We start from the raw sequence: 272,658 nt of genomic DNA, 5'->3' as shown, positions 1-272,658 counted from the left end.
ATAATAATTGAAAAATCTTATTAATCATGCGCCGGTGACTTTCTTGTTTTGTTTTTTCATACCTAATTTTAATCTTTATCTATCTCAAATGGCACGTCCTGATGGTACTGCAATGCAATGCGGTAGGATACAACACGGTACCGGTACGTACGTACATACGTACGCGTTGCCGCGTTGAACGCTCAAACCTACTGGAATAGAAGAAGCCAATTCTGAAATTTTTCAAACGAATTCTGTACAAAAACATGACGTTTATTACCGGAGTAGCAGTACATTGCATGTACAACACGAGCTCAATTTCATACTACTACAAAAGCACCGGGAAAACGGAAAGAAACCCGTATTTCAAATCGAAGCAAAAGCAAGCAAAACAAAACACACACATTATTTGGGTGGTGGGTCCCGCGGCGCGGGGGCAGGGGGATCCTGTCTTTGGCTTTGATTAAACCATCCGCGATTAGATTAATCACGCCGTGTTAACGCTGCTGGCCACAGTGACACTGATCAAATCAAATCAAAATCAAAGCACTGGACCATCCTCCGATGCCGCTTTCCTCTTCTTTTTTTCGTCGAAACTTTTAGATATTCTCCATTCTTTTCTCGAAAGGAAGAGGAAAAGAAAAAAAAGAAGTTCAAACTTTGGTCGCAGCTACTGCTGTTTGACGAGCGTTTGATTTGAAAAGGGTGCCGGGCGCGCGCCCCGAGTAGCCGTTCCGGGGGGGTGCGGTTTCCGAGGCACGTTTGGTCGTCTCGGACGTCCAATCTTCCACGCACCCTGAGTGGAGAGTGGTGGTGACATTCCAATTCTGCCCCTCCCGTTCACTGACAGTGCAAGGTCTTGTCGTGCGGGACCCACCGGGAGCTAGTTGGGAGAAGGAAGGAATAAATTTGGTAACGGCCGGCCAGCCAGCCCAGCAGCCATTGGGAGCAAAATTTGGATTTTGATTGAAATTGAAAATGATGTGACTGAAAAGTTATGTGTGTATAATAGGTTGATATGATAGAAAAAGACTGAAGTTTGGATCCAAACTTTAGATCTAAACACAGCCTTTATTTCGGGAAAAGAAAATTTTTGAATGTCATATTGAACGTTTGTTTGGATATCGTAAAGGGTTTTTCGGACACGAATGAAAAAACTACTACATCCTTTCTAAAATAAGTGTAACCGTGGATAACCGTGCTCAACGTTTGATCGTCTGTCTTATTTGAAAAATCTGTGAAAAAATTAAAAATATTTAGTCACACATAAAGTACTATTCATGTTTTATCATCTAATAGCAATAAAAATACTAATCATAATTTTTTTCAAATAAGACGAACGGTTAAATGTTGAATGTGAATAGTGTAAAACTGCACTTATTTTGGGACAGAGGGAGTAATTTCATAACGTGCCTGGAAATCGCGAGATAAATTTATTAAGCCTAATTAATTTGTCATTAATATATGTGGGTTACCGTATCACTTATGGCTAATCATGGACTAATTAGACTCTAAAGATTCGTCTCGCAATTTTCATGCAATCTGTACAATTAGTTTTTTTTATCTATATTTAATACTCTATGCATGTGTCCAAAAGATGTGATGTTCTTGGGAAAAAAAATTGGGAACTAAACAAGGCCTAAGGGCCTTTGAATCGTAGGGTCGAAAAAAAATTAGAGAAATAGGAAAAACATATAATTCTGATATGAATCGAAGTTTAAAACAGATGATTGCAAAATACAGGAAAAACACAGGAATTGTCGTTTGATTGAAGCACAGGAAAACGCAGGAATCGAATGAGAGAGATATACTCAAAGGAAATTTTCCAAGAGGTTAAAGCTCTTGCCAAATTTCCTTCAAAATCCACATGCTATGTGTCATTGCATAGGAATTTCATAGGATTTAAAAAGCTTCAACCTTTTTAATTAAAGGGCCAAATAGAAAAATTTTCTATAGGATTGAAATCCTATGAAATTCCTATATAAATTCTTTGATTCAAAAGGTCACTAAGAGTTGAAATTCTGTGTACTGGTAGCACGCATTTTCGAACTTTTAAATTGTTTCTTTTGTGTGAAAACTTTTGCTACGGAAGTTGCTCTATGTTAGCTTTCGAGCGGCAGTGGCAGCGTGGAGGGAGAGTTAAAATTTCATATTAATCTAGTTTTTAAGTTTATAATAATTAAAACTTAATTAATTATACGTCAGTATCTTCGTTCTGCGTAACACTTAATTTTCATCTCCATTTACAGGAGAAAGGAACACTTTCGATTTATAAATTTTATCAAATTTTAAAATTGATATGAGTGTTGGTATTGATGGCTAATTATTTTCAGTAATGAATTATGTATCTATAGATAGATATATATATAGATAGCGAGTAACCCGTGGTGATTTCATTAATTAATCTTAGAATATGATGACCCAATCTTTTTGAGAGGTGCTTGGAGTAGGGTACGCATGTACTCCACTCCTATGTCTTTACAGGCGGGTGCGCGCGCTCTAAGGATGTGTTGTACTTTTTACCGTGTCTCTAAGTATACACTGTTGTACTCTAAAAAAGGTTTTTTTCCAAATCTCCTGCTAAATTTTGATTGCTATTTTTAAAAATATTTAAAATTCTACATTCTGGCATGATTTTTTTATGGCTTAAAGCAATATTCTAAACATCATTTTTTTTAAAAAAATATATTATACGGTTTAATTCTCCTACAAATGCAGGCATTTGTACTGCCCAAGACGCCAAATTGTGCAAAACAGGCCTGGGCCTCCTGGCACAGATTTTTGCTGGGTTAAGTTGGCCTTCTAGGCTTTCGGCGCAGTTGCATGAACAATTTCCTCCACGAGAAACGTGATGATTTATTAATGTATAATTAATTAAGTATTAGTTAAAGATAATTAAAAAGATGGATTAATATAATTAAGTACTACCTCCGTTTCAGGTTGCAATGCTAGAAAGTCTTATAACTTGAAACGGAGGAAGTATTAGTTTGTAGCTTTCATATTTTTTTCGCAAAAATATACCATTAGTAATTCGAAAAGAGTGCACGCGAAAAATGAGAAAATTGAGTTGTCAAAGTGAAGAAAAAAACTCAGCCTAATACTATCACCGATCAAGATCATGATTCGTCGCCCAAAATGCACAAGCCTACTCTATATATTCCAAAATAAACAAAGCACAGTGTGATATAAAGATGTTCAGATTTATAATAATATAATATATTGTATTTTAGACTAGATTTATCTATTTATTTTGATAGTGGGGAAGTACCTTCCTGCACGACACTGCAGCAGAGGGTCCCGATAACGATGACCCCACCTGCCAGTCAAAGTAGGTTGCTTGCATTCCACCACGTCAACCTCCATGGGAGCTTTTGAGGCAAACCTTTGCCTTCCGTTCGACGCGACACGCGAGTCATTGCTGCCGCCATCTCCCCTCCCAATGACAGGTCGGCCCCACCACGCAGCCCCCACCACCGTCGTCTCGCCACGCCGCGCCGCGCCGCGTCCCGCGGTGCGCGCCTAAAATGCTTGTCGCTTCGCGCCACGGCGCTCACCCACGCCGCCGCCGCGCCGGAGGGAACGGCGTCGCCGACGAGCTCGCGTTGCCACTCGCGGGCGGCCTCGCGCTACTCCTCGCCTTCGTCACCGCCGCAGCCGTGCTCTCCGGTGGCGACCGCCGCGAGGAAGGCGATCGCCGCCGGCCGGACCTGCCAGGCGGCGCGGCGGGCCCGCGAGTCGCCATCTTCTCGGCGCCGCTGCCTCCGCCCGACGGCTCGCCGGCGCGGCAGGAGCTGGCGGTGCGGTCCTGGCTGGCGCTTCCGGGGAACGTCAGCGTCGTGCTCCTCGCCGCCCACCCGTCGGCTCACGCGCTCGCCGGGAGGCTCGGCGGCCGTGTCACCGTCGACGCCGCCATAGATATCTCGTAAGCATTCACCGATCTCTGAACCGTACAGAGAATCGTTGTCTCGAACTTAGTGTCATTCCGTTTCTTGGTTCAGGTTCACCGGGACACCATTCTTCCACTCCATTGTTGCAAGAGCTCAAGCTGCTGATTCCGACATCTGCGTTCTCGTCGACGCCGAGATCATCCTGCTCCCGGAAACCATCACATTGCTGAAACATTTCAGCAGAAGCGATCTCGATTGGTTCGTTTTTTCAGCGTCACGCAACATTTCTGCTTTCCCCTATCATCTCGTTGACAATGGGACGCAATGGGCGGATGAACATGGCAAACAAGTCAGCTTCAAGAAGGTATCTTTACGTGTAACCATGGCGATCAATCACAGATTCAGATAGATTCATAAATTCTCATTTAATCTAGTTGCTGAGCAGATGTTCTTCCATTTCATCCATTAGTTGCAGGAGAATCAGTCTGACAAGTGGGCAGGACATGGCAGTGACAGGGGGCTCATTGTGGCATGGAACAATCCAAGCACTCGTATGGTTGCAGGAGTAATGCCTTCTTTTCTGAATGGAAGAGGAGTACACAATTGGTGGCTGATTCATGAGGTTCTCTCATCTGAAACTAGACTTGTGTTTGATGCAAGCAATCATGTTCTTGGATTATATCCTGAAAATTTCAGCGAAAAGCGCGGCACGAGCACTAGCAGAAATGTTAGTAACCCTGATGGATCCTGGGAGTATGATGTCAATCGACATCTAGCTGCAGTTTATGGATCGTATTGCTATGAATTGCCAAGAAGAAACTCCCCCATGGTGTATAAAGTGGTGAAGCAGTTTGAAGATTATATGTTTAGTAAAAATGAAGGGCCAAACTTGTCAAATTCTGTCATAAACAAAGAACAAAATGTACATCCAGAGGGAGGTAGCCTGTGTGAAAAGGAGATCAGCTACTCATCAGCAGTTAATTTGCCACATTCTTTAGAAATGCTCCTTGAACTTGTTGCTGACAAGAACAGGTCCGTTGTTCTTGCTGTGGCTGGTGCAAGTTACAGGGACATGCTCATGAGCTGGGTGTGCCGCTTGCGCCGTCTCCGGGTTACGAATTTTGTAGTCTGTGCTCTAGATCAGGAGACATATGAGTTTTCTGTTTTGCAGGTAAAAGACCTATCACATGCTATTCATGTCTGATATGTAAACATCCATATCATACTCAAATGTTTAGTTCCCAAATATAGGGTATGCCGGTTTCCAGAGATACATTATCACCAAATAATGTCAGCTTTGATGACTGCCACTTTGGAACCCAGTGTTTTCAGCAAGTGACCAAAGTCAAATCAAGGATTGTTCTGAAGATTTTAAGACTGGGATACAATGTACTATTGAGTGATGTCGATGTGTATTGGTTCCATAATCCAGTGTCGTTCCTGCACTCTCTTGGCCCCGGCACATTTGCAGCACAATCAGATGAATTCAATCAAACTGGTAAATTATACAAATTTCTCTACTGTTCAATTTAGTCTCCCATTTGTTAGATTTTCCTGATAATGTACTCCTTGCTCGTAACATAATCAGAACTCTTTCTCATTTTTTACAGGACCCATAAACATGCCACGCCGGCTGAATTCAGGTTTCTACTACGCGCGATCAGACGACGCCACCATCACCGCAATGGAGATGATAGTAAAACATGCAACAAATTCAGGGCTATCCGAGCAACCGAGTTTCTACGACATCTTGTGCGGGAAAGATGGCGCGAACCGCATCGGCGACGACAGATGCCTGGAGCCCAGCACGAACCTCACCGTCGTGTTCTTGAGCCGGGACATGTTCCCCAATGGAGCTTACGGTGGCCTCTGGGAGAAGAAGCATGGTGTGAGCTCAGCTTGCAGGGAGCTTGGGTGTGTGATCATACACAACAACTGGGTGAATGGGAGGAGGAAGAAGCTGCATCGCCAGATGGCCTCTGGGCTCTGGGACTATGATCCAGGCTCTAGGCTTTGCCTGCAGAATTGGAGCAATGCAAGTAGATTCAGCGTTCAAACTGATGATCCCGTTTCATATGATTCATGACATGTTCAACATTCCATAATGAAATTTCTGCAATTTCGGGAATTTCGATACCCATTACAATATCCTGTCAACCGAAATTTCGGCAATTTCCGAGATTTCGTTTCTATGGTGCCCAAAAATGATTTTTGATTTCCGAGATGTAGAAGCTTTTTGGTGACTGACGAAAGCTGCACCGATCTTCTGTTTACGATTGTTTTACAATCAAACGTTCCTCTCCTACTGTTTATTAATAACGGCTGCAGATTCTGATCCCACTCAAAAATGCATTCCTCTTCTACATCATACGAAGGTTCATATGCTTCTGTAATACAGTGGCGATTCTGAAACTGAAAACGTTCAGGAATTGCTTCTTTGTTGATTTTTCTACCATTTATTTTGGCACAGTTTATATGCCTGCAAAATTAGACGAACAAGCATAATCTGTATCTGTATCTTTGTTTATTTTTTTTTATTTTTCTCCCATTTATTCGGCATTCGATTTGCCTGTAGAATCCGACGAACAATCAGAATCCGAAACCGTATCGTTCTCGGACATGTCAAGCTTTTCCCGCTCAAACTCAAACTCGGACTCCGACGGGCGTCCGTTAATAGCAACCACGCATGGAAGACGTAGCAACGTAGCATGCTCGGCGGTGGATTCAACCTGCGCCTCGTGCCCTCGTTTCCACCGGAAGTCGAAGCTCCAATGGCGGCAGCGGCGGCGATGGCGGCGGTAGCCATGTCAGGCTCCATGGAGGCTTCTCCGGCGGCCGCGGTGGTGCCCTGCCGGCGAGACATGAAGCGGCGGTTACAGGAGGAGATTGACGCGGTGCGTGGCCTCCTCGGCAAGGCGGAGGCGTTGGTGGCCGTGGCGAGCGAGGACGTCAATGGCGGCACGGCGGCGTCGGCGTCGGCGGTGGCGAAGCGCTCCCCACGACGAGTCCGGTCGCCTCCTCGCCGTGGTAGGAGCGATCGCGAGGAGCTCGATCGAGCGAGGGATCGTCGCCATGGTGGCAGGAGCGATCGCGAGGTGTTCGATCGAGGGAGGGATCGCCGCCATGGCGGCAGGAGCGATCGCGATCGCGAGGTGTTCGATCGGGCGAGGGATCGCCGCCATGGCCGGAGCGACCGCGAGGAGCTCGATCGAGAGAGGGATCGCCGCCGCAGCCGCAGCCGCCGCAGCCATCGCGAGGAGCTCGATCGAGAGAGGGATCGCCGCCGCCGCCGGAGCAGCGATCGCGAGGTGTTCGATCGAGCGAGGAAGATTCCTCGCCGGCGGCCGCACGAGGCGGAGTCCGAACCGCGCAAGATCGAGGCCGCAGCGGGCGCGCCGCCGCAATGCCAGGCCAAAGACGGCGAGATCGCGCCGGCGATGGACGCGTCGCCGTCGCTCTGCGAGCGGGAGGAGGGCGAGATCGCCGACGATCATGGCGCGGCCATGGACATCGAGATGGACATCCCCCGCGGCGGCGCCATCTCTCCTCTAGTGGTGAACAAGGCTCAGTCCTCACCGCTCGCCAAGAACGACGACGACGACGAGCTCGTCGACATCTCCGGCGAAGCCTCCCCCGTCGCAATCGAGAACTTCCCGGAAGCCACTAAATCGAGCATCAGTCCGAGCAGCGATGAACCCTCACTGGGAAACTACTCCGGCGACGACGACGACGACGACGACGACGGCGACGACGGTGAGAGCAGCAAGAAACCGGACACGACATGTCTTCCCACCGAAGCCGCGGCGACGGCGACGACGCCATTGGTGGCGGCGGCAGCATCACCTCCAGCCACACAGACGAGCCAGCTGATCGCCATAGCCAAGGAGAAGCAGAGGCTCCGGCGAGAGGTCGAGAGGAGGGCGGCGCGGGAGGCGCTGGAGGCGATGGCGAGGGCGGCGCGGCCGATCCGCGACGACATCGCCGCCACGGACATGATGCAGCTCGGGCTCTTCGAGACGCAGTACATCGTCAGCACCGAGAAATCCCAGGATAGCCTGCGCCGCGGCAGCGGCGGCCTGCTTCAGCAGCTCGGCTTCTTCCTCAAACCAGAGTATTCATGAGAGCATCGAGCAGAGCAAGTAGTTCTAGGCTTCTAGCCTCTAGCTGGGCAATTACACAGTTTTTCAACCTCCACCCATCTAGAGACATTTAGTTTATCATTCATGGTGAGAAAATTAAAGAGGGTGCTCCGGGGTATCCATGGGTCTTGTGAGTGGGACTCTAGTCCCCCTGCACCCATGTTGGATCCACCCCTGGCTAAGAGGAATGTAGGTATGTGTTCTTGTGAAATTGGGATGGAATGATGGATCATGATCATGATCTAAGTGTGTTCTTCGATTCTTTCACTTGCTCTCAGGATTGCAAGCCTTGATTTGAGCAAGCTGTGTCAATGCGATGTAAATTAAACCATTGATTAGTTTGCACTTGCACCCAGTTTGTGCTGGCAATAGCTCTACTAGATGTTACTGTATTTGTTTCTGATGCTGTGATATGAAGTTATGAATTGTATTAAACAATCATTTCGCCTTATTTCAATTAGGCTTCTGTATATGCACGAGAATTTGGGATTCGGAAAAAACAAATTCACCTCAGAAACCACACAATTAGAACGGAAACAATTTTCTTTTAAAAAAATAAAACATTTGGTTTGCAGGCTTGCAGCTCATTCCAGAAAGATAACTAACATGGTATACAATAGTATTCCAGTGCTAATCAAGATCAAAGTCATACTCATTAGAATTGTCTACATGAAACGCTGGAATCTAAAACAGGGTAATAGTAGCATTCTTAACAGTACAGAGGTTTCTGACACCAGAAATTTGCTAGTTATTCAGCTTCGCGAATTGTGGAGAAGGGATAAATAAGCCTACCATATCTCATTTCATCTTTGCTTCTGTAAACAGAACATGCTTGTTTACACGTGGATCATACTTCCTAAATTCAAGCTTCTCTGTGATCCTCCGAGGGTTCTTGCGCTTGACATAGAAAAATCCAGTTCCAGCTGCTGAAACAAGCCTGATAAAAATCGATGCACGCTTTGCCTTCCCCATCTAGTGGTTATGAAGCCAAAGAAAGAAACTGAAAATTGGATAAACATAAACATCAGTAGGGAATATTTAACCAACCAAAGTAGTCACAACAAAAAGAGCAACAAACATAGAGCAAAAGTCAGACAGCCAACATTTCTCACTTAATTATATGATCTCTTGTGGAACTACAGATTCAAGACTTAGCAGTATGTTTTAACCTGGGGAAAAAGTACATAAAAGGATCAAAGGAAACCAACACAGTTCGGACTACTTTGAAGAAAATAGGCCAGATTCAGCTAATGTGAATAATCTCAGACCCGTGGTGTTTCCAGTAGCTACATCATAATGGCACAAATCATGCTGAATACAGTAAGCTTAGTAAAAAACCGAAAGCCTTCTGATTTTAGGTGTCCGACGGGATCTTACAAGCTATGGTAAGAACCAGAAATGGAACTGAAATATAATCCAAGGCAGGATTGTCTAGCTTGACCCTGCTCACGTGCTCTTAAGGTGAAGTCGAAATAGAACAGGGCACATAGCAATAGCAACAACAGTAGTGCTCGAATAGCGTATTATTCAGCCCAGTGCAGATCATACACAACCAGAAGATTTAAAATTGAACTCCAAAAACTTCTACGCACAATACTTCACGAGACATGACTCATGGTCCAAAACTAATGAACAGCCAATTCAGTTCACATAGTCCACTTGATCTAGAACTACAAGGGTAATAAGATTTCCACAAGGCAGTGAAGATAATGTCCAGCTAATGTAGCAGCATATGCATCACAAGTTTAGTTATACAAAATCCATATCATGAGACATTGAAGCTGAAACTTTTTTTCTCAAACAAATTCTTCTTCATTCGTGTACAGGTATGGCTAAGTAGACGACGCAAGAGGGAAGTACTATCTATGTCACAGCTATTTCGACAAATAACTTCCACGCTACCACTAAATCTTAAAAAAAAAAAAATCTAATCGAAACACCGCTATAGCAAAGGAAAACGAACAACACACATCTTTGAATCTCCAATCTAATGGAAACCAAACGATTAGCTACTGCCGCGATTCCGAGCGCGCGAAATACGGATGGAACCCAAACCTTAAGAGCGGAGGGGATCGATGATTTACCTTTATCCGAGAGAGGAGGAGGACACGGACGGGCGGGTACCAACGGCGCAGGAGCAGGAGGAGGTGTGAGAGGGAGGCGGGTGATCTCCGTGGAGGCGGCGCAGTCGGCGCGGTGGGAGGCCGGGAGGACGCGGCGGCGGCGAGAGAGCGAGGCGGCGGCGCACTCGGCGACAGAGGAGGAGGAGAGCCAAGGAGAACGGAGCTGTGGAAGGGGAAGCCTCCTCTGCAAGTGGACCTGGCCTGGCCCATTTAACTAGCATCTGTAAAGCCTATGGGCCTCACTGAACCGGCCCAAATCTAACGTGACCAACGATACTGTTACTTCTGAATTCACCTATATACTCCCCTCAGCTTCAAATTATTTGTAAACTTTACTCTCTACAACTAAGCAACTGCAAATTCTGAATTCATCTGCCCCCTCAGTTTCAAATTTATTGCAAATTCTGAATTTATCTGCCCCCTCAGTTTCAAATTTATTTGTTGTTCTAGTTTTGTCATAAGTCAAACACTTCTATCTTTGACTGCCAATATATGAATTTTTGTAAATTGATGGTCAAAGATATAAGTATTTGACTTTGGATAAAACTACAAGGACAATAATTTGAAACGGAAGGAGTGCTCTAAGTACATTGCTATCCTCTAAAAAGTTTAACATTATACAACTATTATCATTGAATCAGTTAGTCGTTAGGTATAAGAGTTTTTTTTTTTTTTTAACAGGAGCTATAAGAGTACCTAGTACTGGTAAACTTTTACAGGAGAAGAAAGAACAAATTAGAATCAGGAGCGGCAGTTCACAATAATACTAATAATGTACAGCATTCACAGTTGCAATACAATCTCCATAGCTCACTCTCAAATCTACACAAGGGGCAAGAAAGAAATGCCGTGGACAAAACTGGGGATACGTCACCAGAAGAGATAGAAGAAAAAGAAGAGAAATGAGAAGAATCTGTGCACCCAAACTTCAATTCTATCTGTGGAAGTAACCTGCAGCCTCCCAAAACCACCTCAAAGATTTACAGGCAGGCAGTCACCTTCAATCCTTTGGACCAATTGCTGCAGATGCCTGATTATGTACAGACCAACACACCATAGCAATCACTGATGTCACTAGTTAGCTCAATCGGAGTTGTTCATCCTTTTTTGAGCTTCAGGAGACTGGAGCTAGTACATCTCTTGCCTTCTCAAGGCTTTTTCTTCATCGGGGTTCCTATCATCCTCGACGTGCTTCAGTAAGTCTCCGTTTAATCTTGCTGTCAAGGAGGGAGACAATGGTGCGTATATACCTACATCGTGAGAAAATTTATGTGATTATAGGCATAACTGAAAGGAGACTGAATGTCTGATGCCATGTAGAAAGGGATTGTTAGGGTTACAAACTTCTTGATTGCGGAATCCTTTCATAATCCTTCGTCACATGTAACAAAATGGTACCAGACAACACAACAATCAGACCACAGATTTCAGAAGTAATGCTTCCAAGGCTTTGACCAGACCAATCCTGCACCAATTATTAGAGTAGAGTGGGAAATTGGGTTAGCTCATAATGTCAACCCTTAAATCTCGAAGTTGATGGAAAATTAGTGAACAAGATAGTATGATTTCGTTTTACTCCAGTGAGCTTCAGGTATAAGCTGAGACAAATTTTATACTTGCCAACTAACACAAGAAGATAAAGTATTTTGTTCAATCCATCAAAGATATGTTCCATCAATATTTTCCGATGTACATAGGCCCAGTTGGTTGAAGCGAAAAAAAAACTGGAGTTACGGTGAAAACATTTACTCCTACATGGGTCCAAATCCTTTTTTTCTAACCTTTTCATCTCAAGGGGATTCATGGCGCTCCTAGCAGATACTAAAATGGTGTGGGTATGGTTTTTAATTTGAAGTAACATGAATGCTGTAATAAGGTGTAGTGCCAATAGCTTTAGTACATAGTTGAAGTGTACATAAGAAACAAAGGCAGTGATAGGAAGCTTTTGAAAAGGGTCCCAGCAAGAGATGAAGCTAACTAGAAATCAAGGATATTCAGTTTCTTTCAGAAAATAACTTGGGCATTCAAATCATCTACCAAATGAATGGCTGCAGTACAAGGAAACAAAAGAACTTATATTACCTTGAACATTATGACGCTTGCAAGTATTGTTAGTGTTGTGAACATTACATAATAGATTGGAGATACAATTGCAGTATTAAATGTATCAAGTGCCTGGCGAGAAAAAGTACAGTTATTCTGTTACACTGTAAGTATGTGAATGCTGCTAATACAATAAACCTTTCTACCATAATACTCTGCATGACGAAAGAATGATGTTGAAGATACGAATTTTACAATTTTAGACACTGACACAAGTGTTATCAATGCAACGCCAGGGGAATTTTGCCTCTAACTGGTTATCCAGATAATGCAAAGCAGAAGTCATAGAATTGATAACAACAATAGAACCAGTAGCTAGAATGGAATGGTGAAGTAAGACTAATCTAAATAGGTTTACATGATACCAACAAAACATATCTCCACAAATTTGTGAAAAGCATTCTATTGTTCAGTTGTTGATAAGAGTGACATAATACTGCTTTTGACATAGTATATGATATAGCAATAATTCTTTATATTCAAATTTGGCGCTTTATTAATCAATCCCTGACTAGCTGGAGTACTTTGACAAAGAACATATAAATATCACAAACCTATGGTATCAGTGCCCTAAGGGCATTAACAAACAGACCTTGTTCAAGTAATTCATCTGTGTTAGCACACAAGTGGCCACTATAAGCACAAAGAACCAAGTCTCTGGATATACCAACTGATTTGTCCCCTCAAACGTCAACTTTAAGGATGTACCAAGAGCTTTAACACTCATTACCTGAATATATGGACAAACATTAGCAGACCATTAGGGAGAGTAAAGTCATTCAAAACATAAAACAACCAAGAATACTGCAATTGATGGTATAAGTGACATTACCGAAAGAGAACCCATCAAAGAGCAAATGGCAGTGTAGATCAACACATTTGACTGCCCATATAGAGGGGAGAAATGGAACACTAGCACGAAGACCACCACTATAACTGAAGCAACATATAGCAAGAAAGCTGCAAAGGATGATGGAAACATCTCAATTAACAGATATCACTTCCTTATATCAAGAACAAATCGTTTTTTAAGGGTACCGGGAATTAATACTTTGCTTACAAACAGAATCACACCCATGATAAAACGATAATTCTCACCAGGCTGTATCGCCATGTTCCAGATTTCTCTAACTGAAGTAATCTCTTGCTCCTGAGGAGCATGAATAACAATCACCACTGATCCCGCGATGCACATAACACAACCAAGAACACCAAGCGCGTGTAACCTCTCATTCAGGATAAAATGTGCCAGCACTGCACTGAAAGCGAAGACACCGCCAAATACACACACTACTCTCAGTATCACACTTTCCAATACACAATTGCAAAAACAAATTACAGCTTGCTTTATGTATGTAGTATTTCACCTAACAATTATGCTCAGTGCTCCAAGAGGAGTAACAAGAACCGCGGGAGCGAAGGCGTATGCGACGAAGTTGGCAACTTCTCCCACAATCACTGAAAGGAGAGAACTTAGTTCAGAATCACCCACTACTCAATAAACATTGCTCTTCATCTGCTCTACTGAAATCGAAGAAAGAAAAAGAAAAACCTTACTGGTGATCATGCCAACCCACCATAGAGGCTCCAGGAGGTACGAGTACCCACCAACCCCTGCACAAAACCAACTAAGAAAAGTAAGCTTCAGAAAACGAAAAGGAAAAAAGAACAGGAAATCGGGATTGGGGAGGCGACCTGCGCGGATGCCGGAGGCGACGGCGGCGCGGCGGAGGCCCTTCTTCTTGATGATGAAGCTGGCGCCGATGAAGCCGCTGGAGAGGAGCGCCAGGACGATCCCCTTCACGTTGTCCGTCGACAACTCCTGCCCTCCTCCTCCTCCTCCTTCCATCCGCGGATTGAACGATCCGAACTCCACACCAGATTTCCCTCCAAGATCGTCGCTTCCCGGGGCTACTTTCCCCTACAATTCGGGCTGTTTTTGACGACGGGAATGTAGTTCTTGGATGGTTTTTCCGCGTAGGATTTTGTTGCTTGGAAGGAAGAAGAGGGGGAGAGCCGAGAGCTGATTGGCCAGGAGGGCTCCTGCTCCTCTCTCCTGTGTACAGGATGGAGGAGTAGGAGGAACCGAGGAAGAAGCCAAAGGAGGATTACGAGACGAAACAAAACACGGTGATTAGGCGTCGTTTTCCCCCGTGGAAATTTCTTGAGAATTGAGATCGTAGCCTCCTTGTTTAGACTGGCTCCGTGACGGCTGACGGAAGGGTCGAGGGTGGGAGCCACTTGTCAGAAGAATATTCCCATGGAAAAAACATTAAGGGCAAGTTTTATAGTAGGGGTAGTTGTCACATCTAATTTTATCCATGTAAAATAAAATGTGATATATACAATACACCACATCTACACCACCTCTATCATTTTAACTCAAATAATTTTATTTTATTTGTTTGTCTAATCTCCTCTTTCTTTTATCTCCTTTTTTTTTGGTTTGTGTGGAGGTTGCCCCTTGTATGAGGAGTGGCTCACCTTCTCTTTTCTCAATTATTACTTTCACCTCATCATCCAATCTTACATGGCCGTTTTAGGGGCAATACATTAAGCATCATAGTACTTGTCCTAAACGAAGGGTTTATCCACAAATACTAGGCCTCCTTTGAATTGGAGGAATAATGGAGGAAAAATAAAGGAATTGAAATCCTACACTATTCATGTCTTTGATTCGTAGGAATGAGAAAAGGAAAAACATAGGACACTTTCCTATTCCTACGATTCTAGAGCAAAAACGTAGGAAAATTAGCATCCACTCTAACCTCTTGAAAACTTTCCTTGAGTCTATCTCTCTCATCTGATTCCTGTATTTTTCCTACAGTCTAATCAAACGGCTATTCCTGTGTTTTTTCTGTGTTTTGCAATCCTCTGTTTTACACTTACATTCCTATTAGAATCATGTGTTTTTCATATTCCTCTGTTTTTTCAATCCTACGATTCAAAGGGGCCCTTACTTTAAGAAATACGTTAAAACGTAGATGCTCACAGCACATGTACAATTATCTCTGAAAACGCAGGTCACCTTATCTCTATAAATATCTCTGAAAGGCTACACCGATATATTTTGAAATTTACGAAGTTGCCATAGTGGAAGACTAGGCTACCATATCTTGATATTGATAATATCTTGAAAATATTATCAGTGAATATTTTAGTGTATGGGGCGAATTAGTTTAAAGTATGATGAAGCAATCGTTAATGAATGGATGCGTCTAAGTTTGTGAAGCAATGAGTGTACATATAAAATTCGGAAACAATGCAAAGTGGATAGTGGATACATATAAAAGTGGTGCTTGCGTTGCGTTTTTAGGTAGAAAATAAGTACCATGTGAAGCACATGTTGCAAAAATGCTGGGGTTTTCATGGCAGAAATAAGCGATAAGCCGATAACGTAGCAAAAAAAGAAGTACTAATGACTTGCTACAATTGCAATGAAAATAAAGAGTCAATTACACCACAGATTCACAATAGTTGACAAACGAGATAAAAAAAAGAGAGGTCTATATAATTAACTCACATAAATAGAAATACACAGTAATTCAATCATCAATTGAACATATGGCTTATGAAATTGCGGTAGGATAAGTAGCAAAAGCATGATGTTCCCTTGTCACTTTGTCAGTCATGAATCATAATGCATGTTCAAACATCTACCTTAACTAATGACAGACTGGCATTGTACAACAACATTTCAAGGTAAGCTGCAAACTAGTCGAGATGTCAATCAGCTGAACGGTGGCTGCTCAGAAGGGGTGTCAAAGCATAAGCTGAGCATGGACAACAGATCTGATCCGAAGGGCTCTGTTGGAATGGAATTCTTCTACTCATAAGCAGCTTATGTGTCATTGCCGTAGCATATCACGTAACTGAAGCACTTGCTGTCGTTGTTCTGGAGGCAGCATGTTGATCTGGTCAGGTGACATGCTCAAGACTTGCTGTACAAGCATCTTTTCCATCTCAGGCGTCAACTGATTGAAAGACAAACATATGAATAGTTCATTCTATGGGAAAGGGAGAAAACACAACATAGACAACTCCAATAGTTAACAACAGGCACTTACAGGTGCTTCAGGGCGAGCCGAATGGATACCACCAATTCCTTGGGTCATCTGTCCGGGCAAGCCAGGCAAATGCCCAGGGAAATGGGTGCCAGCTGAAGAGGCTTCTGCGTTACCACGCCCCCATGGAGTTGATCTATCCATTTGCATACTTTGAGAATTGTAGTGTGAGGCAGCATGTGAACTACCCTGTTAAAACACAAAGATTGCACGAGTTATTTTATCCCTAAGCATATGATGATCACATCACATCAAGAGTGCAACAGTAAAGCTGTCCAAGTAGCAGATGTAGATGATAATGTTACCAAACATTTTATATAGGCCTCTTGTATGCAAACAGTACATCTTTATAGGATGAAAGATAAGAAATATCATTCATATAACTAAAGAGTAGTGTAGATCACAGGTCAGTGCTCCATAGATAAAAGATCCCACTGTCAGTCATCAAATAACCACACCATCATAGCAGTAGGTACTAAACATTGGACACAATACTTATATCTGCATGATACTTCAAGAGCTAAAACTCTTGTGATCTGATGATAACAAATAAACAACACATTTTTCTTCATCAATGTAGTTCATACATCCAACCTTGAATAGCAAATGTTGAGCAAACACATCAACTTTAATGCGCAAGGGAAGATAACAAAATATTAACACTGACCATATCTTCTATTAGTAGACAAGAAACTGTACCTGGTATAGCTGGGGTGGTGGCTGGTTAGGCAATGGCGGTGGCTGATTAGGCAGTGGTGGTTGACCTGTAAGGAAGGAAGTTTGTGGGTTCCCACCAGGCTGAGAAATTCCAAATATGTTTTGGTGGTCAGTTTGCAGATCATATCTTCAAGTTATCAGGAAATTAAGATTTGGTCCAGAATCTTACATGAAACATTGATTGTTGCAACATGTGTTGAGGAGCATTTGTATGACTCAAGCCAAATGAACTGGGTACTTGCGGATGCATTTGGTGTACGAAGGGCTGCATGTTGGGAGGCCTAGGCAACTGGGGCAATGGTGGTTGTAACTGTTGGTTAAACATACCAGGATTTTGCAAAGGTTGCTGTGGCTGACTATGAACTATTGGCATATGTGATGGAACATTTGAATACTGTGATGAAACATGAGGAGGTAGGGTAGCACTTTGATGCTGGGATGTCTGAGTTGTTGATGTGGGAGGCATTTGATGGATAGGATAACCTTTCGCTTGTGCTGATTGTTGTGGATTTGCTGACATAGCTGGGAGGTCCAAAGACGATGCTGGATTAGACGGACCAGATGAAAATGGGCCAGAAGGTTGTATGTTCTGCTGACTGGAAGGTAACTGAGGTTGGGGAAAACTAGCATGATCTTGAACTGTAGGTTTAACTGATGAAGATGGTGTTGCCTGCACAGCTGCAGGTTGGGCCTTGTCTGAAGATTGTGCCTGCGATACAGCAAGAACTTGATGATGATGATAAATTTCAGTTTATTATTAGCAATTCAAACGCTAAATGTAAAGAAAACTTGAATAACTCAAGTTACATACAGTTTTAGGAGCTTTCACCATTCCAAGTACTACTTGCGCCTGCAAGAAGAAAGGCATATAAGGAAAATATTTTGCATGAATGCATATTTGTAATTTACTGATTGAGCAAGAGAATGCAGTTGAATGTAGCATACACATAGGTTGTTAACACCACACCAAACAATTTATATTGATCAACTGGAGCACAAACGTGTATATGAGAAAATGGGATGTTATGAAACAAGCTGCTGGGAAACTATAGTTAAATATTATACAAGAAGCCGTCGATTCAAATGCAGATGATTTGCTAAACAAAAGAAAAATACTGAACTATGCAGTAGACATTCTTCTTCATCCGGTTATTTCACATCGAAACAGCAGGGACTTGGTGAACATATTATGATAAAACTAAGAAGAGAAACATAGCATGTTACCAACATTAATACACTAGAATCCCATGTGCTAATTAGAATACTGAACTCATCATGCAAAGAGCAGCCAACACAGTTTTTGCTGCATAAAGTCCATCATTATCTCTCGATGCCAACATCAACATGAATTTGGCCTAACTGGATGAGCAAAAAGTCTCTCCCTTATCGGTTAAGAGATTTCCAACTACTAAACTAGAGCTAGGTTCTCTTGTTATGGAAACGAATCTACTCTTTTCTATACTAACCAAACACGAAATCTTACACTTCATAACCAGAATGAAACTTCACAAAACCCTACAAATCTCGAGATTTCGAGAGCGGTCGCGCCCGAGAAGCACCAACCCATCCACCTTTCTCCTAGATAATAAATAAACGAAAACCAACTGAAAGCGCAGGACGCGAGGAATCTCACCCGGAAGAGAGCGCGGGTGACGTCCGGGTTGTCGACGAGCATCCGGCGCACCCTCTCCTGGTCGTGGTCGATCATGACCTGCACACGAGCATCATCGGCGGCGGCGCCGCACCAGAGACCGCTAAATCGGTGAGAAAAAAAATCCGAGCGAAACCTAGACAGAGGTAGCGAGGCAGAGGGGCTATAGGGTTGGGGGAAGCGGGGGCGCACCTTCATCTGGGACATGAGGTCGTACATCTCCGGGCGGGACATGGCGGAGATGTTGGCCGCGAGGGCCTCGCCCGCCGGCTGGTTCGCCGCCATGGGAGGGGAGGGGAGGGGAGGAGAGGAGCGGCCGGAGTCGATGCGGGAGGAGGACGGAAGGCTACCGTGTCAGGAAGGTTCGAGCTGCGAGCCTCGAGCCCCGAACTACCGTTCCGGCCCAACAAGCCACGGCCCAGAAGTCTAGACCTTCTTGGGAATCCCAGCCCAGCCCAACAAGAAAAAAGCGACCTCGTCGTCCATGGATCAAGGGGTGTTTGGTTAATCGCCACGTTTTGTCGCACCACACTTTTGGCACATGATTTGTTAGTCATATGTTTGGTGCACTGTCACAGTTATGGTTTGTCATACTTTTCAAATAGCACGTCCCACACGCTATAAACTTAATTTTATTGCTAACTTTACCACACTTTGTAGCTAACAATTTATCCACCACACTTATATAACTGTCACAACTTGCCTAACTTTTTTTTTAAAGTGTGGCCAACAAACAAACACACCTTAAAACTATATGTAAGATATTTTTATCATGGATCTACATGTCAATGATCCTAAAGTCACCGATTGAGCCGTCCGCTGCTCCAGTCTATCTCTGATGAGTTCCCAACAAATTTCGAGTATCTCAAGCAAGTTCGAGATGTGCATCTTGAACGGTTTTGTTCAAAATTAACCAAATTACATTAAAAGAAATTTGATGGTCTCAACGTCTCGCTAGGCTTGAAATTCAATGGGCAATCGAGATATAGGGGTTGTTCAGATTGTAACCAAAATAAACCTTACTAAATTTTAGCACTGCTAAAATTTTGACAAGTTAGCAATATTATCAAAATTTTGATAGAATTTCTTATGTGTTTACTAAAAATTTAGCAACAAACTAAATATAGGCACTTTTGACAACTTTACCCAAAAAAAAGTATAATTGAAAATAGGATCAATTTAAACAGCCCGTAGTTCTATTGCCTCTTCCACCAGTTGTTTGAAACAAAGGAGGAATGGTAACGCAGCGGCAGCCTCGTCGTCGTTGGTGGTGCTCGCCGACGACGACGATGACCACCTGCCTCGTGGATCTGCAAGGGCTTGCTTCGTCCGCTCGCAACATGCTGTTGCTGGTGCGTGCAAGCTTCGATTTTAAGCAGTATAAGACAAGCAGAGTACTCACTGTTAATCCTAAAGTTTGTATTGCATACAACTATTGTTGCAATTTGAGAGGTTCACAAAACTAGCCAACGTTTCTCTTTGAGTTGCTTCTTCCCTCCAAATACAAATGCTACATGTTGCAATTGGAATACATATGTATCGCGAAATATAAGATATAACTCTCTTTGAAACAAATACAGCTTAGGAATTCATGCAGATCATGCAATATACTAATTTACAAAAAAAAAAAAAAGATCCAGGCTGAAACAGCTGTTGCCAGCCGAATACGTTTTGTTTTTTCACACCTCAGAAGATGCTATTATCAGCAAATATGCAAGAAAGCAAAATTTCAGCGCATGCTGAGAGCTACTGGCATGCAACTAATTTAGTAGTAGCACGCACAGCACTGAAAATATTCAGCGATGTTCTTGAAGAAAAAGGCGGTCAATCTAAGATGGTCAATCTTGCATCCTTGCACTACAAAATGGTGGTTTGAACGTTGATATTTAGCTAAATGTTTGCAACCTAATCTGACAATACTACATGTTATCATTTCAATTTTTCATCGCAGTCAACAACTTGACTTGAGCTGCTTGGAACAGGCTAAATACGTCCTTCCGAAAAAAAAAATAAAGGCAAAAAACTAGGATAGATGAATCAATTGGAGCTTCATCCTTCCTGCAGATTAGGTCCATTATCGTCTCCATATACGCCCATGTTGTTTTTGCTCTTGCATACGCCTGTAAGATGGCAAGATAATGGTCATTTACAAGAAACAAGTTTTGTATCAAATAACTACTCTAATCTCTTTAAGTAAATTGTTGTAGCTTCAAACAAGTATCCCAATAAGCTGTAGAAGTCCTCAAAGGTTCGCTACTTATGCATTACTGGGGATCCTTTTTTATACATGCATTACTTCGGAAAATACGAAACCACATCCACATGTATGTACATGTAGCTATGTAGGTACATCCGAATCCCAGTAATCCATAACACTTCAAGAAATGTGCAAGTCACGACAATTAATAGACGATAGAATAGCCAACTAAAGAATATTGGTGCACATTTGATAGTGGTCATGCCTAGGCTCAACCAGTACATATGGTCCATGGAACACCATTTTCTCCCTTTTACAACTAAATTTAGGTTTTACAAAATTCCTAACAAATTTTCAATGTCAGTCTGTCCATAGCATGATTCCACTTTCGTTCTTTGAGTGTAACCTTTACTGGTACAACGTGAAAACACTATACATCAGGCTATGTAAAGGCAGGACTAAATCTAAGCCCAGGTTAGTCAACCACAACAAGTAATATATACTATCTCCGTTTCAGATTATAAGTCGTAGTCAAAATCAAACTACTCTAAGTTTGACCGTCAAATATAGGAGTAATATTTACAACGCCAAATTAGTTTCATTGACTATACTTTTATATAGTATATTTGCCTTGTGTTGAATATGTTACGACTTTTTTCTACAAACATGGTCAAACTTAGAGCAGTTTGACTTTGAAACGACTTATAATCCCAAAAGGAGGGAGTACTCTTTAAGCCTTACCATATGGAAGGGAAATTTTCCTTGTGGAAGCTGGGAATCATAAGATTTATTGTACTAGTTATTTCTACCAAGAATGTTTAATGTCGACTAAAAATGTGCCTTGTCACCCCACAACATGTACCACACATGAGGTACATCCGTAAGTTAGTGAACCACAATGAATACTGCATATTACTTTCATAATTACTCGTAAAGAAGTCATGCATATATATTCACAGTTACAGGCATCTTCTGTTACCATGGAGAGAAACATGATCTTACCTCTGGTGTTCCTTTGAACGCTCGATAAACTCTGCAGCAACATCACGACCTTGATAGGAAGCAAGCACAGTCCTAATATCAGAAGGTCTCACCATGGCAACATCTGCAGTACATGTTGGCTTTGTCAACATTTAAGCACTTGATTCCATTGTACAACAAAAGAAGAACCTAAAACAACATGCTAGTATATCACAGGAGAAGGATAGGAACACTTACACTCTAGAAATGGGATCAGATCCAGCAGCTGGGTGTCATCAGTTTCAAGTTTCCAAGGTTTGATTTGAACACAATTTTCTGGCTGTAAGCAAGATTCAAGAGCGTGGCCGCTGATGTAAATAACTTGTGCAGGATTTCTATTCAACTTTGACAAATCCTGGTAAAACATGATAAAAAAATATATTAAAAGGTAAAGCACCAAACAGTACGAAACGGAAGTTGACACTACACCATGCCTTAGTTAGATGTGTTGTAACATTTTTCTTAGAAAAGACTACAGGGTGTACATGTGCTGAAACAGAATAATTATCTTTATACATAGCATATTGAATATAAGCTATAATGTTGGTTAGGTGAGGAACCAGCAGTTCAGGAGCCATGCAGAGGATGAAGGCACATTTGACATGATTAGGCAATGGGGAAGGATGGGGTGCAGAACCAACCATCAGCAACAATATCCCAAAGACTGAAATATTTAAAGCAGCAAACAAGTATGCGCCACACATAGAAAGGTTTTCTATAATCAAGACACTAGTATTCATTTACAATATAAAGATTGCTAAGATGATACTGCTATGCTGATGCTCATTTACATGCTTTGATGGCAGAGTCCCTCACTTTAACTAGGGATTTCGGGAGACTCTACGTGCTTATTTTGGAGTACATAAACTGCAAAAAAGATGATAGAATGGAGATGGGATGATGAATAAAAATATAAAATGTATGATACACTATTCAGGTGGGGCTCTCTAGACAATCATCAAGGAATGCACTTCATTGTTGAGAGCCATAAGTCAATCATCCACCCAGTATCCTTACCCGATAATGTTTACCATCTTGATACTTAGTTGCAGGTCTTGACAACCTGCCTGTGATGAAACCCTTTGTGTCCAGCCTTTCAAGCACAGGATCAACATACTGCACATATAAAATTATATTATGGAAAATCAGTATGGCATAACACCCTAAAACACAAAACATTCAAAGACAGTTAAGATCAACTTACCATAGGCATCTGATCAGAATACACAACAACTTCATAAAATTTCCCCATGTGTTCTATAAAAGCATCAACTCCTGGCCTCTTAAAAGTCCTCCATCCTCTTTCACGCTGTACAAGAAGAAACAATACTATTATGACATTTCTGGATAACACAGTAAAAACATATAAGAAATAGCAAAGCAGTTTAAGCATGGGCCTTCAAAAGGAGACCATGAAAACACATGGACATGATTCTAATTGATGTCAACACTCGTTCCATTGTGTTATTTCAAGGAAGTGGAGAATCTTGTGAGGAAGCTCCACTCCAAAGTACAAACAATGAAACAGCTAAGCAGAGAACCAATTTCTGGTAACACAACATATTTGTTTCATTATGAATAATACAATGCACATCTTCCTAACACGTTGGAAAGATGAAAATAACGTGTTAATGGAAATGAAGAAAATACAAAAAGGTATAATATGTAATTAACATATGGCAAAACTGTCAGTTTTCATATAGTGTGTATAATAACTCATTTGTTAGACAGTGTCAGATGGTGGATAAATATTATGCTGTAATAAAAATTATATAGCAGGGTAAAGCGAACCAAATTCCACTTCAACTTGACCATGTTTGTGGTAAATTATCATGTGCAACATGCAATACTGATTTCCATACCACACTTTGCCTAACACTATCGACCCCACTGAGTTTCATAGCATATTATATCTGATAAGTAGAACAAATTTCGTTCTCCAATTCATCCAACAGTCTTATCTCAATTTCTTATTAGAATATATTTTTTCCTGTGTGCCTATATGGTGGGATTAAGAATCACTGTCTGGACTAAAATAACATAAGTTATTTCTACATCAGGTCCAATGCTTAGATCATATCACTCAAAACGGATTTTTCACAATAAACAAAAGGACTGAATTATCTTCTTCACTATACCAGCCAATCAGAGTAAACGAGTGTTTCATTCAGATCAAGAACTAGAGTGAAGATATGCTGATTTAGAGGATCAAGATCCGGTAGCAGTTTGTCTGACGTGGGTTCAGCAAAGCCCTGAAACAGACATAGCTAGTCAGTTGTAAATATTTACTGGAAACATTTATAAAGAACATTGAGAAGCTTATGATTTGTAACTAACCCGAATATGGTCCTCAATTGTGTGTCTAACATCCATGTAGAATTCTATTGCTGCAACAGGAGCTACAATAACAAAATGTCTAACATCAATATTAAGAAGGTGCCAAACAGAAAAAAAAAATGCAATCAACAAACTAAGATTGAATTCAACAAATAATCTGGAGCATAAATATGTTCAAGCTTAGAATAATAATATGTATAAAGCAATTAGGTAAACGCCTAAAAGCTAAAAGGATCATTTGGTGATTATTTTTATAAGGATTTAAACAAATCTATATATTAAGGAACTTATTATGCACTCCCAGTTTCAGGAGAGCAGGATTACATACTGCCACAAAGGATATGACCTACAATGAACACATTATGTATTGTAACCATTCAACAGCATTTCCATTGTTCTTCCATTGCATCCACTGAGGGCAATTCTGTAATCACTGACTACCTACAGTAGCATACATGCAATGTATTGATACAGCTTAATAGTGAATAATTGTATCACCCTTCAATCAAATGCTCTGAAAGTGTGCCCTGTGCAGTGGTGATTCCTAAGGACACCAGAATAATAAAAAAGGAGTATGTCATGTAATGTACCTTTCATAGCCGTCGAGTAAACCATAGCCTGGAACTTCTGCACACAAGAAAGACCACAATCATTAAGTATTAGACATAGTCCACACTCAAATTGAACCTATTTGCTGCAGAGAACAGTTCTTGCTCTTGATCTAAACCAACGAAGAGGCAATCACTTTTCACTGCATGTTTCTATTTCATAACAAATCCATCTTAACATTATCATTTGTGCAAAGTTTTAGTGAAGGCATAAGAACACTAAAATTAGCAATTGCTTCGGGACCTTACTTTTGATATATTACTTTCATGCATTACAACAAACTGAGCTGACAATAATATATTCAGGGTAAAATACTTAAATTCCCAGCTCAGGTGCCAATAGAACCCTCCTTCCCATACCCCGGTGTTACACTCTTACAAAGTTACAATATCGCATCATAGGATTAATAAGCAACCATCACTCCTTTATACATGGAGTTGGTACCCCGAATATCTTAAGATGACACTACCTCAAATTCAGAGGCGTCCTCCGCAACGGGGCGCGGCGTAGTCATGGCCTTCCTGAACTCCCGCGTCTTCTGATCCACCTCCTCAAGCGTATAAGCTGCACGCAAACGAGACGGAGACACACACAGCACTACAAGTCAAACGCGCCACAAGCTCAAACCAAAAAACGCCCAAAACAGAACACCCTCCCTCCTCGCGCGAGATCGCGACGGGATACCGCGGGATCATACCGTAGCTGGAGTACCCGGCGGCGCCGAGAGCCCCGCACACCGCCGCGAAGGCGCCAAACTTCAGCAGGCCCCACCGCTTCGGCGGCGGCGCCGGCTGCTCCCCCGCGCCAGCCGCGGCAGCGGCCGAGGCGTCGGACGCCCCCGCAGCCGCAGCCTCTACCGGCGCCGCCGCCGCCGCAGCCGCCCCGGAGGAAGCGGTGGTGGAGAAGTGGGGAGCGGCGGCGGAGGCGCGGGGGAGGAGGAGGAGGGCGCGCGATCTCGCCGCGCGGGTCACGGCCGCCATCGCCGCGGCTTGCGAGAGAAGGAAAGGGGGGAGGAGACGAGAGAAAATAAAAAAAAATAGAGTCAAAAGAAATCGCGGGGGTGGGGTTTAGGTTTTGGTTTTTAGTGGAGGGTTTAAGCGAGAGAAAAAAAATAAAATGGCGACTTGGACTCTGCGCCTCAGCGGCGCTGTCGGTTTCCGCGCCGCCCGTGTCATTTGGGCTGGGCTTACATGGGCCCATCCTACTTCCGGCCCAAATTGGCAGCAATGTAGGCCCGACAGAAAGGATTTGGGTCGGAACAGGCCGGGAGAATAAGAAACACATATTGGGCTGGATGTGGCCGTTTCAGGCTTTGGGCCCACTTGTCAGTGTTAGTTAGCAGCATTCACTTTCATTTTTTCCATTCGGACATCGTGACTACCTCGACAAATTTTCCGATAGATATTATAAATATAGTATAATCACTAACTTGCATGTAACTCTAATGTATTATCTTTTTCTCGTAATAATTATATCTCTAGTATTTAATTTATCCTAAAATAGTTGTTAAAATATTAACTATCTCATCAATCATTTCTCATTCAAAAATTTTCTTATTCTACCCTCAAACACCTTCTCACTCTTACCTATACACCATTTAATGAGAGGTGCCATAATCTTTCTTATCAAATCTTAATATAGTACTGAACAACCTATAATTACATAGGAGGGAGGTAGTAACTTGTATATAACTTTAAAAAATATCTCAGTGACATGCTATTTTTATGAAATGGAGGTCGTAAGGACCGAATCTCCTTACATGTGTGGGTTTTTCTTTATCACTTTCATGAATCTTGAAAGATCCCTTGATTCAAAATGAATCAAGATTATATGAAAGTACTTAGAGGTTATATCATAATTATATATAAGTTGTAATGTAATTACACTATGATTCTATTATATTTACATCATCATTTTTTAAAAAAAATGATCGAAAAATTAATAACAAAATCGTCGGACATTTGGGCCATGCCTCAGTCTCCTTACTACTGAATCATGAGTGGATTCAGAAGAACATCTTGCCACTTAGCGATTCCGTTAACTAGTTTACAATACCAACCATATCGTTCGGTGTCAATCTGTGCCATCAAATTACTGTCAGACTAGATGCTGAAGTTATCAAGTAATAATCCTGCCATTCATAACTTAATTATTACTAGCACCCGGTGTTATCGTAATTTACCAGATACTAGAACGCACGAACGCTATGCGTCAAATTAATTAAGGGCATCCACAATATGGTGTAAAAGTAGTCCATAAACAATAGAATATTTCATTCAGCCATCTATAACCATTGTGCAACTCGTCCATATGAAAAAAATAACAAAAGATATCCATATGCATATGGACTACCATATGGAATAAATTATATTATCTATCTCTACTCCCCTCTCTTCTCCTATTGATACCTTGTATCTATATACATTGTGGAGATTGTCATAGGGAAAAACTATTTATGTGGGTCACATCTATATGGATCACTTTGTCATATACATTGGTGATGCTCTAAGAAAACTAGCAGTCCCAACCCATAGTGTCCATAAGCAGTGTCTATGGTGCCATGTCAATAAGACATCACAATAAAAACTACACTCTACAACCCATGATTTCTTAAAGTGGGCCATTAATAAATGCATCATCTCTCTTCTCTACCAACATATTTTTTTTTCATCTATTATGAAGACACTATTCTCTCCCAATGCAAAACTTGATAGTGTCTAGTGCATAGTTTCTCGTGTTGAAGCTGTGTCTTGCATGAGACCCAGTTTCTTTCTCTCTTCACTCTCTCTCTTAATTAATATAATACCATATAAGTTAAAAGTCCTACATAGCAATGTAATTAATGCCATAGACACCATCCTAAATGGAGGGTTAGAACTGCCCTAAGGCGTGCAAGCTGCAGGAGTACTACTGAACTCCATTGTTAGTAGTACTACGTACTCCTAAAAATGAGTACATTCATATTGATATAGTCACAGCTGCTAAATTAATTTTTAGGGACCATGTAAACATGCACGCATTCATGTGCATTGGTCCCGGACACCAGGGTGCGCGAAAGACGCAGGCAGTGTAGTGTGTGTCCTGCTCCTGCATCTGCTCCGCTCGCAGTTGCTGACGACGCATGCATGCGAAAACCCTAGCCCCTCTACAGGCCTATGCAGAAGATGCAGGGTTGATAGTGTCCCACAGGCCACAGCCAGTCAGCCAGTCAGCCACAGCCCGGCCGCCCAGCCCGGGGGGTCAGTTCTTTTGGATTGTCACATCACACGCGCGACTTTTCTTACAAAACTCTTAGCGAAATCAACATTCTAAGTTTCTACGTAAATTTTGCCTTACATGTCATAAACAATTATGGTCTTTGCTGAGACTCCACGAGAACGTGAATTTGATGGTAATTTCACGATTATCTGTTGTTTCGGGGAGAGAACTTCCGTAAAATAGCAGTTTTGCCCCTGGGACCAAAATTCTATCCTAAGCCAGCAAGCCAGCAGGCGGCGGTGCCAATAAAGGTCGTCGGGGCAGAGCAACCAGTTGGATCCAAAGGCAGTGGTGGCAGAAACAAACCATCCAAAGATTGTCGATGGGGAGGTCAGGGGCGGCAGACGACGAGATGAGGCAGGGAGTAGGAGAGACGACGAGCGAGGGAGAGTGCGCCGACAGCGAAGAGGCCAATGAGGTAGTGGGCGACAAGGCGAGGCCAATGTCATGCAAAGGTCACCGCACCCCCTCCCCATGCGGCGGCTTTGCTACAAAAAACTAAGGAAGAAGCTCACAATGGCGGGGATGCCCCTTCCCCGTGCACCGGCGGTTCCTAGCAGCGCATCGGATAGTCGGGGGAGGGGGGAAGGGGTGGGATCCAGCGACGGGGAAGAAGCGGAGTGGAGGTTGTCGTGATGGAGAAGGTGGGGACAGGGTTGTCGGCTGAGGTCGATGCAGATCGAGCCGAAGTCAAGGAAGGTCGATGGCTTGAGGAGGATCTCAATGCCACCGACATCATGAGATCCATATCCAGAAGTCAATGACATGACGTGAAGGAAGAAGCGCGAGAGCTACCGACATTGAGGAAGCATGGGTAGTGTGGTGGCGGCGAATCTTGACTTGGAGGCCAGGATCGCACTATAGGATGACGAGTACCATGGCGGCAGCCAGGTAGGGAAACATGACAACGGTTGCATGACATTAGGTTGAGAAGGAATAATAGAGAGTAAAATGGATATTTTACATGATTTTTCTCTCCTCAACTAAGTGAATAATGTATTTTACTGCTCAAGGTGTCATGTGGCAAGTTACTATGTGTTTTTTAGTGTTCGGGAGCAATTTCACATTCCTATAATGTCCCCTAGCAAAGACCATACTTTTTGAGTATCATGTAGAAAATTTTGCCGTGCTTTAGAATGGGACTACTCAATCATTTCACAACTTACCCCTATAGAACGTCTAGTAAAACTTTGGAAGATAATAGTTGTCCCTATATAAAATCAGGCTAACAATTTATTTAGTTATAGAGTGTAACCTATTGAATCGGCCTTCAGAGTAAGCTAGGTTTTTGGCTCCTCTTCATTATATATTTTTGGCTCCTCTTCATTTTCTATATATAGGGGTATCTGCCCACATAGAAACGGGGGCAGAGATGGAAAAGATGCAACACGAAAATAAGAAACATTTTAAATGCCTTATTTTAAAATCATTTTGGCACAGACGGTGTTCTTTCTTACCTCGACAAAGAAATAATCATCTATAAAACACTTCTTTACCTATTTATAGAGCCGTGTATAGCAAGATCATGTCTGACATAGTTCCATATCTCAAATTCCTACTATGGGTGTGTTTAGTTTACGCTAAAATTGGAAGTTTGGTTGAAATTGGAACGATGTGACAAAAAAGTTGGAAGTTTGTGTGTGTAGGAAAGTTTTGATGTGATGGAAAAGTTGGAAGTTTAAAGAAAAAGTTTGGAACTAAACTCAGCCTATACTTAATTTAGAGTTTATAAAATAAATTATAGTGGTTTAAAACTTCATGTTCCCTACAAAATGCGAACAAAAGATCTTCTAAAGAAATATTAATCCAAACACAAATCCAAATCCATAGTTTTTTTTTGAGCTAAGATTACCCAGCTTTAAAAAGGAAATCTCAGATATGAAACTTTACCAAACAGACAGGACATGACTCATAAGTATAGATCTTAGTGCATGTGTACCTGGTTGCTGTGGATCGATCGGAGTACCAACCAATAGTAGAGGGAAAAATTAATTGGTCATGCCCGCGCACGGGGCATTTGGATCCCTCGGGCATCAGTGGCACAGCCGCAGTCGCACGGGAGAAGCCCGTCGTCTGCTCGACTACGCGAGACAGAAAGCCACGCAAAACTGTCCCGCATGCCGGTGCGTGCGTGCCCAGTGTATTTTTGGTGTGATTTTTCACCCAGGTAGGCCTTGTTCATACAAAAATCGGACCGGAGATCGACCTGCTCTGGTCGTCGGTTCATCAGTCGAACCATCGATTGTTTATTTATTAATATTATATTTGATTTGTGTTATTTTAAATATAGAATCATTCACATATTTATCATTTAGCACGTGATTAATTAATTAAGCAACCATTCACATATTTCCATTAACCATTCACATATACTTTCTTAATATATTTATATTATTTTAAAAATATTTATATTTTAAGGCAGAGGGAGCAGAGTAATAAGTGTTGAGAATGGGTTTAATTTTACTCGCTGCAAGGTCGCAGGTAGCTAGTCATGCGCATGACGTGCATAGTTTCAGTATAGGCCCGGTCCCACTGCATGTGTTTCTCGTTACTCTTTCGCTACGCGTGGATGACGCACCCTAGCTGATTGATTGATTGATTAGCTGCAAGCTTGGGGATCCAGAAATGATTGATTGATCGTACGGTGTCGACGGGTTTGTCCTCGACCTGCTGCTCGCTAGCTAGCGAGCGTACGTGACGTGTCCGTGTCGCCCAATCACCGGAATCCCCAGAAAGAAATTATACTTGCATACAGTATTAAGTACTCCCTCCGTTTTATTTAAGTGCAACCATAATTTTACGTACCCACTTTTAACCGTCCGTTTTATTTAAAAAAGTTTTATAATTAATATTTTTATTGTTATGAGATGATAAAATATAAATAATATTTTATATGTGAACTTCTGTTTTCAATTTTTTTACGCATGCATGCCATGCGTGACAGAAACGAAAAATTATATGTGCGTCATAGTTTCATCTTTGGTCATTACTCCTTCCGTATAATATTATTAAGCCAAGTTAGTTGCTTTAAAATGATGGAAAATTTTCCGCGCATACAAAACGAGAAATCTTAATAACACTTAATTGATTAATTGAGTATTAACTATTGCAAATTTAAAAATAGATTTATTTAATTTTTAAAACAACTTCTATATAATATTCTTTTTAAAAAAACACACCGTCTAACATTTTGAAAAATATGCAACGGAAAATGAGGAAGTTAAATAAAATAAATGAGCCTAAGTTGTTCTAATTCTTTTATAGTCAAACCCTTTAAAGTTAATAGAAATATTTAGCAACGTCTATAGCACCAAATTAGTTTCATTATAGCCAATATTTTGTATTTAAAGAAAATTAAAATGACTTATATATCAAGTAGAGATAATAGTATAGTTTACTAGTACCAGGGTTGTATTGAAGCATGGCAAAAGGTACGGCGTGGCCTATGGTCGTAGCCGCTTCATCTTTGGTTACCATGGTAGAAGTAGTAGTAGACTTTGTGTGTGGGCTTCAGCATGTTGTGTTGGGCTAGCTTTGTGGAGATGGCAAAGATCTAAAGAAGCCAGGGAGGTCATCATAGGAAAAATTCATAGTTGTGTATATGGACTTTAAAAGCTAACTCCATTCCCTCCATGATAATATAGGATAATATTATTCCATAACATATATAGCTATATTTGGAAGCTTGTTCAATAAAAAATTGCGGTGGTTTTTATAGCAATTCTCTCCTAGGAGTGTACTACCTCCGTCCCAAAAAAAATTATTTTTCAGTTTATCTCACTCGTACAAAGCTTAAAAGGCTAAAATGCCGTTCATTTTCTTAAATATGATACATTCGCCCCTCAGTTTTTTAAACTTAATATATTAAGTAGGGTTTTGTGGAACACACAAATAATGGATAAGATAAAAATGAAGTCCTTACGTAACGGGGAAGTAGTACACTTTTAACTATATATGATGCCGACTTTTCGCGTAACATTTGATCTATCATTTATCTTATTCAAAAGAATTACATAAATATTAGTCCTTCCGTCCCGTAATATAAGGGATTTTAGAGAGATGTGATACAACTTAGTACTACGAATCTGGATAAAGATTATGTACAGATTCATAGTACTAGGTTGTGTCACATCTCTCCAAAATCCCTTATATTATGAAACGGAGGGAGTATTTATTTATTGTGACTTGTTTTATCATCAAATAAAATTAAGAAGAATAGTCAAACGTTGTAAAAAAAAATAGATAGTATATCTTTACTTGTGTGGACCCTACCTGCTAAACTCTCAAGAACCCCGAGATACCAAAACATCATGAAAATATCATTGCTTGCCATGCACACCCATGCTCATCATGACTCCGAACACCAGGTCGTGACCTTATTATAACCCCTCACAATGCAACTTGTTCACATGCTGTGGAGAGCAGCATGCAGTCCAGACCAAAGCTAATTAAACTCGATAGAACCTAATTTTGAGCTAGAAGAGTACATATCTCAATGCTTATTAAAATGCTTAAACAATAAAATGTATTGGTGTCAATTCTTAGGAAAAGCATTTTAACAAGAGAGGAAAAAAATATATTTCCCCGATATTAATCCTACGGGCTAGACTTTCATTTCCTTATCCTAGCCAGAAGCCCGACATTGAACAAGGCTGTAATCATGCATGAAGACGAGAGAAGCAAGATCGGGTTAGCCATAGGGTCAAACATGAACTTCGAAGCAAAATTATTTTGGGTTTATTCTAACTTAAATTTCTTTAGGTTTAATTTGATCGAGTACAGAGAAAGGTAGCAAAATTTATAACATCGAATTAATCTCATTAATTACACCATTGAACATATTTTTATATTAATTTTTTTATTGAAAATATTTTTTTTTCATAAACTTGGTTAAGCTTGAAAAGTTAGACCTAACACAAATCCAAGATGACTATATGATGAAACAGAGGGATCGAAGTAACAAAATATGCAATCCAATTATCCAAACGTATAGGACAAAAGAGGGAAATAATTAGGTGGTGATAAATAAATAGATATGCGAGTCCATTTAACAATAATTTTAGAGAATGATGGACCGCCAACAATGAATTAATCTCTATGTTCCTAAACCACCAACTTGCGATGGCAGCTTGTGTTAATTGTTCATACCCTTAGAGCTCATAAAAAATGGCATGTATCACGAATATCCATAAATAAAAACTCTGTAACATTCACCAATCTAAGCTGTCCATTGTGTCATACGACATGCATAGGACTATGTGATTACACAACTTTGATTATATGAAGATAACTTAAGATTTGTTGCATGGAAAATAATATGAATATATTTTCCATTAATTACTTGAAGAGATTTATCATTAAGGTTTCAACATATTATGCTAATATAAGGAGCAGTTAATATTTATAAAATTCTTCATATAGTTGATGGTAGAATAATGTGTGTTGTTGGCGACTGTCACTATACTCCCTCTTAGTCACAAAACAATATTGTCATGGAACCTTTAGAGTCAACAGAAGTTGATTTTGGCTATAACTATTGTTTAAAGTAAACAGTAGATCCTGGAAATATAAAAATAATATATAGCTATCCAAGTTTGTTATGACAAATGTTTTCCTTAATATCACACTTGTATAACATTTTTTACTTATATAAAATAATTAAATAGTCAAAGTACATTGTCTCTCAAAAGTGAAAAATGATATGTTTGCTGATTGGAGGTCTATCACTATAATATATTATATATTTTCATGAAACTTCTTCCTACATTACTATTAAATACATATCCTAAATAACATGATGTCACACCCAACATGAGAACGAGTGGAATGAATTAATGAAAATTATGTTCTAAGAAGTGTCACGCTTTTTATATAATATTAAGATAATAGATAAAAATCCGGTAGTTTTATATCTACACGTGCATAGACACACAACCAAGTGACACATTTATAGAGATATAGAATCCAAGCTAGCTAGCTTGCAAAAGATACACTATTTAAGTCGGATACATGAAGCTCAATTCAGAAGCAAAATTCACAAAAGAAACTCAAGGTTAAAAGCTAGGCTCCAAAATTTCTCAAATCGTTATTACACAAGACAAAATAATACACCAACAATTAATTACCTCCATATATATATATATATAAAAGAAAAGAAAAGAAGAAGCAACGAATTGCATATCGCACACCCTGCAAAACCTTGAATTTTAACTTTTGCATGCTGTAATTAAGTAGTTCTAGAACTCTTAATCATCTGGCCGTACCAAATAATGCGCTTAAATAAAATACCAAATTGATCACAACCTTAAACACACACCTGAAAATGGAACAACAAACGAAGTTATTAGAATTTTTTTTAATTTGTTCTAACGTACCAGCCTTATTGGAGTAGGGATTATTGTCTCTTGTAATTGATCAAATCATCCCTGGCTTCCAGAGTGAAGGAAGCTTCTTGCTGAGCTCAGTGTGAGCTGCCCTTGCGAGTGGTCGAGGCTATCTACAGGAAACTGCTCGGCTGCAGCCTCTTTCACGGCGAATCCGCCGCCTTCCGGCGAGTAGAAGACGAACTGATGATGAGAGCCCGGTGCCAAGGACAGCAGCGACGGGAACGGCGAGTTGTGAGCCGAAGGCGAGACGCCATGGCTGACATCATGGTGGTGGCCACCATTGCCGCCGTTGCCCCAAGATTCGGCGGCGGCGTAGTACGCCGCGGCGTGATGGTGGTGGTGGTGGTGAGCGGCCAACGTCGCCGGCATGGTGGCGGCGTTGAGCAGGCCGAGGGAGTTGCTCAGGCTCATGAACGCCTTCATGCCGCCGCCGCCGGCGGCCTTGTCGCCGTCCTCCAGCATCGACGACGCGGAGGCGCCGTGGTGGCCGTCGCCTCCGTTCGCGAACGGCGGCGGCGCCATGGACGAGGCGGCGGCGGCGACGAGGTCGTGGTCGTGCGGCGGGAACTGGAGCGGCGGAAGCTTGTCGATCTCGGCCTGGGCGGCGTTGATCAGCCAGTCGACCACCTTGCTCGGCTGGCTGAGCCCCAGCCGGTCCTGCAGGTCGTAGAGCTGGATCGCCGTCGGCACCGACAGCCGCACCCGCCGGTCGCGGAGCCCCTTCACCGTCCTCACCTTGCTGTGCCGGTCCTTGCCGCCGAACACCCTCGACACGCGCACGATCCGCGACTCCGTCGACGCCGACCAGTGCCGCGAGCTCGCCACGGCGGCGGCGCCGCCGCTCGGCTGGTCGGCCGCCTTCCTGCCGCCGCCGCCGAGCTCCTCATTCGTGCTGTTATTGCTTATCATCTTGAGCTGCTCATGATTAGACCTGCAAAAATTAATTAGTAACAGATTAAATCAATCGATCGATCGATCGATCGATCGAATCGAGCATAAAATGAGATGATGATGATGCATGCATCGATTACACTGTTGCACTGAGAGAGAGAAAGCAGCTTTATTCTCTACACAGGACAAGAGAGCATCACACTCCACACTGAATTAGTACAGAAAAAAAGAGGACTTGTTTTGTTAGGGAACTGTAGCAACAACGCCAGTAAATATAGCTAGGCTTCTCCTAGACCACTGAAGCACTAGCTGGTCAAGTATATACACAATTAAGTACTTTATTAAAAACTAGCTCTACCCAAATGAGTCAGTTAATTCATGTCCTCCTTTGCATGTGTCCAGCAAAATAGGATAGAAAATATTATCCAAAAATATAGGAACGAAACGCAGATGTAGTGAACACTACCAGTAGCTAGTAGTGAATTGAACTACTAGTGGTGAAGATAAAGGACAAGGTAAATTAAAATCCAAGAAGCACCAGACCAACTGAAATAATTGTCTGTTCTTGTGGATGGGGATCAAGTGAAACTTTAGTTTTCTTTTCAGAAAAAAAAAATCGAAACAAATAGACACACACACAAAAAAAAACTCAAGAGAATCCACAAGATCGATCGATCGAGCTTGTGAAGCAGGAAGAGGAGCTGAAAATCTGCACAGATCTGTCAAGAAACACTCACAAGCATGAGCAAGAGGGCGCTTCTCCCTCCTCTCTCTCCCCGGAGATATAGATCACCTCAATTAGCCTCCTGCAAGCTTGGAATTAATCAAGCCGGCCGATTTTCAGCTAGGTGATGATGAGCCCGACAGCCTCGCCGTCGCCGTCGCCGTCGCCGGCCGGGAGAGAGGGAGCAGCAAGAGGGAATTGAACCCTAGCTCTCAGCTAGCTGATGGTGAGGAATAATAAGGAAGGAAAGGGAGAGGAGAGAGAGCTAGTGGAGCTCAGAGTGTGTGTACTGCAGTGAGAGTACTGTGAGCGAGAGCGCTCATATTTCTGAACCTGTGGTGCTCATTTACACCCAACTAAAATGATCAGCGTCGCTTTCGGGGTCCTGTCCTTTTTACCTTGCGTCGTTCTCCTAGCTCGTGCTGTTAATTAGTATACATATGCTCATCTCATCTCGGTGTATACGTGTAGCAGTACTGGCTCGATCGATCCATCTCCTGAGTCCTGAACCCTGAAAACTTAGGTTACAAGAGGGTTATATATAAGACTAGCTAGATGGATAGCTATTGATGTGGATTTACCTGAAAGAGACTAAAATTAAAATGTGAGTGATTAACATTTACTAAAAGAACAAATCAATGATGAAGTAGTATAATAGAAGGCTATAGGCTAGTACCAACCACATGTGAAGGAGAGAGAAAAAAAATAAGCTATAGATTTGCTGTCTGCAACATGAACTCTAAAATAATTATGCAAGAGATGGACCAAGTATTAATGGTGTTGTATATATTTATATGAAAATATTGTATGGGTAGGCTATTAGATTAGCTGTAGATGATGTGTTAATTATACTATTAAATTTGCTCTAAGAATTAAAGGAGGAACTCATTATCAGATTAATGCAAAGTTAGTGAGCAATTAACAGTTAGGCGAAAAAAAGGTCACCACCTTAATTAATACAGTAAATTAGTTTGCAAGGGCATCCAACTCCAATGATGCATGATGCATGCGCGTTTTTCTTGTGGCTGTGTTTATCTTTTAGATGCAGAATCAGAGATGCATATAGTTCTTTCAATATCTAGAACTTGAAGACATGTCACAATGTCATCGAGTGCCTATTACTAAAATGCAGTGGTGTATAATCCTCTATTTCTGTGTAGTTATATCCTACTACGTACTCCCTCTATTTTAGGTTATAAAACGTTTTGACTTTGATCAAAGTCAAACTGCTTTAAATTTGATTAAGTTTGTGGAAAAAAGTAGTAACATTTTCAACCCAAGACTAATTTATTGTGAAAATATATTCTATTATATCGATTTGATGAAACTAATTTAGTATTATAAATATTACTATATTTGTCTATAAACTTAGTCAAACCTGAAACAGTTTGACTTTGACCAAAGTCAAAATGTCTTATAACTTGAAACGGAGTACCACCTAGTACTAATAATACACTTGCAATGAATGAGCTATCACGTTATTAAACTACTATGTCAACAATATCAGTGTGTCTACATTTCCTAGTATACTGGAGTAGTAGATACAAACTATTGGAATAAGAGGTTTCTCAGTAAAAAAAGAGGTCTAAAATCTAATGCACATGTATCACCCACCAGACCGATTTATTAGAAAATACTACTTGTTTGATTTAGTCACTAGCTACCATTATTCTAAGCAACTTGTTTAATTTAGTCACTACTAGATATAAGTTGAGTAACAGGATTTATTTACTATTTTATGTCCATCTAAAAAAATTCAAAACTGTATCAATATATATCCTGTTAAAATTTTAAGCAAAGGTTAAAATTTCGTTAGCTCACACAATATCTTCCCAATAGCACCAACATCACAAATCCTCCACTCCAGCACCAGAACCTAGGAGGCTACTCTATATAGACCAGGGACCATGCTTCTTTTGGACAGCTCCAATACCTGGACCACTATGTCTTTTTATCCTGAGTTGTAGACATACGCACTCCATTATTTGTTTTTTCTCTTTTGATATAAAGAAAATCAGATGAACGGATTGGATATCCGAATCAATTCCACCTCCATCAGATTATGTGTTTGTGCCCACCATCTGGTCATACACCATGTAGGAATACAGACAAATTTCAGGCCATATATGGCATATATAGAACGAATATGAAACTATATATTTCATGGTACATTATTTTAAAAAAATGGATTAAAGATCCAGCCTCTATTCTTATCAATTTCATAGCACATTATAACAAACATTCATTTTAAAAGACATGAATATTAGAAAGGGGCATAATATTAAATAATTAGAAGGGGGCGAGGCTTCGAATCCAGGTCGTCTAGCCCACCATCCTGTGAAGCTATCCAGAAGACCCGGTCATCGAAACGTATATGGGTACATTAGAAACTGTGGACCTCTAATAGCTTGGGATCTGTAAATTTTCTCAAGATAATATGGAACTTCTTGGTATCTCCAAGGAACTGTACAGTACTAGCTACTAGGATATTCTCCGATATTCTTGACCAATTTCCCCATTGGGGTGGCTGCAGCTGCATCCGCTGCAACATAATGCCCAGACGATGAGATGCTCAGCCTGATCATCTCTGTCAGCGCATATCGACAAAGCATCTGAGAAACATCATCGATCTTATTGCCCATATCTTTCGCATCGATCGACCCATCCATCCGATCGATCGATCGCCTCGGTTTCCATCCATGTTTCAAACGTTCTCCCTTTTCCAGTGGCATGCACATCATTTGCTGCTCTCTGCTGAATCTGCTCCCCCTGCATGCATGCTCGTAGTTAATTAAGCTGCTCATCAGTCATCATCAATCGCTAATGAGCTCGCTAGCAACGTCCATATGCAGATACATGAATTCAATGGTACTGTAGCACAAGCAGCAGCAGCAACAGTAGAGCAGCACTGCAGCACAAGCAGCAGCAGCAGTGTGTTTGCATCATAAAACCAAATGCGGTACAGTTTCGAGTCCTAATTAAGCAGCGATTTACGGTTGCATTTGACTGTACTCTGGTGTCGCCTTGCCGATCAATCAGGGTGACTCTGCCTATGCTAGCTCAGGGTCACCAGCTGCCTGCTAGAGAGGCAGAGGCTACTGCTTTGCAGCTGCGAATTACATCAATGGTACTAATGGCCAGGGTACTGGTACGTACGGTTAAGAGAGCCAATTAATTGGAGATTATGGCGCCATTTCCAGCCTAGAGCTCGAAACTAATTGTGTAAGGGCTTGTTCGGTTTGAAAGAGATTGAAAAGGATTGAAGGAGATTGAGGGAGAATAATTCCACACCACAATAGGTGTGAAATAAATCCCCTCCAATCCCTCCCTCACAGTGATTAATCGAACAAAGCCTAAAGAAAATGCTATATATCGGGTTCCCAATCCCCGTCCATGCCTCGCTCTGCCGCTTGCGATGGCTGCCGGCGACAGCGCTTCCCCTCCCCTGCTGTCCACACCAGCCATGCATGCCATGGTTGCCACGTCCTGCCCCACCTTCACCGTCTTTTTTTTCGCCGGAGCACCAAAACCTATAGGTATATCGGATTTGGTATATGTTGAAATCATACTGCATGTTTACCGCGTCTAGTTGATCTTCTTTGCCTCTCTATATACATATATGCTAATCCTAGATTTAGTGATGAATCAAAAGAATCTAGAGCCTTCACACAAAGTGTTTACTATGAAGATAGTATCTTCAATCCTAAGGGCGTCTGGATTCTAGCCAATTTTTGCTAAATATTGGCAAGTTTTGAATAGTATCATATGAATGTTTGGTGTTGAATAGTCTCACACCGGTTATGTAAGAGCGCCAAGAGACTTAATATATAAATGGGGGAGCCTTCATCTTATTGGCTAACTTTTAGAGTAGAGAAAACCCTTTACAATTCTATAATTGGTATCAGAGTTTGACTAGATAAACATTTTTATAGTCCGGGGGACAAGTGTGTGAAGGCTTGATAGACTATAGATTGGGTGCTTGCGGGGCCTGAATACCTGGCTCGAGGGATAAAGTGTGTAAAGATCTGATGGATCGTGGGTGCCTACGGGGTCTGTATACCTAAGGGATAGTCGGTGTACGGTGAAGGGGCGGTGAGAGGAGCCCCTTATCTCACTGGCTAGTTTTACAGTCGAAAAGACCCTTTACGATTCTGCATTTAGTTTACTACTGATCATTGTCCACACTAGTTTCGATTCTATACTAATAAATTTGATAGTGCTAAAACTCGTCAAGGTTTCCAGACTACTAAAATCTTGATAGCTCAAAAATCGTGCGTTTCGCAGGCTTGTAATCTGTTGCTATCCTTTGTACGTCCGTACAACCGTATAACAAAGTGAAAATGAACTCCTGTGTAGTGATCAATACATGACGAGACGACGCGTATCATGCCGACAAGCGGCCGGCGCGTGGACCATCGAAATCGCCAGTGCAACTTGCATTTGCATGACCCCTCATCGGAGGTACGGAGTAATCCCTCCGTCCCATAAAAAACTAACATAGTACTAAATATGACATATCCTAATACAACAAATCTGGATAGATGTATATCTAAATTTATTATACTAGAATATGTCACATCTAATTTTAGATTTATTTTTTTTTGGATGGAGAGAGTAGCTAGGAGTAATGGGATTTACTGCACCACCGATCTGTTCTAGGCAAAAACCGAGGATCGATTGAGTGAGCTGAGCTCAGCTCTAGCTAGAAGCTAGCGTGCTCTGAGCATCTGGCCATGGATTATTCATGGTGGTGATGACTACGCAAAAAGACATGCATGCCGCAGCAGCAGGGAGAGGGAGGGGCGCCGGTGTCGTTTCCGTGGACAGGGAGAGGTCGACGAGAGTGGCGGATTGGATGGCAATGGCATGGCCTGTGTGTGTGTCCGTCTCTACCCGTCAGACTTTTCCTACTAGTTAAGCTAATTGCTACTCCGTCCCATAATATAGCAACTTAGGATAGGATGTATGTAGATATATTGTTTTAGGATGGATCTCATTCTATCATAGGTTGCTACATTAGAGCAAGTTTAATAGTATAGCCCACTACTAGCTCCAATTCATCTATAGCCAATTTAATAGCTAATTCATACAATAATTGTTTACTATACTATTAGTATATGGTTCCACCTGTCATGCACACATTACGTCTTAGAGTCCGTACTGTAGCTGGCTACAGATCTATAGCCCACTGCTTTTCTCTCTCATCTTTTATCTTATTAAAATATGATTATAGTTGGCTAATGGTCTGCTATTGTATATGCTCTTATGGAACGGAGAGAGAGTAGCTAATTAACTGCTGACGCAGCGCCGGCCTCACACTCACTCTCAGGTCGATCAGTGAGAGAGCGCAGTGTGCAGGTAGCTAGCTGCAAAAGAGGAAGGTGGTGGTCCTGTACATGAGAGAGAGAGAGAGGAAATCAGAGAGCTGACCGATTATTAGCTAGCCGGTAGCTAAGCTAATTGAAGGTGTTCAGGCTTCAGCTAGCTAGCTACCTGCAGTACTGCACTGCCCTGCCCTCCTGTATGTAAGTGCATGTATGGCTGTGTTTAGATCTAAAGTTTGCGTCTAAATTTCGGTCCTTTTCTATCACATCAACCTGTTATACACACATAACTTTTCAGTCACATCATCTTCAATTTCAACCAAAATCTAAACTTTGGGCTGAACTAAACACAAGTGGAGAAAAGCACGGAAAACCTATGAGATAGAGAGAGAGAATAGCACATAGAGAGATCTTTTACAGTCGCGCTTGCGAGGTACGTAGAGATGGAGCAACTAGTATGGAGAGTTGATTAAGATAGGCCAATTGATCAACGTGGAGCGTCGAGGTGAGGCAGAGATAGATATCTTGTATGAGTACCAGTTCTTCTATATTAAATGGATCTACGAAGAAATAATAGTGTGTACTGAACAAACTAGATAAAAATTCAACCCCTCTTTTTCTATACATATAGGATTAAAAATTTTAGCTCAATGAGCAACGGTAATGGGACTGGAGCCCCTCTACCCCATGACAGATCCACCTATATTGATATAGTACCTATATATTCATATTGCAAAGATATTTTTCTGTTCTGTATTTAATTTATTGCTTATGTTACCATGCATGCAAAAGTTTTTACCCTTCCTTCATTTAAGTACCTCTGTCAATTCTTAAGTACCTTTGATTGTGATCGATAGATTTGAACAATAAAGTACTACTATAACTGGCAAACACCCTATAAAATTAAGATCTCAGATATCCGTAATACGGAGTAGTAATAAACATGGTACGTACTATCAGGGAAAGCAGATCGATGGCGTACACTGGAGCCAGGAATTGAAGGCAATGTTGTTACGACGTTGATTAGCCTAGCGACTCTCTGGACTATGGCGCCGGTGGGTCATCGTCCGTGTACGTACAGATCTCGCCGGTTTTGGTCCACCGATCAATGGCGCTCTACCTAGGAAGTCAAGGTAACTACTCCGTAATTAAGTGTTTGTTTCATGGGGCCGTATATACGACGTTGGAGATAAACTTACTAGCTCCTTTCTTTTTTGGAAAAAAACATATACATACTCCTTTCACCCAAAAAAAAAATAAGTACACCCTACTCGTATAATCATCTCCAGAAAACTGAGCCGGCATAATATTTTTAGATTGACGAAGTCAACACGTACAGACACCTCGCTGATGAAGGGTACGTCGTCTACCACTGAAAGAATAAATAGTCGTAAATGTGAATACCTATGTCAAATCTAGGATTTGAATCCGGCTGGGCTGGTTCCACCACAAGGAACCTAACTAGTTGAGTTACGCTCCCTTCACACAAAATAAATAAATTTAGTATGGAACGAAGTGTCATATATCGTACTATGTACTCCCTCTGTCCTTAAATATAAGAGCTAGCTTTTGGTTGGATGAAATATATACTAGCCAGTATTATGAATCTGGACAAACTTCGATTCCTATTTAAATTCGTAGTATTATGATATATCACTTTCAACCGAAATCCTGCATATTTGGAGATGGAGGTAGTATACGTCTATTTATTTTAGAAAGAAAGGAGCACAGCACAGTAGATGCCACCGCTAGAAAAAGGGTTTTTACTCCCGATTTGTAACCCCATATACTACGAGTTCGGGACTAAAGATGCCCATCTTTAGTCCCGGCTAAAATAACCGGATTATCAACCGGGATTAAAGATGGAGCCAAGCCAGGTCCGGTTGGTAGGCTTTTTTTCTTTTTATTGCCATTGTTCTTAACTTTGAATATTGATTTCACTACATCCCCAAATTATCCCTAAATCGTGAAATCCCCGAATCGATCATCACAGAACAATCCCCAAATCGATCATCTCCAAATACATCACAAATTCTAAAAAAATTACACCACAAATTTTAAAACATACATCACATATTCACATCACACATAGATCAAATACATCACAAATTCTCAAAAAAAAATTCATCACAAATCCTTAAAAAAACAAATATTCTCTGCTCACCGTCACGCCACCGCCGCCGACCCCGCCCTCGCCCGGCTGCCTGCCCTCCCGGCTCCGCGCGAGCAGGCCGCCACGGCTCTCCGTTGACCTTGCTCGCTCGCTGGCTGCTCCTCACTCGCTCCTCTATCAATAACTCATCGATCTACCGATAGGAAGAAGGAGGGGATAAGATCGGCGCATATAAGAGAGAGAAGAGAGAAATTAAAGAAAAGGATAAGAGAGGGAGCAGGAATAGAAAGATGAGGAGTTTGGGAGGATAAGTCATATGGATTATATACGGTATATGGATTTTTAGTCCCGATTGTTTTACCAACCGGGACTAAAGATCGATTTTTAGTTCGAACCTAAAAATCACCGGCCCACTGACAGCCTCTGACAATAAATGAACCAAGACTGAAGATCATTCAGGGCCGATAGAGTTTTAAACCGGGAAAAAAACCATCTTTAGTCCTGATTTCTATTCAAACTAGGACTATTGTGGTTGTTTGGTAAACCCAGCAAAAATGTTCTCTCAAGTAGTGTGCACACATCTGGTGGCAATTGTGACTCGTGAGTTAACTTGTACAAGGTCCAACCACGCACGGTTGCACGGAAGGGCTTAATTAAAAATGGAAATAGGAGTAGGTCATAATCACCATATTTGGCCATATCTAGGTGGAGGCTACTACGTACCCTACCTGCACATTGATCCAGCTATGGACGGCTCGTAGTAAATCGTGATCATCCTAGGATGCCCATGTACGGATGTTCGGTGAACTTGCATGTCTTATTATAATAAGTGTGACTGATATCAATACAACTTACTCTATATACCATTTTTCACAAGTCATCTTAATTATGTACTCCTTTGTATTACCTTAGCACCTTAAATTCCATACTCTTCGGTTGTAAATTTTTTTATTTAAATTAGAGTCGTATATAGTACAGTAGTTGTACAGGTGGATGCTTTTAATTGATTTATGACTCACATCCATATACAGCTGGGTGCACCCATCCATAATCACAACTCAGCCAGCCGCTCTCCTGTGGGTTTTCAGGCGGCGCATCTGTTTTTGTTTCTTGCTGACTAGCCAACATGGGTTTTGCTCTTCTTCCCTTTCTTCTTCTTCTTCTTTTCTTCTTCTTCTTCTTCTTCTTCTTCTAAATTTAGTGTGGTGGTACAACCAGTAGGAGCACCATGATGGTGGTAGAATTATGTCTATCTGAATTATTCAAATAATTAGGGCTATAGGACCTTGCCAACACCGATGAGGAGCTAGGGAAGGGCAGCTACCATAAAATTAGATCTAGAGAGAAGATACAAAGGACAGGAAGTGTTAAAGATTGTGTATAGATTTTGAAACAATCCGTACCACTCAAAAGTTACTACTTCATATGTTCCCACAAAAACTTTATTTTTGTGTTTTTTTTCAACATTTGACCGTCCATCTTATTTAAAAATTTTATAATTTTTTAAAAAAAAGTTGTCATGTATAAAGTAATATTCATGTTGTGTCATCTAATAATGAAAATACTAATCATAGAAAATTTTTAAATAAGACAAAGAGTCAAACGTTGTATCCAAAAACTAAAAAATGAAGTCTTTGTGGGACGGAGGGAGTAATATACTCGCGTCCATTCCAAAATATAAGAACCGCTAGCATTTGATCTTTTTATATATAAAGAAAAGGATTTATGGAGTGTTTGTCCTATCAATCATCTCTCATTCAAATTTCTCCATGCGTCACCCTCAACCACCCTTTCACCTTTTTTTTACTAATTGAAATGGTTTATGTCTCCAGCTTCTATCAACAGGTATATGGCCAACGAGTCAAGAGAAGATAAAAAAAAAAGAACACGTAGATTCTATGACAATATACTATAGAAACTACATTATACAAAATGGAATTAAAGACTGCTGGCTACCGATTTCAAGAGTATAGCTTCAGAACACATAATATCCTACTCCTCCCATGAAAGCATCAAGGACCAAGAATATATAGAACTAGCTAGAAGACACGAAGATAACATGTATTGTTTTAGATATTTATTTGTTATTGAAAACTATATAATTGCGATAATGCCAAAATGGCCAACATAAGACACTAGTAGTTACTAATTTTGCCACAGTGTATATTGATGAAAGAGGTAAGGTGGAGCCACATTATAATAGAAAAATGAGATAGCTATTGGAGAAAAGATGAATAGTTGGCGGAGGAAATGGAGAATGGGGGAAGAGGAAAAGGTAAAAACTTTGTCTCACATATATTGATGGAACATGTGTTTATTATGGTAGCAGTGCTATTGCTAGATGATATTACCAGTATTTTATTTTCAACATTCACGATGATGAACCAAGTAATAGGACTTTTTACTACTCTTTTATTCTCACATTGTGGTTGCCCCTATGTTATTGTTAGAGCAAGTGTTATAGTCCTTGAAGAGATACTATGAGGTATGAGGTATCAAATATTATACTAAATTTTTGTTACCTCATGGTACCTAAGAACCATAAAATTGCTTTTATTGTTATTTTACTATGCGGCCGGTGTACGTACTGCAGACTACGGCAGTGTGCAGTGGGATGTGGGCACCTTCTTCTTGAAGTCTGAAACAGTCGTGACAGAAGGTGCATGGGCATTGGCCGGACCGTGATCGACGAAATTAATCAGCGCTGATCGTAGGTGCAGGCGACTGTAGATTGGTAAGTCGCATCGTACGCCTTTGCTAGTGATCTTGCCAACAAACCTGCAGACCGAACGGCTGCACGTACAGGCCACAAACGATCGATCGGTGCCACTTGCAACCTGCATTCCCCTTCTTTTGGCATTGCAGTTCACGTCCCCCCTTTGACACACTCCTGCATTCATCGATCTCCGGCATTCTTCCCTGCTATGTACACCCGTTTAATTCTCTGCCAGTGCACACTTTATATCAGGTTTAATTTTCAAACACGCAGATCGATCCTCCATAAATTTATCATGCGACAATAGCTTAATTGATTAGATCGATCCCGCTTGCTTTATTTCTGCGGCTCACGTAATCATGTCCCCCACGACCGATCGATGTAGTAGTATTCCGATCGATCTATCGCGAGATAGATCACCAGGTTTGGTTTTTTTTTAATGAACGCATAAAAGAATTACACGTCAACGATGATGGATCGCCGGATCGCCACCACAAACGCCGGCCGCTTGCGATATGCCATGCGATGCAGCTAATTAGCGCGATGGCACGCAGCGCAGATCCGCCGCGAAAGCTCGCGCTGCGTGCGGTGTCTTGTTCCGCTTGTCGCGACGCACTTTGCACAGTTATTCTCTATTCCAAAAGCGCGGCACGTTTTCCCGGTAGTGCAGTGCAGGTGTGCAGGGGGTGCAGCAATGGCGGCTTGCGCACGAAGCAAAACACGTACTCCAGTAGGGGAGTACATGGCTTTTGAATTGCTCTCGCGCGCTACTATGCTACGTACTACCATGTTGGAATTAACGGGTGGCGATCGATCGAACGAGAGAGGACACGGCGCCCTGCAGCTCGATCGATCGATCCCATGAACGGATCATATATCATCCGATCGATCCGGCCATCGATCGATCGATCGATCGACAGAGCAACATGCCTGCATGGTCCATGTACCAAAATTAACCACCATAGATATTGCAACGGCATCCGGTCATTATTTCAGCAGCAGCAGCAGCAGCGAGAGCCATTCTGCTTTGCATGCATATGGGTCCGACCGGCCGGCCGGCCGGCAGCGAGGGAGGGAAATGCAGAGAGGAGAGACAGAGAGAGCCACTTTGCAGTGCATTTTGCCACAAGCTACTGTACCATTTATGTAAAACAAGAACATCAAACAGGGACAAAGGCTGGCCGTTGCAAAAGCTGGGTACGGTGGCTTTGCAAGGTCCCCCATTAACTTCACATGCTCAGCACACACCAAGATCCACTAGCTAATTAAGCTAGCCAACACGTACGTACATCTAGGCCTGGTTTAGTTTCCCAAAAATTTTCCAAAAAACATCACATTAAATCTTTGGACACATGCATGGAGTATTAAATATAAGTTAAAAAACTAATTACATAGTTAGGGAGGAAATCGCGAGATGAATCTTTTGAGCCTAATTAATCCATGATTAGCCATAAGTGCTACAATAACCCGCATGTGCTAATAACGGATTAATTAGGTTCAAAAGATTCGTCTCGCAGTTCTCACGGTTTCCAGACGAGTTATGAAATTAGTTTTTTCATTTGTATCCGAAAATCCTCCGAGAACGGATCAAATATCCAATGTGGCACACAGAATTTTCTTTTGGCGTACCAGACAGGTCAGCTCGGGCCGTTTCGGCGAGTACACAGTAGAAGCACTGTAGGAGTAAAAAGGTCACATGCCTGCACACGCCGAGCAAACGTCACACGACTATATATCACAGTATCACAGCGATTGTGCCAACGTACCATTTGGCTTAAGCTCCTATATATACATCATATCAATCAGGGCATCAGGCCCCCTAGATGGCCCTTTTTCATCGTACGTCTATCGGTCTACAGTATGTTCCTGGTACAAGAATCAAATCACACCATGAGTTGAGTGAGTAATTAATGAGTGGTCGAATCAGATAATGAAGCTCTTGACTGTGATGGCCAACTTGACAACTTGAGTTATTAGTACCACCAGAATCAATAATGAGTGGGAGTGAGTTCGTCCCCGTACGCATTGCTGGCTTTCTCCATCATCTTCCGCCGAGCGGCCCACAACCCACCAGTTGACACTTGACCGCATCCAGCCCAGCACGGCCTCATTGTTGATTGGACCTAAACATGATTTCAACGGGGGAATATATTCACAATTGGAGTAAGTTCACCTATCATCCCTCAACTTTACATCGAGTCTATATAAGGTCCCTTAACTGAAATACCAGGAATGTCTACCCCTTAAATGTTCAAACTGTGCAAAATAGGTTACATGATAGTACATATGGGTTGTTTGGATAACGTGGCATCCTAGTCAGAATAAAAAAAATTATGGGGCCCATATGTCATCCTCACTCCTCTTCTCCTCTCTCTCTCTCTCTCTCTCTATCCTCTCTCCGTCAGGAGCAGGGCAAGCGGGGTTGCGGAGCGACGATGGCGGGCAGCACGCCTTCTTCCGTGGTGAGCTCGACCCGGAGGCGACGTAGCTCCATGAAGGAGCGGATCACCTCCGAGGATAGGTGCGCGCTCGCGCGGACACCGTAGGGAAGGATGGCTCGGCCGACGACGAGGACGACAAACGACGCGGCGGGCGGAGTAGGCCGTCGCCGTAGAGAAGGATGGCTTCTCCTCCGGCTACCTCCACCGTTGCGGCTCCCTCCTCCACCCGCCACATGATACCGCGTTCGCCCATCGCCACTACGCTACCACGCTCGCCCACCACTACTCTATCCGCCGCCCGCCGCCAGCCTCTCATGCTTGTTGAAGAAGAGCGCCGCCAGCTGCCGGCCTCCCAGGTCCACTTCCGCGCTCGCCCACCGCTGCTCTACCCGCCGCCGCTCCGCCTGCCGCTCGCCGCCCTCCGCCCGCTGACCGCTGCCGCGCTCGCCTGCTGCTGGCCTTGCAGGCCCGCCAGCGCTCAGCCCGCCACCCACATTTGCGCTCGCTCGTCGCTGCTCCGCCCGTCGCCGGCCTCCTTCACTGAAGAGAAGAGGAGAAGAGAGAAAAAGAAAACAGAGAGAAGAAAAAAGATATGTGGATCCCACTTTTTTCATATCACTTACATGTGAGCCCTATATATTTTTATTATTTATTTTGCTGACTAGGATGCCACGTCAGCGAAACCAGAGATCCATACTGCTATAGGACCTAAATTGCACAGTTTTATATAGTTTAGGGGTGAAGATTTTTGGTATTGGAGATTATGGGCCTCAGACAGACTCGACGTAAAGTGGAGGGACGGCTGGTGAACTTATTCCCTCACAATTTGTCGTTGAGTCTGAAATTCATTCAAGAATTGAAATACCAGGTATAGCTCATTCCCTACTAACACTATCGTGCCAACCTCGTTCTCTCAGCAATATAATGGCTGGTTTTGACTAACGAGGCGAGTGGGCCCCACATGTTAGCGACCAACTCGTTCCCTCTTGCCCCTCTCCCTGGAGCGAGGTGGCCGGCAAGAAGGGGGCTCCAGCGGCGCGCAACAGCGAGGTAGGGGCCACGACAGTCCACAGCTACTAGAGGATGCCCGACAAGAGGGGATATGACGTCAGCTGGGGCCATCGGTGAATGGAGGTGACGACGCGTCGACGATGACCACAAGCCTATTGAGCTTGAGCTTGACGACACTGTGTGCGTGTGGAAAGGAACGACAGGGCAAGAGAGGGAAGAGGGAGAGGCGTTGAACTTTGGTTGTTCCCTCTGTGATTTGGCGATGATGTTGGTGAGCAGGAGCACGACGAGGTTCTGATAGGCGATGAGGTGTGTGGGGATCCTGTCGGTGAGGCTGTTGCGAGGGACGTCGAGGACACGGAGGGTGGCGAGTCTAGCGAGGGAGCAATGGATGGATCCCTCATGGACGTTGTGGGATAGGTTGATGAGGCCGAGGGAGCGGCATTGCACGAGCACTGGAGATTTCGGACGGTGACAACATTGGCGGCAGAGAGGCGGAGGTAGGTGAGTGACTGGCTCCGACATGCAGCGGGGAGAGGCCCTAAGAGGTGGCTGAAGAGGTTGAGGTAGCAAATTGTCGGGGAGGCAAGAAAGACGGCAGGGATGAGCTCGAATAAGTTACTGGATTGGTCGAGACGGTGAAGGTGCAGGGGCAGGAAGGCCTGGAGGGCGCCAAAGAGGGAGTCCATGGGGAGGTAGATGGCGGCGACCGCGACGTAGTTGGGGTGACAGGGAACACCACGCCTAAGGTAGTAGTTGGTGGTGGAGGAGGACTAGGTGGTGAGAATAGAGTCGTGGTCGTGGGAGATGACGCCCTTGAGCACGAGAAGGGCAGCGAGGTCGGTGGAGGTGGAGGATGCCGACGAGGTGATGATGATGAGTAGGGCTACGATGTCCGAGGCACACTTGAGAGTCTGAGAGATGGGAAGAGAGGGAAGAAGGAGAGGGAGAGGAGGGAGCCAAAACCGGTCACTATACTGTCGAGGGACCAAAGCTAACACTTAGACATGGTATAGTGAGTGGGAGGATGAGATACACCTGGTATTTCGGTTTAGGAACGAATGTTAGACTCGACTATCATCAAGCGGAGCGCGTCCCATTGCAGCGACAGGCCGGAACGAGTTTTCCGGTGTCCGAGCCGCACATCGCGAGGCGAGGAGGAGCCCATGCCATCAGCGGGCGACGTCGTGGGCTGCGCGGAGCCATGGGCCGGTCACCGGGTCTACGGATCCAGTCGCCACCGCGCGCATCTGGCCTGGTCCCGCACCGCACCGAGTCCCGAAGAGATCACCACCACCTCGCGAGGCCAATGTGTCAGTCTCGCCGTGTCGGCATGTTTTGCGCGGCACACGCACCGCGATGGAACCCCACGTCTCCCGAAAGCTCGCGAGACAAAATACTCCTCCAGATCGAACCAGACCACTGCACCCAACACATCTCCCAGATCGGATGCTGCTCCTACCACGTCCGTGCAAACCGTCCATGTGCTCGCCTGAGCCCCAGGCGTGCGACGCAGCGTCGTAGCGCGGTGCAGAGCACGTGACGGCGCAGGGGAGCAGCACGAGTTCACAACGAGGAGTCCCAACATATTAGCATGGTACGCACTGAGGAGTAACAAGCTAGAAAAGCGGCCACCACCAACTACTACTAGTACTAGTAGCAGCATAAAAAACACGACACACGGTGAACAGTAACACAGATATGTCCGAAACACACACAAACTGCTACTACCACGAAAGAATATCTCTAGATCTCTCTTCACCTACGCATTTGCACCGGTACAAACAACACACCACATGGTATGTTGGGTAGCCACCGGCACACGAGGGAGAAGAGTTCGTCAGTTGAATAACAGAGAGAGTAGGCTACTACTGAAGGAGTACTCCCAGTACCACTACTGAATACACTGATGATCGATCAAAACCAGCAGGGGTGGCGGCACAGGCCGGAAAGCGCGGGCGAGACAAAGCACCAACGCCGGCAACGCCGCTGCATTGCAATGCCCACCAAACTCCGGCCGGCGCCGTGCGCCCCCACCACCGACGAGACGGAATCCACTGCCCCCTTGTGTGGCTCTAGATGAGATGGAACAGGAATGGTGCGGCGGCGAGGAGGACGGCGGTGGCGGCGGCCAGCTGGGAGCGCACCGGCGCGGCCTCGTTGTAGTCGGGGTTCATGGCGCCGGCCGACGGGCCATATGCGCCGCCAAACGGTGGGCTCAGGGCGCCTCCCTGAGTGCCGGTGGTCGATCCCGGGGTCGTGATCCCGGTGCCGGCACCAGCACCGGTGCCCATGCCTGCGCCGGTGCCGGTTCCTGTGCCAACGCCTGTGCCGGTGCCTGCGCCACCAGTGCCGGTGCCCACGCCGGTGCCGGTGCCGCCGGTGCCAACTCCAGTGCCAGTGCCGGTGCTGGTTCCGGTTCCCATTCCGGTGCCTACGCCGCTGCACACAAAAAATCAGACGTAGTAGTGAGCAAAGAAAGTAAGAAACCTCCTTTATAAATTCTTGAAGACATTGTGCACTGAAAATTCTGGACATGCTTAGACTGAAGAAAGCTAATCTGAGTGGAGTGTATATGCAGATACTGATGAGCTGGTGTGTAGGTGCAATGTACTTTGAGATAGGGTAGCGCGGCGGCCGGCAGACCCCGGCAAGCCGCTTTCATCCACAAAAGACGTTGCTTTAAGCTCCGATTAGAAGATCCGTTAAGAATGCCTTTTAATTTCACATGGACAAGAACCATATGCAAAGCAGCAAACCAGCTATGAACTACAAGTATCGCTAGTAGGAACACTACTTTTGCATGGAAAGATGCAACCTTTTGGTAGTACCGAACATTGTTTCAACTTTCAACTAGTATATTATTCCGGCGCTGCCAACTTGCAAATTTGCAACTCGCAGCATGATACACGGCTCTGAATATACGTATTGGTAGACGCAGAAACAGTATATACTCTTCTAGATCAGTGAGTTCTCGGTAAATTAAACAAATCTAACTGCAGTCAGTACGGCCGTGCGTGCTCACATAAAAGAATCTAGATTGATGCAAAGCATCAGGCCAAAACTGCAGATTGCCTAAGATACTCTCATTTCTTTTCCAGGTCCAAGAACTCACTAACCACAAACATTAACCATAGTCCATTAATCTGAACAAGAACACAAGAAAAAAGGATGTGAAAGAAGGGGAGGTTTTTTGGGGGAATGTACCTAGCGGTGGCCGGGTACTTGCAGGTGCCGGAGCTGGGGTCGGTGTTGGTGAGGGTGGCGACGCCGCCGAAGTCGCAGGTGGCGCCGATGGGGCTGTTCTTCTGGAAGTAGGAGTTGGTGGCGTAGGAGCAGTGCGCGACGATGGTGCTCGGCTGGTAGCACGCGCCGGACTGCATGATCTGGGTGCAGTCGGCGCCGCGCCAGCACGCGTAGTCGATGGCCTTCTGCATCGCCGCCGGGCTCTGGTCGGGCTTGCACACGCAGAACGCCCCATCTGCTCGCCGCCGCCGCCAAACGGGAACACAGGTTAGCTCAAATCGGTAGCTCAAAAGTTCAGAACTGAATGCATGCATGTCTCAAATCTGATTCAAATCTAGCACTAGCTAGCAGAGGCTCGGAGTGAATCTCTCCTCTTCGATGTTTCTACCGTGCACACGAAAAAAAGGGGGAAAGAGGCTATGCGCAAGAAATTGCAAGATAAACATTGAGCCATTGCTCCAGGCAAAGATTCCTACGAGCAACTACGTGCACGGTGGTAATAACAAAAATGGGCAAGAAACTCAAGAACAACTGAACAGACACGAGTTCGATTTGCTTGTCCCTTTCTCGCAGAGGATGCAGGTTTTGGGCTGGGGCCTCACGTACCTGAGCCTGTGGACATGGCCAGCAAGAGCAGCAGCAGCAACGGAATCGCCATGGCAGCAGCAGCAGCAGAGAAGAACTCGAGCTCTCTCTCCCTGCAGCGAGAAGGAGACCGGCCGGTGTGGGGAGTCGGGAAGGAAGGAAGGTGGTGTGAACTGTGAAGTGCAGTGCTGTCAACCTCACCGAGCCTCGGTGTCCTTTTTATCGGCGAGCACAGCCATCAGCCAGCCACACCGACCGACCATGAGACGAGACCCTTTTTTTTCCCTTTCTTTCTTTTATTTTTCTCTCCTCTCTCTGAACACCTCGTCAGCGTGGCAGCGTTTGTGTGTCACAGTGGTGCGTGCGTGACCGTGCAGGAGAGCCCCCCCCTCCCCCCCCCCCCCCCCCCCCCTTGGGCGAGGCGCCGCCGTGTCCGCATGCCAACGGCTTTATTTTTCTTTCTTCTCCCCTTCGCTGCTGTGTTGGGCTACTGGTAGTGCTAGCCAAGCCAAGGCGGTGAGGTGGTGACTCATCGTCCTCTGTCTCAGGGGGAAAGGAGAGAGAGAGACGGTGTGCGCACAATGCGCGCACGGTACAGCGCGCTGTCCAGCTTTGGCGTGGCATGGCATGGGAGACGATGCGGCGCGGCCCAGTGTTGGGGAGGAGATGGCCTTTTGGACAGGAAAAGGAGAGGGGGCTAACGTTCGGATTCTGGGGGACTTTATATTCAGGACTATTTAGCCTGTGTTTATATCCAAATTTTTAATTTTTTTTATCTCATCAACCTGTCATACACACATAACTTTTCAGTACCATCTTACCAATTTCAATCTAAATTTTCAACTTTGAAAGGAACTAAACACAGCCTTAGATCCATTGGTAAAATTTTTCACCATGTCACATCAAATGTTTGACATATGCATGGAATATTAAATATAAAATAAAAAATAACTAATTACATAGATTACGTGTAAATTGCGAGACGAATCTTTTAAGCCTAATTGCTCTATAATTTGATAATATGGTGCTACAGTAAACATTTGCTAGTGATGGATTAATTAGACTTAATAAATTCGTCTCACGGTTTACATGTGAAATCTGTAATTCGTTTTGTTATTAGTCTACCTTTAATACGTCAAATATGTGTCCGTATACTTAAAAAAAATTGGCCAAAGAACTAAACACGGCTTATGTATTCAACATTCGATCGTCTGTTTTATTAGAAAATTTAAAATAATCACATATAAAATATTATTTATATTTTATCATCAAATAATTAAAAATAATAATTACAGGAAGTTAAATGAAAAAGAAAAGTTGTATAAAAACTAAAAATATTTTTTTAATGAGACGAAGAAGTATATTCTAGAAGCTGTGTATATTCGTGTATCATTCCGACAAAACTTACCCAGTGTCGGATTAAATAACGGATAGGTTCGATCCGGGAGGAAAGGCAAAAGGGATGTGTGTTCTAGAGAGGTGATGATGGAGATGGACCATTAGCAGGTCGGCTACTTAGAGAAAGTTAGTATAGTCCACTGCTAGCTTTTATTTATCTATAGCTAACTTAATAATCAATTTATATAATAGTTGCTTACTATACTATTAATATATGGTCTCATCAGTCATACACACACTGTGTTTTGGAGTCCGTATTGCAGCTGGCTGTAGCCTGCTGCTCTTCTCTCTCATAATTTATCTCACTAAAATATATCTATAGCTGGCTAATAGTCTGTTACTGTACATGCTCTTATATCTTTTATATCTTTTTGAAAGTTTTGTTTTACTTAACTCTACTTCAGTGTTCCAGAAGGCAGTATGCTAATGGGTTGAAAATTACCTAAACTTCTTTGAAAGAGTTTAAGATTCTGAATTAGTTGGCTGGTAGTAAAAGCATATAAGAATAGAAAAAACTGAACTTTCATATATTCTGATTTATAGTTCATTTTCTAAATTTTACATCTATATAGATTCCCCCAACAGTCTCTTAGATTAAACGTTCTAGTAGTAACACAGTTTTTAACTATAGCAAACTGTCTCATTTTTTAGAATCGTCTTACGTGCACAATGAAATATTTTACTTCCAAATTTGCATTTTTTTTTACCACACTATATTAGTTAACGTGGCAAGGCAGTACTCCCTCCGTCAAAAAAAAAGACAAACCCTAATTTTCGTGTCCAACGTTTGACCGTCCGTCTTATTTGAAAAAAATATGAAAAAAATTAAAAAGACAAGTTACGTATAAAATATTAATCATGTTTTATCATGTAACAATAATGAAAATACGAATTATAAAAAAATTTCGTATAAAACGGACAGTCAAAGTTGGACACGAAAAATCGGGGTTTGTCTTTTTTTTTTTTTAAGGACAGAGGGACTAGAGATGTTCGGCAAGCTTGGCGGCAGCAGTTGCAGTTGCAGCCCACAACTGTCTTTGTACTTGAGAAACTATTCACGCACAACCCAACCAGTTGAACAACATAATGTTACCATGTTAGAGGGTGTTTAGATACAGGGTTGTAAAGTTTTAATATGTCACATTAGATATTATATAGGGTGTTCAAGCACTAATAAAAAAACTAATTATAGAATCTATCAATAAACCGCTCGACGAATTTATTAAGCCTAATTAATCATTAATTAGGCTTAATAAACCGCTCGGTGTCATTAACAAATGTTTACTGTAGCACCACATTATTAAATCATGGAGCAATTAGGCTTAAAAGATTCGTCTCGTAAATTAGTCGCAATCCGTACAATTAGTTATTTTTAGCCTATATTTAATATTTTAAATAGATGTTTAAACTTTCATTATAACAGGGTGTAAAATTTTGAAGTGCGTTCTAAGCCCTTAGTAAGAAAAAATCATGCGAGGTGGAGTGGTCTCATGGTGTGGGAGTGTTCTCCAGCCATGCCACCTCGGATCACATGGCCAGAATGTCCACTCTGCTTTTAAAATAGTAAGATTTTAGAGTGTGTGGATTTCTTTAAAAACTGTGTGGGTGGTTTTGGAAAGGTGTAAAAGCAGGATTGTAGTTACCTTGAATTTTTAGAATTCCATACACACATAATTCCTAAACTTAGTTATTTTGATACTTGAGGTAAAACAATATACAAATCTAGAGAGAGAATGAACACAAACGAAGATCTGCATGAGATTTGAGCCCACGCTACATTCTTGCAAAATTACTATGAATTAGACCATCCCACATGTAATTTTTAGGATTTGTAGAAACCTTTGGTCAAGCCCATCCCGTAGTAAAATCTCAAAGTCTAATGAGCAGGAGCTGTTTAGATTGATGTCATTTCTAACTATATTTTTTTTTGGCAAAGTTGTTAAATGTGCATATATTTAGTTTGTTGCCAAACTTTGGTACTATATAAGAAATTTTGGTAATGCCAAAATTTGGTAAGGTTTATTTTGGCTATTAATCTTCATCAGAATATTTCTGAGTAATCTTGTGAAAACGTTAGATCTGGGCCTACTCTGCCCAACATGACCCTTTATATTGTGAAGTCCATTCTTAAATGGGCTTCCGTTTGACAACACCCATAAGGCCCCAAAATTCATCCAGGCCGGGAGCAGTGGTGGGCCGGTGGTGGTGGGCCTCCACTCCTCCTGCTCGATTTTTATCGTTGGTGGCCGAATGCTGCTCGTCTCCCATAGCCTGCGTGGTCCAGCTTCCCCTCCCCTCGGGTTTCCGGCGTGCTAGGGCTCGGCCGCGGTGGCGAAGGCGAAAGGGAGCTCGGGGATGGAGGCGGCCGCCGACGAGGAGCAGGAGGGGATCTCCGCCCAGTCGCCGGCCCAGGCGCCGCCCTCCTCCGCCTCGTCCCTTCCCAAGGTCCCGCCCCGCCCTCCCCCCCTTTTGTTTTTTCTTACGAACAAGGGATGCGCATGACTGTTATCTGAGGTTGATGCTTTCTTGTCCTTGTCGTGTGTGCGCTCGTTGGTGTACAGGAGCAATCGCAGGTGGAGCTGGAGCTGCGGGTGCTTCAGGCTCTCGAGTTCTACCCTCCGTCCAAACTGAAAGGTTAAAAATGCTTCGCCGTGTTATTTCCTTTAGCTTCCCATTCTGGTGATATGTTGTTTCGCGTGCTCTGATGTGTATTTAGTTTTTGCTTGATCTTTTGTTTGCTGATATGATGCCTTTTTTTCTTAGAGAAAGAGAGAACAGCTCTATGTGACTATGTGTGAGGTTGGAGGTTGGATCTTCCGTTTTGAAATCGCATTAACACATTTACCGTGGTTAAGAGTGTGCGAGGATACGTGATTAATTAGTTTTGGAATTATAAGCCTGCCACTGTCAGTTTGGATAGTCTTGACAACAGTTGTAATAACACCTAAAAGAGCAAAACAATGAATATGGCATCCTTAGTACTCCATCATTTCTGTTCCTGCACATAACACAATTTGGGTTTACGGCTACAAGTTTTGTACATTTGTACATATGAAGGAATATCTAGTTCGCTCCCGCCCACTGCACCGCACTTACAAATCCCCTTTTTTCTCAATGTTACTGTTCAATGAATTACATAGGTAGGAGTTTATTGTTGATATTCAACTAAGGTAGGTAGAGTGGGTCCCCCCCTCATATAGTGAGAATAATTTGGACCTCTACACCGATTCATGGAAGTATTAATTAAGTGGGTTATGCATAATTTTTGTGGGCCTCGTCCTCTTCTTAGGAAACCATGCCTCGCTTCTATTTTGAAAACCAAAAATTCATGAAGTTGCTTGTTTCGTTGGTTTTGCTGATAAATGCCATAATCAGGTCATCTTTGATCAATTAAGTCGTCTTTGATCAATTAGATTTTGAGTTTACTATAAAATCCTTGTATGGCTAGAAATTGCTAATCAACTATTCCATCCGTCCCAAAATATGGGGACCTTTGTTGCTCGAACTACAAGGGTCCCAATAATTTGGGATAGAGGGAGTATAATCTAATATTAACACATGATTATATTTGAGCTCTACTGCACAGCTAGTTATAGGAGTGCTTATTTAGGTTCTTAAGTAATGATGACCAGTCTGGGAATGAGTAACCTTAAGTGTACCATCAAATACTAAGTTTAATAGAATGCAATGAAGGTTATAAGAGCAAAGCATTACTGAGTTGAATAGGCTAGAATGTAATACTAAGGGCCCCTTTGAATCGTAGGGTAGAAAAAACGGAGGAATAGGAAAAACACATGATTCTGACAGGAAATGAAGTGTAAAACAGAGGATTGCAAAACACAGGAAAAACACAGGAATGATCGTTTGATTGGAGCGCAGGAAAAACACAGGAATCGGATGAGAGAGATAGACTCAAAGGAAATTTTCCAAGAGGTTGGAGCTCTTGCTAAATTTCCTCTAAAATCCACATGCAATGTGCCATTCCATAGGAATTTCATAGGATTTGGAAAGCTTCAATCCTTTGAATCAAAGGGCCAAATAGGAAAATTTTCTATAGGATTTAAATCCTATGAAATTCCTACATAAATCCTTTGATTCAAAGGGGCCCTAAGTCTGCAGCTTGAGTTTTCTGTTTCTTTCATGGGGCTGAGAAATTACGCTCTGCAAGTCAGGTTGCTAATGCACACACTTGATTCAAGCAATTCCATTTATGGCTAATTGTTTTAATGTATCCATGTTGATTATCCGTTTATTGTCACCTCAAATCTCATTAGTATCTGCAAATCTTTGTAGCATTCTATGTAATGAAACTCGATCAGTTGAATGATAAGTAATTTAGGTTACATATTACATAAATTGAATTTCCAGTTTTCCACAATGACTTTTTGTTGTGGCACGTGCATAGCTTCCACACCATTACTGTGGGGTACGGTCCACATTTTAGGAATTTCCTAAATTTAAGAGATCTTATTTCACCAGACGATACTGTAAATTAGGAATAAATCATAAAATGTAAAACAACATGTAGGCTACATAACTTAAAAAAAAACTCAAAATGTTAATTGAATTGGAGGATGAACCATGGTGTTTAGTGGTCTTGCAGCTATACTGGTCGTTATTATAGTGTTTTCTGGCGGTAAGTGCTTGCTTGTCTTTGATAACCAAATGCAAAGTCATCTCTATGTCATGATGCCCTGTGATATCATATGCATCTCATGTCTTGTGTTTTTTGTGAACTTAGTAGTTCTTTGTTGTATATTTTTGGGCTTTAGTTTGAAGTGATGGCTGGCCTTTATTGGTTTTGGCATTTTTTACTAAAATTGTTTTGTCTTTTGTGAACCTTGCTGCATACAGCTTGATATGTCTTGTGAAGGATGCCTTTTGCTGTTATATGCTAATAAATCTGCTGTACTTTATTTTGTAGGCATTCATCGTCACTTTGTTATCTATGGTCTAATGGAATACTTGAGAAAAAGGTGACTATATGTTCAATTTAATTTCTGTTCTATGAAATCTCTGATCTGAACTGACCATCTTTAAATTCCTTCAGTCTTGATAGACAATTCTCTGCTGATGAAGTTTTACAACTACTGGACCGATTCTTCAACCTAGAAATGCTGGTAATTTGAAATACCAATAATCTCTTTCTCATTTCTATGTCTCTACTAACTATGAATTTGTGTTTTCTATTTACACGGAATTAATTAGATTTCGATCTATGGATAAGTTTACGACTTGTTTATGGAGTCTGGACACACTTTTGATGCGGTCTGAAAAAAATGCAGAAGCCAGAGGACGACGAGAAGGATAACTTCACTCAAGGAGAAGAATTTTCCTTACCTGAAAGTTTCTTTAACAAGGACGAATGATAGCCCAGTAACCCTGCAGTGCAACATCCTTCGTAATTTAACAGAGGGTAAGCACTAGGCACCATACATTGTCGCTCACTTGTCCTGCCAAATTTTGTACTCCCAAAAATATAGCAACCTTCGAATCTGGATAGGTATCTTGTCTGGTCCTAGATTCTTATATTTTGAGACAGAGGTAGTAGTAGGCTGGTCCTAGATTGTTATATATTTTGGGACGGAGATAGTAGTAGGCTGGTCCTAGATTGATATATATTTTGGGTCGGAGGTAGTAGTAGGCTGTTGGTTTTGACTTACATACTATATGATTTTCCGCATTGCAGGTACTACGAATCTTATGATGTTTCCAATGATTCTCTTGCGTAGACATCTCTTGACGGCACACTTCGAACTGAAAGAACACATTTTGCTCGGCCGTGTCTTTGTGTTAGTGCTTACGGTGACTTGTACAGCTTCTGTTGACTTAGGATATGCAGTCAATGGTACGGGATCTCAGTACCCGTTAACTATCAGTGCCGTTTCTTCGCTCTACTACCATTTAATCCGTTTTTCCGTTGCGATGAGATTTTGATGCTGCGTTGCAATCGTGCCTTTCCGTTGCTGAAAAATGGAGCAACCATCGTACCATGGCTGGGCTGCTTCGGGTGGGTCTAGTGATGAGATGCGAGTCCAGCACGGCACGTAATTCTGCCGGAAAAAAAAAAGGCCAAACCCATTGGAACCCACGGCAGGGCCAGCCGCCGATGAAGTCCACGGATGCCGACCAACCAGTCGATAAACCCCGAGCGGAAACCCAAGGCGGCCCCACCCGTCAGCGAGCGAAACCGCGGCGCCGCGACGTGCTGAGACAGGCCGGAGCACGTGGGGCGCAGCGTACTCTGCCTTTCCCTTCTCCCCTCTCCCCTCCGCTCCTCGATGTGATTTTCCCCGCCGCCGCTGCCGCTGCCGCCGCGCCGATCTGATCCGCAGAAATGCCTCGTCACCACCACCACGACCCGCCTCCGCCTCCGCCCGCCTGCTGCTCCTGCTGCTGCGGCTGCGACGGCGGCTGCTACCCCGCGCCGACCAGCTACTACTACCCCGTGCCGCCCCCGCCCCCGCCCGCGCCAACCTCCGCCTCCGACCACCTCCTCCACGCCATCGCGGCCCATCTCCTCCTCGGCTCCGCGCCCCCGCCCCCGGCCCCGACTCCCCCGCAGCCGCAGACCCAGCCTCCGCCGCCGCCGCCGACGCTGCCCACCGCCGCGGCGCACCACGCGTACCACTACCAGTACCAGTACCAGTACGAGCAGCCCAAACCCGATCAGTATCCGCAGCCGCAGCAGGCCAACCCGTCGGACCACAGCCACGCCGTGCTCCACTCGCTCCTGCGCCGCGTGGCCGCGCTCGAGTCCACCCTCCCGCGCTGCTTCGCCTCGCCGCCCGTGCCGCCCCCGCTCCACCGGAACCCTCGCCACCGCCCCCGCGCGGCCGCGCACCGGGAGGAGGAGGACGACGAGGAGGAGGAGGAGGAGGAGGACGAGGATGCACCGGCCTCGCTGCCGCCGCCGCCACGCCGTGCGCGGGCTCCGCCTTCACCAGCGAGGGAGCGGGCGGCGCGGACGATCCAGGCGCACTTCCGCCGCTTCCTGGCGCGGCGGTCCCGCACGCTGCGCCACCTCAAGGAGCTCGCCGTCCTCCGGTCCAAGGCCGCCGCGCTCCGGGGCTCCCTCTCCGGGCGAGGCAGGGTGGGCGACCCCGCCGCCATTTCTGAGGCCGCCATGGCCCTCCTCTTCCATCTCGACTCGATCCAGGTGATGAGAACCCGTACCATGGGCATATTCAATTAGGTAGGCATTCCATTGGAACGGTGTTCTGATCTTGGGTTTTCTGATTAGGGCGGTGACCCGATGATCCGTGAGGGAAAGCGCGCGGTGAGCCGGGAGCTTACCCGGATCTTGGAGTTTGTTGATAAGGTGCTAGTCAAAGAGCATGGGGAGATGGCAATGAATGGCGAATTGGATTGTAAAGACTACCATGAAGGTTGCAATGCCGCATTTGCGGCTAATCCGTCAGCGATGAACAAGAAGAAGGTAAGTTTCTGTGGTAATGGTAAAGTCCAAGAGCTGCATGATGAGGCTGAGCAAGAGCATGGCAGTGATGCTGATGAGAGCTCTGAGACCTCGAGCTCTGCTGAAGCTGAGGCGAGGAAGCGCTCAAACAGTAAGAGGGGTGCTCATGCCAAGCCCAGGCTTGCGGCGCCAATGCCTGTGTACATGGAGCCGAGAAGGATTGACGAGGAGAGGAGATAACCTGTGGTTCGCATCCTGCGATGCAATTTGAAGTTTAGAATTATGTGGATTGTCATGGTGTTTTTACATTCCTACCGTTGTTTTTTCACTGATATTTCCTGAGAAGAGGTTAGAACTTTTCAGATGGTAGAGTTTGTGCTGCAGCAATGATCTTTGGAACTAGGAGCCTTAGCCTGCTGTATGCTCAAATTCCCTGTGTGTTCATTGCCTTTGTTGCTGGGTTATACAATTGCACTGTTAGCTTTAGCATCGATAATTCTAGCTTGGATCATTTTGTGCACTAAAGATACCCTGCTTGATGTCATCATGTGGGATCTTGAATTAATCTGTCAATCATGTCCATTTTGATTAATCGAAATTCCCTGTGCTGCAGTTTGAACTTCAGATGTTATTTCTAGCTGAAGAAGACCACTCTTCAGTACTACTTTGACTGAGTTTGTATCTTTGTTTGGCAGCTAACTCATGAAGAAAATCACACATTAATACTACCTTGACTGAGTTTCTATCTTTGTTCGTTGGATAACTCATGTTGATTACCATTCGGCTGTCTTGGTTGTTTTAAGTTTATTACAACGTGGCTTCTTTAATTGTTTCCCCAGAATTTGAGCCATCCACCAATTTATTTCTTCAGTCAATGTTGTTTTCCCTGTCTTTTGGTATCTGTTTGATGAATGAAGCCATACTTCACATTTCAGATCTTCAAGTGAATTTCATCATCATACTTCACATTTCAGATCTTCAAGTGAATTTCATTTGGGGCTTGCTATTGCCTTCTGTTGTTTTGGTTACACCACAAATTTCAGCATACATTACTTGTAAATTAGTGGTTATGGAGGACCTGAAAGAAAATCAATAATGGTTGCTGTGGGCACAAAGTTTACAATGTCCTGGAGCTGTCATATTAATTCAGTACTAACCCAACTGATTGCTCCTCGCTTTTGACTGTCCTGTGGCTGTGATGCCACGGGTGATTGGTGACTGTTCCATCCAGGCCATGCCTTTTGACTGTCCTGGATTGCTTATTTGCTGTACAGGGTTGGATCACTTTGGCTGGACCGGCAAAAGGAACATGCGTGTTGCCGGGCTAAAGTGTCAGACACCACATATTGTATCAGTTCTAGGCCTTTCCAACAGGCAACTCCAATGGCCGTACTCTGTACAGGTTTGATAGAACAGTGAATGAAAAGTGCCTGTTACAGTTAGGACGTGTGAATTTTACCTTGTAGTAAAGGTGGTGAACTTTTTATGCGATCTTTAAATACAGAAAAGAAAAAAATGGTGGGGATTAGGTATGGTTTGATATTGTTTTTTTGCGGTGGCAATTGCGGAGGATAGGTGGCTCTTTGAAGTTTGAACCGCCGGTGAATCAATAAAAATGGTACTATATTCAATAACAACGCTAATTTTGCTTGCTTGGCTGTTTTAGCTCTGATTCGTTAAGATTAATAACATGTTGTCCTGGAGACACTTGAACGAATGTTTTACATGTTTTTGTACATATTTACACTCATCTCTCGTCAGTTAGAGCAAGTATAAAAGTAATCTATAAACCGGCTAAATGCTGAGATGAAGGAGAGAAGAGAGGAGAGAGAGGAGAAGCGGCTATAAAGTTACAGCCGGCTTGGACAATAGAACCAATAAACTCTGTGAGAGAGACAAGTGGACCCTATATTAATTGTAAAGAGTTCACTATTATATGGGTAGGCTAAAAGAATGCTAAAAAAAATCTTATAGTTAACAGGTCGGCTGTATTATTAGCCTTGCTATTACGTAGGGCAAGAACCTAATTTACTCTTTTCTTGATGTTGGTTAGCCTTTCGTAATTAGCTCAGCATAGGGAAGGAGCAAGCAAAATGACCGAAAACCTAACCAAACTGATCCCGGTCTGTGATTCTTACTAAGATAAATAGATACGATCAGTTCGGTCATTACACTCGGTTAACTACTTAATTGAACTGATCGAAATAATAGCTAGAAGCCTATTAAGGATCATGTACGATTGTGATTTATCTGTTTTTTTTTTCTCATAAAACTACCAGATGTTTCAGTCATGACTGAAGACTAAACCGAGCTAACCAAAAATCAAATTCCCCGGTCTTAAACTGAATTATTTGCAATGTATTTCAGTCCTCAGTTTCAGTTCACCAAAAGTTAGAGTTTAAGAGATAATTCAAGAAATGTTATTGACAAGCGTCTAAATATAAGAAATGCCATCAACAAACGTGAGTTCTAAGAAATGTTACCGTACAAACGACTTTGTCTAAAAATGTCATCGTCGCTAGGGTTCTATCCATTCCGCGTCGGTAAATACATTGTTCATCCTGTAGCACTAATGGTGCGGTATGGATGGAATCCTAACAACAATGGTATTTTTAGATAAAATCGCTTATACAATGGTATTTTTTGGAACTCAAACTTGTCGATATTATTTCTTGGATTTGGACGCCTGTCAGTGACATTTTTTAGATTATCTCAAAGTTTAAAGCAAGTGGTGGTGTGTTTTGTTTTCCCTTTTTCTAACAATAACCTTTCCGAGTTGTATTGTTGTAATTTTTTCCCGGCATATCGATATGAAACATACTATCTCGTGCTATTCGTTATTTTTTTAAAAAAAGTTCAAAAGAACAAACCAAATCTGCCAAGCGAATGAGCATTCTAAATGGACCTTCAGCTAGCAGCATCAGTGCGGTGATGAACACTGCCATTCTGATGGACCTTTGGCGAGCAGCATCCGTGCGGTGAAAACTGGCCCTCCGTTTAGTTTTCTCCCTGCAGCCTTCACGTAACCGACTGTAGCGAAATATTCTGTCGGCATTGCGTTTCCGCTTTCGCGGTGAACTGGCCCGGACCCGGCTGTGTGTGTCATCCCGGCCCCGGTCGAGTTCCCCGTCCTCACGGCGTCACGGGTGTTGGGTTCCTCCTCTCCGCGTACGTACTAACCCCCGTACACGCGCGCGCACGGGGAAAACTGCCCGTCTCGCTTCGTTTTTTCCACCCGAAATTTAGTTGGGAAATCGGGGATCCCGCGACTCCGCGAGCGACCGAGCCATCACCCCATCAGCCCGCCCATCACCCAGCAGCCGTTGCTTGTTTTTCCAGCTTCCTCATGCACCTCACACCGCTGCCTTTAAAGCCCACCTCCCCCGCGCCGCGCGTCCCCGTCTCATCTCATCATCATCATCGCCCGCGGCCACCAGTCAAGCCATCGCCTCCACCACCATCGCCGCGCGCCGTCGTCTTCTTGAGCTTGGCTTCTTTCTTCCTCTCTCTCTCTCCCCTGACCAAGAAGGGCCGCCGTGGCCATGGGGGGATTGGCGCCGTCCGCGCCGTGGCGGTGGAGCTGGAGCGTCGCCCGCGCCGTCTTCTTGGCGTCGCTGCTCGTCCTCGCCTCCGCGCAGCAGCAGCCGCGCCCGCCGCGGGCCCCGGAGATGTCCGCCGTCGACGTCGACGCGATCCTCGCCAGGGTGTGCGGCGGCGGCTCGTCCAGGCAGGCGGCGCCCGTGCCGCCGCTGCCCCTGTGCCACGAGCTCATGCGCCACCGCGGCGGGGTCAGGCGCCACCACCGCAGGCCGGCACCGCCGCCGGGACGCGACGAGGAGGTCGACCTGCGCTACGGCGTCGCCAAGCGGCTCGTCCCGACGGGGCCGAACCCGCTGCACAACTGAGGACGCCGGCGACGGCGAGGCGTTGGTCAGTTCTTGCTTTCTTGGACACATCGGCATGCAGCCGGGCTCATCATCCGTCGACGTCGTCCTCTCTTGTTCTTGCTTTCCGGGTGCACTTTCTTGGAGCTCGGAAAGGACTTACAATGGAGGATCGATGCTTACTACATCAGCATGGCAACAATAACATAGATAGAATTGCATGTATAGGCTAGTTCTTCTTCTTCCTCCTCCCAATTCTTGGCAACATCTAGTACCGTGTTTCTTGTAGCTTTCTTGGCCTGCATTTCTCAATGCAGAAAAAAGAAAAAAAATTGGAAGTTCTTTTCTGGCAGCAGTGACGTCTGTATACAATTTGTCATTTCCATAATCCATCTCTTTCTCCCTGTGGCTGATGGGCTGGACATCATCAATGAGAAGCCAAAGGCATATCATCTTCTTTTTTTCATCTCTTTACCCTGTACATGAGAGTAGTTCATGAGGTCATGCGTGTGTATATATCCTGCTCTTTTGCTTCTGATCTGATGATGATCACCCTGTGGTCGGCGTCGCCGTTGGCGTCGCGGCGCCGAGGAGTAAATGGTGCTCTGCCTCATCCTGTGACGGAGAAAAGGTTGGAGAAATTAATGGCGGCTCGTCGTCAGTTTCACCCCTTCGCATTAACTCTCACGGTTTTGACCTGCCTTCGTATTTACTGCTCCAGTTTTTATTTTACAGCCTGCAATCTGAACCCTTCTTCAGTTACAGGGAGTTAACGTACTCCAGTAAAATTTGTCACTGTTGGTCGTTATGTTACCGTTCTTCAGATCTTTTGATGGTAACTGACTTAACTACCTTTGCCTGACAAGGATGTCAGTTCTGACTTCTGAGTTCAGAGTTCAGACAAGTCCAGCGAGCGTGTGCAATGAGCTGTGCTAATTTTGGGGACGTTTTGATGGTTTTGCTCACTAGGAAAGTGGAGTAGGAATCGAGGTTTACACATTCTCAGTCTGAAAAAATACAGTTGTAGTAGTAGTGATTGTGTGCAGCTTTGTACTACTATTTCTTCACAAGTTCGGAATTGATGTGGAGCTAATCATGTTTGTTTAGGGAAAAGAACATGTATAAGTCACAATTAGTAGTGCAAAGGCATGTAAAATACAGTGATAAGTGATTGTGTGCATCTTTGAACTACTATTTCTTCACATTTTCAGAGTTGATGTGGATCTAACTATGTGTCTTTAAGAAAAAATCATGTACAAGTCGCTGTTAGTAGTGCAAAAGCGTGTACTATCTGAGGAAAGTGATGGAGTGGGCACTTAGATCAGAAGTTGTATAACGCGTTGGTTAGTGGTTATAATGGGGTTAATGTCTGACGCGTGAGGATACAGAAGATGATGTACTTTGGCTTGTGACGGCTCATGGATGCGGACCTTCTGCATTAACTGAACTTGGCTCGATCTGAACAAGGAATTATTACTCCACAGACACCGTGCACAGCATTCTAATCTTGTGCTCTCTAAATGCTAAACTGAACCCCACCACCCCCATTAAAATGACAAACATGAATGCCTCTCTGCTAGCCCGGGCAAGAGAAATTCTCATAGGGCCTTCTCAATCTAACTACAAAAGAGCGTAGTCTGTAATAAAATTGTGGAGGTGAAGCAGGGTCAGGAACAACAAATCTCTTTATAATAAACAAATCTATTTTGCAAGCTCACGGGTAGTTCCTATGAAGAATTGAACTAATGACGTATACAATGCTTGAATTATCGACATAAATGCTACATAGTGAGCGATTTAAACCTGCTCCACATCACTAGTTAATTTTTTAATCACTTCAGCAACATCACTCTTTTTTAGATAGAATTGAAACCGTCTTTTTTAGATAGAATTGAAACCGTTAGTTGGACTTTTCTGAAGTTGTAGCCGGAGTCATGCCAAATAGATCAGACCCAGACCCAGTCATAGAGAATCATCAGATGTTCAGCTGAGTTGTAAACATTTTGGCCTCTTCTATAGACTGCAGTAAGGTATATACAATATAATCTTGGATAAAGGCTAACTACATACTTCCTCCATTTCACAATGTAAGTCATTTTAGCATTTTCCACATTCATATTAATGTTAATGAATCTAGATAGATATATATGTCTAGATTCATTAACTTTAGTATGAATGTGGAAAATGTTAGAATGACTTAAATTGTGAACGGAGGGAGTACAGTTTAGTAGTGTTAACCATGTACAGCAGCAACAAGCTCATCTCAACACAAAACTATGAACAATACATCTGCCAGTATCTCTCCGTATCATCGCTTTCTGCCTGAAACTGTCTTCTTGACAGCACCAACTGAAACCAAGAACTCGTCCAGGGATGACAGGGTCTTCATGTCATCAGGGGGGAAGTAGCTCGCCGCCTTGCCCATGAGCGAGGCAAAGAGGAGTGAGAGGCCGGGCGATGCTGGAGATCGCTCGGGGAGGAACTCATCTAGGAAAGCAAAAGCAGCCAAGAAGTCGGACCGGCTCGCGTTAATCGGAGCTGCGAAGTGAGCTGGGATTATCCTCCTGAATGGCCAGTCTGCAGCGATCCTGTCGACCCAGTCTCTCACCTGCAGAGGCAGATGATTTCAAATTTTCAATGGCTTGACATTGGGAGAAATGTATGGGAAGTGTGAAATACCAAAATGCTAGTTCAAAAAATTAAGATTTTTTTTTATTTTTTCAAAATAGAAATATCAGAAATACTACTTGGTGGGATCTCAGGTCATTCCACTTCAGCACTTCAATGGTATATAAAACTTGCAAGTCAGCCAGTGCAATTTTTTTAGATAATGAGTCAGCCAGTGCATAAATTATGGTAGCACATAGGAAGGATGCCTAAAGCTGCTTCATATTCTAGTCTGGGCATGCAACTTTTCATGATTGACTCATTTACATACACATTGCAGGTTTGCAACTGAAAAAGGAAATGCTTCTGACTAGAGGCAGCTTGTAATGACAAGCTGAAGATATTGACACCCAAAGGATAAAATGTGTGGTCGTAGCGTCCCGTGGAAAACATTCAAGTTGTAATTCTAAGTTTTATGAATCCTATAGATCAAAAGCACAGAAGGTAATGTTCAGCCAGGTTCAGCAGATACTAGTGTATTATAGTTTCCATTCACCACATGAACATACCTTCTCTGGAACTTTGCTGAAAACAAGTGTCTTCACAATTGGGGAGACAATCAACTTCTGAGACATTTGAGCAAAACTTGCGTTTGGCTCCAGAAGATTTGAGGGACCAAGAAACAATATTTGCAGTACCATTCGCTCCCATCCTGTTGTTACACCAACAAGGTTACTGCAATGTTCCAGTATTATCAATTCAATGCGGAAGATATATGACCCTATTCTATGAAAAGAAAACATTATGCTGTAATTTTCATCAGATGCTTATGCTTTGAGCAGAAAATTAAATGTCTGAGGACAAGCAATAATCTTTGGCATTACAGCGAAGACGAAAAAAACTGAATATCAGCATTGAGGATAATACAGAGTAAAGACCTCATAACCGATATGGCGATATAGTAGGCATATGGAGTCCATGGGAATACCTCAAGCCCTTACACTGAAGCTTCACAGAGAATGGAATTGCCAAATGAGCTTCGCAAGGATTTTTTTTAGAATGTCATGCAGCAAACCAAAGAAACAGAAACAAAGCAGTGAACATTACGATTTTGTTTAACAAAGATCGTTATGCACTCCAGACCCAAAAAAGATAAACAGAGGCTGGTGCATACCGATCTAGTGTGCTACAACACTATTTCTGCTAAACCATGAGCACTATATTTCACTAGTTTCAGTCATTTTTGTTTCTTAATGAGCACTACTCTCTTCTTCTTAATGAAAAGCAGGAACTCCCCACCCTTTTCAGAGGTTACATTAAAAATAAAGTGATTCTTGTATATGGCATGGCACTCATAGCCGCAATTAGACAGTACAGATCAAACTCACTACAATCACCTTTCTGACGGTTCAGCTTATTGTCCACAACTGGTTCATCTGGGACCTCTTTTCCTTTGCTCAAAATCTTCACTGCCAAGCCGTTCTTGGCAGATGCCAGCAACGACTCTTTGCTGATACACTCAGGTGGCTGCCGAGGAACAAAAATGACGGCATCCGTCACCAACAATGTCCGCGAAGGCTTGTGGTAGAATGCCACCTCCACATAGGGTCCAATCCCTGAAATCACCAAATTCACACCATTGCACACAGCTATAAAAAAAAATTGCATCCATTTGCTGATGAAATAGAAGCTCGAATTGGTTGGTGACAGTGACGCTACCAACTTCAGGCGAGCTGAGCATCTTCTGCTCGATCTCGCCCGCCCATGGGGTGTCGTCGTCCTCGTCTTGGAGGGGCTTGGCCCGGAAGATCCCGAAGAACTCCAGCGGCAGGTTGATCGGCCAGCTCCACTGCCTGGGCGCCACCCATATCTGCGCCCTGGGGAATTTCCTGGTGAATGGCCCGAAGAAGACCTTGTGCTCGTAGGCGAAGGTCGGCAGCACGATGTGCTCCACCGGCGCGTCGAGCTCCTTGAGAAGCTGCACGGCGGCGACATGAGACGAGGCTGAATCGGAGGAGACGGGGGAGATCGGGGATTGCTTGCCTGGATGCACTCCTTGGTCGGCGCGATGGGGGCGTGCACCCAGAGGCCGCCGGACTTGAGCTTGATGACGGTCATGCGGGTGTTGGTGGACACGCTGCTGAACCCCAGCGCCTGCTCCTGCTCGAACAGCCATATCCTCCCCTTCACCGCCTGCTTCGTTCGACGCCATTAGACACGCGCCGCCGCCGCCGCCGGAGAACAGAAGGATTCAGGCGGGGTTAATTACCTCGGTGCGGATGGTGCGGCGGTTGAGGAACGGCCCGAGCGGGAAGGGGAACCCGGTGAAGTTGAAGTAGAACCGCTCGGCGCCGCCGCGTTCGCTCGTCGTCTCGGTGGTGCCGGTGGTGGTGGAGGACGCCGAGACGGCGAGGCGCAGCCGCGTCGCCGCGCGGTGTGAGTATGACGACGGCACGGCTATCCCCCGGCGCGGCCGCAGCGGCTGCGGCGGCGCGGTGGATGCCACGGCGGCGGCGGACGCGGCCATTGTCGCTAGCTGGCTAGGCGCGTAGGCCAACCAACTCGGAGGAGTTCGCGGCTGGGAAAATTCGGGGAGATGTGGTGGTGCTCTGGGATTTGGACGTGGGGTACGACGGATGGCTGGATGGGATGACACGTCGCCGTGGTGAGTGGCTGAGAGGCGCCGGTGACGATGGACGGCGACGCCGCGGTCCACGGATTGTTCTACAGCCTTGGGAGTTGCGCTCTAGGGCCTCGGCGGCGTCTCGGTCGGAAGCCTGGCCTGGCCGTCTCCCGGTCGCATTCCACCGGAAATCCAAACTAACTAACTAACGAATGCGCGTGAGCGCGTCCATCGCGCGCGTGAACGTTTTCAGACCACGTCGCGACCAGCTGTGGGATTAGGTTCAAGGTTTAGGATTCCGGATGTGAATGAGGAGACAAACCCGTTCGTTTTCACTGCAAAAACTGAATAAAATTTTGGATATTCGTATCACGCTTTTCAAAATATTAAACGGTACGTTTCGTGCGAAAACTCTCTATATGAAAGTTGCTCTAAAATATCAAATTAATTTATTTTTTAAGTTTGTAATAATTAAAACTTATTTAATTATACGTTAATACCATCACGTTCTACGTAAAACACTTAATCTTCATTGTTATTCTTTATCTTTATCTTCAGAAGAAAAAAACACCACATGGAGAATTGGGCTTAGAGAAATGGTCTGGAAGGCGGAGGAGGGGTGGTTGGCGAGACTACACCGTGATCACAAGAGACGCGCGGTTGATAGCAAGTGGTGAGCTGGTGCTGGGACTGGGACAAAACTAGACGGGCCACACTGACAGGTTGATGCCTTTTGGCGCCGGCGAGGGCGAACGGCAACATGGAGGAGGGTAGCGGTGAAGAAAAGAGCTGACCTGGTTGCTTGATCGATCTTGTCGGAGGAAACTCGTCGAAGGGAGTCCATCCCTGTCGCATAGGTCAAGTTTAGGATAGTTTTAGTAACTGCGCATGTAGTTTCTACTATAATCTCTAGTTTCTTAGGCTGCGTTCGGATCGGATTGATCTTGACTTGGCTACTTCGTTACTAAACAATGTGTTTTTTAAAAAACTTTATATATAGAATTATTTCTAAAATTGATCTCAACTATGCTACTTCGTTACTAAACAATGTGTTTCTTAAAAAACTTTATATGTAGAATTTTTGTAAAATCAAATAAATATAGTTTTCAAGATTATAATAGTCTATTATTTATGTCCAAATGATCCGTCATGTTTCACGTACCCGAATAAGCTCATCAACGATATCTGTTTTGGACGAATCCTAAGGGTTTGTTCGGGAGGGCTGGTTCCTAGCTCCCTCCGCCTCGTTTTTCACGCGCACGCTTTCCAAACTACTAAACGATGCGTTTTTTTAAAAAAAGTTTCTATACGAAAGTTGCTTAAAAATCATATTGTTCCATTTTTGAAAAAAAAGCTAACACTTAATTAATCACGTGCTAACTGACCGCTCCGTTTTCCGTGTGCAGTGTGCTGGTTGGGATCTAGCTCCAGCGAACACACCCTAAATAATTTTAGCTACAAAATTTAGAAAAATAAACTACTCCAATAACCAAAGCTCTGACGCTCCATTTTTTTTCTTTCAGATGTTCCCCAGTTGTTTTCTCATATTTTTAGCTCCCTATACAAAGCCGTAAGATCCTCTGTAGTATGAAGTTGTGTTTAGTTTCTGAAATTGAGGAGAAGTTTAGGAAAAATTGGTACTTTGAAAAAAAAGTTAGAAGTTTATGTGAATAGGAAAGTTTTTGATGTGATGTGATGTGATTTGAAAAGTTGGAAGTTTAGAGCAAATTTGGTGTGATCTAAACAGGGTCTGAGTATCACTGGGACAGTGAGAGGTACTGGGACGATCCTGAATTCCTGATGTTGCCACAGCGTGTAGCCATGCAAAAGTCGGACGCGCCCAAACTTCGACAGGTGCACACATCGGCTCATCCCAGAAGGTCAAACTTAACGTACGGATCATTGGATAGATAATTGGAGTAGGTTGGTTCTATGATCGATCGACCACTTGGTTGGAGACAGATGCCTTGCAACGATTTATAATTTCCAAATAGTACATACTCCCCCGTTCCAAAAAAACCAATATAAAAGGAAATTTGACCTCATATAGTATAACAAATTTAGATAGAGGTTTAATTCATTATACTATAGGAGGTCATATTTATTTTTAGGTTAAGTTTTCTTTTGATGAAGTATAAACTACTACTAGAAATCAAGAAATACACACCAAACTTGCTGGGATAATACAGCACATGCATATGCTGATATGCATGGAAAGTAACGTGCAGATGTCAAACTGGCTGCTTAGTTCCAAATCGTGACAAATCTAGTAATCACAAGGAAAGGATATGTACATATACTACACATCACACCGAAAGCGACACAATTACACACAAAAAAAGCTGTAAATAATTCGTGTTCACGATTCACGAACCATGAAAAGACAGCAAGCCTAAGCTTAGGTAAAGCTACTACACGACGACGACACGCGACGCGTGCGTGCTACTGTTGCTGCACGCGCCGCCGGAGGCCGTCACTCGCGTCGGTCAGGTCAGCCGCGCACCACGCCGACGCCGACGCCCGGTCCCATCCTCATGGCGCCGGCGCCGCCGCCGAACCCGACGCCGGCGCGCCCGGCGCCGACCGCGACGCTGCGGCTCCGCCGCACGTGCGGCGGCGCCGCCACGGGGCCGAGGCGCGCGTCTTCGGCGCCGAACTCGCACGGCGCGTCCTCGTCGATCCTCCCGACCGCCACGCTGCGGCTCCTCACCGGCACGGACGTCGCCGCCGACGCCGACGACGCCGCCTGCCGCTGGGACAGCGCGCGGACGAGCGCCCCGACGTCGTCGTCGTCGCCGCCGCCGTCAACGCCACCGCGCCGCGACCGCGAGCTGAACGTCGCCGCCTGCATCGCCCCCGGCGCGAACCCGCCCCGCCCCATGGCGCCCGCCGCGTGCGTCGGCATGTGCCCCGCGCACGCCGACATCTTCCGCACGTACGAGTCGCACGCCCTCGACAGCGCCCGCACCGGCGCCCCCAGCCACCTCCCCAGCTTGCTCCCTGCCCCTGCCTCCTTCTTCATCTCCCACTCCTCCTCTTCCTCTTCCTCCTCCTCCTCCTCTCCGACGACGGCTGCGGAGGCGGCGATCGAAGTAGACAAGCAAAACGAGGTGACGATGATTGATCAATCCAATACCGATTGAATTGCCAATCGCTTTACGGGTGCCGGTTTATATTAAACCGGACGCGGCTGGACCGATCGAACGATCGGTTCGCGGAAGGTGTGGCTGCTTGCTTTGAACCAGTAGCGCGCTGCGCCTGCGCGCACACACCAACTCATCATTTTGTAAGGGAAATACCGACACACACAAACCAGTACAAGGTCAATGGAAACCGGGAAGGAAAAATTCAGCGACCGTGAAGCGAATTATATTGTTGCAGCCAATGGGCATACTCGCTGAGGCAGAATTCGTCAAAGTCGCACGCAGTTTTGCTGGTAGAGATGCACGTCTCGGATTGGGGGCAACTTGCTATTCGTGTAGTGGTAGTAGTAGGAGTGTTAGCCTGGCCGACCGGGTTGTAGTACAAGTATAGAGCAGAGACAACTGTATTTTGATTTTTGCATGTGCAGCTGCTCACCAGGAGGGATTATAAAAACGAAACTGGGTTTCACACACACAAAACGTTTAACGTGCACGTTGGTTTTATGGTTTTGTGTACCACTTGGCAGGATTGATTCTTGGAACTTGCAGTGTGGATATCATCACCGTAGTCTACTACTGGATGCTTAGAGCAGGTACAATAGCTCTATTAAACCGGCTCCAAAACCTGCTAACCAGCTTAATCAGTGATTAAGGAAAGAAATTCGTCAATAATGAAACAAGCAGGCGCTTGTTTTACCGCCAGCGCTTGCACAACACCCGAAACCATATAGCCCGCATGCAGCCAAAAGAGGTAATAAAAAATATATTATGTGGTCAACAACTGATGTATCTATATAAGTATTTAATGTATGTATGCTTTAACCAAGGCAGCTTATAGGTAACTTGTAGTTTGCTTATTGTATGAGTTAGCTCTACTTGACATGACAAAATTTTAGAGCTTGCTGCTAGCTGCACTATTGGCCTTGTTCTTATGGTGGTGTTTGGATCCAAGGACTAAATTTTAGTCCATGTCACATCAGATGTTTGACACTAATTAGAAGTATTAAACGTAGACTAATAATAAAACTAATTGCATAAATGAGAGCTAATTCGTGAGACAAAATTTTTAAGCCTAGTTAATCCATAATTAGCACATGTTTACTGTAGCATCACATAGGCCAATCATAGATTAATTAGGCTCAATAGATTCGTCACGCGAATTAGTCTAGGGATATGGAATGGGTTTTATCATTAGTCTACGTTTAATACTTCTAATTAGTGTTCAAACATCCGATGTGACAGGGACTAAACATTAGTCCCTGTATCCAAACAGGGTCTATATATCTTCTCCGACGGTCATGGGCGGATCCAAAAGAAGATTTAAGAGGGGACTTATCTCCTTCTTCCTTCTTCAATCTCCCCTACTCTCATTTTCTCTTTATTATTGCCCTTTCGTCTCCTCTTCTATCAATGGTGATCTAGCGGGGTAGGGGGACTCGAGTCCTCCCAGCACCCACGCTCGATCCGCCCCAATCGACGGTAGGAGCGAGTATTAAAAAGTGGATAGGTCTAAGTGTTTAGATGGAGAAGAAAGAAAGAAAGGAAATGGGTTGTATGCATAAGAGATGAGCCATGTATTCATGATGTAGTACATATGTTACTATTATATGAGTAAACTATTTGATTAGCTAAAATATTAATTTTTAAAGTTAGTAATTGCTGTACTATTAAACTTGTTCTAATGCTAGAGTTGATCTGATGACTCGAAAAATGGAGTTTAAGGCTGCGTTCGAGCGCAGGAGAAAGAGAGAAAGATAGTTTTGTTTTCCACGCGCACGCTTCCCGAACTACTAAACGGTGTGTTTTTTGCGAAAAAAAAAATTTATAGGAAAGTTGATTTAAAAAATCATATTAATCCATTTTTAAAGTTTAAAATAATTAATACTCAATTAATCATGTGCTAATGGCTCACCTCATTTTGCGTGTCCTCCCAATCTCCTCAATCCCCTCCTTCTCAAACACACCCTAAGGCGTCAGGTGTATGATGCAACAGCAAACCGATCAACAGAGCCATGGTTCAATGCAGCTAGCTAGTTTAGTGTAATCGCACAATTTCTTCACCCATCTACTAATATGCAAATTGATTAAGACTCACCACACACGGTGACAGCTATAAGTCTACAACCGATGTACCGACCGGCACCATTTGCATGCGAGTGCGCGATTAATTCACCAAATTATCAACCCATGATCATCAAGTTGCCCCATCTTTCTTGGGACAAGGAAAAAACACGAAAGTGTCCGTCACAGTCTCGTTTTCTCCCCAACTTTTGAACTTCCTTTCGGAGCTAGCCGGATTGTGTACGTGATCTTGGTGTTGTTTCGATTTTTTTACTTGATTAATGGTGTTGTTTCCATGCACGATCCTACCCAACCCTTTATTATTTCATTTCATCGGCAAATGTAATGCCCAGTGACGGAATTTGTTCTGACCATGGGACTCAAGAACTGTTCGGCTAAAAACGTCACTCATTTTTATCCAAATCAAATGGAGGCACAGAGACCGGCAAAAGTTTGTGGAAGTAAATACACCGGGGTGTTACGAGAGTCGTGGGTGTATGCACTTATCAGGGTTTAAATTCCAATACCAATTCTATAGAAATTTAGCGAGGCTATGAATTATCATTGGTCTCCATTTATTTAAACGCATGCTAGAAAATATTTTGTAGGCGTGTAAGATTGCGTTCAGAAGTGGAGGTGAGAAACTTTACCTCCCTGTATGTAAAACGGAGCGATTCACTAACACATAATTAATTAGCTAAAATAAACTTGAAAATGGATTAATATGATTTTTTTAAAGCATATTTTTTTAGAATTTTTTGAAAACGCTGTTTAGCAGTTTGAAAAATATAAATGCAGAAAACAAGGACATTTAGCATTTTGAGAAGAGCGCGCGTGGAAAATAAGATTAGATGGTAAAAGAATACCAAAATATGGTTTATTAACTACTATTAGTACGTGTGTGGGTGGGTGCACAGAGATGGACAAAATAAAACGAGACCGAAAACCGATTTAAAAAACCGGAACACTAATCTTATGTTTCTAGTTCGGTCATCTTTTGATAAAGACCGAACATTTTTTTAGGTGTCTTCAGTCGTCTGTCTCAAAGGACCAAATACCCGAAGTGCCCAAAGATAGGCCTTGTTTAGTTCGCTGGCCAATTTTTTTTAAAGTATACAGACACATTTAAAGTATTAAATGTAGACTAATACCAAAACAAATTACAGATTTCGTCTGTAAACTACGAGATGAATCTATTAAGCCTAATTAATCCGTCATTAGCAAATATTTACTGTAGCATCACATTGTCAAATCATAACACAATTAAGCTCAAAGATTCGTCTCGCAATTTACATGCAAACTGTACAATTAATTTATTTTTCATCCATATTTAATATTCCATGCATGTATCCAAACATTTTATTTGATATTTTTGGGCAAAATTTTTTAGGATCTAGATACACCCATAATCTAAGTATCTGTTTTGTTTTGGGATGAGGTAAGATGGGTTGGACTCATCCTTAGTTTCGGATGAGATTATCTCGTCTGTCTATTTAGCACGAGGGATGTGATGGTCTTACTTTATAGAGGATGACCCATATGTAAAAGAAAAGTGGGTTGGATTGATCCACTAGTTTTTGAGGAACCAGTCCAATCCGAATCTCAGGAGAATATCCATTTCAGGGATCATCCCCTCTCACCTATTCCCAAACCAAACACCTTAAAAAGTGGGTTCGATCCAATCCAACCCACTCCGTCCCTTAAACCAAACACATACTAATCTAACCATCCCAAGTGCACTTTAACTCTCTTAAATATATATTGAGCCGATCCATACCCCACAACCGAAAATAATACTAACTCCTACAACCATTAAAAATGTGTAAAATCTCTGTGGCCCAAGTGGCCTAGTCCAAGCACCTCTCCCACTTTCCCACGTATAGGAGCCAACTCATGAAAAGAAAAACAACCAAAATTTAAATTTTCAAATTTAATTTTGAAGTTGATTTCAAAATATTATTAATATATTTTTAAATTTACTTCTAAGTTGTTAAAGAACACACGTTTAAATGTTTTACCTAAAATTTATTTTTTATTTTCTAATGAAACATTTTAGCTCATTAGAAAACTTGGGCAACAGACTAGGTGGTGTTCTTTTCTCCTAATATGAAGATGAAGTTTTTTTTACGCAAAACGGGGTGGTATTAACGTATGATTGATTGAGTTTTAATTATTATAAACTTGAAAAATAGATTAGTATGATATTTTAGAGCAACTTTCATATAAAAAGTTTTCGTACGAAACGTATCGTTTAGCAGTTTGAAAAACGTGACATAAAAATCTTAATCTTTATCTAACTCTTATTAGAGAAAATAAGATTACGTCATTACCTAAGGGTGTGTTTAGTTCACGCTAAAACTAGAAGTTTGGTTGAAATTGGAATGATGTGATGGAAAAGTTGGAAGTTCGTGCGTGTAGGAAAATTTTGATGTGATGGATAAGTTGGAAGTTTAAAGAAGTTTGGAACTAAACTCCTGCAATGTTCCAAGTTTCAACTCGTTTCACACGAGCCAGTGTCACCGACAAGCAGGACCCACGTGGCAGATTTTGGCCCCGCCGCGTCGCCTCTACTCCCTCCAGCGGTCAGCCTCCTTCCCAAACAAGCTACCGCCCAGATTGAACTTGAACGAAAACTCTGGAGGGAAAACTCCCGCCAAGAAAAAATCTTCCCCCAAATCCCTCCTCCTCCTCCTCGCAATCATTCCTCCCAAATCTGAAATCTCGCAAGGACTCCACGCCCGAGAGGGAGAAATCGAGGGATCGGCAATGGCGGACACGGGGAGCCTGGAGAAGATGGGGCGAGAGCTCAAGTGCCCCATCTGGTGAATGTTTGATTCCCCGCTCGATCGATTCGATTTCCTTTTTTGCGCTTCGTCTTTGGATTCGCGTTCTAGGACGATTTTTGGTTCTTGGGTTCATCTCTCTTTTTTCTCGGCCATCTTGTTTTCTCCTGATGTTTTGTTGGTTGATTCTCTCCGTGGTCCTGAAACTATTTCTCACGGGCGATTTTCTTTTCGTTCGTGTGGCTTGCGATTTGTTGTGCTTTGTATTGATTAGAAATCTTGTTCCTGGCAGCCTGAGCCTTCTCAGTTCGGCGGTATCCATCTCCTGCAACCACGTCTTCTGCAAGTAAGTCTCATCTCTCACTATTCCGCCTCGTCGTAATGCAGTTAAAATTCACAGCGTCCTGGATGGTCTTCTCCATTTCGGGCTTATATGCTGAAATTTTCCCCATTCTGCAGTGATTGCCTCACGGAATCGATGAAATCCACGTCGAGCTGCCCCGTGTGCAAGGTCCCGTTCCGCCGACGAGGTTAGTGTTGTGCTCTTGCTGAATTGTGCCTACTTAATCACGTGATAGGCATGAAAAACACACGAATTAAACTAACTGCCTAGGTTTAGTGTCACTCATGGATCGGACATTGAACTATTAGAGTTTCTTATGTACTCCAGATTCGTAGTAATAGAATATGTCACGTCCGGTCCTAGATTCGTTTTTTATGGGACTGAAGGAGTAGTGCTTATCGGACTGCCGGTGATAAATTTGCTTTTCGCTGAGCATGGGCAGCACACCTCATTCAGCAATATTTCAAAATTTGATATGAAGTACTGTATTTGATGAACTTGACCTTTAGTGGAAACTTGGATATGATACCTTAATGGCTTCAGCTTGATATCTACAAGGTCCAAAACTGACACTCAAGGGCTTGGTTTGCTTGCAGAAATGCGACCAGCACCTCACATGGACAATCTGGTCAGCATTTTCAAAAGCATGGAGGCTGCAGCAGGTACCAATGTTGTCTCAACACAGGAGGCTCCTGTGGTAAAACTTGCAGGTAATTGTGCTGTAGCATGTTCTTATTCTATTTTCTAGCATATGTGCAAAGTAGCAACCTCATTGATTGATTTAGTTAAAGTGATTTTTTTGTAACTCCTTTTTTGTACTACACTGTTCAATTCAGTTACAATGTTTGTTTTGCATCTCTTCTGTGCTACATTGTCAACATAAGTTAACAGTGATTGTTCTGTGCTTCTTTGTCTGTACCCCATTATTGAATTCATTTCAACATAATGCTTGCTGGATAATTGGCTCTCTATGAAAAAAAATCTATGCTTAGAGAAGATGGATAGTTGTCAATCTTTAGCTCACTATCTTGTTCATGTTTGAAGATGGATCAGATTGTGTCAACAGCGGGAAAAATTCCAAAAGGTCACAAAAATCATTGACACGAAAAAGGAAGGTAACATCCGAGATGGAAAAAAATACAGCAAAGGATGCTACAGCTTCTGCATCCCAACCTACTACAAAGCCTTCCTTCTCTACTAACAAAAGAATACAAGTGAAACCATTCCCTGAATCTGAGACACCAATAAGAGCTGAGAAGATTATGAAGCCTGAAGAGCCAAAAAATAATCTGAATAATGATGTTGAAGGAAAGAATAAAGCAGTGGCATCGGGTCAACCTGGAAGTCCTTCATTGTCACCCTTTTTTTGGCTAAGGGAACAAGAAGAACAAGAAGGCTGTACCGCTGAGACGTTAAGTGAAACGCAATCTTTAGACACACCCTTGCGTCATAATGCACCTTCTTTTAGCGATATTAAAGATTCTGATGACGAAATCCCTTCAAATACAACTCCAAATGTAAGTTCTTCTGACCACCTCTACCGTTCTTTTTGAATTTTTCTTTTGGCTTCTCATTTTGCTACATGAGTTTCAGAGCAAAGCTGCGGCTACAGAACTCTTTGACAGTGAAATATTTGAATGGACCCAGAGACCATGCTCTCCTGAATTGTATTCCACTCCATTGAAAAAGCAGGTATTTTGCTAAGTGCCTAAGTGGATCAAGAGGCACTATACTTTTCTCACTTTTTTCCTCTTTTATGACCTGTTGATTTTCATTTATTTTGCATTTAATATTTGATGACTCAGCTATTTTGTCTGTTCAGAGTAAAGCTAAGAGTAAACTAGATCAAATTGAAGAGAAGGGTGATGAAGAAGATGTGCATATTGGTGGTTCATTTGATAAGCTGGGTAATGCAAGTAATGCAGCTCAGCTTGTCAATACAAAAGCAACAAAGCAGAAGAGAAAGAAAACAAGTACCAGTAACAAAAACAGTGCAAAATTGTCCAATCGTGCTGAGCCCTGCATAAAAAAGTCTGATGCCAATCAACAAGGTTCAAATAGACGTAAAAGTGCTGCCCTAAAATCTTGTCAGAAAAGCAGCAGTGCTGTAGGGAGGAATACTTCAGGTAGAAGAAACAAGGCCTCTAGCAACAGCAAGCCAATTCATGGCTCTAGTGATAACTCCCCAGAGTCATATCTTCCTAAGGAGGGTTTGGATGTTGAAGCACCTGACAAACCCCTTTCTGAAAGGATTCAAAACTTGGAGAAAACTAGTCGACGAAAGGGAAGTGCAAGGAAGCTGGAAATGGCAGGGAAAACTATTTCAGATACTACAGAGAAGAATAGTGAGCCAAGAAGTAAGAGAGTCAGAAGAATGTCTGACCACGCTATAGCTAAACCGGTTGAAGTTCCTTCAGGATCTGGAAATGAAACAGAAATACCACAGCTTCACACCCTCACAAAAGGCAGCATTCAACGCAAATCCTCCAACGCTAGAAGACATAGCAAAGTTTGTGGAGAACAGGAAGGTAAGAATAAACTTGAGAACACGACAATGACACCTATTATTTTACATGGGAAATGCCAAAATAAAGAGGCAGTATGTACAGCTCCTTCAGTAAGGACTGCATCTGTTAAGTACAAGCAAGCAAAATTTAGCGAACAACCAGATTGTTTTGGAACGGAGAACTTTGGAAACCTTCAAGCATGCCCTGCACGTAATGTTTTACTGAAGAAGTGTGAGGTATCTACTTTGAAGGTTTCCTGTGCTTTCTGCCAGACCGATGTCATCACAGAGGTATCTTCTGACTTCTGCCGTGTTTATATGCAAATGTCCTTTTCTCCAAATCTAACATATTCCCTGCTAATGAACATACTCCTAGAAGATAACCAAATCTCCCTCCTTTTCTCTTTTAGGAGTCTGGAGAGATGGTTCATTATCAAAATGGGAAACAAGTCCCTGCAGAGTTCAATGGAGGAGCCAATGTGGTGCACTCTCACAAGAACTGCCTTGAGTGGTTTGTTATCCTTTCTAGTGCAAGATAATATCAGAAAAAAAAAGATTTCAGTATGCAATATTAATCTGAATATTTTTTATTATTTTCTTGAAGGGCTCCTGATGTCTACTTCGAAGATGATTCTGCCTTTAATCTTACAACTGAATTGGCGAGAAGCAGACGGATCAAATGTGCTTGCTGTGGAATTAAAGGAGCTGCACTTGGATGCTTTGAGATGAGTTGTCGGAGAAGTTTCCACTTCACCTGTGCTAAACTAATCCCAGAATGCAGATGGGATAATGTAAGTCCATATGGTGTTCTTTATATATATTTTGAGGCAGTGGTTTCAACTATACCAGAATCATTTCTGAACGTTTGACAGCCATAAATCTGTACCTTATTGTTTTGTTTCAATTTTTTCATTGGCAGGAAAATTTTGTGATGTTATGCCCTCTACATCGGTCTACAAAGTTACCCAATGAAAATTCTGAACAGCAAAAGCAACCTAAAAGGAAAACAACACTCAAAGGGTATCTTTTGAACCTGTTGTTTGAAACATGTTTCTTAATGGTTGAACATTGACATGTACGAGCACTTACTGTAGAATAACTGGCTTTTCCAGGTCATCTCAAATAGGATCCAATCAAGATTGTGGTAATAACTGGAAATGGCCATCTGGATCACCACAGAAGTGGGTTCTCTGCTGCTCATCACTTTCTAGTTCTGAGAAGGTGCTTTCGAAAATTAGTCTTATTTTCCTGACCCTGATCGAATTAATGGCATTTCCTTCATATGCATTACAACTGAAACAAAATGAATAAATTACTCAGGAACTTGTATCAGAATTTGCAAAGTTAGCTGGCGTGCCTATTTCGGCAACTTGGAGCCCAAATGTTACCCATGTTATTGCATCAACTGATCTCTCTGGTGCTTGCAAACGGACGCTGAAGTTTCTCATGGCAATCTTGAATGGCAGATGGATTGTCTCCATAGATTGTAAGGCCATGTGCTACTAATATAACTGTGCTGAACAGCCTATATTCATATTGATCTGGTGCCCCTTGTTGCTAACTGACAACTTTGTGTCATAGGGGTTAAAACTTGCATGGAGTGCATGGAACCAATTGATGAGCACAAATTTGAAGTCGCTACTGATGTTCATGGGATCACTGATGGTCCTAGGTTAGGAAGATGCAGGGTTATTGACAGGGTAAACATTTCTTGCCATTGTTATGTACCTCATTTTCTTGCAAGGATCACTAAAAAAATCTTTTGATAGAACAAAATTGGTGTTAACCTGAAAACAGTGCCAAATCTACTTGTCCGTTGGAACAATTTTAGCTTGATATAAAAGAGGACAAGCAGAAAGTACCACCAACATGATATGTTGCTATGAATTAAAAGAAACAGGCCGTAATACTTCATGCAGCCCTGCACTTATGCATGCCATAGAATAAATTCATAGACCTGGTGCTGACAATTCCACACATTTGGAATTTTGGATGTGTTCTAACTTCTAAGCAATCTCACGTGGGTATTTTTTACGCCTAACAATCACATTGTTTTTTGTTCTTTTTTACCCTTGCAGCAACCTAAGCTGTTCGACAGCATGAGGTTCTACCTCCATGGGGACTACACAAAATCCTACAGAGGCTACCTGCAAGATCTCGTGGTTGCAGCAGGTGGAATAGTTCTTCAGAGGAAGCCCGTATCAAGAGACCAGCAAAAGCTTCTTGATGACAGCTCTGACCTCCTCATCGTTTACAGCTTCGAGAATCAAGATAGGGCAAAATCCAAGGCCGAAACCAAGGCTGCTGATCGCAGGCAGGCTGATGCTCAGGCTCTTGCTTGCGCTTCTGGAGGCAGAGTTGTGAGCAGTGCATGGGTGATTGACTCAATTGCAGCCTGCAATCTGCAACCTCTTTGAATCTAGAAGACTGCCTGGTGCCAAAATGCGAGTTCGATAGAGTAAGAAACAAGATAGAAATCTAAGATGCACAGGGCTTTGTAATGAGACTTAAATTATTTGAAAATAAGTTTACTATGCGTTGCAAAAGAAACTAGACTGCATTTCTATGGAAGTTGACTGGATAGTCATGCGCCAGATGGTTTTCCTGGCCTCCTTTTGTAATCCGTTAGTGCACAACACAAACATACAAGAATGATGGCATCAGGCACCAAAAACGTTTAGCAACAATAACAAAGATTAACAAGATAATTCTTAGTAGCTTATTGAAAACAGAACTTGAGTAGGCTTGGCGAGCTGGATCAAGTGACATTGGCCCTATTTGGGAGAGTTTAAGATTCTGAGAATTTGATGGAGAAGCTAGGTTGTTCTTATAATATAGGTGACAATTTGTATTGTTTGGGGAGTTGTAGATTCTACAGGAAGTTGTAGTTACCGGAAGCTCCCCAAACAGACCCATTATCAGTCTTTAGGCTGTGTTCTAATGTCCAAGTTCCCAACTTCAGATTTTCAATAGAAAAAGTTGTTGTAAAAAAAAATCATATTAATCTATTTTAAAGTTTTTTTATAATACTTAATTATATGTTAATAATCAACCCCGTTTTCCATGCACGGGGAAAAGTCGGAACATAGCCTTATAAGTTAAACTCTTTAGACCCAAACACTTGGCCCATCCACCTTTACAATCTTTCACAACTAACTCGGCCCACTCAGGATTCACGTGCCAAAAACATGACGTCGCCAAACAAAAACTATGCCAAAGTTATTTGTACCAAAGCGTGTAAATTTCAACTTGTTGTACTGATAGTAACTACTCTCAACTTGTCAATTACTCCCTCCATCCTAAAATATAATAACTTCTCCACCAACATTCTCTTCTCAACCAATCACAACCCTCCACCATTCAATTTTACCACCTGCCTCCACTTCTCCTCCAAGCACAACATTCCTCTATTTAATCCTACCAACTTTATTAATAACCGTGTCCAACTCTAAAAATACTTATATTTTAGGACGGATGGAGTACTTATACTGTGACTGCAATTTACCTTTTATTTTACTATCAGTTGCCACACTATTCACATTACACAGTTAGTTCAATGGTGATCTAACATACCCATTATCGGTCTTTAGGCCATGTTCTAATGTCCAAGTTCCCCACTTCAGATTTTTAATAGAAAAGTTTTTGTGGGGGCTCCAGCCCCCCAACATCCACATTGTATCCGCCCAATGGACAAATGGGATGGACAAATCAGGAGAACTGCTATATTGCATAGCCCCCATCTTTCAGTAGCTACGGAGCAACATGTATCTGTTATCCCATTGTTTTGCATCTGCATCGTAAGAATTTTTCGCTATCCTTGTCGGCCCCTTGTTCACCATAACCTACTACGAATTAGACAATGGTTTTCTCCGTTAAGCATGGATTGTCGTAAATAGAGCCGACCTTGTATGATATGAACGATGTCGGATCCACCACGACGGGCTGATGTGCCACCGCTACTATCAACGCGAGCTCACTGCTGTTGTCGCTCTGCTTGTAACTTGTGATCGATGTGGTGTGGTGGGCGAGCTTGGAGGCATCACAGTTGCATTCCTTGCCTATGGATAGTCTAACTGCATGGTGATCCCGTCATTCTCGGCAATCCACTCCAATGCCCTCCTAGATGTGTGGTTCAAGGCGATGTCGGCATAGTCCACCAGTTGCTGCTCAGATAGAGGGATGAGGTGCTCTGTCTTGATGTAGTGGGCGCTCTCCACGGTTGCCATGGCCACGAAGGCCCAACACGAATCCATATTGTCCAACTTATACATAGGCCTGGTTTAGTTCCCAACTTTTTCTTCAAACTTCCAATTTTTCCATTACATCAAAACTTTCATACACACGCAAACTTCCAACTTTTCCGTCAAATCGTTCCAATTTCAATCAAACTTCCAATTTTGGCGTGAACTAAACACACCCATAATCCACTCACATAAAATTTATTGTTTATTTCATAATCACCAATAAGACTCATGGTGTAAGCACATGCAAGGTTTGCCATTTCGTTTTACATATTTATATTGGGGCTAAAATTTTGAAATCTTAGAAATTTCAGGACACAAAATTTGAAATTTAGATAGATTTTGATTGAGTTTGAATAAATTTTGACCATATTCAAATTTTTATAGAAAATTTCAAGCGAAATAGTTTCATGCCAGGGGTCCGAAATTTTGGAAATTTTGAACTAAAATTTCAAACGCTAACTACAAAAGCATATAGTTACTAGTGATATGATACTCCACATCACATGTCAGAGTAAAATATTAAGGGTCACAAGTTAAACAAAAGATAGTTCATAAATTCCTATGGTTAATGGTTAATAGTACCTCCTGTCACAAAATAAGTAATGTTTTAGACAACTACACGGTCACCAATGCACTTGTTTTATTATAATATTTTAAAATTTTATTTAATATAAATCTAACCATATTATTTTTGAAAGTTGGATCAGAATATTTAAAGAAAAATTGATCATCAAAGTTGTATTCCAAAAATTTGTGAATGATGGAGTACAACATTGGAGTAGTACACTCCAATATGGTGATCGTGGCAACGTGGTACCTCAACTTGTTTCAATATGGTGACCATGGCAGCGTAACACCTCAACTTGTCTAGTTCCATGGTGATGCTCTCCAATTCTCACTCGAGAGAACGGGGAGGGGACATATGTCCCCCACAACCAAAAAAGCTACCTCATACGACGGGAAAATCAACCAAGCCTCATACGACGGTAAAATCAACGGTCTTGGTCTCTCGTACTCCCTCCTATATATAATATATTTGAATATATTATTAGACAAGGTTTTCAAAGTTGAACTATAAAAGTTAAATATAGTATATTTTTACTAGGGAAAGTGAAACAACAATCCAGGGCATGCTTCAAAATTTTCCATTCCAAAACATCCTGGTTGTTCAATATATTTTATGTGATTGTTCTTAACATCCCGCCATACGACACTATAAGCATGTAAGTGACCAGCAGCGGAGCCAAGGCCCGGCCAGGCTCCGCCTAAGATGCTGTAGTAGATTAGCACTTCATTAATCATGCAACAGTAGAATATTTTTTAATTAATTACCCTAATGAATGTTTGATTAGTTGAGAAAATTAGCAAAGCATATAATTAAGGCTCATGCCATCATATGTTTGCATTCTATATATGCCATCACAGCTCATATACAAGCGTACAGCTTTGATAATACACAATAATCGTCCTATCGATTTTAACTCTTACACCAATTAGCTCGTACTGTTAATTTTACTTGTGTCAATGGTAAAATGGTCCGTAGAGTTGTACAAGTTCATTTTCATTTGTAGTACTAGTCATCTGTCAGTGGCTTGCCCGGGGTCAATAAAATTTTTAGATCCGCTACTGCAAGTGAGCATGTGGTCGCTCAGTCACTCAAAACAATGTGTAGATTCATAGAAGCTATGATTATTTCTTATGCAGGATAATGAGTACCGGAGCCATCGGTCTATTCATCATTTCAAACGGTCTATTCATCATTTCAAACTTGCAGCTCATCCAAGTCTTCATTGGCAAGCTTGATGCAAATGATTCAACAACATCAAGTTCATCCCTAAGGATCATAAACAAAAGATAAATACATCTAGCCTTAGAATTATTTGAATAGAATGCTGTCAAAAAACAAGAATTTGCTGACGTGTTTAAAACATGCGAAAATCATCATCAAAGACATTCTTTTTGATAATTCATCATATACCACAGTTCAATCTAGCATGTATATCTATAAACCTAGAATAACATAAAAAATTACAACGAGCAATCAGCGTAGCCTTACAATACATGGGCACATTATTAGCATTCGCATTTACCTCTCACCCAGATGTCCAATGTAGACAAGGACACTTATGAGACCCCCCGAACTGACAATTCTGCTGGCAGCTTGCAAAGCCAGCTCAGTTGTCTTAGCTACAGTGATCATTGATTTATCTCATCCTATAAGATAGCCCAAGTTGAATGCTACAAGCCTAGAAAATAAAGAGTCCTTAATAATTCAATCAAAACATAAAAGATCTTAATTACTTGATCCAATAATTTCAACAATAAACTGTTATGAACCCTGTTAACAAATGAGTAGGTAGCTTCTAATACCAATGAATCAGAATGGCTAGCTCACCTGACAGGGAAATCTTTAGGGACAACCTCCTCCATTCTACTTTGACAGATTGTAAACAACTTGACAAGTTCTAGCTGCAACCAAGAAAAGTTATTGCAACGACCACAAAACTGCAGACATTTCATGAGGCAATGATGCTTTGTTTCTATATACTAAGGTCTGAGCATAACACCACAAAAAGCATATAGAGTACCCAAAAAAACTCGAACACATATGAGTATAGTTAGACCTTTCTTTACTGTATATCAACAACATTATCTGTTCATTTTCATTTTCATTTCTCATTTCTAAAGAACAATAAAAATATTTGAAAATGAGAGAGAAAAATAAATGTATCCCGTATCTAGGATAGTTAATTTCTAACACAATGTAGCAGCAAAATCATTGTTCCCACTTCCCCTGAAGTTGCTGCAAATGCATACCTCATGGCTATTGACGGCCATTTTCAGAAAAGAGGAAGTGCTGGCTATCGCGGACTCCTGAATGTCCAACCCATATACACGACCTTGTACTCTTTGTCTCTTTCATCAGCTACCATTTTAAGCATAGCGAATGTATCATTGCTGTTCCTGCATGTGGCATCAACCACAGTATCCCCTTTCCGAACAATACTTCTCCACACCCTAATCATACAACCAAAAGACAAAGATATGAATAGCTAAAGCGTACATGTATTCTTTTACACATCTCCGGTTAAATCCTAGAGAGCATTTCCCATTAATGGAATTTCCATCCCATACTCTGTCAAAAAAGAATCCCATTTCATAGTTGCCCAGTACACTGTAAATTGCACTAATGTAGTAGTAGTACTTACTTTTAGGCTGAAAGGTAAATATCTCACGCATAACAGAAACGAAATTGCTGTACATTTGTCGAATGATTTTCGGTGGCTGGATTCGTCGTTTTTTCGGCCGTCCCATTACAAACTGTCCGTCCGTCCATCGTGCAAGCCAGCCAGTTGCTACTCCTTCCGTTTCAAAATGTTTGATACCGTTGACCTTTTAAGTACGTGTTTGACCATTCGTCTTATTCAAAAAAATTTAAGTAATTATTTATTATTTTCATATCATTTGATTCATTGTTAAATATACTTTCATGTACATATTTAGTTTTACATATTTCATAATTTTTTTAATAAGACGAACAGTTAAACATATGCTAAAAAGTCAACGGTGTCAAACATTTTGAAACGGAGGGAGTATATCATACTTAAGCTGACACTTTTTTAACCTAGGAAAAGGATAGCTATCCCTCGCCCCCGCCGCCGCAGCTCAACCAGCTTCCGATCAAGACACAGGCCAAATTTCTCGGTCTCGGAGAATCGGAGCGCAGAGAAGAGCATGGAGCAGGAAGCTGCCGTGAGAGACCAGGTGGAGCTCACCATGCGCCTCCTCCACCACCTCCTCCTCGACGACAAGCACGGCACCACCACCAACCTCGCCTTCTCGCCGCTGTCGCTCCACGCCGCCCTCACCCTCCTCGCCTCCGGCGCGGCTGGCGCCACCCGCGAGCAGATCGTCGCCTTCCTCGGCCCAGCCGGCGCAGACGCCCACACGGCGCTCGCGTCCAAGGAGGCTTCCGTCGGCGTCCTCGCCTGCCGCCGGAGCGCCGGCTGCAGCAATCCCGAGGTCCGCTCCGCCATGGCCGTCTGGGTCGACGCCTCTCTCCGCCTCAACCCCGCCTTCGCCGACACCGCCGCCTCCGTGTTCAAGGCTGCCGTGCGGTCAGCCGGCAACCCCGCGGCAGCGAGGGCCGAGATCAACGAGTGGTTCAGTAGCCAGACCGGCGGCTTCGTCAAGGACATCCTCTCCAACTCCATCGACGACGACGACGACGGCAGCGGCGGCGGCGGCGCCATCTCCGCCTCGGTCTTCCTCGCCAACTCACTCTACTTCAACGCCTACTGGGACCACCCCTTCTTCCCGCACCTCACGGAGGAAGGCGACTTCCACGTCTCGCCGGACCACGACGTCCGCGTGCCATTCATGGCGGGGAGCCACCAGGACGCCTTCATGGACGTCGGCTGCCACCCGGGCTTCAACGTCCTGCGCATGATGTACCGCACGGGCGGCGCCGCCGGCGGGGACAAGATGTTCGCGATGTACATCTACCTCCCCGACGACCGCGACGGCCTCCCGGAGCTCGCGCGCAAGCTCGCCTCCAACCCGGCCGCGTTCCTGCGCAGGACGATCGTGCCGGCGCAGCCTGTTGCGGTCGGCGAGCTCAAGATCCCCAAATTCGAGGTGTCGCTCAAGGTGGAGGCGTCGCGTCTCCTCCGGGAACTCGGCCTCGACCTGCCATTCCTCCCTGCCGCCGACAACTCGTTCTCGGGGATGCTGCTGGACCCGCCTCAGGGACAGCCGTCTCGTCCCTTCTCCACCAGTGCTTCGTCAATGTGAATGAGGAAGGGACCGTGGCTGCTGCGGGCACCGTCGGGGAGATCATGGGCTTCGCCATGCCGGACGATCAAATCGTCGATTTCGTCGCCGATCGCCCCTTCCTTTTCTTCATCGTGGAGGAGGTGAGTGGCCTCGTGGTGTTCGCCGGTCAAGTCGTCAACCCATTGCTCCATTGATATGCTTCTTCATTGATGGTGCGCGTCAGTGCTGAAGGAACTGGAACAAAAATATCTCGATCGTGTTGTTGTGGTTGGTTTTATGCTTAACAGTACTCCTATAACGATGACGATGATGATGGTTTCAATAAGTTAAGATTTATCATGTTAATCTTTGTTATTCCTGGTAGTGTTTTTTGGAATTGAAATTTAAAGTATACATTATTTTTCATAATTTTGCATGCATATACATGTTTTAAAATATTTGTAGAAATATACATTTCTCGCGGGTTAGATCCGCACCACACCGTCATCATAGCTCAAAGGCGTGAAACTGACAAGAGGGGTGGTCTAGCGGATTGGTCATGCAGGACCGACTGACTCGGTATCATATCACTGCCAAGAGCCTATTGTGTTCGTAACCCAATTACAACCAGGTGTGGTGAATTAAGCATGCGTAACCCAATTACAACCAGGTGTGGTGAATTAAGCATGCCCTATTGGGTCTTGGGTGGTGTTGTTCCGATGGCCCACGTGCTATTTTACCCAATGCCTCTTTCGTTAAGCATTACCGTGTGGTAATATTATTTTCTAAGGGTATTAGCATGCTCATGAAGCATCGCGACTAGCTTTTTATGTAAGTCAGATGCTGATTGAAAAACACATGATTTAAGTCGCGGTTGGTTCAGAGTTACGCGCATCATATTCTCAAGACGCGGTTGGTCCAGAGCTGCCCACATCACATTTTATGTAATCGGTATATCACTCGGGTCATGTCAATCGGGGTTTCACACCATATATATTGCGTCTAGGTGTAAGCCACTTTGCTAACAATGATTATTATTCTTGACTATATGTTTAGTTCTTTACTCAACTAAGCACACAGTCATGGGCTACACCTAATAGATGCATCTATTTGATGCACCTATTTTGTCAATTCTTTGGAAAGCTTTCTACAACCTCTTTGCGATATATCAGAAATGACTCGAGAAGGAAACACTTGGGAAGCCTTCATAGAAAAGATTGAAGCACTCAGTATTCGTCATGAATCACAAAGAAGACCACAACTCAACTGTGAAGATCTCGGGGACTATTGTGGAGGTTATTGGTATCATGTTTCCACACAGCCTACATATCCGACTACAGATAGGTGGAATGCATCCATGTAATATTAGATAGAGTAGGACTTTGTTGCCATGTTACCTTATGTCTCAAGGCAGGGTATAGAGCTTCGGCTGAATATTACGTTGTATAGATTACAAAATTAAAGTTGTGTTTTTCCTCCTTGTAACCTTCCATATGTAAGGTGAACAGGGAGTCCCTTCAAAGGCATGAGGCAAGAGATCCACAAGATCGACACAACCAAGAACACCATGATCAATACAATTCGACAAATCCAATTCACAGGCATGAGGCAAGAGATCCACGAGATCAACACAACCAAGAACACCATGATCAATACAATCCGGCAGATCCAATCCACGAAACAAGAGTAGGGTATGCCTAAACATGTCTAAACCCTTGTCTCCTTGCATCCATCCACTTTAATGTCTCGTGTGCTACCCCTTTATTATTGCCAATACAAAACATCAACACAACCCTAAAAAGGAGTAAAGTCACGAGTGTGGCTCAAAGCAATTGCCCTTCGTTTAAACTGCAGTGCTTGAAACATATATATAGTTGTGAAGCTCTCAAAAGTTGGCCTGGCGAAAAAGAAGCTCTCAAAAGTTGTTATCAATACCCACAGCTGTGCACCCAGTAAAATCCTATGGAAATGCCTTGTAACTTCAAATCTTGAATCCTTGGTCATTGTGGCACTTGGCATGCAAGTAAGCATGTGGTCGCTCACTAACTCCGTCATTCCCCACAAGTAGGTCATAGAAGGTGTGATCATTTCTTGTACAGGAGAATGAGTACTGGAGCCGCTGGTCTATTGAGCATTTCAAACTTGCAGCTCATCCAGGTATCAATAGGCAAGCTTGATGCAAATGATTCAACAACATCAAGTTCATCCCTAAGGATCATAACAAAAGAAGATAAATAAATCAAGTCTTAAAATTATTTGAATACAATACTGTAAAAAAAGATTTTCTGATGTGTTAAAAACATGCGAAAATTATCATCAAAGACATTCTTTTTGTTAACTTAATTCATCATATACTACAGTTCAATCTAGCATATATAGCTGCACATCTAGAATATGTATGAATTTACAACGAGCAAGCAGTTGATAGCCCTATGTACTGTACATGGACACATTGTTAGCATTCGCATGTACCTTCCACCTGGATGTCCAATGTAGACAAGGACACTTATGAGTCCCCCAGAACTGACAATGCTACTGGCAGCTTGCAAAGCTAGCTCAGTCGTCTTAGGTACAGTGATTATTGTTTTTTCTCCTCCTGGAAGATAGCCCAAGTTGAATGCTACAAGCCTAGAAAATAAAAGAACCATTAATAATTCAATCAACACTTCAAAGATCTTAATTACTTGATCCAATAATTTCAACAATAAACTGTTACTGAATCCTGTCAACAAATGAGTTGGTAACTAGGAATAAATGTGAATCAGAACTCACCTGACAGGGAAATCTTTTGGGACGACCTCCTCCATTCTACTGTGACAGATTGTAAACAACTTGACAAGTTCGAGCTGCAGCCAAGATAAGTTATTGCAACAACCCCAAAACTGCAGATATTTCCTGAGAATATGGCAATGATGCTTTGTTTCTATATACTAAGATCTGACCATAACACCACAAAGAGATAAAAAAACCAAAAAGACTCAGCATATATGAGTATTGTTAGATCTTTCTCTGCTATCTATCAACAACATTATCTGTCCATTTTTATTCTCATTTATAAATAAGCTAATCTTTGGAAACGAGAAAGAAAATTAAATGTATCCCCTATCTAGGAGAGTTAATTTCTAACACAATGTAGCAGCAAAATCTTTGTTTCCACTTCCCTTGAAGTTATTTCAAATGCATACCTCATGGCTATTGACGGCCATTTTCAGAAAAGAGGAAGTGCTGGCTATCGCGGACTCCTGAATGTCCAACCCATATACACGCCCTTGTACTCTTTCATCAGCTACCATTTTAAGCATAGCGAATGTATCATTGCCATTCCCGCATGTGGCATCAACCACAGTATCCCCTTTCCGAACAATACTTCTCCACACCCTAATGAGAAAACCAAAAGACAAAATGTGAATAGCTAATGTGTACACGTATTCTTTTACACATCTCCCGTTGAATCCTAGAGAGCATTTCCCATTAACAGAACTTTCATTCCATATTCTGTCAAAAGAAAAGAAAATTCCCATTTCATACTTGCCCAGTACACACTGTAAATTGTAACTAACGCAGTATAGGAGTACTAATTACTTTTTAGGCTCAAAGGTAAAAACAAGGGATAATTTACACGCTACGCAACAATGGGGGTTTAGTACCTACGCGTGGGCTAACTCGGTGGCCTTCCGCTTGCCGGTGACGAAGCCCACCACCGCATCCTCCACCCCTGCAACTGCAACGAACCCCAGCCATTCCACTGTGTTGTAACATCAAAGCTCACACGCAAACACCGAGTCTACTCACGACAAACACACGGCTTAGAAAGGAGAACGTGCAGACAAACCTCCGGCGGCGAGCTCCGCAGCGGAGGCGCGGACGGAGAGGCCGCGGCGCTGCCTGGTCGGGCGGAGGAGCGGAGGCGGCGGGCCGGAGCTGGGGCTTCGTCGGAGGAGAGGAGGCAGTAGACCCCGGGACCGGAGGAGGAAAGCGGCGTGCGGCGGAGGCGGCATCGCGGCGGCGGCGGATGGATTCGAGGGGCGTGGAGTGCTGGATGGGGCGAGGAGGCGGCGGCCGCGGCAGCGAGAGTGTTCGTTGGATTGGAAATCGGTGGTCCAGATGCGTCCATGGAAGTTGCGTTGCGGCGCGTAAAATAAAATGGAATAAAAAAAAGAGGCCGGAGCTCAGTATAGCTCTTGACATCTGGGAATCAGATGGTTTCGTGACGACCCAATCGGTCACGGAGCATTTCATCATCACTCGGCCAAATTTTGTGGGGTGAGAGAGGCTCGAACTCTCGACCTCAGGATAACTCACGTTTTAGCTATGAGACCTACGCGCTAGCCAACTGCGCCACCACCCCGTTGTGCTGAGTAAGAAAACCGAAGCTATACATCTGGCGGAATGATAGAAATCCCATTACAAATTGTCCATCGTGCAAGCCAGCCAGTTGCTACTACATCTTGATAGCAACTCACCAGGAAACACTACGATGATTGTATAATTCAGGATCGCGAACCAATCAGCTCCTTTCAGGAGAGTAACGGCTAGATCTGAAGAAATTACAGACTTTAATTCAGTCATCATCAGCCAAAAGACCGCGCCCTTTTTTTTTTTCTTTTTCAGTTTTTAACTTGAGTTGTTTTCGCATACACCAAAAAATGGACGCGAATACATTAGCGTTATAACGAAGCGTCATGGGCAGTAACATGAATTTTAGCATTCGGTATTATTTTATCTGGGTTCCATACACTTTTTTGACAGCCCGAGTAAGAAAGTGAAAAACAATTTTTTTTTACAGGCTACAGCAGATATCACAGCATGGCTAGAACAACGAGCGCCTATAGGCATGTCACTCTAGGCCTTTGGTCCCGATTGTGCCACCTCCTTACTCCTGTCATCAGCACACAACTTCAATGCAAAACTTTCATCAAAGAACTGCACCAGGCCATCAGATGTATAGTAGTAATACTCCTATTTGGTTACTGCAAAGTAGGTGCAAGCTCGGCTTTTTTACGTCTGACCAAATTTTGCACAAAGAGCTCTCCCGCACGATACGAAGATCGAACCTGAGAAGTCATCAACAGTAGCAAGGATAAATATGCATAAAATTCTACTACCAAGTTAACAACCAACAAAAGAGAAGGGCCTTTTCTCTTTTGAAGATTGTCTGGATAACCAGGAAATACATGATCTAGATGGTTCAAATACGACGGTAGCAATATTCCTTTCAAAACAAGGGCCATTAGTAGAGTTATCATTTTCTTTAAATACTGTTGCTCATATTATTAGATTTTATCTATAAGAATAGCAGATTTTATGTGAAGCTTACCAGAGGTCCACTAGCAACATAAAGAAAACCCAGAGATTCCCCATACTCCTTCCAGAAATCAAACTTCTCAGGAGTCACATATTCTCTGACCCGCAAGTGTCTTTCTGTTGGCTGTATAAGCAAGGAGCATTGGATGATACAACAACAAGAACAAAGGAAGTCCAGGAGGATATAAAAAGCGCTGGCAAAGTTGCTCAAAGATCAAACCTGTAAATATTGTCCCAAGGTCAGAATATCAACGTCAATGGCCCTCAAATCACACATGGTTTGCTTCACCTCTTCATCTGTCTCACCTAGACCAAGCATGATAGAGGACTTCGTTACCATACCATCTTTGCAATTTTTCGCATGTTTCAGAACAGCTAAACTCTGATCGTATCTGTGGAAACGAGATAATAAACTGGAAATAAGATAATAACTACATTGCCAAGAGTCAATATGATGACATTAGAGATTTTACATAGTTTCTTCAAGGATTATCCCTCAACCTCAGTTTTCAAAATTAGATGTGGTAGGTTAACAGTCATTATTATTGGATAGCCTAACTGCCTAAGACAATCCTGGACCTCAGGGCCTCTGTATGGGTGTCATGAGCTCTGGAGGGCGTATTAATGACGAAGTACTTCAGATTTAACATCTAGGCAACCATACAGTGTTTTGTGGCTGTAATGAAAAACACAGAGAGAATTACGCTGCTCGGGGATCTCTGACTATTCTCTGCAGACTCCTCACAGTTTCAATGTTGTGTGCAAACACATCCAAACCAGAGCTTGCCAAGGATGAAACTGCCTCCAGGTCACCTCGAAAGTCTGAAGTTAGACACTCCACCAGTATACCAGGTTTCAATTCCTGAAGATAAGCTAAAAGTTTCTTCAGTACAGTACAACCACCAATTTAGTGGCACAACTGAATGGCGACCGACAAACCTTTAGAGCCTTCACTGTTTGCGCAAAATGGCCACTTCCACCATCAGGAAGGTCATCTCTATCAACACTTGTCAGCACAACATAGTCTACGCTGCAAAAAAAAAAAAAAAGAAGCATCGGTTCTAAAGTCTTTTGCATTATCATCTCAACATGCCAATAATGCAATAATCGTCGGTGTATCGTACCCCCAACTTGCAACTGCCACTGCTGTCCTGAGAGGCTCCAGGGCATCGGGCGGCGGAGGCTTGTTACTGGTTTTCACGGCACAGAATCGACAACCACGGGTACAAGTGTCGCCGAGGAGCATGATCGTCGCCGTCGCAATGCCGTCCCCGTCCCCACCTGCACCGCCGCCGCCATTCCAACACTGAAATATACCACAATATCGCAAAATCAAACCCAAAAAAAGAGAGTTACAACTTTGTCACACCACAATGCATTTGGATTTTCCCCGCAAAAAAAAATAATGCATTTGGATTTAAGATTTTTACATGTTTGATTCTATTTTACCTCACCGATGTTGGGGCATTGGGCCTCGACGCAGACGGTGTTGAGCTTGAGCTCCCCGAGCGACTCCCTCAGCCTCGCGTACTTCTCCCCCTGCGCCGCACGCTGTCTCAGCCACGCCGGCTTCCTCGCCGCCGGGTCCCTCCCCGTGTACGGCCCCGGAGGCGCCCATCCCGCCACAGCACTTCCCTCCGGCGGCGAGTCCGCGTCGCATCGCACGATGGACACGGAATTGGGCCGAGCACGGAAGGTCAGGCTTGCGGATCCCGCGTGGATCGAAGGCCTCGCGAGCGATCCCTGCATTGTGGAAGGCGAGACCGGGTGGTGGTGGTAAACCCTAGAGCAGTAGGCCGCCATTGCTGCGCTGCGCAGTGTAGGCCGCGGAGGAGACGGGGTTCCCAGTGGAGGAAGACGGAGTGTGGTTTTACGATTTTGCCCCTGGGATTTGGGGGCTGGGAAACGTGGACTGCGTGGGTAGGATGGTGAATTTACGGGAGACGGCGATGGCACCCAAAGCCCCCGCCAGTTATGGTGCACAGGTGACGCCGTGACGACGGCGACTGGTGGGGCAGCGGAACAAGTGCACAGTCGGGGTCACTTGTTTAAATCCTACAGTATTTATTAGTGGGGAACTGTTTCAATGTGCAGTTTTGTTGTATTTAAATTTTGTTCCTATTGAAACGAAATGTGTACTGCTAGGCTGCGTTTATTTGCGTTGGTTGGGAACCCTCTCCGGCACAAATAACGGAGCAGCTCATTAGCACATTAATATTAATTAAGTGTTAGCTTAAAACTAACTTAAAAAATTGATTAATATGATTTTTTTAAGAAAGAAATATTTTAAAAAAATACAAACGTTTAGCATTTTGAGTTGAGATGGGAGCACAAGCAAATGAAACCTATGAGTTGTGGGCTTCTGGCTGATGATATTTGTGAAACCGGCACAAATAACGGAGCAGCTCATTAGCACATTAATATTAATTAAGTGTTAGCTAAAACTAACTTAAAAAATTGATTAATATGATTTTTTAAGAAAGGAATATTTTAAAAAATACAACGTTTAGCATTTTGAGTTAAGATGGGAGCACAGGCAAATGAAACCTATGAGTTGTGGGCTTCTGGCTGATGATATTTGTGAAATTTTAGCTTAGTCTTGTTATTTTCACCAAGGCATTTTACAGTATTGATTTTATCAATGTTTTCACATAAATATGGCTGTTTTTCCTCGCAAATAAATAAATAAATATCAATATGAGTGTTCTTATATATTGATAACTCGTCGGGACAGCCATATATACGTATTGATATTTCTCGTGTGTTTCTATGTCATTTTCTCGATCATTCAGGTTTATCATTGAAATAAATGAACTACGGTCATAATTATGCAAAACTAAACGTCTTTTGAGTTTAAACTTTGAATTGGGAGACTAATGTACCATTTGATTAGATTATTAAGCATATTATTACGACAGATTATCCATGTGATCATAGGGATAGATTAAAGGTTTTAAAAAATAAACTTAACAAATAGCTTAAAACAAATCTTATAAGTAATACAATAGAAAAAAAGTTTTTTGAGGACATTATTTTTTATGTGAAGAGGAGCCTAGTACTTTGGCAATAAACATACAGTCCAAGATCACTTAAGGCTTATTCGGTGCCATTTTTTTTTTGTCAATATGTTCGTGACTATAATTACTAAATATTGATAGAGATTGGTAAGCTTGTGATTGTAAAGTCTTGTTTAGTTCATTGCCCTACCAAAATTTAGTAGATGTTTTTTTAACAAATTAAACGAGCCATATGTTGGGATACATATGTTGGGATGTAAGCTATTCAAACTTTCGCCATACATATGTTGGGATGTAATCATTCTCCTTATCTTAAAAAACTATTGCCACGAAGTTGAGCTTTTTATCTTGGAATCAGCGGTACCTCATATGTGATCAGACAAGGTAAAACCCTCTCCTGAATAACTTTCTTCATGCCCCCAATCTAGACTACTGGACAAGCCAAATGGCTTCCATCTCTTACAATGTCCATCTATATCTTCTTGGTATTGTTCTTATCTAAATGACATCCATATCTGAATCTAGAGCAACACAATCATTTTCCCCTTTGACAATGTCCAACTAATCACGGTTTAATCTGTTAACCAAGAATCAATACACACGCCAATGATGGTAGAAACGGAGCCATTTTTCTTTGTCCAAAATGAAGGAGTCCGGACGATGACCGGATCATGGCTTGACTTTTGGGTATTCCAATATGCTATATGCCTCTATTTGAGAATTTGGCTTGAAGAAATGTGCAGCTTCAGCCTTCAGCCATACCATCATCGGGTACACGCTGCGGTGGGTGTACCTGCTCCCCAATGGTCGGTGAAAGAAAGCTCAATGGTAACCATCATGGTACATAAGTACAGGTGGTTAATTACTCCAATTCCGTATCTTTTCAGCTACTTCACAGAATAACTGTCGCGAATTATTTGCTCTACATTGCTAGATGTTTATTAATTTTGTATATCAAAATAATCCGATGAATAATCTATCTCAAGCTGTGATCCTTTTTCATTGCACTTTGGCCCCTATTATTTCGTTTATGCTTATATGCCAAAATTTAAATTTTGAAACCTAATTTTTAAGCTGAATTTGTGACATCATTTGCATTTGAATCACGGAGAACGTGAATATATTATTTTGGTTGCTAATAAGCCGTATGAATAAGCATCGGCATAGGTGAAATGGTGGGACTGTGAGTCTGCACGGTTTAGAGCTTCCACATCACACATTCAGGTTGTTAAGATTCAGAACATGTGTGTCACTGTCAAGCTCATGTGGTTCAGGCACCAATGGTGGTGAGAATAAAAGCGCCTTTTGGGATATGCTAGCTTAGCTCTGCTCTTTGGCAAGTGTTGTGGTTGCTACCAAAACCGCAGGAAGGATATATTCTCTTGGGGACATAGGAACAAGGCATAAGGACATGTCCCTGGTGATACTTCAGTTGGGAGTAGTAGTTTGGTCCTATAATGCTGGGGTTAGGTTAACTTAACCAGATAAGTGTAGTTCAATAAAAGTTGTAATTACGTGGCTTTTAGTATCAGAAAGAAATTGCATTTGGCCAGCTAGAAGCAAACCTGACACATCATCAATATACTTTCTGTCCTAAACCGCAGTCTGATCTACCTGAACTTGATCAACAATTATTAACACGGTCCGAACCATTATTAAACGGGAGTTCGATTAACAAAGCCATTATCTTTTGTACCTCACGTCGCATTAACAATTGCTCTCATGTCAAACGCAGCAATTGTCAAAACCCTGGAGCATTACTTGATTTCTTCTCAACAACTCCAGCCTGCAAACTGCAGGGGCAAGGGTATTTATTTTCTCATGTCCTCTCAAAGCAAAAATGGGAGCATCCGTGAGCGCCAATATGGATAATAAGCTCTAATATCCACAAATATTACATATGCAAATATACACACTTTCACATATTCTTTTACCAGTAATATAGGGTACTAGGTAGGCTGTGGATTTGTCACTAATCAAACGCCCAAATACTCCAAGAGGTAACGACGGATGTATACATGTGATAGTGATATGGATGTCTAGGGACTAAAGATGTACTCCTTTCGTATTTAAATATATGGGGCATTGATAATTTTATCCCATCAAACTTTTAAAATTTAAACCACCAATGACACTTAAAACCATGGTGGTTTTCTGTTTAGAAGTACTTCTACATAAAATTATATGCACAGAATTTTCTTCATAGGTACTTTTGCAATTACCCCTCTATTATATTCAGAATAAAAATAATAATCAAAGTCATAGAAGCAAAATTGGATTGTATCGTATATTTAAATTCGGAAGTACTAGTATATATTTGTCGACATAGTCTTCGGAGATGTTTATATGAACAAGTTATGTGTACGTTTGTAGTGATGAGTATGCATGCATTTATATGAACATCGTGTTTAAAAAAATACATTAACAATAAAACCAGTGTTGTGGAAAACGGTTGATACGGCCGTTTATACGCCCGTTAAAACGTATGCGGCAAGCTGCCTGTCACGTTTTCACGAAACGGTCTTCTTGGTTGTCCTGAACGCGTAATCAACGTAATTACCGATAAATCGTCCGTTTTTAACTAATCATCATCCGTATAATCGGGCATGATCACACAACTGTCCTGACCCATAGTTGGCCGTACGTTGTTTGCCCATCCAAATCTATCCCAGCCTAAATCCCACTGTTTCATGCACAACTATGGAATGGATTATGAACTTTAATATATGTTGAGTTAATGCCATGTCACGCTTGCTCTATTCTAATATAGTAATATGTTCAATATTTATAGTTTCATGTATTTATCTAAAAAAATTGGCAAGCTATTATCAACTTTGTCCTTTTACAAAACGTCAAGTTCCGATTAATCGTCCGCATAACGACTAATCGTTGACGGTATCCGATCCGTATTCCGTCTTCCACAATATTGAATAAAACAAAGTTTACAAAGCGAATGGAGCGCGGGGGCGGGGGGCGAAATGGACGGGCGTGATTTTATAGCTGGGAGGTCGCGTTGTGCGCGGCAGGTGGGGGCCGGGAGACGCGAGGCGGAGGAGGAGGAGAGAGGGAAGGCAGCACGAAGTTTCGTTCCGGCGAGTCAAAGCCAAGCCAAAGCCCCAAAGCCTCTCTCTACTACGCCTCTCTCCACTCCTCTTCCCTTCCCTTCTCTCTTTTCTTTTCTCTCACACGCTTTGCCTTTTGCTGCCCGCTGCCTGCTTTGCCCACGAAAAGACAACCCAACCCGGCGAGTCGTAGTAGAGTAGAGAGAGAAAGAGGAGGAGGAGGAAAAAAAATAAAATTAAGGCAGTTCGTTCGTTCCCCACTTTTGCCTGCTCCAATCGCCGCCCCCCGCCCCGCCGCCTCGTCGCCCGCCCGAGATCCGCTCCGCGTTGCCTCCCGCCGCCGCCGAGGTGAGCGCGCGCTTCCCCGGACGACGCGGCTCCGGCCGGTGGTTTCGCTGTCTGCGGTGTGTAAGGTTTTTTTTGTTTGTTTGGAGCGGGGGTGCAGTGGAGGGGACTTTGGGATGAGCTGCGGCTGTGTGCTCAGGGGAGGGAGGGGTGTGTGTGTGTGTGCGTGGATTGCGGCTTGGTGGGATTCCGGTGGCGAATTGGTGACTCGTCGCTGTGGCGCGTGGTTGTGAGCTTTGGGAGTTGGGGGGTTGGGGGCGTTTGTGAGGCGATGGGGGGTTTCTGGTGCTGCTTTTCGTGGGTGGTTTCTGGGGGTCTCCCGGGTGGAGGCAATGTGATTTCTGGATCGAATTCTGCTACTTCCGGTGCCGGAGAGTTTTTTTTTTCTCTCGAGATTTTGTTTCGCTTGGAAATTGAGATCTTGAGGTGTTCTCCCTCAATCGTAAGCAGTGTTCTAGCTACCCCTTTCGATGGGATATAGTTCGAGCTCTCACCATGGTTTAATTTCAAACATGGAGTAGGCGTGGTTTGATTTCAAGTATGGAGTAGGTTCATATATGGCGGGGCAAAACATGGCAGGAACTTGTAACTTGTGAATATTTTATTTGAATTTTCATTCAGTCGTGTGACAGATGGCAACTGGGTGTAACGATTCTGATTGAGAATATTTATCTCCTCAAATTTCAGATAGAGGCATCGTTCCCAGCATTGGGTTCCACGGAGAATTGCCAATTTGGATATCTGATCCAATTGTTAGTTGGATTGACCGTTTCAGAGTGCCTGCAGTTGGCTGCTGGATTGGTCAATATAAGAAAACCGTTGGTTTCGGAGATGATGCCATTGTGAGTGGAAATGGATTCCGCGAGAAGTTGGTTCCAGAAGTTCCAGCCGAGGGACAAATCGAAGAGTCCAGCGGTGGCTGCCAGTCATGGAAAGGATCCAGGAAAGCCACCAATTGATGACGCACCATCTAGTGCAACAAAACAGAGGGTTGCCGCGGCAAAACAGTACATTGAGAATCATTACAAGACCCAGATGAAGTCCCTGCAAGATAGGAAAGAAAGGTAGGCGACATAATTATATTTCTTGCTACTTTTGCCTGGTTGTATTTCTCGCAAAAATATATTTTTGGCATTTTGCGTATATGTAACGGAATTTGTTATTACCGTTGTACTGTACCATACAAAGAAGAGAAATTAGACCAGCAAAGGCCACCTTTTGTTGTTGTTTGGTAGGGCACCTGACAACACATATCACACTTCGTAGGTTGTGATTTCAATGGTAAATACATTTCTGGGTAATTGAACAAGATTGCGCGCGTGTGTGTGCATGTGTGCCCTTGACACTGCCAAAAAAAGGAAGCTTGATTGATTGGGTAGCTTTCCTGACTAGCGCTCGTGTTAGTAACAAATAAATGTTGTCCTAGTAGATTTGTTCAGACAAACAAATTTAATTTAGAAAAGAAAATATATTCATCAATATTTAAATTAGTTATTTGAAAGTGATATGAGTTTATTTGCCTTATCCAAAGTGATGCTTGATGCGACTGAAAGGAGTATATTGGTTATCTTGTAGGGTTACACAAGCGGCTTCTTTTTCTCAAAAACGCTGGACAGTTGCATTTCATTTCATTAAGAGAGAAACATATATACAAAGGAGGGGCCAAAAAGCCCCGCAAGTCGCAACAAGCCCAAAACACATCACACCGAGGTGATGCTGAACCCAGAAAAAAAAACCCCTCCTAGACTACCTAGGCGTTCGGCGCAAATATCTTAGAAAGAAACTCCTGAAGCGCACGAGCCCCAGTTAAGCACCATAGGCTACTCTCATTTGACACTGCTTGCAAAACCACTGTGACATTGGGAGAGGCCTCATTGAACACACAATCATTGCGATGCTTCCAAACCTCCCAAGCTACTAAAATGATCAAAGAATTCAGCCCCTTCCATGAATCTTTATGAATCCCTTTAATAGCCTTGCACCACCCAACTTGAAAAACTCAATTCTGAAGATTGTATCTCGCACACGTTGTAAAATCTGTAACTCACACATGACTTTTAAATGGTTCATTGAACTCACGCAATTTGTGTGGGTATACCCATTTTGGTTGCTTTCCCCTTTTCAGGGTTTTTGATTTTGACGCCACCGCTTTTGATTTTTATGCTCTAACAGTTTATTTTAATAATCCATGATGAGCTTTTTCTGCTCATACTCAATTTGAATTTCTAATTGTCTTTGCGCACTATTACTTCTTTTTGCATCACTAGAAAATCATATCAACCTGCTTTGTTCCTATTATGGGTAATTCACTTCCTTTTATGCCCATTCAATGGATGACATTTTGTTGCCAGTCCTCTCTGATGTGTTCATTTGCTTTTAGGCGCTGGATGTTGGAGAGGAAACTACAGGATGCAGAGGTTCCTGTAGAAGAGCAAAATAATATTCTAAAGCATTTGGAGAAAAAGGAGACCGAATATATGCGGTTGCAGAGACATAAGATGGGGGTTGAAGATTTTGAACTTTTGACAATTATTGGAAGAGGTGCATTTGGCGAGGTACTTCTGATCTCAATTCCATACACAGGACCTTAGCAAATTTCTTTTGGAGCACAAGAACACTAGATGTGCTAAGATTTCTTTGTGGCCTTCTATTTACATCCTGTTAACAGTAGGTTCAGTTAGAATCATGGTCGACTTGCCATTTTTTGCTTATGCAATGTCTGTAGTATAAATTTGGATCTCTTTTATGCTTAGAAAAATGTGCTGCCTTGCTGCTCCTTTTTGCATGATGCCATTTAACATGGAAGTGTTCTGACTGAAAAAAAATGGGGAAAATGGGAGTTTTTTTAATTGTTTGAAAAAGGGCTGCTTTCATGAAAAAGGGAAAATGTGAGTTTTTTTAGTTTATTTGTTATATCTGGTTTCCTGATGGGTCACACTTTGGTCCCCTGTAATGATGGCATTCAATTCGTCAAGTGGTCCTAGGCCATTCATTTGTCTTCTGAATTCTAATCATTCTCCCGATACATATTGTAAAAGGAAAATAAAAGGAAGGAAGTCAAGGAACTCTGATTTTCCCAGCTTATGTTCTGCTTAAGGACCTAATATAGTGTACCACTTTATCATAGGCTCAAGTCTACATGTAATCCCTCCTTTCTTGTGTATTCGAGAGAAAAAAAACATGTAATCCCTCCTCAAGTCTAGATGAAACCTGGTCTAGACTTTTATGCCCTGCCTCGTCAATCTTCAGTGTCTTCCACATAAATTTATTTGAGTGAGAAATAGGGTCATGTCTTTTTATGCCTATAATCTACCATTAAACTTAAGACAAATAAAAAAGGCATGTGCTTAGTGTCCAACAAGACTTTGTATCTATTATTTTTATTCCAGATTTAACCCTTTTTAAATAGAAGATTCTCATGTTTCTTCCTTTTCAACAAGAGAATTGGATAAATATGTCTATTTGCTTAGTGTGGTAGATCTATGCAGTTCTGAAACTACTATATCTAATCGTCATCAATTATATGTACTTACTTTTGAGGCCATTTAAATGTGCATCGCTCTTGATGTCACTGTAAATTGTAATTATGCAGGTGCGTCTTTGTAGAGAGAAGGCGTCTAAGAATGTATATGCAATGAAAAAGCTTAAGAAATCTGAGATGCTTCGTAGGGGCCAGGTACCATGTATGGTCTGGCTGCATTATTTTGTAGTTTCTATTTCTGATTTACACGTATGCTTTGACATGGTTGTACAAATTTCAGGTTGAGCATGTCAAAGCTGAAAGAAACCTTCTTGCAGAAGTTGATAGTGCTTTTATAGTCAAGCTCTACTATTCTTTTCAAGATGAAGAATACTTGTATCTCATCATGGAGTACCTTCCTGGTGGTGACATGATGACTTTGCTTATGCGCAAGGACACACTGACAGAAGATGAGGCCAGATTTTACATTGCAGAAACCGTATTAGCAATAGAATCTATTCACAAGCACAGCTACATTCACCGGTATCAAATAAGTGTTCCCAAGTTTTGGTAAGAAATTTGATGATTCCAAAGATAACCTTGGTGTTTTTTTTTCAGGGATATCAAACCAGACAATCTATTGTTAGATCGCAGTGGTCACTTGAAGCTTTCTGACTTTGGATTGTGTAAACCTTTGGATAGCAGTAATTTTCCAAATTTGAATGAGCCAGATTATACATCTACAAAGGGCACCAAGCCTTTACCTGATAGTAGCAGCCGGTTAAGCTCTTCTGCTCCAAAGCGCACACAGCAGGAGCAATTGTCGCATTGGCAAAAGAACCGACGAATGCTGGTAAGTAGCATATCTGAAACTGAATCAACTAATTGATATTTGATAGAACCTTGCCAATGTTGTGATGCCTGATGCCACATGCCCACATCAAGTTGATGCATTTAATAGTTTTTATAGTAAATTCACACTAGTTGTGAGCTTTTGTTTGAACATCTGGGCTAATAATACTTTGGTCTTTTACCTGGCATAAAACCACATGAAAATTATTTTGCTACGATGGATTTTCAAGATTCATTTGTGCTTCCTCAAGACAAGGTTTTTAGAGTCGGTGAACATTGAATATTTCTGAATAAAGAATATTTGCGTGCAGAAGCATAAATGATGCTATTCCTGGACAGACTTAATTCAGGCATTTGTGTACAATGTGCAGTGTTACAGTTCACGATTCCAAGGAAATAAAAAATTTCATGCTCTAAGCTTCAAAGTTTTAGTGGATTGTGTAAATCATGCATTATTTAGCTGTTGATGAAACTTGGTATTTATTATATGAAAAATCATTTAACGTTTATCTTGAATTTTTCACATTTTGCTCTCTGACTACGTTTTGCCACGTTGACAAGTGAATATGTACATGAGTCTAGTTTTATAGGCTCTCATCAATATATGGTAGTATGCTTAGTTATACTCTTTTTTTTTTGGCATGCAGGCATATTCAACGGTTGGTACTCCTGATTACATTGCTCCAGAGGTTCTGCTGAAGAAAGGATATGGAATGGAATGTGACTGGTTAGTCTCTTATCTTGTAATTGTCCATAATTGTTAAGTCATGTTATTTTTCCTCATCCATGTGCTTCGTTCTTGTTCTCACATTTTATTTTGATCTTAGGTGGTCCCTTGGTGCAATTATGTATGAAATGCTTGTTGGTTATCCTCCATTCTATTCGGAGGATCCAATGTCAACCTGCAGAAAGGCATGTACTTTGCCCACAGTTTTTTTTAATTTGTTATCTAGAGGGTAATTGTTTGGAATTTTCTATATTCAGTCTAAGCAAACCTCACCCAACTTGCAAGAAGACAACCTTATGCCAAATTTTATCGCACAATCAACACAGCAGAATGCAGTATTTGCCATAGTAATGTACTAGTGACCTGCATGTAATCAAATTATTATGTGGGTCAGTGGCTAGATGATGATGGTAGCAACTGGTCCTCGGAGCTCAGCCTATACAGTTTGTGGACTCCAATAATCACGCATGACCTTGGTTTTTCCTTATGAAGTGCCCTATAGTGGGAAAATTTTGTGGAAGGCTGTATTTCCCAATGCTTTCAGCTAAGCTTGTTTACTCCAGTACAGGAAATACTCATGTAGCTTCATGAGCATGTGTTTCATCCAATTTTATTTTCTATTCTTCATTTGCAGATTGTAAACTGGAGAAGTCACTTGAAATTCCCTGAAGAGGCAAAGCTTTCTCCTGAAGCTAAGGATCTCATCAGCAAACTTCTATGTAATGTTGAGCAGAGACTTGGAACAAAAGGAGCCCATGAGATAAAAGTGCGCTCTCTTCTATATGTACAATATATTTATTGCTCTCAACTGTGTGCTTAATTATTATCGTCATATGCTCTACTTTAGGCACATCCATGGTTTAGAGGTCTCCCATGGGAAAGATTGTATCAGATGAAAGCTGCTTTCATACCAGAAGTTAACAGCGAGTTGGATACTCAGAATTTTGAGAAATTTGAGGAGGTAAATTTCAGTCGTTTTCCCATTGGTCTGATTCATGTGATAATTTGAGGAGGGATTTCGTTTCACCTTGTTTTATTAGGTTGTGATCTTAAACCTTGCTGCATTTAGCATTATGATTTTCTAATATGCATGACAACTTAGCCACGTTTTACATCGTCTCCATGGTAACATGTTTATTTCTGGTCTTTTGAGAGTGAAACCTAAAACTACGAGTATGCTATTTTGGTAAACTGTATAGAAAGCTGAAGTTATGACACCTGTACTTACCTTTCTTACTATTTTGCAGACCGGAGCACAAATTCAAAGTTCATCTAAGTCAGGTCCATGGAGAAAGGTATGTGTGACTTCACCATGAAATGCTAATTACTGAGTAGTTGGAAACACATTCCTAATAATGAAGCTGCATATGTGTTGGTCAAACAACTGTTATATCATATATATATTTTACGGCAGCACGTGTGTCGCCTGTGCGACTCTATTTTCTGCTATCTGTAGAATGTAGATAGGGAACATACATAGCTTGACTAGTGATGGACCATGGGCATGAAGCTTGTGATTCACTGCTAGCTAGTCTGTAGCCATAAAAATATATAAAAAACTAGTATGTATTAGGAACATTTCCAAAATTTCCAACTATTGCTTTTAGGAGGCAGAAATTAACATGCTTAATTAGAGATGTTTCATTTTCGTATTGCCTCTTAGCCAATGAACTAAAACGAAGAGCACTGCTATTTTTGCAGATGCTTCCGTCCAAGGATGCAAACTTTGTTGGCTATACATATAAGAATTTTGAAATTGTAAATGATGATGAGGTTGCAGGAATTGGTTAGCACTCTCTCTCTCTCTCTCTCTCTCTAATGAAATTGTAAATGATGATGCCTTTCTTTAGATTATGCATTTTTAGTGTCTTTTGTTTGAAAAAAAATGTTGTGCTTATGGAACAGCTGAGTTGAAGAAGAAGAGTTCCAAGTCAAAGCGGCCAACTATCAAGACATTATTTGGTATTGAGCACTATTATTACCTATTGGTTCCTTATACACCATGTACCGTTTTTCATGATATGTTTAACTTGCTTTTATCCTTAAAACAGAGAGCATGGATGAAGATGAGCCTGTTCAAGGAAGTTTCTTAAATATGTTGCCCCATAAGGAGGGGCAACCTTCATCTCACTCCATTCCACCAGAACAATACCAACCTCGACATAAATAGGATAAGGAGGTTTTCAAAAGTAAAACACAGATAATTAAAACAAGAAAAAAATTGGTTCCTTTTGATCTTGTTTCCCGTCCAAGCTTTGTAAATTCTAACCGATGCTTTCTCTTCTCAAATTCTTCATACAAAAATCCCTCCTCTGTCCAAAGAGTGGTGTTTGCTGTACGCGGCGATGTTTGTTTGGTTCGCCGTGTGTTTGGGTTACAGCTTCGGTGATGATGGGTCTCAGGTTACAGCTAGTGTATACTTGCTACCATTTCTGACGGGCATGTGTATTGCAATTAAATTCACCCCTCTTTTGTTCTGCCTTCCCAGGGCTCTTAATTAGCTTGTAACATACTCCCTCCGTCCCATAATATAAGGGATTTTGAGTTTTTGCTTATACTGTTTAACCACTTGTCTTATTCAAAAAATTTTAGAATTATTATTTATTTTTTACTTACTTTATTATTCAAAGTACTTTAAGCATAACTTTTTGTTTTTTATATTTGCACAAATTCTTTGAATAAGACGAGTGGTCAAACAATGCAAACAAAAACTTAAAATCCCTTATATTATGGGACGGAAGGAGTACTAACTGAAATGGTCGTCACAGACCGTATCAAGTAACGTTCGATGGTGAGCAGCGTATATAGTGTTTCATCTCATCGGAAAAGCCATACATATCGTTCTCGGTGCATCGTGTGTTCGTGTTAGCTTTATATGCGTCTACAAAAATCAAATAGATATAATAAACCTGCAACCTATATTTTATACTAAAATAGGGCGAAATGAAGATGGAGATATATAAATCGCTGTGTCAATATGTTTCATAGTATATAAATCGGATGAAGCTACTCCATCGGTTTGTGCCAAGTCAAATTCAAGTTTAAAATGTTTCAGCATTTTCAACACAAGAAAATATACTTCAAAATTATAATTAATTGTGGATTTTTTAATGTTAGATGTTGGCATGTTGCTATGTTGTTATGAACTTGGTCAAACTAAAAAATTTTAACTCAAGACAAGTCTTATGATATGAAACAATGGGAGGATCTATCCTTTTTTTCCCCTTCAAAACACATTGCAAATGCAAACTCTTTTATACACATGCGCACTCATCCTTTCAAATCCAAATCCATGAACTCTATTTCTATGAAGATCTTCAAGAGTTTAGGCCAGCATATAAATATCAAAATATGATGATCCATGCTTAGTTTGATGTGATAGGAGTAGTTAATATCATCGCTTACCGATGAGACTTATCATCATAGGAGTAGTTAATTTCTGAGACGAATATTTGAGTTATGAAATTCCATTTCTTCTTTTCCATATTGGCTTGGTTCACCCGGCAAAATTCCTAGTGGGCTTTGCCCCTGAGCATAACTGAAGCAAAGACCTCCCCCACGCGACGCGAGACGCGACCCATCATTCGGAGGCCCACCAATTCATCTGGAGAAAGCTGCGCTCCTCCGCCTCGCCGCCGCCGCCGCCGCCGCCGCCGGGGAGGATGGCCGAACGGCGGTACACCGAGCAGGAGGAGGCGCTCGAGATCAGCTCACTCCGCCGCATCATCGCCGCCTACGCCAAGTACGCCAACCCCCATCCCGTTCCCCTCCCCTCCCCTCCCAGCTCGTCTCGTCTGCCACGCCACTCTCCTTGCTCGCCGGGGCGGCGGTTGGTTGGTCGCGTAGAGGCGCGTAGCTCCGTTCTACAGGCTCCCCCCGCTTTATTCCGAGGCGTGTGGGGGTGTGTGTGGGTTACAACTTAGTTCGAGTTGGTGTTGTTTCTCAGTTGTAGGGTATAGGAGTAGTCGCCGATTCGAGGGTGGTGTGAGGTTCTGGATAGAGTTGATCTGTGGTTACGGGGATTACCCATCCGCGAAGGGCGGTAGGCTTCGTTGGGACTTGGGGAGTTCTACACTACAACCATGCTATGAACGTTGTTGATTGGAGTGAGAGAACATTTCTTTTTTCCCCGTTGAAGTCTTTACGAAAATCTTGATAAACCAACTCATAGACGTGACCCTTAAAAGTTACTATATGTGATGTGAGCAAGTGATATCTCCTGGAATTGCTATTTTTTATTTAGAAATTCCATAATCAAAGTATTATTGCATCAACACTTGTACTTTTGTCAAATCTTGTTTTCTTTTCAAGTTTTAGCATTGATATTGCAGAAGTACTCCCTCTGTTTCACCTATCTTCTTTAGAACGCTTGCAGTTAACATTTGAAAACATTTACCACTAAGGCCATTCACAGTGCACACACGTGGCGTATGGCAATGTTGGTCAACGTAGGCAAATCGCTTGCATGGAGGAGAGAGGGGAGTGGAGACTGTTCTCTCACCAGCTTCGCGTGATCAGAGTTGGTCACAAGAACCTCGCAGCAACTTTGTCAGAAAAAATGCTCCTCCACGCGTAACAAGAAAGTAAGAGCGAGAGTGAGAAAGGAGAAGAACGGTGGATGACTGAAGAGTGAAGAGAGAAGTTTGCCGGAGTAGGGGCGCTCAGGGAGCTCGCTGCCACTGCGTGGGCTCGGGGATGCCGCCGCCGCTGCTTGGGCTTGGGGTAGCCGAGGGAGGAGGCCGGAGAGGGAGGGGAGAGGTGCCCGATGCCGTCGAGCTGCTTCCACCACCGCCTTCTCCCAAGCGGCGCCGGCGGTGTTTGGGGAATGGGGAGGGGGAGCCAGATCTGTGCCGCCGGTGGGAGAGGAGGGGGTGGGGGAGTCGCCGCTGTGCGCCGCCGTGGGAGAGGAGGGGGGCGGAGGAGTCGTCGCCGTGCGCCGCCGTGGGAGAGGACGAAGAGGAGGGTGGGGGTTTGGCGCCATGGGAGCCGATTGAGGGAGAGGAGAGAGAGAGAGATGGGGAAGGAGCGGCGGAAAATGGGAGGTGCGAGCGATTTTTCTCCGAAGGAGGAAATGACGATTTTTTGTGGTGGGGCCTGCCTGAAAAAAAATTGATGGTGGACCCCATCTAAAGCTACGCGTACTGGGAGAGATGGAGCCTCATTTACTTTTTCCCTATGTGGATGCTTGGGCTCCTTGATGAGCCGGGACGCAATGCTATTGCCCTAGTACACTCTAAAATAGTTAGGACTTGGTACATGGCAATGGTATGGGTAGATTTACCTTCAAAACTTCTAACATAAAATTGTATTTTGAAATTTTTGTCCAACATATGAACACAATTGGAAAAGGTGGGGGCCATGGGGACAAAACAAGTGTAGCGAAGACTGTGCCAGTGTTGAAATGACTAACTCCCTCTGTTTCAAAATGTTTGACACTGTTGACTTTTTAGTACGTGTTTGACCGTTCGTCTTATTAAAAAAATTTGTGAAATATGTAAAACTATATGTGTACATGAAAGTATATTTAACAATGAATCAAATGATACGAAAAGAATAAATAATTACTTAAATTTTTTGAATAAGACGAATGGTCAAACATGTACTAAAAAGTCAACGGTGTCAAACATTTTGAAACGGAGGGAGTATAAGAAAAGAATGCAGGCAATACAATGGCTTCTGAATTTGAACATTTATTGGTATGGAAAATCTAAATGTGAAATGGTGTATGTGGAACATAGCTACATGGGAACCATTTAACTTATATTAGTGTTTTTCTAATTAAATAATAATATTTTGTATGGCTATTGTGATAGCTACCACGATGCTGCAGAAAGGGATGTCAAGAGATATGAGCGATCATTCAAAAGGCTTCCTCCTGCCCACAAGGTTTGTATTTGAGTCACCATACCCGTTTTACCTTTTTATATTCAATCACCACTATCTCTTGGCTAATCACTTTTGGATTTCATTTTGACTTGTAATAGGTTATCTTACTCTGTATGTTCATTCACATATCTTATGTCTTTTCTTGTGTAGGAACTTCTTTTTAACCTTGGTCTGAAGTACCAAAGGCTGAGATGGTAAGTAATGTTATGGGCTTAATGCTTGTAGTAGTGGCCAATACTTATTAGTTCCACTGCTTGTGCTTAAATATTGTGAAATACAGTTTTGCAGAAGATCTATTTGTCATGTTTGAAATCATCTAAAGCATTTTGTATATCTGATGCACTGTACTTTATTTATTTAGTCAACATTTTTTAGTTCTACCAATGATGTTCTATCTTAAATTCTCCACCGGATTTTTCTGAAAAATCAATGCATGCTGCTTAAACTAGTTATGGCCACTCCTTTTGCTTACTGTGATGGACTTTATTATTGTTTTGTAATTGTTTATTACTTCACAGGTGTATATCCATGAATGCATCATTCATCATGGACATGCTTGAGGTATGTTTGTGTTATTGTGTATATGTGGTTTGGGTTGTCGGGGTGGGAAGATTGTACGTTAGGTGAAAACTTTAATGTACATGATGCTATCCTTATAAGGTATATTACTGCAGGCATTTGAGCCTCCTTTCGACATGAGTCAGCATGTAGATATGGATGATCATGATTGCGCAGAGAACATGCATGGACATTGTCATGCAGATTGTGCTCATTCTGTCGATAGGGGTGATTGCTTGAGAAGTTCTATCTCTGTAAGCAATTCCGAGTTGCATGAACCAGACGGTTGCCCCAGGAAAGACGACAAGACTCATGAACTCTCAAGAGAAACTGACAACAAGGTAGGCCTTATGTCTTGTCTTGAACCTTTTTGTTCAATTTTAAAAATAATGGCTGCTTCCATGTTGAAGCCATATACACTACTCCCTCCGGGTTGATAATACTTGTCGTTTTGGACAAGGACACGGTCTCCAAAAAACAACTTTGACCATTATTTTCTATTATAATATGTATAAAAGTGTTAATAAATATATGATTTTATTAAAGTACTTTTCAAGACTAATCTATACATGTAGTCACCATATTTGAAAGACAAATATTTTAAAAATGATTCATAATCAAAGATTCTAAAGTTTGACCTCACCCTTATCTAAAACGACAAGTATTATCAGCCTGGAGGGAGTACAAAATTGGTGATATCACACGTTTTGACTGATGTAAGTATCAAACAGGACGAGGTAGTTGACATGGAAAGTTGCTCCCGGCCGGTTGGTGACAAATTGGGGCCATCTCAGGTTGAAGATAAATCATGTAATGGTGATAAAGCCATGGATGCAGCAGCTAACTGTCAAGATACAGATTGTGTTGCATGTTCTGCTGATGAGAATGTAAGCTCCACCTGCAAGATGTAAGCTGTTGTGTATTCCTTATAATTTATAATTGCATGATGCCGAACATAGTTTAGCTTTCATGCTTGAATTTTATCACTATGAATCTAAAGGAGTAATACATGGATGTGGCATTCTTGTTATCTTCTGGTTGCAATAAATGGCAGAATGCATTTGTTCTTCGCTATCTCTAGCTGTTCGTTCAGTTATCTTCTGGTTGCAATAAAGGGCAGAATGCAATAAGTGTTTTCTTCCTTCTTAATGAAATGAAATGCAACCCTCCTGTGTTTTTGAGAAAAAAAAGTACATCACACAATATTTACACATAATTTTCAGTCTAACAAGCATTGATTTTTCTCTGTTTATCTGTTCTTCTCATACTTTTAAGGAGATAACGATATGTATAAATAAATGTGAACTATTTAATTCTTGTTATCTTATTTTAGGTGATACCGCAGCAATTCATGGCTCCATCCTTGCAGTTGAATGTTCCTCCAATTGATGTTGACAAGGTAAGTGTTTCTATCAACTTCTCATTTGACACATTTCGAACAGAAAGCATACTGCAATGCGTCAAGAAGATAGCCAAAGGTTCATGTTGGTTGACCGCCACAGTTGTTACCAAAGCTGACATCTTTTCTGATATGGGGATGTTACTGATTTTCATTATATGCTGATTTTTCTTTTTTCCCTTTAACTTCTTAATAGCAAGTGCTCAATCATGCCATATTTTGCTGATGTTGTATGCATGTGTGTAGTTTCTTGCACCTTGGCCTACATTTACAATTGCTACCAAAGCTGGCATCTTTCCTGATATGTGGTGTTACTGATTTCTATCATATGTTAATTTTTCCTGTCATTTTTTCCCCTTGGCCTCATAATGGGAAGTGCTCAATCATGCTATATTTTGCTGATGTAGTTTCTTGCACCTTTGCCTACATTTTACATGTTTTTCAGCTTGCATGTTTTTGGATGCTTTCTGGTTTATAGCTTCTATAATCCATTTTATTCTGGTTTATTCAGGTTAGATGCATCATAAGAAATATTGTCAGGGATTGGGCTCAGGAGGTATTTTCTGTGCAATTTTGGGTTGGCTTGAAGTGGAACTTCTGTCTGAAAGTAATGATATAATCCGAAAGGAAATATTACCTTTTGTTACTTAAATTGTTGTAGGGTCAAAAGGAACGTGATGAGTGCTATAAGCCCATCCTGGAGGAGCTTAATCGTCTATTTCCTAACCGAAGCAAGGAGAGGTAAACTTGACTTATCCCTGTGTTATGACAATAATTTAGAACTACCATACTTTTTTATCTTGTTCTGGGTAGTGATCTTGTTTTCAAAATCGGGGTAATTAAAGACAAGGGCATTCTTCTCACACGAGAGCGATTCACGTGACTTCAGCATGGCGTGTTTGATCCCGCTGTTATCCACGTCATCCTCATTTTTACCACGTCTCACTGTGGTGTGAGCCGGCGCAGCTGTTTACCACACACTTTCCTCAGCTGCAGCGACTTTCCTCCGCTGTTGTGCACCACTCGCCCCTGCCGTCCGACCAGTGGGCCCGCCTGATGCTTCCTACCTGCTGTTTTCGAACGACTTGCCTTCCATTCCATGGCTATACACGATGCGAGGGGCTGTGATGAAAGAAAAACCGCTGCGGCTATGGCCGCCTGCCATGCCCATGCCCTGTGATTCTGAATTGGATAAATATTAGGACATCTCGTCCCCTCTCACACCACACATTTACTGTGGATAGTTTATGCAAGCATTTCCTTTAACCTCATATACAAATGGAAGTTGCTTGAAGCTTCATTCTTGATCAATCATTGACTTGTGTATTTGTTGAACTTCATAGGCCTCCTTCATGCTTAGTTCCTGGTGCTGGGCTTGGGAGATTGGCTCTGGAGATATCCACTCTGGGTAAAAGAAAAAAAGCTCAAATAAATTGTGAATGAGCTGATATCATATATTCTTGAAAATTACCCTTGTTTTAACTCTTGAACAGGTTTTGTGAGCCAGGGAAACGAGTTCTCGTATTACATGATGATTTGTTCAAGTTTCATTCTAAACCAGTAGGTCAATCTAAGCTATACATATTTTTTTTAAAAAAAAAAACTAGCACCTTACATTATCAAGTTGTTCATCACACAATAATATTTGGTCATGTTTTATCAGCACGCAAGAAACCAATGAGTGGACTATATATCCTTGGATACACAGCAACTGCAATTCTCTTTCAGACAATGATCAACTTCGCCCTGTTTCATTTCCTGATATTCACCCCTCAAGGTAATAAAGCACCTTGTTTTTTCTCATAAGCACCAGTATGCTTGCAAATGCTGTGTTAAAATTCATTGCTCTGTACACTTGATAGCGTATGACCTTAGTTTTGTATAATATAATGTGCATATAGGACGTCACGGTTGATGAAAACATAAATATATTGATTACATTTATAGGTAATTTACCATTTATGATTCTATATTTACAAGAGCTTCATATGAAATCAACAAAAATGGCTATGTAAGAGCATTTGATTAGAGAAATTGAAACACCCTATTTAAATCTGGACTATTTGCAGAACCTACAAATATTCTATGTTTGGATGTTGTAATATTTGAATGATTAGTTAATTGTGCAGTTTCGTTTGAATCCTGAATCTAAACTTCATTCAATTCTAGAATTCAAGTTTGATGCTTCAGCTTGTTTCAGTCATTCGGTACTATTTGTGCTGTAGGTAGAAATGTTTACTTATGTTCCTTGCAAAAGGAGAGAAACTGTCCGTTATCTCTTGTTATGCTACATATTTATCTTATGTTTGCCTTCTTTTCTTTTGACAGCTCAGGGATCACAGAAGGATTTTCTATGTGTGCTGGTGATTTTGTAGAGGTCTACAATGAAGAAAGCCAAGAATGTAAGATGACCTGGTTTCCTTATAAACTAATCAAAATGAGTTAATTAATTTTAACCTGGCTTCCTTATAAAGGGATATGCATCACTCAACTTAGCTCTTTTTGTTAAATTGTAATATTGTGGTACCATTTGCCCTTTGAATCTTGTGTGGCCCAATGAAAGCATGCCAGAAACTGGAAGCGGTGGGATTAAATAACAATTCAAAAACACAGATACGTTTCGAACAGATTTTTTGCATTGGGGTTAGTCTAAAGCATATATAAATAGAGTGACAATTGTACAGAACCAATTTACAATGAGAATGGATGTGTTCTGATGGAACCCCAGAAAAAGAGGACAATTTTGTGCTGGTTTTGTTTCTGTCAGATTGTTTCGATTTTAAATCATGGCCAACAAGGGAAAAGAGTTGTTCTTTTGTGGTGGTCTTGCTTCTTGTCATACATACGAAGTACATTTTTTAAGGGGGCATATTAATTACTGTTATTGTTCATTTGTTAGCTTGCTTGGATTTATTTTGTAATGCTCATTAAATAAATCAAGGTGAGAGTATTGCTTTAACGTTCGTCAAAAACTAAATTGCAAACGATAGGCATTTTCTTAGAAATGAAGTAGGAGGCAGTTGCAAGCCAGGTCCTTGATTTTATGTATTATGGAGAAGGAATGAGCTCCTCAAATTAATATTGTAGGCTATTGAGGCATGCAATGCAATAACTCTGAAACTGATGATTATTGGTTGAAGTCATTTTGAAGTCTAATACTTTAATTCTGACCTTGATGTGTTAATTTGTTCTGCTTTTAGTTCAGATATGTATGATTGGTAACTACGGGTTTTTTGCCTTCTTGACATTCTCACAATACTCATATTTTGCTCCAGCTTCATGGGATGCTGTTGTAACATGCTTCTTCTTGGATACGGCACACAATATCGTTGAATATATAGAGATCATATCAAAAGTTCTCAAGGATGGTGGGGTGAGTCTCTTTTTATAGGATTAAACTCTGATAAACTATTCTTGATGAATCAGTGCTAATGTTTTTTTGAGTCAGTTTACGGGGAAATTTATAATTCGGTATATGTTGTTTATTTACTGTTTCTTATCTGTCATTGATAATTATGCAATTTCAACCAACAGGTCTGGATAAATTTGGGTCCGCTTCTGTATCACTTCGCTGACTCCTATGGACCAGATGATGTAATTAGTTCTCTCCCCTTATTATACTAGTTAAATGAATGAATGCTATGCTAATTGAATCCTTGAAGGTGCTACTATGTCTTGAGGAACTTAATTTATCTCCTTAAACACAGGATATGTCTATTGAACTGAGTTTGGAAGATGTGAAAAGAGTTGCTTACCATTATGGATTTGTGATGGAGGTGAGTGTTTTGCAAAAAAAAAAAAAAAAGCTTTGGGCTATAATTGAGGAAACTCCAAACTATGCATATGCATATGCATAGTGCACCAATACGTTGGATTTGTACACTTGTATCTTCCAAAAAAAAGTGCAATACATGTTTATTATATATATGCATTGTTGTAAAAAAAAAAGAGTGAAGGGTTATGATTAGACAGAAAGTGCATCACCTCAGTGCAAAAATATGTGAATGGATTACTTTGATTTGTGGTTTTCAGGTGGAGAAAATGATAGATACCACATACACTGCAAATATGAAATCAATGATGCAGGTAATCTTTTAATCTCAACAGTCTTCACTGTGGTTTAATCTTCAAATATCTAGGAAGTGATTGAATTTATGGCAAATATTTAGAATGGCACAGTGAAAGCTTAAAGGTGATAGTCCTGTTTGCTGCAGTTGGAAACTTGGTCATTTGGACTTCTAGATGTCCACTTGTTCCTCAATCCCTTGTAGGCTCATATAGTGTTCAACTGTTGCATAGTAAATTCAACAGGTGTATTAGGAGTGCTAGGAGACTAGTTGTCCAAATTCAGTTGTTGAATGTATCAGTTAGTGGTGGAGCGTGAGCCAAAATACATGAAAGGCCAATCTAAAGGATACAATTTACAGAATTACTACGACACAGGACCAGTTCAACCTGCATCTGACTATTCGAGCAGTTAAATGCTCTTTTTTGCTAAGAAAGGGGAGACCAATGCCCTCTTTGGTCCCAGCGAGGGCTCTGCCTCTGCCTGACTCAGTACTCTCAGCGGATGTTCACAATGCTTGTATGCAATATTTCAAAGCTGCCAGCTTCCAATACTTGAGATTTCAGCTGTACTGAATTCTGTTGGACGTCTAACATCACTAGTTCAATACCCATGAATTGTTTGTGCATTTTGCCAATCTTCTTGATATTTGGTAATAATGGTCTTATTTATACTGTTGTTGAGTTGCAGAATCGGTACCGCGCAGCATTTTGGACGATGAGGAAGAATGCATCTCGATCAAAAGCTCAAAAACACCAGTGAGGTGGAGATACTCTGTTTGGAACGGCTGGCACAGGCTTACTGGCTATAGATCAAATTTCAGTCATTCTATGGTGATGCCTAGCAGATTTGGAGACGGACAATACGGATGATCCAATTCACGCCACCATTTTTCACCATGATATGAAACTATATGGATAGATTGATAGTGCATGCGTTCCATTACTGCAATAAAACCAATCTCCGTCTGCCAAAACATTTGAATGGCACAGGGAAAAACTGTTCCAGTTCGATGTATATCAATTGGCCAATGGGAGCACTAAGGTATATTAATAAGTTCGATGGTACGTGTTCGAACTGTACAATAACACTGAATTAGTAAACGGCAAATCAAAGAGCTCAACTTTTTTGGACTGTATTGTATACTGTTAATTTCTTTGTTATTGCCTTCACTGGTGTAGCTGCGAATTTGCGATAGCAATTTTGCCTACGAGAGGCTCTACTAGATATCACTAATTTCTTTGTTATACGATAATTTTCGATTTATAGTTTTTCTGCTACTAAAAAGAGGTTAGATCATACTCCCTCCGTTGAACGGAGAGCCTGAGGCCCTGAGCTCTACAAGAGCCAAAAAAAAAAAAAAAGAGTTCGCCGTTGCCGGGGATCGAACCCGGGTCACCCGCGTGACAGGCGGGAATACTCACCACTATACTACAACGACTTAGGTGTTTCATTTCTTGAATAAGACAATACATTCTTATTTTCCCCATGTACGGCAATTGGCAAAACCTCTACTAAACCATAACGTTGTCCTGTCAGTCCGATCGTGGAATATCAAGAGGGAGTAGCAGTATACGTGCGAGACTGCAAGGCATCATTATCTCCAATATCCAAACAAGCACAGACTTGGCATATCTAACATATCATTTTTATTTTGGTATAATATGTAACAAATTATTGACCAAGCAGGGGGAAAAAGTTTGTGTAGTCCAACACTAAGGTGGGGAAGTATTGGCATGCTCTTAGCATGGCACTAGAACAAAGGGTTCACGGAAAACAAAAGCATAGTGTAATTAACAAGGTAGCTAATCGTGAAAATCACCCAAATATCGAGCAACGCGCGCAAATGTGCGATGGATGGCAAGGAGGAGCCGCTGGCTCATCTCCGGCGGTGCTTCTTCCCGCATCACGAGCTTCCTCCGATCCACGCACGAGAGCTGGCTGACCGGACTGAGCAATTAAGCCAATCACTGCAGTGAAGTGAAGCTTGGTGCTTGAAGGCAAGACACTATTGGGGAGTGTTCGGTTACAAGCCATATTTTATTACAGTTTACTACACTTAAAGTTAGACAAGTTTGATTATCTTGCCAGTTGTTAGTTGTAGCTACAATTGTGATAAGAGACTCTTCCAATAAGCTAAGTCCCACACATCTATGACTCTGTGACAAGATTCTCTTAAACTTGTTGAAGTGTGATAAAAAAATTTAATCACCTTAAGTGAGTGTGATAATATTTATTAACAAATGATGTTAATATGGCTGAGTAGAAATGATATGGTTTTTGACAAATCACCATTATTTTTTTATATGCAGGTCATTTTCAGGGCAACTCATTGGCTTCGATTTTGGGCACAATTACAAAGGTGTGATGAAGATGAAGAGTTTCTGAATGTTGCATGCCGAAAGTTGGAGACTACGGTTATGCAACTTTTTGCCAATTATGGTTGGAGATTTACAAATAGACTTTAATAATTGTGATCTCCTTACGTTAGGCTGGTTTCTTTGTTTTTCTCTTCGGTATGTTCTATTCATTTAGAGTTACACTATGTTCTTGAAAGCTACTATGTAATAATTGGTTGTAGCTCTTTTGAGTAAAAGCCGAGATATTATATTCCATTATTAAAAAAACAAATGATGGTAAAGTATAGCTTGGAACCAAACGCACTCTAAAGAAGCTAAAGAAGAGAAAAAAGAGCGCTATGATAAGTTCGGAAAGATACATACCAGTATACTCCCTTCATAAAAAAAACATTTTTGTTATATTAGGAGGGATCAAATCCTGTTGTTTTTTTTTAAACGGAGAGAGTACGTATACCACCAGGGTTATCGTTGCTATGGGGGATGTCCGGTCCGGTGTCATCCCGCAACGACCCCACCTCGCGCGTCATCAGTAGCCAAGGGTGTCGACTAACGACTGTACTGGCGCCGCCACAGTGCCACCGGGCACCCTTTGCACAAAGCATATGTATGTTAGGCCAGGCTCCCAGCAGCGGCAGCGCACTCAGGTTGTGGGTCGTGGGAAGAAAGCGCGGGGCCGCCGCCAACGACCCCTCTGTTGCGCGGCACGCACGCGCTGTCTGCCAAATGCCCATGCCCGCCCCCGCCCTTCTCCCACCCACCCCCACACACCTCCGCGCCGCGCGCATGCACAGCACCACGCAACACGCACGCACACGGTTCGCGTGGCCCTCGCGCACAGCGATTCGCTAGTTCCCGACGTGCCGACGACGACGAGGGGCACCCACGGACTACGGAACGCGGACTCACCCACACGCCACGGGCAAGACAACTCTACTACTGGCAGTCTTTACCCGCGGCGAAGGTAGACTGGTAGAGACACGTTTCTGCCGTTCGTTCTGCACGGAGGCTAAAAAAAAAAACAGTTCGCCGTTGCCGGGGATCGAACCCGGGTCACCCGCGTGACAGGCGGGAATACTCACCACTATACTACAACGACTTGCTGGTGTTCGTTGAGACACAGGGTTTTGAAAGCCAAAGTTCACACCGGGATAGGCGTATACTTGACATACACACGAATCACCGAACAAAAGCTAAGGGAGAAAAACATTGATCGTCACGTGGAAGACAGAGAACTAAACGGAACACATTAGGATAGTGAAACAAACACAGAGTGGCACTCAGCATCCATTCCCCAAGACCCCAACCCAATCCAACAGCAGAACATATCTTCCGTAAGCCGTCTGATACAACCAGATGATCACAAACACAAGGTGTGATGATATTCAGATGCACACGAATCATCACGTACCGGAAGCTAAGGGAGAAAATATTGATTATCAGTTGCACATTGAGCCGTCTGATCATCAAACGTCGAAAGCATATACACTTCTGAAACAACTGTGATGTACACACTAGCTCGACCGTTATTACAACACATAAAGCACGCCTTTATTTTGAACTTAAAACAGAAGTGGCAGTTTCGCATTACATGAGTGTGATCCCTTTGCTTTCTCGTCATCAACTCCCCACTAACAATTTCTCTTTGCTAGTGACTTCGTACGGCCACTCGTACCATTAACACACACAAAGCAGCTCGACTGAAATAAAAATGGCCAAGAACACCTGAAACCCCGTTCGATCGTGCGCTAAAGGGATAGAATGAAAAGTATCACGAATAGATTTCTCCAACGACGTCGTCACTAGGAGTGAAGGGCACAATCCTTGGGCTGAAACCCAATCCTCCCTGCCTCCATATCGTAGACGACCTCAACATTCTGCATCTGGAAGCTTCCAAGAACTGCTCCTGGCCCATTATTCGCGCCACCGACATCGTCGTCGTCGTCATCGTCGTCCATTCTCTGGAACAGCAAGCACTTCACCACCACCGAGTTCTTGGGCGCGGTGACCGCGTAGTAGCAGCTGTCCTTAGGCAGCGTGAGCTTCACATCGCCGAGGAAGTGAAAGTTTATCAGAGGCAGCTCATCCTGTGTGCATGGGGTGTGTGTGCAAGGGATCTTGAAGCAGAGATCAAACCCCGTCCTCATCTCGAGGTCGTAAGATCTTTCATAGAGTATGACAGAGGCAAGGGATGATAGGATTGCGGTGTAGAATGGATCAGGGAGGTGAGTGTATGTCGTCCCGGTGTCGACGATCATCCCGCCATTGCCTTCGGAATCGATGCTGCTCAAGCTGGGAGGAGCAGCAATGGCGGCACCATCTCCAATGCTGACACCCTCTAGCCCAATGTAGTAGAAGTTTGGGTTAGTGATGCTCTTCAGCATTGGGGTGAAGAGGAAGTCGTCCTTCGCAGACAGCGCGAGGTCACCCATGATCAAGGAGCTGGTGAAGTTCGGGTTCCTCGCGAACCGGAATCCTAGGAAGCAATGAGAGAATCCTTTGTCAAGAAACCCTAGCTGGGATGGCAGGGAGAGTATGCCCTTGCCAAACCCTGCAATGCCAATAGGCTCCCTTATGGAGCTACCAACACAGCCAAAGCAGAAGCCAGGGACATCCAAGAGGATGGCAATGCCAAATATGCTTCCATGGAGTGTTACAATGTCCTTTGCAAGGGAGCCAAGGACCAGTGCTCCACCACCATAGGTGTAGGAGAAAGGAGGGCAGGGTCTAGTGCATAGACCACTCATGAAGGAAGGAATGGCGCAACCCACTGCAGCGCAGGGGTCATGGGAGTTATCGGAGCTATGGATGTCGACACAGAAGCGGCTGCCGCATAGTTCCTTCATGTTTGAAGAGGACTGAGATGGGGAGAAGGATGGAATTGGCTTGGAGGTGCTATGCTCATTGCCACACTCCAAACACTGGTAGCTGGAGTTGGTGCCACAAGGAACCCAAGTGAGGTCACTCCCTGTGTCCAAGTACACCTGAAAAACCTGTGGGGGCATGCCCAGGTTTAGGGAAAGAAGGTAGCCATCTGTATATGTTGTTACTGGTTCTATGATGTCCAAGAAGTCAAATCTTGTGGAGTTTATTATCACCATGGATGGAGCAGATAGAGACCTAACATGGCTAAGGCCAAGGACCACACTGCTATGGGCTTTGCTATCTTTTGCATAGGAAATGAGGGTTGTGGATAGGAGGCAAAGAAGAATGGACAAGTGAATGAAAGAATGCATATTGTGTGTGATAGATCAGGAAGAGGAGAATTAGGACTACTTATATAAGCTTTAGAAAGCTGTACTCAAGAAAATAAATTTAAAGACATTCTTAGTTGGAAACTTGCTTGAGCTATATGCTATCTGATGGAAGGCACTTAATGGTGCAGATAATGAAATATTATTATCATGGTGAAGGTGCCAAATAAAAGGGGAAGGGACTATGGGAGGTGCATAAGCTAATGTACTCATATTGTGATACTAATTAAAATGGAGCTATTTAACTGCTTCAATGTTTCTGGCAGTTTGTATGTCCTACATATCCCACATGATGGAAGTTGAATTGCAAGGAGCACTTCCCCAGCATCTCATTAGCTGGTATCTCATGGGATCATTTGATTTACTTGTGACACCCGCACCCTTTTTGTTCATCTGTTTGAGTTAGTTAATTGAAGGAATGTTAATCCTACAGGCACTTGGTTTTGTTGATTGTACTAGAAATTGTGTTATATTTCAGGCTCCATCTCTTACTTTTTGCTTTCCTTGTTGGAACCCACATAGGATCAGTAGAATATAAAGAGTTATATGGAACATGTCTACAAAAGATAACCTTTTGAAAACTTTCTTGATTCCAAATTCCAAATTCCAAAATTCTTCAGCCTATACATGTTTTAAAAACTCGGGCATCATTGTGAAGCCAGATCTAAAGAAAGGCAGTTTAGTCCAGGGAGACTAAAAGTTGATGATCAAACTATTCTTGGGAATGATGGCCAAAGCTGATGGCAAATTACAGCAATGTGTTGACAATGTGACTGAAATTGGGGCAAATAGTTGTTTAAGTTAAAACTAAGATATAATCATTTATACCGAGAAAAAGAAGATGGGTATTAAGAACATACAGCCATAGCGGAACATATATACAAATTAATTTATCATCCATGCATAAAAAGCTGGGCATTCAATCATAAATCTGGATCTTAATGGCCAAGCTGATATTACCAGGATTAGCCATCGTGACTAATGAGAAGCTATAGGCTGCTGGCCTGCTGAGTGAATTTACAGATAGGTGGTTTGTCGTGGCTGTACATGCATACCCCTTGCCCCACTCAATGCCTCTTGGCCAGTGTCTTCTTGAGGCCCCTTAAGATCTTGGAAAACCATATCATATTCATCACGAACAGTATGGCAGGCACAACACAAACCAGAAGATAACCAAAGGTCTCCATCTGCTTAATCTGTATGCGAACAAGTATCAAGTCAGAAATATGTGTTTGATAGCCATCATGTACATTGAATCCAGAAGAATTACCATGTACCTGATCATAATGTAAAAAGATCTGATAAAACAAGTACATGAACAAAATTATCCTTGCAACCTGCACAAAGGAGTTTCTTTCATTGTTAGCAGACCAAGGTACTTGAAGCTCCAAAATATAGTAAAAAACCATATTATCGATTTAGCGACAGATTTAAGTAAACCTGAGTGTTCAAATACAACTTTGGTAGTTTAGTCTTAAAACTCCCGTAGTTAGGAAGGATCATTTTCCCTTAGAATAATTCAATATATCTCACTTGGTAGCCAATAAACCTATGTGCCAATATTATCCTCACTGGAAAACAAGCATTTGTTTGAACATATGTACAAATCCGAACTAGCAAGACAACTGCTTCCAAGGCTAGCAGAAATTCGAAATCACAAAAATTTAAATAAAACAATATTACAGTTGAAAAGTTCAGATGTAATTAAAGACTAATGCTTTCACAAAAATGTATGCATAGATCACATAATTCCCATTTAATTATAGTCAGTGCAGAACAATACATTCTGCCACAACACAACTAGTTTAGAACTTTATTCTTACCAGCCAAGTAAGAAACATTGCAACTCCATTAACAACGTATCTTTTGGATCTTTTCATTCCAGCAACATCAAGGAACCTTGATAACACAAAGGGGAGAGAATAGCAGTTTAGATGGACCGATGGATTGAAGATGATACCAAAACAAAATTCTATGCAACATATTTGTATACTCAGTTACCATCTTAGGTTGATTCCAGGTGTAGTAGTCTCTGAGATGAGACTCATGTATGTGTATAACTGTCCTTCCCCAGAAAGCATAGTATACGTTACAGCAGTAAGTGACAATACATGGTGGACAAGCTGACAAAAGACAGCCAAGAGTAAGTTGGTAATGGCTAATGACAAATAATGCAGTTTGCAGGAGTCAAATGGAGGGCAACGGACCTAGGTTAGTCAGTTAGGAGGGAAACTGAAGAGAGGGTAAAAATAAGATGAAAAATGTTTACTTACATACTCCATTCCACCGAGTGAAGGGTAAAACCATAGTATCATGGCAAGGTCCGCAATGAAATACCCAACTGAGACCTAGCAAAACATGAGATTCAAGTAACTAAGTATAATGAAATATCACAAGTCACAGGACAATAAAGTAATTGCATATGTATACCCCTAGCGTGAAATTGGAGAGGCTCGAACTTCTAAATGTTACTGGTCCATCCTGCTGGTCAGAGAATAAACCCGAGAAGAAGACTAAGTATGCTGACATAAGTGTAATGAATATTGCATGGACGGTGGACATGCCCCTATAGTAACAAAGGGTCAGAAGATGTATCATCAGAAGCTTATAATAATAGAGTGGGATGTAGGAACTTGGCAATTAAGTTGGTTAATGCTGCTGACCTGTTATTCCATTCAACCTTTTGCATCTTTGTGAGAGAACCATAGCCTTTGAAGTAGAATGAACTGATAAAGCGTGTGAAATCATATGACTGAGCTAGCAAAAGAACACAATAGTCAAGATAACAAAACCATTACAAGGACTATGAAATGGATGTTGGAAATAATATGCTATATTAATTATGTGCCATCATCATTGACCATGATTTTATTGGAACAAATAAAACCAGTGAATGAAAAAAAAGGGTCTTACATTCCAATGCAAAAGAGCAATGGCATAGATGTTGGCATTCTCTTTGAGTATACACATACGCACAACTATGAACATGTTATTGCACAGGTACACAGTAGAATGATGATAATTAACAGAAAAGTGAGAGTCAGAAGTGACATTACCAACTTGCACATCAGAATTCCACCAAGCACAGAAGCGTATGGAACATACGAATCTGCTAGCAGGTAGTCCTTAACAAGTAGTTCTGCTTTGTACTTATAGGCTTTAGCAGCCATCAATGGCAGATCCATAATCAAATACGTGATAACTCAACAGCCTAATGAGGAACACAAACAGAGATGCATATTAGTGTGACAGTATTAATTGAACAATGTACAAGCATGAACAGTCACAATATATATAGGATAATATTGTACATATAAGTGTTACAGTATTAATTGAACATATCACAATATATATAGGATAATATTGTACTGCTGCCAAATTATCTTAAATGAGGTACAGTAATCTAGAGCCCCTTTTCAGAATGCAAGGCACTACCAGTTCCATGACTTGACCAAAACAAAAGGAGATAATTGTTCAATCAAATTCCAAATGCAGCAACTGTAAAATGAAAGAATTTTGCTGATAGGCGGCTATTCATCATTTGTAAAAAACCATCACCAACAAGGATGCACAGCTTAGCTGGTCCCTGTGTCTTCTCTCTATTGTTCCATCAAAATTTACAAGCAAGAGACAAATGAGCATGAAACTTTTGCTAGTAATCCCAAAACAATAAATGCGCAATACACTTTTCCATCTACATCGAAACAACAACATAGAACTTCCGAATCACTTCTTTCTCTCTTTTCTACGCTTGGACTCGAGCCATCCACTAAATACAAAACCTAAGGCCAAACGGAGCATCGATATGAAATACGATCTCTCCCATCCAATCCAACCCATAACCAAAAATCCACCCCGTACATCGCCCCTAATCTCCACGCAAACCAGATCAAAAACAAAAAAACCGAGCCCCCAATCCGCGGGACGCATGATCGACGGGCAACCCAAGCGGCGGCGGCGGCGGAAGCGGGAGGGGGAGCGCGAGGAGGCCTCACCTGCGCGGCGCGTGTCGCGGGTCGCCGCCGCCGCCGACGAGGTTGGATTGGAGGAGAAGCAACCGGATTGGATTGGCTTGCCGATTGCTCCCTTCCCCACGGCGGAAGATGCGGGAAAGGTGGAAACTACTGGAAAGAAGGGAAGGGAAAGGTAACGGAATATAACCGATTGGCGTAACTAGAAAAGGAAAAAATAAAGAAAAACTTAGCTTGCACCCTAGGCCAAGGCACTATTAATAGCTCGATTTATTTAGTTTAATATAGTGCTTAGAACTTTATGATCGTCACGCATCAGATAGTAAACGAAATAATTTGATACGGAGTATATGATGCAAGGGAAAAAAAATACGGCTCGTTGTACGCATATCGGTAACCCGTGTTATTGATGGTATGTATTAAATGTGTTGGTTATTTTTCAAATGTGGTGGCGTAAGATTAAAAATGAGTCCGCGCCGGTCGGCAGTTACAATTTCTTAAATTAAATTGGTAATAATAATAGTATATTAAAGTGAGAGTTCAAGAAGGTTGCAACTTACAGCTTCATACTTATTCGTTCCGAATTTTGATATTTAAAATTGGAAAACAAAAAACTGACAGTAAAGAGTCCGTGATGTTTCCAATCGTATATTTTACTATTTATTTAATACAAATTATCAGTGTCATGCTTTATAACCCATCTAATCAGAGACCAGATCAATGACCAGATTCTTCTGGTTAAAGTGGAGTGGGTGCTCACTCAAAATGTCAAATTAGTTTAAACATATATGTAGATCATTATTCCAGATCTTATTCCGATTTACAGTCAAATTATATGGCTCCTTTCTTTCTCACTAAACCACATGATGCATACATTATATGGCTCCTTTAAAGGAAATAAGATTTTTTTTAGGATTCCAATCTCATAGAATTTTTCCCCTGTATGGCCCCTTATAACAAAGTTTTGAACGTTAGTGAATCCTATTAAATTCATTTGGAATGCCTCAATCCATATCAGTTTTGGAGAAATTTTAGCATGAGATCCAATATCATGGATAATTTCTTTTTGGTCTTTCTATCCTAAAGTATGGCTACCTTTTTAGTTTAATTTTTTACTATAAAGTTAGCAATATTTGAGACGGAGGGATTACTAAATAGTTTAAATTTGTACAATGAAGTAGCTATATTTGAGACGAAGGAATTACTAAATTTGAGATGCCCTGCAGACATGTGAATACCGAATATTGATTCCTATGAAACAAAACCTCAAAATAAAGATAGTCTTAACCTAGTAAGAAGAAATGAGTCCCCAACTGCAAAAGAAAAACATAGTTCTATGACAGAATGACTAGGGCTATTTGGATTTGTATCCTAACTTAACTTTTGAGTTATACTTAGACAAAAGGCCCATATCTACTAATCTAAAGCCGGCGGTTACGTCGTCTTTTGATTGGGCCACGTGACGCCCATGTCTTATCAAATAAATCTTGGATTTTGTCTAAAGAAAAAATACATAAGAACAAGAAAAATAGAAAACTACAATGTTATGTGATAATTCTAAAAGCAAGTAGTACCTTAACAGTTTTTAAAAGAAAAGGTAATACCTTAACAACACAACATCTAGAACATTTCGATTAGATGGGATTAAAAGGATGTACCCTCCCCCCCATCCCTCATATGCCGATTCACTTAAAACTTGCATATAGAGGTATATACTTAAAGACCCTAAGCTTTTCTTTATTTGGAAGATCGATCCAACTGTAGAAATCACTTAGGATGTGTTGCCACTTTATAAAAGGATGTACCCCTCCTCCCCCCCCCCCCCCCCCAATATGTTGATCCACTTAAAACTTGCGTATAGAGGTATTTACTTAAAGACCCTAAGCTTTTTTTATTTGAAAGAGCGATCCAACTGTAGTAATCACTTAGGATTTGTTGCCACTTTATAACATATATTGTTGAGAATTATACATTTCCATAATATTTTTTTAAATAGGAATATCACAAATATTCCATTTCATATATCTTTTAGAATTAACTATTTATGTAGATAACCCCATACATTCAATCTCCCTAGCTCTTAAGTATATGAACTTCAAATATATTCGTCTATCCATGTGACCAATTGACTTATCTTACACTACTCACTCTAACTTGACTTTGTGGAATATGTCTAACTAAATGTTTTCCAGTGGGTACTATAACTATATAACTATGTGTTCTAGAGGTGAATTTCATTCTAATATTTTCTTTTTTTATGGTCTCTTTGCTTCCGTTTGTATAGTCTTCAAATCTCTCAAGAAAAAAATAAAAATGATCAATTTATGTATCTCGAACATGACCAACAATACCACCACAGGCTTTATTAATCGGCGCGCCAACTAGCACGCCTATTTTCTAGTAGGATATAAATACAATCCTCTCAAAAGGGGAGAATGAGAGACAATACAAGCCACATGCGATCTCGTCAGGTCAATATTTAGGGGTAAGCCAACAGCTAATCCCAACTACCTCACAATGACTTTATGCCGACATAGTCGTGTAGGCTAGATTACTGTTTTCACCCCAGCCAAACAGGATGTAAGGTCATTGCCTATCTCGAGAACCTGAACCAAATCCATATTTCCCTTTTCATCGCTCCAATTTCATTTGCATCATCATATCCACCTTACCTGTATAGAAAAATACATTTTTTTATACACAAATGCTGTTGTTGGAAGTTTATTCAACGATGGTGCTGTCAGAAGTTTATTCAACGATGGTCTTTATCTCTCCTAAGATTTTTGTATTTTTTCAGCGGTCTAATCGTAACGATTATTTATTCCTGTTTTTTCATGTGTTTACAATCATTCGTTTTATGCATGCATTCATGTTAACATCATGTGTTTTTTCATATTCTTTTGTTTTCACAATCCCATCGTTTCGAAAGAGCTTTTATGAGATGAGAAGAATATTATGAGTATAAACTACCAAATCTTTGGAAAGCTAGAGATACCTCTTATACAATATTGGTTTGCTAACATAGCGCAATTCGGTGAGCTGGATATTTGATGAAATTCCCTCAAAAAAAATTTCTATTTGGTAAAACTGGCCCTACTAATTTCTACCTGTTGAATTGGAAGCCTATATAGGCTGATAGTGGCCTAATGCTACACGGCCCATACCAAACACAAGCTATTCAAGATGGGCCCATCGCAAGTTTGGGCGCAGCAGATTTGGCCCAAGGATTCCGCGGAAGTAGCCGATTCGGTCACCTCTGAAATCGTCTCTCTGCTCCTATCGGATGGCCTCAAAGAAAAAACCAAATATTAAATTTTCAATCTTAATTTTAAGATTGATTTTGAAATATTTCTAACATAGTTTTTTTTTCAATATTGGTTTTTAAGTTACCAAGAATACATTTATAAAAGTTTTACCTATAAATTCATTTTTATTTTCTAATAAGCCGTTTTGACTTATTAGAAAATAAATCAAACGATGGGAACCCCTCTCTCTCTCTCTCCCTCTCGTTATACTCGATCTCGATGTGCTGCTTCTCGATTGCGCCATCGCCAATTCGCCATGGATCGTTCTTGAGATAGGGTTGCCAAGGTTGTAAAGTCAGAGCCCCTCGTGCGTGGCTGCCTGCATTTACTTTGCGATCACGGAAGGTTTCTGAAACCCTGACAGTCTCAACAACCTTCTCGTTCTCCCCTCAATCGTTTCCCTTTTTACACACCATCTCTTCCTCTCTCTTTTTTTTTTCACCTTTCTCCAAGAACAACTTCCTCCGAGTACTTTCTGGAATTAAATTTTAAAAATATATTGTTTATCTAATTTTTTTAAGAATAGTCGGGATGCAAATTTTTTTACAGAAATATATTATCGATCTCGCGTAATCGTTGCGCGAAAATAACATGGACGTGATGTCACGAACGGTATCGCGCGATGAAAGCGCGAGAGCGCACGGTCTCTCACGCCAACCGCAAGGTCTCGCGGAACAAAGAGCGAGACAAAACGGTCTGACTGATTGAAAGAGCGATACCGCATTGACATGCCAGTTAATTAGTGATTAATTATCTTGATTTGGGATTAATTAATTGTTAATCAAGATAATTATTATTAGTTAATAGTTAATTAGGTAATTAACCATTGATGGCCGGGACTGCCATGCCGGTGTCGCTGCTTCAACCAGCGATACCGAGCGGACTCGCTCTTTTGCTTCCGCGAGACCGCGCAGTCTCGCGCCAATACCGCACGATACCGCACGGTCTCGCGCTTTCATCGCGCGATACTGCTGGTGACGTCATGTCTACGTTATTTTCGCACAACGGTTGTGCGAGATCGATGGTGTATTTGTAAAAAAATTCATCTCGAATATTCCTGAAAAAAATTTAGATAAACAGTATATTTTCAAATTTAATTCGTACTTTCTGATGGATTAATCAAAACAAAGTAGAGTTCGTGGTCGAAGTCGTCCTTGTCTTCCTTCCAGGCTTCCAGCTGTGTGCAAGGCATGATCTTAGTACTAGCATTACTAGTAGTAGTGGTACCTGCATTTTTTTTTTCTGAATTGCTAAACGGTTGAATAGCTCAATAATTTTGTGGTCGTTATTTCAGTGTGCAAATAGATGAATTAACTATTATAAAGTTAAAAAGTATATTTAAAGCCTTTTTTAGAAAAATATTTACAAAAAGTTTTTATGAAAATCACATCGTTTACAAGCTCATGATTCATGAAGCATATGCCCACGTTAATCTTTTTTTTTTTTCGTTTTGAAGAACGGGCCTAGGTAGACGACCTTTTCCTGCAGTGCAGGTGGTGACCAATTGACTAAGCACCGACAACGCCAGGTGTGAGCCTCCTATATATGCTTTCTGGTTTTCCTTTTTCACTTCTGACCTCCTCCATTTTTTCATTGTTTGGACATGGTAATGCAGTCTACTATGAGATTATTAGAGATGTAGACCACAGCTAATGATAGTTACTTAGATTAATGTGATGTTTGACAAGGCTTTTTTCAATTTTCATTCAGGTATAGTCAAACTGCCAACTAAGCTTCAGCTTTCAGCCGTGTCTCGAAACGGCCACAAAGTGCGAATTTTTAGGGCCTAATTTTGCTAATCCCGTCGCGGAAATTAATCGCATCGGTGTGCAGCTAATTGGGCACCAGGCAAGCATGATCCGGGGAATCTGTCTCAAAGACGTGCGACTAAAATAGTCAGATTAGGTGGTTGTGATTAGCTTCTCCCATGTTCAGAGGTAAACATGGCATCAACCAAGTACGACAGTTTTCAACTGTTGTAGTTGCCAATTTATTTTTCGTTTTGCTAACTACTCCAGCGAACACTGTCGTTTGACAATTGCTACATTTTACTACTGATGTGCCATAAGAGTTTTTCTATGGCGAATTACCCAGTACTCAGTAAGTTTGGTATGATCGGTGAAGAAAAAAAAAATACTTTGTTAAAGTTTGTAGTAATAGTTTAACTGTGTAGATACGGTTTTTTATACGTAGATAGTACTGATACGTAAACAAAGTAACATGGTCTACCCAACCAACATGATGCTTCATATTTTCTAGATAGTTATAGCATACTGTACTAACACGAGAATTTTATTGGGTTTGATGACAGGGCTACATTTTTTCCTGTTCTTGGGACAATAATTCAGAAGTTAGAACCGACGGAAGTTTCTAATGCACGCTTCTGCTGAGAATCTCTCGTTTGACAGTGCTGTATACTACTTTCCAATTTCAAGAAATTTCTCATGCTGATGAGGCTACTATAATCATCGAGATCCCGAAACTCTTCAGAGTTCAAGGTGACAACAGGGAAATTTTCTTGGTCTTTTCCCACCGACGGTTCACTTGTAGTATCAGCTCATAAACTCCATATTGCTAAGCTCTCTCTTCCTAGGAAAGAGATGTGCAAATAAAACACAACTTGATCAGGAGCTACTACGATCCAAAGCTACAAACTTTAATCATAATTCCAACAGGATATAGGCATTTCACCAGCCAAAATGTTCTGCCGACAAAAACAGTACCACCACTGCTTCTCCCAGATTATTTTCTACTACTCTTTCTACTGGTTTGAGCAATTGAGCTAAGCACAACAAAAGATCAGGTTTTTTACCATGGCAAAGCCAATGCAAGTCATACAGATCGAGAGTAGCTAGCTTAATTAAACAACTTCCATCCATGGAAGCTGCACTGAATACTTATACTCCCTCCGTCCAAAAAAAAAAAAGGCAAACCGTGAGTTCCCATGCCAACGTTTGACTGTCCGTCTTATGTGAAATTTTTTTATAGTTAGTATTTTCATTGTTGTTAGATGATAAAACATGATTAATACTTTATGCGTGACTTATTTTTTAATTTTTTCAAATAAGACGGACGGTCAAACGTTGGACACGGAAACCAGTGTTTGTCTTTTTTTTTTGAGTGAGGGAGTATGTCTGTGTCAGTCGAAAAAATGGGAGCCATCCCCGCAAAAAAAAAAGAAAAAATGGGAGCCAAGAACCTGCAGATGGAATGATTCCCTCACTCCCATGGAGCAAGCAAGAATAAAAACGATGGAAGCCGCAGGGCAACCAAACCCACAAAGCTGTACAGTTCACGAAGCAGTGTGTGTCCCTATGCCTAGTTAATACTTCTACTGCAGCTACTAGCCATGGTCTAGCTGGCCATGGGAAGCAAGCAAGCAAGGCACCCACAATTAAACGTGAGCATATCCACGGCGGCATAGTTGGCCGATGCCACTGTGCTGATGGGCTCATGCACGTTTAGGATCTTGGCTGGCTGCGAGATGTGGCTGCCCATGGCTTTGTCTCTCCAATAATAATCCCCCTCAAAATGAGCTCCACTTATGTGTGCAAGATATGATGCTGTCTTGTGACTTGGAAAAAGAAAATGTAATCTTGTGCTAGTGTTCGTGTGAAAATCATGGATGGGTTAGGTTTGAATTGAGGTGGTTTGATGCAAAAGGAAGTGAAAAGAAAGGAGTCGATGTTTGGGGCATGCAATTGATGATGATGATGATGATGTCCAGAAATCGTAGTTATTAGTCCCACAGATGACAGGCTAGCTAGCTCATCTGATGATCTGAAGTTGCGTGTGTTAGTGGATGCTAATTTTGTCCCGGGATGCTCAGATTCTTTCGATCTGAAGTACGGAGATACAAGTAGTAGTTAGTAAGTTGATCCTCTTGTTTAGTTTCTCATGGACAATGTTGTTGGTAGAACCAAACCATGTTTTTGTCTCCATTTGAGCCCAGTTGAAGCATCGTGTAGATCTGTAATCCTGATTTGATTCCTTCTCACCTCTCCTCGCCTCTTCCCTTCCATGATCCGCTCATGCACGTCTGACACGAACACCTTTTTTTTAAAAAAAAAATCATCATTTAATCAGCAAGAAATTAATCCTTCATACTCATCAATGGCCGTTTTTCTGATGAAGATATCGAGAAGAAATGAGAGGAACTCCTGCTGTTCGGCCGTTTTTCTGCGGCGGCGGCGGCAGCCGGATGGGGGATAATTGTAGCTGTGGCCGTGGCTGCCACCGACAGCGCGCCAGGCTGCAGCAGCCGCCACAACCGCACGCAACGAATTGGACGCGACGAGACGAGACGACGTGCGAGCCCATCCGGCGGCACGCGCGCGCACGAGCCCAACCAACCAAAACCCAAACCGGCAAACCGCGGCTCGGCTAACGTTAATCTCGTTGTCAAGGGAAAACACACGCGGTTTCATCGTCGTCAGGGATGGAAAGAAGCAGCGGCGAAGCGTCCGTGCGTGAGTCCAGCTCGCGAGTGTTTCACCGTTTTGCCAGCTTCTAGGGGGGTGGGGTGTTTAGACTAGGATGTAAAATTTTAGCGTGTTACATCAGTATTGTATAAAGTGTTCGGATACTTATAAAAAAACTAATTACGGAATCCTAGTAAACTGCAAGGTGAATTTATTAAATCTAATTAATCTATCATTAGCAAATTATACTGTAGCACCACATCGACACATCGTCAAACTATGAAACAATTAGACTTAAAAGATTCGTCTCGCAAATTAGTCACAATTTGTACAATCAGTTATTTTTAACCTATATTTAATATTTTATATAGGTGTTAAACGCTCGATGTAACGTGGTGAAAAATTTTAGGGTGGGATAACAAGGCATTAACCGCTGGTCACTCTGGCTGTGTTGGTTGTGTTGTGTGTGCGTCCGAGAGGAGAGCCAAAAGAAGGCTTTTTTATTGGGGGAGTAGCGAAGAGACGACGAAAATAAATAAAAGGAGGGAGAAGGAAGCTGAGCTCTCCCGTACTACTAAGACCGACGTGGTGAGCTGTTCTTGTGCGCTCTGCTGCTGCCGCGGGTGGCCGGCTGGCTTATTAAGGTTGAGGAGTTCTTGATGAGTAGGTGAGGCCGGAGGAGGAGGAGCGATTGGTTGGTTGGTTGGTTGATTGGAGTTGTGAGAGGTTGTGTTGGCAATGGCGCCGTCGTGGTGGGGGAGGAGTGGAGGAGGAGGAGGAGTCGGCAATGGGGGTGGCACGCCGGTGGTGGTGAAGATGGAGAATCCGAACTGGTCAATCTCGGAGGTGGAGGCGGCGGAGGTGGCGCCGGGTTCGCCGGCGGGGGCGGGCAAGGCCGGGCGCGGCAAGAACGCGCGCCAGATCACGTGGGTGCTGCTGCTCAAGGCGCACCGCGCCGCGGGGCGGCTCACGGGCGCCGCGTCCGCCGCGCTCGCCGTCGCGTCCGCGGCGAGGCGCAGGGTGGCGTCCGGGCGGACCGACGCCGACGCCGCGCCGGGGGAGAGCACGGCGCTGCGGGCGCGCTCCTACGGCTGCATCCGGGTGTCCCTCGTCCTGTCTCTGCTGCTGCTCGCCGTCGAGGTCGCCGCCTACCTCCAGGGGTGGCACCTCGAGGAGGTGGCGTCGCTCCTCGCCGTCGACGGCCTCTTCGCCGCCTCCTACGCCGGGTGGATGCGCCTCCGCCTCGACTACCTCGCGCCGCCGCTTCAGTTCCTCACCAACGCCTGCGTCGCCCTCTTCATGGTCCAGAGCATCGACCGCCTCGTCCTCTGCCTCGGCTGCTTCTGGATCAGGTTCAAGGGCATCAAGCCCGTGCCGCAGGCCGCCGCCGCCGGCAAGCCGGACGTCGAGGCTGGCGCCGGCGACTACCCCATGGTGCTCGTCCAGATGCCCATGTGCAACGAGAGAGAGGTAAGCCCAAAGCAAAGCTCCAACCATTGCCCTCTTAAGTTGGAATTTCAGATTGGCTGTTCATTCTCTTGCTATATGTACATTTGTATCTTCCTGGATCAAAATATTCGAATTATTTTAGCTGCAATTGGGATTCGATCCCTTAGTTCTAGTTCTCCTCTGCGCGAATTCAGCAGGAGGATTCTGCTGATTTTGTGTAGACTCTGCATTAGATTGGTTTGGATCTTTGACCTGTGTTCCTCTTTGACCCGGAGATGTTCTGCATTAACAACAACTTGGGTGGTTTCTGAAGTTTTAAGTTGCTGTGATCTTGCTTGCTCAATACACTATAACAAGAGCAAAAATTTGGTGTTTTTAAGGTTGAATTTTGCCGTTGGGTGTCGTACCTTTCAAGCATACTTATTGCCCTGATTCTCTGTCTGGATGTTGTCGTCAACCAGAAGACATGTTAATTGAACATCAAACTGGGCAGCATAGCGTACTCCTTTTAAGACTAGAGCGTGCTACGCACAATTTGGAAATCTGAGGCTCAATTATCTGAGAGGCTAGGCCAATTCAATTGATTCCATTTCATCTGGATGTTTGCAGGTGTACCAGCAATCCATTGGGGCAGTTTGCAACCTGGACTGGCCAAAGTCAAACTTCTTGGTGCAGGTGTTGGACGATTCTGATGATGCTACCACTTCTGCGCTGATCAAGGAGGAGGTGGAGAAATGGCAGCGGGAGGGCGTGCGCATCATATACCGGCACCGGGTGATCCGGGATGGCTACAAGGCTGGAAACCTTAAATCAGCCATGAATTGCAGTTATGTGAAGGATTATGAGTTTGTTGTCATATTTGATGCCGATTTCCAACCACAAGCCGATTTCCTGAAGCGAACCGTGCCACATTTCAAGGTTGGACTCAACTGAACAATGCTGGCAGTTGTAAACACGTTGTTGCTTTGCTTCTATGACTATGAACCGTATTAGTTATATTTTCTGATATCTTGAATGTTGAATTCCAGGGGAAGGATGACGTTGGGTTGGTTCAGGCAAGATGGTCTTTCGTAAACAAGGATGAGAACCTGCTGACTAGACTACAGAACGTAAATTTGTGCTTCCACTTTGAGGTGGAGCAGCAGGTGAATGGTGCATTCCTCAACTTCTTTGGATTCAATGGAACTGCCGGAGTTTGGAGAATTAAGGCGCTTGAGGATTCGGGGGGCTGGATGGAGAGAACAACAGTGGAGGACATGGATATTGCTGTCCGAGCACATCTTAAGGGATGGAAGTTTGTCTTCCTGAATGATGTTGAGGTACAATCAATAATTTCTTCATGGCTTAAGCAGAATCTGCATTGTATAAATGTCAAAGATTAATAATTTGATTCATGTGACTTCCCTTGCAGTGTCAATGTGAGTTGCCAGAATCATATGAAGCGTACAGAAAGCAGCAACACAGGTGGCACTCAGGTCCCATGCAATTGTTTAGACTCTGCTTTGTGGACATTATAAAATCTAAGGTACGATACTTTTCTTCTGTAGCACTGTGAAAGCTAAAATTTCCAGCAATGCATGTACTAGCATATCCTGTAACTGTAGTTTCTTTGCTAGAGTCACTTTCCCAATATGTTATGGGTTTAATGAGAATTTACAAGATGGAGTAGTTGTTGAGAAGCATCAACCATGGTACCTTTTTACATGTTTGGGCAAACTTTATGCATATTATCTTATATTGAGGCACAATATAAGAAAATTGAACAAGATGATGAGTTGCTAACCACTCAAGCAAGTTACCAATGTCCATAAGAATTCTCTGTCGGTTCACTTGATTGAAATCATCAAAGAACTTATCACAATCTCGTACCAGGACATATACTAATTAAGTTTTTTTTTATCCCTTCTTCATATTTGATTTCTACCTATTAGTCCACAGTTTTTATACTGTTTCATTGGATAATTAACCTAATATCGCTGCCTAATTTCTTGTGCAGATTGGGTTCTGGAAGAAGTTCAACCTCATATTCCTTTTCTTCCTCCTCCGCAAGCTCATCCTACCCTTCTATTCATTCACACTTTTCTGTGTCATCCTTCCCATGACAATGTTTGTTCCTGAAGCTGAGCTCCCTGCCTGGGTTGTATGCTACATTCCAGCTACAATGTCCATCCTGAACATCCTCCCAGCCCCAAAATCTTTCCCATTCATTGTCCCATACCTTCTTTTCGAGAACACTATGTCCGTAACCAAGTTCAATGCCATGATTTCTGGATTGTTCCAGCTTGGGAGTGCCTATGAGTGGGTTGTCACCAAGAAATCAGGTCGTTCTTCGGAGGGCGATCTTGTTGGGCTAGTTGAGAAACACTCCAAGCAGCAAAGAGTAGGATCTGCTCCCAATCTTGACGCGCTAACAAAGGAGGAGTCGAATCCTAAAAAGGACTCCAAGAAGAAGAAGCACAATAGGATCTACAGGAAGGAACTGGCACTTTCCTTCCTCTTGTTAACGGCAGCAGCTCGCAGTTTGCTATCTGCTCAGGGAATCCATTTCTACTTTCTTCTGTTCCAAGGGGTCTCATTCTTGGTTGTTGGTCTCGACCTAATTGGTGAGCAAGTGGAGTGATAGAAGATGAAGAGTTTAATGGGGTTCTTTTTTGTTTGAAAGAAAACACTTTGCAAGCATCAAAGGGCTCTTTGTAAAGGGAAGAGTGATGCAAATGTTCGATGCTTACACATGGAAGCTTTGATCCCTATTCTAGGGGTCAAGATTCATCACATATACTGAACTGTGGAGATGTAGATAGATATAGTTTGGATTAAGCCTGTGGGATGCTTTTATTCCTTCAGGCAATTCTTTTGTAAGAATCTTTTGTGCCTAGATGGGTTCTTCTTCTCTCTTAACAAACTTTACCTTCAAATGAAGATAATACATGTTTCTACCATGTACTTTGATCGATTACCTTGGGTATCCATATACATGTCAGATTGTCCTTTTTTTTCATCCAGTATATAGAATTAATCACTTGTTCAGAACATCTTCTATTGTCCTCCTGTTTGTTGTTTGTGAATGAATGAATGATAATAGTATGTTCTGAAAGAACTTTTACCTTACTCCCAAATGGAGCCCCTCATTAAGGGGCCTTTGCTCCATGCTGTCTTTGGCTTTGTCATGTGCATTGGCTAGGCCAGGTTGTTTTGATTTCTGTTACTATCATTGAAAAGGACAAGTACGCCCAAGTGTGCTCCTTGAATTGCAACAGTCCATGTGGAGGCAAATAGGAAATACTACAAGTGACCTGTAAACCTTGTTTGGCCTGTTGCCTGATGGTGCATGTTCTCCTAACCTTCCAATTGTTATTTTCATATCAGAAGCTACCTACTCAATATTTCCTCTCCACTGAAAAGTACATCTGTTTGATGGCACGGCTCTTGTATTATTTACCTTCCAACCTCTAGCAATTGTTTTCTTGCCCAATGGAACGCACATCTGCTTGAGAAGCTTCTCACAGAACTCAGTTTTGAGGCAGTGATTCTTCTCCTCCATCTTCTCCTGGTCCAAAGTATAAAAAAACCAGACAGCTTTCACTGCGTATCAGGCCAGAAATTCTGAAGATGTGATAGGGAAAATGGATATGAAAATGCTCGCCGGTGGCGCGTGCAGACAAGGCACATGGCGCCGATTCTCGCGAGGAAAGAGACCCTGTGTCCATCGCTCTCCGAGATCCAGGACATAATCAGACACCCTTACTAGGCTGCTGCTGCTCCTCCGTTCGCCGAGTTCTCGTCGTCGTCGTCGCATGTCGCCGTGACACCGACGTGCCATCAGCCTCCCTCCCCCCTCGTTACGCTTGTTTTTCATGCGCTATCACCGCGATCTCGTACGTATTGGCATCCGGGAGAAGAGAAGAAGAGAGAGCTGAATTTGAAAGCAACGGGTGCCTGCCTGCAACATGCATGGGATGGTGTGTTGCCCTTTGCCATTTGCCCCTCCCCCATGTGATCGCCTCGTCCAGTTCCTTAATCTGCTTTGGCCGCGTTTGACTTCCCCCGCGCGCCGGCCCGCGCGACGCACGCAGGCACCCGGCGTCAGGTGCGGATTTTGGTGCGTGCGCGACTCTCTCGCGAGATACGGCGCCCATGCGTGTCCCCAGATGCGGCTCACATGGGCTCCATCTCACGCTGCCCCCGCCGCGCCAAGCTAGGCAGATGCTGAGATGCTCCCCTCCCTCGCGCTGTGCGTGCGTGAGAGGCGCCGCAGACGCGCGGATTTCCCCGGTGATCCGGTTGGTTTTGTGCTGCTCCACTGGGTTGGCTGCTGTGTGCGACCGTGACTACGTTGCTCTACGGGGCCGTGCCGTCTGCCAATCTGTTGGCGCGGTCGGCTGGCTCCGCGATAGATTATACTACCCGGCAACAGCAAGGCAGCTACAGCGTCTACAGCCTCACGCGGCAGCAGCGATCACCTGACCTGACCGTCCTTCCTCGCCGTTGAACATCTCTTGCCAGTTTTACTGCATACTAATAGTGCTCTACTCTAGTGGTTGGGCCAAATGAATCGCCATTGGTTGTTCAACAATCAACACTCAGCGGTCACGTGTGGATGATTAGCATTATTGAAGCGGATATTTGGGATCTCAAGCATGATGATAATCCAAAGTACGGTGAGCAAACAGTAGACTCTTGTCGTACGAAAAGAGCGGCGACAAGGAAACTTCAGATCAAACACAGTGGTTGTAGTACGTACCTTGGGTTATAACAGCACGCCCAGAGGGCTCTATGTACAGGCAGAGAGGTCAATAATACAGATGTAGTCGCCATCAGCACTAACACGAGCTGAGGCATTGCCCTATCATTACGGCTCTAAGCAGGGTATCCCAGACTGAGCAAGTTTGGGGGTTCATCACTTCATGGGCCTAATAATAACAAAGTAATGATCCCTTAATGCGTATCTGCCGCTACTGAAATGAAGCCAGCATGTGCTTATGGGACTGTCGGAAAGTGATGATTGCACTGGGAGTCTGGGACCATACCTTGAGCCCGCCTAGCTACTTCGCTATCCCTTTATTGCCATCGTCATCGTCATCCTCCAGATCACTGAACGATACATCTTCCTCCTGTCCCAGTGAAGTTCTGTTACCTTCTGTGCCAACCACCTCTTCTGCATCGTCGTCATCATCAGGCCATTCATCAACTTCATCTTCATCAGTCTCGGAATGAATTTTGGGCTCGATGGCTAAACTCTTGGTTTCATTTTTCACTGACAACTCTTCTTCAATTACTGACTTGTCTACTATTTCCATCTCTGTAATTGCAATGGGGAACTTTTCAGCCTCGACATCTGGCGAGATATCAGAACTGGGTTCTTCGAACGATGAAACCTCTGGTTTTCCAGCTTTGTTTTCAATGCTTGAAGGTTGTATCACTTTCTCTTCAGAAGGGGCAGAGGACATAATCACAGTTTTTGATGATTCCTCTTCCTCCGGAACCTCAGATCCTCGCTTATTCTTAGTCTGTAAACTTTGCAGCAATTCCTCCCTTGCTTGTAGGATCTGAATGGAAGAGAATGTTTGAAGTGGAATCAGACTAAAACCTTGGCATCAGAAAATGTAAACCGAGGAAAGAAGTTGACTGTGTTACAACACAAGAACTGACAATGCGCCCAGCTAGTCAAAGTAAAGCTGCACCTAGATTAGAGATACTGGGTATACTACCCTGGTACACCCTTCAATTTATTTGTGTGTAAACATAAGGGGTGGAGTAGTGGAACTAGATATGGTACAAGTCCAGGCCAGCCAACTATTTTGGGCTGCCTTTGCCTATCCATGGTGATAATGAGCACAAATTAATGGGCCAGTTCCAGGCCTTGGACCATGGCATAGGTGGCCCAAGGTCTCAGTCCACCGACACCGCCACTGCACATAACAGTACTTGAGGGTAGCCCATTCTAGGCGCAACCTGTATGCGCTAACCAAGTCATCAAATAAGGTATTTCACATGTGAAGGGGTAGGGTGGTTATCAAGAATTTCGTGGTAACTAAGATAGTGGTGCTAAACTACTATATAAGCTGGAATGGCTCAATTTCCTCCCCTTCTTATTTTGGTTTAAGAAGCTCATCATGCATTTCAAGGAATACAACAGATTCCATGATAAATTACTTGTTAAAAAAATATTAATTGCACGATAATGGAATTACCTGTGGTGTTGAAAGAAGTTCAGCGTCTTGCTTGTTGAGTTTCGAGTGCAGAAGCACAAAATATATCTTCCAGAAACATGCTTCACTCATATCAGTAGAGCAAATGGCAGCTTTTATATCTGACAGGCTTGGCACAAGGTGCTCCATGGATAATGCATGCACATACTGAGCATCCGAAAGTTCAAAGTCTATTAAAATAACACATTTGTTAGGGAGTAGATCATAACGTTAGCATACAGTATGACATAGTATTATACTGCAAGATGTAAGATAGTAGTGTTGATTATTATCTTTTGCAGCTTTGATTCTCAAAGAAAGCTGGATTTTCGAAAAGGACACGAAGCATTCAAGAAGTTTGCTGTTTAAAGCTATTAAACACGGTACTACCTTCTAATGAATAAATGATATTCTTGAGACATTATATAGATTTGAACAATGAATTCATTGACAGAACTTTAATAAGTATATAAAAAATATGCAGTCCACCAGACGGCCATTATCCAAAAGAAAGATGAGATTTGAAGCCAGTGTACATACAGGCTATACTTCCAAAATATATGCTTGCACTAATACACCATAATAAACTTGGTAGCATTCAACAGAAACATAATGAAATTTCAAAATCCAGTATGATCTTAATCTGTTTCATTTCCTGTGTGGAACTAAGCCATCTTGTCATTGTAATTAGTATTACTTCTGAATTTCCATAATTAATTCATATCTTCCTAGTACTATTGAGTCAGTCTCGAAGACCAGTGCACGAAATAACGGAACATAAAATCAACTAAGAATGTTAACTTTGGAATGGAAACATGAGTCATAAACAAAACTCTGGGCCCTGATAATTGTCTCTTCTCAAGTCAAGCAATAATGCACAAATCCAACATAAGTACTAGCACAATTCAGTATAACCTGCCCGATTTTCCACAGAACATGTGGACATCACCAAGTCCAGCATCTACTCTTTCAAATTGTTATTGGTTTTATATAGTGAAATGATGAGAATATTTATCACCGGTTACGCAATTTTGCTCAAGTTGACATGACAGCCCTCCTAAGAAATCATAAGTTAACAGCAAAGGGTTTCCTGGTTTCCCAACTCCAATGAATTATCTTCCCACAAATCACAACCAAATTCACTCGAATTGAGACCAGAAAGTACAAGCATTCCATCCCTAATGCACCAAATTACACAAAGTAAGTCTGAGACATCACCAAGGCAGTGAAACTTACCATCTGCATAGCGCTCACTGATGAACAGTGGGAAATCGAGCCAAGTCTCGGGCCTGGTCGAGATGTGCCGCACGAACACCACAACCTCCTCGGTGACGCCAGCCACGGGCTCCCCCTCGTCCGCATCCCCCTGCCCAAATGGCAGGAGGGAGGACGCGATCTTGGATATCTCCGCCACCGCCTTGTTGCTCTGCAGCATCGAGATGCCGCTCCTCACCCTCCCCCCAATCTCCGCCAGATCGCTCCGGATCCCCGCGATCCGCGGCGACTGCGCTGACTCCTCTTCCCCATCCCTACCCTCCTCCTCCTCCTCCTCCCCGCGCGGGGTGGAGGACTCCGGCGGGGGCGGGGGCGCGAGGAAGGAGGCGACGCCCCAGAGCCGGCGGGTGAGGGTCTCGGTGAGCTCGGAGATGTCGTCCTTGACGCCGCGGCGGCTCGGGGTGTCGGGCTGCTCGGCCTCGTCGGAGTCGGGGTCACGCGGGGACGAACCCTCCGGGGAGGACGCCCTGTCGCCGGCGTGGTCGGGCTCGTCGGCGTCGGGGTCCGGCTCGCCGCGCGGCGAGGAGAGCGTCGCCGCGATGGAGCGCGCGAGCCACGACATTGGCGCGTGCGTGCGTGCGACCGTGCGGGTGCGTGGGCGAAGATGGAGATGGGTGGCGTGGCGACCAGCCGAACTTGGGGGCTCGTGTCGTGGAGCGTACGCCGCGGGTGGTGGTGGATCAGTCTGGGGCTCTGGGCGACTCCTGGTGTGTTCCGAGCCGTCCGATCGGAAAGCGATGGCCAAGATGATGTTTGTTATCGGGTGTGGGTGGGGGTAGGTGAGACCGTGAGCCTTTGAGAGGCATATCAAGCACTTTCAGAGGTTTATCAGAGATTCAGAATTAAGAATATGGAGATCTAGAGTTTGTGGTCACTTTGGTTTGTACGAAATTTGTGGGAAAACTGGAGGATTTCAATCCCTATATAGGTTTTGTCACTGTCATCCATTTTGGAATGGAGAATTGGGACATTGGAAAAGCAGAGGAGATTTTTTCCTAGGAATTCAAACATCTGTGAACACCTATTTTTTTCCTTAGCTAGGTCCGAAGCAAATCAGCAATGGAAGCTATAAAGGACCATAATTTGAGGACACTTGACCAATGTTTTGCTATGATTAACAACGTGACATCCTGAAAATGTGTCATTTTCTAATCTTGCACCATGCTGATTCTTATGTTCTTAATAACCTTCTAAACCTAGGAAAATATAATTAGCAGGACCTCCTAAAACTAACTTGCATAAAACCTCTCTAGTATTTAGTCCCTTTTGTATTTTTCATTTAAAAACATATTTGGTATTTCTTGTTGGAATTCTGTTTTCGAATATTAAACTTTCTTTCGACTAAAACTCTTTTATTCAAAATTTAGTTTGAAAACCATTTTTACTATTATGAATTATGGTCCAAGAAATCCTCCAATTTTGCCTTGAACCTAAACCGAAGTAATTCCAATCTCATTGGAATTAATTGTTAGCCCATCCTTTGATCTTAAACCCATCCTTTGATTCTCGATCCAAATATCCAAATTCCTCATTTTAATCTAGCTATCAATTTAATCTCTGTGGCTTGATTTTCTCTTCGGCACAAGAATAGTATTGTTGCAAATATTGTGAATAATTGCTCTTGTGCTAAGAAAATTCCAACTTATACTCTTCATTCAATTTCCCTTTTTAGCCACAAATATACATAATGCCAATTTTAGAATTGGTACCCTATTTATTGCCTTCAACTAATTCCCTTCTATATTCCCAAAAATATTTGAGGAATATTATTAATTTCCCTTCCTATTTGAGTGCTTCCAAATAAATTCCCTCAAACTCCACCTCTAAATATTGCACTCAAATAAATTAGGAAATCTCTTTTATGAATTCTTTCCGAATTCAAATTATTCGCAAAACCTAGTTATCCAAATCAAGTATTCAAATTAGACTTCCTTTCTTTTTGTCATCGGGCCGAAACTCCATTCTTTCTTCCTTTTGGCCCAATCCTTTTTCTTTTCTATTTTCCTCCTCCTTCTTGGGCTGCCGGCCCAGCTAAGCCGAGCCGGCCCAAACCAGCCCACACCCCAGCCGAGCCGCCTCCTCCTCCCGTGCGCGTGTTGCGCACGGCGCACGCCGCCGCCAACGCCTTCCCTCGCTGCGAAGTAACCGGCCGCCGTCATTCTTTTCTTCACGCTACCGTCGCCGTGTCTTCCTCGACCTCCTCCTCCGAACCGCCTCTCACAACCGCCCTTCCCTCCTATAAATAGCCGGCCCTTCTCTACACACAAGCCGAACTCTCTCTCTCTTCTCTCTCTCCCATGCCGGCCACCATCTTGCCATGCCCAATCTCCTTTACCGGAGCAACACTAACCAAATCCTCGCGCCACCATACTTGCCTCCCTCCGACGAACCCAATTTTCTAGTTTCCCCTCTCCTTTAGCCATCCTATAAGCCATCATCACCACTTCTTTTACTCGCCGGAGTTGAGCTCTTGTCGTCGCCGTTCCGGCCATCTCCCTCGCTCTCTCCGCCAGACACCGCCCTCCCCGGGTGCGTCGTGCTCGGGAACACGCGTGGACGCTGACGTCACCGCCCTCCAGCCACCGGAGCGCCGCCGCCCCGATTGCCTTCTCCTCTCTCTTCTCTCGGCTCTCTCTGGAACAGAGAAGAAGAAAGGAACGGGAGGAAGAAGAAGGAGAAGAAAAAGAAAAAGAAAGACTGACAGGTGGGCCCCTGCACAGTGACTTTTCTCATTTTCTAGATTTAATTCAAATCCTATTCTTTAGAAGCCCATATCTCCTAAACCGTAGATCCGATTCCAGTCAAATTTGGACCTAAATTCATCTAAATTCAAACTATTCATTTTGATATAAAATTTTCTATTTTAAGATTTTATTTGAATTTTCTTACTTTATTCAAATACCATTTGAATAAATATTCGATTTAATATTATAATTGAATTTAAAATTTAAACTTATATTTGCTTTCCAAATATTTTCTTTTATTTCCAAAATGTCTTTTAGCCACTAAAAAGCCGCCGGTTGGAACTTTACGCCTTCCATGGGGACGTTTGCACGGTCTACGGACCCCGACGTCGGACCGTTGGTTGTAAAGCCCGGCAAAAACCAAACCTAAGGTCGAAGTGCTGCTCCTGGCACCCCACGCCTTGATGCGTACATCGGTCAGAGCTTCACTATCCCCTTGACCTCCATTGCACGCCACACAGTTAACTCTTGAGCTCTGTGTGATCCTAGCCACTCCACCGCCACTCACGGTTGTCGGAGTAACACTTCCGCCCCACTAAACCTGCACCCACCTCCTATTCTTCTAGCCGATATGCTGTCTATCGACACGGCTAGAAATGATACCAAACCTAGTCGTCATGCTGCCCAACTCTAGCGATGACCAGCAAACACCTAAAACCCTAGCCGATATTTATCCTACCTCGATATCGGCCTAAACAACTAAATCCTAGCCAATATTCTATCAAAGCTAACCTTGACCCATATTAGCCACATACCTATTTAACCATATCAACTATCTAGTATATTTCCTATCGTCCAAACCACGAGAGCCTCCACATAAAATATAGAGCCTAGCCGATATGCTATCCTACTCCACAAACGACTCCCATACAACTAAACCCTAGGTATTATACTACCTAAACCTACCGCTAGCAAATACTAGCCCCATAATCCATATACCCTATAAAAGATATAGGTTATACCTTAAACCCTAGCCTTTTTAGCCGTTTATCGTTTTCTTATCATTTTATGGCTTTTATTGAAATTGGTTCTTCCTCTTTCTCAGTAGAGTCTATTGTCTTTTGGATGGCAACCTATGGTATTTCGAGAATCAAATAATTAGGTTGCCTATGTTGGATTTATTTGCGTTGGAGCAAGGCAAGTTATTATTCCTCTCCTTTGAGCATAATTATCCTATATTCTACATTCTATTCTATGCATTAGCCATTCATGATTTTGAATGCATAATCTGAACATATAGCAAACCAGTTATATGCTAGCTTTTGCTTAGCCCTGCCTAGTTAGATTGCATAAAATATAATGAACTTAGATTGGGACAGTACGCAAGATTTGGTTGATTTCCGGGTGGCTAGTACTGTCTCGGTCGATATAAGTTTACCAAGTACTTATGTCAAACGAACGAGTACGACCGCAGCTTCTAGAATGGGGACAGACCTAGATATTATGTTAATTAACAATGTGGTACCTCTGTATAGTGGTTCTTATGTAAGTCCTCGCGAAGGAGGCAAATATATGCCGAGCAGGGCAAATGTGATATTTACCGAGGCGCAGGTAAATATCTTGATTATCGCGCGATGTGTGTGTGAATTTATGAAAACCTGGTTGAGATGACGTGGGGTCTCTCATCCAGTTCTCTCTAAAAACCCCGGGAACGCCAGAACTCCTCTCGCTGCTGATAACGTTACATTCAGAGCGCATGGGGACTAGAGTTCATGGAACATGTGCCACAATTGTTAATAACCTAATACTGGCCATGACTAAGCTAATGATTAATGGCAAGTAGTGGACTGCGGGTAAAGCGTACATCTACTGCAGTATGAATATCTTTAAAACTATTCGAATAGCCGTGCTCATGGATTTAAGCATCGAGACTCATATGGTACTTTGGTTAGAAATATAATTCAAGATTTTCTTAAATACTATTGCATATAAAGCATTTCAGGATTTCTACTTCTTTATTCTCAGCTTTCTACAAGTAAACCTAGCTCTACACGGATATTACCTCTCATGCATTCATTGTTGAATAATATAATAGCTTGCTGAGTACGTTGTACTCACCCTTGCTTCAACCCCTCTTTTTTAGAGTCTATTTGGAGTTTTTGCCGAAGCTGGGAGTTCAATCACATAAGTTAGTTCCCTTTAAACCTAATATTCAAGTCTAGTATAGTTAGATGGTTTAATTCTATAGTAAAACGGCAGAGTTGAGTCATCGTATAGCTTCTGCTGTAATAGTTAGCCACAAACTTGTAAATGTCCTATTATTTTATATAAAGATATCTCATTTGGAGTCTTTACCAAATGTATGCGATGAAAATCCAGATTGTTGAACCTGTATCAATGTACTAATCCAGGGCTTGATACAATTAAATATGTCGGTTTCTGAATCGTCAGTTTTGGGATCCGACAGCGCTGGTATCAGAGCATATGTTTACCTATAGTCTTAAACCCATAAGTTTTCTAACCTCCTTTAAGAGTAACTTTCCTACCTATATAGAATAATCAAGTTAAAAACTAAAATTTGGCCTAATAATTTTGCTAAGGCCTTTGTTAGAATGAACTCCCTTCATCGTTGGTTTTATTCCTTGCTTTTACTGGTGCATCATATCCTCTGAAGACTCTTGTCCTTGGTATTTCAAGAAAGAAAGTGAATATAAGCCTTTGGTTATGTCAGTATGAGCTAAATATATTGCAATCCAAGCAACTAAGAAATACAAGTTTTGAGGAATTATCTTGTGAAACAACTAAGTATTTTTATTCTTAATACAAAAGAAGAAGATTGGAAGATAAGTTAATTCTTTTTAAGGGGGGGTAGTTCAATACAAGAACTATGATGATTTAAGGAGCCACTATATTGGACACAGATAAAGTTTTGAAGCTCACAACGTGATGAAGAAAGAAATTTTGGCCCAATAGTCTTAGGAAGCCCAATAAACCCACTAAAACAAACCCTAGAGTGATACAACCCTTACCCTACCACCACTGCCGCACTCAACAGCGCCGCCTCCTCCTCCAGCCTCCATCGCTCCACCTCCTCCAGCCTCCACCGCGCCGCAGACGCCAGCTCCGCCCTCCACCGCGCCGCGGCCGCCGTCGCCGCCCTCCACCGCGTGGCGGCCACCGCCGCCGCCCTCCACCGCGCGGGTGCCGCTGCCACCCTCCACCGCGCGGGCGCCGCCGCCGTCCTCCACCGCGACGGCCGACGCCTCCGCTCTCCGGCCTCCGCAGCGCCGCGGCCGACGCCTCCACCCTCCACCGCGCCGGTGACGCCTCCATCCTCCACCGCGCCGGCGATGCCTCCGTCAATTTTTTTCATTCCAAACTTTCTCTTGAAAAATTTCGGTTAGACCGAGGTCGAAACCGAAACCGAAAAGACCGAGACCGAATTTGCCGGTCCTGAATTTTTTGGAATGAATTCGGTCCTGAGTTTGCAAAGACCGAACTTACCGAAAAACCGAAAACCGAGACCGAATTTTTCGGTCTAACCGAACGCCCACCCCACTGTGACATAGGAACTAGCTAGCAAGCAGCATGTTAGCAGGGATTCGCAAAATTGTTCAGTTACCTCTCAAATCGGTGAAATTTATATATAAACTTTATGAGTTTAGGTTTCTTGGAAACACTTGGCTGATTCGCAAAATTTTTCAGTTACCTCTCAAAAAGCTTCTTTGCAGTCCGTGCTATATAGCTTCTTGCAATCCTCAGGTATTTGTGGCTCACCTTTTTCTCATTTCGGACTCAGCATAAATCTGAGGTGAGAACTCGTATAGGCTATAGTTCACTTATCATATTATTGTACGTGTTCGAAGTTACTCCATTCATCCAAATAAATGTTTTTGGATGATGAAAGTAGTATCTACGGGATTAATTGCCATGTCACATTGGATATGAGCTCATACGGCACCTAAATAAAGAATATAGAGAAAAAAATAGTGTCTTGGATGAGACTATGTTGAAGTATATAAATCAACTAGCTAGTTAGGCATTACTAGGATATGAATTCGGAAGAAGTATATTTGAAAAATTTTGTACCCACTACCAAATTAATTATAATGTTGTTTTTTTTATGTCTATGTCATTGAGAGACGTGGGCATTACTATTCCCACTATTAAGTACATGATGCGTGAATAGGCAAACCACCGACCCACCGTAGAGTACCTGATGCATTAATTGGAATACCACCTTCCAATAAAAACCGAATGTTCATAGGTCCCACCCACTTACATGTACGTAAATGTAGGGTCGTACCCATCCCCTCTTCTCCCTCCAATCCCCATGCATAAAGTGGCTCTTTTAGCACCACTAAAATTATTTTCCACTTGAATTATTTATGTTATCTATAATCAATTAGTTTACTCATTACAATTAAATATTTTTAAAAAGGTCACATAGATTATATTATGATGAAAAATATATGTTTTAATTGTTAAAATTTTGTATTTTACGCGTAAGAAACAAATGTTTCAACTGGTTCGACTATGTTGTACTTGAGTTTAGTTTTGCAATGAATTCTTTCAAATGTTACATATGTTGTTATTTTCGGATGTTTCATTAGTTTCACTTGCAAATGTTACATGTGGTGTTTTTCTAATCGATTAGTATTTAGAATATTTCACTAATTTATTTGTAAATGGTGCATGTCGTGTTCTTTGTAATTTTACCAAATATTTTATAATGTTTCATGTATTTTATTGATATGTTTCAATTAAAAATGTAATTATATATATGTGTATGTGTGTGTAATATCCTAAATATAACCAAGTAATATATTCTTATAAGATTTTAATTGCAACGAATATAACGGTGTAATTGGATTATATAGTAGATAGTAATTCAAAAGAAAAATAATTTTTAATTGCTAATAAAATATATTGGAGTAGAGAGATTATGCACCAATACATACATGCATGATAGTACGAGCATGCAGTGACAGCCCAATGTGTGGTTAAGAAAGATGTGGGCCTGCAACTACAAGTGCATGCAAAGCTAGCATTGGATGTGAAGGCGTCCACGTACTCTCTATCGCTAGACAAATAAATAGTAGTACTACGATTGTTTGAAAAAGTAACAAACATAAATACTAATGGTTTGCCGAGGAAAAAAATTATCTGCGGCAATGCCGTACCAGGCCTCCTGTGCAACTGCAACACTGCGTAGACACCTGACGCGTGTCCTTCTCCCGCTGCAGCCAAGCAGCCGTTTCTTTGGAGCCGAGCCGCTGTGCTGAAAGCTGATTGGGATTTGGGAGCCGGTGTTCAGGAGTACATGAAAGCTGATTGCAGAAGAGACTTTAGATAGCAAGCTGTAGCTTGTACTACTCCCGAAGAGTTTTGGTTTTCTTTTTGCTTCTGCAATATAAACGGATTTACATGCTTCAATAATATGGTGTTTGTTGTGACTTATGAACATGGTGTTATAGACAGGGTTTAATTTTTCGTTTGGCCGATTCTATCGGACATCATTGATATACCGAAATTTCGGTCCGAAATTTCTAAAATTTTGAACAAATGTTGATCAAATTTAAATAGAATATTACCAAATTCACAAAAAAATAAAAAATAAAAAAAAATCGGACGATATAATATTGTATCGAGAGTCCGAAATGACCAAAATTCATTCCAGAATTTCTAACACTGGTTGTAGACATACATATGTGTGTTACAATCTATATATCCATCTGTTCTTGGTTAGCGGCATATTTAGGCTGTGTTTGGGAGTGAACTCTCTTACAAGCAAAACTAAACAGCGTTTAGCCTATGATTAATTAAGTATTAACAAAAATAAATTTGATAGGATTAATATGATTTTTTAAAATAACTTTCATATAGAAATTTGTTTGAAAAAACACACCGTTTGGGAAAGTAGAGATAAAATCAGCATTATCTATTCTGTCTTCTGATGAAACAACGGCTCAATTCCATGTGCAGTCGGTAACCGTGGCTTGGCGTCCGTTCCAACGAGCTGAGGAAGACATCGGCTTATCTCAAGGAAAACGCTTGGCTGCAGCAATGCGATGGGACACGCGTCGCGAACTAGCAATTTCGCACCAGGGGGGCGCTGATTGTCATTTTTTCCTCTCTTAGTCTCTCTTCTCTACAGCACATGTATGTATATACTATATATACATGTGTATAAATTTTGTATATACATATATGGTTTATATGCAGTATATATATACATGTGTATATATACATATAATTTTTTATATGTACACACTTTTAATGTAAAAAAATATACACATATATATAAAGTTTATGTGCGTACGTATAAAAAATCTAAAAAAAATGTGTATATAAACTTTATATATGTGTATACAAACTTTGTATACGCGTATAAAATATTGGTATATGTACATATAAAAACCCACAAAATGCACGTATATACAAACTTATATGTGTATACAAACTTTGTATACGTGTATAAAAAATTTGTAATATATATGTATAAAACACAAAAAATACACGTAGCATATGAGTATACAAAGTTTGTATTTGTCCGTATACAAAGTTAGCGTACGTACGTATTAAAACCGAAAAAAATAAAAAAACAAAAAAAACGAAAACAGAAGGTACGGAATAAAAACAGAAAAAAAGAGAGGGAAAAAACGGGAGCCAACGCGCAGTCCGCCGCCTCCTCTCATGTCGCGCGGAGGGACGCGCGCGGTGCGGCACTGCCGCAGACCATTTTTTGCCAGCCGGAAAATCTATCTGTGCTTATAAATAGCCATTATCCAAAGAACACAATCCACTAATTAGTCGAATCCAGAGCTATTAACTCCTCTCCGTTCGATTGGCTCCTGCGTCTGCCATCCATGGCCATCTTGAATCACTCCGACGCCGCCTTCCCTGTAGCTGCTACTACGCCACTACTCGGCCGCCGCCCGCTGGACGCCGGCGAGTTCCGGCGCCAGGGACGGCAGGTCGTCGACTTCATCGCGGACTACTACGCCAGCATCAACGACTACCCCGTGCGCCCCGCCGTCGCTCCAGGCTTCCTCGCCGGGAAGCTCCCGGCGACGGCGCCGTCGACGCCGGAGCCCGACGCGCTCACCGCCGGGCTGCGCGACGTCCGCGAGCTCATGCTCCCGGGGGTCACTCACTGGCAGAGCCCACGTCACTTCGCGCACTTCTCGGCGACGGCCAGCAACGTGGGCGCCCTCGGCGAGGCTCTCGCCGCCGGCCTCAACGTCAACCCTTTCACGTGGGAAGCCTCGCCGGCGGCCACCGAGCTGGAGGTCGTTGTCACTGACTGGCTCGGCAAGGCGCTGCACCTGCCGGAGAGGCTGCTGTTCGCCGGAGGCGGCGGCGGGACGTTGCTGGGGACGTCATGCGAGGCCATGCTTTGCACCATCGTCGCCGCGAGGGACGAGAAGCTCGCCGAGATCGGCGAGGAGAGGATCGGCGACCTCGTCGTCTACTGCTCCGACCAGACTCATTTCTCGTTCCAGAAGGCCGCGCGCATCGCCGGCATTCGCCGTGGTAACTGCCGGGAGATACCGACGTGCAGGGAGAGCGGCTTCGTTCTCACGGCGACGGCGCTGCAGGCCGCCGTGGCCGCGGACGAAGCGGCGGGGAGGGTCCCGCTGTTCCTGTGCGCGACGGTCGGGACCACGCCGACGGCGGCGGTGGACCCTCTGCGCGAGCTGTGCGCCGCCGTGGAGGGGCGCCGCGTGCGTGTGCCCGGAGTTCCGCCACGCCATCGCCGGCGCCGAGGCCGTGGACTCGTTCAGCACGAACCCGCACAAGTGGCTCCTCGCCAACATGGACTGCTGCGCGCTGTGGGTGGCGCGGCCGGCGGCGCTCGTCGCCGCGCTCGGCACCGACGACGACGTGATCCTCAAGGACGCGGCCACGGCGGCGAGGCCCGCGAGGGGCGACCACCACCACCACGCCGCGGTGGACTACAAGGACTGGCAGGTCGCGCTGAGCCGCCGGTTCCGCGCGCTGAAGCTATGGCTCGTCCTCCGCTGCCACGGCGTCGACGGCCTGCGCGCCGTCGTGCGCTCCCACGTCCGCATGGCGGCCGCGCTCGAGCGCATGGTGCGCGCCGACGCGCGGTTCGAGGTGCCCGTCCCGAGGCAGTTCGCGCTGGTCTGCTTCCGGCTGCGCGGCGGCGGCGCCGCCGCACAGCTCGTCGGCGGCGACGAGCTCACGGCCAGCAACGAACTCAACAGGAGGCTCCTCGAGGCGGTGAACGCGACGGGGCGAGCGTACATGAGCTCCGCCGTGGTGGGCGGCATGTACGTGCTGCGCTGCGCCGTCGGCAACTCGCTCACCGAGGAGCGGCACGTCCGGGAGGCGTGGAGCGTCGTGCAGGGGCAGGCCGCCGCCGTCTTGGCCACCGCCGGCGCCGCCGCTGACACTGCTCGTACCAAGGACCACGCCGCCGGCGACGACCATGGCGCAGATCAGCCGCACGCGATGACGACGACGACGACGATGGGATGTCGCTCCGGTGCATGGGAGCTGCGAACTGTGTATCGAACACTCCGTTCTTACGCTGTGTATTTCCTCTTGGGCAAGTAAATTGGATTACCTTTGGTTAGAGAGGACAGCTGGACATGCCAGTTGTTTTTTCAAAAAAATAAATAAATCGTATTTGTTAGGCGAGTTTGACCGGACAATTAATTATAAATTAGTTTTTGATGATATGATATGCCGGATATATATATGCTGTCGGCACCTTTTCTATTGTTTTGGAGGCCGTACGTCTCTAAAATATTTGATGATCAGCGTAAACGTTTTGCACGAGCTTATAAACAATGGGCGGAAACAAAAATAAGGCAATTGGGTGATTGTTGGGCATGCTCTTGGTAGTAATGGCCCCTTTGAATCAAAGGAATTATAAAGGAATTTCATATGATTAAAATCCTATAGGAAATTTTCCCATGTAGCCCTTTGATTCAAAGGATTGAAGTTTTCTAAATCCTACAAAATTTCTATGGAATGGCTTGTTGCATATAGGTTTTGGAGGAAACTTAGCAAAATCCTTTGAGTCTATTTCTCTCATCCGATTTCTATGTTTTTTCTGTGGTCCAATCAAACGATCATTCTTGTGTTTTTCCTGTATTTTGTAATCCTCTGTTTTACACTTACATCCCTATTAGAATCGTATGTTTTTCCTATTCCTTCGTTTTTTTATTCCTACAATTCAAAGGGGCCCTAGTGTATTTGCTTCCTAGCCATACTTTACCATTATTTATCAATAAATATTGCCACACTTGCTTAAGTTAATACGATCAAATTATTGGCCACACCTTAGCAAGTATAAGGGAATCTTGCCACACTTTCATAAATCAATGACATATGGGACCCAATTTATTAAAAGAAAATCTTACCACAACTATGACTATAACCAACAACTGTCAATATAATCAAATCTGTCTAACCTTAGACGTGATAATATATGACTAGCAACTAAACATGTTAACATCCCCTAATAATTAACAAACAAACGAAGCAGATAATTCGTTAGGGCCTCCTCACGCCTCAGGTCACTGTACTGGATTGAGGGCTGGACGAAAAGCTCGTAACTCGTTAGCTCGCTCGACTCGTGGTTAGCTCGTCTCAGCTCGGCTCGGCTCGTTAGGAATTGTTAACGAGCCGAGCTCATGTTTCAACTCGTTAGTCATAACGAGCCAGCTCGAGCTAGCTCACGAGCCGCTCGCGAGCCAAAACGAGCCAGGCATCACTGGCCAGGAGCCCAGGCGTGTGTCAAGGCCCACGATGCAGCACCCACGATAAAGCCTTCCAATGTCAACCTTATCCTTTCACCGTGGTAGGTCACTAGCAACCACTCAATTGACTCCTCCCGTCTTGTGGCAGCATTGTCGGCCATCCAGCCCGTCCTGCTCGGCTTCTGCCTGAGCTTTAGGCACAGCATCGATCGAGGGAAGCACGAAGCCGTCGCCGAGCCATTGGCGCGCGAAGCCCCCACTCCCGTCGGGTGCGGCCGCAGCCACCATCGTCATCGTCGTGTCCTGCGGAGTCCTCGTCCCTGCTGCCGCGCAAGTCCCCGCCGCCAAGCGCCGTCAGCCGTCGTGCGGAGCCATCGCCAAATCCACGTGAAGCAACCCCTGCGTCCTGCATCCATCATCGTGCAGAGAGGCCAGTGCCTCCATTTGTTCCATTGATGAGTGAACTGATTTGCATGCAGCTGGAAGTTGGGAGTTAAATGTTTAATTTTCTACTCCAGTTTGTTTGATTTGGGGATCTCTTGCTTTGCTTGATTTGGGGATCACTTGCTTTGCGTTTCTTTTTCTTTTTCCCATCGATTAATTTGTCGAGCTAAATGCAGATGGATTTTGGTTGGTTTTGGTTTTATTTTGGTTGGAGGGGTCTTCCCAAGATTTGTTTCTTCCCATGAGCACTCAATTAGCAAAAATCATCTAATCTCGCGAGCCTTCGATGCCTCCTCGACTGCAAGCTCGCGAGCCAAACGAGCTGGACTCGAGATTACAAACGAGCCGAGCCGAGCTAGACTTTTAGCTCGTTAGGATAACGAGCCGCCAGGCCGAGCCGAGCCGAGCCGAGCTGGCTCGATATCCAGCCCTAACTGGATCAAGGGACAAGAGACGTCGCGATTCAGATCTCTGTTGTGATTTGCAGCTCGAGAAATGCAAAGCAATTTCGTCTGTACATTCCGATTTTCAACAATCAAAGAGATACGGATATGTCGGACGAACGGAGAGGGTACGTACCATCAAACAACTTAATTATCAAAATATGGACGATTATTAATCGAAATCTGATGTTTGTGATTCCCGTCCGCTCTTCATATAAGAGCTTCAAGCGTACACGTCTATTATACGACCGACAAATAGAAAATGGCTGATTAATCGCTAATGACGGAATTATGTATTCGCAAGCGAGTGATAGAGCATGCATTGTCTAAACGTGACGGATCGCTCATGGTATACGTATAAACGGCCATACCAACCGTTGATCCGTTTAAATTAGATACAGTAACGGTAACGTAAACAACGTTTCGTGTCATGCTACAGCTTGCTATACATCAAACGGTGGTACGCACTCTTGCAATATAGGACCATAAACAGTGGTTTTGTGTGTGATCTGTCCTGTCTAAATTAGATCAAACGGTGAGTAGCTCTTAATTAACTTACAGTCACTATACCGATCCGGGACCGGGGACATCGAGATAGTTATGTGATATATGTGATTTGTCATGATCCCGAAAGAGGTAATATATCGACAATTATAGATACACAAGATAGATCTGTCATTCCTATACATCGGGAGGACACAATAATAAACGGAAAATGGTTCTAAACTCTCGAGTGGATGTTTCAGTGTTTTTTCCATATAATTTAAATAGTTATATCAAATTTTACCAATCCTTTTTTTTTTTTTGCAGGGAGCAACCTCAATATTTGATAAGGTCGAGAAGCACAAGTTGTATTTTGTTTGTTACTTTTGCCGAGCTTTATGTTAGAAGATTAATTACCAAATTTTGCAGTGGATATAAGTTTTGGCAATGTTCAATATTATTAGCATCCACGAACGAATTCAAGGTCCTCTTCATGATCCTTCCCCCGGCAGCTCAGGCTGTCCCGTGCCACATGGCTGTGGGCTGTGGCTCCCTCCGCGCCTGCGAATCCGTGATCGATCGCGAAGCATATGCAGTGTGGTCCGTCGGCGCTAGCTCACGGATATCCCGCGTGCGTCGGACGGGAGGCACTCGACCAGGCGACCGTCGTCCGGCTCCAGGCGAGGCAACCGCTTGCGCTTGGCGATGCCACCGATCTCGATCTGGCTTTCCATTATACTCAGTTTCTTACCGATACGCGCGACAAACACCATCCAATCCAAAATACTGTTCGCAGATCGCGAGACGACATATATCGAGCAGCATGAGGAAAACGCAGAGCAATATTGATGCAGCGACGAAAAACACATGCATGCGTAAGCACTTGGATTCACTGCATAATTGATAATGCTACGTACGTCAGTGCTCAATTACACAAGATTCTGCTAGTTGTGCCCTTGAATATTGATGTACAGAAACAGAGTAACCTCGCATGTACTACTACAAACTTTTTCTGCAAAAAGTACGGTACAGGACTCCTGAGTACTGGAAGATAAATTAGGATTAGCACTTAACAGCTTGGCATGGCACAAATTATCCGTGCTACCAACGTCTGGGAGAGGTACGGGCTTCCTCAAAGAGGCAAACAACAAGCTCAACATTGAGTAGCCCAGCAATTCCAACAAACTAGGATGCATGTTCGGCTTCTCGTCATCATCGGTTGTATAGCCTCCGTTCAGGTCCTTGCTGACAGATGCTCAAGACAAGTAGTGCGTTAAATAAGAACTTGCAGCATGTCTGGGTAGGGCGTGTGCCGGAGTAAAACAGGCAGCCAGTGAACTTCTACTCCATTTCTTATGCCGCGTAGTACTTTGAGTTGCAACTTGCAATAAATTAACATCCTGAAAAGGAGAGAAATATAAGATGTTAGCAACACGCCAAAAACAAATCCATTGGTTGCTTAAAGCTTACTACTACACCATGGAAACATACAGTGGAATGGTGGAACTGTTGATCTTGCAAAACACAACAAGCATAATGCAAACATAATATATGTTCTCTGCTTTTCAAATATCTTTGTTATTGCATCAAGTATCCAAGTGCACATGCATGAGTTAACAAGGCATTGGACATTTTCTTAAGTAAAATTGCTGATTTTGTTTCCTTTTTGCAATTTGCGAAATGAAAGGGGACTATTTCAGAGGGTTTCAAAATGATCTATAAAGTTTTTTTTAAAAAAAACAAGTGGATCCTGCATCCAGGTGGGATCTTCCTTCCTCTTTCTATTCTCTCGTGCAGCAGATCTACGGCTAAAACGAATCTCAAGAGTTTAGGAAGTGGCATGTGACACGCCCTCCAACAATACAAGGAGGTGCAGAAGATTCCACCATGAGAACTGGTTAAGTAATTAGTTATTTAGAAGTAAAGTATGTATCATGTGGGGCCATACTGGGTGATCCACGATTCCGTGGTGGTGATGTACAATCAAATGATCAGTACATAGATCATAAATGTTGGAACACCATTCTCACCATAAAAACCATACACACCTTTTAATAGCCTAACCCTTTTTGGTACTTTTCTATTCCCTAATTGCATAATTTCAAACTAGCAATGGAATGGATGGTCCTTGATGACTACAGTTCTTATACAAGAATGGTAAGAAAAAACAACAAAAGATTACAGACCGTGGCACATATTGGTATGCGTGATTCATACCCTGTAACAATACATTAAGGTAAGTAAAGAGGGTTGGTCATCTAGGTTGTTTTGCTTCTACTAGTTGCAAAGAAAGACAGTAGCTCATGCAACGCCCCTTTGTTTCTGGATGTAAACTTGGTGGATTGCCAGACTCTCAGAATTTACAGGAACAATTCTCATAAGCAACATGGACAAAAAATAAAATAAAACTCGATATATGTTTTGTACATCACCACTGATGAGTGATTTTATTTATTTCAGTGCAGTTCAGTGAAGGTTATTGTGCCTACCGCAAAAAAGAATACTTTCAGCTACAGAGTATTCTTCAAGAAAAATGAATGATGCTTTGTTCATTTGTTACTGCTGGATACAGAAAATCGTGATTAGATGTCAAGTGGAAAACGATGTATTTTCAAAGCACATGATGTTAGTGGAAGATATGATGTGAATCAAGTTCCATTAATTTGGCAGTCAAGAAATGCATATCCAGATCATGTAAACTGATACGGGAAGCTTGCTATATACTAGTAGGAATAACCACAAGACTCAAGGATATAACGAGTCAGCTAAAACAACAGATCTCCTCCAACTCCGTACAACCTCGCATTCAAATTAGCGAAAGGTTGTGCTATTTTGTTTGATTATGACAACCTAACTGAAGTCATGGCAAGCCTCATAAACCAAATTTCAGAAATTCGAAGACTCGTGCTGTTTACTACTACGCAAGTTTATACTGGTGAGCGCGTGTTAATTTTTCCACGAATAAGCAACAATGTTGTTGAAGCAAATGCTACAATGTGAGAAGCCAAAGCATGGCATCGCAAACAGCAATTGCTGAAGATAATTAGACAAACATAGTATTGAATGCAGTGCAGAATTTACCTCACGGATAGAACTTCCAAATTGCCATCAGCTTAGAACGAGTTCATCTCAAGGCTATATGTCCTCCGCTTCAGGAGCATCCCCACGGCTGTCCGATACGGCTCCTCAAAGGCATCTGAAACCCAGCATCCACCTGCAGACCCAGCAATCCCACTCCCAACCGTGTCCCTTGTTGCCTCCTCGGTCGGTTTAATGGCTACCAATGTTGCTCCATTCAGCACCAAACCCCCGGGCAGCTCAATGTGAGGCGCGTACCACAGCCGCATGCTAAGCGCTGGCATCAGCGTCCTGTGTGAGCCCCCAGATGCCGATACCGGCTTCACCCGCAGTTCTTGCAGCTGCCACTTGTCCATGGTGAGCACTCCCTGCCCATCGGCGTCTGTCAGGTCCAGGCTCTCCAGCGTCGTGTGGTCGGCAATGATCGGCTGCAGCAAGTAATGCCGCGCAGACGCAGCAATCAGCGAGCTGATTGTCCACACCACCCGCAGCTTCAGCCCCCCATTCGTGTAGAACGACTCCGGAATACTCCCTGTCTCGTCGGACTCGCCACAGTCAACAGCGGGAGCTGCTCCCGCGCCGCCGTCCTTGCCGGCGGAGGAGGCGCCGAGGATGACGCAGCTGCCGAGCGTGGACCCGAAGTCCGCCTTCCACTTGAGCAGCACGCCTTCTTCCATGCTGAGCTCGCCGGCGGGGAGCTCGATCCGCAGGCGGCGTAGCTCCTTGAAGGAGCGGAGCACCTCCGATGGCGAGTGGTGCGACACGTCACCGGGAAGCGGCGGCGAAGAGGAGGACGAGGAGGAGGAGGAGGAGGGGGAGGAGGTGACGGATGCTGCGAGGACGGAGGCGGAGTTGGCGGGGGAGAGTATCTGGCCGAGCGCCTGGATGGGCTTGACGATGCCGCCGAGCACGATGCGCGCGATCTGGGAGAAGACGGTGCGCGCGCGCGCGGACGCCGTAGGGGAGGATGGCGCGGCGGACGGCGAGGACGACGACGACGACGAGGACGCGGGGTCGTCGGGGATGACGCAGTCGACGCGGACGAGCACGGAGTCGACGAGGGGGACGAGGTCGTGGAAGCGGCGGGAGACGAGGGAGCAGCGGCCGAGCGCCTTGACGTCGCCGATGCGGTTGAAGACGACGAGCAGGAGCGGGTCGGGGAGGCGGTCGAAGTGGTCGTCGCCGCCGCCGCCGGCGGAGGAGGAGAGCCAACAGCCGTGCTCGTCGCCGGCGTCGCACCGCCAGCGGCGGGACCCCGCCGGATCTTCGGCCATCGCCGGCGAGGCGAACCGGATCTGGAGGAGGAGAAGCGTGGCGTGGCGTGGCGTGGGAGAGAGAGAGGTGGACGGTTGGCAATCTCTTGCAGACTCGCTTTTATTCGGCAAAATGCAGAATGATCCCTCAAATTTTCTCAAATTACAAACAAATTTGAAGAGAGAATTTTAAAAACAAAAGTCAGTTTTGTCAGTTCTGAAGACGCCAATTATCTATGCAGTGTCGGTGCGAGCTGCAAATTGTCAGTCCTCTCTCCTTTTTTATTTAAAAACTGTGAAATCCTCACTAATGCCAATCGTACTGAATACTCCTATTAAGGTCTAGTAAATTATCCAGGGACAAAAGATGCTACTCACTTTTTAGCCTAAAAACCAATTTAAAATACTACTAGTGAAATTATACCCCAAAAAAACATTTCAAGAAATGCACATAATGACACAAATATCTGTCACAATACACGCGAGATTCCTGTGTTAATGAAGACAAAAAGGGTCAAAAGAAAACCATCGGTTTTGTTTAATAAAGACCATTTGTAAATTGGATAAAGCGAGGGGACGCGAACGCCAGTTGGTGGTGATGCACTGATGCTGCCTGCAGTGCAGCGCACGGCTTTTTTCTCTCCCCGTCTTTCTTTTCTCCTTTCCTTCGGGAGAGCCGAGCCGAGCCGTGCGAGGCCGCGGGCTTTCGTGTGCGCGCGCAGGTGCGTGCGTGCTTTGGCATCTCGAGGAGGGAGGGGGCGCCGCTGCCTGCCGGCTTGGCATCGCAGGTGGAGGCGCAGGTGGGGGGTGCGGGGAAAACGACCGGTTTCACGGCCTTTTCGGGTGGGGATTCCCTTGGGAAATGGTGGTGGATGTGGTGGGGGTGGCTGCTGCTGCAGTGCAGCGCCTCCAGATGCCGCAGATGCCGTGCGGTGCCCGCACGGAGACGGGGGAGACAGGAGACGGCTGATTGCCTCCTTTTCCTGGACTCCTGGTGATGGCTGATGGGATGTTAACGGCGCCGTACCTACTCCAGGACCGCCAGGAATCTCTAGGCAAGGCAGAGACTAGTACCGACTTCACTCTAAAATACACATTTTAGTGTTTCTAAAACAACAAATTTAGATAATATGTGTTTAATCTGATTCGAAATTTTTATATTTTGAAATAGAAGTAATACTCTAGTAGACAAAGTAAGGCTGTGTTCAGCAGTGCAAGATGAGAACCCATCCCCTGCACGCAAAAACAGAGCGGTCTTTTAACACATGATAAATTAAGTATAGCTATTTTTTTAAAAAAAAGATCAATATGATTTTTAAAGCAACTTTCGTATAAGTAAAACGAAAGAAGTGAGTTAGGGAAATGAAGTGCTGAACTCAGCCTAAGTGCAGTAAGTACTTCTTTACTACTACAGTTAAAGCTAGGGTTATTGACGAAATTGGGTAGAACTCAAATAAATTTTACCAAAAGTTGAAATTTTGGTTTGAATTTGTTTTGAACCTGGCGGTTTATAAATCTGGACCAACTCAATCGATACGGCCGATCATCGTGATAACCGAACTGTTATTTGCATTTGTAAATCCTCCTTTGTTAAGTGAATAAAAACTTTTGCATGCTCTTCTTGAAATGATCTTGTTCATCCTGTCAGATTAAAGGAACCCCTAGACTATGTACCCCCATTTAAGCACAACAGCTTCTTACAAAAACAAGTTCAGATTCACGCCGGAAGCAGGAACAGGGATGGGCCGACGGGAAGCAGGCAGGTCCTTTGTGACGACTTCGTGTTCGAGTTATGTTATTTTTTATTGCAGTAGGAGTACAATCTCCATTCTAAAATATTACCACATAGTAATGCTAGAATATTCTTTATTTTAAAATTTATTATACTAAAATAGTATCCCGTCGTATATTAGATATAATATTTTAAAACGGAGGAAATAGATAATTGCGTTGTTTGTCTACACACTACTGACCAACAAACCCATCGGCAAATATTTGTTTAATCTTTGAGCGTGTAAACAAACACCACCACCAGTCCACCACGAGCTCGTGAGAGCATCAAATCAACACACACCAGCAGTAGTACGGCCCATCACACAGCTCACCGGCGGTGGTGGCGTGAAAGGTGAAACGCGGTGGTGGTGGATGGGCGTTCGTTCGGTAGGATGCTGCTCGCTGGCGATGCTGCCGCTCGTCTCAGCGCGAGGTTGACAGGTGACAAACCAGCTCACGTCTACGTAGCGTACTACGTGCGCGCTGCACCGGAATACCGGATAATGCCCGCGGTGGTTGGCCGGCGGCGGCGGCGACGGCAGGGTGGATCCGAGCCGTCGGTGCGCGGGATCGAGCGGCTCGCCGTCGCGCTCGCGCTCCTTGGCTCGTTTGCTCCGGTAGGAGACGCTGGCCAGCCAACTTCCAACAATACAAAAGCAAGTTGCCGAAATAATTCGAGCTCGTGACACCGTTTTGATCTTGGAAATGTTAGCATCAGGTTTTCGAGGACTTGAAGATGATCGTTTGTCTTTTTGTACCTTTGAAACAGGCAAGATGCAATTTATGTGGGATGGCGAACGATTGTCGATTGATAGTTCGATGTACAATGCATGCAAAACGTTTGTTTTCAGGATTCAATGATTAACGGGGATGGATATCCGATTTTAAAGGTTTTCAGTCCGCTTTCTTAGCTTACACGCGCCGATTCGAAAATGATGCAGACACGAAGAACAATTCAGACGCCAGCGACAAGCAAACATGAACCACCCCTTTTTATTGTTCTACTTCCCTTTTCTTTTCTTTTTTTTTTCATTTTCGATGCTCTCTTATCCCATTACGCACCAACCAGCAATATGTTTAAATGTCCGTGCTGCTGTACGCAGAGTCAAAGCAATGGCAATTGGATGATCAGCACAGTGAACATGGTAACTAATAGATGTAGGCCTGTTTGGATGCTATGCTAAGCTATTTTTTCCCCTAGCTAACCAAACATTCATGCTTGTCCTGGCGCGATACCTAACAAGTCCTAAGTCTAATTGTCCAAACGACATGTTGCTTTTGGATAATTTATATTCTGATGATTTTACCAGCAATTCTATGCAATGGACACTAATTCAGAACAAACCCAGTACTGAAGCCACAAACGGGCTTTTCCTTCAGTAAAGGTCAAAAACCCCATACACTGCTAATCTGCGAACTATTATTGTACAGAAGGGAAAAAACAATTTCTACATTCTAGACAGAAGGGAAGGAATGGGGGTTGTTGGAGTTGTTTAAGCCTATAGAATCAGGAGCAACAGCAAAAAGAAGACAATATTTTACATGTAATTTGGCCACTCTACGTCTCAACCTCATTTGGATAACAAAAATGCCTCAAAAATAAGCCGCACAAGGAGCTGGTAGTTGACCAACAGGATTCCGTTGAACCTGAACCGCCAAGCATAAGATAAGTTAGCAATGCAGAGCAATATATAGTAATAAATAAATAAAGAAGGCAAACAGGTAATTACCAGAGCAAACATATACCACATGGAACATACATCCACCATCAATTTGCCATTCTACAAAATGGTAAATACAGATACATTTTCTTAAGTTTGCCGCACAAAATTTATCCTCCCAGTGAAAATTTGTCCTGGTAATATGACCGCAGGGCTTGAATGAGATGCTCCCTCAGCGATTCTGGAATTTTTGACCTAAATATTCTTCCAGATTCGCTTATCAGCTCCTTTCTGCATTGCCAAAAAAAGAGAGAAATATACAAATATTAGAGCCATTGAATGATGTAAGCAATAGCACAGAAGAGAAATGGAAGCCATTGAATCATGTTTGACGTATGACTTGTGTGGCAGTGTGGGGCTTCCGAATCATTACTTCGTACGTCAACCAAAAGCACTGCAATGCAGCAGTAACGATAACCTTCTCTCACTAGTCACTAGCAGGCATTGAGAATATAAATAGTACAGAAACATCTAAAGCTATCTATAACTATTAATATCTTGAATGTAATAATAAAATCATAAAGGAGATAAATCCAACTAGTGAACATTCAGAAGCAAATATCATGCAATTAAGTCTAGCTGTTTTTTTGTACATGTTAACCTAAAGACTATTGGTATCTATCTATACTACTCCTTCCGTTTCATATTATAAGTCGTTTGACTTTTTAATTAGTCAAAGTTCTTTAGGTTTGACTAAGTTTATAGAAAAAAACTAGCAGTATCTACGACACCAAATTAGTTTCATTAAATTTAACATTGAATATATTTTGATAATATGTTTGTTTTGTATTGAAAATATTAGTATATTTTTCTACGAGCAAAACTTAAAGAAATTTGACTAAGAAAAAAGGCAAACAACTTATAATATGAAACGGAAAGAGTACTATAAAAGACACTAGTGCACCACTACTTTTGTACTTTTTTCAAATTAGTCCCTTATATTTTCTGATATTATACAATAGTCTAATGTTTATTTGAATCAAATGAATATCATGTATTCAAATAAGCAAACATGTCTTTGACATAATATATATTTTCTTTTACCCATAGCAAAGCATGGGTATTTTGTCAGTAACTAAAACTATAATACTGATGCTGCAGCCACGAAATACCAAAATTCTAGCAACGCATAGTTATGGATCAAGGTTGAATTGGGGCAATAATGCAGAACATGAAGGAAACATTTCCAGACAAAAAGATATAACTAGCAAAACAACCAAAGAATAAAGGCATACGAGCTTATCCACCTATAGAATCTTGTAAGAAAAAAAAATAAAGTTGCACAAAAATGTCACATCAAAGTACCTCATTGTGTCACTATCTTGAGGCGTGCCTGTATTTTGTAGACGGCGTCTCTTTATAGTGTGCATGAAATTACGGACATCATCCACCCAACCAGACAAGTGAAGCTCAGAAGATGCCGATTCAGCAAGCCTGTTTTTAATTAAATAATAAAACACACAGTAAGTTCAACAAAAAGATGTTCCAAATTCAAAAACAAAAAAAAAGGCAACCATTACATATTCCTCCAATGAACAATATGTGTGAAGATTCTACAACATACACTACAAACTGCAGTAAACATTTTTTAAATATGTGTGAATAATTGTAGTTGTAGCATGAAAATTGTTAGTATAACTTCATAAAATTTCAGACATACAATCAGCAAGTTGTATAACATCTGAAACTGCTAGAGAAAAGATAAAGCAGAATGGACAATCAGTGCTTCATGGAAATAGCTACAAATAACAAAAGCAAAATAGTTCCTGCCCATTAGATACTTACATTTCCTTAAACTTCCCTTCTTCAAGACGGTGCTTCAAGGAAGAACTGTCCTTACCCGAAGATACCACATCCTTTACTATGACTGCAGACATTTCATGGCATGAAACAGGATTTTTAGAATCCTCTAAACTGGCAATAGATGACTTTTCAGAATATTGCTCAGCACATGTAGCCTTAGCATCAGTGGTCTCTTGAAGATCAGAAAAGTGAATTGGATTTCCATTTCCATTCGTATTGGGCAACACTCTCTGTGAATTAACATCTGTCTTATTGCAAGAAACACTACCATTAGCATTCATTTTACCGGGTTCTGCATATTTTCCAGAGTCACGGCCATTCACTGCTGGCAGTGTTAAACCCTCACTAACTTCTAGCTTATTGCCCGGAATGATGCTTGCCTTGCCATTTGAAACTTTCCCCGTTCCATTATTCTTCAAGTGGATTGGCTTGAGGTGCATACCTGGTGCAATCTTGCCATTCTTCAGGGGTGGCGGTGCAATACCTTTACTAGAACATAGTCCATTCTGTTTTACTAGTGGTATCTTCAGGGGCTCATTAGATGTGGCATTTGATATGCCATTTCCATTGCTGTTGGAAGATTTAGCTGCACTAGAAGAGTAACCATTTGTACTAGGCTTTTGAGTTTTGGTACTCAGAATATAGAATAGGATGTAGACCTTCTCAGATAGAACATCCTGAGAGCTTGAGGGGGAGATATGGGAATCATTACAACAATACCAGCGACCAATAGCATCCTGAGCATAGTCAACAATCATTTAGTTAGATGTCAGGGCAAAATAATTGAAGACTTTAAGTACTGGGGAAAAGCCTATTATTACCTTAACATACGCATAGTAATGACCAGAATCTGGAGAGAACCCTGAGTGAACAATACTGCCAAAAAGATTATATACTGGCAGTGAATCCTGCAGATCCATGCAAAGCAATATAATTAAAACAAACTGATCTGATTCTTGGTATGAAATATTAGCAGAAATGTTAAAAACAAACAATGAAAAATGCGGATGAAAGTGATTTCAAGTGAAGAATAATCCTAAAATGCTGTGTCATAGTCCAGATGTAGTTTGACCCTATGGAACTTTTCTTTGCAACTTTATGAAGCTCTTGTAGGGTCATACCACATAAACGCCACAAAATATAACTATAAGACATATATAATCCAGAATTTCTTGATCCTAAACAACATTCTTGGAGAGTTCACCTAACAATAATTGCAGAAAAAAAATGATCCTTAAAGATTTATGACTTCATGCTGTAGCATAAATGCAAAAAAGTAGCACAATAAAATTACATAAACAGCCAGCATGTGGTCACTGCTTGATGGATTGCTACGATTGACATAACTTGTTTCCACGACTAGTTTGACATTATTAACTACATGTAGAACAAGCAACAAATACTTATGTAACAATCAAGAGGATATTCTGTACCTGGTTTTTATTATACATGAAGTCAGAAAGAAAGAGAGTCTCTTTGAATTCTATGTTCCTGTTGATCTTCCCACCATTTATTCCCTCAAATCTCTAGTGGCAACAAACCAGAATGGAAGTAAACAGAGGTCATCAGCAACATATCTTAATCAATAACAAGTTCTATAGAATAAAAATATCAGGAATGAAGATTGATAACCTTGAGTTGTATGACGAGCACCTTAGGTGCCCTAAGGACAAACAATTGCTTCCGTGCTGAGGTGAGCTTCTTGCATCTGCGATACAAAAAAAAATTGCCTTTCGCAAGTTAGGGCATGTCCAGAACACATAAGATGAATTTCGGAAACCCAAGTTCAAAACTATGAATGGGCAAGCATTATAGTGGCTTCATGAAAAGAATATAAATGGAAACTGATAGCGCAGTTAATCCCCTAAGACCCTAAAGGTGTGGTTGGCAGGGTTGCATTCCTTTATAAGCATAAACTGCCCCGTCCGGGAAATACCTCAACGAGCAACGTTAAAGAGGCTAGCTATCTATTACCTACTTTTCCCTTTGTGAAAAGTGAGTGCGCACTTTGTAAAATGTATAATGATTGCTTTTTATATAATATATTGATTTTTCTTATAAATTATTGGATGGACCACTGCCAATATAGGAAAGGCAATTGGACCTCCAAATTGGGCAAGGTTTTCCAATTTCCTTTGGAACACAGGTTCTTTTTTGTAAATGTACCAAATGTTAAAGCTGTTGTCAGCAAGATTAAGCAAGCACACGACCACTAGATCAATCATTCCCTGATAAGAAATCTTCCAGGAAATTTGAACAGAAAACTTGATTCCAGTGAAATATAAGGAAAACGTAACTGGCTTACCTTTTCCACAGGGGTTAAGCAGTCCAATCAAGCGGAAAGCAAAAACATTCCTAGCAGATTTTGAAACTTGGACATTTCATTCGAAAACCTAGGCATTCAACACTACAACTTTTTTTACAAAATATCCAGAATACACTTGTTTTTCTTAACAAAATATCTTGAGATTTTTTAACAAAACATTAGTGTGTTTTTTTTTCAAGAAACTAAATAAAAAAATTACTATTGGACTCAGAATAATTATATTTCCATCTAGATCCCTCATCAAAAACAAGCCCTAATTAAGCTATACCAAAATACAGTTAAAAAAGTAGTTAGTTTGCCCTCACGCTACGTGTCACTATCCAGTCTAACGTGGTAATAACAAGAAAGCGGTTGCATAGTCTGATTAGGAGCTAGGTGCCATCCTGCCTCCAGCATGCTGCGTAGTGTGACAAGGAGCTAGACGCCATGCTGCCATGCCCACGTCCGTACTGCCTAGGCGACTTAGAACCACTTGACAATTTATCAGCAACTAACTAGCGGATAAAATGTACCTTTCGCAGCTGTACTTGTTTGAACCCTCCAATATCTCAGGCTGAAAAAAACGGGCAAGCGCATCAGCAACAGAATTGCTTCCAGGCAGGTCGAGGCTGATATCCATTATCTCGTCGGTCTTGTTTGACTCTCCCTTGCAGGTGAGGCACTTCACTTGGCTGAGCAGCGCACCGCCAAATGTCTCCTTCATCACCATACATGGCCCTTGCACCCGGACCTCCTCCTCGCCAGCGTCCCCATTGGCGTTTGACGCAGGTAGCCGCTTGCGTATGCACAGACCAGCGGTGTGACAAGCGTCTATAATATAGCGCAGGAACTCGTGCGCATCCTCTTGGCGGCCCCACCGGAAATGCTCGGCAAAGAGCGGCAGGCAGCGTATGATCTTCGCTGGCGAGTCTAGCGCCCCTGCTTCGGTCCGAAGCAGCCGCGAGATCTGCCGTTCCACCACACAGAACACACACTCCTTGTCCTTGTTCGGCAACACCTTCTTGCCTGCATGCCAACAGGCGAACATATCAGCTTCCTGGCGAATCGCCCAAATACATACAATCAATTAGAACAGGAAGAAAGTATGAGCTAGGGTTTCATACACAGATTGGAGTGCCGGAAGGAGAGGCAGAAGGTAGCGAGGGGAGGGGTCGACGCGAGGCACTGTAGCACGCTGTTGAGGTAGCAGGTGTTGCCGAGATTCTTCAGCCCCGGTGGAGGGCCCGAGCGGGGCCGCCGCGGCGGGGGCGGGGACGGCGGCGGCTGAACGGCGGGCGCCATCACCGGCTCCTCCTCCTCCTCCTAGGCGCGGTGGCCGAAACCCCGCCGCGGGGAAGCTCGACGCCCTCCTCCTCCTCCTCCTCTCCACCACCACGCAGCGCCGCCGCCGTCGCCAACACCTCATCCGATCGCATCGCCCACCAGCGCGCGCCGCGAGGGATTGGCCACCGTGGCGTGGAAATTGGCGATCCCCAACGCGAGCCTCTCGCGGATGCTGGAGCTGCGGCGGCGGCGGCACCCCTCGAATCGAGGAGGAGGAGGAGGACGGCGACGAGGAGGAGGAGGAGGGCGGCGAGAGGGGAGGGAGAAGGGATTTTGATATCGGAGGTGGATTTCTTTTGGGAAAAATTGGGCTTCCTTCTGGCTCGTTGGAAACTCGAAAACCAGGCGGATAGCTAGTGCACTAGGGTTGTGTTCGGTAGTGGGTAAGATTTGGTCAAGTGTTTTCCCAAAGAGAGGGTAATCGGTCGGATCCTATTTGGACAAGATACCGAACACAAGCGTTACCTATCTGCGACTCAAGCGTTATGACATCTCCTGTTTTACCTGTTTGGTTTATATATTATCAAACGGAATCGGAATGTTGTTACGATTATCTACTTAATTATATAAATAAACCAAACATTCTAAAGTATAAATTTTACAAGTAGCTTAAAAAAAAAGTGATCTAAACAATGTCGTGAAAAAAATTATCTGAAAAACATATTTTTCAAAGTGTGAAGCAACTAATTGCTTCAATAATTTGGTGAATAAACTGAAAAGAATAGTGTCAAATCCACCATCAGATTTAGATAAGTAGTATCGTTTCTAAGCAAATTTTGGATTAGATTTTACAGATAAAGTTTAGTTGGCCGAGAGGATTAAATAAGTTACATTTGTGTTTCAATCCTATATATAAAATTTAAATAAGTTATTATCGTCACGGTTGTATATATGGGACAGAGTTGCTATGGCTAGTAGGATCTAGACTCCGATTGGCTACTACTATTGCATCATTTGTAGTTCAATCAAGCGCGTACTTAATAAAAGTTACAAGTTTCCAATTGAAGTTATCGAAATGAAAGTTTTTTTTTAAGCTTACTTGTTTTTTCCATTTAATGCTAAACAGTTTTGTTTTTGTTAAGTGTGAAAGTTTTCTTCTAGCAAACAAGCAAGATACGTAAAAAAGTGTAATAAATACGATATATTATTAGCGGGAATGCTACGCGACATGTCCCTCGTCCCTGCATGGTACTCCCTCTGTCGACAATGTGGGTCTGCATAGCTTCCGCATGTCTGTGTTTGGTTGTGTCCTCGGCGAGAGCGACAATGTTCTCAAGGCAGCCTTCCATCAGGTTGCACCAGCTAACATTGACGTTTTCATCAGCGTATCCGCTAATACGATCAATGATGGCAGCGATCGGATGCACCTGCTCCACAACACCGTCCCCCAGCATCGAGGGGGGTGAGGAAAGCAGTGGATTTAGAACAGGAACATGAAGAAGGGTTTCGGATCGCTTGTCATGAATCTAGCCAATGACAAAGCCGCCTCGCTTGGTGGCGTCGTCTATGCTCATCTGCGGAAGACCACTTTCCCACGCGAGAAGCGTGAACTAGTTAGTTGTCCATGCAGCAGACGCGTCCTAAATAAATGAGAAAAGCACATCCCACCTCCTAATCTAGCGACCGTAGTAGGAAGGATAGCATCATCTTTGAGTTCTTGCCGGCAAGCACGAGACACAAGGCAAGGTGGAGGGGCTTGACGACAACAGGGTTAGAGGCAAGCTTTTCTAATATCTGTGTGGTGTTAGATATGATACTTGTGGGTATATCATCATGTTCGAAGCAAGATCATGTGTAATACGTATAACTATTCATTATTAGACGTTTGCTTCACAATACTCTATATGGCTAAATAAGGTTAGTACTTCCTCCAACTTCTTATTATTTGTGGACTAAGGTGAGATTGTCTTTATAGATACCGTGCAATATAAAAATTGACCACCCACAAATGATAATAGGAATTAAACTTAGGTCTTCCCGTCAAAAGCAACACTCCAAGCCAACGGAATATAGTACTATGTCAATGTAACACATCAATTTATTTAACATGGATATAATAGAAAAATAGACACATATATCCTCCATTCTGTAAAAAATCAATATGGGACGGAGAGAGTAATTAATAACCTATTGGTAGGTAAGATTACGTCTAAAGCGGTACTAGTAAATATGGAAACAAAATTTAAACTTATGATCATACTCGCTCCATCCCAAAAGAACAAAACCAATCCTGAGTTTGAACCTAGACACACACATGTTCAGGTTCAAATCTAGAATTAGATTTTTTTTTGGACGGTGTCCAGGTTCAAACCCCATGATTAGGTTTTTTTTAGACGAAGGGAGTATGCAACAGCAACGCAGTGATGACGTCACAATATTGGTATCACCGAAACCATAAACTCAAACAGATTTTACCCTAAAATCAGTTTCGTAGGAGAATTCTCTTGCTCGAAAAAAAAAATCCAAAATCCAAAGCATAAGCATTCTTCGCTTTTGATGAAAACAGCCCAAGAAGAAGGCCGAAGTCCATTGTCCACTCCATCCAAGTCGGCGCCGCTCTGAACTCTCTGGTAGTAACCCGACCGAAGCAATCCCACTGCCATCTCGGATCTCCCCACCTCCCTCCGCTCCACGCAAAGCACCCGAGTCCCCCCACCCCGACCTCCCTCCCGCTCAAAATCCCCCACCCCCGCGCGCCACGCCACCCCCTCCTCCTCGCCATCCGTCCTGCCCCCGCCGTGGCGCCGAGCTCGCATGAGGTGCACCTCCTCCCCGCGCCGTCCGCAGCAGCCATGGGAGCTCAGCAGAGCGTCAATGCGGGGAAAGGTCCGTGTACTTTCCCTGTTTCTTCCTTGGTTTGGGATGTTCTGCTTGCTGTGTGTGTGGCTAACGTGTTTGTGGAAATGCCGCAGCCAAGGTGGATGTGCACGTCGACCTCACCCACATGCTCTGCGAGGCGCTCCTGCTGCCGCCCATGAGGTGCTCGGTCTTTTGCCTATTAGCGGCGTGGATGCCGTTTGTTTCGGTGGCACTTGGATGTCTGACTTGACTTTGTGTTTGCGTGTTGTGTTCTTGGGTTGTTTTCAGGAACTCTGGCGCCACCTTCTCGCAAATCGTCGGAAGGTAAGCATGTTGGTTTGCATCTCGTTGGTAAATTTCATTTTTGTATACGTGCACCAGACATTGCGCACTCGCAGACAGGTTGTATTCATGTGTTCCTCTGCTTGTGCCTGTGCCTTGGTGTGTCCGTGTTTGTGTCAAACATGTTCTGCATGCTTGCTCTCGCATAGTTGTGTTTCTATAGCTGCTCAGTGCTTAAGCGCCCCTGAATTTTGCTTGATCTTTGGGCCTTCCATGGGCGCACACATGTGCTGCGCCTCTGAATTGCTGTTTATGTCTTTCCACTTCTTTTTGCATTTGGCACTGTGATTTTAAGAATTCGTGTCCACAGGATATCACTCAAACATCCAAGCCTATTTGGGAGGAGCGAGAAGTTAGATGTCATATTGGATAAGGGTATCAATGAATCCAATGCTGTCATTGCCTTTAGACGGCCGAGGCCTGAATGGTTATCACAACAGTCATTTGTCATTCAGGTTGGTTTTCTGTTCAATGTATCTGTGTAAATTTCTTGTCTGGAATAACAGAAATGCTCAAGTGACATAGCACAAGTGCGTTATAATTCTTCATACTGATCTGTTGCATCACATGGTCAGTATCTGCTATAATATCAGAGCAATCAGTAAACATAATATCTTTATATGTGCTCATACTATGGACTGAAGCTTGAATTTGTGACATAACTTTTGTTGCGGATGTTTAGCTTTCATGAAAGTTGAGTGGGTCTTGGGCACTGATAGGATATTGAGAAGAACCTTAGGGACAAGTCACACCTAATTCTATCTCCATAGAGAATGCTAGTTGCTGTTTCACACTCTAGTAGTCTATTTTATTTTTTTTCTAGGAAACCTATGTAAGTATGTATTGTTGATGCACTTCTGAGATACTTATGTTTTGCATACAAGAGTTACTTATGTTTTGCATATAAAATATTGTTTGGTTGTATTAGTTGATTCTTCTGTTCACACTTGTTCTTACTTGCTCTGGTTTGAGCAATCAGCACACAATGACACCGGAAATAGCGGTGCATGGCTTTCCGGCTGACAACTTCACACGATCAGGGAGCAGAGGGATAAATCTTAGTCGATTGTCGCTTGGTGTTGAGCTTAATGAACCATCAACATCAAACTGGACATCCGGAACCAGTGTTAAATTCGAGGTGGACATCTACCCAAATCCAGTTGTTGGCTTGCCTTTAGTTATTTTTATATTTTTTTTATCTTTTCTCCAAGTTCATTTGATCATATCTGTTGCCCTTTTTGTCCAGCATATCCGGCCTGTTAATAACGAGGGACGCTCCATAGCCAGGGACCATGATGGCTTTCCTCTAACATGCAGGTGCTAAAGTATTTTACAATTCAAGAACTTTAATATACTCAAAAGGTGCTTATAATTGTCTGTTGTTTTCTTTATCATGCAGTGGTAACCTCCATGATAACATGATTATCTTGAAGCAAGAGTCTGGTTATGCAGATGTTAATGATAATAGCTTCTTAAAAGTATGTTTGTGTTTACTATATTTTAACATATTTACTGTAAGATCTACTTTATCATATAGATCTTATTGACAGGTTAACCTCCAAATGGAACAAGGATTGCCACTTGTACCAAAATCTCTGACCTTCAACAGAGTAAAATGTGCAGTTTCGAAAGGCATGAAATTGGGGCCAACATTTTTGGTTACTAGGTAATGCATGCACCTACTGTTCTCCAGCAAAGTGCCAAACTCCTCAGCAGAAGTAATTAATCTTTTCCTATCTCACAGCTTGACAGGTGGTTCCATTGTGGGGGACATGGCGCCATATCAAGCATTTGCAATAGGCGGACTTGGTAGCGTACGGGGTTATGGTGAGGGTGCAGTTGGTGCAGGAAGACTGTGCCTAATTGCTAACTGTGAATATACGGTTCCTTTGGTATGTATGAAACACTATTTCAGTTCGTAACTAAAACTTGGAATGCCATAGAGAAATTGAGCCCAAACATGGAATTTATAATTGAAGGCAATTTATTGAATAGATGCCTGAGGCTTTACTTAATGTTTAAAGTGGTGTAACATTGATCATTTAGAAAATATTTAAGATAGCAACCAAACACTACAGCAACACAACAACGACGATGACACCAACAACCTTTACTCTGAAGCAATTTTGGGTAGGGTTGGCTAGAGATGAAATTCAAGCTGAGCCACGAACCAAAAGAAACTAGTGCTGTTCCTAGAGGGAAATAATGGTCATCTGAGGGTTCTAGTAGATATGGAGATCATTGCTGGCGATTCAGTGTAAGCTAGCGCTGTTGCTTAAAATTTTCCCTGAAGGTGCTTTGGAGCTTACACAACTGAAAAATCATTCAGCTTCATATTGTGCCTATATTTTTGTGATGATTAGTGCGAAGTGTCCAGTATTCATAGTACTCTAGCTATTTGCATTGTAATATTATACATTCAGATTAAACATAAAAATTTGAACTATCTGTTTCTGTGAAGGCAAAGCATCTGGAGGGTTCTATTTTCATGGACTGCGGCAGTGACTTAGGATCTGCTTGTCATGTCCCTGGTAAGTGCTTCACTCCCTCTGTTTTCCTATGCACTAATTTCTGTTTTACTTAAGTAGAAAATGAGGTTGATATACTAAATTAGTGCTTAAAACAGCCTTGTCCAATAAATGAACTGTATAATCCATAAAGTAAATGAGGGATTTCGCTTACAGCCACCAGCCAGCTACTAGCCTACTACTGTATTATGATGTATGTCCCCAGTGGAATTTATGGAAATATTTCTTAGCCGAGATGTTAGGATGTAACTGTGACCAATCCATCTTAATGAAACTTGACGAGAGTAAACTAATAAGGTTAACACATTAGACCATCGACAGAAAAATGATTTGATTGCTCCCGATGTTACTGTACTATACAGCACAGATATAGAATCAGAATCATAGTAGATTAGTTAAACAACCTTACGAATGAGTACACTCATCCCTATTCATGAAAACGTGGGGTCTTGAATGCTTGATATCCTAATGTCAAGTTGCGTTTAACTTTGTTCTCACCCCACATATGTTTACTTCTGTGATAACGTGTGGATCTTTCCTTTTCTGTTGTACACTACTGTTCAGCAGTGATCATTCATCGTAAAATTGGCAGGTAATCCAGCTCTTCGACAAGGAAAACCGGGATTTGGTGTTGGATTTGGATATGGAATCCACTTTAACACAGACCTTGGTCAAATCCGAGTCGACTATGCTATGAATGCCTTCAGTCGCAAGACGATCTACTTCGGTATCAACAGTGGTGGCGGTTCATAGATTATGAATACAGAGGATTCACATAGCATAGAATTGGCAGTTTGGCACTCAAATTGATTCTTTGCCATAAGATGGACACAAACCCTTCTTTTTTCCATTTCAACTAGTGCTGACATAAGCCGGTGGTTCTAACTTGTGACTTCTGGCAGACCCCTAGATCAGTAGACCCAGTGGGTGTTCCAAACATGCCACCGAAATCATTTGCATGTTTGTGCCAGCATTCGGAAGCTGTACAGTTGAGATGTGTGCCTTTTGTATTTTCTCCTGTTTGGAGATTGAACAGATGGGCCATAAGATAGACATGCACGAACAGCAAACCCTGTGAGATGTGGAAATTTTGACGCTTCTCATGATCTTATTCTTTTATATAGAAATGAGAAAAATACATCATTCATGATGGTCTGTCAATGTGTCGTATTACAGTTAAGTGGAGAAAGGTGTGTCTTTTTCATCCTGACAAGTGTCTTCACTAACTTGGTGTTATGCATCCGTACATGGGTCCTGGGCCATAGTGGCCTAAAGAGCATGGCAACTGGGAAGATAATGTTTTTCTTATCCAAATGTGCTGTGATTTTGATAAGGTAATAATAATCCTATATGGGTTAGAGTTGTGATAACATCTGGCAGTGCCAGTATATATCTGTATAGGAATCAATCTGGAGTGCAATTATGCATATCTAAGACTCTTCTAGTAGTGATGTGACTCTCCTCTTTCATGCAGCCCAACGTCAGAAGTTTCGCTTGCCCATTTGTTGGGGTATGTTGATGTTTCCATTGTGCAAATCCAGCTCTGAAAGTGTCATTGTTTTGAAAATTCACACCGAAAGTGAAAGGGATATTAAATCGATTATGTGAATTAGTAGTTATACATTACTACCCACAGAAAAAAAAAGACCTCCCCATTTTCTTGGTATGAAAACGACAGCTTCACTTCGCTGCCACACATGGATACCACTTGGTTTCCACCTTGTTGACTCCAAAATAAACCTTTTTTCTAAACGTAGTTAAGTTAGATCACCAAACTATAAACTGCTAGTACTATTCAGAGACAAAAATAATCCAAAAGGCATGAAAGAACAAGCAAAATAATTAACTATAGTTATTACTACTGTCAAAGGCTAACGTAATTAGGAGTAACTTGCATTTCGCTCAAAGCTACAAGCTCAATTCACAAGGCAAAATATCCAAACTTCGACAAGAAAACATACAAAAAAGAATTTGCAAGATGATACATATTTTACACATCTCTAAGCATGAACCCATTGATCCGATCACCGCAAGCTTTTACACCGGCGAACTGGCGACGGCGAGGTCCTCGCTCAGGTCGCCGTTGAGCTCGTCGCCGGTGATCCGGTCGAGAACGAGCACGATCCCCATGGCGAACGCGGCGTCGAACCCGGCGCGCAACCACAGCACGAACACGTCGCGCCCCATCACCACGTGCGCGTCCTCGTCCACCTTCCTCCGGACCTCCGCCACCACCACCTCCTCCTCCTCCTCCTCCCCGCCGCCGCCGGCGGGGGCAGCGGCCTTGACGGCCACCACGCGGCAGCAGCGGCGCGGGAAGGACCCGTCGACGCGGAACTCGCCGGCGGCGCCGGGGGCGAGGAGGTCGACGAGGACGGCGGCGGCGCCTGAGCCGACGCCGAGGATGGACGAGCGGCGGGCGGAGAAGAGCGGCTTCTGCCCCGAGGCGGCGCCGTCCCCGAGGAACCCGTCCCAGCGGTGGTGCAGGCTGGGGCGGCGGCGCCGGACGGTGAGCACGGGCTCCCCCTCGGGGCCGAGCAGCGCCAGGTCCCCCGCCGCCGCGCCGCCGCCGCACACCCCGCCGCGCCCGTACGTCTCCACCCTGAACGCCAGCGTCCCCGTCCCGTGGTCGTACGCCTCCAGCCCGTCGCCGGGGCAGAACAGCGTCGTCTTCCTCACCGTCAGCTCCCTGTCCTCCCCGCCGCCGCAGTGCTCCTCCCCCACTATCACCATCCTCTGCTGCTGCGCCATGGACGCAAAACGCAAACGCAAATCAAATCTCTCTCTCTCTCTCTCTCGCTCAACAACTCGCGTGGATTTGAAGGTGGAGAGGAGTGGGAGTGGAACGCGAGGTCGATCTCGCGCGGGGTTGCAATCGCGTCGCCTTTTCTCGGTGGGAGACGCCGTGATACACACACGCTTCACCTATACGGCTTCGTCTTCGTCGCGTGGTGGTGGTGGCGGTGGTGTGGGGCCACCAGCTAGTGGTAGCTAGGGCTCGCCGTCCGCCCGCGGTCAGTGGCCAAGTTAGAGACTTGTTAATTCGATTATTAACTAGTGTAAAGATCGAAATCATCCAAGTAAGTAAGGAATAAAGATTGGATGCCGACGGTTGTGAAGATAACCTAAACAACGGTCGATGCAATACACTTGTTGGATAAACTCGTAACTAAACTAGTATGGGTTCTCTCGTAGAATCATTCTATTCCGTCACTGTAATCATACGGAACAAAATTAACTTAGTCTAATCACACTTGATGGAATGGAACATGCCAAATGACAGCATGATGTGGAATTGCAGGTGATTTTTTTTTAAAAAAACAATTGCAGGTGAAAATTGAGAACGGTTTGCACAATTGAGCACGACGGATGAGCGGCCGCCTGCCACGTGGCGCGGACACTGCCACGAGCTCCCCCTCGTGCTGGGCTCCGGAGTTCTAGATTTCGGCACCGCCTCTGTCCCACCTTCGGGGCACAGGGCGCTCAGCGTGACAGCCTGAGCGTCATGGTTCACCTCTTATTCTAAACAAGTTTTGGTCCCCGCAACTGTGAGATGAGTAGTCTCCGTCCGATTTTAAGAGACGTTTTCGTATATGATGTCTGATCTTTCGTTTTATTTGGGCCAAACATAAAGTATTTATATTTTATTATCTAATAACAATATGAATATTAATTATAAAAAAAATTAAGTACAATGAACGAGTGAATACAGAAATAGGGAGTAGTACGGATTGCAGGCCGCAGCATCAAAAAATGCTTTCCGGTTAACCTACCTCCGCTGTCACCATGTACACTAATCAGCAGGTACTACTACTAAGTAAAACAGCAGGACAAGACAACTAATCAGTACGGAGTAATCAACTATGGTCAGATTTGATTAAAAAACAACAACAGATTTGATCGGCGAAGCAGTAGTATAAAATGAAGGAGATTGAAGAAAACGAGAGGAGATCGATCTAGCTTGGGTCGCAGTACGTCGTACCTTCTTCGAATCGAATCGGTGGCCGTGTCCGGCGGCGGGGGCGGCGCGGCCATGTGTTAACGCGAGCTGGCTGCTGGCCAAGTGTCGAGCACCTGTCGTTCTCATGCGGACGCGGGCGGTAGAAGCTCACAGGCCAGCCGGTGACCGTGGAGGAGGCGGGCCGACGGCCGTCGCGGCCGTTAACCGAAGGCATATATATACGCGCGCCTATTACGATTTGTTTTGTGACAGATATGCATTTGCTTTCGAACCTGACAGACGTGAGACGTGGCCTACATAGCAGCCTCGCTTCCGCTTTTGAATGCTCCATCTATACCAACAAACGTTTATTTTTCACCAATCTAGCACGTACCAGTAAAAAAAACTAGAATACGTTAACTTCATTAAAATATAATGTAATTATTTCTCTCTTTATCTACTCCTAATACATTTATCATACTCCTAATACATTTATCATTTACTTTTACAAACTCTGATACAATAGTTGCTTTATAAAATTTTCTTTTATAAATAGGAGGATCCAAAAGTGATCTTATTCTATGACGAAGGGGTAGTAAATTATAAGTTATGTTCTAAAATATAAAATCTGATCACATAAGCTGTTTACAGTAGCATAAATAATAACAATTTAACAATTTGTTTTTTAATTGGAAACGGTTCGTATTGTGGTTGTTTGGACACTTTTGTAAGCCTTGCATATCTATTGAGTAATGCCTGAGTCGCAGCATTAAGGTCTGACCTAAATTAAGCGAAGGCGACCACTTCGCAGTATTGTGCCAATTCCAATTTTAAACTACCGCAGACTTGTTGCATAGCTTTCGACTGAGCGGCAGTCCGATGTAACTTATGAATAAGCCAATTAGCCAACATTAATAAGAGGTCTAATTCCGCAACGAAAAAGCCCAAGAAACATAAAACAGTTCCGATGAAATCCATGGAGCTATTATGAGATAGCAAGCACTAGCTCCTAGCACGGCTTCATAAAAAACAATCAAATTCTATAAATTTAAGCCGATTAAGATTAGATATAAAATTATCGTGATCGGTAGAAGGAAATAGGCATAGAAATTAAACTAGAGATGGTATAGAAAATGACTGGAGTGATGGTTGCGAACTTGTGATCCATTGAGATGAGGAAGTACGCTAAAAAATATTTAAATTGTGGTATAAATTTTGAACACTAAAAATATGTATATTTTGGAACAGAGCAAGTATCATCTATCAATAGGATTAAAAAACCAAATTAAATATATTTACAACAACATCTGAGTCAATTTGTAGTAAAATTTATTCGAATTCTATCAACTTTCGTCGGTAACCGATTCATTCCTGAAAGCCCGGTGCATCTGCAAACAGCGTTTGATCCGATCCGGCCGGATTCATCTAACTGCACGTCACGCCCTCCGCATGTGCCTCCCCTTCGCCCGCTCGCTCCGTCGTTAAGCCAGATCGCCCGCCGCTCCGTGCCCTAGCGCCGCCGCCGCCGCCGCCGACACCGGAATCGCCGGGCAGACTGCGAGCGCGGAGCCACCAGCGTGGGGCGGCGGGATGGGCGAGGAGGCCAAGTACCTCGAGACGGCGCGGGCCGAGCGCTCCGTGTGGCTGATGAAGTGCCCCCCGGTCGTCTCGCACGCCTGGCAGGGCGCCGTGTCCTCCTCCGACGCCGCCGGCTCCAACCCTAACCCCGTCGTCGCCAAGGTCGTCCTCTCCCTTGACCTCCTCCGCTCCGAGGAGCCCTCCCTCCAGGCAAGCCTCCCCCGCCCACTCCCTCTCCCTTGCGGATTCGAATGGTAGTACATTCTCTTCGAGCAAAATGATATGACCCTATGGCCGTGGGGGTTGGTAATGTATGAACCTCAAATGTAGATTTCATGCATTATGCTTGGGAAAAATGGGACAAAATTCTGCACCGACCGTAACATAGATGTAGTGGTGGAGGGTTTGACTGCCGAATGTGATAATACGATTGATTGGATGGGTAACATTTCAGTTGATTTCCCATTTGCGAATTGCTAGACAGAATCAGATGCATTGAAGAGTGCAGAGGTTTAATTAGAGCGGGATACGTCATACTGCTCTGCTCTGTTTGATAATTGTTCCCCGTTCTATGTTAGTTTCATCACTCATTTCTTTTTGCTTGTGGTGCCTATAGTTGCATCATTCATTATAACATGGTGCTATTGGCATGGCAGTTCAAGATGGAGATGGCTCAAACTAACACTGGCAATACACCAAAGAGTTACTCCTTGAATATGTCCAAGGATTTTGTACCAATGTGTGTTTTCTCTGAGTCTAACCAAGGTAGGAGTCCAATTCCCAGCTTGTTAACTTATACTGCTTGCGTTCTTTTTCTCTGTATATATTACTATCCTGATAGACATAGTTTTTACTCGTTCCTGTATGTCAGAAGTCTCTTCATACAATCATACTTGATTTTACCTGTATGAGTTTAGACATACTACGTTTGGGGCTTCCCACAAGTTTAAGTGCATGCTTTTGTACTATGAAGCATGAATCAGACTGGAATGAGTAGGTGACTAGGTGCTTATTGTTGGACATTTATTGATCCTATGTCTGGGGCTTCCTACAAGTTTGAGTGCATGCTTTGTACTATGAAGCATGGGTGACTAGGTGGTTATTGTAAGATCAGTATTTCCTAAACTTGTTTGTGGTTTAGTAGCCATCTATTTAGCACTTGTGCTAAGGGGCCTTCACATAATCCTTCGTGTGTGTGCATCTTTTGTCCAAGTTACTCCAATAAATAGGAAAAATACTATCATGTTGTTTGCCAAAGTCAATGGTGTCCGGATTGATTTAATTAGTAACTAGTAAGCCTTCAAGAATCTTGACTGGAGGTGAGCTATCACTGGCAGTTTACTGCGTTCCCAGTCAGAAAGTTACCCTTACTGGTTACCAGTGATTCTTATGGATTTTTTATTACTACTTACATTTTTGGGGATCTTTCAAGTTTCAATAGCATCTAAGTTTTGACTATCACCCAAAAATGACCTTTGTGTGTTGTAGGGAAACTTTCATGTGAAGGAAAAGTCGAGCATAAATTTGACATGAAGCCTCACAGTGATAATTTGGTGAACTATGGAAAGTTATGCCGTGAAAGGACACAAAAGTCCATGATCAAAACTAGAAAAGTGCAGGTGAAGTACTGCAGTCCTTCATTGGCTATCTTACATTACCGTAATTTTAAAGCATTCTGATTTGTGGTTTTGTTCCCTACTTGAAGGTAATTGAGGATCACAGAATGAGCCTGATACCGTTGCCTGGCATGGTTGGTCTCATACCTTCTGGTTCTAAGGTGCTTTCATTTTCCGAAATGAAGATTGAGATTTCCTTTTTGTTCTTCTGTTATCATTAATGATATAGATCAACATTCTTAATAACTCTAGGTGTTTAATTTCTGTGGTGGATGTTATTTCAAGTTAATAGAGTGCTATCTAGGTAGTAAGGATCTGCATACATGTTTTCTGATTTCTCTCTGATTATGGCTTATAAAATGAGTTCAGTACTTGATTTCCTCTACTTTTTTTTTTTTTTATCTTTACCATGTTGCCAAATGCCAATCATGCGGTCGGCCTCTTCATCTTGAACTACTCATCATCAGTTAAAGTTTCTCATAACACATTTAATTTTGTGCTCTTCAGGAGAAGAAGAAGCAAACACCAACCAAACCATCTGATGCAAAAAGAATACGTAGGGATCGCAGGGAACTGGAAAATATTATATTCAAGCTTTTTGAAAGACAGCCCAATTGGGCACTAAAGGCGCTGGTGCAAGAAACTGACCAGCCAGAGGTATATTCTTGATTTATTTGGCGTGTCTCTATTTTTAAGTGAAAAAAACATTGGTTAAGATACTTTATTTGTGGTGTTCCTATGAACAACAAATATTTTATTCATTACTCTCAATGGTTGCTTTGTGATTGTTTGTGCTTCGTTTTATGCAGCAATTCCTGAAGGAGATTCTGAATGATCTGTGTTTTTACAACAAACGAGGACCAAACCAGGGAACGCATGAGCTCAAGCCTGAGTACAAGAAATCTACAGGGGACACTGATGCTTCTTGAATATGCTAGTTCATTTAACTGCTTTCGGATAACCAACATACTCAACCTGTTGACTCTGAAGTCACGAACATTGAGTTGTGCAGACATCTCATATTTCAGTAACATTCGTTCTGCTGCTAAATGCTAAGAGGCATAGGCGAATAGTTGTAAGGATAGTTTGATACATTTATTAGAGAAAAGAATAGAAAAGGAAAATCTGGAATCTATGTTCAGGTAAAATAATGTGCCTGGTGGGAGTCGCAGCGTAGAGCATAGTCCTATTCATAATTTTCGTTGTTTATATGCTGTTTTTATGTCTCATTTCATCATTTGAAATGCAGGATTTATCTGATTCTTTGAAGATGTTTTTTTATTACCAAGAATAATTATGTCTTCATATTCTTATACCCCGTGTTTCCGTATTTCTTTATCAATTGAATCATATAGTTTTATTAATTAAGCAATGTTAACAACGCGTGACAATGTGTTAGCGCCTCTCTTATCAGGGAAGAATAATTTTTTTTTAGAGAAGGGTATTTTCTACCCGGCCTCCATATCCAACCGGATATATATGGCCATTGAGATAGGGAACTTAGCCCCGTAAACAACCCAATCTAAAATTCGCTCTATAGGAGATTTGAACTTAGGACCTTTGGATACTACTTAGGTCACTGTAACCACTAGGCTACGTGCCCTTTCGTTACTGAGTTGCCAACGCGAGCATGAGACTACTAAATTCCGGTGGTAATGAAATGGTGCTTTGGCTTAACACCAACCGTAAAAGATTGATTTACTAGAGTGAATTGATCAAACAAGATTAATCCATTTTTTTAAGTTTGTAATAATTAAGACTCAATTAATCACATGTTATTATCACATCGTTTTACGTAAAACACTCGATCTTTATCTTCATCTTCAGAAGATTCAAACACCACCTAATTCACCTTTTGCATTTATCATTTTTTTTCCTATTTCAAGACAAGAGGAGGGGGTTCTCAAGTTTGAAGTTTCACCCCAAAACCATGATGAGAAGCAGAAGTCTCGACTCTCGAGGATAGCAGCAACCCACTAACTTTGGTGCAGGTTCGGCCCGTTACGCCAGGAGAAGCAGAAATATCCAGGCCCGGCCCAAAGTTTTCACAATAACTCAACCTTTTGATCTCGCTACGAAGCTCCTCCGCTCCACCCAGGCACGAGCGCCGCCGCCGCCGCCGCCGACTCCACCGGACACCACCCAACGCCGCCAGCCGCCTCCTCCCATCCTCCCTCGATCCGTACGGATAGCCTCCCCGCTCGCTCGGTCTGCGCCCGTTGTCGTCGTCCCGCCGTCTTATCCCTCCCGCGACTCGGCGACGCGCGAAGGCCTCCGGCGCGGCGCTGAAGGTACGTCCTTTTCCCGAGCTCGTTCTACTGTTCCAACTCTGCCATGGCTGCAGTTTTCCATTTTGGGCTGGGTCTGCCACTGTTCTATGGGGTATGCAACTGTTGTCGACGTCGCGTGAAGCCCCTGAATGGCCAGTGTGCGATGCTTGCAAGGTGTTTGTTAAAATGTCTCGGTAGAATATCTTGGACCGTTTGCATATTTTATCCATGCAAAGTTTAGTCCAGTAGGCTGTTAATTTTTCTGTGATTGCCTATTTAGATTTTAGGTGGTGTTAATTCAGCCTCCTGAAGAGGGTGGTTATTGGATACTACGATCCTAGAATGCCGCTGCAGCTTAGCTGGGCGGATCAGCCGCTTAGGCAGGTAGAGCAGCTTCCTTGTCTTGGCCGGATGTCGTCCCTCAGGTTCCAACGGAATGGAGCTGCTGTAGCTGAATAAGACCATAAGTTGTTTTTGTGCAGGAAAGAATAAGCAGAACTGTCATGGAACTCCTCTGCACTGTTGAGACAAACCTGGGATGCCTCATCATAAAGAATAAGTGTCTCCCACGTGATAGGCCATCCTGATGCACCTTATTTCCTCATGTAGTTTTTTCCTTGTAGAAGGTCACACTGAACAAATGCTTTTGAGAATAGAACTGCTACCAGGAAAATGTTGAATGAAGTTGACGATTGTGATGTTTATGTTGTTTTGAAATCCATTAAAGGAATAGGAAAAAAATATATGTTCTGATGATTATTTTTATGATTTTATTATTTAACGTTTTTCCTCAATGTGCGTAGATTTACCATGAATTCTCTCAGCAATGGATTACTGAAGGGCTTGAGGAGGGTCTTAGAACAGCAGAGAAAACCAATTGGTGGGTTGTTTTTCATGGTCGTTTCAAGATTTCTACTCAGTTTTTACTGAGTAAGTTTTGATTAAATATTTGTCTGTGTAGATTTCTACAGAAAATCTCAAGCTTGGAGTTCTACTGTTTCCTTTTCTGATATTGATGAGAAGAGTGAAATGGGAGGTGATGATGATTATACAGATTCAAGACGAGAGTTAGAACCCCAAAGCGTAGACCCCAAGAAGGGCTGGGGATTCCGTGGTGTTCACAGGGTATTTAAGTATAATATGAAAAGGATACTTCATGTTTTGGTTTTCAAGCTTAACTTGGTATTAATTGATTGTTTCAACTTTCTAGGCTATAATATGCGGAAAAGTCGGACAGGTTCCTGTGCAGAAAATTTTAAGGAATGGTCGTACAGTGACTGTTTTTACAGTTGGAACTGGTGGCATGTTTGACCAGAGGGTAGTAGGGGATGCAGATCTGCCAAAGCCAGCTCAGTGGCATCGGATAGCCATTCATAATGACCAGCTAGGTGCTTTTGCTGTCCAGAAGCTGGTGAAGAAGTACGTGGTTTCAGTGAGAAGATCACCCTTTTTCTTTTCTCCATACAAGTATACAACTATATACCATTTCCTAGTTCTATGGCTTGAAATTCTTTTTTACTGTGGTTGGTGCTGTCTTTGTTCTTGCCTTATTTCAGTTCTGCAGTTTATGTTGAGGGTGATATTGAAACCAGAGTATACAATGACAGCATTAATGATCAAGTGAAAAATATACCAGAGATTTGTCTTCGACGCGATGGTATGTTGATCTGCCATTCCACTAGAAACTTTGTGGTAGTAATATTTTATAGCAAGAATAAATAACGTTTGAAGTTTGAACAATTTTCTCGGGGTAACTCCATAACTCTGTTACCAAACTGGACACAGAAGCCTGCTGCTTTGTTTAATTATACTGCATTTGAGTAATGTTGATAGCTATTCTTTTGTACTTATTTATTTTGATTTTCTTTGTTGTTGTAAAAGCTTATCCTTGGAAAAATATTTATATGTACAGGTAAGATTCGGCTGATTAAATCTGGCGAGAGTGCTGCTAGCATTTCATTAGATGAGCTAAGTAAGTTCACTGAAAACCTTAATATTCTGATTTATGAGAATCTTGCATTACTTGTATTTGTTGTGATTATGCAACTATGATTGGTCTCCACAATTATCTGCATGCAGATGTCCAGTGTTTTAGATTTTAGTATTTACCATTTAATCATGACAACCTTTGTATGCAGGAGAAGGATTGTTCTAGTTTGAAAGATCTCAGCACAAGCAGGCCAGGAGTACAGGCATGTTTCAACTCTTTTGTTGATTGTTTTAACAGTATTAGGATTTTGACTTCTAAGAAGTGTCCATGCACCCTGTTAGCTGTGGGTCATGTGTTTTTTATTAATTTGAACTTGAAATGTGCATATTGTGAATTATCTGTAGAACACCTTCAGCTTTCAATCAAGCATTTCCCTGCCAATACTTATCTGTCATTGATTGGTGCCTCGTGCTATCTTTCAGTAGAAAGTGATATTTTGATGCCTTTACCAGGCTCATTTCTTCATAAGTTTCTCATAGCGTGGTATTTTACTTGTATCGCGTCTTCATCTTAATGAAATATGTTGTTACAACTTCAGCTTGTTACATAAGGGTGATTACAAATTATAAGAAATGTCATAGATTCACAGATCTTGCAAATCAAATATTACAAACCTGGAATGGTAGAGTACCTAATTCTATTTATATTTCTTCACTCTATTTGTACATGTTGCTGATAGATTCTCCCTGGGGTATTTGTACATGAATAGTTGCACAATGACAATCTTAGGCCAATTTGTTCAATGATTTTAAGAATGTAAGACACTGAACCATAACTAGTCTCTAGTTGGTGGAATAAAAGTGATCACTTGTCATTATTAATTTTCATCATAGATCATCAAAATCAATTAGGTGAGAAACAAACCTCTGAGTAAATATTCTCGAGTGGCGAAGAAGAACACAGGATAACCTGCATGTTCACACAAAAGCATAGTATCTCTTGTCAACGAAGTTTGTAGATCTTCATGCTGAAATGTGGTGATCTTGAAACTTATTCATATGACCAAATTGTATTTACACTTGACATGTTGCCAGGGAATATAAAAGGTAATACTAGTAAATTAACTGTTGAGTAGGTTGAGAGAAATCTTACATCAGTCACACCCTTATCTAAAAGCATAATTCTGATGTTCTTCGCTTTGGAACCTTGTCAATTGTCACCAAGTAAGAATGGGTGTGCTTTTGATGGTATTTCAGGCTTTACCTTATCCTTTGACCTCTTTCTGAGCATCTCCTTCATGCCATCCGCCACCTTGACTGCAGGGCTTGATAGTGCCATCCTGCAGAATGCCATATGAGCTTTGATAGCATCTTCGATGCCATCCTGTTCTCTTCTGTCTTTACTGAGCTCATCCCCTACTGCCTCTGAGCATAAGCCACAAAGCCATTTCCCTCCGAAGTTTGCCTTGACATTCTCTATGTATTCCTGGGTGCAATCCTCTTCCAGGCCACAGCACGCACACCTCACTGATTCAATGTCCATCTTCAATGCTGATGCCTGATGGAAAGAGGACTAAAAGAACAATAGTAGATGCATGGGAGTAGAGAAGGAGAAAGAAGGTGGGAGAAGGCAAATAGAAGGAAACAGTATGGAGTTCAGGACTAGGTCGCTGCTTGTGTGGATAATTTTTGTAGACCTCTCCTTCCTTTTGGATTGGCTTGTTTAGCTTGGTATGTTATTGAAATTTTGAGATTTGCCCAGACCCATAGTATCTTCAACAGTGTACTACCTCTTGAAAGAATAAGAAAGATAATATGATTTTTTTGATGCCTACCAGTTTCCTAGGTAAAAATATAGGAAACCGTAGTTCACATGACTGCAACTGTGTTGAAGGTAAAGGCAGGAGCAGGTTCCCATAGCCTGAATTAGCTAGTACAGTTTTGTTTTTCCTGTGTGAAGACGCACGATGGATGACAAATAAACATGCTATAAGATCCAAATAAAAATGCAAAAGAAAAGTTATTCCCATATCTAAAAATTGTATACTTGATCACATGCGGTCAATTAGCCATCTACATATGCACATTACAAAGAACACAACACAAGCTTATCTACCTTTAGTGAAGGAGTGGGGGCATATCACCATCACATTAGCTTATCCTTTTACGACAGTATAAATTTCAATGATTTTGTTTTATATAAGTCTTTACATGATGATGTCTTTAAAGGTTGTTACATGCCTAATATGTGTGATATATACTAGAAATGTCAGACACCTGGTTTCTAACGCAACAACCTTGTTTAGGTTGATTACTGAAATGTCGCACTCCTAATATTAGTCGCATCGCCTTCGTTTGTACGTATATACTTTTCTGGGCAGGTCGTAACCTGTTTATCTGTGCATTATTAGGTTCAAAAGATAAAGTGGATACGTGCAGGCTCAACGATGATGCTGGCCTCTCAAAGAAAAGAAAAACGACGATGCTGCTTCACCGAAGCGAAATTTGTTGTAGCAGGCATGTGAACCTTGTCCTGGCCGCCCTTCCAGTCGTATTTTCATTATCAACATCCTTTAATGTACTCTTGATTAACATCTTAGCAGTCAAATTTACAGTAGTGTCATGGTGTGTATGTGTTGGGAACGTATTGCTTTGGTGGCTATACGTCTTGTCACGACAACACGACGATGTAACGATGAATTCTCGTTGTTTTGGTACACGGGGTAGATGCGCTCAGCCTAACTGCTCGTGTCGCAACTCGCAAATGCAGCGTCTTTTTCTGTCGAGTTGTCAGAGTGAATCCTCCACGTGTTATAATAAGTCTTTCAGATCCGTTGATCTTAAAAAAATGATTAGGTGCTTAGCTAGGCTCTGTTGAGAACATGGAAGCTACAGGAATTCTGCAGAATTGCTGGTGAAACATATCATTTCTTCCCAGCGTCTGAAACTGCATTCAATAGGTGCAAAAACACCGGTAGAAAAGATGATCTTTGGAGTAGATCAGCGGCGTAGACGGACAAACAGCTCTGCGCTTGTTTCCATATGATGCTAGCGCGGAAGGACATTATTGGGAAACTATTAACTCTCGAGTGAACGTGTCACTCGTTGTTTACGTGTTACTTAAATTGTTATGTAAAAAATTTTAAAAAATATATTAACATGTAATAAATCACTCCGCAAGCATGCAAAATTAAAATTAACTTTTAAATATTGCAACGAAAAAAGAAATTTATTTTTGAATACACATTAAATAGTTGTAGTCTAATTTGTTTTTTTCGTTGTGAATTGTGGAAATTGAATTTTAACTTTCATATTTGTGGAGTGATATATCATATATTGATACATATTTTAAATTTTCTCATAACTCAAATTTACAAATAACGAAGGAATGGCCTAGAGTTTAAAATCCACTCTCAACATTATTGTCCTCCGGCCGTTGGGTGGAACAGTAGTGCCTTCTGTGCAGAGAGAGGAACGCGTACGTCATGCACGTTGTCGCCTCGTTGTCTCCTCGGCACCTGAGACAGCGAACTTCCCCCGCCCGCCCACCCGCCGCCGTGCCGCTCTGGCCACGCGTGGCGCAGGAGAGGAGGCGGCCATGGACGCATCGGCATGTCCATGCGTGGCGCGCTGGGTGCCCGGCCGGAGGGTCACGGGGACAACGGGGGCGGAGGGCGCCGTTGCACGTGGCTCGGACAGTCGGACACCACAGGGTTGCCCCTGCCCAGCCCGCTCGATCGACAGCACAGCCGCCCGTGGGAGGAGGCACTGCTCGCGTGCGCCACGTGAACGATCTCTCCATCCGTCGTCTGCAAGAGGGGCCCGGTAATATGCCGTCGGTCGGACGCCGCCGCTGTCTGCTTGTCTTGACGTGTTACGGGTGCAACGTACGCGGCCGGCGGCGTACGGTACCGCGTCCAGCAGCGGCGGCTCCAGGATCAATTCGTTGGGTGGTCCTACTTAGCGTGCCAAATTGTCATAATGTTATAAAATCAAGTCAAAATTATCAAATACAGTGGTAATATAATTCAAATATTGCAATATAGCTCAGAACATCACAAATTAATTAAAACCAACATTTAAGTTCGAAGTTACGGAAGTTATTACAACATAAATAATTCAAATATCTTACAATGTCTCTATTCCTTTTCACGTGCCACTGCAATTTGCACCACAAATTAATGAGAAACTAAGTCGTATTGACTACTAACTAAGTTGTTGCTTAAAAAAAAAAATCTAAGTTTCAGTTTTCATTCACATTTTTTCATCCATATTTTTCATTCACCATCACGATGACTGGTCTATTCAAAGTAAATACAAAAGACTACGAATGACTAAATGAGTAACTCACATATGCCAAATTGCCAATGCACTAGGCAGACAGACAGTAGGCAGTTGGCAAGCAGGGGCCGGCCGGCCGGGGGCAGGGCGGCTCGCCGGCTTGTCAGTCTCGGCCAGCAGGAGGGATCAGCCGTCGCGCCGCAAACCCGCTGCCGCTGTGCGGTGTGGCGGGGTCATCGGCTGGCCGCCGCCGGCCAGAGTGCTGCCGAGTGCTGCGCCAGGCTCGGGCTGTGGCGGTCGACGGGCGGCGGCTGCAGGCGTCAGGCGAGGGTGGGAGGGGCAGCAGGTGGCCAGTCGATGGCCTCCGGCGCAGCGGCGCTGGCCGACTGACGGGAGAGCGAGAGGAGCGGGAGACGGCGACGGGAGACCGAGAGGCGGCATGATTTGGGGAGGATTGGAGAGCCGAGCGTCTGCCGCCTACGTGCGCCTCTCCTCTGCCAGCTGAGCTAACCCTAACACATTTGGTGGGCTCTTTTTTTTGTGCGGGCCGTCGGGGGGGGGGGGGGGGGGGGCGCTCCTAGGCCAAAATTCTGCTGGAGCCACCCCTGCCGTCCAGCGCGGCTAGATCATATGCACAGTACACGTCGGGATTTCGAGGGCCGACTTCTAACTTGTTTGCCATCTGGAATGGCAATGGATCTGGCTTCACTCACCGTCATAGCACATGTTGATACTACCACTGTTGCTGGCGCGGTGGCGCCCTTGCTCTTCGATCATCCTCGTCGTCGGCTCGTCGCCACCGTCGGCGTGTGAAGCGGGCAGGAGTTGAGCACTTGGGCTTGGGCATTGGCCGAGCAGTGGCCACTGCGTGCGCGCGTACGTTGCGCCGAGCACGGCAGCGCGGGTGACGAGGAGGCGGCCGCATCCGCCGGCCTAGCGGGATGAGGGTCCCGTACTCCATACGTGGAGAACGACTGCCGCGCCGGCCTGCGTGAGCGCAGGCGCCAAGAGTGGTACGTCACGGACGCGGCCTGCCTTGGCGGGGGATGACCAGTTTGAATAAGTTCACTTCATGACCCTCAAAAGTGATCGGAATCTAATTCATGACCATAAACCGCAAAACCAAATATCTTGACCCCTAAACTTTGAAATCCCGGGCAACCCGACTCCCATGGTAGTTTTGCGAGCGGTTTTCGCTGACGTGGCAGTTGGACCCGGTCAACATCGCTGACGTGTCGGTGGTAGTTGGGAATAAATAGCGCGCGCTCTCTCGCCTATCTACTCTCTCACTCGTTCCCCATCCCTACTACAAGCGGCAGCGGAGAGGGATACGACGGTGAGGATTACGGCGGCGAAGCGGCGACAGCGACGAGTGTCGACGAATGGCAAGCTCGAGGAGTGAGGGCTCGTCGGCGTCCTCTAGGCGCACATCTCCATCCCCCATCCCGTATCGGGTTGGGCCTCTGGAGTATCAGCCGGCGGTGGCATGCAGGTGCGGCAGCAAGGCGGCGAGGTGGATTTCGTGGAGCCCGGACAATCCCGGCCGCCGCTACTTCAAATGTGCAGACGCAATGGTGAGTTTTGATATGGTTTTCAATTTTTTTGGCTGAGTTCTAGGGTTTCATTTATTTACTGTTGCAGAGTGGAGGTTGCGATTTTTTTGCTTGGGTTGATGGTTCGACTAGCAGCTTCTTGAGAGAAGTGCTGAACGATTTGTGGGACGAAGTGTGGAAGCTCAGGAGGGAGAAGGCATAGCTATTGGCTGCTGTTCAAGAAGGAAGATCTGTGGAATCAGAGCTGGATTTAGCTAGAAAGGAATTGGCCACATCAAGGAATGCTGTTGGTGAGAAGGAAGCTATTGTAGGGATGTTGAAGGATAGGAATAATAGGTTGGAGTTAGAGATATTTGTGATGTTGTTGGTAGTTCTAGGTCTTCTTGTTGTTGTTTTTACCATGTTGATGGGTAGGAAATGAATGTTATCTTATCTTGTTGTTGTCATGCTGTCATCTGTATCGGGTTGGAATTGAAATTGGTGATGCTGTCATTTGTCATTTGTGGTGCTGTCATCTTGTTGTTGTCGAATCTGGAATGGAAATTTGTTTGGAATATTGGATGGTTATTTGCAGTTGAAGTGAGTAGGTTCTGTTCAATTGGAATGGGCAAGTTGTAGTGAATGGATGGATGTACTGGGTTCAATGAAAATGTGGCATTTTAGTGTACATTATACTCTCAGTTTAGCAGTAAATGAGTTATGCAATAGGGTACATAAGACTGACTCAGCAAATTGTCTATATATGAGATAGGCTAAATAGTTTCAGACAAATCTCAACAAAACACAGAATTATTTCATGCCATACAATGCCAGTCAAATGTCAGCATATTTCAGCTCAATATAACATAGGCCAAACCAGTCCTGGTATTTCATATAAATGATAGCAAGATACCAAATTGTCTGGCATTGCAGCACACATAAGCCTTACAAGTATGGCAACCTAAACCATTACATCACACATGGCATGAATGGCATTACATGACATAATTAATAGTAAGCCTATGAGTCTGGCATTACATCTGAATAATTAGCCAAGGCATGGCAGTGCATAGCAGTACACAAAGCTTGCTTCAAAGCTTGTCAGATTCCCATGGTGGTAGAATGAGAATAGATCCAGGTGTCTTGGCCTTCTTGGGTGGAGGAGGACCACCAATTTTTGTCTTCTTTGCTGGTTCTTGAGCTGAGACTGACACACAAGCCTTCCCAGATGTAACCTGAATTGAAGCCGATGCAGAACCCTTGGAGTATGGCACAATTGCTTGGAGGTTGACTGTGGCCGAACCACCTGCCTGTGTTGCCAACTTTGCCTTAGCATTCATGCTGACAATATTGGATTGTTGCCCCTGAAACAACACAGCAAAATAAAGTGGAAATGCTTAAGTTAGGAAATGGATATGCAAATGAAATTAAGTTGTAATGAAAATGAGCTAACCTTCTGCTTAGTAGCACTTGTGGTGTTTGTTAGGCTGACAGCACTAGTGGTAGCACCAGCTGACCTCTTCCTTTTTTTGCTCTGCACAAAACTCTGTGGAGTGTTTGAAAGGACCAAGTTGTTATCATAACAGTACTCCCAGGATTGCTTCTAAGCAACTCTTGCTGATAGTTGTACAATTTTTGATATTGCCCTTTTGTGGCATCCATAGCCTTCAGCATCACAAGTTTCTTGGCTCTCTTCAACTTGGAAAATGAAGCATCAGCAAACATTTCCTCCTGAACTGTTGCTTTCATATGGGCCAAGTTCCAGGAAGGGTTGGACAGTATGAACTTCTCATACTTCTCAGCTATTCTTCTTGAGGTCACCAGCTTATTATCTCTTCTAGGGGGACATGCATGCAAATTGTCTAAGGTAGCAATCTACCAGCTATCAGACCTTATGGTCTTGGACAAAAGACACACCCATGGGCAGCTTGGCCAATCACATTTAGCCCTAACCCTTCTAGGATCACTCTTGATGAAGTTGATTACCTTCCTCTCACTTAGGGCATAAGCAGTCACTGCCTTCCTGAACAACTTCTTAGAGCTAAATTTCATTCCAAGTTCAAACACAGGCACACCTTGCTTCTTCTTGTACCTTGGAAACTTGCTACTTCTAGTAGTCACCTCCCCATCACTTCCAAGCTCATCTATTGACCTTTTTGAGTCACTCTCTTCATATGGTGTTTCATTGCCACTTTTTCCTTGATCAGCATGTACATTTGGGTTGCTCTGTGACCCCTCTAAACCAGCACCATCAATCCCTAAAATGAAACCAGTCTTGATCTTCTTCTTCACCTCCTTGTACTCCTTATGTATGTTTGCAGCCTCTTCCTCATCATCTGATGGTGATTCATCTCCTGGCATGTAGTCACTATCAGTTTCAGTGTGGTATTCCTCCTCCTGCATATAACAAATTGGCTCAGTGTCTCTGGTGTACAACACCATTCTCTTATCAGCTTGTTCACCACCTCCAACCACTGCCCTCTCAGCTGCATCACCACCTCCCACCACTGCCCTCTCAGCTGCATCAGCACCTCCCAGCACCGTCCTAACAGCTGCATCACCCCCTTCCTTCATTTTGCCCTTCCCAGCTTGCTCCTGCACACATTTATCCTTGAAAACTTCAACATCATCCCCACTATCATCCTCTCCTTCAGAATCTGCTTCAGCACCCTCATCCATCTCAACCTCATAGTCACTATCCTCTTCATCTTCTGACAAATCAACTACAATTGGTTCCTCCACATACACTTCAGCCACCCCACCTTCAACTATGCAATCTAACATATAGCTGCACACTCTGTCATCCACAAGAACTCTCAAGCCATAATTGAGATCTTTGCCTGGGAACAACCAATGCAGCATTGTCCTTTCCATAACCTTTGTATGATCCCGCAAATGCCCAATAATTTCTGGAAGTGACACCTTGTCTCTCTCTAAGTACGACATTGCTTCACTACCACCGCAATAGGACTTCTCCCTCCCATGCAAAACAAACTCCCCATTGTAATGAAATCTCATTGGAAGAGTGTCTAATAGGTCCATGATGCCAAATACTCCTCACAAACCCTACATGCAATTTGCAACATAAAAAATAGTGTCAACCATGCTATTCAAATCACCATTCCGCAGATCCAAAGCAACCACCCAATATAATATGCCCAAATCCACCTGATCTAAAGCAACCACCCAATATAATATGCCCAAATCCACTTGATCTACTGATTCCCTTATTAAAATATGCTAAGCCTCCTCCAAATCCAACAACAATAGTATACATGCACCGCATTTTCAAATCAGCACCCAAATCGACACAACTAACCCTAATCCACCCGGGAAGACGACGGTTCAATGAGGATTAACTAACCTCAGCTCGAGCACAGATCCAGCTTTGCCCGCCAGAAACGACGACCGAGCTGGCCACCACCGCCGCTCTGCCCGCCGCGTCGCCCTCCACCGCTGCGCCGCCCCCGCATCGCCCTTCTTCGCCTCCTCCTCACAACTCACAACGCGCTCTAGGGTTTCGCTCGTCAATACACCCGGGATTTACACTGGGCAGGGATATACCTACCAGATCCAACTCAGCGAAAACCGGGCCCACATGGAAGTGTAACGCATACGGTGACTCGACTTTGTTGACCCATCTTCAAACGACATGTCAGCGATGTTGACAGGGTCCAACTGCCACGTCAGTGAAAACCGCTTGCAAAACTGCCATGGGAGTCGGGTTGCCCGGGATTTCAATGTTTAGGGGTCAAGATATCTGGTTTTGCGGTTTGAGGTCATGAATTAGATTCCGATCACTTTTGAGGGTCATGAAGTGAACTTATTCCTGACCAGTTTGCACAGACGTCTCGATGAGCACCCAAAGCTGGGCAATAAGTCCGCTTTAGGTCTCTCATCTTGACTCGGAGATTGAAATTCATCCCTAAACAACAATACAAACTTACAAAGTACTCCGTATCAGCGTAAAAAAAACATAGTATAGCATGTTCCGGACTTGTAAACTCGATGTACCTAAGATCATAGGACATTATAGTGCCCAGTTTCGGCTGACGTGGCAGCTTAATCTGCATAGAATCCATATGTCAGAACAATTCAGTACAAAATATAAAATAAAAATTGGTGGATCCCACATATTAGTGACACATCCTCTCATTCTCTCTCTCTCTCTCTCTCTACCCTTTCTTTGCCCCTTGTCTCAGTGGCTAGGGATGAGACAGAGTGGGTGGGAGGTGTAGTTGAATGGGATGATCGTGCAGGCGCAGATGGAGGGCGCCAGCATCAGTGGAGGAGGAGGAGGAGGGGGGATGGGGATCCCGCCGAGGTTGTCACCGCCGAAGGTCACGACGTGCCATCATAGCCTCGCGAGCAGTCGGGTCACCTTTGGTCGACTTCTTCACATTGGCGTTGCCGCCTAATGCTTAGATTTGGTGGTTGGCCGGCTATCGCCGTTGGGAGGCGAGGAGGCCCACCAGCGGCTGCCCTTCTCCCCATTAATCACACAGAGTTGGAGGAGCTTGCGACTGACGTCAATTGAGCGAGGCCGACACAAAGCTCTCTTGTCGTGTTAGGCCGCCGTTCTACTCGCCGACGCCTGCCCCTCTCCCCATCGGCCACACGAAGTTGGCGGATCTCATGGCTAACACTGACTAGGCGAGGCCCACACAGAGCTCTCTCGTCGTGTCGGGCCACCCTTCACCTTCTCGATCGCTACCTCTATCCACACTGTTTGCGGCCTACCTCCTGACCTGCTGATGATGAGAAGAGAGGGGAGATAGGGGAGAGTGGATGAAGAAAGAGTTGTTGCTAACATGTGGGGTCCGCATGGGTCCCACACCGACTCAACACAGCTGACGGGAGTCAAAGCTCTATGTTAGATGAAACCGAGAGACATACTGCTTTAGGAGTTGGACAAAAGTTGACACGGTTTTATGAGTTTGAAGACGGGCTATACCTGATATTGTGATGCGGTGACGAATTTTAAACTTGGTGTCAAGATGAGGGAACTAAACTAAACTTATTTCCCTAGCCCAGACCATATATATACAATGAAGGCCCATTTAGTAGGATGGACAAGGACCAAACAAAGGGCCTGGTTGGGGGAGCTTTAGATTCTGAGAAGCAACTGTTTGGTAACTAGCTTCTGAGAATCTGGAAAAGCTCTGAAACCCAGCTTCTCCAGCTTCTGGCTTCTTAGTTCATTTTTTTAGAATCTGTAACTACAGATTCTCAGAAGCTGTGGACTGTTTGGGGCAGCTTCTAGCAGAAACAGCTTTTAGGAAAAGCTGCAGCTGAAACAAGCTCCCCCAAACAGGACCAAAAGGTCCGAGGGACGCACACAAGTGTTCAGAAGACATCAACACGGGCCCCTTAACTGTCAAGTCTGGGCACGTGTGGGTGTGCGTGGGCGTGTGGCGAAGGATCGAGCCGGACGGGACAAACGCCACGACGGAAACTTGGAAACGTGAGCGATCTACGCGAGCGCGGGAGTCGGACGAGACGAAAAATCGCCCCCAGAAAGAGACAGACGGATAGATCGATAGATGGATTCCGCCTAAGTTTCAATTTTCAGCCCAGTTTTTGTAATACCTCTTCGATTCATATCCGGATTCCGATTTACACCAAACCCTGTCCATATATATATAAGCTATACTAATAACGATCACGGAGATAAACACTCCACAAATCTTGGCAGCCGCCGCGCCACGAGCACGAGCACGACACGACACGTTATCCATCCCGCCGCCGAAGATCGCCGCACGCCGGAGCGCCGATCGATCGGTGGAGATGGTGCTCGCGCAGCTGGGCGGGAGCATCTCCCGCGCGCTGGCGCAGATGAGCAACGCGACGGTGATCGACGACAAGGCGTTCGCCGACTGCCTCCACGAGATCGCGCGCGCGCTCCTGCAGTCCGACGTGCAGATCAGGATGGTCTCCGACATGCGCGCCAACATCCGGAGGGCCGTCAACCTCGACGCCCTCCCCGCCGGCACCAACAAGCGCCGCATCATACAGCAGGTCAGTCAGATATGCAGAGATCCATCCATCGATCCATCGATGAGCTAGCTATAAGCTAGGTTCCCTCGTCAAAATCAGCTGGCAATTGAACGAATTTTGCTGATATATATCGTCTTGTATGTAGGCCGTCTTCGCGGAGCTCTGCAACATGCTTGATCCGGGGAAGCCGTCCTTCACCCCCACCAAGGGGAAGCCCAGTGTGGTCATGTTCGTCGGCTTGCAAGGTAGGCCCGTTCGTCTGTTGGGATTTTCGGCGCACGTGAAATAATAAAACTCATTATCATATGATTGATTAAGTATTAGCTAAACTTGGAAAAATGATTTATTTTTAAAGAAACTTCTACGTATATTTTTTTTTCAAAAAACACCATTTAGCAGTTTAGGAAATATGCTAACGGAAAACGAGAAAGTTGTTTGTTGTTTGGAGTTGAAGATTAGAACAGGGCCTCCCGTTTTAATTTTACCTAGCACCTGCTAGGTTTTAGTGTTAAACTAGTAGCTATCTGCTGATAGGTTTGTTTGTAACTCCTCTAATTGAATTCTGCTGAATTTATTAGGCCTTTGGTGAGTAAAACTATGTAAAGTTATTTTTTCTTTCTGATGATAATTACTTTTCTCCATGTTGGAAAAGTATCCATAGCCAGACGACAACGGACGATTCTCAATCTTTTTTCCCCTTCTTGTGAATTAATTAATTCTTGAAGTCAACAAACTTCAGATTCTAGTATTACATTGTCAGATAGAGGTCACATCTCAGGGAAATTTGTGGTACCCTGCTGGTTGTAGATGCTAGACCCATTGTCTTAAGGATTAGTGCCATTTCCTCCTTTAAGTTCCTGCTAGTTTTGTTTTGCCTTCTATTGCACCTGCTCCTTAGAATAATCTATTGTCTGCCTCTTTCTTGGGTTGCAATATAAATTTAATGTTCGCTGCTCACTTCATAATGTTATGTTGCTGTAGGTTCTGGGAAAACCACTACCTGTACCAAATATGCTCACTATCATCAGCTGAAGGGCTTTAAACCTTCATTGGTTTGTGCTGATACATTCAGAGCTGGTGCCTTTGATCAGTTAAAACAGAATGCTACAAAGGCCAAGATTCCTTACTATGGAAGGTTGGTTCTCTACGTCCACACCTTTACATATTAGTATAAAAAAGTACTTTGCTAAAATTGACATTAAAGAAAACTGTTTGTCATTGCAGCTACATGGAATCAGACCCAGTGAAAATTGCTGTTGAGGGTGTGGAGAGGTTCAGGAAGGAGAAGTCTGATCTCATCATTGTTGATACTAGCGGGCGCCACAAGCAAGAGGCTGCACTCTTCGAAGAAATGCGTCAAGTTGCAGAAGCAACGGTATTTACATTGGCACAACCATTGGCAAAGATCTTTTGATCAAGGCACATTCCACTGTTGTTACTGAGAATTTAACTTGTGTTTCTGTGTGCAGAAACCTGACCTTGTGATATTCGTGATGGATGGTAGCATTGGTCAGGCAGCGTTTGATCAGGCGCAAGCATTTAAACAGAGTGCTTCTGTTGGTGCTGTGATTGTTACGAAATTGGATGGTCATGCCAAAGGAGGCGGTGCACTTAGCGCGTTAGTATTTCCTACATAAACCACCTCCTGCTATTTTATGTTTATTAATTATTAAATTATTACTCTTAGGATTTCTTAATTATAGCAAAAAGGCGGATATCCTTGAGTAAATCAGTGAAAATTTTATAAGGAGCCTGTTTTGACATTTTTTTTTCTTTTCCAGGGTTGCAGCTACAAAGAGCCCTGTTGTATTTATTGGAACTGGAGAACACATGCAGGATTTTGAGGTTTTCGATGTGAAACCATTTGTTAGTCGTCTGTTAGGTTAGTAAAAACATATTGGGTATAATCTGTAACCTTTTGCTATTCTATCGAGCTTACATAACTTCTCTAACTGTCAGGAATGGGAGACTTGTCTGGCTTAGTGAACAAGATCAAAGATGCTATGCCTGCTGATCAACAACCTGAGCTTATGCAGAGACTGATAGAAGGAACCTTTACTCTCAGAGTATTCTACGAGCTGTTCCAGAATCTTCTTAACATGGGTCCTATTGGACAGGTTAGATTTATTTTCAGTATTTAATCTTGTTTTTATTGGAGTATTTCATCGAGATATCAACACTGAAAGCCAATGCAACATAAGGAAATCTTTTTTTACGAATTTAATCATGCATTGTGTAATTCTTTCTTGCAGGTTTTATCTATGATACCTGGATTTAGGTCTGAACTGATGCCAAAAGGACATGACAAGGAAAGCCAAGCAAAGATTAAGCGGTACATGACTATTATGGATTCTATGACAAATGCAGGTGAGCTATTATAGGCATTTTTGTTCTTCTTTGAATGGAGATTGCTTTCTTGAAACTTATTTAGCTCCTTAATTTTCAGAGCTTGATAGCACAAACCCAAAGCTGATGAGTGAATCACGAATTAAACGGGTCGCTCGAGGATCTGGCAGGACCATGAAAGATGTGACCGACATGCTGGAAGAGTACAAGAGAATCGCCAAGGTGTGTAGCAAGTTGAAGAAGAAGTTGCCCAAGAATATGGACAGGAATGTTATGAACAACAAGGACACGCTGAACACCATTAACAATCTCATCCCTAAGCAATTGTTGAATCAGATCGGTGGTGTTAATCCGTTGCAGAGCATCATGAAGCAAATGGGCTTAAAGACATGAACGAAATGTTTTGGGAGCATGTGCTGATGTTAATTGATATTTGCAAATATATATGATGGGCTTGATGCAAACACTCGGCTAACATTGAGGGCCTGGTTTTCAGTGGGATATCGGCATAAGGTGCTGAACCGCTGAACACAATTTCTCTAATTCTCTTAGATGGAAACTCCTAATTGTGAATTTGTGATTGAATGTGATTCTGCTAGAAATGATCCTCTTCTCTTCTGACAGGAATAGCTCTAACTTTTAGGCGTTTAAAATTTGTACATAAATATAAGTATTTCTGGAGTAATATTAATTTTGCTGAAATTTATGTCAATTCAGTCAATCAATAGTTAGCGTACCCTCGTAAGGGGCATTTAAAGTATTTTTTTTTCTTCATGCTGAATGGAGGAAGTAGTAATATTAATTTTGCTGAAATTTATGTCAATTCAGTCAATCAATAGTTAGCGTACCCTCGTAAGGGGCATTTAAAGTATTTTTTTTTCCTTCATGCTGAATGGAGGAAGTATTGGGCACAATGTTTCTCTTAAACTGACAAAGGTCATCGATTGGTATTGATGCGCATTTGCGTTCGCGAAATAAGTATTGATGCGGATTCCTCCATTTGTATTGAAATAGACTATTTGAGGCTGAAGTCAAAGAGTTCAATTTCACAGTAAGGATTAAAATAAATCAAAGAAATAACAAAAAAATATAGGAGTTTAACATGAATGCAAGCCCAAAAATATTGCAAAATACAGGAAAGAATGCAAATTCAAAACAAAGAATTGTAAAATACAGGAAAAATACACGAACAATCATCTAAGAGTAAAATGAGAACAATCATTTAAGAGTAAAATGAGAGTGATAGACTGCAATGTAACTTATCTAAAATCTTAGTAGAACAATCATCTAAGAGTAAAATGAGAGTGATAGACTGCAATGGAATTTTTCAAGAGGTTGAAGCTTTTGTTAACTTTTATCTAAAATCTTAGTAGAACAATCATCTAAGAGTAAAATGAGAGTGATAGACTGCAATGGAATTTTTCAAGAGGTTGAAGCTTTTGTTAACTTTCCTCTAAAATCTTAGTAAAAAAAACACAAATATTAGGGAATGACATAATATCAAATAGTTAGAAGGGGTGAGTATTTGAACCCAGGTCGTCTAGCCCACTACCTTGTGGAGCTAGCCGGAAGACCCTTGGACGTTTCTCCTAAAATCTTAGTAGGACTAAGAGTAAAATGAGAGTAATAGACTGCAATGGAATTTTTGGATACTCGTGGCATGCTTTTCAAATTGCTAAACGGTGTGTCTCGTGCGAAAACTTTATATATAAAAGTTGGTTTAAAATATTATATTAATCTATTTTTCAAGTTTGTAATAATTAAAACCAAATTAGCCACACGTTATTATCACCTCGTTTTGCGTGAAATACTTAATCTTTATCTTCATCTTCATCTTCAGGAGATTCAAACACCACCATGTATTTTTAATAAGATTTTTATAGGAAAGGAAATGATTCAATTCTAAAAAAAGGCCCTTCTAGAAATCTTTCTTTGTAAGGTTGTAATCTTCTAAATTTTCTGTGTTTTCCATACAAATTAAGGGATCCTTAGTTCAAACTGTAATTTTTTATAGCTCAATTGTAGGTAGAGACGTTAGTGGTGGTGTTCACCACTGTTCAGTTGAGTTGTTGCCGTATCTTTTTTCTTTTGAAAACGCTTCTCTGATGGGCTATGCGTTAAGTGCAAAAAAGCTTTCAACTAGTGCGGTTTTCTTCGTTTAGATATCAAAACAAAGAGTTTTATGAGGTGGCGAATTTGAGATTGCCGTGCATTATAAGCTACGTTTCATGCTCGGTTAAAAAGCTTTTAAAGAAAAGGAGTAACGCGCCATACTTTATGATACCCTTTTTCTTCTAAAAAAACGAAGTAACGTGATGACACACACGCTACTTTCTTCTTACTGCAGTACAAGAAACACTTGTCCGATGAGCAAGCACTTTTCAGCTAGTTTCTTCTTTTTAGTTGTGAGACTTGTTTTATAATTTTAAAATACTATAAAACTTGAGGAAAGTTGTATGTTATAAACGGTAAAGGAAGACAAGTCATACATCAAAAAATATCTCGCACAGTAAGTACTACCGATGTAGCAAATTGTGCCAATTTGAATTGGTAGTCCTGCCATGTATTAAAGGCAAATTGACGGTACAAAATTCAACACGCTAATTAGTAGTATATGAAATGTCCTCAAGCCAAAAGGGTGAGATATGGGATAAGAACGTCTTTAGTCAAATGGAACAATATTATAAAGGGAGACTATACATATCCTAGCAATAGTTGAATAGCCTCTCTTTAGAAACAAATTAAATATATATATATTAAAAAACACCACCTAAAACTGCAAAAACCTTCAAATTATCCTCACTACCTGTAATGGAATAGCTCCCCTTTTAGCAATAAATTAAATATCTTATCTAGAACATCTCAAACAGTAAAATCCATCTCTATTCTCATACCGTCCTATGTATTATCACCCTAAAATTGTATATCCTACTTATTCTCGCACCAAAACACATCCTTAAAACCCCTCCAAAAATATCAAAACGTACCCCCACCAAAATATCACAAATCCACAAAAATTTCAAAACCTCCCAAATCAAACCCCTACCATGACACATGGCACATCCAAAGATTAAAAAAAAAGAGGCAAACTGAAATCCAAAGCTTATTTTTTTAAAAAAAGCAAACTGAAACCAAGGAGCTTTTTCCAAGAAAACACCAAAAACCAAGAAACAAACCCCACAAGGAGAGAGAGAGAGATCCTGCAAGTGGGCCCCACAAACCAGTCTAAAAGACCTCCTCTCCTCTCACCCCGGACCCGTGCGCCCACCCTCTCCCTTCTTTTGTCTCTCCCCTTCTTCGCCCTCCCTCGCCATGGAGGCCACCCCGATCTCCGTCAAGCCGCCGTCTCCGGTGGCGGCGGCGCCACCGCCGCCGCCGGTGCAGGTGCCGGTCCCGCCCCCTCCGCCCCCGCCGCTACCACCGGCGGTGGCCGCCGTGGAGCCCCTGCCCCCGCAGCCGGTGGCCGTGGTGGTGGCAGAGGCGGAGCCCTGTAGCATGAACCAGCTGGCGCTCACTCCCACCCCCAAGCGGTGAGGATCCGTGGCCCCCGAGCTGGAGGGCGCTTCGGTTTCTTTTTTGATTGATTCGGGCGCCTCCCGGGGGGGTTTTCCGGGTGATCTGATTCGGGTGTGTGCGTGTGGGGTTTCTTGTAAACGCAGGCAGAAGGTGGAGGAGAGCGCGGATGGGAACGGGTGCAAGCATTGCGCCTGCAAGAAGTCGAGATGCTTGAAGCTGTAAGAAACCTCTGATCCTTTTTGATTTTTGTAGTTCTCTGTTTCATACGATTCTGGGAAGGTTTAGACATTTTAGTGAAAAAAAGGGGAGAGGAAATGGAAATGTTTGGTACCATGCGATTTTCGCAGCTATGTGCATCCATTTTGGTTAGTGGATAATAGAGATAGGGATTTGCGCGACGTTTTACGGGTATGATCCCCTCTGACTAGATATATTGCTCGTAGTTCAAAAACCCCTTTGTTGTTGGGTTCTATAGTACAGCTATTTGAATGGATTGCGGTTCTATTCTCTTAGTATGTGTAATTTGAGTGCTCCATGTGGTGTGTAATGTGTTTAAATTGAATAAATAATTGGAATCCCATGCTCTGTTATAATATTATATGTTTATACCTTTTGATTATTAGTATGATTTCCCATTGTATGTTACCTCTAGTACTCCTTTGATATGTGCAACTAATGGCGGAAAGCTTACAACTTTGCGATCAGCCTACAAAAGCTACTATGGAAGCCATAGTTCTTCTATGTTATCAAGAAGCTGTTTTTCTTCCTACTGCAAATATTATGGATAGCAAAACGCCATCAGTACGAATATATGATAAGTTTAAATTGATTTGGATCTCTATGTCTGTTTGGTTGCTTGTGCTTTCATGAACTAAGACTGATATTGAAGCGTTTGCTTATGCAGCTATTGCCCATGCTTTGCTGGTGGAGGTTATTGTTCTGAAAAGTGTGGATGCCAACCATGCTTCAACAAGGCCTTATATGCAGAAACAGTTCAGACCACTCGCAAGGTGCTTCTTTCACGGCAGAAACGGATGTCACTGAAAATTAATCGAAGATCTGAGGCAAATGCAGAAGCTGTGGTTGTTTTCTTAACTGAAAAAGCTGGTGCTACAGTATTTGATCTTTCCTTTGGTTTGTAGTAGTAATTTCAATGTGTTCTCATTTACAGGAAGATGCTCATCATTCTTCTTCTTCAACTCCGCCTAGGCGAGGTTGCAATTGCAAGAAATCAAGTTGCCTAAAGAAATACTGTGATTGCTACCAGGTTTGGTCTTAATTCAAGCTCTCTGCTAAACATTTGGTGAAAAATATTCTCAACTAAATTCTTATGTACAGGATGGGACTGGTTGCTCTTTGTTTTGCCGATGTGAGGACTGCAGGAATCCTTTCGGGAAAAATGGTACTAAAGATATGCTTCTGATTTCTCATATATATTTTTGCAAACAATTCTTGAGTTTCTAATCATCCCTTATCTTAATGGATCGGAATGTCTGGACCTGTATACTGATTAATACCCCTTCCCTTGCGCAGAAGGCATAATGGCAGAAGAAAGTAAGCGCTTTTTATACACTGGCGCAGACCTGGACCACAGTGAGGATGAACAAGACTTTATCGTGGAACGTTCACCTCGCCTGCAGTCACCAATCTCAAAAGAGTCCTCCTTCCAGCAAACTCCCCCGCATATCAGAGCCACGAACAGAGATACACACATGTTCCCGCAGGCGATATCGCAGTGGCAGCCCCGCTCATGGCATTGCTCCAAGAGGCAGAGCAACGACCGGGTGATCGACGACTCAGGGGAGTACAAGAACTCGAATCACGACTGGCAGTTTGCCAAGCCAGAGGACAGCTACAGCATATCGAGATGCGTCCAGATCCTCAACGGCATGGCCGAGCTATCTCAGGTGGAGAAATCGGTTGCCCCCGATGTGTTCCTCCAGGCGGGGAACCGGGAAATATTCATCTCGCTTAACGGTGACGTCCGGGCCCTGTGGCTGAAACGCAAGATCCAGAACCTGACTTAGGGCATGCCATTTGTCACCTTAGTGTTGTTTTGGAGGCTGAGATTGGAGACACCATTGGATCATCAATCCATTTAGGCTATGCATGTCCTGCTGGTCGGTTGAAAATGTGCAGGATCTTAGGCTCTTCTTGTATACTGAGTTGTATCCCAAATTTCCGTCATCTTTTCTTTGTAGAGAGCTAGCAGCAGATGCGAACTTTGGTAACCGGTTATAATAATAAATGAGTTATGCACCTACAGGGTGTACATCTGTGTGTTGTGGTTGTATTTGGTTGCCATACATCAATTATTTTCTTGTACTTCCAAGGTATAAACCCCTCCGGGGCTCACTGTGAGCACCAGTTGTTGTAGGCTTATTCTACCAACCCAATTACTACTATGTTCGAGGAGGTGCTGCCGTTTTCGTATTCCAGATAGGGCTAGTGGAATTGGGGTACCACACTGGACCAGGCGTCGTGTCGTGTTGCAGCCTCAAGTCAGCCGCCCAGCTGCTCATCACCGTCAGGCTGCGTCAAATGTGCAGCCCAGCTGCCGTCCAGTTGCCAGCCGGCCGCATGTGCAAGACACAAATTCAAACTGATTTTGTTGCCCGATATTACGATAATTGAGCTCCGATCAACAAACACAGCATATAAAAATTCAAAACCCAGACAAGAAGGAAACCTCGCAAGGGTTCTCAACTTTAATATCCCTGTTTGGTTACAAAAGTTCATACAATATTATGGCATGCCACATATTCTAGTGGCAAAACAAGTTTTTAACCCCCACAATAGCACAAACGTGCATCAGCAATTCAGTATGCACCGAACGGGAGCAGGCCGAGCAGCATGGTATATCTCAATGCCGATTCATTTGGGCTGTTAAATGCAATACTGCAATAATCAGATCAGGATTTATAAGTTAATAACTTAGTGCCACGCCATAAAAATTACACAAACACAATTCAAACACCATACCAACTCATGTTGCTTAACTATGTCAACTCCTCTAAGATGCGGCTTGGAAGATTCCCCATAAAGAATTGATGTCAATAACAAAATTAACAATCGAGTGTTTTCTGATACGTGACCTGCAGACGAGCAGAAGGTAATTATGAAATGAATGTTGTTATTTGTTAACATGTTAGAGCAATAGCATATATATTGAAATATTCAACGATATTTTCTCCTGACGTCCTAAAATATTAACAACACTGTTGGGCAACTGCCATAATTAAATGTATTTGAATTCTCAAGTAGGCATGCATTCTTAACTATGCATAACACCATAAACAGAGTCCATTTAACATCATTTAAATTGTAGTAATATAATATTAGTTGAGAAACATACCGAGGTTGAAGTCTTCAGCAACTCCCTAATAGCCATTGTAGCATAGGAGGATGCTGGTAGAGTAAATGCTAATTTTATGGCCAATTTCCTTGCTAACATATCTGAGCTACCGACAGACTTTTCCTCTACTAAGCCAGTTTCACTACCTGGCATAGAGCTATCCAATGGTCCTGCCACCTTGGAATCATGTGATTGAGCATTTGAAATCGCGCTAGATATAGTCTCATTTACTTCCTTGGCTTTTGTAGGTTTGTTTCTGGACAGAACATCCAAATCAGTTTCTGCTAAAGATGCCGTGTCATCTGTATAAGTCATGAGTTCCCTATAGTCACACCAAAGCATTTTTTAGTGGAACAGGGCTAGAATTTATACGAAAGAAAAGGTGATGATTTTGGTCATCTAATGAAGTGAAAAGTCAATGGGATAAGACATACCACTCAAAATCAATAGGCCGCTGGAACACCCGCCGATAACCTCCTTTCATGCTTGTAATTGAAAACTCCCTTAAAAATGGAGTTTGTATCATATAGCATAGAAGTTAGGGTATAAAGTAGCAAATTGAAATATGCAAGCCAAGGTAATATATACAACAGAATGAGAATATAGTAGGATATCAGAACAAAAAGATATAAAGCTTGTCATAGCACATATACTAAGTATCGACTTTTAGAGGTGCCTTTGATCTTTACAGTAAAATAAAGAAACTTACTTGACACCATGTGCATTCTCTGTCAAGCTAATGCCATCCTGAGACATGAAAGCAAATCAACAATATGATTCCTATTTCTTGGATTTAATCTTTCACTTTAAAAAATATTGTGTAATTCATTCATAATATATTAGCCAATTAAACCTGTGACATTACAGAAGTATCGTTTATCCACAAAAAGAAAAGGGAAACTAAACACATTTCACAGTAAACATATCTAGCAACCAATAACCTACAATATGTGTTTTTCTTTTTTGCGTTTAGCAACAGAAGGGTTATAGAGGAAATTCAAGAATGCACAAGTTCCTGGCAAAGCAAAGGAAGTACTTCTGAATAAACTATAAAATAAATTTTGTAGGATAGTAGCACCTTTTTAGCCAATTCATGATAAATGTCAGCAATTCCGTTTCCAGGAAATAATGCTTGCGAACTGCATGTTTACAGAAATAAGCACACCATATATATTTCTCAATGTGATTCAATATGAAAATTGAAGTTACGGATGTGGAATGGTAAATACCCAGGCAAAGGAAGGACAACATCTTCAAATGAGTAGACACCCTTCAATAAATCTTCAGAATCAACTATCTACACGAGAAATGACAGTGCATGATTAGGAATTTTTTGTGCATGAGCATGTACACCGCATTGTTTGCTGCAAATTACAGACCTTCACAGACTGGATTGTTTCTTCTGGAAGTGTCTCAGAACATAGATCAATATCAGATGAATTTATTTGGTCATCGCAAGGTTCTGAAGTATCAACTGAAGTTGCTTCTCCAGGAGGGGCCTCTTTGCTATAAACTAAGTCACCTTCTACAGCCTGCGAAATGCCTGTCAAGTACACCAGTTAGCATAAGGAGGAATGGGAAAAGAGAAGTTCACCATATAAAACTACAAAAGGTAACACGCCTGAAGAAAAAGGTCAAGGTTAGCCGTTATCAGAAAATTATCAAACTGCATCATGATTCAACTAAAACTGAGTAGCTGTAGAAGGATGAAGTGCACTGACCATATTTTTCAACTCTGGCACTGGCAGCATGGTTCCAGAGGTAACTTTGGTAACTATGAACGTACCTTCATAAAAGAGGCAACAGCAAATAAGAAAGACGCATAAGCAAAATATGAGAATTAATAAATTGGTCAACAAAACAGAACAGAGAAAAAGGGTAACAGAAAAGCTTGAATATAGCAAATGGTATGTATATTGAGCAGCAGAGAACAATTTTAAAAACAGGTACATATAACAGATCTACTACTGTTCATGACTAATGTCTATAATAATTCCAATACAATTTTGTATATTATAAAATCTACCTAGCTTTTGAGGTAACAGAAATTGACTAACCCATCAATGTAAAGAAACATGAAAAGACGAAGAAAGATAAACAACATACATCATTCGTAATGTTCTTGGTATACTCTTTAATGCTTGCAGATAGTTACCAGGGCATTTCTTCAAACATTGAAGCTGGAAACAATGCATGAAAGAATATCAGTTTAACTTCCCCAAATAATGTGATCTACATTACATAACTTGAATAAAAACTAAAAAGCCAATGTTTTAAATAATTCCAGGTTAAGTAATGAAGGAAAAGAACTACACTTACAATAGCCTTCTCGGCTACAAGATGTCGAGGGAAGTTCCTTAGTGCCATATCAATATCACCATGCTCCTTGTAATGTTCACGCATCTCCCTTATGTCATCTCTCTGTTCGGAGTATTAAGTTATGTTGAACAAAAGTTGGCACAGCTATATATCCAAGTATGCAACTGCTGATTGGATAAAATAAATCAAGGATATCTCCTTCCCTTGGATCAAGAATCAAATTTACAGAACTTCTCCACTCTCCTCTAAGCAAAGCAGCTCCAACAAGGTGAGTAGGTACTGAACCACTTCCAAAACGCTAACCAACAAAAAAGATGAACTTGATGAGCTTCAAAAGTAAACACGTACCAGTTAGGTTTTGAAGCATAACGAAAAGGTTCTGGCTTCATACCTGCAACCCATAGTAGTTGATAAATCCATTCTTTCCTAAGCCCTCCACAGAAGCCTTTATTATGTCTTCTGATTCTGCAACAACACCCCTGAAGAAATGCAAGAAAATATCAGCTCTCCATTTGTTTGGTTTTCTTGAACCAAGAAAAGAAGAGGTTTGGTGCATGTGAAATATAGTACTGTTTGTAGTGAAGTAATATGTAGCTGCAAATCAGGCCCTCCATGAGCTCTAAGATTAGTGCAAATCATTTTTTAGAGCACTAGAGAACATTTTTAGTTTTTTACATTAAACTAAAAGGAGAAATAAAAAACAAGTACCTCAGAGTAATTGTAAATCGATTTCCCATTAGTTGACCAAGAACAAGTCCCTCCTTCACATAACTAGAAAGGAATGCAAAAATAATTAGTATTTAGAATAATTACATTGCAATGATATCAACAAAGAGGATAATGCATTTTATCACCTACCTAAAGTTTCCAACTTTAATTCCAAATAGTCGATTATTAAGTGCAGCCAATCTGTTGGCTGATATCTTGAAAACAGTCACCTAACCAGGGGAAAACAATCAGAAAAGTAACCATTGCAAGAAAACGTAATTACATGCAGAGGATCACAACCATGAAAAAGGAGTGAGATAACATAAACAAATCTGTCAAATAGACTAAAAATCACTATGCAAAATACAGCAACAACACCAGCCTTTAATCTCAACCAAGCTGGGTAGGCTAGAGATGAGAACAAAGCCAAGCAATACAAACTAAAGGTGAAAAGACTAAAAACTATGAACGGTACTAGTTAAAGAAAAATGATCTTGTAGTTTCATTTCACAAAACTCCTTTCCCAAGACAATACTACATGTAGTATTCCAAACCAGAGCAGCTTCACTTATCTCATCTGGTTGTAACATCATAATACCATAAATTATGCCTTAATTAAAATTATACCAGTATTTCTTGCATACTTGTATGCAAACTTTTAAACAAATTGTACAAAAACACGATTTATGTAAAGAAAATTGAATGAGATGGTATGCACATGAGGAATAAGTACCTGTTGTGTTGTAACAGCACGTTTATCTTTTGTCCCTGCAAACCCGAATGAACGTGACTGCAAATTGCAAAAGGTATAGAAATCAACTAGGAATGCGAAGGAAGGTAAAAAAGAAGAATCAAAGCATTCAGTAGAAACAAGAACACAATGTTATGAGTTAGCAACCGAGGTATACCTGAAGTCCTAACATTTTCCCAATTACTCCTAACGCTTCTTGTGTGTCCTTGTTCTCTTTGCAAAGGTGAAACCTGGTCAGCACACCAGAATGACAACTCCGGTTATAACGCTAATTAACAGCAAAATTAGACGAAGCAAAAACATAATATTCCTTATACAAAATTATACACATAGATTAGATGTTTTTTATTAAGTTTAGCCAAGTAAAATACACAGCAAGTCAGATGAACACATTCGAGTACAAAGGCCAGCTAAAGATACCAGGCCAATAGAAACTATCAATTCAAGCTGAATTCCACCACCTTAGGAACTTCCCAACATGATTTGGCCAGCTAGTTGATCCTCTGCTATCAAATGGCCTGTCATCTCTCCAATCAGAACCACCCATGTTCTTCCTCTTCCTTCCCCTCCCACCACCACTTCTCCCACCGCCACCCCGCCCTCCCCTAGCTCCTGATCCCAGCCGCACCCTAATGCATCTCTGAACTCCATCATTGTGTTCGACCGTGTCGGTGACCAAAAACTTGAAGCTCCTCTTGAAGAAATTATGCACCTCCTACAGCCAAAAACACGCCCAAATCACACCATTTCCACCAATCTCAACCACATAAACAACCAGAAACTGGAACTGGGGGATCAAACCAACCGATCGATGAGCCTTATCGGCGTCCGGCGAGAGAATAACCGGCGATACATCAGCCTCAGCCCCCGCGGACGCCTTCTCGAGGAGCCCCTTCAACGCGTCGCAATCCGCATCGCCACAGAGCGCACGGAACGACTCGAGGGCCTGCGAGTGGTCCGCGTCGGCGGATGGCGCCGCCTTGTCCTCCTCACTCACATCCACGCACTGCGATACACGGCGGAGCTGAGCTAGCGCGATGAAAAAAAATCGGGGATCCCGGGAGGGAGCCGCGGAATCGGGGTCGAGAGGGCTAAGCTTACCTCGTCGGGGAGATCGAAGGAGGTGAGGCGGGCGACGGAGCCGTCGCGGGCGACCTCGTGGACGATGAAGTCGGAGTAGCGGTGCTTGAGGACGCCGCGGAAGCCCGGGAGGGAGGAGGCGAAGCAGGTGATCCCCGCCTCCGCCTCGGTGAGGGAGGTCGAGCGCGCCATGGGAGGTGGCCGCGCGTGGGATTAGGGTTTGCGAGAAGAGCAGAGTGTGGAGGAGACGAGGGTTTTGCGAGGGAATGGGGAGAGGTTTAGGAGGGGAAGCCGATGGCGGAAAGACAAGGAGATATTTGCAGGTAGGTCCAAATAATAACGCGTAATATTCAAAATGGTCCCTGAGAGAAAGCACCGAAATTAGTTTAGCCGTTTAGGGGGTGGTTTTGATACAGGGTCGTAAAGTTTTGGCGTGTCATATCGGGTAGTATATAGAGTGTCGCATGGGGTGTTCGGGCATTAATAAAAAAACTAATTACAGAATCTATCAGGAAACCGCGAGACGAATTTATTAAGCCTAATTAATCTGTCATTAGCAAATGTTTATCGTAGCACCACATTATCTAATCATGGAGCAATTAGGCTTAAAAGATTCATCTCACAAATTAGTCGCAATCTGTGTAATTAGTTATTTTTTAGCCTATATTTAATACTTTATGCAGGTGTTCAAACGTTCGATGTGACAGGGTAACAAATTTTTGGATGGGATCTAAACATGGCCTTAGCTGTTTAGGTCGTATTCTTTTTTTGTTTACGACTAATGGATTACGAGGAGACGCTTCCAAGTTTTTAAACGCTATAATTTTTTTTTAAAAAAATCTTCATCAACATATATTAGAACTTCATTTTTAAGATACAACTTTCAACCCTGTAATATTTAATTCATCGGTTCATGTTCTTGAATAATTGTCATACACTTAATCCATCATCCGAGCAGACAAAGAACAGGCCCTAACCTTTTCTAGAGTAACTTAGTTGGAGAAGAATGTAATGTTCATGATCAAATCATGAACGGCTGCTAAAAGATCAAACAGCTAGATTAGCAATGTAACACGCGATGATGTCGTGCTTTAATGGGCACTCATCACTAATCAGAAGCTGAAAAGGAATGCCCAAAAAGAGAATGTCCAAGAGTTTTATCTTTGCCGAAAGACGAATACAAATCTTTTTACCACTGCCGCCTCATGTCAGCTGACAAAATAACATATCGTCATTATCAATGTACCATTTCTCTGATGGTGCAAAAGGAGAGAAAAAAGATGCGGGCAGAGGTAAACAAAACAAGATCAAAATACAAACAACACATCGCCTTGCTTTGTTCCAGTTTCCACACCATATAATCATAGTGTGTGGCCCAACTTATTTGTGTGCCTGTAATTCAAAGCAAACCTAGCAAGCATCTAGATCCCTGCACGGAGGAGGTTTCGGCTCACCGTGCAAGGTGGTATTCCCTCCAGCAGGGCCACAGTTTTTCCGCTCTGGGTGTTGTGTGCCGCGCTGCAAAAATCATCACAATCATCAAAATCAGTTCGCAACCTAAACCAATGGTGGGGCTTGATATCTATAACATCAAACTGAGTAAAACTTGTCGCTAGAAATATCAAAAGAATTATTTCGTTCAAGAGCAAAGCTTACAGGAGGGGTTTCTCCTCTTTTCAGCATCTCGACGATCTCAACAACTCGTTTAGGAGTGAGGTCCTCCTGAAAAGGGGAAATGGAAATGCTCAGTTACAGTACACAAATAAGTCTTGTCTTCCTCTCTCAGCAAAAGGCAGGCAGGTTTTGTTAAGTTTTATCCACTCGTCTTTTGTTACTCTGCTGGCATTAGTGCTTTCAGTGCCACAGTACTGCTATAGCATGGAAGTTTAGCAAAAAAATGTAGCTATGTTAGCATTATTTCTCCAAAGACGCCTGCTAAGAAGTATAGAAACCCAGGGGCCCAGCATCCTATAACATGCAAGTTTATATTCTTCAGTTGACAATGTTTCATTTTGTGCATAAACATGAACTAACACGAGTGGGCACCAGCTGCTAATTCTTACTAATGCTGTGATGTTTCTACTAAAATTTCCACCGCGTACTAGCATAAGTCATCAACAATAGATAATCGGATGCATCAATGTGTATACTTACATAATAGTTGTATGTGTAACCCTCTGAACCTTTAGAATAATCGGCCACAGCAATCATGGGAGCATTCACACAGCAGCCCTGTGAACATATAACAGAAAGCTGAATAAAAAGTTGCCTTGTGCTTATGTTTTTTCATTAGAGTACTGAATCATTCACTGACAAAATCCTACAGACCATTCCTATTGGCTATAGTTAAACACTTAACTCAACTAGAACACCTATTTGCAAGCATCCAAAATGACAGAAAATTATAGATCTCGAAGTTACCATGCACTCCATTTCTCCAACAGAAAATAAACCATCACTGGTCACCTCTGCAAATGAAAGAAAAATGTTAATGCTATCACAGAGATAGCAAGAGAAACACATGCTCGAAGACCGTTTGTGGTAACAAATCAGGAAGTGTTATTCTTAGTTGATAGGATAAGTTATGTGAATAATACAAACCATTCCGTTTAACTCCAAGATGTTCTAACAAGGCTTCTTCAATTTCACGTGAACCACGAATCATGCAAGGTGTGGTTCCACACACCAAAAGGTGATATTTACCCACCTACATGGCAAAATAGGGTGAAAAGATGCTAGTGGAGGGATTAACAAGTACAAAATACTAAGTCATGCAAAGATACCTTAGTCCGGTTAAACATTGTGTAAAATGTAGCAACTTCATATACTCTGATTGGTGCAACTTCAACGATCTTAGCAATCTGAAAGTCCAAGACATGAAAATAGTATTGTCAGAAATGCTTTTTGTGAGCACAGTGGTGGTGGAATGGTGGTTGGGTCTATGTACAAAATATCTAAAATGTAACATAAGCTATAACACTCCCAGTAGCAATGTTATTGTAATAGTCCTAGTCCTGAGAAGATTAACTCAATTGTAATTATAATTATATAAATATGTCAACTGATATGCTGACAAGAACTTTTTCTTTTGTGATTGCCAACCCCCCATTCTCCAATGCCTCTTACTATTAAGGCTCCTAATTTCCTAGTGTCACCCATCTTCAGTAGGACGAAGAAGTGAACAGAAACAAGGCCAGTGCAATAAGGTTTTGATTTATGAATGTCTGCTAAGCAAGTCCAATATAACTATAGCTAACGTGGGTTGTAACAACTAACAAATGTTGAGGTACATCACTTTCTGAAAATTGAAGTATTGAAAACAGGATATAGCACATTAAAGGCGGAAAACAGTTGATCATCAAAAGCTCATAAAAAAGGGACTTACAGCATTCATTGCTGCAACTGGCACCCATCCACCATGCTGCTGCTGGGCAAGATCAAGCATTGGAATAATACCAGACTGCTTGTAGTTGCTTGGATAGTGAGACAATATCTCATTAACCTGAATTAGTTATTGAAATAGAGATTTTAGGCCAGATAACCAAAATAGCTGATACAATTGATATAAACCGTATTCACAAAACCTAAATCCCATGTCAAAGGAATAGAACACTATACCCCACGTCTCTATTACATTTGGACATTTGCAGATTTGCACATTTCTAAAGGTTTTACATGACAGATAACGTTTCCCCTTCTCAAATAACCAGCAACCAGTTCCAACGTAAGATTATATTATTATCTAATAGTCCTGAATAAAATGGTACCCTAACAGCCATTTCTGAACATCCGAAAACAAAACTGAACAAATTCTGCCACAACTACTCCAAAACCAGCCACTGTTCCAATCCAAAACATAAATCACAGGGAAATGAATGAACGAGACGAACAACAGCACCTTCTTCATGTTGGCCTCCGTGAACTCCCACGGCATGTCGGGGTTGTTTTCCGGCGAATCGAGGTGCTGCACAACAAGCAAACCCACAAATCCGACTCATTATCATCCTCAGACAAAACAGACAGATCAGGGAAGAGGGTAGGGGGTGGATCCGAGGGAAGGGGGAGGCGCCTCACGTACGTAGTTAAGCGCCGTGGAGAACAGCCTGGAGGAGCAGCCCGCGGCGGCGTAGGAGATCTGCAACGAGACGTTCCCCCCGGAGGGAGATATCAGGACGGCAAAGCTCCGCCGACGAACAGCGAGGAGATACAGAGGCATTTGGAGGAGGGGGAGGGGGGCACTGACCGGAGAACGGGACAGGCGTCGCGCCGCGGCCGATTCCGAGGCGGAGGAGGTCGCGAGCCCTAGGAGGCGGCGGGCCGCGAGGCGGGCGGCCGGCGGCAGCATGGTTGGCCGGCGGTGGGGGAGGCGACTCGACTCAGGCGAAGAGGGGGGAGGGGAGCGGAGTTGTGGCCGCTCGCGGAGGTAAGTAGCTCGGCGTGACGTCAGCAGCACTGGCCCAGTGGCCTCTCATGGGCTTATTGACCCAATCGGCCCAATAGTAATAATTCCTTCGTGTACTGGCAATTATAACGATCTTTTTTTTTTGGTTGGGCAATTATAACGATCTACTGTCCGGATTTCGTAACAATAGGATTCTGATATATCATACTTCATACTGGATTGTTTATTTTAGTACGGAGGAAATATACCGGTAGATCACCAATCTTCAAGCAAAATGAATCGTCCTATATATTATAGGCCGAGTTTAGTTCCAAACTTTTTTTTTCAAACTTCCAACTTTTCCATCACATCAAAACTTTCCTACACACAAACTTTCAACTTTTCCGTCACATTGTTCCAATTTTGTGGAGATTATGGATATCCCATACCTATACGGCATGTATAATCCGACTGGGTATGGGGTGCCATGTATAGATAGAATATCTTTAAAGGGACTTGGGTTAAATTCCAAACTTGTATGTCAAGGAAATACCCGGGATCTTAGTCGGTTACGATTGAATCTTATCTGTAACTACCTATTCCGTTAGGGATATGGACTGTATTTTGTAATACGGACCCCTTTCCCTATATAAGGAGGGGTCCGGGTGCCTCTTGGGGCACGATCTGCTCCCAGATCATACGATCAATAATACACTCGGCTAATTAATCCCCGGACAGGAGTAGGGTATTACTTCTTGTTAAGAAGGCCTGAACCTGTATAAAATTCTTTGTTTCTCAACCCATCCACTTTTCCAACTTGATAGCCACCCCCTTTTAGTATTGCCAAAATCTTGCTTCGACAGTTGGCGCACCAGGTAGGGGTAGCGTCAAGTTCTTCGCCGATTAGTGCGATGGGTTTCGTCTCCGGTATCGACGACTTCGTCTTCCCTCTCGGGCAAGCGTTCCGGTTCGGCAGCCTCGACTTCATCACCAACGACTTTGGCAAGATTTCTCTCCTCGACTCGGATTCGAACCAGTCGGGAAGAGGCCAGGTCTCCCCCCCGTTCGTACCCCGAACTCGGCCGAGATCTACCCCAAGATCATCTCAACCGAGTTGGCCCTAAACCACTCGGACGAGATCCAATCTACTCCAACACGACCCGATCAAGACGATGGAGCCTATCCGCCAATCCTGATGAAACTCCCCGACGATTTGGCTACCATCTTCACCACAAGGGCGTCCTCTCCCCGTAAGTCTAGGCGGGATCCAGCCCTGGCCCCGATCCAATCTAGCTCTAGGGAAGTCGGTGTCATACTCCAGCCTCTCGGCACGGTTTCGACGGAACAGTTGGACGGCTACTTCAGCTCCCCCGGTGTCGACTCACGACCAACGGAGATCGTAGAGTACGACGACTTCGGCTACCGCTACGACTACCGCAACCTCGACGACTTCGACGAAGGCTATGAAGATAACTACACGCCCCTCTACTTCGGCATTTTCATGGCCGACAACGAGACGGAAGAACAGCGTCAAGCCCGAGAAGAAGAAGAACAACGCATGCGACAGGAAGCCGAACGTCGCCGACTGGAGGAGGAGCGCCAAGCACAAGAGCGAGAACGGCTGCAGCGTGAGCAACAGGAGCGCGAGCGAGCTGCAAAGGAGGCTAAGGACCGGCGACAGCGCGCCTTGGAGGCCGGGCGACGAGCACAAGAACTCATCGGGCAGCAAGACGTCGAGGGGACGGCAGTTTTTCGCACCCCTCCCCCCAACAGAACGCGGTTGCAGCGATCACCCTCCTCGACACCCTCCACAAGGAAGACGCACTCAATCAGGCCAATCACGTCGTCAACATCTTGAACCAGACCAAGACCATGATCGCAGCTTCGGTCCCGGTTAACTCCACAAGCGTCCACACGCCAACTGGCAGCTGAGTTCCGCCTCTTCGATCTCAAGACTATCACCAACCGAGCCTTAGCGTCGTCGGCGCCGGAACCAGTCGCAGGAGCAGGGATCACGACGAGCGATCCATTCACTCGCCTCCTGACCGACACAAGGAGTGTCGAGCTGAACGTCCCCGCTCCCCACATCGCAAGCGTCCCATCGATCTTCGTGAAACTATCAACCAGCTTCGCGCGGCAAGAGGCTACATCCCCCACCATTCACCAGATCGTTACGACGACGACGTGGATGGAGTTGCTGCCTTCACAAGCGACTTGTGTCGAGTGGATTGGCCAGCCGGCTTCAAGCCGATTGGAATCGAGAAGTATGACGGCACCACAAACCCTGAGTCTTGGCTCACTGTCTACAGTCTCGCAATTCGCGCAGCAGGAGGAGATATCAAAGCTATGGCAAACTATCTGCCCGTGGCCCTAGCGGATTCTGCCCGGTCCTGGCTTCACGGGCTACCCCGTGGCACGATCGGATCTTGGGCGGAACTTCGTGACCACTTCATCGCCAATTTTCAAGGCACCTTTGAACGCCCCAGCACCCAGTTCGATCTTTACAACGTTGTCCAGAAGTCCGGAGAATCCCTTCGAGATTACATCCGACGTTTTTCCGAGCAACGCAACAAGATCTCCGATATCACCGACGACGTCATCATCGCCGCCTTCACCAAGGGCATTCACCACGATCTCTTAGTTGGCAAGTTTGGACGCAAGCCTCCCAGGACAGTCAAGCAGATGTTCGAGAAAGCCAATGAGTACGCAAAAGCCGAAGATGCTGTCACCGCATCTAAGCAATCGGGCACCACTTGGAAGCCGAAGAAAGATACGCCGACCACAGGAGGGAGTGGAAGTACCAATCACAAGAATCGCAAGCGTAAGCCCGAGGAACTTGTGGCAACCACTACACCATCCTCCCGACAATGTTCGCGCGTCAACACTTTCGACAAGATCATGAACTCTCAATGTCCGCATCATCCAAATTCCAACCACGCGGCCAAAGACTGCTTCGTCTACAAACAGTTCGCAGAGCAATACGCCAAGAACGCACGCAAGTCGACTGACGGAGATCAAAGCACATCAAAGGAGAAGGATGATGAAGATGATGCCCCGACTGGTTTCCAAGACCCCCGCAAGGAGCTCAACCATATCTTTGGCGGACCCCTGGCTTATGAATCCAAGCGAAAGCAAAAGTTGACTGAACAGGAGATCAATGCTGTTCAGCCCGACACGCCCCAATATCTTCGGTGGTCAGAAACAACTATCAAGTTTGACCGCTCGGATCACCCTGACCGAGTGGTCCACCCGGGGCGGTACCCCCTGGTACTAGACCCAGTGGTTCGCAACATCAAGCTCCGAAGATCCCTCATCGATGGTGGCACTGCACTCAACATCCTTTTCGCCATGACTCTGGACGACATGCAGATCCCTCGCATGGAATTGAAGCCAAGTAATGCGCCCTTCCACGGAGTCATCCCCGGGCTGTCTTCTACTCCACTCGGCCAGATCACTCTGCCGGTTACTTTCGGCACTCGGGAGAACTTTCGCACAGAGAATATTTGCTTCGAAGTTGCTGATTTTGAGACAGCGTACCATGCCATACTCGGACGCCCGGCATTAGCCAAGTTCATGGCTGTCCCGCACTACTCCTACATTATGATGAAGATGCCAGGTCCCCGAGGAGTCATATCCCTGCGGAGCGACATCAAGCAAGCCGTCACTTGCAACAAGGAAAGCTGCGAGATTGCCCAGACCCGCGAGATCACGCTCGCTCGAGAAGAAATCCGACTGGCTGCGTCCACAGCAACCGAAGGAGAAGTGTCTACAACCAAGATGTCAAAAGACGGAGAAGGTGACGCCAAGACCAAGAAGATTCCTCTAGATCCCTCTGACCCTACTAAGACTGTTGTAATAGGCGCTAAGTTAGATTGTAAATAGGAAAGCGCGCTCATCACCTTTCTTCAAAATAATAAAGATATCTTTGCGTGGAAACCATCTGATATGCCTGGTATTTCTAGAGAGGTGATTGAGCACTCTTTACATGTTAAGGAAGATGCTAAACCTATCAAGCAACGACTACGCCGTTTCGCACAGGATAGGAAGGATGCGATCAAGGAGGAATTGACCAAGCTGTTAGCAGCAGGCTTCATCAAGGAAGTCCTACATCCCGACTGGCAGGCCAACCCAGTCCTAGTTCAGAAGAAAACGGGGAAATGGCGCATGTGTGTTGATTACACCGACCTCAATAAATCTTGTCCCAAAGATCCCTTCGGGTTACCTCGCATTGACCAGGTAGTTGATTCAACGGCCGGCTGCGAGTTACTCAGTTTTTTGGATTGCTACTCAGGATATCATCAGATCCAACTAAAGGAGTCCGACTGCTTGAAGACTTCGTTCATCATGTCCTTCGGGGCCTACTGCTACATCACCATGCCTTTTGGATTAAAGAATGCAGGAGCAACTTATCAACGCATGATACAGAGATGTTTCTCAACTCAGATTGGTCGCAACGTTGAAGCTTATGTTGATGATGTAGTTGTCAAGACCAAGCAGGAGGATGATTTGATTACGGATCTAGAAGAGACCTTTGCGAGCATCCGCGCTTTCAGGATGAAATTAAACCCTGAAAAGTGCATCTTCAGAGTACCGCCAGGGAAGCTAGTTGGCTTTATGGTGTCCCATAGAGGCATACGAGCCAACCCGGAGAAAATCAATGCCATCCTCAACATGAAACCACCAAGTTCCCAGAAAGATGTTCAAAAGTTAACTGGATGCATGGCGGCACTCACTCGGTTTGTCTCACGACTCGGCGAGCGGGGGATGCCCTTTTTCAAGTTGTTAAAGAAAACCGACAACTTCCAGTGGGGACCTAAAGCACAAAAAGCCTTTGAAGACTTCAAGAAACTTCTCACTACTCCACCAGTCTTAGCTTCACCACATCCGCAAGAGCTGTTGTTGTTATACGTGTCGGCGACTTCCCAGGTTGTGAGCACGGTCCAGGTTGTCGAGCGTGAGGAAGAAGGCCATGTTCAAAAAGTCCAACGACCAATCTATTTCGTCAGCGAGGTTTTGGCCGACTCCAAGACAAGATATCCTCAGGTTCAAAAGTTGTTATATGGTGTTTTGATTACCGTTAGGAAATTATCTCACTATTTTCAAGGTCACTCGTTACGGTGGTTACATCGTTTCCACTCAGGGATATACTTCAAAACCGCGAAGCAAATGGGCAGATCGCAAAGTGGGCCTTAGAGTTGATGTCTTTGGATCTATCCTTCAAGCCGTGAACTTCGATCAAGTCCCAAACTTTAGCAGACTTCGTTGCTGAGTGGACCGAGTGCCAAGAAGACACGCCTGCAGAGAAGATGGAGTATTGGACTATGCATTTTTATGGGTCAAAAAGGCTTTCAGGCACCGAAGCGGGGGTTGTTCTAATCTCCCCGACTGGAGAGAGGTTGAGCTACATATTGTGGATACATTTTTCTGCGTCCCATAACGTGGCGGAATATGAGGCGCTACTTCACGGATTAAGGATTGCGATCTCCTTGGGAATTCGGCGTCTGATAGTTCGTGGAGATTCTTAGTTGGTTGTTAATCAAGTCATGAAAGAGTGGTCCTGCCTTGATGATAATATGACCGCCTATCGGCAGGAGGTACGCAAGTTAGAAGATAAATTTGATGGCCTTGAGCTGACCCATGTTCTTCAACATAATAATGAGGCAGCCGACAGATAGGGCTGTCAAAAAAGCTCGAGGCTCGCGAGCTGCTTGAGCTTGGCTCGCTGTAGACTCGGCTCAAGCTCGATTCGTCAACAATTCGAGCCGAACTCAAGCCTAGCTCCAAGCTTGCGAGCTTGACGAGCCGAGCTCGAATAGCTCGTCGAGCCCAGATTTCCCTCTGTCAAGTTCTTAAATTTTGAATGCAACAGCTAGTACTACTCCTACTCCCAATGAAAAGCTGTATAGAAACACAGAGCGTGCAGGGCTGCACCGTGCAGGCACTAGCCTACTAGTACTACTTTACTCTGCAACACTAGCCTATTAGTACTACTAGCATGCATGCAACTCTATTTAATAGTACTACTAGTTGTCATATCATGTTTGAAAAAGCTACTAGTACTAGTAGTACTTGACAAGCATGCATGCAGCCTCGTTTCATCTGTATTGGTTATTTGAGGGCACACGAGTTAGGCTCGAGCGAGCCGAGCTCGAGCCCATTTCTAAGCTTGTAGTTTAAACAGGCTCGACTCGAGCTCGGCTCGAGTTGGTGCCGAGCTCGAGCCTATATAGGTAAGCTCGCTCGAGCTCGGCTCGTTGACAACCCTACCGACAGACTGGCTAATTTTGGTTCAAAACGAGAAGCAGCTCCTTCCGACGTGTTTGTTGAACATCTTTATGAACCAACTGTACCGAGGAAAGAAATAGTCGAGGCCACGGACACTCAAGAAGTAAGTATGATTGAAGCTGACTGGAGAGAGCCCCTCATTAAATTTTTAACCAAGCAAGAACTCCCTCCAGATAAAGACGAAGCCGAGCGAATCTCCAGGTGCAGCAAACTTTATGGCATACACGAGGCCGAATTGTACAAGGAAAGTCCATCGGGGATTCTGCAACGCTGTGTCTTTGGAGGAAGGAAGACAATTGCTAAGAGATATACATTCAGGCATCTATGGCAATCACACTGCCACATGAACCATTGTTGGCAAGGCCTATCGGCAGGGTTTTTTCTGGCCCACCGCTGTATCTGATGCTGACATAATTGTGCGAACATGTAAGGGTTGTCAATTTTTCGCCCGACAGACTCATCTACCGGCTCAGGAGTTGCAAACCATCCCGTTATCTTGGCCGTTCGCGGTTTGGGGGCTCGACATGGTTGGCCCGTTCAAAAAAGCTATCGGTGGTTATACTTATCTCTTTGTAGCTGTTGATAAATTCTCCAAGTGAATCAAAGCCAAACCAGTCATCACAATCACGGCAGACAAGGCTAGAGATTTTTTTCATCAACATCGTGCACCGGTTTGGGGTACCTAATCGGATCATCACTGATAACGGCACTCAATTCACCGGCGAAGTATTTAAAGATTCCTTTGAAGACTTTGGCATCAAAATTTTTTATGCCTCCGTAGCGTATCCCATGAGCAATGGACAAGTCGAACGCGCCAATGGTATGGTACTTTAAGGAATAAAAGAACGAGTTTTCGATCGACTGCATCCCTATGCTGGCAAATGGGTAGATCAGCTGCCGTCCGGACTTTGGTCCCTGCGCACTACACCCAATCGGGCTACGGACCAGTCACCGTTCTTCCTGGTCTATGGAGCGGAAGCAATGTTGCCAAGCGAGGTCGAATTCGAATCTTTGCGATTTCGTAACTTCAAGGAGGAGCGCTACGGAGAAGACCGAGTGGATGATCTCAACCGACTGGAAGAAGGCCGTGAAGAAGCCTTAATCCAGTCGGCTCGGTATTTACAAGGGATACGACGTTATCACAATCGCAACGTTCGTTCACGAGCTTTCTTAGTCGGAGACCTGGTTTTGAGGAAGATTCAAACTACACGAGATCGGCATAAGCTATCTCTCTTATGGGAAGGACCGTTTATAATTTCTGAAGTTACTCGGCCAGGTTCTTATCGACTCAAGTGTGAAGACGGTACTCATGTTGACAACTCTTGGAATATTGAGCATCTTCGTCGTTTTTATGCTTAGGCATTACTTTTGTATCTTCCTCTTTGACTACTAACATAAAATTTGTTCCTTGAGTTACAAGTCGGGGGCTACTATAATAATAATGGAGTGTGATTTTTATCAATTCAATTTGCTTACTTGATTTATCATTGCCTTGTTTGATTTTTTAGCTTAGCCAATAAGGACTGAAAGTTTTTAACAACTTTTGCGGGTTCTAGGCTCAATAAGGTTTAACAAAAACTTTTAAGAAATCTGGAACTGAGTTTAAATCATCAAGCACAACATAAATTCATCAGTATTGTACAAATTGTGCCTCCATCATCATCATCATTATCATCAGAATACACAATCAATCAGATTCAGTTTTTTCATCATCAGAGTTATCAGACCCAGTCGGCTTAAGATCGTTGTCCTGTAACCTCTCAACTACATCAGCGGCTATCTTGTCGGCAGCTTTTTGCGCATCACTGATGAGGTCAAGGGCGGCTTCCTCACTTGTCCCGTCTGCGAAGCCGTCAACAGCATCAATATCAATCTTCGGGTACAAGGACTTGGTCATCGCCAACGCTAGACTCGCCCCCATACTTCCAGCTTCTTTGATGTTCTTAAAATATGTATCCGGAGCAGTTCTCAGCTTGTCAAAGATTTCGACAGCATCAATTGAACTCGGACCATTGTTATTGAAAAACATGGCCTGGACGAGTGGCGTAGCGGCATTGGCGACTTCATCTATGGCTCCTTCAAGCTTCTTGATTTTGTTAACCAAGACGTCGAATTGAGCCTGGGATTTGATTTTGCGATCTGTACAAATAAATTCACATCAACGACTGGGCATGAAGATGAGAGTGGTTTTTGAACTTTCAGCTACAAGTACCTTCGACATCTTTCAGAGCCGAGTCCCTCTGTTTTGCCAGTTCAACCTTGTCTTTCTCTAGAGCCTAGATTCGCCTTTCTAGCTTGGATATCTTGGCAGCTTGCACTATATTGCTTTCCACTGATTAGTCGTATATGAATAGCAGCATGAAACAAATCAGATAAGGATGAGAGTTACCTCTTGATGAACCACTTAGCTCAAAGTTGGAGTCTTGGAGTTCGGCGATCCGGTCTCTAAGGTCATGCTCAGTCTTCCTAGCATGCTCCTTGGCTTCATGCAGTTGATCTCTGGTTGCTTCCAGGGTTCCAAGGTGGGGAACCAATTTCTCGAGGATTGCAGTTTTTGCCTCATTCCTAAGATGGATTCTCTGCATTACAAGTGCGTCTTTATTCAGTAAAGTGGCCGACAGGATGATTGAAGCTGTATGTAAAGAGACTTACATTTACAAGACGGGTAGCTTGTCCAAGTGTCTTTTTCAGCAGACACACTTCGTCGTCTTCCTTCTGTTTATTTATCACGATTCCCTGTGGACGCATTTCATCGTCTCACCACTTGACTAATATGGGTGGGCGAGAATCTTCAGCCGATCGTATCCGGAGGACCTCTTCTTCGTCACCAATCATTGGGCCTTATACATTCATGAATAATGGTGAGACAATTGAAGAAAGTTTGTTGGATCAAAACGGATTTGGAGGACTTGTTTACCTGTTATGATTTCCGGTCGGGGACGAGCAGGTCCTTTTATCCTAACAGGAGAGTTGGATCCCGGGTCAACACCAGCGTCCTTCCTGGGAGGGCTGTTAGCTTGAGTTTCTACTTCTGGGATGTCCTTATTTTGTTCTGTACCCGACTGGTCTCTAGTCGGGGGCTCCTGTTCAGCATTGGCTTCAGCTTCGGCCGACTGGTTTCCAGTCGGGGGCTCATTGCTGGCCTCTACATTATCGGTTGCTGGTTGATTATCACTCGAGCGACCTTCGGCGGTCGGCCCGGTTTCTGTTGAAGGACCAGTCTCCGCGCCATTCGGCTCAGGGTCTTTTCCGGAAGGATCTATGTCAGATGGCTTCCTGCAAGTTTGAGATATGCTATCAGTACTACTTCAATAGTGAGTGACTGGCGATACAAAGGAAATTGCTAAATGACTTGTACCTGGATGACTTCCTGATTTTTGGTATGGGACGACTGGATGTCTTCTTCTTTGGATTGGCTTGCCTTGGCTGTTTTTCGGTCACCCCTTTGTTGCCGACATCATCACCTTCATCATCGCTCAGGACCAATTTCCTCTTACGGGAGTCTGACTGGTTAGTCAATTTCGAGGAGTTTGGTTGAGTACCGGACCGAATTTTTTGTCCTCCACTCGCCTGACTAGTCTGCCGACGGGGCGAGCGGCGTTGAGCAATTGGAGGATCCGACTTCATCAAGGAAAATTCCTAGGCATGATATTCCAAGCTTTCAATTAACTTTGCAGAAGATAAAAGCATGCTTTTGAGAAGGGCTGAGATGTTTGATACATACCGGTGGAGGAGGGTTGAAGGCGTTGTATGGCACCACTGGCAACAAGTGCGAATAACTGACCACGATAGCATTCGAGAAGATTTTGTACATTCTCTCCTTCATGACTTTAAACTCAAGAGAATCTAGATCTTCACGGTTAGGGTCATGCTTGCCGTCAAACTCAAAGGCTGTGCGGGATCTCTCTTTAATTGGCGCTAGTCGGCTTTTAATAAAATGCCGGGTGATGTGCTCTCCTTGCAGACCTTGCTCTTTGAGCTTCAGCATGCGATCGATCAGGGCAAGTGCTTGGGCCACCTCATCTCCCATGGGAAGCGAGTTCCAGGTGTCTTGATATACTGGAGGTAGACAAGAATACTCGGGAAGCGCTGGCTCGGGATTTTGCACATAGAACCAATTTGCATGCCAACCCTTATTCGAAGTTTTGAAGGGCATGGAAAAGTATTTTTGGCTCAAGGTTCCCCTTAGTTGGAAACCGGCTCCCCCGACAACACATGGTTTGCTCTTGTTTGGCTGGGGCTTGAGGAAGAAGATGCGACGGAACAGGGCAAAATGCGGTCTTATACCCAGGAAAGCCTCGCAAGCATGGATAAAATTGGCAATGTGGACTATGGAATTGGGGTTTAGGTGATGCAAACTGATCCCATAAAATTCCAAAATCCCCGGAAGAATCTTGAGGTTGGAAGAGAAAATATGCCGTAGAAGAAATGAGAAAATACCACGACCTCATGTGTGTCAGGTGTTGGAAATGCTTCGCCGCACGCCGCACGCCACCCAATGATCTCCTTTGCCGGAAGAACGCCGTGCGCCACCATCTCCTTCAAGTTTTCCTCTGTCACATCAGAGGGCACCCACTGACTTTCAAAGCTTTCTCTCTCCTCCGCCATGGATGCAAATTGGATGATGCGATTTGGTTTGAAATATGGCCGGGAATGGATAGGAGATCGATGCGGTGGTTGCGCGGAAGATTTTTGTGGAACTTTGGAGGATGGATTGGAGGATGGATTGGAGGGGATTTGTGAACCCTAGTTTCGCCGGAGTGATTTCGCACTGTAGCAGTGAGTAGGGAAAGTGGCGAGAGTTTCGGCGGGGAAGACAAAACGACGCTATGCCTTCGGTGTTATCTCATTAGGGTATCGGGAGTACTAATGGGCATGGGCCTAAACAGTACTTCAGCCCAGTTTTGCTATCAGCGTGGTTAAGTTGTGATCCTTAGGGGCTTAGGCATTTGTTTTTGCTTTGGCAACACTTGCTCACGACAATATAGCCCAATGCTGTTAAAATCCTTTTTGACGCAGTTAGATAATTCTGTGGAATTACTACAATGCAAATAAAAAGGTGCCTCACAGAAAAGTGTTATACTGATTTTGTAGGCCTTTTTAGGCTGCAAAAACTGTTTGGGTTTTGTTGAGGTGACTGGTTTTTGAATAGTCATTCTCTCGGCATGTTATATGCTTATTTTGATTATGACGTGAGTCATGGCCTAGGCTATTTAGACTCATAGATTTATATCACATTTGATGGATCTTTTTGAGAGTTTTTACTCGGATTCTTGTCATATGTGTTGGATTATGGACCTTTAGAGTATTTTTTACTCGGGTTTCTTTATATTTCCATTTTTGCTATATCAAAACTAAAGCAGTCGGCTGGATGTTTTATCAAACGTCTCATATGCTTAGCTGTATGATACTTTGGATGATTCGGTTGTAAAACCACTCGGTTGGATGTTATTTACACCTTGACTATATGTTTAGTTTTTTAACTAATCACATAGTCGGGGGCTACACCTAATTAGGTGCATCTAGTCGATGCACCTGATTTTTTCTATTTTCAGCCCTTCACAGTCTTTGATTTTGATACTCGGGAGACCAAGGCAGAAGAAGTTGGAGTACTCGGATTATCGTTTGGGATTACGAGAGAAGACTATTTCGTTGACTGTAAATTTCTCAGGGGCTACTGTGGAGATTATGGATACCCCCTACCTATACGGCATGTATAATCCAACTTGGTATGGGGTGCCATGTATAGATAGAATATCTTTAAAGGGACTTGGGTTAAATTCCAAACTTGTATGTTAAGGAAATACCCGGGATCTTAGTCGGTTACGATTGAATCTTATCTGTAACTACCTATTTCGTTAGTGATATGGACTGTATTTTGTAATACGGACCCCTTCCCCTATATAAGGAGGGGTCCGGGTGCCTCTTGGGGCACGATCTGCTCCCAGATCATACGATCAATAATACACTCGGCGGATCAATCCCTGGACAGGAGTAAGGTATTACTTCTTGTTAAGAAGGCCTAAACCTGTATAAAATTCTTTGTTTCTCAACCCATCTACTTTTCCAGCTTGATAGCCACCCCCTTTTAGTATTGCCGAAATCTTGTTTCGACAAATTTCAATCAAAATTTTAATTTTGATGTGAACTAAACACACCCATAGTAGGATGCATGAGATCGTGAGATGAGTAAACTCAAACTTGCTTAAAGTTGGGAATCGCTGATTGGTAACTACATTAATTGGCCCTCATAATTTTATCCATCCAAATTCCCCATTGGACCATTACTCACACTTTTGTAGGGTGATTACTGGAGGGACGACATAGGGCACAATTCTCTACTGCCTGTACATGCTTCAGAGCTGCAAAAAAAAAATGAAAATTTGACCCTTTCAGAAAACTTATTTCGCAAATAAACCGTGCACAAAACTTATTTCAAAAATAAACCAGAGGTTCAGCGTCAAATGCTTCGGCGCTGAGCTTAGCCACCTCAGTGCCAGGTCAACCGGCACTGAATGTCGTGCCACCGTGGATGGCAGGCCGACTCAGTGTGCCGACGTGTCAAAGTTCAGCGCCACCCGACTCGGCGCTGAGGTGGCTAAGCTCAGCGCCATCGTATTTGGCACTGAAGGGGGGAACTTAGTAGCTGTGCCAAGCATTATGGTATGGCTGGCTGCTCTGCTAGATCTCAGCGCCAAATAGGTTGGCACTGAGTATGGCTGGTTCCGCGCCGGGTGGTTTGGCGCTGAGATATATTTGACAGGCTTAAAACTATGTTTACTTCTGAGTGAACACAGCAAAAAATATGTAGTCATTCGGTTGATAACCAGTGCGCAACCAAAGCAATGTTGCGAAGTGAAAGTCACAACTAAGCAAACCATTTAACATATATAGAAGCAGTACTTAACTAGAGAACAAGTCTTAGCCGTACATAAGAAGGTCCATAGAACCCCGCAAAAAAAAAGAAGGTCCATAGAAGTGCCTAACAGCCATAGGTGCAAAAGTGATGGTAATTCTGACAGCCTTACATGACGAGGTCCATACAAAAGTCATATTCAGCATAAGTTGTGCACATCAACTTGGAGGATACCGGGACAATACTTACAATAACTGAACCATTACCATTGTCTTTATAGTACTACCATATTTGCATTAGCACCATGTGCTAAACAAAAGTATACTTGTGGCTAACTTGTAGCCGGTCGGATTAAGCGAAACGCCACGCAGCGATGGCGATGATACAAATCAGGACAGCGACGAAGGGAGTGGCAAAGGCTTGGAGGATGTTGAAGCTGGAGCGAAGTTGTTGAAGCTGGGCCTCCAGTTCCTCGTTGCGGTTAGCTAGGTTAGTGAAATGCGTCACGGTACCTGCAACAGACTGGACGCGGGATATTTAAGTAATGTGCATGTATGGAGCAAACGCCAATGAGGAAATAGTTTAGTTATAGATTGTAATGAAGTAATGCCAAGAAACTAAAAAGATCATAAAACATCGTACTGTTCAATTCCTAGATGATTGAAAAGTGAACAGTACATGCAAGAAAAGAACAGGATAACAAACACATCAAAGGTAGGCTATCTATATATGAAGAAGGGAAATTAATTCATATCTTGCAACAATTCCAATGGTATGTATCACCTCAACTTGAATTTCATCCCTTTCCATTGAAATATATGATTGTAACAATTGTAATTTATTTTGATCTTTGCATGGACAGATTCTTTCTATTCAGAAATTAACATTTCAACTTTCAGAAATTGTTTTAGCATCGTAACACATACTTATATAACATCGATCTACTCATGGTAAACATGAGTTGTTAAGCCCCTCGACGAATCACTAGAACTTGTTAAGTATACAGTGGCGAGCTGCACTGTAGTTTAGGCCCAAGCCCATTTACCTTCCCTTTTTCAGCAACAAGTAAGAAACTCACGCCACTTCACTTTACCCATCAAATCCAGAGTTCCAGACGCGTCCCACCCGTATCACCTCATCTCCGCCGCCAACGCCGTTGTTCTGAGTCGCAGCGCTACCGCGTCGTCCCCTTGGCTTCCCTCCACCTCTTGGTCCATCTGCCATGGCCGATTTCATCGGAGCGGGCAGCTTGAACCACCCACCACCCCAGCGCAAGGGGAAAGGTGCTCTCCAGAGCACCGACCAGGTGTTGCCGTTCTCCACATCACGCAGCAACGGCAAGGAGGGTAAAGCTCGCAAGAGAGTGGCGGAGGTATATTCAGAAATTAGCATTTAAACTTTCAAACATCCCTACACCCATGCAGAAGCATCCCAAACCAGTTTCCAAGCAGAAGCACATTTAACAAAATAGGTTCGTAGTTCCACGACAACTAAGTGCACATAGTGAACCGTGATTCCTTCACTATCTCAACATATGCCTCCCATTTGGTCTCTCCATTCAACTCTAGCATTTGCTTATGTGAAATAGGCTCTCCCCCCATATCATATCTATCTTGAATGGATACCACCTTGTCCGACCAACCCAGAATATCCTTCGTACGACACAAAAGCTCCTAGAAGGTAGGCTTAGATTGAAAAACAATCATCTTCACCGACATCCCATCGAACTGACTACCACCATTACTCGACTCTAGGACACTTCCACCATAGTGCACACGAACAACTCTCTCCATCTACAAAGTCCGACCACCTTTCAAAGTAAGTAATACTATTAGTACATCTATTTCAATTAAACAACGAAAAGGGTACTAAAAGACTAACTTACACAAGTAAACCAAACTAGACAATGTGGCACAAACTTCATACCATCACATTCATTCGATTCACTACATACTACATCGCCAATGAGAATAAAAATTCTTCCCAAACCCTACATTGGAACCTACCAAATACATCCTACCAACTAGGATTCAGTACCGATGAATGAAATCCCCTCAAAATTAACCTATAGAACTCACTTAACCGATAAATGAAGTCGATCTTCCTCCTCTCACAAAAACGACATACCTAGGGTTCATGCTCTTCTCCAAAACAAATCACCAAATGAAGAAAATATAGGAGGATTTTGAGAAGGTTACCTTACTCCACAACCTCCACATGAAATCCCCTCCAAATCCCCTTGATTTCCCACGGGTTAGAGAGGGATTAGGGCTCGGAGAGGAACGCCGCCATCGCCGTCGTAGTTTTCATGGAGCAGGGAAGGGAGAGAAATGAGATAGCTCGCTCTCTCGGCCAGGGCAGGTGGGCCTTAATGTCTCGAAGCTCAGCGCCAGATTGAATGACGCTGAGCTTAGCCACCTCAGCGCCGAGTCAGGTGGCGCTGAACTTTGACACGTCGGCATGCCGAGTCGGCCTGCCATCCACGGTGACACGACATTTAGCACTGGTTGACCTGGCACTGAGGTGGCTAAGCTCAACGCCGGAGCATTTGGCGTTGAACCTCCGGTTCATTTTTGAAATAAGTAATTTTATGCGCGGTTCATTTGCGAAATAAGTTTTCGGAAATGGGTCAATTTGTCAATTTTTTTTGGTCAGTGTTGAGCCAATCCAAACCTCTAGTGATCTCTAGGCATGACAAACATATCGACAGTTTTATACCATTAGCAATTTAGCTGCAGCAATTGAACATAGTGCTAGTTCTTTTTTTTCGTGTTGTTGCTTAATTTATTTCATAACATTATTAGTGCTGGTTTATATTTAACTTTACAGAGAGTTGAAAGCAATTAACCTGGGAACCATCCTTGCAACTGCAGGTGTACCATTCCTTTCATCATCTAGTATCCAAGCAAAAGAAGAGGAATATGCATGTGGCAACCTTTACTATATATAGTGGAACGCATAACTGGCTTGAAACTTCCATGAAAAACTTAGCCAGCTACTACTCAAGGTAAACACCAACTTAATTAGTTACAAAATATCCATGCACGTCTCCAATTAATTACACCAAATTCGACATGCACACTCAAGCATAGGCAGGCCCCGCCTATTTGCAGAACAGTAAAAAAAAAAAAAAAAGATAGAGGCAGGATCAGTAGACGGACTCATGGAAGTGGTAACTTCAATTGGTCTCTACACCAACTAAGAAGGCAAAATAATTAACTGCCGCCTCGTGTCGAGTAACACGCGAGCGGGGGATTTGGATTGGATTTATTTCACTTCTATTATGGCGTAGAATTATTCCCTCAATCCCCTCCAATCTCTTTCTCGGATTAACCGAACAAGGCCTCAGAGGGAGAGGCCGCCGGACTCGTCGTCGTCGTCGAGCGTGGAGGTGTAGACGGTGTAGAGCGACCAGATGAGGCCGAACACGCCGAGGAGGATCCACCCCAGCAGGTTGTTGCTCAGCCCCAGGCTCAGCCCGGTCCCCTCCGTCGACATCCGCTCGTCCACCAGCGCCATCGCCGCCGGCGCCGACGACGACGACGCCGTCACCGCCGCCGCGAGCATCGACGTCGCGCCTTTCACGGCGGCGGCGGGCGTCGCCTCCTTGCCGTCCCTGGAGGAGTAGCCGCACCTCACCCTCTCACCCCTCCTCGCTCTCAGCTGAGCCACCCCTGCACGCAATGGGCAATGGCAGCTTCCATCAGTGAACTGAATGATCTCCGATTCTTTTACCAAAATTTTTACTCGCTCCGTCGCTAAAAATTTGACGCCGTTGACTTTTAAAACATATTTGACTGTTCATCTTATTAAAAAAAATTAAATAATTATTAATTCTTTTCTAATCATCCGATTCATTGTTAAATATACCCTTTATGTATACATATAGTTTTATATATTTCACAAAAGTTTTTAAATAAGATAAATAGTTAAACATGTGCTAAAAAGTCAACGACGTTAAATATTTAGGGACAGAGGAAGTATACTATAGCACTGTTGATAGCTTTGTGAGCTTACCTGACGGCCGGCCAACGACGGCGGTGCGGGCGGCCGTGGCAGCGGCGATGGTCGCCATGGCTCCGGCTATCTCTTGCTTAGCTAGCAAGAGGCACACAGCACCCTACACTCTGCTGGTCTCTAGGTGAGATGCAACGAGTGACAGCAGGAGTGTGGCTCGCGAATCGTGTTTAGTTCTTCTGGTCTGGTTATCCATGCGTGGCGTGGTGTCGTGGTCTATCACCTCTGAGCGAATGGGCGTCCGCCACCTGGACGCGGTAGATTTCCGTTGAAAAGTAAGCGGGCGTTTGCACCGGTGAAGTGCAACTCCTGCCACTATCTTAGATTCAGAAATGTAACGGTGGGTGTCAGGTACAGGACCACAGATCCAAATCCTGAAGAACCAGCCAACCAGGTGAGCATGTACCAATCAGAGTATCAGAACGTAGTAGTATATATATGAGCCAGGAGGTTGCACGGCGTCCGACATGCCAACATGGACATTGGCTCAACGAACAAACTATATATCTTGACACAAGTGTTTCGATGGGAAGTGTCATTGAGTTTTTTTCATCAGTGCTTTCACTGAAGTGACCATGAAAAGTATGTGCTGTTTCTTGTCTAGATCCGGAATACATCGTACAAGACACATGTGTACATGACCGATGACTCCGACGAGCTCCATTCGATGCAGCTCGATCGCCCGGCAAAACGAAACAATACGCCGGGTGGTAACGGAGTCAGGATCAGTTGATACAATGTACAGTATGATACGTACATAACACGAACTGTGTCCCACGAGCCATTTGGCAGCCACCACACACAACCAACACCCAAATACCCCCAATCCTACCTGAAATCGTGTCAAAAGAAAAGAAAATTCCAACCTGACACGAGTGATCGTGTGCTGCAGCTACGAGGGCGTGGACGTGGTCCGGAAGCGCGCCTCGCTCCTCTGGACCGCCGCCATGATCTCCCGCTGCGCCGGCGCCCTCGACGGCGACGTGACCAGGGCCTCCCAGGCCGCCGCCGCCGAGCCGTCCGGATAGATCTCGTGGACGCAGTCGGCCTCGTCGTTGAGGTGTCTCACCCTCTCCAAGCAGCCGATTTCTTCAGGGTCCACTAGAAGGTTGCTCTCGCCGTCCTTCCATCCTATCAGCTGTAGAGAGAGCCAGCGAGCGATGGTGAATTCTCATTTCTCAATGTGCCTGATGTTATAAAACCGGCCCCGATAACGACATCAGTAACCGAACACGGAATGCATTGGTAAGCTCACCTTGGCGGCGCCCGTGGAGTTGGTGCAGTAGAGCCTCGCATTGTCGACGAGGTTGCAGTAGCTCTGGAACGCGGTGGCGAACCGCTTGTGGGACTTCAGCTGGGACTTCACCCTCACTGCTCTCCCGGTGATCACAGCTCTCCTGACAATGTGATTAACCGTGTCAAATTTTGTGCTTATACCTCTTTGTTAGTACACGGAAAATAGTGCAGTTGAGTCAATCGCAATGCTGACATAATGGAAGCGTGAGCAGAAACAGGCAAGATCAAGCAGAATTTGTTTGAGTAATATGAACAAGCATAGTATCAGTAATGTAGACATGTAGTGGAGTAGGATTAAGTTCTGAAGCATACCTGATTCCCCTGACAACCGCAAGATAGGCATCACAGACCACACCTACGAGCTCGATGCGATATGGCTTCCTGTTTCTCGTCTCGCCTTCTTCATCTGTACTGGAGTCCTCAACTGGCTCCCAGTACTCCTCAGTGATTGACCCGTCCTCCGTGACCTTGTAGCCAACACCCATGCGGTACCGTTGCCGGTGCACAGCCCTGGCCATGGTGATCGTCTGCTGGACAAACGGCTCCCACGACATGGTGCCGTCCATGATCACATCCCTCCCTTCGTTGAGGGCAGTCACCAGGAGCGACGAGGCTGCGTCCATCGATGACTGATGTACCTGCACCGGAATCGAGGGGTCACTGACAATGAGCCATGGTATGTCTGAAATGTACATACTCCCTCCGTCCCAAAAAAAGACAAATCCTGGTTTCCGTGCCAAACGTTTGACCGTCCATCTTATTTGAAAAAAATATGAAAAAAATTAAAAAGACAAGTCACGCATAAAATATTAATCATGTTTTATCATCTAATAACAATGAAAATACGAATTATAAAAAAATTTCATATAAGACGGACAGTCAACGTTAGACACGGAAACCCAGGGTTTGCCTTTTTTTGGGACGGAGGGAGTAGGAGATTGGGTTTCTTGTTTCAATGTATAGTAAAGATGAATATAGGGGTGGAGATTTAGGAGGTGGGACAGCATCTCCAAGACACTAAAATGTAAATGATTGCAATTGTACATTTTGGGTTGTCATGTAGTGGTCATGTGCCGTTTTACTCACTGACTGGTATACTGGTATTAACATATATAGTATAGTAACAGCTGCTAACAAATACCAGTTCTGCCGTCTGCAGCATGTCATTGTGGTGGCCTCTTGAGCTGATAGCTCGATAGATTACATCAGTTTCCTTGAATGCATCTGCCTCTACAACTACTGCATTTGCAGCTGCTCCGGACCAGAATGCTCTGCAGATCAAGAAACAGGTAGCAGCACGATAAGCTTTCTGAAAAGGAGTATTTTATATTCTTTAGCTGCTCTGGCTTTGATTAAAAAGTCCAAGCAATGTTTTTCTCCTCCTAATTGATTATTACATCTTGCCATTTCTCATTCACCTATTCTCCTCCTCATTAACCTGCTGGTTGGCAGATCAGATCAATGTTTTTAGCTTTAACAAAATATTGAACCACAGGATGAGAAACATACACGAAAAGGGAGATGAAACAAAACACGAACAGAATGTCGAGCATGGAAGTGATAAACTTACTCCTTGAGTATATCCTTAAGCACGGTGCTCTTGCCAGCTCCCATCCCACCACCCATCAAGAGTAGAACTGGGCTGCGATCACAATGTGCTGCTGGGACCATCACATCACTCCGTGGTGCTTCAACATGGGAAGATAGTCCTATGGCCTTCAGCTCCTCCACCAATGTGGAGAATAGTCTGGTCACCTTCAAGTTTCTTGTAACCCTTTCAAATCTCTGTTTCCTGTATTTAGTGGAGAGTCAGAAGCTAGACCTCATTTTGAGTTTTGATGTCAGAGAAACAGAGTTCATCTACTTAAATACAGGGATTGAATTGTAACTGGTTATAAACATGTTTTTCAAGATATAAGAGACCATATTGGATCGAAACTATAAGCATTTTCTCCACTTGAACTTCTCCGGTTAGGCACTTAAGTAATTACCAATGTACTTTTCAAAGGAACATGGCAGGCCAAACATAGGGCTATAGGAGTAAATAAAGAAACCATAGTTTAGCCTAAGCACATGCCTATCATCTAAATCTAATTGCTTTGACTTCAAATGTGCTGTTTCTGCTAAAATATCCATTTTGAGCTCTGAAGTTGATCCAGTGAAAGGTTTGATCAGATAGGAAGAAAATAACCAGTCAATAGAATAAATAATTCAACTCAACCAATAAGCACTTCAAGGAGACAGATCCAACACAACATTAAATGAGGAGAGATTCTGTAAATATATGATACTCCTACAAAAATATTTGTACAAAAAGAACTCCAAACAAGAGATCATACGAGTTGATTAATAGTACATCCAAGTCAAGTAAGAAAAACTTGTGCTGCAGTAAAGCAAGAAGATGCTGCAAGCTAAAGCAACTAATACTTGGCATAAAAAAAAGGCAGAGATTAGGCAATGACTGTGCATTAAATATTTTGAACTACCAAGCATGTAGCTCAAGGATGATTAATTACCTAGTGGCCTCTAATACCATGTTCCTGAGCTTTCTTTTAGGAGCACCTTCTACAGTCAAAACCTGTGAAAATCACCACTGTATCAATACGTAAAATATCAGTGGAGAGTTTCATAAGGAAGCAATAGAGGACAAAGCCATAAGGCAAAAGGTCCTAACTCCTTTACCTGGGAAATTATATAGGTTGCATAGTTCCAATGGAATGAGAAGTAGCCAAGTATACATTTGTCGAGTTCCTCGATGAACTTTACAATCAGAGTCTCGGGATCCTGGCTGTTTTGGAAGAACGCGAATATGTTTTCTTCGTAACCCTTGTTCTTCCTCAGATAATCATAGGCCAGCGTACATAGGTGGGGGCATTCATCCACATGGTCAAACCCAATTTGCCTAGCTGAAAATTGCCACATATTTGTGAGAAAACAGAAAAGGCAAGAAGGACACAAGGTGGGGGGAAACCAGTGCTGGTCCCAAGATCATAAAGGGACAAAAGAATAATATGTGATGATGTGCTACAACTCAAACCACATAGAATATGCCATTGTTTGGAATCTCGCTAGTGGTGTTTCATGGAGTGGAAAGCATAATCTAATATCTCGCTTCCATTTCCACCCCCCCAAAATTTTCTATGCCCAAGTTGCCGCTAATCAATCTCCACGCCACCCCATTAATAATATGCCTATCTAGATGCGTGTGCTGTGCACACTCGAATTCCGCGCTGTATCCTGGATTTTTGGATTGGACAAAGTGATGAACAAACTAAAAGGAAATGGTTGTAGCGCAATTTCCCTTACGAAATCGACAAAGAAGACAAGGTGAAAAAACATAAATCACACATTCCAACGCTGGAGCATGCGATCCCCTCCGAAAATCGTGGATGGAATTGAGTTCTTGCAAGTCAATGTACTGCATCGGAGAGCAATCCATTCAATCAATCGGAAGCAATATTGCTCCGCAAAAAAAAAAAAAAAAAAAAAAATCCATTGAATGCTTAAGCAAAGTTACAAAGTAATCGATCGAAGGTACTAAGTAGTAGTAGAGCGAGGTTGCGTACCGACGTAATGCGAGAACCTCTCCATCTCATGGACGCGGCCGGAGTCGGACACCAGCAGCCGCGGCGCCGCCGCGGGCCCGTACTCCCTCATCCTCGTTTCGACGCCCGCGCGCTTCAGGCTGCGGTGGCGGCGGCGGAGAAGCTGAGCAACCCGGGAGCGACGGCGACGGCGACGGCGACGGCGAGGGCGAGGCGAGCAAGCTGCAACCCCACCACGACGCCCATCCGCTACCGGCCAGGAGCGACGACGACGACGACGACGACGAGCGCGACGCCGTGCGGCATCGTGCCTCTCTCCCCCTTTATACCCCAACCACACGTGCCCTCCCGGAAGGAAGACTTCGGAGCGCGTTCGTGGCTGTGCGGCCGCACGCGCGCGCGCGCGCGCGCGGGGTGGCGTGCCTCAGTTGAAGTCCCCCCTACGGAAGTCAGTCACGGGCGCGCGCGCGCGCGCCGCGGCGGCGATGGCGATGACGACGATGGCTGCGCCTGCGCGTGGAAGAAGAGAAGACTACTAGACCCAGGAAGAGATCGAGGCGTGGATGTCCAAAGAAATAGTGCTACTGCTAATGCTATACTTCATCCGTTTCACGATGTAAGGTTGTGTTCCTTTACGTGATAGGGAGTGAGAATGCACATAATTTTCCGCGCGCACGCTTCCCAAACTACTAAACGGTGTGTTTTTTTAAAATAAATTTATATGAAAGTTACTTTAAAAAAATCATATTAATCTATTTTTGAAATTTAAAATAGTTAATACTCAATTAATCATGAGTTAATGACTCACCTCGGTTTGTGTATCTTTTTAATCTCCTCAATCCCCTTCTCCTCAAACACACCCTAAGTCATTCTAGCATATCACATATTATTAATAAATCTATATATATATATATATAATTTATTAACATCAATATAAATATGAGAAATGTTACAATAATTTACATTGTGAAAAGCTAGGTAGGGTAGCGACTAGCGAGCGAGCGCGACGGCGCACGCGCGAGCGGTGGCCGGTGGCGGCATGTGCCAACGGCCAGTGGCTGTGGAGTTGGACCTACCATGGGCCATGGCACCCCCGGCATTTCTGGTTTCTGGTCCGTCCCTGACCTTGCCCCCTGTCGGGTGGGCCCAGAAATGATTTTGTCTCAAAGTTTCGGAAGGAAAATAAAAAGGCAACCGTTCTTAGCGTCAATGATGCGTTGGGTCAAGAAAATTATTAGAGCTTGAAATTCTCAAGGAAGAAAACCAAACCATCATTAGCACAATAGCACCAGTGCAACGGCTAAGGCCATATTTCTTTCAGCTTGGGATTATTATAATCTCGATTATTGAGTCAGATTACTATAAACTAGATTGTTATAATCTATAGTAGAATAAGCAGTTAGTTGTTTCTTTCCTAAATTATTAGAGCCTAGATTTTGTGTTTGCAAGTCTAAAGAGGGAGTGGGATGGCATGGTGGGTAATTTTTCACCCAATAATCTGGAAAAAGCTCACCTAAATGAGCTTATCAGATTATAATAAACTGGGCTCCAGATTATAATAAGCTACTTTAATAAGTTATCTATTTTTTTCAGCTTACTCCCAATAATCTAGATTATAATAATCCCAAGCTGAAAGAAACAGGCCTAAGAATTGGAACAGAGAGAAAAACAAAGTAGTGGTCAGCATCGCTGATTGCCCTGATAGCGAACTTGCTTGCAGAACGAGTATGATGGAAACGTAAATGGACGTTTGCGTTATGTTTTACGACTGGTAGATTTTTGCTGAGAACCAAGTGCTGGAATGGAGTTGCATATACCTACTGCTATGCAGTAGCAGGTCTAATGTTTGTTGCCCACTACTCAGGAGTCAGGTCAAAGACTAAAAGTACGTGAACATGGGGTAGACTGGACCAATATCGAGATCGGTAATATACGATTTGGTAGTAGGTGGATGGCACCTGGGGGCGAGACTGACCTAAAAGGGCCAAAAACCAAACCACCCTGCACCACCGTTTGAACGGGACTCGTCAAACTGGGTGACCCCGTTGTTGACACGGTTCCCAGTATTTCTTCTCAAAAGACCATTAGGAAAACGGGACACAGTTGATCAGAAAAGCACTCGACTTAGCATTAACCAGCCTAAACACGGCGAACGCTTTACAGAATGCAACCCTTTGCCCTTTTGGAATTAAAAGTTTGGAATTACAGGCCATGACACGGCTCAGACCCAGACTGAACATCTATTACAGGTAACAAGCATTATTTTTTTTGATTGCAAGACTGTATACAGGCGTCATCACGTTACCAGCGACCGTTGGCGTAGCGGCGATGGTATAGAGAGGCTCCATTCAACTCACTAGCCAAATTGGTGTAGTCCGGTATTTGCTGGGGGTATCCATTTGTACCAACTGCATGGTTCATCGATGGATTAGGAGAGCCATTCAGCCAAGGCTTTGATGGACTCATGTCAGACAGGCCATTAGAATAGGCATCCAAGGAGGGAAATTGTCTTTCCCTTGTCCCCTGGAAAGCACTCATGTCATAGGCCCTTGAGTATCCCTCGTCGTAATATGGCTCAGTCAAATTAAACCGCCCAGGACTGCTAGCAGAAGCCATTTCCTGATCTGCCAAATTGCCTCTTAACAAAAACGGCAACGGCAGACCAAATGTATGGTAATCATGACCAATGGACTCTGGCATACTGCCATTGCTCTGTTCCTCCTCAAGCAAATCGTTTATGATGTCAAGGTGCGGAAATTCTTCTGCCACTGCCCCCTGTGGTTGTTGCAAGAGATAATCCGCATGAGTCTCAGCTTGGAACTGCCTAGGTAGTTGCGGTCCTCCAAACCTGCTGGGTATTTCTGTTTCTGTGCCCCTTGCTTGAAGAAAATTAACATCCTTCCAAGGTTGCGGATATGCATGACCGTTGGTTGTTTGTTGGTATGTCGAGTCATCCCTCCAGAGATGTTTGTCAACATGCCTGTTAGCATTCCATGGTTGCCAGCTATCACGTGCTTCTGGCTTTCCCAACCCAGACTCCAATCCATGCCTACCAGAAAACTGATCATTCCTTCCAGCAGGAGGCATCGTCACTGACATAGTTGGTGCATATGTCGACAATGGCTGTGAAAGGGCAGTACCTTGGCCCAGAGAGGTTGACTGATATGCAGTAGTTCCTGAGGTTGTACCCCGCCCATGCTTACCGATGATAGCGTTACGGTAGGTTTGTGGAATGTAAGCTGGTGCAGAAGGGGAAGGATCATTTCCTGATCTTCGAGTTGCTTCACTCAATGAGCGCGAAAGCAATGTGGAAACTTGTACTTGTGTAGCTGGTACAGTTGATCTTGGGGCAGGGAACACAGGGGCACTCGAAGGTCTTGATGCTGTGACAGTAACATCAGAAACTGAGGGAGATGCGACCCTTATGGCAGCAGTCTCTTCTTGAGCTTCAGAATTATAGGTAGAAGTTTGTGGCAATTCTGAAGAAAGTGAAGCAGCTTTATCAACTTGGGGTAATCTTGGAGGGACTGGGACAGGTTTATCAATTTGAAGTGATCTTACTGAAGGAAGGGATGTATCTTTAGCACTTGGTGGTGATTTGGGGGGAACTGGACAAGCTTTTTCAATTGGTGGAGATTTTGGAGGAACTGGAGTAGCATTACCAACTTGTGGAGATTTTGGAGGAACTGGAGCAGGTTTATTAATTTGTGGCGATCTTGAAGGAAGAGGAACATCTTTCTCCATATCAACTGGAGTTGATTTCGAGCAATTAGCAGATGATCTATTGGCTTGCAATGTTGGTTTTGGAACATGATCTTTATTTGAAACTGGCTCAACTTTTGTCTTGGCAAGGGCCATGCCAGATAAAGCTTCAGTACTCTTTGTGCCTGGCATGACTGAAACAGATTCCTCTGCCACGCAATTTGTCACGGGTTCATCCTTATTTGGTGTTCCATTAGCTTTTGCATCTGTTGTACCTTCTGCAGACTGCTCAGGGCTCTTCACAACATCAGGTGTTTCCTCCAAAGGACTGGATGAGGGAGATGAACCACTCGTCTTTGCTTCCATGGCTTCAAAATGAGCTTGGAGAAGTTTTCGCCCCTCAATATTTTTCTGAAACACACAGATTAAAGCAAGTTATATCCATTAATAAAAACAAAATGGAAGAGCTGTTTAGTCTGACGAAAAAATTGAGATTAAAATTCATAGACTCCAGTCATTAGCCATAGGCGTGAAATATGGAAGACATACTTATATTGTTTACCTTTTGTAATAAATTTTAAATATGAATTGCACAAGGGTAATGGGTCGAAAACAAATATTCCATACAATCAACATATGTGACACTCATCCCATTTAAAAACAATGCTCATAATATAATCCGTGGAAGGTCGTGCATATGACCAAAACAGAGCAGCTGGACTTCACATATCACAACAAAACAAAGGCAGTTAACTTTTCAAGAAGATGTATCACCTCATGTAGACGTTGCCCCAGCTTACGGAGTTTATCCTTCAAGGTGAGTAGAACGGTATCTTGGTCCAACTTTGCAGATGTGCCGCAACTAGAACTACAACGAGCCGAACCACCAGTAGAACTCGAGGGAATACCCTCACCTTCCTCAGAAAAGCTGATAATGCTTATGCCCTTGTTACGCTGATTTTTCCCTCTGCAGATAGTTCCAGTTAGAGCAGATGCCAATTTTACTAGCATCACAATGCAAGCCTTAGAAACTAGAGTTCACCTACCTATTTGGTGTCATGCGGTTCTTACTGTCTGACAAATTATTTCCTCTGCTATGAGTGCCGCTTGCAGCAACAGAATCAGCCAGAAAGACTGGTGAGTTAGCCTCCATAGAGGAGGCCTTCTTTACCTTTTGTGCATTGCCAGTAACATCACTCAGTCCATTCATTTGTCTAGGATACTTGTCACCTGAGTCTGGTCGGTGAGCAATTTCTGAACTATCTAGATCACCTTGCCTATCTGAAGCACCTTCTTCCAAGGTTTCAACCTTTGTTGTCACTTCTTCGGCCTGCTTTGATGATAAGCCATCACTATCATCAATCGCAGTTTCATCATGAAGTCTTTCCAGAATCTTTGCTTCAAATTTTTCGTCTCTTTCCTTGTCTTTAATCTTACGATTGTTCTTCTTTTGTTTGGCCTGAAAAGAATGATTCAGCATTAGTGGAAAAAACAAGATGATACAAGAGAAAGAAACATCGCATCAAACTATTAAGGAGAGCTAAGGATCAAAATGCATATAAAATTATAGAAATAGAACACAACTGACATGATGAAATGAAGCTATGTAGTGACCCTAAATAAAGTAGGTTGAGGTCTTCAAAACCATAAAACTTCACATCAGTTGTACCTGAGCAATTCACACTAATATTAAATGTTCACCCAAATATATTTTCAACCCCAGAATAAGAGCTGTTCTTCGAGAATGGCACTAGCACAAGACTTCAGAAGATAATTCAATGTTACTCAGGACTAGGAGCTAATAACATTTTTCATTTGGAATGTCACAAGGGAAACCCGATGCTAGGGTCGCACAACAGCAGTAAAATCAGAGAATAATAAAAGCCAATAATTATTATTAAGTGTCATGGGCTTTGGGCCGGGAGTCCTAGGCCCAATGGAAACGATATCCATCAATATAAGTACGTAGCTTAGTTGGATAGAGTCACGGTCTGTTAGGATTGGGTTAAGGAGTCCTCCATCTATATAAGGAGGGATCCTATCTCAGGTCAGTTAGGCATTAGATCAAGATTTATTAGCGCCCATCGGCCCTGCCTTCTTGGTGCGACGGAGAGCGACGTGCCGTTTAGGTTCAGGGCCATTCCCTGTTCTTTCCTCTATTATGATCCAATCTATTCCCCTTCACCCGTTTCATCCCAAATAATCCTAGCACGTGATATTAAGCTCGCAACAGAAATATGCTAGTGCAGCAATAGTAATATGGAACCACGAATCCATGATAGAAGAAACTATAAAGAATATAGTTCCTGAGTAAATTGAGATGACCAAGAGTGGATGCCTTATAGGCTACGCTGGACCCTGGCCAAGTATCTGTCCAGTTTGGACAGTTTTATGAAAGGTTGCATTGGACCCTGGCCAAGTGCAGTACAACTCAACATGTGTTTTTAATTTCTATCAACTTCAAAATAAAAATCAGAGTACATACAATCAGAAAGTTTCTAAACAGCATCCGGGAGAAAGCAGATGCAATTTGACCAAATAAAACATCCCAGAGGCTGGTTCTAAGCATCAACTACATGGAAAATTGCTCACCACAACTTGGCAGTAGAAGCAGGGAAGGATGGAAATGTGGAAAATATACCCTAATGAAACTGCAAGATATAGGATTAAATATTTTCTTTTGTGATGCATAACCTAATTAAATCAAATCACAAAAGTTGTAAATGCTGACTCCAAAAATCACTAAGCAATTTAAGTTCAATAACTATTGGGTACGATAATCGCTTATGAAGCTTCTAGCTATAGTTCTGCTTCACTATTGAGGCACATAGAAGAGCCAATATGATACTCAATATAATAAAACTAAGGTCTATAAAGAATATGACCTGTTTCTTCTTTGCACGCTTATCTTTTTCATTAGCACCACCCCCACGCTTCCCCTTCATCTCATTTCCAAGAAGCCATGCCTCTTCCTCCTCCTCTCGAATTAACTCTTCTTGTCTCTTCAAAGCAACAGCTTCTTGGTACGCAACTTCAATTCCACTGACAAATAAAGAGCACAGTAGGACTATTAGGTAGCTAACAATTTGTCTAAAAATCTATTCTGTTTTAAGTTAGAAAAATGTATATGCATTAGCTTAATGCAAAATTCGTACACGCAGCTTTCTAAAATTTCGGTAGTTTGTCTGTTAGAGAAGTCTTCGAATTTTAGAGGTCAAATAATTTCATTCAAATGCCCAAGGCTCAACATAAACCACCCACAAAGCCTAGGGATCCACTATTGGTACTGGCCAACACTACATCGGTAACCAAAAGAAAATCAGCCTAAATAATTCTTTTTACCTGAATATATGAGATAGCACAAATGTTTCAAGTATCTTCCGACCAAGCTCAGTTAGGCGTCTTTCCTCGCGCTCCATGGAAATTTTGTTAACCTCACCAGAAGCACCATCCTATGACAGTGAGAATAGTAAGACAGACTGCAAATCCAGTAGAAAAACCTCTACTCTGCAATAAACCGATCACCAAACAACTATGCACAGATACAATACAAGAAACTCACAACAAAAAATATTCCCAATATAATATATCTAGGAGCATAAAGATTTATACTGAGATTATTGAACAGGGAAAAAAATCATGCTTCAATCATCAAAGCAATCCCTACCTTCATGCGACTCTGGGAACATTTGTCATCCTTTGGAGACACAGGTTGACAAGGCAGTGGTTCTAAGGCTGCTCTCTCAAGCAAATCTATAACATCACTGGCCAAAACAAACATGTCCATGTCAACATGGATCATGGGTGCAGGCAGTTCATCCAAATCAGCTATCGTTCTCCCTTTCTTGCCCTTGCTCTGGTATTCAAGCGCCTTCAGGCCCGTATACAGAGAATCCATCACTAATGTTGAAGTAACCTCTTTCTCCACAAAAAAATGCTTCACTAATACTTTTAATATGACATCAGTCTTCTCTCTAGACATCCGATGCCTAGTACTTGGGTCAATTGCTGACCAGAAAGCACAAAAACTGAAAATCCAATAAAGATCTCATTTCAATAGGCAGTAATTAAAGAAAAAATACTTTGCTTTTTATTGCAGCATATTATATTGGAATAGCTGCTAGTCAAACCTGGACCATCTCATTTTGTCCTCAATCAGCTTGCTAAGTTTATTTCTTCGTTCCTCAACAAAACGGCGGTATATTGACTCGATGTTTGTCGTATAAACACGGAGCAATTCTCTTCGATAAGGGCGATCGAGGCAACGAAATGGTTTGTCCACCTTCTCCCTTACATATTAAATACAGCAGTATGATGTTACATGATAGTTTGTAGTCAATTCATATCAACAAGAAACAGAAGTAGGCAAACTATCTAATGTATACAAGTGATCTTGCTGGTCTGTATGAGCTACAAAACGCTAGGAAATTAGAGCAAAAGAATGAGAAACTGGAACAGATTAAATAAATTCCCACCATGGGAACATCACAGTAGAATCAAAAGGAACGCAATTGAATAAAGAAACAATGCTTTGAGATAAATTGGCAGACTACCTGTAGAAAATTCAAAAATATTGTTCCCGCGATTAGGACATGAAGCAATAAAGACAGACATGCTCAAATGAACCAGCCTAATAGATTAAGTAGACACGAATTGGAAGCACCATGATACAAAGATTAGCTACCAATTGTTCGCACTGACAGATTAGCTACCTGATAACTTGAACTTGAGCTATGATTTCAAGAACATCATCAACAAGAAAGCCATCCTGAATCTTCGACAACTCCATAAATTTTTTCCATCCCCAATCATGCTCCTTCTTCCAGAACTTATGCAAAGTATCTACAAAATTTACTTAAGACCTGAAGCTCAAGAAGATAAGAATGGTAGCTTCCTAGGAAGAGAACAAGCCAAATTCCACTCACCGGAGTATTTTACTTTCTTAGGATCTATATTGCCTACAGCTATAGTGAACTGCGCAAAATGACTCCACCCTGAAATTGTAATACTAATATGAGATATTAGGTCCATGGTGCACCATTAGATAGCAGCAAAGACTACAAAAACCAAACCTGGGAGAAGTTTGTCATGATTAGCAACACAGAGAAAAAGTGATAGGTGGTTGGAAACATCACATCCTTGAGGGTATACAAGAATATACCTGTAAAATAGCAAGTAGACAAAGTAAGGAATAAGTAAATAGGCATATATAAATAACAAATTTAAACTGGAAAGAGACAAGAAGCTCTTAGATTTGTTCCTATGGCCCTCAGCAAAGATTCCTGAAGCAAACAATATTTGGTGGTCATGTAAGCCAAATCCCTAAATAAATATCACATGTTGACCAGTATGCAGTATGCTATGTTTACAGTTGTTTCTTTTTTTTTTTTTACATAATAGCTAAAGCAGAGATAACAGTGTTCAAACCCAATAATCATCTAAATGAAATAAATGGCTGCAATAAAGAAAAGTAAACCTAACAGTTCACAATATTGTGGTGGCGAACATAGGGCAAAGAAAGCAGCATCATTATCCAAAACTTGTTAAAGAGCTTTTTTCAATTAAGAAATCACAGAAAACAATTTTATAATGCCCAAAATCGTGCGAGTTTACATTTCCTACGTAACAAACAATTATGTCAAAAAATGCATATAAGACAGAATTATGCGGTGTTTGTATATGATTGCATTGCATGGAAAGGAAACATGGTGAGATGAAAATTGACAATACCATTCTCTAGGCACCAACATAAGAGGAAAAAGAAGGCATATTTGCAAAAAAGTACTAATGTCTACAGGATAAAGGTTATTCAAGAAAAAAACTATCATGCGGAATTTTATTTTGGGAGACAAAAGGATAGCATAGGAGGTAACTTGCAAAGCATTGGTAAATCATGCATAGCAATGGTCACCAAGCCTTTTACCATTTGTAACCACCAGCTTCAAATGGCTCGCTTTTCATTTCTCTCTTCTTCTCCTTTGAAAAATTTTCAATTCTCCAAGTATACCGCCCAAATAAATCTGAAGGTTTGGGGCCTGTAATGGTAGTTCAGAGATGAGGTTAAAATAAGGAAAGAAAAAAGAACTTCTAAAGGAAAAAAGAGCATTTTACTCTATAAATACTAAAATAGTTCAAAAACAGACATGCCAGGAATTGGGACTTGAACCAGGAAAGAGAGTTAAACTTATTCATGCAGCAATAGCAAATGTTGACGCTAGCATGAACGTAATTCAGGTGAGAACAGCCCGGCAAGCATGCCACCTATTTAAATGCCCTAATCATATTTACTACTGTACACAAAACATAAACTGCATCAATGACAATGAGACCAAATAACATTGTGAAGTAGCGTGAAAAGAGATGGTAAATGAATCTGGATTCCTTGTTGATAGAGCAAATATTAATTCAAAATTTGAGTTTGTAGAGGAAAGTCAAGATGACACTTGAAGGCAGCATGGAAAGAGAAGAAATAATGGATTAACACATATTAAGCATGGTATTAGGCGTACATGTCAATACTTTTCCGGTGGACATTCCGTTTTGCCTATTGGAATGAAACATTTTGCACTGGACCCATGGACCATACCAGTGTAGATTGATTGATTTTAATTAAAAATGTACCGGCAGGCATACAGCTATCTTTTTTGTACATATTGGATTATACACAACATTTATCTAGCCATGACTGTGTTTGCAAACATATTTTGGTGCGAGTTAAAAATAGAGAAACAAGTACGAAGCTATGATAAAGGAGCATTACAAGAAATCATGATTGTCTGCATATCACAATTCTCTATATTGCAGGTTGCCTCCTAGCTGTGTAGTAGTTGTTCACAAGATTAATACAAGAACTGCGGTTCTGTGCAATTAGTAGTGTTGGTTTGCAGCATGCGATTCTCCTGCTATTCAGGTTGAAGCACAGGTACCTAAATGCCTAGAAGCGCAAATTCCAGCCAGAATTTAAATGCGAACATGAACAGCATAACAGATGAAATAGGATTATTGACTGTATTATGTTTTTTTCGAAGAAACAGAATGTTCCGGGAATTCTGGATGAAACAAGATTGTATATTTAAGTATTGCCCTCGTTAATTATGTTCCGGGAATGGAGGTAGCAACGTATGGGGTAAGTATTGCCCTCATTAATTATTTCTTAAATTGTCTGCTTCTCCGGTCAACGCACACTTGAGTACAGAGTAGCTGGATTAAAATTGTGAAATGGAGGGTGCTAACCAGCAGCAACTTCAGTTGACAATTCACGGATTTCTATAAATGACCTGACTGGACGCTATGCATTAAGGCTACAAAACCGTCTCATTTATGAGAGCACACGTGTATACCGTCTTCTGGACTCTGAAGCTACTCTGCAACGAGGACCATTTCCAGTTTATGATCGAGATCTTTTGTGAAGTCTGGGCTGGCAGCTGTAAGGTAGATGACCCTAACACTTGCAACTGAACAAGACGCATCATGCATACAGGTGCTACGTCAACTAACTACTCAAGAATTTGTGCTATTTCCTCCAAGTCCGAACCAATCATGTTAAGCTCAAATGGCGTTGCAACGACACGGACCAAATAATTTAGTCATTATTAACACGCGTAACGCGAAGCAAGTGCATTTACTCACCAGGATCATCGTCATCACCGTCAGTGTCCCAAAAGGGCGGGGACGTCGAAGGGCTCTCGCTCTCCACCTGCTCGCAGGACCGCCACTCGGACAACGACTCACCAGACAGGCTACGATCCTCGTCCCTCATCCCAGCCGTGCTCGCAGCAGAATCATCAGTTGCTGCAGCACAAGCCATCCAGGAAATCTTCCACTGCTTCAAGCAACCTTATCTGCAGCTGCATGCATGAACAACAACACGCGCACACTTAATAAATGCTAACAAAATCCGCGCCGGGAAATCTCCCAGGAGAAGACCCTAACAGGAATCAAATAGATTATATCACTCAAAAACCATTAACAAACCCTACCCCCCTCACTCCCAACCCCCCTATAAAAACACTCCTACCACAATCCAACCAATACAAACCCATCCAATTCGTGGAAATTCCGGTCAAATTCAACTAAAATAAAATAAAAAAAATCGCCGCGACAGCCCTAGCTCTAACCCCGCACCCCAGAAGAACAGAGCCACCCATCATCCGATCAGACACCTTCCCGACCCCCCGACCCCGAAAGCCTAATCCCCCACCGCCCACGCCCCCATACACGAACGACCCGGGCGCCCGAGTAAACCCTCCCGATCTAGGTCAGCGGGCAGAGGCGGGCGTCTCGCGCGCCTTTTTACCTGCCCCCGCGGCGTTGGCGGCGGCCGCTGCTGGTCCCGGGGAGTGTGCCGCGGCGACGGCGGCGGCGGCGGCGGCGGCGGGAGGGTGGAGATGGAGAAGGAGGAGGAAAGGAAGGGAAGGGAATATGGATTGGGGAATTGCGATTTGTAGGCAGCGAACAGCGCGACGGAAAGGAGAGGAAAGAGAAGCGAGGAAAAAAAAAAACAAGGCTCGATGAGGAGGTGGTGCGGTGCGGTGCGAGTGTGAGGTCAGGTGGAGTATGGCGTTGGCGTTTGGCACGGTCGGTCTGATCCGCGTCCCCGTCCTTCCTGCGGGTGCGGGTGCGCGTGCGGGTGGTGTGGATGGATGCGGGTGTGGGGGGGAGCGAGGAAAAAACCGGAAATGAGAGCCGGTCGGTCGGTAGCGCGGCTATGGACGATGACGGGGGTGACGAGGAACGTGAGGTTTGCGTTCTTTGCTTTGTGGACTTTCTTCCCGCTTTCCCCTTTTCGTTTTACCCGCTGCACTGCGGCTGTGCCTGTGTCACATCGTGGAATACGTACATGGGATCTGTTTGAAAAGCTTTAAAATTATGCCGAGTAGTCAGTAGTCAACTTACGAGAATTCGTATAGGCGGCTGTGCCTGTGTCGCGCCGTGGGATACGTACTTGGGACCTGTTTGGGAAGCTTTAAGATTCTACCGAGTAGTTAGTAGTCAACTTACGAGAATTCGTATAGGCTGGGCTTTCGAGCTTCTGACTTCTAGTTTTATTTTTTTGGCTTCTATAGCTATAGATTCTCAGAATCTGAGCGAGAATATGTATCGTTGGAGGAGTTGGAGATTCTAGGAGAAACTATAGTTGCTAGAAGCTCTCCTAAATAGGGCTTGAACCAGATGACGGCGGAGGTGACGTGAGACTGTGAGAGGGTATGTGAGCTGCTTATCATGATAAATTCTTTGTTTTGTCCTTCCATTTTTGTATTGTATTTGGCATGATTTTCAGGTGGAAGCAGATGCATCTCTCGTACACAAGTCAGGCGGCTACTTGGGCTGTGCTGCATCTATACTACCAACTGCCATCGATGTTTGAAAGAAAGTGAAAAGTCTCTAGAAACTAATACTAGTCGCTCACACTCAATGGCACCGCTAGCGGCATCATTGTTTTTTTTATGTCAAGGTAGAGGTGGGTTGTTTTTCATTGGCAACTATGTATACGTGATTGTCATAACAACTTAGTCCTGTATTTTATTCTATCTATTTTCTGTGTTTATCAAAATAATCACAATGTTAGGTTTACATGAACACTACTCCATAATTTCACTATTAAGATGTGTACTTTTTTAGATGTTGAACTTAGTCCATGCTAACACTGATAACAGTTTAATCCATACATATGCAGACAGCTAGAGATGTTGCGTTTCTACTTTTCTTCAATCACTTGTAAATAGGTATGTGTCATGATAGATAATTGAAGTACAAGCGCCAAAAGGATTGGTAGCACTGTGTGTCTATCATTACCTATGTACTTAAAAAGATTGTCCATTAATCCTATATTATCAATGATATGTTGAAACAAATGCTTAGGCAATAATTGGTGTACAACTAGAAAGTGGTCATATTCCCCAATAGTTATATGAAATATATATTGGGTATGAGTTTTGAGCACTGGATTGCCTTGTTTTGCATCTTTGCCTAATTAGTATAATTTATAAGTCTCGTTATCGGATAAACTTAGTTTTTCTCCTATTCAAAAAAACAAATAAACTTGCTTTTAGCCACCCAATATTTCTAGATGAAAATTGAGAACTTCCACTTATATCTACAATGACATCTATACTCCTTAAAAAGACTCCCCACCCACTCTTATTGTAGATTTTACATATTACCCCTTAAACATTTTAATATCGCATAACAACTAAATCTAAGTGGATAACCACATTTGAAATTAAATAAAGGGGTATTCTCTATAAAAAAAGGCGGGTAATATATACTTTTCATGAAAATATGTTACTTTTTATTTAGGCAATATTATGAAATTTGTCATTTTTATCTATATGTAGCAAAGCACATACATTTAGCTAGTCTTTGAAAAAAAAACTATATAAAGCAGGAACATTTTCCTTTTTGAACTAGGTTGCCTGTTTTACTTTTATTTCACCTTTTTATTTGCTTTTTGTTTTGCTTGCCGCTGCATTTCAAGCTTTTGGATGGTCTTGTACGAAAAAATAATTAGGCACACGTGTCAACATTTTTTTTAAGTACACTGAACTATTCAAGTCAAAGGCGAATGGACGACAACGATTCAAACGAGCAATATGGCGGAAGTAATAAGGTAACATTTGAAACAAATTATTCATAGAATTATTATTATGGTAGTGTTTGAAATAATATTTATATGATCATGCTTGTTAAGCCGTAACCAGTTTTGAATTTATAATTTAAATTATGTTTTCTGTTTTTAATATCTAGCTCTAGCTTTTGAATCGCTAAGAATAAATTTGTAAAGGTCATATCTTAAATTTTTTTATTGCGGAAGTCTTTTTTTAGCTTATAAGCCAGAAAATTTTCCTTTCAGACGCTTTGTTCCAAACTAATTACTAAATCGTTCAATGATGTTTCAAAATATAAAATGAATTCATGGATGGAGCAACTAAATTTGCATCCCCTATCTAGCTTGCACGATCTCGAACATAACCATCGATCAATCTGATCACACCGTCGGTGGCGACTGCGTCGCGGCGACGGCCGGCCGTTCCAGGACGCCGGCGTGGGAGAGCAGCGCCCACAGCTGCGTCATGAACTCGCCGCCGGCGCCGAGCATCTCGGCGTGGATGTCCACGTTGTCCGACGGCGCGAGGAACAGGATGAACTCCGCCCAGAACTCGGCCAGCACCTGCCACCGCCGCGCCTCGCCGTCCACGGCCGCCCTCAGCTGCCCGCCGAGCAGCGCCGCCTTCTCGATGACGGTGGCGCTGCCCGCCCTCTCGCGCACGGCGCCGCGCCGCTCCTCGTCCTCGATCTCCTGCAGCCTCTGGAGCACGGCGCTCTCCGTCCTGCAGCCGCCCAGGTGGTCCCTCGCCTGCTGCACCGCCGTGTCGAACATCTGCTCCGCGTTGTAGCTCGGGTCCGGCAGCATCTCCGGCACGAACGCGACCAGGTAGGCGCAGTAGTTCGACAGCTTCGTCGCCACGACCCTGTTCACGTCGCCGCCGTTGTCGCGGCGGCGGCTCCGGCCATGGCCGCCGCCGCTCGTCCAGTCGAAGCGGGTGGTGACGACGTGCCACACCAGGATCTGGTCGGTGAGCTTGGGGAACGCGCACGCCCACTCCAGCTGCGGCGTCAGGCCGTGCCTCCGCAGCGTGGAGACGCCATTGGTGAGGTGGCCGTAGCTCGCCTTGAGCGACACGAGCACCGCTCGCCGGACCTCCTGCGGCAGGCGCTTCCTCCGGCCGCGCTTCTGCCCCTGCCGCCGCGGCTCCACCAGGTAGAGCGTCAGCCACGACAGGATGTTCCATGGCCGGTGGCCGAACCGCTTGAGGAGCACGTACTGGCCGACCTTGTCGTCCCAGTACCTCGTCGCCGGCGGCGTGATGCTCTCCTTCCACCAGAGGTGGCCGCGCCGCCTGTTCGTCCACGGCTGGTCGTCGCGCACGCAGCGGTACACCGTCTTGACGTACCTCCAGTTGCTGGAGAAGCCGGCCACCGCCTGGCAGAGCTCGAGGCCGGCGGTGATCACGACGATCAGCACCGTGACGGAGCGGTCGAGGCCGCGCACGCCGATGCGGAGGCGGTGGTAGCCCGGGCCGAGCGTGCCGAAGAACGCCGTCCACATGGTGATCCCGGCCACGGCGGCGGCGATGCAGACGTAAGTCCTGGCGCCGACGAGCACGACGTTGCGGGTGTAGAACTCGTCGTAGAGGAACGCGAGCTCCGCCTCGACGACGCGGAACGCGGCGTCGGGCCCCGTGACGGCCGGCCGGATGAGGCCGCCGCAGACGAGGTCCCGCGCCCTCGGCGAGCCGGCCTCCGCCGGGACGAAGCCGTAGAACCGCCGCTTCAGCAGCTTGAACAGCGCGAACGCGAGGCAGAAGTCCCTCGCCATGTCCTTCTCCACGCCGCTGTACCCGGGCTCGTCGTCGATCCACCGGTACACGCGGTCGATGGTGACCACCGACTTGCCGTCGCTCTGCCTCACCATGTCGTCGCGGGTCGCCGGCACCATGGTGTCCTCGCCGTGGAAGATGTACCTGTAGCCCTTCATCGTCGTCGGGTCCGGCGGCTCGCCGTCGCCGACACCGGCGAGCGACTCCTCGACGTCCATGTAGTCGGCGATCAGCTTGACGGACTGGTCGGGGATGCTGGCCTTGATCATCTCGACGATCTTGGCCACCGTCTTGAGGACGTTGAGGCACCAGAACGCCCAGATCGCGGCCCGGTAGCTGGCGTTCCGGCCGGTGGCGTTGGCGATGAGCCAGAGCACGAGCGCGGTCTGGAGGACGTGCTGCAGCAGCAGCTTCTTCCGCTGGCTGAACTCGCGGCGGCTGTGCACCGGCGCCGCGTACGCGCTCGCCTGGATCAGCAGCAGCGCCGCCGCCCACAGCACGAACGTCTCGCCGCGGAACGGCCCGTCCTGGATCAGCCCCACGGCGTAGGACACCACCACGTAGGACAGCGAGTAGGCCATCCACATCACGCCGCGGAGGAGCTTGTCGCTGCTCCGGCGGCGGGTGGCGCCGTACAGCACCAGCGCCGCCAGGACGACGGCGCTGGCGAGGACGACCACCTCCAGCCGCAGCAGCCGCCCTTCCACCGTGCTCAGCCTCTCCACGAACCCGCGCGCCGGCGCCATTGCCGGCCAAGAAGCTCAAGCTCTCCCCTAGCTTTCACTGATCTTGATTACTCCATTTCTTATCGAATTTGATCCATGCGAGAAGGTGATGAGATAGGGATTGAAGCAAGAACAAAAATGGGATGTGGAGTAGGATGCAAGATAGCTGCTGCTTGGCGGTGGCACTCCATGGAAGACAAGAATCTCTCATGGTTGCACAAAACTACTAGTACAGTACTTGGTAGAACTAAAACCTTTCTTCTGTCTGTGAGTTTGGCAGATATCAATCAGATCAGCTTATCTTTACGCCTGGATCAGTGAGGAGCAGCTTCAAGACTGCCGACCAAATGACCAGTGAAACGGCACCCAGTGAAGAAAAGGATATGCCCCATACTACATTCCGTATGATGCATGGGATGGAGGTGACCAGGCAAAGAAGCAAGACTGCAAATAGTAAATTTTAACCAGAGAAGATTGGTTTCAAAATCAACACAAATAATCAATTGTGCAAATTACAGTCACGATCTTATAGGGTTGGACCACCCAGTAATGGAGTACTGGTTTAGTGGCTTGAGATGGTTGAGGATGACATGAGCTACTCTTGTTACCGAAACAATTGAAATGAGACTCCAAATGAATTACTCTTTTCATTTTTTTTCACAAGTTAACAAGGTTTGCCACATTACTACAATGGTGATGTGCAACTTTCTTCACTAATCATGATGAAAGCTAAACAACTCTCAAGGATCCAACATTCTGATATCTCACCTGAAAGAAAACCATCATATGCAAAACACAGGTTATATTATTTTGTTGGAATATTCAAAGCACAAACTTGGATCAAGCAAGGCATTATCCATGAACTAGACAACGGTAAGAACAATGCTTGATACTAGAAGCATATGAAAACCACCACAGACAGAGGCACTAATCCTTTCAGAGCCTGAAGGCCCGTTTTATTTAGGATATCAGTACTAATCCACTATAACACTACATGGCCATATGTAGCTCAAGCTTGCTCGCCAGTTCATCCTTCATAGCACCGACAACCCTGTCTTTAACATCTCCCTCCTTCATAAACAGGAATGTTGGCATAGCCTCAACACTGAATTGCTCAGCAATAGGCTGTTTGTTACATAAATCTTCATTAGGATAAAGCCAGATAAGGGGAAAACCAACACAGCAACCGTACTACTGTCCTACATAAAAATATAAAATTTGGGGAACAGCAATACCTTCAGTTCATCGACGTCAACCTTCAGAAAAACAGCATTTGTGTGCTTCTTTGCTAGATCGGCAAAAACTGGAGCAATGATGCGGCATGGTCCGCACCATGATGCAGTGAAGTCAATCACAACCTGTTATGACGAAAACCAGGTTAACACACTTTTGTGGTATTGCTAATTCAACATTTCAACAATTCAAATGACTGCAATCAGAACTAAAATGTTATCGAAAAACATATATAGTTATATACATGAAGTGACTGTAATAGTTCCCAACCTTTGGACTCTATTACCAACCTTAGGACTGCAAGTCTACACAAAATTACAAACTTCACTTATCAAACATCTGCATCTCTGAAGCAACATGATACGGCTCTCATAAAGTAAGCCATGATTTCAGGCTCTAGTGTGGTTAAGTTAATCATGCAAATTTGACCTCAGCACTCTCCTAAAGTATGCCATGATTTTAGGCTCTAGTGTGGTTAAGTTAATCATGCAAATTTGACCTTCTGCAGGAACAATTGGAGCAACACTGCACTACAGATAAGGGTCGATCCCAAATTGTGATAATTTATTTCTTATAATCGAAGTAAACACTGACCTGAAATTCTGAAATAAGCTAAGTATTTTGTAATAGTCGTGTCCTCTACCGTCTACAGAATCAGCGGGCATAAGGAAAATAAACATCATTATACACCTCAACGAAGGACTAATGAGTTACCCAAAGTGCGCCACGATATCTCATTGCTGCTACCATCATCTACTTTCCACCAATCCAACTACGAACATATGAACAACTTGTTCGTTTTCCTCTCACAATAACTATGATTCTTCTTTTTTTTTGTTTTTTTTAAAAACATGGTTAGTTTAAATGAGAAGTAACTGTTTATGCTGCAATTATCCTCTAACGGGTGAGAGAACAGTAGATCCGTATCCCCACCGGAAGGGGAGGAGAGAAACCCTAATCCTAAAAAAAAACCAGACGCGGAAAACCCAACTTTGATTACGCAAAATTTTCTCCTCAGGTACCCCAATCACAAAATTGGATATGAGCATAATCTCAATTAAGTAAACCCTAGGCCAGCTACGCACACCATTGATCACAAAACTCAAAAAACTTAGCAAAAAAAGAAAAAAGGACAGGAAAGAACAAGAGGAGGAGAGCGACGGTTGAATTACCAGCTTCTTGGCGCTGTTGGCCTCCTCGATCTGGATGGTCCACTCGTCGAGGCTGTGGATCGCGATCACCGTTCCCTCCGCCTGCGCCGCCGCTGAGGCCGCCGCCATCTCTAGCTCTCTCTCTCTCTCTCTCTTCTCTCTCTCCTCGACGAGCAGAGCAGAGCGCCGCTTATCTTTCACGCGAGGCAGGACACACACTTGCTCTGCGGTGTTCTGACTATGTGCTCCCCTTGGCCATGGCTCGCCTTCCCAAAGATATTGTCGTTGGGAGAGGAATCGAAACTTTATCCTAGCTGGTGACGTGTTGTGACGTGACGAATGGTCGAATATGCCCCTCTATTCTGTGCGAAATTACCGGCCCCCATCAGCCCAACGGTATATTTACAAATGAAAAATAATATGTGAATAAAACTTTTATATATGTGTTCTTAGCGATATAAAAGCAAAGACTGAAAAATAAACTTTGATGAAAAAACTCCAAAATCAATTTCAAATTTAAGGCTGAAAATTTAAATTTTGAATAATAAACATAAGCATAAGCGAAAAAATGCGGCCGTACAATTTAGACCCTTGTTGTAATGAGCGGTGTCCCATATCTCCGTCCTTGGCCGTCCGATCTGGAACCGATCTAGAACGAACGGTCGGATTGGATGGCCATTTTTCCGGTGCTTGTACCAAGGGAAGGGACAACCTTCCTAAACATGGGCGGCTGCGATATGTGATAATGGGTATGTTTGGGGAGTTTTTGATTCGATTAGCTACAGCTTATTCTAGAATTAAAAGTAACATAAACATTTTAGCTTTTTTGATGGATTAAAACGAAGCTAAAGCTTTCCTAAGAAGACTCTCTAGTTAGCCCTAAGCAGCGTGTCAACTTCATTTCCACTTCAATAAAAAAGAAAACATTTTCATTTCCACTTGTTTGATGTTGCCTCATTTTCAGTTTTGCACAACACTTGATTTCAAAGCATTTCATGTGCATTACTGCATTATACTTTCCTGCTGAATTCAACATTGGATGCCCGTCCTGAAGTGGCCGGGAGGTCTCAAATCATGAACATGAGATCTGCAGAGATGCAGACATGCAGTGCAGCTAATCTGGTGACCACAACAAATTCGGAGAAAGTGGACCACACAAATGACACAAGTCTTGAAAACAGGTCTCCAATTCTCCACGGCAAGCAAAAGAATCAGAAAATGTGAATTTCATTTGAATTTACTCATAAATCGTCATGCATTAAGTATATGCCTGCCTGCCTGAGTACAAGGAACGGACTCATCCGCAGGCTTAAACTGTTCCATATCCCAAAATGTTACAGCCTCCAAAGCTCAAATCGAAACCAGCCCATCTGTTATCTATATGACTATTGGCTAAACTACATGTAATTCAAGTATTCACTCTTTGTTTCAAAGGAATTCAAGTTTTCATCCATAGCTCAATCAGAAGAGGTACTTTGATAGCACGTACTTGGGAGCAGGCCTCCTGTCTCCCATCCAGTGCTGCATATGCACCCCAATGGCGTCCAGGTGTTGCCCGCTCCGGCCATGGAAGCCCACAACCTTCCCTTCCGTCTTCGCCGACGAGAAGTATGCCCCGAACTCCTCTCCGAATGGCCCGTACTTCCCTCGGTTGCTGATGAAGGTGATCGACCTCAGAACCCTGGGCCCTTCCTCCCTGTTGGTGTTGTAGTAGCCGTATACGCATGTCAGGACCTCGTGTGGGTAGTCCAGTTTAATCTGCAAGTGCATTTGGAGAGAGGTTATTGTTTGACATGCCACCGAAGAATGATGAACAGATCCTATATTGTTGTTGTATGTTTCATGAATTTTATTCCTTGACAACGGAACTTGATTGATAATAGCACTCAGTACTCACCCTATGGGTTATGTGGCCACTGGTTCCATGCCTTGCAGACCAGACGGATTGGTCACCCCTGTCGTACTCGATCTGTATCGAGCCGATAAAGGTGCCTCTCATCACATAGACTTGCTTCACACCAGTGTAGACACCATCATCCCATGGCCGGCCTCCTTCGCCACCCCATGGCCCTGGCCCCATTGGAACTGGTTCTTTCACCATGCTATAAGGAACCTGGAAAACGGTTACAAGTTAGCTCTGCAGCCACATACTTATGTTATGATTCAGACAAGAATTGTAGCTACCTCATTGTATGTTTCACTCCTTGATTGTGCAAGCATGTCGTAGCGCAAAGAGGGGTTCATCTCAATCGTTGATCTACTACTAACTCGCGGTGCTGCCAAGTTACCTTCCTGAACATGGACCCCGATGCCATCAATGTACCATCCCTCCCTACCATGGAATCCTACTATCCTCCCATCAGAAAAACTGGTGGAGAAATATGTGCCACACTCATCCCCATATGGTCCGTATCTCCGCTTGTTTGTGTGGAATGTGAGTGATCTGACCACTGTTGGACCCATGATCATTGTCGTGCCATAGTAGCCGGTTATATGAGTCAAGACCTCCGAGGGAAAATCAAATACTATCTGAAGAACAAAAGTTCCACTTCATCACAATCATGTATGCAGCATCACAATAAATTAAAGAAATGCAGTACTGAAATCATATTTACCTTGTCTGGTGAAACAGCTCCACTGAATCCATGCTTGTTTCCCCACACTGCTTGGCCATTTCGATCATAAAGTACCTTTATAGAAGTAATTCCCACTGCACGAGTCAAATTGATCTGCCACACACCGGTGTACATGCCATCATCAAACATGGTGCCACCACTTCCACCCCAAGGACCATAGGTCTCGTGGCTACTCAGAGCTGCACCTCCTCTATCTCCGTAACCACTAGGAAAAGATACCATCTGCAGTGATGGACTAGTTTGTGGCACCTTATTCCAGCGGATTCCATCATTGTAATCTGGGGATGGATTTGTATACTGCTGATTAGGGTAATTGCTAGTATAAACAGCATAGCTGTCACCCCTATCTCTCACTGCAAGGACCATGTCATATCCTGAAGCACCCTCAGGAAAGCTATAACCATTTTTGTTATATGCACTTGTAATACTTCTACTCTGAGGCAAGACTGGAGAATTTGATCGATCTGAAACATTCACTTGCTTCAGATAAAAGCCTATTGAGTTGAGATACGACCCTGACCTTCCATGAAAACCAATAATTTTACCACTGCTTACTGGGAGTGAGAAAGGTGTCCCATCTTCAGTACCGAAAGGCCCGTATATGGAACGATTGCTTTGAAATGTCAATGATCTTATGATAACTGGAGTTCCACAGACTGACCCGTAATAGCCACTTACAGACACAAGGATTTCGTCAGGGAAATCTAGCTTCACCTGCAGATTATACATATAAAATCAATAAATTTGTTTTAGGGATGAAAACTAAATTATGCTTCTTCAAAGTAGAATGGATATCAAAGTAGGCCTTTGATATATAAACTTTTACCAACTTCATTAAAAACAAGTCAGCATGTCATAGATTTTATGCGCCAAAATAAACATGAGATTCATACATAAAGCTAAGGCCTAAAAATATCTTCCAACTTTACCAGAATTGTATATAGGTGTTTATACTTGTAGTGATTTTATGGTACTTGAGGAGGTACAACTGTTTCCTGGTATCTCAACACATAGGAGCCACCAAGAGCTACCAAAATTTACACTAAAAAATGTGGTAGCTCCTCAAGGAACATAATAAATCTCTTATATTTATTATATAGACCTAAAGACATGCACAGTACCAATTAAATTTGTGCAAATTTCGGAGAGTGTTGCAATCTTGCTAAAAAAATTAAAAAAGCTGCAGCAGGGATAGTAAACTAGACCTTATCTGTTTCAGAACCTCCATCGGTGCTCCCATGTGTCTCTGACCAGACTGAACTTCCTTTCAGATCATATTCAATCCTTATGGAGTCAATAGCTGCACCATGGGTGATGATGACCTGGCGTACCGTTGAGTATACACCGTCATCCCAAGGGTATCCTCCTGTGCCACCCCAAGGGCCAACCACTATGGGGCTCTTCCCGTCGCTGCTTTTGATACTCTATTAGACATGGACACCAAAGTTTCATTAGACCATGACATCTGAGTTTGAGTTCTAGAAACTACAGTTCATCAAGAAAATAATATTTCTGCACTTCATCGCTAGATAAACCAAAACACTGTCATGAAATTCACATAGCAGAGTTTTCAATTAAAAAAGATAGCATCATAGCAATGATGTGTGGGTTCTGTTCTTGAACCGAAGAAACTCTAGGAATCTAGAGTTGTCCAATTGCAAACTTCGTAAACAAAAGTTCGACATGTCACTATGATCCCATGATTAAGCAACTGCCCGAGGCTTTGCAAGCTTGAAAATTACTCCAAGTCCTATTTGTCACAATAGTATCAGGCTAGCTCTATTCTGGACAATTCTATCATAGCATTTCTGCAGATAGTGGCAACCGGCATACATCTGTTTATAAAATTTAACACACAACTATGCACACAAGATCATGAGCAAACAAGAATGTACCATATCTCACTGCCCAAATAAGCCCAGACACTTGAATTAAGAATTTAAGATTGCGCCACCTCCTTCTGCTATTACCAATCTGCTAATACAGGATGGGTTTATTAAGAAAACAAGAAGCACACACCTGCCAATTTATAGGATGACCAGAACAAACGACGCCCGGAAACCAGCCACTATCGCAAGCTGGCAGCCGCATAAACGGTTCAAGAGACCTGAAAGCAACCAGGGAACTCGATTCGCTGACCTACTGGATCCAATTCACAATTCACGCACATGAAAAGAAAAGAAGTCTTTTCCCAACCACTGATATTCTCCTTTTCCGGACCTCCCATGCCTGACTGACTTTGCATGATTCCCTGCATTAACGATGTAGAATTAAAGAAGCAATCGATATAGAATAAAACAAGAAACATATTTTACAATATCAATTCTACATCAGAAATGTTATTTTCCTCGTTTTTTTTCACGCGTGTCTCATTGTATGTCTGTGGATGGAATTGGTCCGGCGTGAAGAGAGAATAAGGGGCAAGGCCGTGGACAAGAAATGCAGAATCTTTAGCAGAAATACAATAACTTGCAGGATTCTTGATTCCTCTTATGAGATGTGGGCGGTGATCGATTGTCACTTCACTCGGTTCTTGATTTTACTAAGTGGCCGCACTAAGAACATAAAATAAATAAAAGAAAAATGGAACCAAAGAATAGATATGTTTCCCGAATCCATAGCATCGCACCATGGCAAATTGGCAATGCCATCAAATTTACTCTTCCTCCCCCATTAGCAAATCGCAACCACACCTCTATGCCTTCTAGCCCGCAAACGCTAACCATGCGAAAACGAATCTGGTGAGTTTTTTTTTTTTTTTTTTTTTTTGTTCCTCACCTTTATGAACTGGAGGACATTTGGACATTGGCGCGGGCGTCGCCGCAGCGGAATCGCGCGCTCGAAAGCAAAGCGGCGGTCGACGGTGTGAACCGATCGGAGAGGCCGCCACGCCACCGGTGGAGTAAATCCGGCGCCATAGCCCATAGGTTTCCCCCTCATGCGGCTGAGCGGCGGCGCCGACGACTCCATCCGCGGCGACGATTTTGGGGAGGATGGAAGGGGAAGAAGACGAGCCAGTCTACTTTACAGGAGGGTCATTTTTGTAAAAAAAGTTACTAGTAGGATCTAAGCAGAAGGGGGGACTACTTTGTAAAATGTAGGGCACCAGCCATTGTCCGTTGCGAATTGTGATCGGGTCAGTATCCTGCTGTAATATTTAGGATCATACAGGTGGGCTACTATGTAAATATATGGGCTATTGTGCAAAAGTTAGAGTTGGTAGGATCCAAGTAGGGGCTATTTTGCAAAAGTTAGGGTCCCCGTCCCGTCGCCGCCGGTGAGCTCCGCCGACTGAACTCGGCGGAGACGAGCACCTCCTCCACTACTCTGTCCTTCGACATCCGACGAAAACCAATCCCCTAATCGTCACCGGCCCTCATTTGTAATTTTACACTTAGGCGGTGTTCTTTTCTCCTAAGATGAAGATGAAATTTTTTACACAAAACGAGATGGTATTAACGTATGACTGATTGAGTTTTAATTATTATAAACTTGAAAAATAGATTAATATGATATTTTAGAGTAATTTTTATATAAAAAGTTTTTCGCACGAAACACACCCTTTAACAGTTTAAAAAAGCGTGCCACGAAAATCTTAATTTTTATCCAACTCTTGTTGGAGAAAAGAACGGAACCTTAATGTTTAACATGATGTTTTTCTTAGTGGTTATTGTAGATTCATGATAATAGGATGTGTCATATCTTTTTTCTTTTGAGCAAGACTCAAAACCCCCATCTCTTTTACTAGAATTGATCATAGGTTCAGCCTCAGCGGCAATCCAAACAAAAGAAAAAAGAAACAAAGGTCTGAACACAGCCTCCAAATCTTACAACACATTCAGCTACTCAAAAGGATAGGATTGTCATATCTCGTATTAGATTTATTTATTTTGAAATGGAGAATTAAGTATTAAATTTATTTATTTTGGAACGAAGAGATTAAGGACTATGAATTAGTTACATAATCTTGGTGAGACTGGTTGCGGAAGATCAGATGATATCTTAAGCAGGACTTTTGAATCCGGTTGCTGGACTGAACGCCCAATACAGCTGAACTTTGTACAGTATGAACTCGGGTTTATTCAGAAAGAGGAAAAAAAACTTTTCCTCATTAATCACATTTGGGATTGCATTGGTAAGAGAATTCATACAACTCAATCTGATGGAAGATATTTTAATAGTTTAGATGTTTGGTTTAAGCTTAAATATATGCAGAAACGAACTAATAATTCAAGGGAGAAGTATCTGAGTTTTATTATATATCTATTAATATAGCGCAGCAGAAGTCTCTCCAACTGTTTTCAGTAAAAAAAAAAAGTATCCGAGTTTTAGATGCATGGACTCAGCACAATCTCTTTATTATCAATCTACCATACGTAGCAAGTGGTTCTCACTAGCACAAATTGAGTGAAATAATCCAGGCTAGTCTGACATGTACAGCAACAACATTACAGGGCAAATTATGATTTACCATTCACCAAAATACACAGTAAATCTGAATATCTCCGTGCAAGACGAGCATCAGGGCGGCAGGAAACTTGAAGAAAGCAGCAACCCAACCACTGACTACTGACTGAGCCTAGCATTGTCCATACATCAGTGTATCTGTCAAAGGGGATGGTCAGCAACGAGGTACTAAAAGAAAGATAAGGCGAGATCGCATTCGATGCTCATGTCAACTGTACTCACTCGAAGATAGTTGGCTCGAATTATAGGCTCACTGATCCAACAGTTCCAACAAACCACCCAAAGAAGGAACTTTGGAGAAAGGTTGTTTCCTACTCCCTCCCTCCATGACAGAGAAGTTGCCATTATTTGCCTGAAACAAGAAAGAACACTCAGTTCTCAGAATACACAAAGTTCATCTGATAACGTGAACAATAACTTGTTCATAAATCCTAAAGATCTACTCTACAGTCAGTAAAAAAAAAACAAAAACTGGAATCTGATATGAATCAAAGTGAAATGGAAGAGAAGTACAGAAAACATAACCATGGAAGATTTTGAGGCAGCTCATATTGGATGCACAAAATCGTTTTCTACGTACCTTGAAGCATCGTTGGCTAGCCGTATCACAAACCGGGTAGTCATGAGGGCAGCAATAGCGATTATCCTTGCAGCAAACTGCGTTATCCAGTTCACAACAACTCCAGGAAAGGCATAGCCCCAGGACACGCCAGGAGCAGCAGCAGGTGGATCCTTCAGGGCAATAGGTAAGAAGGCTGCATTTGGTTGGACCTGGCCCTGGTGAAGGAGGAGGATTCGGGCTTGATTTCGTAGGGAATGACGGCATCTGGTTTATGCCACAGACACCATTGGAGTTACCAGTGTTTCGATGCATATACATATAGCCCTTCATACCCCAACTTTCACCCCAAGAATTTTTCACAATCCAGTAATCCTTGCCACCTTCAGAACCATATCCCACAATTAATACAGCATGATCAAGAGATGTAGGACATGGACCATCGAAGATACCCTGCATAACAAAATATTAAAAGGCAAGTACAAAAATGTTTAAAATTGGTAATACATACATCTGTTCATGAGAGGATAAACCAACAAATTATGCACTATTTACCTTGGAGTACAACTGAAATGCTCTAGCGCTACCGCATATTCCTACACTAACAGGTTGCTGAGCAACAGCCCGAAGTAACATATCTTCATTGTTGGCAGGCACATCTTTGTAGCCATCAATTGTTACCACTCGCCTTTTGAGCTGCATTTTAAGCAGACAAATTATTGTATTAGTATGGCAGGCAGAGGTTATCTCAACATTTGTTGAATGTACACATTTCAATTTTACCTTGTTCTTGTTACATGTTCCATCTGTTTCACGATATGGGTAATCCGCTTCCGTGTCAATTCCACCATTTTTAACCACAAACTTATAAGCATAATCCATGAGCCCACCACCACAACCACTATTGTAGGATCTATCACAGTCTATTAGTTCCTGTTCGGAAAGGCTGATCAGAGAACCTGTCTTGATCTTGTTTATTCCCTCCATGGCACCTGTAGCTGAGAAGCTCCAACAAGCACCTAAACAACAATCCAAACCACATTAACTGGAAGTACTGGCATGGTTTTACCACTGAAAATGAGGTAGAACCAGCAGTTAAAAGTGAAAAATGTATTTCAAGAATCATGTAGAAAGCATTAAACAAGAGGAAACCTGAGGGAATTAAACAAGAGGAAACATGACCTAGATACAACTATACAAGACCAAATGAGTGACTTTTAGGAACAAAATCCTTGTTTCTCCCAAGAATCATCCCAATTGCCTGAGGAGTTTCTTATGAGGCACATAGCCATATGTACCTTTCGAATTTTACCAGAGCACCAGTTTAAGATAATTCCCTAACGTTGAACACTGTAGTACTGGAAGAACAATAATTAATATCAGGATTCTTATCTGTTTTACAAAAAAAAAGAATCAATATAACTATCAAAGACACAAGGCTCAACTAAAACGATATATTTAAACACTTGCACAGCTGTTTTGGCAGTAGAAGCTTACACAGATTCCCACATAATCTGAAGAATGCCTTAAACTGGCTCTAAACAGTAAATTCATTTGTAAGGTCGTTCAGAAGCAATGGAACTTTAATTTAACATCTCATTAGTGCACAATGAAGAATATCATTTGGAAGTTGGAACTGGAGGCACAACTCTCTCTCTGTGTGTGTGTGTGTGTGTGTGTGTGTGTGTGTGTGTGTGTTTCTACTGTACGTACACCAGGGATAGTTGCTTCATTCTAAGGATAGCAAATCTTATGGTTATGGACTTCGATCTGTTCTTGAAAAGACTCAACTGACTGGAAGATGATACTGCTTTTGGAAATTTAAGTCAGTGAAATTACAAACAGTGTCCTCAAAGAAAACATCATAAGTCACTTAGGTTTCATCAAGATATATCACCAAAGTAATAAGAGAAAAGGATTCTAAGATCTTTTCTAGCAGGCATCATGATGATAAATAAACATACAGGTGGGGCAGAGTACAAAAATGAATGAATCATTGAAATCTACCAGCAATATCCCCAAATGAGTTCTGAACGCCCAAATTAGCCTTTTTTGGTCAGCCTCTTCTCCTTTATAATCTTAAGCTCCTAAGATTCTTGGAATCCTCTGTATCTACTGGATAATGCCTTGGTCACATGTTCCTTTCTTTCTTTTGCTTTGCTTTTTAAATTAACCTCTGGATATATAGCTACTAAAATCGATTGCCAATCTAGTAAAGATCAAAGTCTTTCGATCCAGTAAAGGTGGAAAAAAACAGATCGAGAAGATTGCGCTCTCACCGCAGCTGCCTTGGTCCTTGACCTTGGTGACGGCGCCGCTCTGCCTCCAGTCCACCGCATCGGGCACGGCCCCGACGCCACCGTCGACGCCCAGGTACGGCGCGCCGCCGTCCCGGCCAGGGCCGGCGGCGGCGGCGGCGGCGGCGAGGCGGCCGAGGCGCGCGGCGCGGAACTCGTCGTGCGTGAGGTCCGCGAAGGCGTTGAGCGCCAGGGCGTACGACGCGGGCGCGCCGTTGTGCGCCGCCACGAACGCCGCGTTGTCCGCGAACGCCGCGAGCCGCGCCGCGCGCTCCCCAGGCGTCGCGTACGACCTCCCGTGCTCCGCGCACCACGCCTCGAACTGCGCCTCGTACTCCGCCACGCCACCACCACCGCTACCGGCGGCCGCCGCGGACAGCATCAGCGTCATCAGCATCAGCATCAGCGGCGAGAGGCAGGAGACGAACGCCATCGCCGCAACTCGCCACCACCACCTGGTGACCGGGGACTGGGCAGTTCTTGACTTCTTCTTGGCTTCCTCCCAATCAAGAAGAGAGGTAGTGGAATTTGAGGAGCAGAAACCGATGGAACCTTGCAGATCGGAGAAGAACGGAGAAGACGAAAGATCTCGTGCTGATGATATCAGCAGCAGCAAGACAGTGACCAGCTGAAAATCTGATTGGAACTTGTCGCGAACGATGTGTAGCTCAGCAGCTCGGCAGGTGATGGGGTAGGTCGGCTCGTTGGATGAAACGAGCAAAGCAGATAAGTCCAGCGCGTGCTACACGTGCGCACAACACAGTGGCTGTAGCAGATGGGGAGCAAGCAGAGAGAGGTTCTGTACGCGGCCGGCGTCTCGCCACGGCCCGCAGCGACGCGACTCACCTGATTCTTCAGCTAGAGCAAGTTTAATAGTTTAGCCCACTCCTACTAACTCTAAATTATTTATAGTCAATATAATAGCTAATTCATATAATAAGTAGTTGCTTACTATACTACTAATACATGGTCCCACTTATCATACACACATTACG

General features: G+C 43.3%; 38 protein-coding genes, 3 non-coding genes and 2 pseudogenes across 45 annotated transcripts; 16 read left to right on the top strand and 27 right to left on the bottom strand.

Moving 5' to 3' along the window:
• Nucleotides 1-3,503: 3,503 nt before the first annotated feature.
• LOC127773991 (beta-arabinofuranosyltransferase RAY1) lies at nt 3,504-6,057 on the top strand. Its single transcript, XM_052300250.1, has 5 exons — nt 3,504-3,901; nt 3,978-4,230; nt 4,336-5,037; nt 5,118-5,364; nt 5,477-6,057. Exons 1-5 carry the CDS (start codon nt 3,504-3,506, stop codon nt 5,950-5,952), a joined length of 2,076 nt encoding a protein of 691 aa, XP_052156210.1. The 3' UTR covers nt 5,953-6,057.
• A 517-nt stretch (nt 6,058-6,574) lies between these two features.
• LOC127773992 (uncharacterized) lies at nt 6,575-7,987 on the top strand. Its single transcript, XM_052300251.1, has 2 exons — nt 6,575-7,018; nt 7,175-7,987. Exons 1-2 carry the CDS (start codon nt 6,575-6,577, stop codon nt 7,985-7,987), a joined length of 1,257 nt encoding a protein of 418 aa, XP_052156211.1.
• A 2,824-nt stretch (nt 7,988-10,811) lies between these two features.
• LOC127773266 (probable magnesium transporter NIPA6) lies at nt 10,812-14,365 on the bottom strand. 2 transcript variants are annotated; one of them, XM_052299303.1, is made up of 9 exons: nt 13,927-14,364; nt 13,789-13,845; nt 13,599-13,689; nt 13,330-13,490; nt 13,064-13,191; nt 12,824-12,961; nt 12,211-12,303; nt 11,473-11,593; nt 10,813-11,378 (listed from the first exon to the last, which is right to left on the bottom strand). In XM_052299303.1, exons 1-9 carry the CDS (start codon nt 14,078-14,080, stop codon nt 11,257-11,259), a joined length of 1,065 nt encoding a protein of 354 aa, XP_052155263.1. In that variant the 5' UTR covers nt 14,081-14,364; the 3' UTR covers nt 10,813-11,256. The 2 variants fall into 2 exon arrangements, with proteins under 2 accessions (XP_052155264.1, XP_052155263.1); XM_052299304.1 differs by lacking the exon at nt 12,211-12,303 and having other exon boundaries at nt 10,812-11,378; nt 13,927-14,365.
• Nucleotides 14,366-15,721: 1,356 nt separating this feature from the next.
• Nucleotides 15,722-19,019, bottom strand: LOC127773265 (cleavage stimulating factor 64). The gene is made up of 7 exons (XM_052299302.1): nt 18,856-19,019; nt 18,646-18,723; nt 17,824-17,862; nt 17,182-17,721; nt 16,995-17,093; nt 16,299-16,484; nt 15,722-16,205 (listed from the first exon to the last, which is right to left on the bottom strand). The coding sequence occupies exons 1-7, from the start codon at nt 18,946-18,948 to the stop codon at nt 16,080-16,082; spliced, it is 1,161 nt and encodes a 386-aa protein (XP_052155262.1). The 5' UTR covers nt 18,949-19,019; the 3' UTR covers nt 15,722-16,079.
• Nucleotides 19,020-20,528: 1,509 nt separating this feature from the next.
• On the bottom strand, nt 20,529-25,864 carry LOC127775221 (mitochondrial import inner membrane translocase subunit TIM50-like). Its single transcript, XM_052301552.1, has 10 exons — nt 25,524-25,864; nt 25,296-25,390; nt 24,808-24,844; nt 24,218-24,279; nt 24,019-24,132; nt 23,085-23,189; nt 22,898-22,996; nt 22,079-22,235; nt 21,863-21,965; nt 20,529-20,783 (listed from the first exon to the last, which is right to left on the bottom strand). The coding sequence occupies exons 1-10, from the start codon at nt 25,804-25,806 to the stop codon at nt 20,738-20,740; spliced, it is 1,101 nt and encodes a 366-aa protein (XP_052157512.1). The 5' UTR covers nt 25,807-25,864; the 3' UTR covers nt 20,529-20,737.
• An 8,393-nt stretch (nt 25,865-34,257) lies between these two features.
• LOC127772846 (transcription factor TCP13-like) lies at nt 34,258-36,491 on the bottom strand. Its single transcript, XM_052298830.1, has 2 exons — nt 36,099-36,491; nt 34,258-35,401 (listed from the first exon to the last, which is right to left on the bottom strand). Exon 2 carries the CDS (start codon nt 35,377-35,379, stop codon nt 34,504-34,506), a length of 876 nt encoding a protein of 291 aa, XP_052154790.1. The 5' UTR covers nt 35,380-35,401; nt 36,099-36,491; the 3' UTR covers nt 34,258-34,503.
• Nucleotides 36,492-51,307: 14,816 nt separating this feature from the next.
• On the bottom strand, nt 51,308-53,883 carry LOC127773324 (PLASMODESMATA CALLOSE-BINDING PROTEIN 3-like). The gene is made up of 3 exons (XM_052299381.1): nt 53,543-53,883; nt 52,898-53,171; nt 51,308-52,132 (listed from the first exon to the last, which is right to left on the bottom strand). The coding sequence occupies exons 1-3, from the start codon at nt 53,592-53,594 to the stop codon at nt 51,766-51,768; spliced, it is 693 nt and encodes a 230-aa protein (XP_052155341.1). The 5' UTR covers nt 53,595-53,883; the 3' UTR covers nt 51,308-51,765.
• A 3,295-nt stretch (nt 53,884-57,178) lies between these two features.
• LOC127773325 (uncharacterized) lies at nt 57,179-60,794 on the top strand. Its single transcript, XM_052299382.1, has 6 exons — nt 57,179-57,364; nt 57,481-57,553; nt 59,844-59,895; nt 59,970-60,039; nt 60,205-60,335; nt 60,609-60,794. Exons 1-5 carry the CDS (start codon nt 57,275-57,277, stop codon nt 60,286-60,288), a joined length of 369 nt encoding a protein of 122 aa, XP_052155342.1. The 5' UTR covers nt 57,179-57,274; the 3' UTR covers nt 60,289-60,335; nt 60,609-60,794.
• Nucleotides 60,795-60,923: 129 nt separating this feature from the next.
• LOC127773323 (formin-like protein 5) lies at nt 60,924-62,960 on the top strand. The gene is made up of 2 exons (XM_052299379.1): nt 60,924-62,078; nt 62,163-62,960. Exons 1-2 carry the CDS (start codon nt 61,257-61,259, stop codon nt 62,574-62,576), a joined length of 1,236 nt encoding a protein of 411 aa, XP_052155339.1. The 5' UTR covers nt 60,924-61,256; the 3' UTR covers nt 62,577-62,960.
• Nucleotides 62,961-65,597: 2,637 nt separating this feature from the next.
• LOC127774659 (uncharacterized) lies at nt 65,598-66,631 on the top strand. Its single transcript, XM_052300938.1, has one exon. It carries the CDS (start codon nt 65,879-65,881, stop codon nt 66,239-66,241), a length of 363 nt encoding a protein of 120 aa, XP_052156898.1. The 5' UTR covers nt 65,598-65,878; the 3' UTR covers nt 66,242-66,631.
• A 1,577-nt stretch (nt 66,632-68,208) lies between these two features.
• Nucleotides 68,209-71,426, bottom strand: LOC127775090 (uncharacterized). Its single transcript, XM_052301400.1, has 6 exons — nt 71,097-71,426; nt 70,871-71,020; nt 70,547-70,805; nt 70,225-70,443; nt 69,397-69,539; nt 68,209-68,828 (listed from the first exon to the last, which is right to left on the bottom strand). The coding sequence occupies exons 1-6, from the start codon at nt 71,352-71,354 to the stop codon at nt 68,529-68,531; spliced, it is 1,329 nt and encodes a 442-aa protein (XP_052157360.1). The 5' UTR covers nt 71,355-71,426; the 3' UTR covers nt 68,209-68,528.
• Nucleotides 71,427-73,696: 2,270 nt separating this feature from the next.
• LOC127774871 (uncharacterized) lies at nt 73,697-74,869 on the bottom strand. The gene has a single exon (XM_052301165.1). It carries the CDS (start codon nt 74,470-74,472, stop codon nt 73,942-73,944), a length of 531 nt encoding a protein of 176 aa, XP_052157125.1. The 5' UTR covers nt 74,473-74,869; the 3' UTR covers nt 73,697-73,941.
• Nucleotides 74,870-79,270: 4,401 nt separating this feature from the next.
• LOC127772521 (protein BREAST CANCER SUSCEPTIBILITY 1 homolog) lies at nt 79,271-85,000 on the top strand. 2 transcript variants are annotated; one of them, XM_052298456.1, is made up of 14 exons: nt 79,271-79,476; nt 79,730-79,783; nt 79,897-79,967; nt 80,377-80,490; nt 80,825-81,297; nt 81,374-81,472; nt 81,603-82,577; nt 82,697-82,797; nt 82,891-83,077; nt 83,206-83,306; nt 83,381-83,507; nt 83,607-83,772; nt 83,868-83,986; nt 84,365-85,000. In XM_052298456.1, exons 1-14 carry the CDS (start codon nt 79,421-79,423, stop codon nt 84,701-84,703), a joined length of 2,982 nt encoding a protein of 993 aa, XP_052154416.1. In that variant the 5' UTR covers nt 79,271-79,420; the 3' UTR covers nt 84,704-85,000. The 2 variants fall into 2 exon arrangements, with proteins under 2 accessions (XP_052154416.1, XP_052154417.1); XM_052298457.1 differs by having other exon boundaries at nt 83,399-83,507; nt 84,365-84,999.
• A 5,191-nt stretch (nt 85,001-90,191) lies between these two features.
• Nucleotides 90,192-91,694, top strand: LOC127772623 (serpin-Z1-like; annotated as a pseudogene).
• A 1,207-nt stretch (nt 91,695-92,901) lies between these two features.
• Nucleotides 92,902-95,623, bottom strand: LOC127772624 (uncharacterized). The gene is made up of 6 exons (XM_052298571.1): nt 95,118-95,623; nt 94,937-95,006; nt 94,471-94,663; nt 94,058-94,131; nt 93,758-93,913; nt 92,902-93,493 (listed from the first exon to the last, which is right to left on the bottom strand). The coding sequence occupies exons 1-6, from the start codon at nt 95,281-95,283 to the stop codon at nt 93,370-93,372; spliced, it is 783 nt and encodes a 260-aa protein (XP_052154531.1). The 5' UTR covers nt 95,284-95,623; the 3' UTR covers nt 92,902-93,369.
• On the bottom strand, nt 95,545-95,633 carry TRNAM-CAU (transfer RNA methionine (anticodon CAU)). Its single transcript is given in 2 exon segments — nt 95,545-95,580; nt 95,596-95,633. It is a non-coding gene; the product is annotated as a tRNA-Met (tRNA).
• A 248-nt stretch (nt 95,634-95,881) lies between these two features.
• LOC127772760 (lipoyl synthase 2, chloroplastic) lies at nt 95,882-98,479 on the bottom strand. The gene is made up of 7 exons (XM_052298722.1): nt 98,039-98,479; nt 97,714-97,895; nt 97,529-97,619; nt 97,294-97,451; nt 96,810-96,981; nt 96,603-96,713; nt 95,882-96,339 (listed from the first exon to the last, which is right to left on the bottom strand). Exons 1-7 carry the CDS (start codon nt 98,390-98,392, stop codon nt 96,253-96,255), a joined length of 1,155 nt encoding a protein of 384 aa, XP_052154682.1. The 5' UTR covers nt 98,393-98,479; the 3' UTR covers nt 95,882-96,252.
• A 4,173-nt stretch (nt 98,480-102,652) lies between these two features.
• On the top strand, nt 102,653-110,533 carry LOC127774998 (uncharacterized). The gene is made up of 14 exons (XM_052301294.1): nt 102,653-103,016; nt 103,701-104,077; nt 105,394-105,568; nt 106,606-106,689; nt 106,775-107,016; nt 107,092-107,326; nt 107,973-108,052; nt 108,153-108,237; nt 108,687-108,818; nt 108,900-109,013; nt 109,300-109,347; nt 109,754-109,838; nt 109,958-110,014; nt 110,104-110,533. The coding sequence occupies exons 2-14, from the start codon at nt 103,866-103,868 to the stop codon at nt 110,220-110,222; spliced, it is 1,668 nt and encodes a 555-aa protein (XP_052157254.1). The 5' UTR covers nt 102,653-103,016; nt 103,701-103,865; the 3' UTR covers nt 110,223-110,533.
• A 924-nt stretch (nt 110,534-111,457) lies between these two features.
• Nucleotides 111,458-121,099, top strand: LOC127774999 (uncharacterized). The gene is made up of 18 exons (XM_052301295.1): nt 111,458-111,794; nt 113,866-113,938; nt 114,089-114,132; nt 114,457-114,499; nt 114,613-114,837; nt 115,228-115,383; nt 115,830-115,895; nt 116,407-116,451; nt 116,557-116,636; nt 117,239-117,303; nt 117,389-117,455; nt 117,559-117,672; nt 118,224-118,297; nt 119,171-119,268; nt 119,430-119,489; nt 119,603-119,671; nt 119,928-119,981; nt 120,652-121,099. The coding sequence occupies exons 1-18, from the start codon at nt 111,715-111,717 to the stop codon at nt 120,721-120,723; spliced, it is 1,485 nt and encodes a 494-aa protein (XP_052157255.1). The 5' UTR covers nt 111,458-111,714; the 3' UTR covers nt 120,724-121,099.
• Nucleotides 121,100-121,330: 231 nt separating this feature from the next.
• TRNAD-GUC (transfer RNA aspartic acid (anticodon GUC)) lies at nt 121,331-121,402 on the bottom strand. Its single transcript has one exon. It is a non-coding gene; the product is annotated as a tRNA-Asp (tRNA).
• A 1,943-nt stretch (nt 121,403-123,345) lies between these two features.
• On the bottom strand, nt 123,346-123,417 carry TRNAD-GUC (transfer RNA aspartic acid (anticodon GUC)). The gene has a single exon. It is a non-coding gene; the product is annotated as a tRNA-Asp (tRNA).
• Nucleotides 123,418-123,525: 108 nt separating this feature from the next.
• Nucleotides 123,526-126,208, bottom strand: LOC127774947 (probable aspartyl protease At4g16563). The gene has a single exon (XM_052301238.1). The coding sequence runs from the start codon at nt 125,552-125,554 to the stop codon at nt 124,121-124,123; it is 1,434 nt and encodes a 477-aa protein (XP_052157198.1). The 5' UTR covers nt 125,555-126,208; the 3' UTR covers nt 123,526-124,120.
• A 143-nt stretch (nt 126,209-126,351) lies between these two features.
• LOC127774948 (uncharacterized) lies at nt 126,352-129,730 on the bottom strand. The gene is made up of 9 exons (XM_052301239.1): nt 129,568-129,730; nt 128,629-128,783; nt 128,236-128,324; nt 128,003-128,138; nt 127,846-127,920; nt 127,574-127,695; nt 127,396-127,471; nt 126,850-126,909; nt 126,352-126,768 (listed from the first exon to the last, which is right to left on the bottom strand). Exons 2-9 carry the CDS (start codon nt 128,755-128,757, stop codon nt 126,640-126,642), a joined length of 816 nt encoding a protein of 271 aa, XP_052157199.1. The 5' UTR covers nt 128,758-128,783; nt 129,568-129,730; the 3' UTR covers nt 126,352-126,639.
• Nucleotides 129,731-137,794: 8,064 nt separating this feature from the next.
• Nucleotides 137,795-141,708, top strand: LOC127774519 (probable xyloglucan glycosyltransferase 7). Its single transcript, XM_052300779.1, has 5 exons — nt 137,795-138,739; nt 139,328-139,636; nt 139,747-140,037; nt 140,130-140,243; nt 140,715-141,708. Exons 1-5 carry the CDS (start codon nt 138,008-138,010, stop codon nt 141,336-141,338), a joined length of 2,070 nt encoding a protein of 689 aa, XP_052156739.1. The 5' UTR covers nt 137,795-138,007; the 3' UTR covers nt 141,339-141,708.
• A 1,680-nt stretch (nt 141,709-143,388) lies between these two features.
• On the bottom strand, nt 143,389-146,789 carry LOC127775010 (uncharacterized). Its single transcript, XM_052301307.1, has 3 exons — nt 146,143-146,789; nt 144,910-145,097; nt 143,389-144,264 (listed from the first exon to the last, which is right to left on the bottom strand). The coding sequence occupies exons 1-3, from the start codon at nt 146,741-146,743 to the stop codon at nt 143,761-143,763; spliced, it is 1,293 nt and encodes a 430-aa protein (XP_052157267.1). The 5' UTR covers nt 146,744-146,789; the 3' UTR covers nt 143,389-143,760.
• Nucleotides 146,790-155,429: 8,640 nt separating this feature from the next.
• LOC127774635 (tyrosine decarboxylase-like) lies at nt 155,430-157,543 on the top strand (annotated as a pseudogene).
• Nucleotides 157,544-160,818: 3,275 nt separating this feature from the next.
• On the bottom strand, nt 160,819-164,414 carry LOC127775046 (F-box protein At5g46170-like). The gene is made up of 2 exons (XM_052301358.1): nt 163,051-164,414; nt 160,819-161,369 (listed from the first exon to the last, which is right to left on the bottom strand). The coding sequence occupies exon 1, from the start codon at nt 164,319-164,321 to the stop codon at nt 163,083-163,085; it is 1,239 nt and encodes a 412-aa protein (XP_052157318.1). The 5' UTR covers nt 164,322-164,414; the 3' UTR covers nt 160,819-161,369; nt 163,051-163,082.
• A 2,989-nt stretch (nt 164,415-167,403) lies between these two features.
• On the bottom strand, nt 167,404-173,630 carry LOC127774022 (ubiquitin carboxyl-terminal hydrolase 25). Its single transcript, XM_052300292.1, has 9 exons — nt 173,027-173,630; nt 172,436-172,928; nt 171,230-171,305; nt 171,031-171,123; nt 170,419-170,505; nt 169,580-170,334; nt 169,100-169,228; nt 167,804-168,025; nt 167,404-167,720 (listed from the first exon to the last, which is right to left on the bottom strand). The coding sequence occupies exons 1-8, from the start codon at nt 173,202-173,204 to the stop codon at nt 167,905-167,907; spliced, it is 1,932 nt and encodes a 643-aa protein (XP_052156252.1). The 5' UTR covers nt 173,205-173,630; the 3' UTR covers nt 167,404-167,720; nt 167,804-167,904.
• A 2,269-nt stretch (nt 173,631-175,899) lies between these two features.
• LOC127774980 (outer envelope protein 39, chloroplastic) lies at nt 175,900-180,572 on the top strand. Its single transcript, XM_052301276.1, has 11 exons — nt 175,900-176,072; nt 176,159-176,225; nt 176,334-176,369; nt 176,698-176,842; nt 177,367-177,525; nt 177,634-177,704; nt 177,787-177,865; nt 177,938-178,053; nt 178,132-178,279; nt 178,849-178,918; nt 179,508-180,572. The coding sequence occupies exons 1-11, from the start codon at nt 176,039-176,041 to the stop codon at nt 179,666-179,668; spliced, it is 1,086 nt and encodes a 361-aa protein (XP_052157236.1). The 5' UTR covers nt 175,900-176,038; the 3' UTR covers nt 179,669-180,572.
• Nucleotides 180,573-180,739: 167 nt separating this feature from the next.
• On the bottom strand, nt 180,740-181,994 carry LOC127774981 (protein LURP-one-related 5-like). Its single transcript, XM_052301277.1, has one exon. The coding sequence runs from the start codon at nt 181,664-181,666 to the stop codon at nt 180,953-180,955; it is 714 nt and encodes a 237-aa protein (XP_052157237.1). The 5' UTR covers nt 181,667-181,994; the 3' UTR covers nt 180,740-180,952.
• A 2,291-nt stretch (nt 181,995-184,285) lies between these two features.
• LOC127772882 (uncharacterized) lies at nt 184,286-187,200 on the top strand. Its single transcript, XM_052298870.1, has 6 exons — nt 184,286-184,643; nt 185,090-185,198; nt 185,922-186,052; nt 186,139-186,210; nt 186,557-186,706; nt 186,859-187,200. Exons 1-6 carry the CDS (start codon nt 184,446-184,448, stop codon nt 186,976-186,978), a joined length of 780 nt encoding a protein of 259 aa, XP_052154830.1. The 5' UTR covers nt 184,286-184,445; the 3' UTR covers nt 186,979-187,200.
• A 913-nt stretch (nt 187,201-188,113) lies between these two features.
• Nucleotides 188,114-193,085, top strand: LOC127772516 (single-stranded DNA-binding protein, mitochondrial-like). The gene is made up of 8 exons (XM_052298445.1): nt 188,114-188,340; nt 189,123-189,199; nt 189,281-189,444; nt 189,530-189,738; nt 189,876-189,976; nt 190,232-190,291; nt 190,458-190,511; nt 192,660-193,085. Exons 2-7 carry the CDS (start codon nt 189,130-189,132, stop codon nt 190,472-190,474), a joined length of 621 nt encoding a protein of 206 aa, XP_052154405.1. The 5' UTR covers nt 188,114-188,340; nt 189,123-189,129; the 3' UTR covers nt 190,475-190,511; nt 192,660-193,085.
• LOC127774273 (uncharacterized) lies at nt 191,459-191,791 on the bottom strand. The gene has a single exon (XM_052300516.1). The coding sequence runs from the start codon at nt 191,789-191,791 to the stop codon at nt 191,459-191,461; it is 333 nt and encodes a 110-aa protein (XP_052156476.1).
• Nucleotides 193,086-201,754: 8,669 nt separating the features above from the next.
• On the top strand, nt 201,755-205,078 carry LOC127774456 (signal recognition particle 54 kDa protein 2-like). The gene is made up of 9 exons (XM_052300710.1): nt 201,755-202,079; nt 202,204-202,303; nt 203,040-203,193; nt 203,283-203,433; nt 203,528-203,676; nt 203,840-203,940; nt 204,018-204,175; nt 204,311-204,425; nt 204,505-205,078. Exons 1-9 carry the CDS (start codon nt 201,849-201,851, stop codon nt 204,795-204,797), a joined length of 1,452 nt encoding a protein of 483 aa, XP_052156670.1. The 5' UTR covers nt 201,755-201,848; the 3' UTR covers nt 204,798-205,078.
• Nucleotides 205,079-207,670: 2,592 nt separating this feature from the next.
• Nucleotides 207,671-210,192, top strand: LOC127773755 (protein tesmin/TSO1-like CXC 3). Of its 2 annotated transcripts, none has more exons than XM_052299927.1 (6): nt 207,671-207,934; nt 208,064-208,138; nt 208,825-208,999; nt 209,092-209,187; nt 209,259-209,322; nt 209,454-210,192. In XM_052299927.1, the coding sequence occupies exons 1-6, from the start codon at nt 207,717-207,719 to the stop codon at nt 209,945-209,947; spliced, it is 1,122 nt and encodes a 373-aa protein (XP_052155887.1). In that variant the 5' UTR covers nt 207,671-207,716; the 3' UTR covers nt 209,948-210,192. The 2 variants fall into 2 exon arrangements, with proteins under 2 accessions (XP_052155887.1, XP_052155886.1); XM_052299926.1 differs by having other exon boundaries at nt 208,825-209,002.
• A 386-nt stretch (nt 210,193-210,578) lies between these two features.
• LOC127773754 (uncharacterized) lies at nt 210,579-216,418 on the bottom strand. Its single transcript, XM_052299925.1, has 20 exons — nt 216,155-216,418; nt 215,859-216,059; nt 215,515-215,768; nt 215,211-215,283; nt 215,036-215,092; nt 214,453-214,532; nt 214,303-214,365; nt 213,986-214,073; nt 213,790-213,892; nt 213,595-213,698; nt 213,382-213,455; nt 212,997-213,061; nt 212,655-212,818; nt 212,505-212,572; nt 212,354-212,414; nt 211,985-212,022; nt 211,710-211,778; nt 211,276-211,597; nt 210,903-211,015; nt 210,579-210,818 (listed from the first exon to the last, which is right to left on the bottom strand). The coding sequence occupies exons 1-19, from the start codon at nt 216,323-216,325 to the stop codon at nt 210,986-210,988; spliced, it is 2,085 nt and encodes a 694-aa protein (XP_052155885.1). The 5' UTR covers nt 216,326-216,418; the 3' UTR covers nt 210,579-210,818; nt 210,903-210,985.
• Nucleotides 216,419-217,269: 851 nt separating this feature from the next.
• On the bottom strand, nt 217,270-220,545 carry LOC127772574 (NADH dehydrogenase [ubiquinone] flavoprotein 2, mitochondrial). Its single transcript, XM_052298509.1, has 10 exons — nt 220,377-220,545; nt 220,212-220,268; nt 220,032-220,097; nt 219,519-219,635; nt 218,917-218,994; nt 218,735-218,840; nt 218,555-218,601; nt 218,288-218,365; nt 217,790-217,855; nt 217,270-217,651 (listed from the first exon to the last, which is right to left on the bottom strand). The coding sequence occupies exons 1-10, from the start codon at nt 220,476-220,478 to the stop codon at nt 217,544-217,546; spliced, it is 825 nt and encodes a 274-aa protein (XP_052154469.1). The 5' UTR covers nt 220,479-220,545; the 3' UTR covers nt 217,270-217,543.
• Nucleotides 220,546-236,566: 16,021 nt separating this feature from the next.
• On the bottom strand, nt 236,567-237,977 carry LOC127773572 (photosystem II reaction center W protein, chloroplastic-like). Its single transcript, XM_052299676.1, has 2 exons — nt 237,673-237,977; nt 236,567-237,329 (listed from the first exon to the last, which is right to left on the bottom strand). Exons 1-2 carry the CDS (start codon nt 237,728-237,730, stop codon nt 237,001-237,003), a joined length of 387 nt encoding a protein of 128 aa, XP_052155636.1. The 5' UTR covers nt 237,731-237,977; the 3' UTR covers nt 236,567-237,000.
• Nucleotides 237,978-238,210: 233 nt separating this feature from the next.
• On the bottom strand, nt 238,211-243,083 carry LOC127773570 (calmodulin calcium-dependent NAD kinase). 2 transcript variants are annotated; one of them, XM_052299674.1, is made up of 9 exons: nt 242,535-243,083; nt 242,275-242,386; nt 241,651-241,874; nt 241,485-241,546; nt 240,539-240,760; nt 240,110-240,239; nt 239,281-239,606; nt 238,928-239,069; nt 238,211-238,810 (listed from the first exon to the last, which is right to left on the bottom strand). In XM_052299674.1, exons 1-9 carry the CDS (start codon nt 242,562-242,564, stop codon nt 238,565-238,567), a joined length of 1,494 nt encoding a protein of 497 aa, XP_052155634.1. In that variant the 5' UTR covers nt 242,565-243,083; the 3' UTR covers nt 238,211-238,564. The 2 variants fall into 2 exon arrangements, with proteins under 2 accessions (XP_052155634.1, XP_052155635.1); XM_052299675.1 differs by lacking the exon at nt 242,275-242,386 and having other exon boundaries at nt 242,535-243,081.
• A 1,533-nt stretch (nt 243,084-244,616) lies between these two features.
• On the bottom strand, nt 244,617-254,673 carry LOC127773154 (TNF receptor-associated factor homolog 1a-like). Its single transcript, XM_052299182.1, has 13 exons — nt 254,512-254,673; nt 253,845-254,062; nt 252,139-252,250; nt 251,288-251,376; nt 251,141-251,209; nt 250,928-251,057; nt 250,346-250,504; nt 249,883-250,243; nt 249,558-249,667; nt 249,101-249,257; nt 247,262-247,674; nt 246,990-247,182; nt 244,617-246,626 (listed from the first exon to the last, which is right to left on the bottom strand). The coding sequence occupies exons 2-13, from the start codon at nt 254,020-254,022 to the stop codon at nt 244,815-244,817; spliced, it is 3,783 nt and encodes a 1,260-aa protein (XP_052155142.1). The 5' UTR covers nt 254,023-254,062; nt 254,512-254,673; the 3' UTR covers nt 244,617-244,814.
• Nucleotides 254,674-257,055: 2,382 nt separating this feature from the next.
• LOC127774852 (uncharacterized) lies at nt 257,056-259,966 on the bottom strand. The gene has a single exon (XM_052301142.1). The coding sequence runs from the start codon at nt 259,339-259,341 to the stop codon at nt 257,203-257,205; it is 2,139 nt and encodes a 712-aa protein (XP_052157102.1). The 5' UTR covers nt 259,342-259,966; the 3' UTR covers nt 257,056-257,202.
• Nucleotides 259,967-260,107: 141 nt separating this feature from the next.
• On the bottom strand, nt 260,108-261,989 carry LOC127774853 (thioredoxin H-type-like). Its single transcript, XM_052301143.1, has 3 exons — nt 261,726-261,989; nt 260,556-260,678; nt 260,108-260,445 (listed from the first exon to the last, which is right to left on the bottom strand). The coding sequence occupies exons 1-3, from the start codon at nt 261,831-261,833 to the stop codon at nt 260,311-260,313; spliced, it is 366 nt and encodes a 121-aa protein (XP_052157103.1). The 5' UTR covers nt 261,834-261,989; the 3' UTR covers nt 260,108-260,310.
• Nucleotides 261,990-262,905: 916 nt separating this feature from the next.
• On the bottom strand, nt 262,906-272,444 carry LOC127774272 (uncharacterized). Its single transcript, XM_052300515.1, has 13 exons — nt 271,646-272,444; nt 270,150-270,385; nt 269,922-270,062; nt 269,388-269,819; nt 269,061-269,159; nt 267,119-267,359; nt 266,537-266,591; nt 266,360-266,447; nt 265,546-265,764; nt 264,320-265,054; nt 263,889-264,233; nt 263,602-263,817; nt 262,906-263,462 (listed from the first exon to the last, which is right to left on the bottom strand). Exons 1-13 carry the CDS (start codon nt 272,094-272,096, stop codon nt 263,166-263,168), a joined length of 3,555 nt encoding a protein of 1,184 aa, XP_052156475.1. The 5' UTR covers nt 272,097-272,444; the 3' UTR covers nt 262,906-263,165.
• Nucleotides 272,445-272,658: the final 214 nt, after the last annotated feature.

The sequence above is a fragment of the Oryza glaberrima genome, chromosome 5, assembly GCF_000147395.1.
Source record: "Oryza glaberrima chromosome 5, OglaRS2, whole genome shotgun sequence".
Lineage (NCBI taxonomy): Eukaryota > Viridiplantae > Streptophyta > Magnoliopsida > Poales > Poaceae > Oryza > Oryza glaberrima.
This window is presented reverse-complemented; position numbering and strand designations above follow the sequence as displayed.

Coding starts and splice junctions, on each gene's coding strand:
- LOC127773991 (XM_052300250.1), top strand. CDS start 3,504: ATGCTTGTCGCTTCGCGCCACGGCGCTCACCCACGCCGCCGCCGCGCC. Junction 3,902..3,977: donor GACGCCGCCATAGATATCTC/GTAAGCATTCAC, acceptor TTCTTGGTTCAG/GTTCACCGGGACACCATTCT. Junction 5,365..5,476: donor AGATGAATTCAATCAAACTG/GTAAATTATACA, acceptor CATTTTTTACAG/GACCCATAAACATGCCACGC.
- LOC127773992 (XM_052300251.1), top strand. CDS start 6,575: ATGCTCGGCGGTGGATTCAACCTGCGCCTCGTGCCCTCGTTTCCACCG. Junction 7,019..7,174: donor GGAGCGATCGCGATCGCGAG/GTGTTCGATCGG, acceptor AGCGATCGCGAG/GTGTTCGATCGAGCGAGGAA.
- LOC127773266 (XM_052299303.1), bottom strand. CDS start 14,080: ATGGAAGGAGGAGGAGGAGGAGGGCAGGAGTTGTCGACGGACAACGTG. Junction 12,962..13,063: donor CTTTGATGGGTTCTCTTTCG/GTAATGTCACTT, acceptor CCATATATTCAG/GTAATGAGTGTTAAAGCTCT. Junction 11,594..12,210: donor CAAGCGTCATAATGTTCAAG/GTAATATAAGTT, acceptor TAATTGGTGCAG/GATTGGTCTGGTCAAAGCCT.
- LOC127773265 (XM_052299302.1), bottom strand. CDS start 18,948: ATGGCGGCGAACCAGCCGGCGGGCGAGGCCCTCGCGGCCAACATCTCC. Junction 18,724..18,855: donor ACCTCATGTCCCAGATGAAG/GTGCGCCCCCGC, acceptor GCTCGTGTGCAG/GTCATGATCGACCACGACCA. Junction 17,863..18,645: donor TCACCCGCGCTCTCTTCCGG/GTGAGATTCCTC, acceptor TTCTTCTTGCAG/GCGCAAGTAGTACTTGGAAT.
- LOC127775221 (XM_052301552.1), bottom strand. CDS start 25,806: ATGGCGGCCGTGACCCGCGCGGCGAGATCGCGCGCCCTCCTCCTCCTC. Junction 24,280..24,807: donor TTACTCGACGGCTATGAAAG/GTACATTACATG, acceptor TTGTTATTGTAG/CTCCTGTTGCAGCAATAGAA. Junction 21,966..22,078: donor TCTGATCCCATTTCTAGAGT/GTAAGTGTTCCT, acceptor CATGTACTGCAG/ATGTTGCCATGGTGAGACCT.
- LOC127772846 (XM_052298830.1), bottom strand. CDS start 35,379: ATGATAAGCAATAACAGCACGAATGAGGAGCTCGGCGGCGGCGGCAGG.
- LOC127773324 (XM_052299381.1), bottom strand. CDS start 53,594: ATGGCGATTCCGTTGCTGCTGCTGCTCTTGCTGGCCATGTCCACAGGC. Junction 53,172..53,542: donor GGCCATGTCCACAGGCTCAG/GTACGTGAGGCC, acceptor GGCGGCGAGCAG/ATGGGGCGTTCTGCGTGTGC. Junction 52,133..52,897: donor AAGTACCCGGCCACCGCTAG/GTACATTCCCCC, acceptor TTTTGTGTGCAG/CGGCGTAGGCACCGGAATGG.
- LOC127773325 (XM_052299382.1), top strand. CDS start 57,275: ATGGAGGCGGCCGCCGACGAGGAGCAGGAGGGGATCTCCGCCCAGTCG. Junction 57,365..57,480: donor CCGCCTCGTCCCTTCCCAAG/GTCCCGCCCCGC, acceptor GTTGGTGTACAG/GAGCAATCGCAGGTGGAGCT. Junction 57,554..59,843: donor CCCTCCGTCCAAACTGAAAG/GTTAAAAATGCT, acceptor TTTATTTTGTAG/GCATTCATCGTCACTTTGTT.
- LOC127773323 (XM_052299379.1), top strand. CDS start 61,257: ATGCCTCGTCACCACCACCACGACCCGCCTCCGCCTCCGCCCGCCTGC. Junction 62,079..62,162: donor TCCATCTCGACTCGATCCAG/GTGATGAGAACC, acceptor TTTTCTGATTAG/GGCGGTGACCCGATGATCCG.
- LOC127774659 (XM_052300938.1), top strand. CDS start 65,879: ATGGGGGGATTGGCGCCGTCCGCGCCGTGGCGGTGGAGCTGGAGCGTC.
- LOC127775090 (XM_052301400.1), bottom strand. CDS start 71,354: ATGGCCGCGTCCGCCGCCGCCGTGGCATCCACCGCGCCGCCGCAGCCG. Junction 71,021..71,096: donor GCCGCACCATCCGCACCGAG/GTAATTAACCCC, acceptor CGAACGAAGCAG/GCGGTGAAGGGGAGGATATG. Junction 68,829..69,396: donor TCAGCAAAGTTCCAGAGAAG/GTATGTTCATGT, acceptor CTGCCTCTGCAG/GTGAGAGACTGGGTCGACAG.
- LOC127774871 (XM_052301165.1), bottom strand. CDS start 74,472: ATGAAGAAGGAGGCAGGGGCAGGGAGCAAGCTGGGGAGGTGGCTGGGG.
- LOC127772521 (XM_052298456.1), top strand. CDS start 79,421: ATGGCGGACACGGGGAGCCTGGAGAAGATGGGGCGAGAGCTCAAGTGC. Junction 79,968..80,376: donor GGTCCCGTTCCGCCGACGAG/GTTAGTGTTGTG, acceptor GTTTGCTTGCAG/AAATGCGACCAGCACCTCAC. Junction 80,491..80,824: donor TCCTGTGGTAAAACTTGCAG/GTAATTGTGCTG, acceptor TCATGTTTGAAG/ATGGATCAGATTGTGTCAAC.
- LOC127772624 (XM_052298571.1), bottom strand. CDS start 95,283: ATGCCGCCTCCGCCGCACGCCGCTTTCCTCCTCCGGTCCCGGGGTCTA. Junction 94,664..94,936: donor GCCACCGAGTTAGCCCACGC/GTAGGTACTAAA, acceptor TTTTCTCATTAG/GGTGTGGAGAAGTATTGTTC. Junction 93,494..93,757: donor ATTGGACATCCAGGTGGAAG/GTACATGCGAAT, acceptor TATGATCCTTAG/GGATGAACTTGATGTTGTTG.
- LOC127772760 (XM_052298722.1), bottom strand. CDS start 98,392: ATGGCGGCCTACTGCTCTAGGGTTTACCACCACCACCCGGTCTCGCCT. Junction 97,452..97,528: donor AAACAGTGAAGGCTCTAAAG/GTTTGTCGGTCG, acceptor GCTTATCTTCAG/GAATTGAAACCTGGTATACT. Junction 96,982..97,293: donor GTCAGAGATCCCCGAGCAGC/GTAATTCTCTCT, acceptor TCGTTTCCACAG/ATACGATCAGAGTTTAGCTG.
- LOC127774998 (XM_052301294.1), top strand. CDS start 103,866: ATGGATTCCGCGAGAAGTTGGTTCCAGAAGTTCCAGCCGAGGGACAAA. Junction 108,238..108,686: donor CAATGTCAACCTGCAGAAAG/GCATGTACTTTG, acceptor CTTCATTTGCAG/ATTGTAAACTGGAGAAGTCA. Junction 109,839..109,957: donor TGATGAGGTTGCAGGAATTG/GTTAGCACTCTC, acceptor CTTATGGAACAG/CTGAGTTGAAGAAGAAGAGT.
- LOC127774999 (XM_052301295.1), top strand. CDS start 111,715: ATGGCCGAACGGCGGTACACCGAGCAGGAGGAGGCGCTCGAGATCAGC. Junction 119,490..119,602: donor ACTCCTATGGACCAGATGAT/GTAATTAGTTCT, acceptor CCTTAAACACAG/GATATGTCTATTGAACTGAG. Junction 119,982..120,651: donor ATATGAAATCAATGATGCAG/GTAATCTTTTAA, acceptor GTTGAGTTGCAG/AATCGGTACCGCGCAGCATT.
- LOC127774947 (XM_052301238.1), bottom strand. CDS start 125,554: ATGCATTCTTTCATTCACTTGTCCATTCTTCTTTGCCTCCTATCCACA.
- LOC127774948 (XM_052301239.1), bottom strand. CDS start 128,757: ATGGATCTGCCATTGATGGCTGCTAAAGCCTATAAGTACAAAGCAGAA. Junction 128,139..128,235: donor AAGGTTGAATGGAATAACAG/GTCAGCAGCATT, acceptor TTGTTACTATAG/GGGCATGTCCACCGTCCATG. Junction 127,696..127,845: donor CACTCGGTGGAATGGAGTAT/GTAAGTAAACAT, acceptor GTCTTTTGTCAG/CTTGTCCACCATGTATTGTC.
- LOC127774519 (XM_052300779.1), top strand. CDS start 138,008: ATGGCGCCGTCGTGGTGGGGGAGGAGTGGAGGAGGAGGAGGAGTCGGC. Junction 139,637..139,746: donor GAACCGTGCCACATTTCAAG/GTTGGACTCAAC, acceptor GTTGAATTCCAG/GGGAAGGATGACGTTGGGTT. Junction 140,038..140,129: donor TCTTCCTGAATGATGTTGAG/GTACAATCAATA, acceptor CTTCCCTTGCAG/TGTCAATGTGAGTTGCCAGA.
- LOC127775010 (XM_052301307.1), bottom strand. CDS start 146,743: ATGTCGTGGCTCGCGCGCTCCATCGCGGCGACGCTCTCCTCGCCGCGC. Junction 145,098..146,142: donor CAGTGAGCGCTATGCAGATG/GTAAGTTTCACT, acceptor TTATTTTAATAG/ACTTTGAACTTTCGGATGCT. Junction 144,265..144,909: donor AACTTCTTTCAACACCACAG/GTAATTCCATTA, acceptor TCTTCCATTCAG/ATCCTACAAGCAAGGGAGGA.
- LOC127775046 (XM_052301358.1), bottom strand. CDS start 164,321: ATGGCCGAAGATCCGGCGGGGTCCCGCCGCTGGCGGTGCGACGCCGGC.
- LOC127774022 (XM_052300292.1), bottom strand. CDS start 173,204: ATGGCGCCCGCCGTTCAGCCGCCGCCGTCCCCGCCCCCGCCGCGGCGG. Junction 170,506..171,030: donor TCATGTATAATAAAAACCAG/GTACAGAATATC, acceptor ATGGATCTGCAG/GATTCACTGCCAGTATATAA. Junction 169,229..169,579: donor GAAGGGAAGTTTAAGGAAAT/GTAAGTATCTAA, acceptor AATTAAAAACAG/GCTTGCTGAATCGGCATCTT.
- LOC127774980 (XM_052301276.1), top strand. CDS start 176,039: ATGGGAGCTCAGCAGAGCGTCAATGCGGGGAAAG. Junction 177,526..177,633: donor GAACCAGTGTTAAATTCGAG/GTGGACATCTAC, acceptor CTTTTTGTCCAG/CATATCCGGCCTGTTAATAA. Junction 178,054..178,131: donor CCAACATTTTTGGTTACTAG/GTAATGCATGCA, acceptor CCTATCTCACAG/CTTGACAGGTGGTTCCATTG.
- LOC127774981 (XM_052301277.1), bottom strand. CDS start 181,666: ATGGCGCAGCAGCAGAGGATGGTGATAGTGGGGGAGGAGCACTGCGGC.
- LOC127772882 (XM_052298870.1), top strand. CDS start 184,446: ATGGGCGAGGAGGCCAAGTACCTCGAGACGGCGCGGGCCGAGCGCTCC. Junction 184,644..185,089: donor CCGAGGAGCCCTCCCTCCAG/GCAAGCCTCCCC, acceptor TTGGCATGGCAG/TTCAAGATGGAGATGGCTCA. Junction 186,053..186,138: donor TCAAAACTAGAAAAGTGCAG/GTGAAGTACTGC, acceptor CCCTACTTGAAG/GTAATTGAGGATCACAGAAT.
- LOC127772516 (XM_052298445.1), top strand. CDS start 189,130: ATGAATTCTCTCAGCAATGGATTACTGAAGGGCTTGAGGAGGGTCTTA. Junction 189,200..189,280: donor ACAGCAGAGAAAACCAATTG/GTGGGTTGTTTT, acceptor TTGTCTGTGTAG/ATTTCTACAGAAAATCTCAA. Junction 189,739..189,875: donor GTCCAGAAGCTGGTGAAGAA/GTACGTGGTTTC, acceptor GCCTTATTTCAG/TTCTGCAGTTTATGTTGAGG.
- LOC127774273 (XM_052300516.1), bottom strand. CDS start 191,791: ATGGACATTGAATCAGTGAGGTGTGCGTGCTGTGGCCTGGAAGAGGAT.
- LOC127774456 (XM_052300710.1), top strand. CDS start 201,849: ATGGTGCTCGCGCAGCTGGGCGGGAGCATCTCCCGCGCGCTGGCGCAG. Junction 202,304..203,039: donor CATGTTCGTCGGCTTGCAAG/GTAGGCCCGTTC, acceptor ATGTTGCTGTAG/GTTCTGGGAAAACCACTACC. Junction 204,176..204,310: donor ACATGGGTCCTATTGGACAG/GTTAGATTTATT, acceptor TCTTTCTTGCAG/GTTTTATCTATGATACCTGG.
- LOC127773755 (XM_052299926.1), top strand. CDS start 207,717: ATGGAGGCCACCCCGATCTCCGTCAAGCCGCCGTCTCCGGTGGCGGCG. Junction 208,139..208,824: donor AAGTCGAGATGCTTGAAGCT/GTAAGAAACCTC, acceptor TTGCTTATGCAG/CTATTGCCCATGCTTTGCTG. Junction 209,188..209,258: donor AATACTGTGATTGCTACCAG/GTTTGGTCTTAA, acceptor TCTTATGTACAG/GATGGGACTGGTTGCTCTTT.
- LOC127773754 (XM_052299925.1), bottom strand. CDS start 216,325: ATGGCGCGCTCGACCTCCCTCACCGAGGCGGAGGCGGGGATCACCTGC. Junction 216,060..216,154: donor CCTTCGATCTCCCCGACGAG/GTAAGCTTAGCC, acceptor CGTGTATCGCAG/TGCGTGGATGTGAGTGAGGA. Junction 211,598..211,709: donor CGGCCTATTGATTTTGAGTG/GTATGTCTTATC, acceptor GTGTGACTATAG/GGAACTCATGACTTATACAG.
- LOC127772574 (XM_052298509.1), bottom strand. CDS start 220,478: ATGCTGCCGCCGGCCGCCCGCCTCGCGGCCCGCCGCCTCCTAGGGCTC. Junction 218,841..218,916: donor CAATGTTTAACCGGACTAAG/GTATCTTTGCAT, acceptor TTTGCCATGTAG/GTGGGTAAATATCACCTTTT. Junction 217,856..218,287: donor GTTACACATACAACTATTAT/GTAAGTATACAC, acceptor TCCCCTTTTCAG/GAGGACCTCACTCCTAAACG.
- LOC127773572 (XM_052299676.1), bottom strand. CDS start 237,730: ATGGCGACCATCGCCGCTGCCACGGCCGCCCGCACCGCCGTCGTTGGC. Junction 237,330..237,672: donor CGTCGTTGGCCGGCCGTCAG/GTAAGCTCACAA, acceptor CATTGCGTGCAG/GGGTGGCTCAGCTGAGAGCG.
- LOC127773570 (XM_052299674.1), bottom strand. CDS start 242,564: ATGAGATGGAGAGGTTCTCGCATTACGTCG. Junction 241,547..241,650: donor CAACCTATATAATTTCCCAG/GTAAAGGAGTTA, acceptor TGATTTTCACAG/GTTTTGACTGTAGAAGGTGC. Junction 238,811..238,927: donor ACTCCACGGGCGCCGCCAAG/GTGAGCTTACCA, acceptor CTCTCTCTACAG/CTGATAGGATGGAAGGACGG.
- LOC127773154 (XM_052299182.1), bottom strand. CDS start 254,022: ATGGCTTGTGCTGCAGCAACTGATGATTCTGCTGCGAGCACGGCTGGG. Junction 251,210..251,287: donor TCATGACAAACTTCTCCCAG/GTTTGGTTTTTG, acceptor TTACAATTTCAG/GGTGGAGTCATTTTGCGCAG. Junction 249,258..249,557: donor GTGCTATCTCATATATTCAG/GTAAAAAGAATT, acceptor TTTATTTGTCAG/TGGAATTGAAGTTGCGTACC.
- LOC127774852 (XM_052301142.1), bottom strand. CDS start 259,341: ATGGCGCCGGCGCGCGGGTTCGTGGAGAGGCTGAGCACGGTGGAAGGG.
- LOC127774853 (XM_052301143.1), bottom strand. CDS start 261,833: ATGGCGGCGGCCTCAGCGGCGGCGCAGGCGGAGGGAACGGTGATCGCG. Junction 260,679..261,725: donor CCAACAGCGCCAAGAAGCTG/GTAATTCAACCG, acceptor TCGTCATAACAG/GTTGTGATTGACTTCACTGC. Junction 260,446..260,555: donor TTGACGTCGATGAACTGAAG/GTATTGCTGTTC, acceptor TGTAACAAACAG/CCTATTGCTGAGCAATTCAG.
- LOC127774272 (XM_052300515.1), bottom strand. CDS start 272,096: ATGGCGTTCGTCTCCTGCCTCTCGCCGCTGATGCTGATGCTGATGACG. Junction 270,386..271,645: donor CAAGGACCAAGGCAGCTGCG/GTGAGAGCGCAA, acceptor ATTGTTGTTTAG/GTGCTTGTTGGAGCTTCTCA. Junction 266,592..267,118: donor ATGTCCTCCAGTTCATAAAG/GTGAGGAACAAA, acceptor TCGTTAATGCAG/GGAATCATGCAAAGTCAGTC.